The following is a 282,514-nucleotide window of genomic DNA, read 5'->3' as shown; positions in this document are numbered from 1 at the left end:
ACTGCACCCAAATGAAACACTGAACTCTTTGTCCATTGAAAATCCCATAAAGAGGGACAGCAGTGATTACCATAAGCTTTAAATGAATGCAAGCAGTCTGTCACACTCTGAGGTCCCGGGGTCCCGTTTGACAGCATGCTAAAACAGAATGACCCAGACTACACAAAAGTCACTATTTGTAGAAAGCTCAATGGTAGAATGGACATTAGTCTACAGAACCTAGCACATATTAGGACCCTGTAAAAACTCAGTGGAAGTTAAAGCAGTGATATCAAAGTACAATGTTTTCATGACATGAAGTTTAAGTAGACTTAAATCCAAAAAATATTAAACATATAGAGTTCTTTAGTCAGTGTTTCAGGTTGTGTAAAACTACTATAACAATACAGAAGCTTTTATGCATACACACCTAAGTTCACCACAAACAAATCCTGTGGGTCAATGCATTAGCATAAAAGAACTCATCATCCACCGAGCAACAGACATCTTATATGACTGTGTGTCAAAATGTATTTATGACTTGCAAGCCCTGTTCAGTCTCTTGTCTCGAGTTACAAATTTATGTTGTCCATTTCAGAATATATGTTATTAATTATTTTATTACGCTGCTATTTAACAAGGAAAACTCATCAAAGTAAGAAATCTGTTTTCCGGTGTCCTGATTAATATTTGGTACAATAACAAAGTTACAAAAAAACCCAAGGCACATCACAATCACGAATAAAAAAAAAAAAAACCCAAATAATTTTAATAAGCCTTTGGGGTATATAATGAGGGTTATCCTCCTTTAACTCACTTAATCCTTCCTGAAGGAGAATGTATCTGTTTGATAGATAGATAGATACTTTATTTATCCCAGACTGGGGAATTGCAATGTAACAGCAGCATTACATATAGGGAATAAAATATATAAAAATATATGCAATAGGAATTAAAAAAAAAAAAAAAATATATATATATATATATACAGTAGAGTAAAGTGCACATTGACTGTAAGTAATGACCAGGGTTATTTAGCTGTTATTGTATAGTGTGATGGCATGTGGCAGGAAAGATTTCTTGTATCTGTTTCTTGGACAACGGAGCTGTAGTAGCCTGTGGGAGAAGTTGCTCCGCTGTCGGTCCACTGTGTAATGGAGAGGGTGCTGCTCATTGTCCATAATGGATAACAGTTTGTTCAGCGTCCTCTCCACTAAAGTCTCAAAGGAGTCCAGTCTCAGACCAAGTACAGAGCCAGCCTTCTTGACGATCTTGTCAAGTCTGTTGGTGTCGCTGGCTCTGATGCTGCTGCCCCAACATGCAACAGCAAAGGAGATGGTGCTGGCAACAACAGACTGGTAGAAGAGCTCCAACATCTTGCTGCACACGTTGAAGGATCTCAGCTTCCTCAGGAAGTAGAGTCTGCTTATCCCCTTCTTGTACACAGACTCGGTGTTGGATTTCCAGTGCAGTCTGTTGTCAATCATCACTCCCAGGTATCTGTATTCCTCTACCTCCTCCACCACCTCCATTGTGCCCTGGAGTAAAAATCTACCATGAAACAGAATAACGCAAACTATCAGCAACTATTTGGACAGCACAGTCAACATTTCCAAAACTCTGTGTCTGTAAACTGGAACTCCAGGATAACCATGATGATGATTGATGATGACATTAGTTTCTTGGAGGTAGTCTGTTGTTTAGGTTTATTGTTTATTTGTTGAAGACTCCCATGGTTCACATTTAAAATTTTGTTATTTTCTGTTATTCTGTTTGTGGACAGCAACACCGATTCTGGCTTCTTCAGCATGTTTTGGATTCTCAGGTAATGTATGATTTGGTGTGAGCTCCCTGCATCAACTCCTCTGGGGTTTGTTGGTGGACAAAACAGAACTAAAAGCTGCATAAATATTTAATTTATACTTATATCAGATAAAGCTAGACATACAGAGCACATCTGAAGGGGACCTAAGAACAGATATGTTGGGTTGGCACACATGGCAGAGTGTTTTCTCTGTTACTCTGAACGCAGCCTTGTTCAGATCCACAAAGAGGGACATGACTGGATCTTTAAGCCAAGCGGGTTAGTGAAGAACACCTGCGTAAAGCCAAAGTGGCATCTTTGTGCCCACTGGCCTGTTTTGATAATATTTTACTTAATGTTGCTCTAAACTTTGCAAGTCAGACATAAACCCGCCCCAATGCGCACTGAACCTATCCCATTAGCTTTTTTTTTTTTTTTTTTTGGTCTTATTTCTCTCTTAACATTCCCTTAAATCACTTCCTGGTCTGACACCAGAATGTCCCTGGACACACCCATATCAAATTAAAAGCTCATGACGTTTGTTTCTGTTTTATCCCTAATGGATTTCCATAGTTGATTAACGTGACGTCAGCAGGTCTCTGTGTAGCGGGTTTAACTATAAACCCCAAATGTTTGATCCAGGACCTTAAAAGCCGAAGACACTCAACAGAAACTCAATTTTTAATTTTTAATTCACAGCTCACAGTCCGCAGGAATCAGCGACAGAAAGTGAAAATGTACATTTGTACGCCGCTCAATTGCCTGTTTACACAGACCTCCGGGTTGAACCACAGTAATGAGATGCAGGGGGTGTCTTTTCGACAAATGCGAATCTTTGGCTGACGAGAGTAGAGATAAGAATACTTAAACTGAAGGAAATGAAACATGTATTAATATTTTTAAGCATCTATATGAAACTCTGGTGCTATAATTATAATTAGCAAAGTATGTACTCATAAAAAACCGATTTATACCTCCCTTCTCTGACGATGGTCCATCCAGGAAGCATGTTTCTCTGAAAAAAAAAAAAAAATCCCCAAACAAACTGTTTGGTCTGTGAACTTGTGTTTCCTCCTCTGCCTTTAGCTGTTACGGTTTTTGAAGAAAACGGGAATATTTCAGGTTGTCTGCTGAACAGCGACGTTTTTTTTATGCTGTCATTTGAACCTTCAGAGCCACAGAGTCTCTGTGTGTGATTTTGTGTGAGAAGAAGGACGTTTAGCTTTGACACATTTGTCTTTCTCTCTTCCTTTATTATTATTATTATTATTATTATTATTATTATTTTGGGGGGGATAGTTGCATCAGCTGCAGCTGCACCGCTCGGAGAGGCCATGTCTGATTTCATTCTGCTGGTCCTGATAGTCGTCTTCCTGCTGTGTCTGCTTGTGACAGTGGGGGGTTTCCTGGTCTACTCGGGGCTTTTGTCGGATGTGGTGATAAAGACCGGGCCCCCTCCCATCAAGAATGTCACCATCGCCTATAAGTTCAGAGAGGGATCATACAAGGACTGCGGAGCAGCCTACACCGAGAGCTGCAGCGTCGGGCCCCAGCTGAGCACCATCGGTGTCTTCTACGATGACCCCAAACAGGTGAGGCCCCGACACCTGAGAGCCTGAGACCTACCCCTCACACTGGGCTTACACCTGACATGACATAACCACCGAGACCGCATGTACTGTGTCTCCTGATAAGATGTTATGGTTGCTGAGATGTCTCATGTTTGACCTGGACAGAGTCTACAAAGGTCACCCAGGCACTGATATTGTGCATTAAACTGCAGCTATCAGCTGTTGATCTGCTGTGTTAAATGTTTATTTCAACATGTGACACGTCTTTACGAATGTGTTGTAAGTTTGCAGTCACAGAGCTCAGTTGACAGCAAAGTGACAACATTGATCAAAGTCAAATCAAATCAGATATTTGTAAAGCGCCAAATCATAACAAAGTTACATCAAGGCACTTTACATATGGAGCATGTCTAGACCTTTTACATTTGGTTGACATTACATTATAGAAAACGTATTATGGAAAAAGTTTTCCCTTTTTAACACGTCACCTTCAAGTCTAAGAAACTTGTTGCAGTTTATTTATCCCCAGTGTCTAATTATCTAAATGATTAATGATAAAGTGTTAGTTTGAATAAGAAAATTGGCAATTCATCACATTTAGGAAGCACAAAATATTTAATTTTGGCCTATTTTCACCAAGAATAGCTAAACTATTGACTCATCATTGGTAGTTAATCTCTTCAATAGCTCTGTCAAGCTATTGAAGATATTTAATATCTTTATTTATGTGTTCTTAACAATATAACAGCCTGAAGGTCGCGAAAGTGTAATGTACTGTATAACTTGATGTAATCCTGTGTAATACAGCAGGTGTGGCTCAATGGGTTAAAAGAAAAAGCTGCCTTCTGGAGGAGCGGCGTCTGAATGATGAAACCAGTCAGCTGTTCAATGCCACGTTGCACTGTTGATATTTTTTCCCTTCTAATCTGTGGCTCAAGGGTGCTTCTGCATTTGTCTGCTTCTGACTCAAGCATGGAAACCAGACTCCAAAGCAGAAGGGCAAACACAGCCTCTTCTCTTACGTCTGAAGAGAACTGACACATGTATTAAAATGTACACCTTTTTTTGTTTTTATTTTGATCTTCATCCAGTTACATGGCACATTAATTCTGCCTGCATCAGCCCCATTCTAAGCTAAATTCATATGTCCGATGAAATGGTCAGCCCTTGACTCTAATTTGTGGTTGTCTTCTGTTTTAACTCCACACACCACCATTCATCATCACTTTTGTTTTTAGTAAACAAGAAATGTCTGTATGGCAGCTGCTTGTTTAGACAGGAATGTTGAAGTTCCAAACTGATATGGGAGGGAAGCAAATGTGCCATATGGTATAATTCTCAGGGGTATAATACTGTCTATTTTGCACTTTCCATGATGTAAGAACTAAACTATACAACACCTTTGTCCTTTGACTAGCTCAAATTATGTCAGTAATTTGCCGTGTTAGTCAAGGTTTGGTGACTTGAGCCAGCTGACAACAGGATGGCAAAATAGAGGCTGTTGGCCGATCAGCTAAAATGAGGTCTCTGGATTTCTGTCTGTGAGTTTCAAAATTCAGTCAAAACTTAGAAACCTTTTGTTGAAACCAAAATGATTCAGACTGGAAGCACTTTGTTTGCCTTTAGAGTTTCTCTGTAGCATTTTTTATGTGTTAGTGTGAGTTTGTGTGGGCGCGGGGATGGGGGGGTGGCAGCGACTGGCGGCTGGCTTTAGGAGGAAAACCTGACTGCAAATCATACCAGTCTGATCATGTGGAAAAAGGCTCGTTGAGTTTTGTTTTGTTTTGTTATTATTTATTTATTTTTTACTTTTCTGCTGGTGTCAGTTTGTGGAGAGTCTGAATCATAAGGAGCTCTTACAGGATGGTCAGAAGTCTCTTTTACCAACAGACCATAGAAAATTTATATAGACCTGATGACTACTGGGATCTGTGTGTATTTGAGTTCTGCTGAAATCACATTAATAGATTAAATAAAAAAAAGATTCCTTTTGATTTTGTCTTTGTTCACTTTTCACAAATGAAGAGCTCTGATTGGGCTGATTGGGCCATGACAGCATGTAGTAAGTTTTTAATTCATGACTGGCACGTCATCACTGAAGTCAAAAAGGACAGGAATCATTGTTTTTGTTTGGTTCAAGTCATTAGAATTTGTTAACCAGAGCCACGAATGAAAAATAACTGAAGATGCAGTTAATATTAATGCCCATCTTGGTGATTCTAAGTCTTGAGCCCTAATAATTGAGCAATTTGAGACTACATGTTGTGGACGCACTGAGGTCTTCAGGAATTTAGGAGGTGGACTTTTCACTTTTCACTTTTTTGCAGTGGAGTTTCCAACTTGTTGTCTTTGACCTCATTATTCGTGATGACTTCTGCACCTGATGTCATGCTCTTAAATCCTCAAAGGTGTTCACTGATGCTTTTAATAATTAAACAAACCAGCTTAGGATATGGCACAAGTCAAATCTTTTGAAAGAGTTTCTATGAATTTAATAGGTGAATTTTCATGAGGAGATATTTAAGTTTTTCTGCATCCACAGGTTGTCTAGTAGAGAAATGTTTTCATGTATTTGATCTCACCTGCTTGAAGGAGCCCGCAAGTTATTGTGTTACAATGCAGGACACTTGTGTAACTTAGTGTAGAGGAAAGTATGGGCCTCCTCTTTCTAAACTGGATCACTAAAACAGGTTCAATGGTCCATCGTGTTATCTACATGTGAATATGATCTGAATATTTGTGTGTTAATACATTTACTTTGTACTTTTTGACTTCCAAGCAGCATGTGCTGTGCAGAGCTACTAAGATCGACACCACTAGATGGCAGTATTGGCACTGACATTGAGTTTGTGTGGGTAGCAGGAACAGTCTCTCATCCCACTGATCTTAATACTTAATTCACTATCGTGGAATAAGTAGTGCAACTCAACCTCATATTATTCATGCAGTCAAAAATGAGTTTCATCACATTAAAGTAAAATTTGGATTTTAAACTTTCACCAGCCACTCTGTTCATCGGTCACTGCCATTGCTGTGGTTTTACTCAAGAGCATACCTGCTTTCCAGAAACTCATCATTTGCATTCAAGCTGGCCATGATCAGTAAATACAATGAAAGCCAGCAGGACCATTTGATCAAAGGGTAGACTTGGGTCGTAGGAACTGAATCCATTGTATGTCTGGCAGGCAGCTTTCTGGACATGTGTGCAATATTTGATTCTGATCTGCACTGATACAGGCAGGTGGATCACATTGTCACTTGTTCTGCTGACTCGTTTGTGGAAATACTTTAGCAGCCATTTAGCACTAAATCTAATTGCTTTTCTTGCTGCCTCTTTCCTCGGTGTTTCCATTCATGCATATGTGCGTGCATGCTTTGCCTATAATTGCCATAGTATATTTTCCCAAAGGCCCGAGGGCTTGGACTGTGTTGCAGTTTTTGCTGAGAAGCATCAACTGGACAGTTGCTCACATCCACGAGGCTTACACTTGAGCCTAAATTAACCATTGGAGGCAAGAACTGCCTCAAGCTGAGCTCTAATGTGGATTTAATACAAGCCTCAGATTGGATGTACAGCATTCTGCCTGTCTGCAAAGAGTCTCCAAAGTGAATGTATTAACAAGAGAGGTCAGTGGTGAATGCTCAGAGGCCAAAGTTTGTGTCATGAGGGATGAAACAAGAAATTATCAGAGGCCAAGGAAGTCAAAGATAAAGCCTTTCAGGGTCTGTGTGGAGTTAATAGGTGCAAATTTATGGTTGGAGCTTTTCTTTAACCGTGTTGCTGCTTGTATTGTGGATATAATGAAATCTGTCTATAATGGTTGAAACTACACAGCAAGTGCATCTGCTTTTGGCACCGATGATGTGTTGCGTTTGTATTGAGGCTAAACTAGAGCTGCTGTTTGGTTCCTCCTCTGATCAGCTGATTTCCCATTTTGTTTAAGCTTCTGAAGCAACCCTACTCATGGCTCCCCATGACAAGAAGGGGAAAATGAAATGTCATGTGTACAATAGATGTATATGGGAGTGGCAGTGAGGGATGAGATATTAGGTCTGCAACTGCCTTGGAAGAGGGGTATAAATTGGAGTCTGACTCACCTTGAGAGCCTCGCAGTGCTCCAATTCATCAATCGGAATTTCAGATCAGAGCGCAGAGCATCGCTGCGCTCCCAGTCAAATTTATTAACATTTTACTGCCGTTTGTCTGTCGACAGCAACAGCATGAAAGAGAAGCTTCTGCCAAGGAGTTGCCTCTTTTAAAGGTGGATATAAAATGAGATATAAATACGCTGATACTCTGAAGTCTGGTCCCACAGGTCTTCAAGTCAATATTATTTGAAATTGTGGACACGCTGTCTCTCCCTATAGTATGAGACCCCATTAATGTTTATGGACATTCCCACTATGAGTGAGATACAGCAAAACAACAGAACCAACACAGAAAATATGAAATTGAGAACAACTTTTTAAAATCCTCAACAACTGTTGAATGTATTTAATGACACCATTTCTATCCAATTTTACCAACTGTTTTGGAAAAAACACTTTACAGGCTGACATATGGCCATTAGTCAGTGAAACAAGGTGCTGAAGAATGGCTTTAAATCCTTTGCACCATCAGTCCTGCGACAAGTATTGGCTTTTCTGCCTGTGTTATGATGCGCAGGATGTTGGATTACACAGCTGAATATTTATCAGACCAGCTTAGAAGCAGCAGGGAGGTGGAGAAATAGAGCTGAACGTTTATAGAAAAGGAAGTAAGCCTATGCAGAGGAGGGAGGAATTCATTCATATCTCTTATTAGGGACGATTATCTCCATGCTCTGTGATATTTGGCTGGAAGAATGCCATACTGTGTCCAGCTGGCCAAGGAGTGGTGAACCAACTCCACAACTGTGGCAAAGGAAAACTGTGTCCTCCCTCCAGCAGGCTGCTTATCCTCGCCGGTAATTATACATGCCAGAACTCCCAGGATGCCATGTGCAATTACTAGCTATGTCTGAACACAGCCTAAAGGGACAGAACTGCACTTGGTGAAAGAAATAGAAACCAAAAAAAAGATTTCCACTGGCTCCTGACTCAAGGGGCCACTGGGGCCAACGCCTCAGCGCTGCAGTGGGTGTATAATCTGATTTGGACGCTTGAGGGTCCCTCTTCCAAAGGAGGACATGTTTGAGCTTTGTAGTTTGAATGTGTCGTAATTGTGCTTTCACAGTCAATACAAGCAATGACACATTTATGTGGTGGTGTGCTCACATTGAAGAATTACCTTCACCATGCAGTGGGTTTACTTTAAGTGTCTTTGTTTGGCTTAGCTGGCTGTCTTAGCTTTCCCTGTTAATTCAGTTGCAAGCAGTCCGTTACAGTATACCTCTGGTGCCAGCGGTGTGCAGCCCTATTAGTTTCAGTTTCCTTTCTGGTGACTTTGTCTCTGGTGCCTCATATGCCTATGGGGGGGCTTCCAATCAGCTGAGACGGGTTTTCGCACTGACATGCTGAGGAGAAAGACAGCTCTTGTTGAGAGACTCCTCACCCCCTTGTTCTTCTTGTTGCCCATGTGTCAGGTTCCTTGCCTGCTTGTGGAAGTGCCCTAAACACCATCTGTCTTGGTGTTCCAGAAAGAAAATGATACTGTGAACCACTGAACTGAAGGAGAGAGCGCTCCAGCAAAAGCAGTGATGTGTATTGTTTGTGCAATACATTCATCTGATGCAATTGGATTGTAGATGAAACATGATTTTTTTTTCTTTTTTTTTTTTTTTCCTCCCTCTCTTTTTGGGGGGGCGGCAGGGGAGGTTGTTATCTGTTCAACACAAACTTGGTGTGTTCTTTGTGAATGCTGCATTTGCTGCTTGTCATGGTTCACAGTGTAGAGGTCTGGAGAGGCTCCCAGTTGGTAAATTTACCAACTGAAGCGCAGTGGTGAAGGTTCCTTGTATAATCATAGCCTTTTAGCTCCTTTTTGGCATAATGGTCATCCCATTTTGCTCAAAAAGGCATGACGAGTAAACATAAGATGCTGGGCTGTTTAAAACACCTTTTAATTTCATTCATAAATTATTGAATTCTTCGTCTCAAATTCCTTACAAGAATACAGAGTTACTATTGAAAAGTAAAATCAGTCCTTGAATTCTTCTTTGTAACAATGCCGCCTTTCTCTCCCATGGTTTGTATGATTATAGTAAGAGTGAGAGAGCTGATGTTATCCTCTTCCAATGTTAATCACTCTCACTCTACTAATATAACTTAACATTTTTTTGATGGGCTTCTGTAGCCAGGCAAAGATGGTCTGCTCATTATGATCCTGTCTTTATCCTACAGTTAAGCGGAGCGTTGGTCACTTGCCCTGATTGTTCCTATCCTCTCTAGCCTGCTAATGTTCACAAATTGACCAACTGTGATGAGACCAATTCTAAAAAATAAACCCCGAACAAACAAACAAACAAAAAAAAAAAAAGACCCAAGCATCCCAGGTGGTGATAGCCAGGAGCAAAGCGATGCAAGCCCAAAAGCAGGGAAGATGAAGAGGATAAATTGTCTTTATGTGTCTGCTAATAAAAAATTACCTCTGTCAGCTTTACCTTTTTATCGTTGGAGAGCCCTCATCAATCATAAATACCCGTTGTAGCCTCAAGGAAAGAATTGCTTTTAAAATGACTTTTTCTCCCAACAGGTCATTGGAGACCCGGCTTAGGGGAATCAGGTAGGAGTGGGAATGGCACCATTTGTGAGGGAAAACCATTTTAGCGTCCCGTGGGCCATGTGCTCTACCAAAGTCGGCCTTATATATCTCTCTTTCTTTTTTCTTTTTTTTTCCCAATTTGATGAGCCTGCCTGGCATGAAAATTTTGGAGCACAGCAGAGGCATGTCCATTTGTTAAATTGTAATGAGACATTTTTGTTAGTCTAGCAGATACCTCAAGCCCACTATTAACTGAAATTTGTGCTCTGCAGCTTGAGAGAGAAACGTAATATTGCAGTGTTCACTTTCTGAAGTAAAAGCTCCACAGTCCTTCCATTATTTGGCTCTTCACTTTTCACCAGGGCCAATCAAAAGCCACAGCTGGTTTTCCTCAGCTACCTACAAGACTAAGAATCACATTCTGCTTCTTAAGACAGAGCTTTGGCAGCTGCAGACTTTTCAAACGCTGCAGCCGAGCAACTGAATATCTCCACCTTTTTGTGGTGGTAGAATTTCAGACACAAACAAAACAACGGTGGTGGAGAAGACAAGAAAAGTCAAGTACACGGAGTGGTGTTCCTCTCTCTCTCTCCTAATTGCCTGCGGTCTCTGGGGTGTGTTATTGGGAGAGAGGCAGAGATGCGATGAAGTCAGGGCTGCTGTTTGTTCTTGCCACTGTGTGGGATGTGAATGATAGCTAGAACTCTGAATGATATAATTAGTGAAGTACTGGTTTGGCTAACGCACTCTAGTCTATCGGTGCAGAGAGCATGAGAGCGTGTGATGACAAGATACTGAATTAAGAAGTAGGAGGACAGTTGTTATGGTCTTTGTGTTTCAGTGGTTATTGTTGAGTTTTATCATAGACCACCAGTGTTGACAGGGAGTAACACCCAGTGTATATACACAAGCTGTCTTGACAGCCCATACATTTGATGTGTTTATGTAGGAAAGCGGGCCAACCAACCCATACACATAATAATACATCTAAGATGTCATTTAATTGCTATATATATATTATAAGACAACAAGACGTGCTGTTACTTCAGTATTAATACTGTGATGACATGATTATATTGTTAGATTGTTTCAGAAAAATGTGTTCAAATTGATCCATGGCTACCCGCAACTGATTTAGGGACAAACGTCACATGTCACATGGGCATTTGCTTATTTTATTCCTTTTATTCCTTGTATTTTTTTATATAATGATGAATATACTGTATGTACAGCAGCACGGTGCCATGCTGGTTAGGTGGTGACTCTAAATAGTCCAGTAGCTCTGAGAGTGAGTGGTTGTTGGTCTCTGTGTGTCTCTGTGTGTTGGCCCTGCGATGGACTGGCGACCTGTCCAGGGTGACCCCGCCCTCGCCCAGTGTGAGCTGGGATTGGCTCCACCACTTCCTGCAATCTGGAAATGGAAAAGTGGTCGAAGAAGAATGACTGATCGAACAAACATTTCTATGATCAGTGTTATCAGAACTATTTGTGCATGACAAGAAACCCATCTCCTCTTCCTGGGTTTGATATTACTAGTTATAGCTTACTGCATTTACAGATTCATTCTGTTTAGAAACTATAGCAGCCAGTGTGACCAATGGCAGTTTGTTCCTTCGGTAAAGACATGGGGAGTGGAAACGGTGTTTTTTCTGAAGATAGATTATTATTATGACGATTATGAACTCATCTAAGTCATTCAAAGTGCTCACTCCACTATTATGTTTTTGGATGTAATTCATAACAATCTTTCATAAGATGTTGCACTTAGTAAATGTGTATACCTTACCAGAAAATAGAAACTTAGACTTTGCCACATTGCAGCAATCACTCGTTCTGTCATTTCTATCACAGCCATAGTAACTGTGTTCACACTGAGCCGTGTTGTAAATAGATCTTGTATATCTCATGCCTTGAATGGATAAAATCAAAAGCAGGTGATCTGTTTTCCCTGACTTGCTGTCAAACATGGTGACAGTAAAGATTATCTGTTCATGTTGAACAGGCATTGTCAGTCATTATTATTGCAGAACATAATGAAGAGATTAAGAGGCGCTAAAGTTTAGGTAGGGATGTTTAAATGGAATTATCTCAGCCCGGGAGCCTCACCGACAGCCAGCAACACTGAATTATGGCACAAAAGCTGCTATATGAACAAAATAGGACCATGGGAACAGAGAAGTGTAGTAGCAGAACAATGCTGCCAAAAAAAGGCCTGAATGTGAGAAATTAGATGGAAAAAAAGTGAAGGTTGTAGCATTAGAAGTGATAATTATACAATAGTGCCAGGGACATGAAGATGAGTGTTGCTGACTTCCATCTGTGCCCCCTCAGTGCCAGCCCTCCTCTGACAGTCGGTGTCACGGAGCAGAAACCAGCAGCAGAACTTAAAGAACCTTACCAGGACTTTTGCACATTTTTAACATCGGACTTACTTTGTGTACTTTTTGAGCTTTAAAGTTTGTTATCTAATCCTTCATCTCCCCACGGGTTCCCAAAGTAGTTTTCTTTTATCTGTGTCAAAAGAATATCATTAATCACTGCGGGACGATAATCACATACTGTACCAATTTAATGAGTGCAGTGTGAAGACACTTTTCTACTGCTTTTTCACAACTTCATAACATGGTCTATCTGTCTATAGCACAGTACACCCATACTATTCAGATGATATGTAGTTGTGCATCCAAAGTGAAATTTAAAAAGAAGGTAATGTGTTACATTTTGAATAAATTGAAAAAAGAAAATGCACAAAGGTGGCATAGTCCTTTGACTATAGATTTTACTTCTCCATTAGAAGCTGTATAGACAGAAAAAAAACTGCAAAAAAAAAAAAAAAAAAAATCTGAGTGATATAATCTCTTTTTAGATCCTCCTCTGTTCTGACTGAAAACTCCCTGAGTGTGATTTTATTTCTTTCATATCTACATGCAGATGTGAAGGAAATCCAGATTTAAATTTTAGCTTATGTCTGATCTCCTAAAGCAAGAAAAATTACCCCAACCTGTTTCAGGGATGCAGTTATGTTGCTAAACTTACTCTAATATGTTGGTATCAATATCTGTTAACAGGCCATATAACAGGTTTAATCTGCAAAACATAAGTAGGTTTGATGGAATCTGAAGCAGGTATTATTTCTAACATTTTAGTATTTGCATGAAGCTTGGTGTAAATATAAGAGCTTTTGCAGCATTAAAACAATATGAACCATTGTGCATGTGACCTGGCTGTTGGATATCTGGAGTAGGATGTGTATGGGAGCAAACAGCTTTCTGTCTGGTGACTTCAGAATATGTGAAGGTGCAACGTCTCCACAAGTTTAAATCAAACGGACTCAATATTTATTTCCAAATGTGCAAATTATTCACCCCCCATATTAGGCCTTTCTCTTGGCCTCGGTTTGCTTTGAGGGCCTATAGTTGGTACTAATAATTCATAACAAATGTATGTAGAACAGAACAGCATTCTACATATAATCAAATGTAAAATATAACATTCTCAAAGATTTCACACTGTCCGCAGACTTGATGCTCTTCAAGTGTGTCAAGATGATTCTTCATCAAAATCGTCTTTGAATCAGTATCATAGCTAAACTTGACTGAATAACGTTTTCAGTTCCTTTAATCTTCGTTGCGATGCAGCAGCCTGCAGACAGAAGAAATCATGTCATTTACCTCGTATACATGATCTGCGACTTGGTACCAAATCCTTTCAAAATGAAAGAAACACTTTTTCTACACCCTCAAATTGGCTCACTACTATATTAGATTTTTAACATGTTTTACTTAACAAGGGTAACTTCAGAGACTGTGATATATTTGTGGTTCAATATATTTCTATCTCAAATCAGCAGAAACTGTGTGAAAAAAGCCACGTCGTTCTTCCGACAAAGGGTGTTACTTTGCCTTGTGTTTGATGGTCTTATACATAAGAATGAGTTTCCGCTTGTGCTATATTACTTCTTTCCCTCTTTCTCTTCCAGAGGCCTTCAGAGAAATGTCGCTACTTGGTGGGAAGTGTCCTGTGCAAGGGTGAAGAGAAGCCAGATGAGGAGCTGCAGAAGCTGTATGAAAAGTTTGGCTTCAAGGTGTTTTCTCTGCCAGAAGTGAGCCATGCTGTGACCACCAGCTTCCCCTGCACCACACCTCTGTCCCATGTGCTGGGGCCTTACAGGGTCTACCCGAAGCTCACTTCTTACATTGAGGTATGGGTGATAAGAGCATATGTCAGTCATTCAAAGGGTCATGCTTGGACGCGGAGTATCTTACATTTCGAGGTGCAGCTTGGTGGTGAAGACTTGTCCATCTGTTAAAAAAGGATCCCTTTGTAAAGGCCTTAAGAGTGTTTACAAGACATCTTACATTTCTATTAGAAAGCTTCAGAGTCATTATTTCTTTCATACCTGTTTTCTGCTAAGAAAAGTGTATCAAAAATTAACATGGCAGTTTTCTTTTTTTTTTTTTTTTTGAATCTTGAGTGGAGGGCAACCATCTTGTGCTCATATCTGCCCACTTGTCAAAAGCCCCTCACTTATGTGTTGTTTAATTCATCACATGAGATGAGGTCTTTAAAAGAGATTAAGAATAGATGACAAAGTAAGAAATGAAGGTATGTTGAAGTCCTGCAGCCCATATGCTCTGCTTCATGTCCTCAGGACAGGCCTCAAAAAGCTATTGACATTTACTGATGACATTTACACACATGGATTCATTTAGGGGCATCCCACTGCATGAATAATGTGCCATGTGCACTTGTGTGTGAGTGCAAGCACGTCTGTCCATCTGTTTATTTAAGCCTCTGTCTCGTCACAGGAGGACACGTTTCCTTGTCAAAAATCTAACATCATGCCTATAAAATAAGCCAAGTGCTGTTACTTGCTTTGCGAGCAGACCAAGCTTTTCTTCTTATATTCATGACTGTAGAAGATGGGGAATTTACACAGGACTGCTCAATTGCAAGAGAGGTCACATTTGAGTGCTTAAATTCATCAGTATTCCTCTGTAACTCTGAGAAACTTTGTTTTATTTCATCAGTAAGCTGCAGTGCTTTGAGTTGCCTGCGCAAACCCAAAGAATGATCGGTTTAGTAGTAGTAATCATGCAAACGGTGCCATAATGACTTTGGAGTAGTGCTTTACTGTGGTGATTCCTCCATCTGTTGTTGTGTTGAGCACTGAAAGTAAAAGGGGGTGGACCCAGCTAATGGCATTGCTCATTTGATGGATCCAGCAATGTCAGCATATGAAAATGATGCTAAAGATAGCCTGTGTGTTGTATAGGCAGACCGTCTCAGTTGGTCTTAATGTTGATTTTTCACCCTGACGTTGCATCAGACGTTATAGAGGCCACTGACCAGTGTATAATATATTAGTTTGTTTAGAAAAAACAAAATGAACCCAATAGCCTTGTAGCTATAGACCTATATAATATTGAATCAGTACAAAAATATATAAAATTGGACGTAATCTCTAGTTCAGGTGACACCCAGTGTTACACCCAGATATCACCCCATTACACCAAGACAGACCTCAATTTGAAGTACCACATCCATTTTCACAATACAAGTTGCATTATTAGACTGCAGTAATCTTTAGCAGCTCTGGCCTTGTAAGAACCATTGTCTGTCTCAGCTTTGGTCTGTATGGCAGCGTCCATACCCCGATACATCAGTGTGCCAGGCAAATGTGTGCTGACAGATGAAACGGTATGAAGGCATGGGAATAGCACCACTCAAGGTTAAAATTTAGTGGCTCTCCCTTTTAGATTGTAGTGCTTATATGTAATCATGGCCAGTGTCGATGTGCATTTCCAGTCAGCCTGCAGCTCTGTCTGTCAGGGAAGCTGATGCCACTGAGAAGATGCATCTTTCTTTTCTCTTTTTTTTTTTTCCCTTCTACTCCCTTGCCCTTGTCTGCCACGAAGCAGAAGCACTTGTCGCAGTCCATCAGTCAACCTGATTGCTGTTCCAGGTCACTAAGGTGGTGCTCTTTTTACACTAGATATGCTAATAACACACCACCCTCCAGAGCTGTGGAGTTGCGAGGGTGCTAAGCATATGAACTACAGCAAAGCTAATGAATAATGGAGTGTGGTTTATAGAGGCTTGGTTTAGAGGATGGTATGTGAATGTGCTCGAAATGCATACATACTGTTATGATTAATTGAGTAGGTTTGTAGCATGAGGGTCTCGGAATGGTGGGAGACACTGGTGTGACACAACCTTGTACTCCGTGGATTTGTCGAGCTTTTTCACAGCTGCAGCTACAGCAAGGTGACGAGAACAATAAGATTGGAGGAAAGTAGAAAATTGTGGACGCTAAAGCTGAAGCAATAACAAAATTCTCTGCCCTGCGACATATAGTGATTTGGCAATTGTTCTTATGAAAATATCGATTAGTGCAGCTTTAAGGCTTAAAATTCTCATATTAGAGAAACCAGTGCTACCAGTGAAACTCGGGGAAGCCAATCTGGTTGAGCTTATTGTCTGGCCCTGTGCCCAGAAAAGTGTTTTCTCAGGGAGTCTGGTACACCTCCTGGTCTCCTGCAGTGCTTCACTTATCACAGAGCAGGTTAAGTACATAACTGCCCTTTTTCACTTGAACGCCTTCTCTCCGCTCCAACAACACCACCTCCACAGTAGCTTACCTTGCCTTATCTTTTCCACACACAAACTCATAGAGACATGTAATTGCAGCTATAAAGTTATGAAATAGGGGATCTGTGTTCACTGTATTGAACTCTGATGTTTTTCCGCCCTGCTAATAATCCAATGGCATCAGACATTGGATTATTAGTGGATTATCATTCAATTAGCAGAGTAGCAGAGGAAAATCTGAGATCTTGGCAAATTTTTGGTTGCGTGTTCATATCCGTCCAAATGAGAGCACTGAGTGGGTGCATTTGACCATTGGATGCTTTGGATTATATCATTTCCTGGTAAAGAAGCCCAGTGGGGGAGGAGGGAAAAATGGACAGATAAAGAAGTAGCTTTCACACTATATTAACAAATTTGGCCAAGCCCTTTTAATCTATTTGAAAGCACCTTCTTAGGCCATAAACAACAAAATCAACCAACCATTTGGGCTTTTTTTTTTTTTTTGTGGCTGCCTCTGAGAAAATTTACACTAGTCCCTGGGAGCAGAAAAAGGAAGGAGGTAGGAAGCTGAGAGCTCCCACCAATTTTGTCAACCATTTATCTAAAGCAAGCACCCTAAAGACACCGTAATTTTTCTCAGATTTTCTTCTTCATTGAATCATGCCACTGTGTTGTTTGCCTTGCTGGTCTCGCAACAATTTAACAATACAATTTTTGTATGCCTTTTATTGCTACCATTTGGGATGCACTGCTATTGCAGAATGTGTATCCATTTTATCCTCAGTTGTTTTGTATGGTTGTTCGAGGCTGTCGATGAAATATATTTTGCAGTAGGTGTAGGTGAAGCAATCATAAGCAGTGCTTTGACAACACAGTCAGTTTCTGCTCACACTGTAAACAGAGCTGAAAAAAATCTGTATTAAAGAATAGTTTTTTCAACATATATATATATATATATATATATATATATATATTTTTTTTTTTTTTTTTTTTTCCAATCTAATGCTTCGGCGGGGAAAGTTCCAACAATCTGCAACTGCCATGATGATAGAAAAAGCTTTCAGCTCACCGTCCACAGTGTTAGGGCGACGGGTGTGTTTTCACTGAGTGTATGGCAGACGAAGCTGACATCTGTTCTCTGTATGTCCTTCCTGGTTAAACTATTTTAAAGCATTTCCTGTGCAGAATTGTTTGACATGTTTGCTAGCCTCCTGGTGTCTTCTTCTCTATCTTTGCTCATGCATCACAGCAGTGAAATAGTACAATGTAACTAAACCTTTTTAATCATACACTACCAGTCACTATCAGGCTTCATCCTTGTCGAATAATTAGAATCAAACTATATCACAGTCATATGATATATGATTTTCAAATTCTGAAACCAAGATGAACATGAGTTTTGGGGTCCTTCTCTGGTAAATTAGAGGTAACTCCTTTGTCTATTTTTACCTTTTTCAGTTTGGCACCTTCACGCTCTGCCACTGTAGTGTTGATTCCTCACCTCCATCCTGTTCATGGTTTATTCACCAGCCTCTCTCCCCTATCTTCTTCAATGTTATTTGTTAATTGTTAAATAAAATATAGAAAAATTGATTTGCTTGTCCAGAGCGTCTATATTTCATGCAATAGCCTGATTAGGGTTTAGCCAGTGGAACTGTGCCGATTTCAGGTGCATCCACAGAGTAAGAAGAAGAACTGAGCTGCCCTTTGTTCTGGTTAGGAGATTCTGTGGGTGAATAAATCAATGTGCTCGTCACTTTTTTGGAACTAACTCTTACCAAAAATGATTATGAACTGTGGAGTTGGAGTAGTTCCCCGAGGGTTGCACATCACATCAAACACACACGTCAAACCACGCTATAGAAAATTCTCTATTATTAGCATGTCACATTTTATATCTGTCAGTCAAAGGGATCCAGCAGGATAGTGAACAGAAAAAGATTAACTCTTAAAGTGCCTCTGTGCCTCCACCGCTTCTTGTAGTGCAGTCTGTGTCCTGCGTTGTGCTCCCACAACCATATAGACAGGCAGATGGACCACTCCAGAGTAAAAATCACGTTAAATGATGGTTACAAAGCCAAATGCTTCCTTCACAAAGTCAGGAAAGGGAATCCTCCCACCTACAATGTTTTTTTCAATATCACAGTTTTATTCTGTTATCTAGCTGACAGAGCTGAGTTCAGGTACCAGTTTTAGGGTTGAAGCTCACAACTCACTTGTGGCTTTGCTCTACAGCATGCACCATACACACATAGGTTCCTCTGGGCCCATAGAAAGCATAGATTTTTAAAATCTCTCAAGGTGTTTGGGAACAAGGTTATCAGATTATCTATTTAGGATTATTTTGAGGCGTTATTCAGAGATTCTTTTTTTCCCTTTTGCCCTACCTGTCCCCTCCTGTCTCGTTGTACAAAGTATGTAATAATGCAGTATGCAAATACACTTCCCTTTTTCTATTTATTTTGAGTGGATGTCATTAGTTCTCAGCACTGGAAATGAACAGTTGATATTCTGACACAAGAAAAGAGGGCATTACATTTATTTATTTGTGGACTGCACAAAATATTTTTTTAAGTAAACTAGAACTTTTAGGGACCTTTACTATTTCTTCTTACTAAGTCGGAGTCAGACCAATCTACAAATGCTTTCTTACATCTCTGCATGCAGCTTCTTACCTGAGCTCATCTTATGGATATCTGTGGGGTCAAAAGGGAACTGTTCAGCATATGTTACCTTCAAGCTGCAAGATGAGGAATTACAAACACATCCACGTGTTTTTCTTGCTCCTGCAACTACAGTTGGGGTTATTCAGTCATTATGCTACTGCCCATGACACCCTCTACAAGCTCTAACCCGATAGAGTAAATGCAGTATTGCTGTTCCACACTTTGAGCACTGTGTTGTCTGCATTATCATCAGCCTGCACAAGGTTGTACGTTGACCCTCCCCAGTCCTTTTGTCAGGCAGTGAAAACCTTCAACCACCCCAAAGGGAAATCGAGACAGGGGAAGGTGTGGCAGGATCACACCCTCTTTGATCCTCTTCAGCCCCACTGCATCTTTAATGCCACAGAGGCTTTGGGTGCAGATTCCCATAACTGTTCTCTGTTCAGCAATGTCTGCATGGAATTGAGCAGAATGGCGGGAGTTTTGCCTTCGATGCCATCAAAGACAGCAAAGTGAGTCGATAAGTGCTGTGCGTGTTTGCGCGTGTCCCTGTGAGTGATTGCTTTGGCGCTTGGTGAAAATTTGAGTTGGACGAGGTAACATGCCTGCCTTTTCTGTGTGTTCGTGTCTTTGTGCTTTAAAATGCAAGTCTTGGTGAGAGCAAGAGAAGTCTCTTTCATTATTAACGTTGTCATTCCCCCCCCATTACATTTTTATCGGTTAACACAAGGTTCTTGTTTCTTGAGGCCTCTCAAACATAATAAGCTTAAAATAACAGAAAGCTCCCGTCCAGAGCTGTTGGCCATCTCTGACTTGCAGTGCTTAATCTTTTGTGTTTACAATTAATATGTCACATTCTTTCGGCATTCTGCAGTTTGAAAGTCTGTGAGGGAAACGTTTTGCTGTGGATGCACAGATCTATATTTAGACAGCAATGATGCTGATGACGGTTTCATCACTTTTTTTTATTTTCTTTCCTACAAAAAGGGGGTTGTGAGGAGCCAAACCCCTATGTACTGTACACACTAGGATTTTTCCAAGATTTCTTGTGATACCTGCTTTCATGCCTGCTGTGTGAGGCTTTCAGAGAACTGTAGCAGCCTTAATGCTCCGTTATGTGTTTTTCACTCCGAGCTGGTTACATTTAAAAGCCCACCTACTGCTTAACCACATTATTCCTGAATCTTATCCTCCTTCATCTTTTGCTGCATCTTTTGAAGGCTTCCATAAATGAGTCACTAATCTGAGAGTCAGTTTTTATGCATTTGATGATGAAAGTATCATCGTGGAGCCAGATTTGAGCACATTTCAGAGGTATGTGTAATTTACTGTCCATTTTATGCTATTGCTGTCCTACAATTGAAGCGTCTTTTCTCAACCTCATTTATAGGATAGGCATAACTATTGTTTATTTTGTTGATTATATCATCAAGTCATACATTATGCATTTTCCAAAATGAACACACTAAAAACTGAAACTCAACAAGCTGCCATCAATGTTGAACTGCATCTTAACTGAAAGGAGTTATTCTCTGTAAATAGTACTTTTCCTTTGAAACTTGTAGGGTTTTTTTGTAGTCAGATAAATAAATGTATATAGTACAGTAAGAATTGAATCTTATCTTAGAAGCCTTTACAGTCTGTTCAACAAAAAGAGCAACAGATAAACTGAGCCTCCTGTACGACGCAAAGATGGTACAATTGTTGTACACACAGACTACATAGAAGTGAAATTACAAACTGGATAAACAGAATGGGAATTTTAAATAAAAAAAAAAACAAAACATTTAACATACAATATAACAACTTCAAGTCTAAAGAAGCACGTTTAAAGATGTTCATTCAACCTCATGCTGAGTTTGTTACTTAGCAGGATAAAAATCTGGAGCAGGGAAAACCCTGTGGCAGTGCTCTCACAAAGAAGTCAGAATATAATTGGCAATGTAACTCCTGATAAAACATTAACTACTTATTTCTACATTTCAGTTTGTATGGATTAAAGAAATGAGATATGTTCTGTTAACTTAGAGCTCCAGCATGGGGTCACACTTCAAGCTCCCAATTAGGCTTTTTCTTATACTCAGAGGTAGTGCGTGTTGTGTTTATTACAGGTTTTGTATGGGGTTGAATTGAAATAAAAATTAATAAAATGTACTCTGATGTGAAGCAGCGCCTGAACAATGGTATATTTGAATGAATGGGTCTGCCTTCTATCTGCATGGAGAATGGCAGCCAGAGTGTTGGACCAAGACTGTTGGATTCTTGAAAACCGAACAGATTAAACTACAGAACCTTTCCACATGGTATTTTGTCTTTGTCCATCTGGGTGGACAATACCTCTTTGGAAGTTCTGTTACACCCTCCACACACATATACACAAGCTCCTACATCCTGTTTTTGTGCTTCAGGTAGACTGTTCATCAGGTAGCTCAGTGGAGTTTATTGACTTGATTTCAGGTTATTACATCCTGCCAAGTCGGCAAGGACATCTTGGCCTTTCAACAGAAGTTCATGGCCTTTAGGAGCAATTCTCTGTAGGGGTGTTGGGTTCAGTCTAACTCTGTCTATTTTGAAGTGGCAGGTGGTGGAAGAGTGGGTTTGTGAAGATTAGGGATACATTTGCATCATCATCCTCAAAGGAGGTGCACTGGGCAGTACACTCAGGTTGAATATGAGTGTATAGCAGAGTGAGGAGAGCATAACACCACTATGCTAATATATTGTGAAAATCCCAAAAGACAATTTCTCACATCGAGCACACAAATGTGTCATTTATTAAAACAATAGGAAAACACTGAAATCAAAATGGTGCTGTTCAGCAAAAAAAAAAAAACAAAAAAAAAAACAGCGTAGCACTAGACGTCATGACACAACCAGAACGTTTAAAGGATCCCTGAACAACCATACTTACATGACGTGAGTAAGGACAGTAAAATGATATGTATATTACTATAGATGTGCAACAAATTACTTTTACAACTGCACGAAGAATTACAAGCAACAAAGTACTTTGTTTATAATGAACATTTAAGAAAAAAGGTGAATTATGTAGGTCCCTATGTATGCTCACATCCTCCCAGAATTCACCATATCAGAGGAGAAACACTTATTGTGGGGGCAGTTGAATTAACCGGCGACAACAGCTCCGCTGGCTTGTGGTCAACAAAAGCAGTGAAGTGCTGACCTTCCAGCAGGGAACGAAAGTGTCTGATAGCGAGGTAGAGACCACGCAATTCCTAGTTGAAAGTGCTGTACTTCCGCTTGCTGGAGCGCAACTGACAGCTGAAGAAAGCAAGAGGCTGCCAGGACCCACCTGCCCACTGCTCGTAGACAGCACCGACAGCGTAGTCCAAGGCGTCCAAGGTAATGGCAATGGAGGCTGTGGGAGAAGGATGGGCTAGGGCTGCCAGGGCTGCCTTAGCGGCAGCAAAGGCCTTGTCCCTGGTTTGCCGCATGTTTGGCCTTACCATTCAGGACCTCGTACAAGGGCCACATGAGCTGGGCAGCTCGGGGGATGAAACGGTGGTAAAAATTCACCATGCTGAAGAGCTCCTGCAGAGATTAGCGGGCGTGGAAACTGTGTGACTGCCTCCACCTTTGACAGGAGTGGGAGTGCACCGACCTTAGTGACTCTGTGACCCAGGAACTCAATTGTGGAGAGGCCAAACTGGCCCTTGGCAGGGTTGACAATTAGCTCATGTTGTTGACATGAATGATAATTTGAATGACAGCTGAATGGTCACAATTGGCAGCGTGTGATACCCTGTATAGCACTCATGTCTTTTTTACTCCAGAAATGCCATATGAGTAATAAACAAGTCCAAGCAGTGCTGTTAGTGGAGATAGGTGGAGAAAATTTGTTTTGTTGTGTTTTGTGTTTGCATGGGTTTCCCCCGAGTACTCCGGTTTCCTCCCACCATCCAAAGACACGTGTGTTTAGGTTAATTAGTGACTCTAATAATGTGTCTGTAGGTCTGAGTGTGAGTGGTTGTTCGTGTCTGTCTGTCTCTGTATGTTGACCCTGTGATGGATTGGAGGCCTGTCCAGGGTGTAACCTGTGAGCTCAGACTGGCTCCAGCACCCCCCTGCAACCTGGGAACCGATAAGTGGTAGAAAATGAATGAATGAATGATGATCAAACCTTGATTTCCATCTCGCGTGTTGGCCTGACTTCCAGGTCAGAGGCATATTGCCCTTGGGATCACATGAATCGAGTCCCTTCTTTCATTTGATCATGTTGCCTCTGTTGCTGCCCTGCAGTGAAAAGGCCACACTAAGCTCAAGCTGTGGATCAGCAGAAAAAAGATAGCAGATAGCAGAGTAAGTGGACGCCAGGTTACTGAGAAGGGCCTCTTGATGGCACCCAATTCACAAACATGTGGCCACTGAGACACAGAAGCAGTGTGGGGCAGAGGTGTCAAAAGAGATCAGCTGCTGACATTTCCTAAAATGTACTGCAAGTTTTGTTTGTCTTACTCTTGATTTTACAACTGCCATCTTTCTCTTTCTGTTACTGAGTTTGTTTGTTTTGCAGTGCATGCACAGTAAGATGTTGGGCTTATGTAAAGTAGCCACACAGACGCAGACTGGCCTTTGGGCACTTCTGTACCAACAGCATAGGAAAAGAATAATATTATATGGGGAGACAGGGCATGCTGTGTTTGTCGTTTATGTTGTGGTATTATTCTGCTAATATGCTCAGTATATGAAGGTTGAGCAGCAAATGTTTATCTGATTTAAATTAATTATGAATTAATTAATTAATAATTATCTGATTATTCTCCTTTATTCCCTCTGTTCAATAAATGCTTTGTCTCAATCAAATAATTAATTCATAGATTATTAAGATGAGATTAAAATGTGATGTTGTGATATGTTATATGATCCTGGTCCTGAATACATTGGTGCTCATGTTGGACACAAGGAGCTTTAAACACTGAAACAATTCAGGTTAAAAAACAAAACTCGCACCAAACCAGATTACTGTCAGCCCTCTGATTCATTTTCATCTTCATTTTATAATTGATTCAAACCAACCTACCAACACATCATCAGAAACAGAGCCTGGTCTATCAATGGCATGCCGTTTCAATAGCAAAACACAGTTATTCATGATATAGACTCCATATATAAAACCAAGGCTAAATACATTCTGAAGTTGATTATCCATTTTAAATAAACTGAGAAAGTCAGTCAAACTCTTAGGCAATAGAGAGTGCATGTGGGAAGAAGTGTCAAGCTTCAGGTTTGAAATACTGAATCTATTATTGATTTGCGGTGTCCAGCTGGATAATTTCACATCTGTCATTCTCCCTTTTATTGTACTGTAACTGCTCGTTAATTCAATATGAATGCTGATATTGCAGGTGAATAAAACAAATGTAAATTTGAGTACTGTATTGCGCTTGGACCCTCCTAAAAAAAAAAAAGCAGCAGTATCATATTTGGAAGCACACAATAATGATATCTCAAGAGACGGCTGTGGCTCACAGGAGTGTGGGGACGCTATATCTGTACATTGTAAACTCTGAGAGCAGTGGCATTGGTTAGTTTCTTCTCACCCTGCTGCCAATGAGAAGGTCTGACATGAAGATTGTAGGTAGGTGTTCACAGCACTCAAACAAAGTTCAGTATCTTTATTACCTGACTCTCCTTGTCAACCCACAGCTTTTTGGAAGCAGGGAGGAGACGAATGGGACAATCAGACAATCTTAAATGAAATGGAATGAAATGACATAAAAATGTTCAGATAAAACACGGTCTCTTCTATGATCAGACATAGACTTTTATCTCCTTTGTCCTTAGCAGTGTTACACCATGGCCAGTCCCTTAGTGCCAACATCACTGCCCACTTGCTGCTCTGATGGGGGGATTTAAGAGCTTCAAAGAGGGAAGAGCTGGCAATAGTTTTTCAAAGTAATTGTCAAATACCTTTTTGGCCCATCCCAGGTGGCTTCAGATTTCATTTTACTTTTGTGTTTTGTGCCTGTGGTCCATTCTGGTCAACACAACAAAGAAAATGTTATTTGGCTTTAATGTTATTAGCAGAGGTCCTCAAGGAAATCTAACAAACACAGAGAGACATAAACTGCACCAAAAACTAAATATATCATCCCAAACCTTATCTGTAAATTATAAACAGATCTGATGTGTCGATTAAACATAAATGGACAGCTAGCTCTGCTCTTACCAGATGTTTGATGAACTTTGGGACCCCATTTGTAGCTTTGCTTTGGTTTCTCATCTTGAGATGACTGTTTCTTAAAACTGTAGCCCTGTTGCAATTACACCTGACCTGAAAAATAGATCTTTCTAAATCATATACATTATTCTATAGATGACTTTGGTCTTCGCAAGCTGATGTGCCCCAGTAATTTCACCTCTTAATGAACAGCAGCTCTTCTTTAGAAATCACTGTCATGGGAGTCTTTCTGTTTTCAAGAACAGTTTGTTCATTTTAATACCTTTTAATGAAGCAGACATTTACTTCTCTCTTATACTGATTATAATGTGTTTGTGTGTGTGTGTGTGTGTGTGTGTGTGTGTGTGTGTGTTTGGTTCTTCATCTGTGTTCTTATTCCCTTGTATGCCTGCCTTTATTTTTGTAATTATTTTCCAAATTTATTTTTGTTTTCTTTGAGGAGCAGGAGGTCACAGGAGGTAATTTGAATGCTGCAACAACTGAAACTTTATTTTTTAATACAAATGGAAAATTCATGCAAGTATCAAAAATAAAATCTATAGACAGCCTATACTGAAGGCAGTATAGACTACAGGCCATGCTTCAGTTTGGGTTTATTCTTTGAGATGCATCCTCAGCATCTCAAAAAAGTAATTGTTGAAAATCATTTCATCTCCTGTTTATGTGTTCACTGTCATTTTAACATTTTAAAATAGTTTTACACCTAAACTCAGCCAGCTTAATGTTCCAAGGCAAGATATAAACCAATTTTGATGATAGTTAATATGATTGCACATTTAAACACAAAGCTAAATTAAAATAAATAGAGCATATGTGTCAAAACCTAATTTCTAGTCCCTACTTTTTTACATTTTTATATGTATGTGTGAATGTACTGTATTTGAATATTTTCTCTGCCTTTTTGCATCTCCCTGTGGGCCGCACACTAACTGTATGTTGCGTTCTAACTAGCAGCAGCCTGGAGCTGCAGTGGTGGGAACAATATGCGTGTTAAAGACGCCTGGTGAGCTGTCCCTCATTAAAAGAGATGAGACACCTGTGGTTTGGTCTGCGGAGCCAAGAGAAATGCTTGATGGGTGTAAATATTGATTCAGTTTACTCTCTCTTTGTGGAATGAATGTTGTGGGTCCATGTGGTTGAATATTTGCTCTGATTAATGATCACAGACCGACGTCATCAATAAGTTCCATGGCAACATTAGTCGTAGGAGTTATTTAAACACTTTACACAAAACTGTGCTAATGTATCTGCACACCTTTTGATTATTAGAAAAAAAAAAAAACTATAATGTAAAAAAAATATGATTTATGCTCATTTGTGCTCTCTCCTCTCTCCATTTTTCTGAGTTGAGCAGTTGTGCATTGTTTACGCGTTAGCTTGATGTGAACTGTTTCATTTCAATTGCAGAAGGAAAAAAACATTTTAGATGTATGGAAACAAAAAATTAGTTTGAATTCATGTCATCATTAAAACGCTGGATAATTTCTGATAAAACTATATTTTTGATACAAATCAAGCAACAAGCCTGAAGCAATAATTTTTCTACTTGCACTTTGCTTCTGTTAATGACTTTTCCTATCAAAACATTGTCACACTAAATTATTTAATATTTTTGTGTTTCGTTTAAAAAAAAAGAAGTAATTATTAACTGACCTTATTTTTTTCATCTAACAGTGAGCATGGGATAGTGATGTGTTCACTGCCTGTCCCACTGTGGAGCTTTTCTTGCTGCCGCCTATTTGTGAAGCTGCTCAAAGCATGCTTGGGAGATGAATGGTGTTGATTAAGAAGTGTCAAAATCCCCTCCTGCTTGCTTTGTCCTCATGGCCCTTAAGCATCTCAAAATAAGAAGGCACTGTGCTCCTGGGAGAGGCAGCAGGCAAATGTGTTTATTTGTGGACGTAGGGAAGCCTGTACATGTGGATGTGAATGTTAGAGGAAGAGTTCAAGATGAGGCCTACGTGTATATGTGTGTGCACGTGTCATTGTTTAACAGTAAAGCTCATGTTTCTCTTGTCACCAAGTGTGCTAGAAATAAAACAGGGCACAGAGCTGCGTGTGAGCTGCTTGATTAGATTAGGGTAGCAAATTGATTGTAAGCGTGCAGTTGTCTCCATCGGAAAGTGCCACTGATTGCGGAGGAGCGTGAGCGTGCTGGCGCCTAATTTGATCGTTCAACAGCTAATGCAATCTGCGTTACGGCAGCAACTGCAGATTGGGATTAATGTGCCAATAGGCCAAGCAGGAATGGCGAGTTAGAGGAAAGTTAGAAGGCTGGTGAATGCATACAGCGCTGTGATCAATCGAAGTTACAGAATGACATATACCTGAACAGTATCGAGCCCCCCCCCCCCCGCCCCCGCCCTGTGGATGACCAGGCCGTATGGCATCAATCACAAATATAAGACTAAATCTTTTCTGAAATGTAAGGACAACATGCTCTTGATAAAAACAAACATTTTACTATTTGAAGGAGCAAATGTATGGAAGAGTAAATACATGTGCTTCATTTGACACTGAACCTCAGAGATGTATCCATGTTAATGCATGAAGCAACCTCCAAGTCCTTTAGGGCTCATTTGCATTGCTGGAAAACTTCTTCGCCTTGTAGCCAGCCGATGTGTTAACACAGCATTTGCATAGAGCACCAGCAGCTAGTGACTTTAGGTTAGTCTGAAAGTGACGCTGATTGGCAGCCAGAAACAAAAGAGTCACGCAATGTGTTACATAGCAAATATTGCTATCGTGCTCAGCACAATTTGGTCGTGATCATACCGTGTGCCTTGTGTGTCAGTTTGGGTACATCTGATAGATATATTTAGCTCGCTGGTCTTAGGGTTAGGGTTAGACTTCAGCTGCATTAGCTTTACTAAATTCAATTCACTTTCAAATAGAAAGAAAAAGAAAAAAAAGATGATTATATTTTTTCAGTAATTTTAGTATAAGAAAATAATTCGTAATCTTTCTGAAACTTACATTGCAGTTCTCTTCTTTTATCTTTTTTTATAGCATAATTTTGCGATGCACTGGCTTCACAAATTGCTACTGTGCTTCAGTGCATCTGTCACACATCTGTGTTTGTGTCACTTCTTGATCTCTGTTCACATGCAAAAAAACACAATACAGGAAGTCCCTTATCAAAAGCTTGCTCAGCAAGAAGAACACATCTGGACACCTTTTGTAACCTTTCCGTCATTTCTCCATTTAGATCTTTTTCGCTCACATTCATTCCGTCTTTGCATTGATCAGTCATGCATCAGAGACCCATTGCATCATAGATAAAGATGGGGTATTTGTATATTGATCAGACTCTGTCGAAGCTGTTTCACCTCATGAAATGAGTGACAGAGAAAAAGGGGAGCTGGCTATCATAGAGATAATAAGGGTCCTGCATGTCCCCTGTCCATTCCCATTATCTCCTGTCACATTTACTTCTGAACCCAAATGCCACATTAGCATGTCTGAGATTCCCTCCTGCTGTGGCATCACACTAACAGCCCTCATGCCTGCAGTCTATAGATCATACAGACAGAGCAGCGCCTTCCATCATGGTTTATGTATGTCTCCACTCTAATTTGATCTTTAACAGCATTAAGACAGTCAGTGGCATACAGTATAAAAATGACTAATCCAGCTTTGTTTTATGTGTGAATATAGATATGCCATGTATAGCCATGTATATTATCATAAACATAATATTATGATTTTGGATTAAAGCTAAGAGAACTCAAAAATATTTATGGGTTTTGCGTACCAAGTTTGATTCAGATACATTGCTAGTTGTGACACATGATGCACACATGACATGACTTTGTTCCAGAGAGGAAACCTGTGATTCATCCTTCATCTCTCACTGCTAAAGCTCCACTATCAAAACTCAGGCGCGTTTTGGTCAGTGATATCATCCAGCTCGGGAATGGGCCTTGGCCATGAGGGATTTTAGAGCCTCTGTGAAATGGCAGCTGATACCTTTCTCACACTTTTTTTTCCCCAAAGAGCTTTGGAAGCAGCACTCCATATTCATACCCATTATTTTTTCTAGAGATGCTCGTCACTCAACCATTTGCCTTCCTCATGTCTGTTAATAGATTAATTTGGAGCAGGAGCCTTGTGTCAGTCAGTGGCTGGACTTTTTTCAGTCCACATTGATCAGATGGCTAGCAGGCTTTCAGTGATGGGCTTTACCTACTTTTAGTAGGTAAACGTTTTCAGTAAGATGGGATGAGATTAAATGGATTTTGCAACTGAAGTTAAATGAATTGTGTTTTATTTTATCCATTCATGGATAAATCGATTCGTCAATCCAGGCAGAACCCAGCCAGTAAAATTATATTTGTGTCGTGCAAAAACAGAGAAATGTGGGCTGATATTAATTTTGAGTGATGCCATACTGAAAAAAACATTTGACACTTTCAGAAGTAGTTCATTTAACAGTGTGTTTCTTTTTGTAGTCATGGTGTGAAATATTGTTAAGCACTCATTGCTCTTCAGTTGTCTTTGCAAAAGACATTTTCCTCTGTAATGAGGTCTTGGTGCAAGTAAAGCGTTTGAGCCTTTACACATTAAATTGTTTTGTCATGTGATATGTCATGTCATACTGCATAAATTCACTCCAAGACAATATAACCTCTGAATCTTTTTCACCATCTTTTAACTGCCTTGAAAATGTGCTTAAGATAAGAATTATTTTCTTATCGGGCTAAAGTGACTAACTTGTGTTCACAATATTTGTTTCTCCCCTCTTACTAACCTGCTATTCATTTTATATCACCAGTTTTCAGTGTTTTCTTGTGTCACTATCAGCTAAGGTTTTGCTGTTTGCACACAATGAAATGGAATTCTGTGATTTACAGACTAACTAGACAACTTTGCTTTAGCAGCTTATACATCACAAGCGATGGTCTAAGAGAGCAGTGCAATAGGAATTCGCTCAGGGATAGCATCCATTTAATATGTAAAGATGGGTGCCACAGAGATCAGCACTTGTGTGTTTCTTTAAGAAGTGCTCTGGCACCAATGTTAAATCATTTAGCTGTGGGAGGAGAGTGGGAGAGGGGGAGGGTTTCATTTGAGAGGCAGATGTGATATTTTAACATTCAAGATGCCACAGGTTATGAATCAGCAGTATAAACCACCCCAACTGCCACTCACTATCCTCACAGTTCCAATCAATGCATGCAGCCCCCCTCCTATGGCCGTTTGAATTCCTTTGTTTGGCCACAGAGGCTGAGAACATTAAGAACAGACAGGAAGGTTAATATTATATGGGCCAGATGTCAAAGTGTTAGACTGAACAAAAGAGCTTTGTGGGTCTCCTGAGGAACAAATGATAAAAAATTGATGTTTACACATTTGGCCCACCAACTATAAAGTAAGAACAGCTCAGAAACAGGTGGGCCAACCATACTTTTTTTCTGAAAATGGTTCATTGAACAACTGCCATTAAATAAAATAAGAAATCAGTGAATTTTGATCATCTTCATGTATCTCAGGACTCCATCCAGAGTTTAGGACATGATCAAGCAAAAGCAATGCAAACAGATTCTAATTCTATCTTCTCCAAAAGAAAAACTACAGAGACTCATGTATGTATTAAAAGATGCATAACCTGCTAAGAATAGATTTATATATTTTATTGAGTTTTACACACATTTGTTGCTAAACAGATTTTAACTAGTGTTTTGAACTGTGCTCTTTAAATAAAATGTATTAGTTATTATAAATACAGACCAGTGTCTTCCAAACATGACTGTGTGAACTGCTATATTAAGTAACTAGCATAATAAGAAAGATATAAGAAGAAAGTATAATGTACAGGCTTGCACCAAGCTCTGGGTATTTTACTGTTGATAAAATGCTTCAGACAAACTGACCCAAGGTCCCTCATAAATGCCGACTGAGTGCCTGTTCCTCTGTGACTTGATGTGAAGACAGCTAACAGGGTGACTCAATTTATTAATGCCATTCAAGAAGCTGTCGCTCAGAGGAACGAGGCAGAGCTGGGCAGGGTATGAAATACCAAAAACATCTTCATGGCGCTGAGCATTTTGCTGGGCAGAATGGCAGGAAGTGATGGGTTGCATCCGAGTGCAATGAAGAGTACCGCATGAGCAGAGGAGTGAGGAGTGAGTTTTGCCTTTGGACCAGTAGACCGCTAGACATTTTACTCCCCTCTTGTCTCCTGTGTGTATATTTATGGCTTCTTATATGTGTGGCTGTGTTCAAGCCTTAAGAAAGCAGACACACTTTGCATCAGTACATCAGTGAGCTGTACTGCAAGTAAGAGAGGATAAGTGCAAAGGCAGATCTGAAATGAAGTCGATGAGCAATGGAAGGGCTGGCTCAAGTTAACCTGGGAAATAATAGCTCTGATTAAAATATAGATTGACTTTTCCTCTGTTAAAATGATACTGGTGAAAGTCTTATTGCCTTTGGAAATGGGATTGCGTTTTCAATTGTGTCAGTTTGTTCAGTTGTTTTTCTGTTTTTCTGTTCGTATATATTTCCTGGATTATGCAAATAATACCAAAATGTCTTACACTAAACCTAATGCAATGGCGCATGAGTCCATTGGACAGAACAAGGAGTATTTGAAATAACTTTCCTTAAAATTCTCTTCTTGTCTCTTCTCTGTTTTTCATTTACAGCAGGGTTGTGTATGAACCCCCCGCCCCCACCACCTTAAATGAGGTTTAAGGTTCAAGGTTCATCCAAAGCTAACGTGGCTCCTACAGTTTGAGTCAGCTACAGTTAGTCTTAAAGTATGACATTCCCTCTTTTTATTTTTGCCCACATCCTTCCTGAGCTGTGATGGAGGGCTTGAAACTCCATCTAAATTGGGAAGGATGGCGGTATAGTGTTTAGCTCTGTTGCTCCACAACAAGAAGGTCGTTGGGTTCGGTTTCCCAGGGCTGAGGCCTTTCTTTGTGGAGTTTGCTGGTGTGGGTTTCCTCCCACCGTCCAAAGACATCATGTCTGGGTTAATTGGTGACTCTAAATTGTCTGTAGGTCTGAATGTGAGTGTGAGTGGTTGTTGGTCTCTGTCTGTCTCTGTGTGTTGGCCCTGTGATGGACTGGTGACCTGTCCAGGGTGACCCCGCCCTCAGCCAGAGTGAGCTGGGATCGGCTCCAGCACCCTTTGTGGGCCAGGAATGAATAAGCACCAGACAATGAATGAATGAGACTAAATTTGGGAGCCAAAGTTCAGAAGACTTCTGAATGAAACTGTACTTCATAGCCAGTATGGACAAAAGGGAATGATTACATTGTGAAGACTTTAGTTCTAACAAAAACAGACCTGGAAAAATGTGAAGCTTTCCTTATATTTAGTTTTTAGAATTATACTGTGTTGTGTACAGAGAAATAGATAGGAGCATCTATTCTTTCAGCTGTTTCAGTCTTTTCATATGTAATGTAGCCAGTGTGTATGGAGACATGCTGATGAATGATGGTCAACAATGACACACTCAATGATACACTGCATAATACGTTTGCCTGTCCTGCACATATTTCACTATTTAATGAGCCTGGATATGGTGAACTGATGGTATCAGACAAAGGCTTGAATTTATACTGTGCATATGTGTGGGTGGGTTGCTTTGCTTTTGCACGTCTACTAATTGGAGAGTGGATGTACTATAAATAGAGATTTCTCAGAACCTTTAAACATTGAGTGGGAAGTATAGTTATCTCTTATTTCCTTCCTCTAATTGTAACTGTGTACGTGTGTGTGCATGTGTGCGCAGCATATCTCTTGTCACTTCATACGACAGTTTTAATCAGGTGATGATCGGCAATTCAGGACGCTCCGTGTTTGTTGTACATTAATAACGTGACGTTACTGCATTGCTGTGCCACCGTTGGGAACAGAACAATCTACTGAGGCTTCATTCATCTCCATGCTGTCACCAGGGCAGCCTCTGCCATGAGGAATACTTTCATATGGATGCTCTGTCTCCTGAGACTTGGTGGAAGGTTATTGTTCTCCATATTTTCATGTCTGGGGAACTTTTTCATATTCGGTTAAAAATTAAGATAAATTGTTTCTCTGTTTAAGGTGGAGAGTAGGGAACAGCTTCACACATGGCCACTTTTGCTTGAAAAAATGCCACTCTGTGATTTGGCATCTAATTCTCATCAGTTCTCTGAAAATAATTCTTCAGATGATAACGCTTCCATCCATTTTTATTTCTATTGTGTATCAATACATTTTACATCCTTTATAGGAAGAACTCAAGTCTGATTTCTGTGCCTGTTGATAATTACTGGAATTCCTTTTATGAATAGCATTTTTGAGCTTATTTTATGTTGTTTTTGGTAACGCCCCACCACATCGTGAATCATTCTAAATGTTTAATCAGCTCAATGACATCTAACATATATATGCATATTTTTATATCTGTTACAAATCCTATTAAGATGATGACGCTGTCTCAAGGGCAAACCTATTTTGAGAGACTGTTGATGAAAACCATTGCCCAAAAGAATCATGTTCTTTTGGGTAAAGATAAAGAAGATGGTTTAACCTGACTTAACAAACTCTATTTCAACTTTAAACTAAACAACAACAACATCTAAAGTGGGAATCTGCTCTGTGCTGAATAAACTGGCTTTGATTTTATCAGGTGTTCAAAGTCTCAGGCAAAACTTAATTTAAACATTTAAGTTAAAACACAAAATAAAGTTTAGACACAGTTCAGGTCAGTTGAGTTTTTGTTTAAAAATATCTGCTTTAAAAAATGTAAAGACGGTACAATACTCCACATACAAACTGTCAGTGCCTGTGACTTGAGTTTATAAAAACAGGATCTATATTGTCTTCATTTTCATGTTTCCTGACCAGTCGCTTTTGACTTTTCCACACTATTTCCCGATTTAATATTTCTGCGTGCTTTCCAAGTCTCCACACACCACGGGATAAAAAACACTGCAGGTTCCTGACAAAATATTAAACACAAGGTGATGTAATCATTGTAATTTTTAAAAGAAAAATACAAATGGCGAAGGCATCTCAATAACACCCAGTGTCACTGACGGCATCTCTTGCTTTTTTTCTAATTTCACTCTTGTGCTTCAAAAGACATTTGTCAGCCACTCAACACTCGCCCCATATCTTCTGCAATCCCGCAGATTATCAAAGTATCGAGTCTCCATGGAAAACAGAGAGGAGAGATCTCTAGCGAAGGCTGTTGCCCTGGCAACAAGCTCAGTGAAGTCAGCTGCCCAGAGCAGAGGTAAAACATAACTGACTAAACCATATATCTGGAAGTTGGCAGATAGTTGACACGGTGGAGTACCTACCCGTCTGCACTTGGCAAGATGACCAGCGTGAGGAGAGTGTGAAAATGAGATGGTGAGACTCTGATAAACAGTATATGAAATTTCTTTCCTAAAACGCTTTCTCTCCTTTGACTCCTTCTGTCTTCTGACATGAGCTGACACTTATGGTAACGGGTGTGTGAGCCTCTCACATCTTACTGAAGCACCATTTTGATTTTGCAGCTATTTTTTGTAAACATATGCGCCAAAGCTGCTGCAATTCACACCACATTGTGTCATGTGTTGTGAGGTGAGCAAGAGGTTGTCATCTATGTCATGCTGTCAGCGTTGACATCATTTACTGCATGTTCCTGTCAGGAAATCAGAAAATCTGTACCTGACAACTTTCAGGTCCCCTGCACAGTCTTTGTTTATCTGAAGCCCCATCTCCCATTCGCATGTGCTGCCAATGTTGCATGACCAAAATATGTTGCCCTAATGCACACAACTCAAAGCACTCTTGTTATAAGCAGAATTAAAAATTTTAAACCCCAAATAATGCATATTCATCTGGGTTTGAAAGTGTCTTGAGGTTTGACCTGAGCAGCTCTCTCGAGGCTGCAGGTGTTTGGCTTTAGCTGAAAGTAGGTTTGCTGCTGACAAAGTTGTCTTTAGTTTTCAGAGGACCCCACAAATCCAATTAGTAAGGTGTTGACAAGTTGAAATTTTGAAATATGGAAAAACTGAAAATGTCAGCTATATGAAATGCAGCAGCACTGCACATGCTGCAAAAGTATCCATCCCATCAGTGTGACTGCACCCCGTGGGCCGATCCTTTTGTTCAGGGGTATTAGTAGCAGAAGTAATGCAGCATCATCAATATACCGTGTGACTGTAACACTGAAGGAAGACTTTACCATTTGTTTAGTTGTTGGGGTATTTTCTTGACATCTTTTTGATAGTAGAAAAACAGAGAGGGAGAGAATGGCAAGCAAAAGGTCACAGGTCAGAGTCAAACACTGGCTGCTGCAGTTTAATGAAATGAAAAACCAGAAAGGAACTGGGGGAAAAAACCCTCGCAAATTGTAAAGCAGTATCTTTGATTTGTGGCCTTAGTGTCATAAAATCCAGCAGGTATTTAAAAGATGAAAGCTCAGTGAAGTTGAACAATGGAAAAGTATTGGAAGTTAAAATTTACCTCTGGGACAGCCCATAATGAGTACCTTTCAGCAGTGTAGTGATTAGTTGGAGAGACCGCTTGGACTGGAGGACAGAAACAGTGATGGAAAGGAGTGAAAAAGACATGCTAATGGGAAGGTTTTGCTTTAACACAGAGCTTTTCTGATGAGGATTTTCTTAGCTATTTAAATAGTAATTTAGACTCACTGAGGTGTGGCCAAATTGAATAGGCTTTAGGAAGACAGATGGGCTGACTTATGTGCCCTGTGGAGCAAGGTGATATGCTCTTCAGGGGAAAGCATTTGAAGGGACTATGGTAATAACAAAAGGTGGGTGGTGTGTGTTTTAATATTTTTAACAAATGTTAAAAATGTTAAAATGTGTTAGGCACATTGGATAAAAGGGGCTTTCATTTGACATGCTTCACGAAGTAATTACTAAGTAGCCTACATATGATGCAACATGACATTGTGCGTATAATACACATACGTGTCGGTGTCGTGTTCAGATGTTTTCTCATGTCACATGATCTCTATGATGACAATGATGATAGTTTTCTAAAGTCATTCATAAACTCAAAATGTAACTTTAGGTCAGAAATTGGATGTTTAAACATAGAACCTTCATTTAAGATTAAGTTAATAGATCAACACTAACATTAAGTGCTTAGGTCTAGAATCCTCGGCTAGCATGTTTAACTTTCACATGAGATTCTACATTTTTATTCTTACAGTATATTGAATTTCAACAAGTTGATTCTCTTTTGTTTTGTTTTTTTTTTTTTTAAACAAAGAAATAAATGAACAAAGACTTACTCCCCCTGTATTTGTAATACAAGAATTATCTTTGTGTAGTAATCTGACGCCATCATTATTCATACTATCACCTCATCTCTGCCTTTGTCAGCTGGATGTTTTTTGAGGCACCAGTCAGATCGTCAGTAGAAAAAAGGATGTGCCCATGAGATTGGAATTTAAACGCTGCCAGACTCACATCTGTATGAAGCCTAATGAAGAAACAAACAACTTTTTCCTCCCCCCGATTCTATATTAGTGTTGATCGACTCATATCCAGCCCACTGGTCAACTGGCCCAGCAGGAACTTCCTCCAGATGTCTGCGTATGATTGCCAACATACATGGAATAACTCAATCTTGAAAACGGCAGTACAAAAATTTTAATCACTGAGATGGCAACATATCCAACATGGAAACAGATGTTATCAAACAGCTGTGCTTCATTTCCAGAACTGAAAAAAAAAAGGTTAATAGAATTTGTCTCCTGACATGACTGAAGAAGGATTCAACCTCATCCCCAGATTGTGTTTTGACTGAGAGAGAGAGAGAGAGAACCAAGGATTGAAGTGAAAACAAAGGATAGTAAGATTGAAACAAACTGTTAATTTTAGTGCACTTTTTCCTCAGTTCTTTTTAGGTTTCAGGAATTCACTTATTCAAACCACATAATTTAATGAATGGAAAACAAGACATTTTTCTCATACCTATACCCAAACAGTTTAAAAAAAAAAGAATCTCTCTTCAGCATCTGTCTCTTCTTTCCTTTTTGTTCCTTTTCCTGTATAATGTTGTTCATTCTATTCATCACATTCCTGAAACATCTTTCGTTTCGGGTCTCTCTTTCACTGTGCTCATGAAATACAGTTATTAGGGCTGTATTGAGCTGGGAAGAGCATGGGGGGGCATTCAGATAGGAGCCCTGTCAGCAAAGGGGACTGTTAATTGTAACCATTAGGCTGCCGTTGTGCCATGCTGACAGAGCTTTAATGGAGGGTGGGCTGTGGTCTAACCATGGCTGTTGCCCTGTGGACAGCAGCATGCTTCTGCTTTGTAGCTGACCCTGGAACCTCCCTCCCCCTTTGTGGTTTTCAAGGGTCTTTGGGATGGAGGGGTGGATCTATAACAAAATGTTATCTTTGGTGCCTCTTTAAAACGTGCCATTATTTGGACAGTCACTTCCAGTTTCCTGTTTTCTTGTGTTTGTTATGCTTACATTGATTGCGGCTTTGGTGTAAAGTGTGTTTGCCTGTGTGATCGCTGCTCTGCTGCTTGTATCTGCAGTTTATGGGTGTTGATTGAAAGACTTAAATGGGATTAAACTCCTCTTAACCACTGTGTTGTCACAATTGCTTTGAGAACTACGTATTGTGATGGCTCTCACGTTGGTTTATATTCAGAAGTGAGACAAACATGTGCAGTTTCAAGTTATTCCCAAATTTTGTAGCTTAGGTTGGGCTTGTATTTCCAGCCCAAACAGTGTGGAGGTTTTTTCAAATTTCTCAGTTCTCAGTGAGATCTCAGTGTAAATTCAAATGTCTCCTATGGTCAAAACATTTGAGCTTTAATATAGAGTCTGCATTATTTGATGCAGTCTTTTTCTGATTGATGACCCACCTATGCACATATTACTCTGGGGCAGCGTGGTGGAATAGCAGTTAGCGCTGTTGCCCCACAACAAGAAGGTCACGGGTTTGGTTCCCGGCCTGGGGCCTTTCTGCACAGAGTTTGCATGTTCTCCCCATGTCCCCTGGGTACTCCAGTTTCCTCCCACCATCCAAAGAAGGTGCTCCAGCACCCCCCCCCCCCCCCCAACCCAGAAACAGATAAGCAGTTGAAAATGAATGAAATGAAATGAAGATTATAACACATTATCATTTAATTAAGATATGGCAAGAAATTTCTTGACTGGACAGTGGTCTCCTCAGTGAAAACTTCCTGTAAGTTGGGTGTGAACAAATAATTGAAATATTATAAAGATCTGAATTGCCAGTTGTCATTTCCAAATCACAGGTGCTGGAACTTTTAAAATAAATCTAAAATATGACACAGCATTACATAAATGAAACTGTAAATGAAATTTTGGTGCTACAGAGATGCCGCCGCCCCCTGGACATAAGGTACAAGGGCAATTTAATCATCCAGTCACCGATCTAAGTCTGCATATTTTTGTTCACTTCTTGACTAAATGACAGAAACATGATTTTCAGACAAGAACTGTCAGTCAAAGGTGGTGTGAGACTCTTCAGTTTGGTCTTTGTAGGCTGTGTCAATTCATCCGATGATCAACATGACCTGGCAGAGTCATGAAAGCATTCATGCCTATTGGAAAAACCTTAATTCAGTTTGATAGTCTGTCTAGTTAAACAGGTGCGGTCTTGAGCTTCAAGACAGAAAGAGGATTGTAAGGTATTAGTGTTCTGCTCTGAAGCTTTTCAATCATCCACATGCCAAGCAAGTGTGTGGAGGGCAGAGATAAAAAAAAAAAAAAAAATCTACAAAAAACAGGAAGCCAGGGACTTTGCTGTCACCCAAGAAATACTGAGACCTGTGACAATTAGTTCAGCCAGTTACTAATCTCTACATCAGGGCATCTGGAAACGCATGTTGTCTTGTTCAAACCCACAATACTTCATTTGAAATTATAGCTCTGATTCAAATAATGAAAAAAATGCATGTAGAAATCACATGATATGACTGGATTTCTGGATTTCTTATTTGATATAATAGATGAAGTCAGTATGATTTTGATATTAATATTGATGCAAGCAGATATTATGCAGCAATATCTGTGTTAAGTTTAATTAAAATTTGGGTTTAAGATGCTTCTAAGTTATTTTTTGTTGTGTTTCTGTGTTTCTGTGTTTCTTTGGTGTGTGCACCATGGACCATGCTTACAGCTGATGTGTGTGTGCCCTCCTCCTGTGTGAATGCCAAGGATGGGTATCTTGGTTTATTCATGGAGGACTGGTAGAATGCCTGATGGCTCTTTTCTAGGGCTACAAGGCCACTCTGGCTCGGACTTTGTGAGGATAATAAATGAAGTGAAGCCTGATCAACAGAATTATGTGCCTTTCCATTAATTATGAATTTTGACATGTGGAAGCATCAATTTTCATCACCCATTACATCTTCTCTGTTTGGTTGCATTCTTTTCTTTAACTCACAGGTCTTGCTGTGGTGTGCCCCGCCTGTCTTTTTTTTTTTTTTTTTTTTTTTTTGGCCAAATCTTGAAAAGCTTAGAAATATGTCATTTCTGCTACATTAATCACACCTTTTCCTTGTCCTTGGATATAATATTTTTTTCCTGTAGCCTTGTTTCTTAACTTTTAATTATGTCTGGACAAGATGTGAATAAAAATTTTGATTGGATGAGCCTGTCTTTACAAAGATACCACAGGCACATAGACAGATTTCTAATAATGTGCCCAAGGTTTTTCTTTTTTGTAAAGCTTCATTATACCTCTGAACCTTAGCAAAATGCCACTTCCATGGAATTAAGAATTCTTTGCTTTGAGAGGTCAGAAATGATTCACTAGTAATTTCTCAGTCCAACTGAAGCCTCGCAGGTCTGCCAATGCATAGAAGCTGGAGAAGTGTGTACAGACGTATACATTTATGGTGCTCTGAACACAAAAATAAATATTCAGGCCTCTCTTCATCACACAGCCACAGTCCTGATCCCCTCTTCTTCATTTGATCTCATTAGAGTGGTGATGTGAACATCCCTAACATTAGAGACTTAGATTAGGATCTCAATTAAAGGTGGGAATCTGTCTGCCTGTTTAAAATTAATTACCATTTTCATCCATGGGAAGTTGAATTGAGGGCAACTGAACTTTAGAGATACTTCTCATGTGAGAACACTGGTAACTTCAGTCTAACTACAGAGGACACCCAGGTGTTTAACCATGATGTTTAACTGACCTATTGTCATTGGAGATCTTGTATTCTGCGACCAAAAGTCATTTTTGGAATCACATGTGTCAGACTGTGAATGGTTGTTAAATCTCCAGAGAGGGAATGGCAGGACAGTTTTGTAGGTGGGGATAATTGGTGCCATAAACCTCCCTGATGGTTTCTCCACTCTTACCTTATATATATATCTTATATTTATATATATATGGAGTGTCCCCCTGTCCTTGTCTTGACCTGGGTGGTTGACCAAATATCTACAACCAAGTTCAGTTTGCCCTCACTTTATTTGGGATAATCATGACCTGGTTGATAGATAACCTTTACACACACCATTCATATTTATGTTTTCCATCTCCTGCTTGCCATGCAATAATTCACACAATTTTGAAGCTTTACTGATCAGGACTAATTGCCCACACACCTCGTATGTTCTTAATGGCCTTGTGCTTCCTATACAGTTGATTTTCAGAGGGAAATCTCACAGCTACTATATAGCTGCGGTTTGCTTTATTTTATTTTTTTTTAAGCAGGTCTTGCAGGAATATTAAATTTCCTATTCAGAGGCTGCATTCAAAGCTCTGCCTCTATGATCATGTTTACATGCACTCAAATTAACTGGCTACTTTAATTTTTCCACAGTAGCCTCACTCTGTCATAAATCAGAGTCAATGTTTCTCTAAATTCATTAAAGGATTAAGAGAAATTTGGTTAATAAAGCCTTTTTTTTTTTTTTTCGTGTAAATGCTGATCTGGATTCAGAGCACAAAAAAAAAAAAGTCCATGTTACAGAACAAATTTCCATTCAGGGAATGAATTATATGTGAATGTGGCAAAATGAAAGAAAAGCTCTTTACGCTTCACTGCCCATTACCATACTGTAGGAAATTTAAATTAGATAGACTAAAACTGAACTGAAATTCTCTAAAATGGAAGTACTCAAAGGAAAATCTCCCAAGGCCTTTTATAAAACAATTTAGAATACACCAATACTCTCAGAATAAGAAGAATATTGTCCACAGTAAAGCTAGAAATTGTACGAAACTTAATGTGCTGAGTACTTCTGCTCATGTTATGCTGATGATAAGCAGGTGCAATGTTTACCATGTTCAGGGGCTTCATTTATCACGAAAACGTGCTTAATTTTGCAAATAGCACCAAGTGCAAATTGCTACTGCAGCTGGAGGGGATGTCATTAGTTCTGCAGGTGTTTGGTTACAAACCAAAGTAACGGGCAATTCAAAAGTTTGATGATAAAACACTATGAAAACTGAAGGGGTCAGCAGTTATTTTAATTTGTTTTGTAGGGTTCTCAAATGTATATGTAAACAGAAAAAAAGCAGCGAGGCTGAAGCAGTCAGAGGCTCAGGATTCATGTGAAACGGAAACATTTAATTTCAATCCATTCAAGATTTGTTGAGGTATTTCAGTGTGAACCAGAGTGGTGGACTGAGACAGTGTTGGATGCTCTTTGCTATATGGAGATGTGTTTGGGGGCTGGGCAAAAAGCTGACATTTTGATTTCCTGCCTCAATCGGATATCTCACAGTAAACTTGTCTCTTTTCTACATGGAGCGTAATACTTGCTAAAGACAACACCATATATTTATATATATATATATAATAAATATGTCAGAGTTTAAAGGCTAAGTGACCTATTTTTCTTTTTGTCTTCTTGAACATCTATAAGATTCCAGGTGATGAAGATAAGAAAGGAAGTTGGGGGAGTTTATAATTTACAGTTGTGGGACTAGCTGCTCTTACCTCTCACCAGTTCACCAGATCAATTGTGGAGGACCTCTGGAGACCAGTAGCTGCTGACAGAGTCACTCTACATGTAGCTCATCAAGTGTTTCAGCTTATTGATTGCGTGGAGAGGTTGAAGCAAACCCATCGCCCTGCTTCTGCTTTTTTAGCTCCACTTTCAGTCCTTTAGATATCATCTGTGTCCTCCCTCAGCCATCTTTGCACATTTCCACCAGGGCATGGGAGCAGGAAGGATGTGGAGGAGGCCTCGGCTTGCTGGGACTGATGCAAAAAATAGCTCTATAGCAGGCAGAATGAAATACTCCGTTCAAGAGAAGCGTGTGACCATGAGGGACAGTCTGAATTGGACACCTCTGCTGAGGTGTGAAGTAGAGTTTTCACCTCCTTCTACAGATGGGATGGGGAAGAAGAGGTTATGGTGGGTGTGAGGAGGGCGGACTGCGTGCTGTACTAGTGCAGTAGGAGTAAATAGACTGGGGACGAGAGAGAACTCAGGAGACTGTCACCAATTGTCACCATGAGATGCCCAGCTTTTGTATTAATTTTCCATTTTGTGTGCACAGGGACTGGGATGAGAACACATCCTTCTATAAATAGAAGAGTGAGTGTGTCTATATTTTTGTGTATATATTGAGCAGTGTTAAGTCCATGATCTGTATATAGCCCACTGTGACGTAGTGGCTTCCATGCATAGCTGCAGGTCGGGGCGTTTCTCCATCTCGCTGAGCTGTCCATGCTGCGGGTAGGTTGTCACTGTGAATAGAAGACTGAGTGAACCTTGTGTCTGCCTTTTATCATTCACCAACGCTCCTCAGCCATATCTCACACCTCTCCCTTGGGAGGGAGGTGTGCTGTCACTGATTTTTACTGCTGGCAAGACAACAGCTTTTTCCATCCGAAGATCTGTATTTTCTTCAAATGAAAGCCAGGGATGCCTAAAGAAGAAGCTGCCATCCAAAGGCCTTTCGGGTACTTTCAAACCTGTGATTTTCAGCCGATCCAATCAACCCAATCAAACCAGGACTTTATAGAGTCAGTCATGTATTGGACAGTCAGTCATAAGCTTTGGAATTGCTTACCGTTTAGCAAAATGCCTTTAGATAAATTGCCCCGGCTTTCTAAATCTTTTAAGTGTTATTTAATGAGAATGCAGCCTAGTGTGCAATTTTTATTTTTTACATTTCCATGGAGGCACAACAACCATGCTGAAATTTCTGTTCCTGACTGCACGACTTGTAACATTGTGAGGGTGGCAAGCTTTTCAGTAACCAACCTCTATCAGCCCCAATCCGGCATTTATGATGATACAAGCATTGCCGTTTTTTCTTTGTAGAGTAAAAAGTATTGCCAGTAACCTTTTAGTGGCAGAGCTGTGAAACCTTGACCTCGACATAATGTTTTAATGTGGCTCTGCTGCTCCAGTGACTGTAGAAATATAGATAGAAAGTGAGAAAGGTACCAAAGGAGCTTCTACAAAATACAGAATGAAGTGTGTGCATACTTCAATTTGTGAGTTTTCACATTTTAATAAACGGGAAAACATCTCTGGTATCTTCTTTTCACCTTGTACTTGTAGTTTAGTGAGTGTAGATTTATGAACAAAAATTTGCTGTGATCTTCATAAATGATTAAATCCATAACTGCGGAAAGTGTGCAAAAAGTAAAGCCATTGTAAATCCTCACTTGTTGCCTCAGTTGTTGAGGTCAGTTGCATTCCAGGGCTGTGATTAAGTGTTTCCATTTGCTCTTTACTGCTCCTTAATTTAAGTTAGTGATTTTCTGAATTTTCTAGAATACCCCAAAGCATCTCCCAGAGACCTCCTGCGTCCAGCTGAGTTTTTACGTGTTGGTGTATTTGGAGGATAGTGTGTGAGGATATTTGAAACAAATGAGTATCGGCCTCTCCTTGTATCGTGTTTTTGCAAGTTTTCTTCTGCTGTTGATTCCTGCATTTGCTTTGGTTGAACTATTGTGTTTAACAAAGAAGTGCCTTTTTCTTCAGTTCTGATTTGATCTTTTCATTTTTCGCTGGACCTTTTCAATCTGACGTCTATCTTTAAAACAGATTAAGCAGACCCTAAGAAATAAGAAAAAGGTTAACAAAGGACGAAAGGCATGAGCAGTGTCATGTCCAACCTTCAGCATATGCTATTTAGGTTTATCCATTTCTCTGAAAACACTCGCAGCACAGTGAGGTAAAAATGTCCTTTCTGTCTGGGTCGATCTCCAGTTGAACATCTTGAAATTTGCTGTATGTTGGCGGCTCGATTTTTGTGAAACTGCTGTCCTCTCGAGAGTGAGATTGTCTAACATCTCCTGTCTGAAAACACAAATCGAGCTGAAACATGAGACACGCAGAGAATAAACAAATCTAATGCACAGACCTTTTGAAAAAGGCTTTTCAAGTCACAACGTTCAAGATATGTCTCGAAGTGGAAGATCGTGTCCGTGTAATTCAGCATTTCTCTTTTAAACGTCTGTAATACTATAGGCAGTGTCAGCACTGATCTTTTTTGCTGTACTTGTGACCCATTTGCTCTGTGGCCATGTTTATATTTCAGAGTTAGTGATGCAATAAATCATGCTCTAGGGTTTGGTTTTATCCACGTTTACTTTCCTCTTATTGGTATTTTTTTTATTGGAGGAGGGATGCTGTGCACTCACAGAGCAGCTGCTCGGGTGGTCAAAGACACTACAAAGCCCCATGAGACCCCGCTCCGCACTATCTACCAATTTCCCTCCCAATCATCCCTCAACCGACCCTTTACCGGTGTCTTTAACAGCACTGATTCCTTCCTCGCTGTAGTTTGCATTCAGCGATAGAAAATCTATATGTGAAGGTCGTGCAGAAATTTTGGAGACTGTCTATCTGTGGAGCGAGTTTTTTTTTTTTTTTTATTCCGGATTTTTTTTCTCTTTTCTCTTTTACTGTTTAGGGTTTGTTAAAAGCAGTTAGGGTTATAAAGCTCATGTTGACTGTTACAGTTGCAATTAAACCATTCCTCAGAGGCTGTGCAGTCTGAGCAATCATAATGAAAATGTGATACTTCTATTGATTTTGTGGGAAATTACTTCTTTTCAACTCTAAAGAAGGTAAAAGGCCAACAGAGTAGTACCCTGGGGGAATGAGGGATTCACTGTCTTGGTCAAGGGCATTTCAGCAGATTCCTGGTTCCTTTGATCAGTCTTCACAGCTGGCGGTGTCGCCCTCCTGAACATTACTTGTCTGATTACAATCACATCCTTTTGCCAGTGACTTGTTCTGCGAGACATAATAATTCTTAAACTAAGGGGGTAAATATATTCATCGCTTAGCAAGGAATAGATTCCTGTAAATGAAGTGTTCCAGGAGGAGTGGGAGATGTTGCACATCAAAAGATGAACATCGTCTCCCGCAATGGGCTGATATGGCCCCTAAATATTAAAATAAAAGTTACCTCTTTATAAATGCTAAAAAAAAAAAAAAGCCCAACCCCAAAACAAAGAAACAAACAAACAGCGTGACTGTGACAAATTGTGGCCCGCAGTCATATTTCACACGGCCCGCAGCCTCTGCCATAAAATGCATCACTTGTGGCCCGCCAGCATTTGTGACCCGAGTATAAATACACAGGTAAAAAATCCATTTTATGTCTCACCAAAAGGTGCCAGCTGCGCCATGCTGCTGCCCTCCGGCACTGTGCCCCCATGACCCCTTCTGACCAAATTCTAATATGGCGGAAAGTTGACTGCGAGGGCCACTGCTTCCAAGACAGGACAGGTGGGAACTGGAGTATTTTTTTCACTGAAATACAGAACAACTGTGTTTGCCTGATTTGCCAAGAGACTGTGGCTATAAGGAATTCAATGTCAAGAGACACCAGCAGTTGAAATGTGCTAACGCCTACGGCGGGCGAACAGGGAGGGACAGGTGTCCAATTCAGGGAGTTTTAACGTCACAGCAGCCTTTTTTCACTGGAGCTAGTGAGTCAAATGAAAATGCAGGAAAGGTGAGCTACAAGGTGGCAACTTTAACTGCAAAACACTGCAGATCTTTGTCCGACGGTGAATCCACCGAAGACTGTGCTGTGAAAATGTGCTGCAGTCCAGATCTCAGTATCACCCTTCACATTAGTGCAGACAAGTTATTTGTTTTGTTAATCTGAGATGAATAAATCATAAAATCTCAGTCAAAATTGATGAATCAGTTATCAGTTAAATATAATTGGACACGTGGAATTATGTCACTTAATGAGATGAATGTTCCTGTTCATACATCTTCAACTTAAAACTTGACAGACATCATGAATTATGAATAATGTTTAAAATGAACCTGAGATATAGTTCAGCTTCCTGAATTCTTTTCTCAAAACATATTTTGTTTCAGATTATTCTCATGTCCTTCAGATATTAAAGGGAGGGTGAAATTGGTAATAGCTGCTTAGATTTGTCATACATGTACAAAATGAAAAGTATGTTGTTTGCATTTAATTTTAATGATTCAAAGAATATCAGGCAGAATGATTGGCCCTCACGCATGTTCACCTCATTAAATCTGGCCCTCTTTGAAAAAAGTTTGGATGCCCCTGCCTTCTGATATACATTGTCATTTTGTCAATTTTGTCATTTCCATTTCATCAGGGCTGCTTAGCTTTTCATCCTAACTGAGCTCTACACTTTCTGATTACTCCAATTAGGATGATTTTCTACCTTGAGAGTCTGTAAGCACACAGAGCATGCAGTTTTAAAATCTGCTGGAGAAGTGTTTAAATGAAATGAAAATGTATATACCTTTTTTGCATGATTCCACATGATATTGAAAATTAAAAAAAAAAAAAAGAAGAAGAAAAAAGATTTTCAGATTAAGTATGGACAGAATTCTTTTACATCCCAATCCTGACATTGATTTTCTGCAGTACAGAAAAGCAGTTTGGAGAATATCTTACAGAGAATGGTGTAAAAGGTGGCATCATTTACGCCAGGTAATAAAGAGAAGGTTGCGTTACATCATAATTGCATCACTCATTCTTTATCAGCCACTTACTCTCAATCAGTTTATTTAAATGTAAAATGTTTAATGGACAAACATCTCAGTTCTGCCAGGTCATTCATTACTAAGAGTGAGCTTGTGTAACACAGACGTAGAAGTCCATTCCTTTTGTGTCGAACCATTATGAAGGTTAGGAGAAGGTGATGGTCTGTGCCGTATATGTGATGTTACAAATTGGATGTGCTGTCGGTCTTTTGCTTTGCAATAATGGATCAGTGTTAAACTAGAATAAGTGACTTTGTGGGGGTCATAAATGCAAAATTTGCTCTGAGGCAGCAGGAAGGAGCTACTGACCTGTTTTTAGGTGATTGAGTGTCATCTATGTCTCTATCCTGCAGAAGAGCATATTTCTATCCCAACAGTTCCCAGACGCAGACGTGGATTTAAATGGATATATGTTCGCTGCATGATAGGCTGTTGGGAAATAGATAGCATGATTATTGTAATCGTGACGACAAAGAAGAGTCGCATTGTTGACCAAGTACCTATTTGAACCCAAATCAAAGTCTTCCATATGGGTAAGATGATAAACATAAGCCAGTCTGAAGAAAGTTGTGTAAAAATAGGTTCACAGGCAAAAGGCCAATGAAGAGTCAATATACTAACCAGCGATAAGCAATAAAAAAAAATTGAAAAATAAAAAAACTAAAATGACAGAGGAATACTGAGAGAGCATCACTGACAGCACGCACAAGTATGACTCACGATGCAATGGTTTCCACTGGATGACCTGCGTAGCTGTTCATGGTACTGCAAGGTCAAAGAAGCATCAATTACCTCAGGCTATACCAAAATATCCTGAGTTGGTAGGAAAGCGCTCTTTGTCATTTCCTGTGCTGAAAGCAAAATTCTTCACATATGAAAGAGGAGGCCTCATGCTGTCATGGAGCACTGAGCAATGTTCAGGTTATCATTTCTACCAAAGATAATGAGGCGATTCCCCAACCAGTTCTTCCTCTCTGCCCGATGGTCCGTTAATCAGTAAAATCACTCCATTTAGTCTCCAGCGAAAATAAAAATCTACAGTCCCTCTTGGCATAAGCGCTGACACCTCTTATACAGACAGAATATGATTAACACAAACAAACTCCTGTTTATTCATGGTAAATGTGACTGTCAGTTATGCACACACATACTGGGGCACATCTTTCTCATATGCTGTTTTCTTTCTCTTATCTGTGACAGTATCCCACGGAGACATGCGTGCATGTGTGTGTGTGTGTGTGTGTGTGTGTGTGTGTGCCTACAGTATAGTGAACCATCTTTGTCTCTAGTTCCCTGCTCATTATCGGTGTATGTTCAAAGAAATGCGTACTCATTTGCATAGACTGTCCTGGGGCTGGAACCCCTGTGTGTAGCAGCCAGGTGATTCATACCAGCTCCTACACTCTTATTTTGCAGAGGATTAGATTAAAACCAATCTATCAGCCCAGCTCACTCTGACCCAGTGGAAGTGGATGAGTCATGTGACCGCTGTTGAAATGCCCAACATGTTTCTTGCCTTCTACAAACTGCCTAGAATAGACCTTTTTGTCACACGACCAGAGGCAGACCACTCTGAGCATAAAAATGGGAATTTTATTGTGTAATATAAAGGACTGGATTTGTTACTACGTCCATGTGGGAAAGAATATGTGAAAAAGACCACATGAGATCCCAAACAAAGAAAAGCTAAACACAAAAGTTCTATTCAACACATTTTTCTGGTAGTAGCCTTACAAAAATGAATGTGTTTTTCACTTAGATTCAGGAAGAGAGAAAGCCCTGTATATGTTCAAAGGGGGGATTTTAGATTTCAAAACTGGGCCTGAAAGGTTTTAAAGACTTTCTGATAGAGCAGCTGCTATGACATAGATTCTTTTTTGAAGGAAAGACATTCAATAAACCTTGATAACGATTGTGTGGTTAAGTATAGGGTTATTGTTAGCACTGCACTGTGACCCAGTATTGTTTTTCAGTGATCACCTCAATACACTATACGGATGTGTGTGTGTGTATATAGCAGAAACTAATTGTGGAGTAAATATATTAGTGTGCTTTTCACTAATTCATTCGTCATTTTGTGACCAATTGTAGCTGAGTGTGTGTGTGCAGCGTACCCAGGCTTCCTCCAGCTGTACTCTGACAGCCCACCGGAGAGCTCACTTCTCTGCTTTCCCTGGAGAGCTATATGAAAGCAAAAAGACAAAATTATGCAAGGCTAATGTCCTCTTTAGAGAAAATATGGTATAATATTTATAAGCTCATTCCTCTCTACGCACACCACCACAGAGTGCAAATGTAGACACATAAATGTGGGTGGTAATACATCTTTAATGGAGTCATATGGGAGAGAGCATATTCATATTAATGTGTCAAAGACATTGTGTAATGTCAGCAAAGTTGAGGCAGTTACATATCTGATGGCTCTTGTTTGTCTAACAACGCATCTGCTGCCATAAACTCAGTTCTGTAGATCTGCCTTCACGCTCTGTACTGGCTGTCTTTGGTTTGTTTGTTATGTTCCAAAATTTTTAAGTTTTAAGTTTGGAGTGAAAAGTACATTTTCTAAAGTCTTGGTGTGTTTTGAAGTGCCTGTACCCAGCAACAGAATAACTGTACACGTGAATGTATCAGACAAACTGTGGGTATGCCAGTGACTCAGTTCAGATTTTTTTCCATGTATACCAGAGTCCCATGAGACACAATTTAAGTCAAATATAAATATGTTTGCAGTGCCGCTGAAAAGAGGTCATGTTATTTCTTTGCATAGATCAGCAGATACAAAAATCATATTATTCCTTTTTTCTGACTTTCTGTTCTTTATTTTCCCAACAAATCTCAATTACAAAAGGTTAAGATGTTCTTAAGGACATCAAAAAGTTTAAGTCCTGAGTTCTATGTGCTCTACTATGAAGCTGATACATTTTCAGATACAATGCTTCATTGTCTTTCAAGTATACACTGCAGTGCACATACAACAAAATTTCATTGCGTATGTGCTCCAGGGCCAGAAAATTTAACTAATATTAGATTCAGAACAATAGTTTGGTGACACATGTTACGTGTTAAACCTGACCTCCAACTCTCCTCTTTGTCTGATTTCTTTCACAGGAGAGGAAGCTGTGTGCATTCCCAACCATTGAGGTCTGTGGCACAGACGTCATCAACTATATGGTTCCACTGTCTCACCAGATGGACTTCTTTGTCCCTGAGATGAAAGAGGAGGTCAAACCAGATGTGAAAGAGGAGGACTCTGACGAAGACAGAGCAACTGACATTACAGGTAAAATTTTCTGATTTGAAACTTAACACTAGCTACAGCAGAGCTCCACATTTGGAAATAATTGACAGCATCAACCAAAAAAGGCTCTGCCAAGGAACGAAAATGCTAACAGAAATGTCTTTGTTTCCCTAAAAGTCATGTTTTCCTTCAATATGGATGAAAGTTGTTTTTCTCCCTTGAGTTAAACAACAACCTACTGGATGACCATTGATCTTGTAGAATATGATACAATGATAATAGAAATGGCTATAGAACCCAATTGAATTGACCAATAGAGCAATTGTCATTTCCACATCACTTTTTTGTGTGTGTGTTTTGTTTTGTTTAGTTTTTTTGGTGTCTGGGAGAGGTAAACACAGTGCACATTAAAAATGAAAGGAATCTCTCTGTATTTTGGAAGATTTCAAACATTGACTTGAGATAAGGTTGTGGCACTCTGGAGAGGACTCATCTGCCAGATCTTTATCTAATGTAGACACAAATACTGTGGAGTCAAGCGTGCAATATCTAACTTTTAAATGTAGCTGAGCAAATGTCAAAGATTCTGAGAAAAAACTAAAACAAAACAAACATTATTCAAGAAAGTACAGCCACTCCATACATACACTGTTGTCCAGTGTTTGAGTAAATGCACTTACTGTCCACCCCTGAGCATCTTTCTGCTCTGTTAAAACTACAGCATATGTCAGCTAGACAGCAATCTGTGACAACTTTTGTTTTGTCCAATACAGCACTGACTCCTCTCCTACCCTTGGATCACAGAGGACATATGATATATGAGTCTCTGTAATTGTTCTGTCACTGCAAGTATGTGTCTTCAAGCAATGTCCTTTCTGCTGCTATTACTCTTTCAAACTTGCTGGACCTGTAGGTTGGACCACTGACAGTATTGACTTTGTCATTGTACAAATCGCCAGAGAAAGTAAATGATGCTGGGCTGATGGGACAAAGAGGGTGGATGTGTGTTGATTTACCTTAAGTGCATTCTGTCTGCAGCTCAGATTATTTGAGATCTTTAACACATCTGAACTGTAGAGAATGGATTAGGTTACAACTTTGGACACTTTTGAAGCAGAGTGGTGCTGCCTGACACAAGTCAAGGCCTTTCTCCCAAGATATGCAGAGCCACGGACATTCTGCTGAAATGACTGGCAAGGCCACTCACATCTTTAAATTCATTTGTTAGCATTATCAGATCGAGACTCCACTTAGATTGTTGCTTGCCTTTCTGACAAACGAGAAAAGGCCTAAAGAGCTAGAAGACATTTAAGCAAATAAATTCTGATAAAATGAAGTTGACTGTTAGTGTTTTACAAATATAAGAAAAGTCATTTTGCGACATTCTGTAGTACATTTACACATTTAAATTTATATTTAACTTTATATTTTGTAAAAAAAAAAAAAAAGTTTATAAATGGTGCAAACATTTTCAACATGCAACATAACGTTAGTATTATCTGAGGTTTAATGTGAGATGAGATCCCTTTTCTGTGGAGCTACTGCAAAGAAGTAGCTCACCTATCTCAGCATATTATATAAAAAATCCCAAGGTTTTACAGACCCGAGAGGACAAAGTAGACAGAATTGAATAAAATAGCAGAAAACTGGAGTCCCTGAGGTCCAGCTTTCACTCAGACTGGCACACACACACACACACACACACACACACACACACACACACACACACAGACATGGTTGCTGCACCCATTGCTAGCTACAGTGCCTAATACCGAAAGCAGTCAGTAAATGGGTAGCAGCCAAGTGCAGTCCAGCGACTTCCTGGAGTTTCTGGTAGTTGCCTGACAATTTTATGTCGACAGCAACACAGCTGTATTTCTCAAAACATCCAACTATTGCTTCCCTACACTATTTAAAATGTCAGCACACAATGGTCTACGTTTCATCACAGTGAATGACATTTTTGTACTTGGTTTAATGAAAATAAGAATACATACAACAGAAAACACATTGGACTTTGGGGTCATGTTTCAGAGGATTGGTTAGAATAATTCTTCACTCATTGTTTGGAAGCTCTTTACAGGGGTTTTAAATCCTTTTTATGCTCCCTTAACACAGAGTCTGAAAAGGGCTGTGTGATGGTGGTGGAAGAATGAATGGAGTTGATGTGAGTGATAGAAGTTTTATTGTGCAGTAGAAGTTTGTACATTCCACTTTTGCAAAATTTGTCAAACAAAAAAAAAGAAGTTATGTTTGAAAACTTATTTAAGCAGGTGTATGGCTATATAAATGTCTACCTGTTTGTTCGTTTGCGTTGTTCCTGCACATTAACTGGTAAATCTGTGTGTTTTTGAACTGTTATTGGTCAGTTACGTTTAGTGTGTGTGTGTGTGTGTGTGTGTGTTCGTCATGTGTCTGTGTGTTTGAGTCTCAGAGACACAGCCAAGCTTTCTTGATGAGAGACAGATCAATCGGTGGAGCTAAGCTTTGTCTGACAAGCCGGCTGTGGAAATCCCCCACTGGCACTTGGGAGATTGCCTTCGATGTTTCATCCTTCATCCACTGTTCACATTATAGACTGACTTGACCATAAACTCTGACTGTGCCTGAACATTTGTCCTGCCTCTATCACAGCACAGAGAATCAGTAAACACTCAAACAAACTAAAAAAAAAAAAATAAAAACCTGTCTGGTGATCTGGTGATCACAGCAGCATTGGTCCTGTGGAACGTTTTAAGGACACAAACCAGCCCTGGTGCCAAACAAGCCCGTCAACTTAATCGCCATGCCATCTATACACAGTCCCAAGAATTATATAATTATCGTATATCTGAGAAGTTCAAAGGTCAACTTGACAATGTCATACTAGTGTTCTGCAAATATAGATACATTCACATATAGAGGAACAAGTCCCAAAAATTTTACTACATATATATTAGTCTGACAGACATGGATATATGGACATCACTGAGGAAATAACAAATATATATATATATGTCCAAATGAAATTTTGTGAGTTCAGCATCAAACTTCAGTTCTGACCTCACCAAGAACCATTTCCACTGCTTCTCCTTCCATCCGTTCTTCAACTGAAGTTATGCTGAAACAATTCGTGGTAGTGAGTCTTGATAGTGTTAAGAATATTCTAACCTCTCATAAACACAGTATCTCTCATCACCACCATCTGCTCCCAGCAAGAAAAACAACATTTGGTGGCAGAGAAAAGAAAGAGCAGCTTTAAATGCTGCCTCTGTCCAGCCCTCATATGTAAACTGGACATTCATCTATTGGGTCCCCTCTTCATTTAGGCATTTCCTGTCACCTTTTTTTCACTATCCACTTAAACTCTGATTCTCCAAACTCTCAGCGTGCCTTAGCCACGTCTGTGTCTAATTATCTCCTTAAAAATCCTATCCTCTGTTTCAAATAGTTTGAAGAACAAGACCTTGATTTTCTGCTAATAATCCCAATGGGCCCAATTTAGCAACTAATTTAGGCAAATGTTATCTAAAAGACTTTCAGAGGCACAGCTGGCTTCAACCAGGGTAGCAATTTCAGGACTTGCTTGCAGTTGTAGTGGGGTTGAACGTTATCCAGTGTGTTCAGGCTCTTTCTTGGGGGCTGTCTGCCCAATTACCCTAAATAGGCCCATTATTTCCTGCAAAAACTCCTTGTATCGTAAAACCAGTCTTCACGGAAACGTCGTTTTACTGCATCATGCAAATGAAATATAAATCTGCGCATAATCTCATCCATATGCACTTTAAAGTAATACCCCTGTGTCACATCACTTTCACACTGGACTTGTTCCATTGAAGACCATTCCCAGTGGTTATGTTCGGGCCTGCTATCTAATCAACAGGCCCATAAATAGATGATGAAAATCACCATAATAGCCTTCCCATATATTATATTCTTTATTGCAAAAAAGGATTAGATCGGTTGGATGTGATAATTAGATTCCTGAGTGGCACTAAGATTTGAATGAACAAAAGAAAAAGCTGACCTTAGTCAGCAGCTCCAAGACTCACTGTTTATTGTGTATGAGTCCCTCATGACATATTTAGCACAAACTCACTTTGATGTGTGGATGGGTTTATTTGGAGTGTGGACATAGTAGGAAAACGGATTCGACATTAGTGCTTCAATGTCCTGCGGGATAGTCAAGTCAAGTCGGATCTTTTTTTTTTTGTGTGTGTGTTCTATATCAAGCTCGTTCATTGTAAACAATAAAACAAATGAAAAACTTAAGTAGATTGCAGCAGAATAGGATGGACTAAATCTGAAAATTCCACAGTGGGCAAACCCTAACCCAGATTTTCTTGCAGAACAAATTTGGGCAGATGAGTCATTCATCTGGCCACAATTGTTCGAATAAAACACACACTTGAAAAAGAAAAGATAATCTAGAATTTATTTTTCTGTTTGGCTTTTTTCTGTGTTTTGCTTATGTATTCTTCCACCTCTGACGTGTCCTCTGGAAGCTGGAAGATCAACTGTGGACAGCCCACTGAGTAATATTTGTTGTGTTGGTGGGAGGTGTGATGTGCCTCTTTTATATTTATCAGTCTGGGCTCTGGTTGTCATGTGGAAATTCATGTTTTAATATATTTTATCAACTCGTCACAGTGTTCTCCATTTAGTGAACTGTTGATTGATCAACACAGAATATTTTCACCTTCTTCAAATCTTTTCATACTCCGGATTTTTATTGCAATTAACATTTCTTATCACAGCATTTATCTTCTGCATCGCCAGCACAGAAACACTGAAGAATATTATCAGTAGTCAGGGATAATGAATGGTTTTTGAGTCACAGAAGATGATAGATCAAAGGCCAATTAGAATCAGGTTTAGTCTGAAAGCATTAGCAAGCCGATGATGTGGGTGAGGAAATCTGCACCAATTAAGCTAAGTGATGTTTTTCTTGATGATTTCAGATATGTTTTATAAGCTGCAGACAGCACCAGCAACAGCATTCTTCCCTGAGAAGCCATAGTTAGCTACACAAAACCAGCCGCAGTCCTCTGAGGATGGATCTGAGTGACTTTGATTATTCCCTTTCCTTTAGCTTCCCATGAGGCAGGCATTTGCAGTTTTAACCTCCTAAGACCTGATCTCTTGCATGGCATGCGTTTTTAATTTCTCTTTCGTGTTGTGTGTTGTGGGTCATCTTAAATCTAACCTGTAATGTATTATACTCTTTTGCCACCAGGAAGTGGAAGTAAAATGGCCTCATATGTGGACACCAGGTCCTAGAAAAATATCTTTATCGGCCTGGGCTCTGAGGTGTTTTAATTCTGGGCACTTACAGGAATCTTGTGTCCAAACGTGTGTACTGCTGAATAAAAAAGGATGTGCAGCAACATAATGTGAATGACTTACTCAAACTCCCACATATCCTGTTTTGTCATTATAAGTAGCGTAACTCCGTTTTGCCTGCCTTTAATCGCTTGATTTCAGTGCACAGGCTGTTCACAAAGATTTCTCAGGCAGCGTCTTTCATCTCTGTGTTCCCTGTGTTGCTACAGGTGCCGATTCGCACAGTGATGAGAGCTCAGTCAGCGGTGGCGTGCCCTGGGACAGCAGAGAAACATCCCTGGCTGCCTCCACAGCCGCCTCGCTGGCCTCATCCCTGCCTCTGAGGGACATAATGGATGCAAATGAAGACATTAAGCACAGGGAGCACAGCGACAGAGACTCAAACGGGTCTGTGGGCAGCGGCTCGTCCTTTGAGGAGCTCGACATGGATCAGGAAGAGCAGGGAGAAGGGAGGGAGGAGCAGCAGGATGGTGAAGCGAAGGAGCTCCCTGAGGGTGAAGATGGTGCTAGGGAAACAGTTGAACTTGTGGCTGAGAAGAAGGTGGCCTTGGGGGGTGGAGAGGAGTAGGAAGGATGCTGATGAGATAAGGGGAAGTGGCCATTTAATACCGACATGCTAGAGAGTTTCTCAGTGGTTGCGTTTGCTGGTTATCTGTCATGTAATCTTGTTGGTGGATCTAAAGCTGTTCATGCCATGACCAACATGCCATATTTCTGCGCCTTCTAAGTCTCTTTTTGAAGCCTGTACTTTTTGTTATCACGTAATCTCGTTTCATAAAAAGAATTCCTGATCTCATATTTAAACTGTCAGGATAGAGCAACAGACAACCACATGGGATTAAGTCCCGCTAAGTCAACCTAATTTTTTCTGCACATGGTGTGCGGCAACTGAGAGTCAAGATGGTTTAATCCTATGCTTCATTTCAAACTTCGATCTGTTGAACTCTTTCACGACCATTCTTCAGATTATGATCCATATCAAAGGAATGACACTGGATCATTATACAGCACCTCTTTGCCATGTGTGACAGGTTATATTGTTCCTCAGTCTCACGGTCATGTCCTGAGGAAATTGTGCGTCACGTGTTTGTGTGCATTACCTGACTTTGGTGTATTGATATACAATAATGATTGGGTGAAAATGTACAGAAGATAATCTGCTGACATTATGACCAACCTGTTTCATTGTTATTATTATTTTTTACTGAAAATTTGAAGCAAAATCTGAAGCAGAGAAAAACCTTTTGTCAACACCAGTGAGCGTGCTGACAAAGTAACACCACTAAAGTCTCCAAGTCACCAGGACTAGAGGTGATAATCAAATTTCAAATGAAAGTGTTTTCCCCCGGATATGTACAGAATATTTCCTTGTTACTCTGCTGTTGGCTAATTGCTTTAGTTTTCCTAACATAATGTTCTCTCCTATAGTCTGTTAAACCCCTCTGCAGTTCTCTTTGTAGCCGATATTCGCTCACTTTCACACAATAGTTGTGATATGTTTGTAGGTGGAACTTGTTGGTGGTGTGAGATGGTGGTAAGTAATGTACAGCACATTGCCATGGTTTTGTCCCTCTGTCTGAAATAAAATTTTCAAATTAAAAGTTGAGTTGACAGGTATCAGTTATGCTTATATGTTTTTGCAAAAAAAAAAACAAACAAACAAACAAACAAACAAACTCTGCCCTTATTCTCCAAGGATGTGTGTTTATAACCAACTTTATTTTCTAGCACAAAGCTCCATCATTCGTCCGTCTTTTTCCTGAGAGAAGCACAGAGATGGAACAAAGTGTGGGCGGCAGTGAGATACACTGAAGTTATTGATGAAGCAGTAAGTGCCTGATAACTTATTAAGCTCGCTCTTAACTGTCAGCCACTGGGCTCTCGTAATGGCCACCACTGCCATTGCCTCTTTAGCAAAGACACAGGATTGGAGTTCAAAGGCTGGATAAAAGAGAAATGCTGATCAAATGAGCTAATAAAGGCATAATGTGTTTTTCAGGGAACAGTAGGAAAAAAAGCCCCAGTTTTAAGATTTTCTTGGGTGAGCGATTTCCCAGCGCACAAATCAATCCAAATATGGGAATCACACACACGCTGACTGTCCTTACAATGTTGTTAGTAGTGTACAAATTTACTTTACATTCACTTAAGCATGAAGCGGAATTTATCTGGTCACTTTTTGAAAGAGTGTTTTGGCATTTGTGTCACAATTTTCTTAATCAGCTACATATACAGCAGGAGAACGAGAGGAGGCTCTAACAGACTGCTGATTTTTGATGGACACACGTGTTCTTTAGCCAGCGGCCTTAATGAACATCGTGACCTATAAGTACAAATGTTTTCCTTCAAATTCATGGCAGTGCAGGCACAGTCATTCTACTGATTAACACACAGAGACAAAGTGGCTCCCTTGATCCTAGTCTGGCTAAGAAAATGTCAAATCAAATGATGTGTTTCATTTTGTGCTTCAGAGAGCAGTGATGAGTTTTAATTTTCATCTGTGAAATTACCCAGCTCTACAAACATGGTCAAGCAAACAAACTTAAGGAACCTTATCAAAATGTTTTGTGTGTTAATGGATTGAAAAAACAAATGTGCATTAACCATTTTATTATTATTTGAAATGGGCACATATCAATCATATCAAATTAAACAATATGAGTGTGGCCTTGGGGATAGGTACGTTAGCCGTGAATCATGTGCCTTATCATCATCACAGTTGAAGAATATTTTGGGATTGAAGTTTTATAACCAACTATATTTTAGAATAGTGGTGCTGAGGAACATTGAAGCTTATCCGGAGGCCTTACAAAGAACACATTAATGTAGGAATGAGGCATCATCTCTCTTATATATCCACCTACTCAGGTGTTTGGCACATGGGAGGGGCGGAAGATTGACTTTCATAAAGCTCTGAAACGTTTCACCTCAAAGTCTGTGGCACTTCCAGCCTTATTCCCAGAAGCCCCTTTTTTCCAGAGGCAAAAATGAAAATCAGTCTGGAAGAGTCTGCGCTGACACACCAGGTCAGCAGCTGATTTAATTAATTGTGAGACCTACAGGGGTGTCATGCAGCTTTGGGGGCGCGGGGATTATTGCCTTCCCATGATGTTAATTATTAATCTCATTACATTCCACGTGGAGGGAGATGGAGGTGGGAAGAATATTGCGGGCGGGTTGCTACATACAAATTTAGATGCCGATCACTGCGCGCCTTTTTTGCGGGAAAGAGAAGATGGTCGCAGCTCGTCCCGCTCAGAGCGCGCAGCTCCCTCCGGGACTGACCTCACACTCTGCCGGGCCGTGTTACAACTTGTCTGGGTCTTAGAAATTAAAGAATAATAATAATAAAACAAAAAAAAGAAAATCCAGAGATAAGTGTCCTCCAAAGCATCCTTATTTGAATGTTGTGCTCCACCGCCCACCTCCCCCCCCCCGCCCCCCTTCACCGTGACCGCTTGAACAAATAGGGGACGACGCCTCCGGCGCTGATATTTACATTCAGTCCAACAGCTTTCAAAGCGGCTGTCAGGCACCGCAGTCTGCACGCGTTGTGTCCACTGTTACACAATATTCATTCGCCCCCAGTTGCGATGAGACGGGGGCATTTCCAGGACTCACCCTGCACGGAGAAAACTCGCTTTTCTCCAAGTGTCCAACCCCTCTGAGGGTTGAAGCTCCGCCAGGTTTGCGCGCTGATCTGATGAGAACATTGTTGCCATGCTGAAGATTTCAGTCGAGTAACAGGTAGATTTCAAACTTTCTACCTAATTGCCTCCACACCCGCCCGTTTCCTGCGCACTGTAGCAGACAATCTGGCATCCTATCAGACTCACAAACCCTCGAGTTTGTTTCTCTCTCTCTCTCTCTCTCTCTCTCTCTCTCTCTCTCTCTCTCTCTAGATCAGTCGTGCATGTCATAATTCTGATTCATTGTCGAAGTTCAATGAGATAAACGTAATTGTCAGCGGAACATAGAAGTGGACTGGTACCGTTCTTCGGACTGTGACTGAACCAGCACCACGGACAGCTCCGGCTCCGGCGGGTCAAACTTGAGCCAGCGGCGGTGAAGGATGCTGCTGCTGCGCTGCTTTTTCACACTTCCTCCATCCGACAACTGAAGACCCCCGAAAAGGTGAGACACTGTTGTGTGTTTGATTTATTTCAATGCCTGAAGGCGCATTTTGGTGGGAACTTGAACAGCATCCCAGAGGAGATAAACAAATTCGCTGCATCCAGATCTGGATTTGTTGAGTCTTTGCTCTCCTCTCTTTTATTGTGTGGACAACATCTTGTTATCCACAACACAAAGAGGATGGACCAGTCTGTCAGAAATGTGTTTATTCTTTTGCATTAACGCATGATGGCCGTATTTTGGCTCTTTGTGTAACCCCACATCTCTGACTACAGTCATGTCTACTTGCTGCACAACCGTCCGCATGTAAGGCTACTGAAAAACTACTAAACAGGCGCTGCAGCACACACCGATCGCCATGTCTCCCCCAACACACATTAGAGAAATCACTTTGAGGAACAGAAAGTCCAAAGCACCTGGAAAAAAAATGTAGAAACTTGGAAATGAGTTGGTCTGGCACAGAGTGTTGGAGAAAAGGCGATGTTCTCCACAATCGCGCTTTATCTTATCGACTGATTTCTTCAGAGAAGGCTTTTTATGTGTGCGTGTTATTCTCTTCATCTCAGAAAATACGCACTGTTGTGTTTGTTGCTAAGTCGTATTAAACATATTAGCAGTCCAAATAGTTTGAGCCATATCAGCGCTGATTAACATCACATTGTGCTTTGAGATGTGCTACAGACACAGCTGCTGACTCTTTCTTCGGTCATCAGACCATCGGAAGCTTGAGACACATTTTAAAACACATGGGGAATATAAATGAAGAGCCCGGGGCGCAAATATTTAGAAGCTGTGTCGCTTCTGCCGGACAAAGTCATTAAGGGAAGTAAAATGTAGTGTGGAGGCTTCCTGCTGTCTCAGGGGGATCTGTGCTGCACATTCAGCAGATGGAGCGTCTGAGTGTGCTGTAATCTCACCTGTCAACATTATCATTTCCATTTTATACATTTTACTCTTTCTAAACTACACCAAGAACCAATAACACACCAGATGCATTTTCCTCTTCTTTATTTTTTTGATTGAATTATTATTATTATTATTTTATGTTTTAAAACAAGTAAATCCTGATCTTATAAGGCTAAGAGGTGGGATGTGTGAGCTCACACAGCTCAGGATTAAATTATTCACATCATGCTTGGCTGAAGAAGAACATACTCCACAGCCATCATCTGAATCCAGAGACAGACGATGGTATCTGACCTGTGCTCCCTCCACAGCTCAGCCCTGCACGCTGTGCACCCTTACCTTTCACTTTTTCCTTGATAATACAGGGAGACACGCTGCTAGTGCTGCACAAGGACGGGTAACATGTTAATTACGCAGACTGTGGAGTGGTGGCAGCATGAAAGAGTTCATGAACAATGCAAAAACCAGCTTTCCGTCCACAAAAGCCAGCCAAACATCTTTCTCAGGCATTCTTGCGAAACCCTAAAACGAAAGCCTCCAGCACAAGAAAGTAGATGATCACATGAAGCCTTTCCAGAAAGCTGTGGAAGACACTAATTTCCCTACAGCTGCTGCCCCGAGTCACACTGCGGTCAGCCATTAGTCCCAGGTTCACACTGGAGTCAATTCGTGGCGCTCTACCAAAACATTACATTTAAAGGATCGTGGGAAAACTTTCTAGTTTGAAATTCAGAGAAACCAGCTTTTGCTTGAATGTCTCTCAGATTGCTTAAAATACACCAGAGCTGCAGAGACCACAGTTAAGTTCCTCTGTGATCAATCCCTCTATTCTTGCCAGAAAGGACAATTTAACAGCTTAGTTCCTTATGTTTATGCATTTACTTGACACACACAGACACACAGTGGAGCAGAGGTCCATCAGTTGGATGTCTGCCAGTATTGTCCATATAAAATCTGGTTTATAGTGTACACCTGACGCCTATAACATCTGGTAAATGATTATTTATTTATTGCATCTCTGTGTGACTGAAAATGTGGGTCTTTATGGGCTGATTTTCTGTAAACTGAGAGTAAATCTGCACCAGGGTTTTTAAGACACAACTCTTTACTTTCCTTCACACAAGGTGAATGCAAATTGACCATCACAGCTACAAAAAGATTGGAAACGCATTCAAGTAGTTCGTTTCAGAAGCAAAATTTGTGGCAGAATGAGAAAAAAATAACAATTTCAGTGCAGAGAGCGCACAGTATTTATCTTTTATATAAGTAGAATTTCAGATCGAATATATAAATTGAATGCATCTCCAGAGTCATTGCCTCCTTCACTGATAATGTGGCGTAAAATAATAGTTAAATAAGGCTACCTGCCTTCAGTAGAGTTCTACTCAAGTGCAGCGATTTAAACATGGACGTACTCAAGCGAAAGCATAGAGAAGCTTCTTATTAATTAAAGATGTGTGTATGACTGAAATTAAAATGAACCGCTGCACTAACTGTAAATGACTGGCCCCCATCTTACGTTTGTTGAGTACATGTGAGGTTGTCCAGGTGAGTCCTGGGTCAGCTACAATTCCTTATTGCTCAGTATTTTCATACTGAGCAATAAGGAACTGTTGATTTCTTTCACTCCTGGCTCTCATTAAAATAAACTATGGCTTCAGTGACACAGAGAATTAGTAGTGCTGGAGTTCGTGGAAATGATTCCAGCTTTCTAGACAAAGTTTTTTCATAATCTGTGATATTCACCAAATGGTTTTTTGCCACTGGCCCACAGACGTCCATGTTTACATAAAGAATCAGCACAAACTACAAAAAAAGAATCACATTATCTGGTGCGTGTCTTCAGTTTAATTTGGGGTGCAAAGACTGTAGTAACGCAGTACATTCATACTTTTCTTCATAAGACTGTATCTGTCAGGCTAGTGAAGGAGAGGGCTTAGGGATGCTCTCTTTGCTTCTCCTGCTGCTGATGTGCTGTCATGAAATATTAAAAATGGTGGTAGCTGAGCAGCTGTTGATTTTACTATTTAAATTGTGGAATTACAAGTTACATAGTGACTTCAGGTTTAATAATACAGATGCATTAAAGCAGCATTAAAACACTGAATTGCGATTAATATTCACAAATGTGTTATAAAAAAAAATCCTAATTATAATGGAATTATAATTATTCTAAGTTTAAAAAGAGTTTTTGTCAAACCATGATATTGATCTGCAGAACTGGTTAGAAAAGACCTCACCCTGACGTTTTCATATAGAGGTTTGATGCTGTCCCTCCAAACGTCTCGGTGTCCAAGCAGTGACCTCAAACACATGACCGTTACATCTGATGATATTCAAAGTGTAAAGAGCATGAAAATCTGTTTTGTCGGACGGGTTCTGATAAGCTTTGGGGACATGACATACATTTTTGGCAGCTTTATGATTTCACTTGAGATATTGTGTACTTGGGATTTGAAGTGGCAGGGTGATGTCAGGTACTTCAGCGCATCACCGGGACTTAGCAACATTTGAATTAAGCGCAATGGCAGTTGTTTACTTTCTGATTCCATTATAATGGATAACACAATCTAAGTTTGAAAATGCGAGTATTTATTGTTGCTAATAATTTATTTTCAGTTTTATTTGGGTGCTACTGAATACTAAAGTTCAGTTAAACTAAAATGAGTAATATATCAGAAGGTCCTTCTGAAATAATGAGGAAAAAATAAATAAATAAATAAATAAACTCACGTGTAATCTTGCATAGTAGTAACTGATAAAAATGATCACAACTTATCCTGAACGCAATCTGTCATTTTGATGAATGGAAAAAATAGAAATAAAAATTAGGGATATCTGGGTTATATAACTGATGAAATTTAAAAACACATAAAAAGAAGCAGGAACACTTTTTTCTTGCTTTTAAAGTGATTTCACTTAAATGTCACTGATATCAATTGTTAGTCAAGGATCAGTCCTTTTAAACGATTTCCAAAAATCGCGCCACTTTGGGCTGCTTTCTTTTAACAGCTTGCTGATGATGAATAATGCAAAGATACAATAAAAACCTTTAAAACAAAAGCACCATACATCCATCATGGTGTTTGAGCTAATCATGGGCCTGGCAGTAATGATCTCTGAGAGACAAAGAAAGAGGATGAATGTTTGATGAGGAAGGCAGAATGGGGCTCCTGGGAAGCCACGAGACGGTTGAACACATATGAGGGTATTCCCCTTCACAGGTGGAGGGGGGAAGAGGAAGTGGATGAGGGGGGAGGGGAAGCACAGCCATCAGATGGGGTAAGGTGTTTATGTTGGATAATGTGATCATCAGGAAGTGATATTAGCTTCGTTTTCCATCGACCGACTGTCTGAAAAGACTGAAGATGCTTCTGATGTGCTGAAAAACAGGTAGAAAGGCCGAGGATCCTCCCAGTTGATTCATGTCCTCTTAATTGCCGTAGCTGCTGCTCAGAAAATGCCTTGAAATTCAAATCTTGAGGAGCCCTTTGCTCTATGATTGCTAATTGTATCAATGACCTTATCAGCAAAAGGTCAGTGCTTGTGTTTTTGCGAGACATTGCATTGCACTGATGTAACTGCAGGCTTATCATTGATCCAGTCAATCTTCTTTCCAACATTAAGTGAACTGGATTTGAGAGTTAATCCATTCAGCGTTTCCTGTGAATATCTTACCTTTCACTACAAAGTTCTGGAGATCATGTTAAGAGCAATTAAAAAAACATATGTATAACCCCACAACAGCTCACTGCTGTCAGTGATCATGGGTAAATAATCACTCTAATGGCCTAATCACTTATTTCTCTGCAAAGATCCATACAAGCAACAAAGCTTTGATAAATAACTGTTGACTTACAGGAAAGTTTAAACAAACACTTCCCAAATCTTATTGGTGCATCCTGTGGGAATGCAGTTCGGGCACGCTGATTGGTTGATCCAAATCCAAATGAGCAGCAGGTGAAAAGTTAACAAATGATTCCAACTAACCTAATGAATTTTGACTGGGATGCTGTTCGCAGAAGAATATTTAATTCATTTCAAAGAGTTTATTCAACAAAAATGCCAAAAGTCACTGGCCCCAGTCTCTCGGGTGTGAACCCAGTCTGCTCTCTGCTTCCTACAAGGAAAATTATCTCTATTTGCAGTGATAAATGTTTCACATCTTAGACCGAGCGAACAATTGGTAAGGTTAAAAAAAAAAAAAAAAAGTAAGGAAAAAATCTGTCTCTGGGAGATGGATATTGTAACACACAGTCTACGGCTTTCTCACTGTCAGTAAATTCATGAGAGGATTAAAACCAACAATGTCCTTCAATATTTCCTGACTTCTTTCCTTTGGTCTTTTTCACAGCTCTGACTTTCTTATCAAGGGCTGTTTAAGATCTTATAATTCATTCATCTTCAAAACCTATCCATTTCCAGGTCACAGGGGATCTTATAATATATAGAAATTAAATTAGCATTCGCAACAATTTTCTAAACCAGATGGTCTCCAGTGTTGGAGGAAAGCTGTAATCAAACAGAAGTATTGTGCATTTGGTGGGAATTATTTCTCACTGTGGACTAATATTCTGACATTTTGGTGCTTTAGTGGGAACTTCAGTGTCCATGTCGATGGCATTGAGGGTCTGCAGCAGCAGTCCTTTAATTTTTTTTTTCTTTTTTAAAGTTTTCAGTATAAAACATGACGTTTTCACATGCTAACAATAAGGAACGATGACGTAGAAAATGTTTATTAGTGAACTATCATGCTGTTTCTACCTGGTAATGTGTGTGAGCACTCTTTGGCTTTCCCATTAGTAAGTCTCCTAATGGGAAGGAAGTCTTCCTCCATTCAGCACCATTCCCTCTCTCAGCTGAAATGGGATTTGAAGGAAGTCTAGCTTCCATAACCTTTGCTTCCTCTCAGCCAGGCTCTGGTTCATTCCACGGGGATCTCCAACCTGCTCATCCCGGCTCAGGGCTGCACATACAGTAGATGACCTCCACTCTTCTACACTTGTTATGGCCTGCGGGGATATTACCATATTAATGCTGTAATCTCACTTGGGGGGACAAATGAGTGTCACAGAAAAAAAAAAAAAAAAAAATTAGCCTGAATTGCATTTTTCTCAAACCCCACCCTTATCCTTATCACGCTGCTGCCCACACTGTCGTACTTTTCCTTTTTTTTTCTCCATGCCCTGCGCATCTGCTGCCTTCACTTGGATTTTTTTCGGCCCCCATCCATTCCTGCCGTTCCTTCACACAGTCTGGTTTGAAGTGTGCAAGAAGCTGGCAGGCTTTACACTCTTGAATTAAAAAGGCCATCTGGTGAAGAGGGAAACAGAGATGGCTGTATAGGAGAGGGGAGGAAAAATGAGGGGCGTAGTTGTTCTTTGAAGTTAATGTGCAGACAGAATCCTGGGTGGGATTTTACATCTAAAGTGTAAATATTGCTCCTAGCATCTGTCATTTATGCTTACACACAGTATTTTGGAATTGTATCATAGTCATTTAGTGTGTAATGAACCTAGCAGCACTCAACAGCCATCAGCCATTGTGGGAGCGAGTTTTTATGCAGCCATCAAACAAAAAAGAATCATTTGACATCTTTGGAAATGCTCTAATTTGTTGTCATGTTCAGAGCTGGATGAATGGAACGCTTTAAACCTCATATCCTCATGCTTGATTTAAAGCTCAGCAGCTGGTTAGCCCATTGCATTATAGCTAAGAGTAAGATTGAACTCAGCTTTGGCTTTGGGGAAAAAAAAAAAAATCGTACTCGCCAGCAACACTAAAGCTCGTTTAATCTAAATTTTAATTTGTTTGATTCACATAAAAAAATTAATTCTGAATGAAATAAGATTTGCTGAAAGATGTTTGCTACAATGTGGCAGCAGTGGTGTAAAGCACGCCAAGATGTCTGTTTCCCCGGTATTCAAGGGGTCAAGCTATTCCTCTAAGAGTTATTTTCAAATACTTCGTTTTATTACAAAATGTGCACATTTGAGCCCTCTTTGCCTAAAATAATAAGAAGCGTGATTTCATAAAATTGCAACACAAATGCAGATGCATGTGCTCCTTAAAAAGTACGTTTTCCAACAGGAACTGTGTAGTGAACAAAGACACAGAGAGACGGCGAGTCCACTGGCGTGATGGAGTCCTCTTGGGGGAGTGCCGGATCTGGGGGGAGAGACTGACAATGCGTCAGCCAGGATCCTTTTGTAGCTAGTATCTCTTGAGGCTGCGTGCTTAAGTGCGCCACCAGTATTATTGCTGACAAATTTCTCCACTGCACAGTTCCATGCAACATGAAAACATTTAGTCAGTTCACAGCTCAGACTTGAAGTTTTCTTTGGGTATTTATGATAGCGCCGTTTCACAAACACAGTCGTCTTTTTTGCTCTTCTAGGATTACCTTTGTCTTCAAGGGAACTCAAACCGACTTGGCTGATATGCCATGCTGCCAGAAGGGATTTTATTTTGTTGACAATCTGCTGAGGGAGCAAACAGAAAGACTTACATCCACACACCTATTTTGCACACAAGAACAATTGTCTTTCAAGTTTCATCAAATGTAATGTAACTTGTCACATCTTATTTCTTATTAAAAGACTGCAGTGTTTGCACTAGAAGCATTTCTAAGGCTATAACGTTTCATCTGACAACAGCCGAACCGCGAAGCACACTAAAAGATTACAGATAAGACATTCAAGTGATAGCTGAACACACTAGTGATCTGAAATGGATGTCTGTTATCATTCCTGGGTTTGAAATGCAAAACAAGTGGCTTGTTTTGCATTTCATCTCTCGCTGACATCTGACCGGTTTGGTCAGTCCACACTGTTGGCTTCCCAGCTCTCCCATAGGACCTATGCATGGTCAGACTGGCCCACTTGTCCTGGTCTGTCTTTCACTTCTTCTTCACCCTCTCCATCTACTGGCAAGTTTCCATGGAAACAAGAGGAAGAGGGAGAGAGAGAGAGAGAAAGACATAGAGAAACAGAGAAAAATCCCAAAGACGGTAGTCTGCAGTCTGACTCCTGTTGAAAGCTTTATGTTATTCTAATAAATAAATATTTAGCAGAGTATTAATATCCACACACTCTGTTCCTGCTACTTTTTGTCAGCCCACTTGACTTGAAGAGACAGCAGATATGATACGGATCATTCTGACTCAATGATATACTGCAATAAACTGCTTCCACATTCAAGACTCTGCCTAATTAAACCTCTGGGATTTGTTGGGGCTGACGCCAGGTCTCACGAAAAAACTTAGGTCGCTGTCATGTTGCTATGAACCACATCAGCTTTAACATTACAAACAAAAAGATCCCTTTTTATTTATTATTCTCACCTATTAACTTATAATACAATAATTTGGTTTCATCCTGAGATTTTTGTGAGACGATTGCAGCCACCTACATGGCTGCCCATTATCAGATTTTTATTCAGCCTGCATTATGTTGTATAATGGTTACTTTTTTTCTTTTTTTTTTTTTACCCATCAATCTACATGTAAGAGTCCATAATGGCGAAGTGGAAACATGCTTTTTTTTATCATTTCAAATGCATTATGAACCAATTTTGAAACGTCTAATTTACATAAGGTTTTAGACCTTTATTTCAATACTTGTCCAACGACTTCAGTGTAAAATGCAGCAGGCAAACATGTCAACTCCGCACTAAAAGGATATCCAAACCAAGAAACGTCTCAAACCAACCAGAATGCAGTTACAAAATAACTAACCAGTCAGAATCAAGCTACAACTTATTAGCTGAAATTAAGACACAGCCACAAACCAATCAACTAGAATCTGACTGCAAAACAACTGATGATAAATGGAGATTCGTTGGTGCAGCTTTTATTTACTTTGGAGAAACCTCAGCGCGACAGGGCTGAGCTGTAAAATATCCCGTATTTTCTGAAGGAAATAAATGTTGCAGGAACACTGCAGCCACAATTTTGATGTCTCTGTGCATGGAATAAAAATAAATAAAAATCAAAAGCATCAAAATACAATATTTTCTGTTGCTAGTTTCTCTTTTCTCTCTCTTTTGACCCGAACCTCAACCAGGCAGATTAATCAGATGTCATGTGTTTAAAAGATTATATGCAATATTCAGTCAGGCGGCAGCAAAATTCATTTGTATGCATGAAATAGATTTCAATACATTCTTTGTATGAATTTTCACTTCTGTTTTGCAAAACTGTTTATAAGATTTGCAAGATCTTCCTTGCAGAAATTATTGTATTGTACAATCATCTGCCTTCGACAGAAATAACATGAGGTCAGATAATGAAGCAGGAGGGAAAGAGAAAGTATTACACATTCCCCAGATGAAGCATCTCACTATGAGAGCTCAACTGCCTGCTGTTTGGAAATACAAGAAAGTAAATTGGGAGCTGTTTTTGTTGTGTTCAGCAAACGGTAGATTCTGTCTTCAAGCAAACGGTTTATCAGGAGATTTATTTGCCAGAATATATTGTATATGTTGTCTTTTAATATTCTTTCTGCATAACAAAAACATGTTGAACTTTATGGTCATGAATTGCATAAAGAAGTTCTTGCTGATAAGTTCACTCTCATTGCATAATAGCACATATAGTCTTTCTGTCCTGGTTATCAGATCACTCATCAGTAAGCATCAAAGGATACAAATATTCACTCAGTTGTGCGGATGATGTCAAACATATTCATGGGACGAGTTGGTCCCTGGCAGACACAATGCATTTCAAACAAAGGGTTCATTGTACTTCAGCTAAGAGGCCATGAATGAATTTCTCTCTGTTTAATCTGCAGGCTCCAGTCCACGAAAACTCTGAAAAAGAGAATGACGGAGAGGACGGCAGCCATCCTGTAAATGGCCTCTGTCAGAATAAAATCACTGGTGCTCTGAGATCCGGTGCTGCTGCGCCTTACTGTTCTCCTCTTCGCTGTGGCCTCCACCAAAAGCTGAGCAGACGCTGACCGAAACCCAGGCAGGACAGTGACCTTGTTTTGCCAGGGGACATGTCATTGGGGAAATCCCCTGTGTTGGGGGTGCGCCCCCTGCCCCGACCACTCTGGCTGTCCCACCTCAGCCTGCTGTGCTTGTGTGTGTCTCTCTTTGCCCAGGCTCCCCAGGGCTTGCCTGTGGTGGGTTATAACACTGACTCCAAGAGAGAGATCACACTGGATGGAGATTTGATGATTGGAGGCCTGTTTCCTGTGCACCAGAAGGGTGAAGGGGCAGAGGACTGTGGGAAGATCAATGCTCAGAGAGGGATCCAGAGACTGGAGGCCATGCTGCTAGCACTAGATGAAATCAACAAAGACGACCGCATCCTGCCAGGGATCAGACTGGGAGCTCATATACTTGATACTTGCTCGAAGGACACCTACGCTCTTGAGCAGTCTCTGGAGTTTGTCAGGGCCTCCCTCACAAAAGTGGATGACAGCGAGTACACCTGCCCCGATGGCTCCTATGCCATCCACGACGACGTCCCTCTGGCTATCTCTGGGGTCATCGGAGGCTCTTACAGCGATGTCTCCATTCAGGTAGGAGCCACAATGTACACATCGCACATTGAATTGTATCGTAAAGAAAATAATTTGTATGTGTTCAGTTGCTGTTGCACATCATCAACTTTGTCTCATGCTGCAAAAGGAGTCAGAAACTGTAGTTCAGTGTAAGACACTGCAATCACATTCATTCATTCACTCGTCTGCTAACGCTTATATGCATTTCCTGGTTGTGGGGGCTGCTGGAGCCGATCCCAGCTCACACTGGGTGATGGGCGGGGTCACCCCGGACAGGTCGCCAGTCCATCACAGGGCCAACACACAGAGACCAACAACCACTCACACTCACACTCGGGCCTACGAACAGTTTAGAGTCACCAGTTTACCCAGACCTGAGGAAACCCAGGCAGACAGGGGGAGAACATGCAAACTCTACTCAGACTCTACACAGAAAGACCCCAGGCCCAGCACTATGCTGCTGTGCTGCCAGGGCAATTACAAATGGGTTATTTAACTATCAGTGGCTACTTCTGGCTTGAGAGACATAAAAAGGAGGGAGTACAAGCGGGACAGAAAGTATGATGGATGGTCATATAACTGTCCATTTAGACTCAAGTACCATGTGCAATTGCCCTTTGTGAGATGTTAACACAGAGACTTAATGAGTATTGGTTCCGCAAGGAGGATCTGTTTACCTGTACACCCATATGCTTGGCTGATCTAATTTAGAAGCTTTCTCTCTCTCTCTTTCCCGGTAATTCACACTTCAGCAGCGGTTCTGTCAGAAGCAGACATGTTACAGATGTTGTGCTCGGGATGGGCTGACAGGATGACTAGTGACGGCATGATTACTCTCAGCAGCAGTGCTCCTTTCGGCTCAGTCAAGCTGATGTGATGAAAGCTCTGCTAATTGACTCCCAAAATCCTCTTCTGTTGTGTGGCTGCCACATTAATGTAATTTCAATTCACTGCGAGGGGAGATGGTGTGTAACGGAGGACTGAGATTTGTAAATGTCCACAAATATGCACGCCTCAGAGTATTACAACTTAAACTCATCATCCTGGCTCAGTCAGCCAAAGGACTGTGTCTACGTCTACGGTTCACCTCACTTGAGACATGCAGCTTCACGTTCCACATTTCCCCCTTATCTGTGGAAAGAGATGGGCGTTTACCCATCTGTGAGCAATGAGTGGCTTCAGATAACTGATGAACCATAGATACATCTAATAGAGGCCCTCTCTCACCAATGGATACGTCAGGACAATTGGCTGGTGGGGGCGTCTTTGCATTTGGTTTAGTCTGTCGACATGTTAGCGTAAATATGCCAACAGTTTTCTTAGTAGGTCTGTCTTCAACTTTGTAGGCAAAAATAAAGTAATACAGGTGCTGCTTTTATTGAAATTTTAAAGTTCCTTTAAAGGTCTGCTAAGTTTAAAACTCCCTGACTGTACAATAACTTCATGAATGAATGAATTATATTTCTTTCTGTCTGTCTTTATTAATCTTTTTTAGAGCTACAAAATAAAGGTGATGGTCTCTTTGCTGACCAAACACAGCGCCAAAAAATACACTACAGTACATTATACAAGTAGGGAGCCCCTGGGAAATGATGTAAGAGGGGAATTCAGAGCATCTATAAAAAGGAATTCCTGCTGCAAAGGACAGTTTGGAAATAAAGGATTTGATAAACGAGCTGTAATTTTACTGAAACCCTGCATCTGGGGCTCCTTAGAGAATGCCCTTGTCTTGTGGTAATTTATGGATGTACTATTACAAGCCCGAGGTATGAGGTCTGCCCCAGCTTCTCACTGAATCTTCCTCGTCAGTAGGAGTACCCCACAGGGCACTTTCTCACCATGAATTACTCTCTGCATTATCATGCAGTCCACTCCTGGCAGCTCTCGGTGAGCATCTACAACGATATACTCAGCCTGAGGAACAGTGCACCAGACCTTCATCTCTCACATCTTCATATGATCAATTATGTCCTGAACAACACAGAACACAGCTTACCTTGCACCTTACTCATGTTTCTCATGTGTCAGATATGGCTTTAAAAAAATCAGACACACTGCAGTGCTATTTTCACACAAAGATATGCATTGGGGCCATGTGCATATTTCTTTGCTGTCGTTAGTTGTTGGCCTGCAGATGTCATCTCCACACAATTTCTCTTTCCTTTGTGGCTGCCTAGTTTGTGCATAATCTATAGCCACCAAGACCTTTAAGTGAACCAGAGAAGTCAGATGTGTGTATTTCACCCCAAAGGCAAGGCGCTTGCTAGACAACTGACAATATTCGTTTAAATGACCCCGATTGCCATGGCGACATGGTGGAACATGGCGACCTGACAGTTTGTGTGAATGCTGGGTGCTGTCTAAATCTGTCACAATGAAGGAGTGCGTTGCGGAGCTGCTGGTGTTGCAGTGTGACAATCGCAGATATGGGGGTGGATATGGCTGCAGGCCTAGCCATGCTGGCGTTACATAGGCACAGATTGAGTTCAGTGTGGAGGCGAACTTCTATGACGCTCTTGCCGGCTAGGTCCTGTCTTCCCCATCTGTGGTTGCAGCTGGGCTGTTTGGTGTCTTGGCAGAGGTGTGCATTTAAACTGAGGATGAAGAGGGATCAAATGAGAGATCATGTTTGACAGAAACACTGAGACAGTGACAGGCAGACAGGATCACAGAAGGAAGGAGATGGATTGAGTCAGATGGCATCATATGGCATCAAACCGTTTGACAATCCACGCCTGTATCTTAAACATTGGCTGGGAAATCTGTGATGCCATCTGGACAGTTTGAATGAATGTACTCGCAGAAATATGTAATTTATGTGATTCAAGCATTTAGCCTTGACCGTCTCCCCTAAGGTGTATCTAAACAGCAGGTTATCAGTTTAAGGTGAGTAATGACCTTGTGATGACAAGTCGAGTTCTTTCAGCTTCTTTATTCATGCATGAAAAGCTGGAGCAGTGACAGGATTCATGTTTGCCTGCAAAATATTCAGCAGCATTGTTGCACACCAAAAGTAAATGCTTATCATCAAAGACGCCCAAAATCTCTCATTCGGCCTGCAGATTTCAGTCAGATGTACCTGGAACATTACCCTTATTGCCCTATTCAGTGTTGTCCTGAGGGGCTAATCACAGATGTATTATATTCTACATTTTCAGTGCAGAAACATCTCGCCTCGGGCTGGCTTCTGATTAATACATGGATGGGACTTCACTTCTGTTCCAGCAGTGTGAGCTGCTAAATATGAGTCACTGCGAAGAGAGCATCCACCAAGCAAAACATTCTAATCACCGGGGTGCATTAGAAGAACAACACCGCTGGAATGTCAAATAATATTAAAAAACCTCCGCTAAAGAATTATTCAATAAAGAATTACTGTCAGGCCTGAGCAACCAAAGACATTTCTGGAACCGCTCGGTAAACAATTAAAAATAGGCTACTCACAGAGCTGAGCAAAAATCACCGTCTGGAAGCAGAAACCTTCTTTCTTCCAGGGAATTTGGATGAAAAGCTCATATTATGTAATGTCACCTGTGTGAATTAATTAGAATATTTTAACTCGCAGTCTGGGATGTGGTCATTTTTTCCCAGATTAACAAGACATGAGGAGACTCACAAGGATACATGCTGCAATTTGAAGATATAGATCCTGATATTTGCAGACTTAACTGTGTGAGCAGAATAATAAGGTAAATTTATGAGCTTTCGGCAAGCGCAAGAATGTCATTCTTTCTTTTCATCCACAGATACCCCCTATTTATAGAACTGTCTTCATCTGCAGGTAGACGGTGCCAGTCTCTGGAGCCTACATGAGTCATACAAGGGACTTAAACATGGATACACCCATGACAGAATTCATGCCAGAGAGAACAATAATGATGAAACATATCAGTAAAGCCATGTGGTGAAAATGCATAATTCATTGGTAAAAGTAAAGAACGTGCTTGCAAAATCGTAAATAATTCATATGTGATTGGATTATTCAGTGGCTTGGCAGAAGCCCGTATTTGTGCAGTTGCTATACATATCATGCTCACCACGCAGACTCCGTGAATACTTCCAGATATCAGATATGAATGCACCAGATGGCAGAAGCCAGTCGGACCCCACTTTGGTTTGGTCATATACACTACACTGATTTTTTTGAATTGACCCAATACTTACCTTTCTGGCTTCAGTGAGGAGGTCTGTGGTGTTTAAAAAAACAAAACAAAACAAAACAAAACATACAGAGATTATAAAGCATTTTGTGTGTTCACCAAGGAGCGAGATGAAATGAATGGAAGGAAAGATGAGGCCAAAACTGCTTGACTGCGGCTCAACATGTGCTGCAGTCTGAGTGGGATTCACAAAAACACTACTGCAGCATAACAGCGTCCTATTATTCAGCAGGATGAGGGGTGTCACCTTCGCTCTAGGTGTGTGACAGTTCATGTATCCACCTTGTTAAAGCTGTTGCCAGGCAACTAAATCTTAAGAAATAAACTAATAATGATCCAGTGCATATTCTAACTGTACTTTGTGTGCATGCGTGTCTGCTCCCCCTGTATGTGTTTGCATGTTGGCGTCTGAGCACTGCAGTGGGCCACGTGTGATACTGAGTGGAGCTAAGGACTGCTGCTTTGCGAATACAGTGTTATTGCTGTTAGAAGCACAGTGAGACAGTCTTCTGGGAAGAGCAGATGGGCTTTTCATGTAGAAAAAAAAATCATGACATCTCTACAAAGTAGGCCTGATATTTGCTGGACCAGGACATTCTCTCAGCCTCTTATTTCAGTGTCCTTGTATACACCCAGCTCTGTTATTTGCTCCGTCTCTTATCACATCGCTCCTCTCTTTGGGTCATTCTCTTTAATGCTGCTCATCCATTCGACACAATGTTAAGCAGACACAAATCAAAATAAATGCGCGGAGTCTCCAATGGCATCAAATCCTATTTTTAACAATGAAACTTGACTGAATAACCATGCCAGGAAATTTTTGACTCCCAGCATTTGTAACAGGCAACATATGTCTGTAAACTAAAACACTGTTTGGTAATGAGATATGCACGCTTGTGATCTTGCTCCTGCTGTTTGGGCAGCGACCACTCTCACAGTATCAGCTCAGCATCGAACCCTGCAGTACAAAGCCATGCTGGGCCACTTCCTCATTTTCTTAATGAAATAAGATACTGTCTAATGCGGGATGATCCCTGTAACTGTGGGTGCAGCTCAAACCTTAGCAAGGCAATCCAGAAAGGATGGGAACCAGTGGCAGTTTAGTGTCACAATAATAACATATGTCTTTAGTGGATGAGCTGTAACACTCTGTAACACACTTCTTTTCCATCATCTCTTCTCCTTAAATCTAAAATAGGAAAAACAAACAAACAAAAAAAAAAAACAACAGTTTTTTAGTAAACATTAAAACCAGACAAAAATATGCCATAAATTACTATTTCAGAATACTTCGACTAAAAAAATAAATCCCAAAGCATAACATTTTGTGCACTGATCAGACCTTGATGTTTCTCTTCAGCGAAGTGAATGATTTAACTTCATACATATTAATGTTGTGAGACGGTCAGCAAGAGAAAAATGAAATTTACTTAACAACTAAATCAACAAAACAGCTAAAGTAACTAAGAGCTGTTGTGTGCTTACTGTATAACAGAAGAGACAATTACACACATGCAGGCCAACACAGTGCTGTGCACACGTACTGAACTCTGCTGCAATGATGTTTTCTTAACGAGAAAACTCATTCTCACTACCTCTGTACAGTTTAAAGCTGTAGGCTGGAAGACAATGCACCCTCCTCCAAACACAAACTGCTGAACTACATGGTCTGAAGGATATAAACTTTAATGCACTGCACATTTCTCCCGCTTTTTGCTCAGCTTTTCTGTTGTCACGCGGCTTACTCGTCTTCCAACTTAAGCTCTACAAATTTTGTGTTGGGATTCTTAAGTGAAAAGCCTCCTGCTGGCTTAGCTGGTTGGCCAAGGGTGCCATGGTTAAACTGAGGGACGTCACTGCATTTTAAATAATTAGTTTTAATAACAAAAAAACACCATAATGACCAAAGAGCACAATCACTGTCTTTGCTGAGTATCCTGATATTTACCAAAGCTCTCCGTCCTAATAATTTGTCAGTCAAAGGCTTTGGAACAGAAGGGAGTAGGGTTTTTTCTTAATATAAGCCCAAAAGACATCTATATAATGATTTCTAATATGGCCATTGTATCAGAGACATGTCTGGCACTGCACTTTACAACCTCCCATAAGCCGCACGTAAGTGAATCCCTCAGCTGGCATAAAGCTCTGCAGATAATGACTCATTCGCTATAGCTAGCACAGCCAAATTTCAGCAGAATAGATTTATAATGTTTTCTTCTTCTATTTTTGGACCTGAACCCAATCCAGATGCAATATATACTGTACATGTAACAAAATCTAATAAAATATGAAACTTAAGAAAGAAAACCCAACATGATTATTAAATACATTTCAGGAAATGCCCTTTTTTGTCTGTTTGTGCGTAAGTACCATATGAAGCTAAGCTCATATCTGCTGATATGCAAATGGATTTTTCCTTTGCTTCCTTTGTCTAGAGAAGCTGCCCTGCTGCTCGCAGATGGTTAAGATCTTCATCTTAACACACTTTATGTGGTCTCAGTGACTGTGTGCTAAAGACACCAGGGGGAATCTGAATATGGCCATGCTCCTTACGCTCAGTAAAACTTTCGATCACACAATCTGTACAAGTAGGTGTTAACTTAGCCTGTTCAAAACCCTCTAACTGTCCCTTCTTTTACCTCAAAACACATGGAAAGAGCTTAGGAAGAGGAAAGTTACATGGCAACATAATAAAAATGTCAATGCCAACACTGGGTGGTCTGGGATTTCCTGTTACAGCACAGAAACCTCAGGCAAAATCATTTGGAGTATTCACGATTTCTTCAATTGACTCAAGGCATTCATTTCTTATTTCTTCTACAATTAGCATTTGATCTTTGTCAAATATAGGAGGGAAAGTGTGTTTCTGTACTGATGTCCTGTTGTGACATGGAAATACAGTTCAATACTTTGGAAAACTTTGGTACACAGCACGGTTGCTTCAATTAAAGCCAATAAAGTATTTACAAAAATGTATTCAGCGATCATAGAAAAGATCCATTGAGACTTAATCACAATGCAGCCTGGTTCTGCATCTTAAATAGAATAAAAATGTAAAATTGACTGATTTAAAAAATAATGAATCACATGCCACTTTAGATCAGGCAGATTTTTTTGAGTAGAGCAAGCGCACTGCTCCCAGTTGTTTCAGCACGTTGAGAATGCTTTAAGTAGAGAGTCGATTTTATGGAGAAATGTGATTACTAGCCCGTCTGGATAATCTGGGCTTCGGCTGACCTGAAACGCTCAGGGGAAACCAACCTTTGAACTGATATGAACATGCTCACTCGAGTGTTGCTCTCGCAGATGAGTCAGAAATACATGTGATGTTGAACTGGTAAATTAGTTCAGCGTTCAGGATCTGTATGCCATTGTGTGGAGGAAGAAAAAAAAAAATAGAAATCCAGGTCCAATCACTTTTGATTGTGCTGCTGCATTTCATTTCTGTGTGAGACGATTTCTCATTAACTCCAATAAATCCAGTGGTCTGGAAATCACTGGAATTGGTTCGTTTAATTGTCATCTCTCTGATCTGGCATCAAAGATCCCATGAAACCAATGAGGCGCATCACACTATATGCACTGTGACGTCTCACTATATTATCCTGTTTAGACAAGACAATGCATGCCAATCAATGGAGCCACTGTCACATGTCTGTATTGGTGGAGCGGTTTATGCTTGATATGTTGAGTTCTATGTGATTTCTGACATCAGTGCACTTAAGGTTTTTAAATCGGCTGCAGGCCATTTAAAGGGACCCTTACTTACTTCAAAGGCAATGCTTTAACTGTGTGAGTGGAATACTGGTGTACATTTTTGGAGCATGCAAAGCAGCCCTTTACTGTTCATTACTTTGACAACACTTTTTCATTTCTTTTGTCTTAAAGCAGAAAAGCTGGACTATACCAACAAATACAATTGTATGTGGATTTCTTGCCAAACTGAAGAGCCACCGGAGAGGATGGGCATTCGAATATAATCATTAAGATAACTTTAAAAACAAAATGTACTTCATTTAGAGTGAGAGTTAAATCTGTATACTGTAGGTCAACTGACAAAAGAATGAGGAGGAACTGACCCATATTATTCTGTAATATGCTTTAACTTCTGCCACAATAAAAGAAAATGCTGGCATTATAAATCAAACTCAGACTGGATGCATGAATATGAATATGAACGTTCTCTTTGACTTTCTAAGGAACTACTCATTGGGATTCAAGAGGTCATGCTACAAGTGTGCTGGTGTGAGAGCCAGCATTAAAGTCAAACCGATTTAGGTTGGCATTTTTTTGACTGATCAGGCCGGTTCCCCTTAGGCTTCCACAGTAGTGCCTGAAGCAAAGCTAGTCAGTTGCTGCTTCGACAAACTGCACACAGCGGCACAACATCAACAGAACTGATTTAACAGAAAGCACAAAGTTTCAAGCCCCCCCCCCCCCCCCGCCGCCTCTCCTTGACCGCTCTGATGGTGACTTCATTTTTGTAGTAACCGCTCAGTCAGCTCAGTCCTCCTCTATATTTTTTGATTAGTTACGTTGACAGCATCGCAGATCAGAAAAGATGAGGTAGATAGGCATCCTGCACAGCTGTTACATGTGGGATCCCAGCACTCAGTTAGCAGAGGAGTTAAAGTGTGAAAAGCCCAGCAGGGATCCAATGAAGAAACGAAAGAGAAAGAAAAAACCAAGATTAATTACATCTACTGGGGAATAAACATGTAGTGTCTCAAGTTTCCATAATTTATTTGATGATGAGCAGTTAAAGAATGCCCCCAAAGGACAGGTGTAAATTTTTGTCTGAACTAATTACCACCTATATATCATGATGGGTAGGTGTGTGCAGTACACATGAGGGGGTTACTGTTACTGTTCTTGTTTGATAACTGATTCAAGTATCATACCTAATTATTCTGGTGTCTTTACTCATTTTAGGTGGCCAACCTTCTGCGACTCTTCCAAATCCCTCAGATCAGCTATGCTTCCACCAGTGCCAAGCTCAGTGACAAGACCCGCTATGACTACTTTGCACGCACTGTGCCCCCCGACTTCTATCAAGCCAAGGCCATGGCAGAGATTCTGCGTTACTTCAACTGGACGTATGTATCTACAGTAGCATCAGAAGGTGACTATGGTGAGACTGGGATTGATGCTTTCCAGCAGGAGGCCAGAGCCCGCCAGATCTGTATCGCCACTTCGGCCAAAGTGAGCCGTTCGATGAGCCGCTGGAGTTACGAGAACGTGATCCGCTCCCTGCAGCAGAAGTCCAATGCCAAGGTGGTCATCCTCTTCACACGCAGCGAAGACGCCCGAGAGCTGCTGGTGGCAGCCAACCGGATGAACGTCACCTTTACGTGGGTGGCCAGCGACGGCTGGGGAGCACAAGAGAGTGTGGTGAGGGGAAGTGAAGCTGTGGCAGATGGGGCCTTCACCATTGAACTGGCCTCCTATCAAATCCCCCAGTTTAATCAATACTTCACTGCTCTACACCCATACAACAACACCAGGAATCCCTGGTTCAGGGAGTTTTGGGAAAACCAGTTCCAGTGCAGCCTCCATGATCTGGGCTGTGGGAAGCATTCGCTCCACGAGGTTCCATTTCAGCCAGAATCCAAGATCATGTTTGTAGTGAATGCTGTTTATGCAATGGCCACTGCTTTACATAACATGAGGCAGGCCTTATGCCCCAACTCCACCAAGGTGTGTGATGCTCTTAAACCTGGAAATGGAAGAAAGTTTTATAGGGACTACATTCTCAAGGTTAAGTTTGAAGGTAAGTGCACTCATGGTGATAGCATTATGGCACTGTTGCCTAAAACAGTCATTTTCAAGATGTGAATCTCGAAAATGTATGTATCTCTTTGAGATCTAGTTCGTCTTATTCGTTTGTGTAGAAATCTGTGTCTAATCTCTTTGGCTGTTCTACATGCTGCCAAATTGGTTTATGTCAACTTACATTTACTGTACCAATTCATGTAAAGTGATGAATTAGCGCACAAGTAATTCTACATGTTTATACACTGCAGCTTTAGATGAGCTCTATAATGATTCAATTTGCGAGGATGAAACAATTTCCACACCCTAATGCCTGAAGGCGCCTTCTCTCATCTATCTTGATTTCAGTGTGAATCAAGAGGGTTCTTCAGTTTGAATGCAAACAAACATCAAATCTTTTGAGAAAGAGAGAGAATATTTATTTTCTGCTTGTGGACACAAAGCAGCAACAACACATCATTAAGGATGAACCGTCCAATTCATATCCTCTCAAGTTCATGACTGAGCTGAACTGTGTTATCCTTCAATCTCACTAGAAAGGCAAACCTTTTCAGTGATGGGAGATAGAGAAGGATCCAGACACGCTTCTCTCTTATTTAAGATTGAAGATTACAACACCCTGAGGAGAAAACACATGCACAACAAATGGATTAGTGCTCTATACATTTGGAAATTATTTGATATAACAGTTTAAATTAAGACGTAAATAATTGCTGTTTGTTCTTCAATAAATATTGTATGCCATTTCAATCCAACATTAAAGATGAGATCCAAATAAACTATTAGTAAAATGACATTAAAATGAAAAGGCAAAAACGTGAAACTAATTTTGTTTACGTAAGATTGTATTGATTTCATTTTACCAAATATGTGAAATTTTCATCACAGGAAATGGAGTTGCTTTATAATCTGGAGTGTGTGCAGTATAAAACAATCATTACAGTGTGTGTCACCTTTACAACTGGGTGTATTTTCCTACTTTTTCAGAACATTTCAAGGAAACCATGCGTCAGTGAACTGAACTAAAATAACCAGCAGTCTGTTTGGTTATGAAAATGTACAGCTTTTAGTCCACCATTTCATCGCCACATGTGCAGAAAGTCAACAAAATCCTGATAATTGGTGACCTCAAAAATTCTACTTTGTAATGTCAACCTTGGCTTTTTCTGAGGAGATTGAACATTACTTTATATAATGTGCCATCTGTCTGGAATTCCCAGTCTGGTGACGGTCCATGAATGTTCAAAGTTAACTCACTCAAACTGTGGCCTCTATCACGTAAATTGACAATTTGCAGCTGTGTCTCGTCACAGTCACTATTCAGTGACAAATAAAAATCTGGCATGCAAAATGAGAACAGAGATAAATCTGGAACAAGACTGTCTGAAAACAAAAGTCATATAAATCCATGGTGGAAAAACAAGCCCAACTGTCACAAACCTAATAAACAGATGACGCCGATACTTGTTTTCCCTTTGACTGTTATGATACCGTAGTTGTACTTGCCACACAATGACAAACACACACCTGCCATTTTCTAACCAAGCCCATTTTTTTGTTTTACCTTTAGCACCATTTCGTCCACCGGACACAGAGAATGTGGTTCGCTTCGATGCCTTTGGGGACAGCCTGGGCCGTTACAACATTTTTCACTACCACAAAGAGGGTGGACGCTACTTCTACCGTAAGGTTGGGTACTGGGCTCAGAGCCTGACCCTGAACACCAGCCTGATTCCCTGGGCCGGCCAAGTCGCCCCCACCTCCCAATGCAGTGACCCCTGCAAGAAGAATGAGGTGAAGAGCATGCAGCCTGGAGACGTGTGCTGCTGGATCTGTATTCCCTGTCAGCCCTACCAGTATCTGCAGGATGAGTTCACCTGCGCTGACTGCAGCTTCGGACAGTGGCCTCTGGCCAATCTAACGGGCTGCTACGACCTGCCTGAGGAGTACATCCGCTGGGAAGACGCCTGGGCCATTGGACCTGTCACCATTTCTTGTCTCGGCATGATGTGCACGCTCTTTGTCATTGGCCTCTTCCTTAAGCACAATGAGACACCTGTTGTGAAGGCTAGTGGACGAGAGCTTTCCTACATTCTTCTGCTTGGAGTTCTGATGTGTTACAGCATGACTTTCATCTACATCGCCAAACCCTCCACCGCGGTGTGTACGCTGCGCCGACTGGGCTTAGGCACCTCGTTTGCTGTGTGCTACTCAGCCCTTCTCACTAAGACGAATCGCATTGCTCGGATCTTCAGTGGGGTGAAGGACGGAGCCCAGCGGCCTCGATTTATCAGCCCAGCCTCCCAGGTTGCCATCTGTGGTGCTCTGATCTCGTGCCAGCTGGTGGTGGTGGTGGTCTGGCTGCTGGTGGAGGCCCCAGGGGTGAGAAAGGAAGTGAGCCCAGAGCGGAGAGACGTGGTCACCCTCAAGTGTAACAGCAAGGACTCCAGTATGCTCATGTCTCTCACCTACAATTGCATCCTCATTATCCTCTGCACAGTCTACGCCTTCAAGACCCGGAAATGCCCAGAGAACTTCAACGAGGCAAAGTTCATCGGGTTCACCATGTACACCACCTGCATCATCTGGCTGGCTTTCCAGCCCATTTTCTACGTTACTGCCAGTGACTACAGGGTGAGTTGCATTGCAGTCATTGCTGGAGGATCCACCTATCAAGAGAAAAAAAAAATCCCTATAAACAGCAAATATGCTGTGGAAACCATTTCTAATATAATATTTGTTCAGATGGTTAAAGGCTCTTCTAATCTGAGCAGAATCCAGCAGCTAATAACTTCTTCTGGGGTTGAATTTAATTTTTTTTTTTGCATGAATCATCACAATCTAATGTCAGCTAACGTTTGTGTTGCCAGTGGCTCTTCGGACTATATACATACTTATTATGGCACAACGTTAATTTCTTATAATTAGCCGCATACTTAAGATTGCCAAGCACCATGCAAGATAAGAAATATTATTATTCATGAAAAAAAATAGAAAAGAAGGTGAAAATAAATTATGACGTATGCATGACATATGGCTCATGGAGAAGTAGCATGTATATCTATCTATATATGTATATATAGATAAAGAGAGGGAGTGCGAGAGAGACAGAGACAGTTTTGTTCCTGAGACTTCAGACTGAACGCAGGCTGTTTGTCATTTGTAGACATATGAACATAAACTGAGTTGATAGAAAATTTGAGAGAAAGGGTGGCCTGAGTTGTGCGGGTTTCTCCCTCCGGGGTCTGAACAGCGAGCATCCAGAGAGAGCCAGACGGGAAAAACGGACAGAGGAATCCCCCTGACGCAGCCCTTGTTCCCGCCTCTGTAGAAACATGGAGACAGCAAGCAAGACCATGAGCACTGAAAGGGAACTGAATGTCCCTGTGTGTCCCTTTGTGTCCCTTTGTGTCCCTGTGCGTAGCTGTGTGGAATGGAGTGTAAAAGTCAATGATGCTGCATCCCAGCTGTGCCCTCTGTCCTGGGACTGCAGCGAGACTCAGAGGAACCCTTCCTCCAGGAAACATACGCAATTCACAGACAGAACAGGCTCATCAGATAGGCGCAAAACTCCCCTTTGACCAATGAATAATTACTTAAGCCACTGAGTTGGCATGGCCTCTCCAGTTTTTCACAGCCAGGGACACGTTACTAGTGTTCACCTAGTTTCACTCTTCTTCTCAAATTGTTGCCACAGCCCAATGCAAACATCCAGTTGAATAATAAAATATACGTTTGATTGTCGTCTGCCATCAAATGTTAAGGTGAACTAAATGCAACCTACGCCGCCACCAATAACATTTGATTACCATATGAAATATTGAAGATGTTCTGCACAGCCTGCGGGAGAAGGATTTGCCTTATAATGCAGGGCTGGTCATCTCATTTCAGGAGCAAACACAACTGATTAAACATTCACTGCAGCGAAAAGTCACAGCACTTCCATGAAAACACAGACGGCAGAAAATGATTTCCCATAACAGTCACAGCCTGTTATAATAATTGATCCTGCTGAGGTGCGTCTAAAAAAAAAAAGGACCTCTTTTTGTCAGTTAAGCTTGCCTCACTGACATTAGAGCAGTTCAGTACCGTGACATTTTGTCTTTACAGCGCTAAAGAGCCCATCACGGTTTGAACTGGACAAAGTGCAAACTCCAGCTCCAGCAGCAAAATCTGGCTTAACAAAAAAGCAGAGCCAGGAAAAAACTAAATACAGTCTATGTGAGGTAATAAGAACATTTGAAGAACTCAAAGATCATAAAACCTGTGAATCTTTTTAGTGGTAATTACTGCAGGTTACAAAAGAAAGATGACATTTAATCCAGTTGTTAAAAAAAAAAGAAAATCACACACTGGTCTCCATCAGTGGACTACTGGTGGGTTTTGTCAATTCACACTCCATGCTAGCTCAGCAGGCCAATCTAATAAAAATTTTCAATAAATGTACAGCACCAAGCTCAATAAAAACTAGGAATCTCATCTCTGTTGTGAAGTTCTCCAGAGGAACACAGCAGACGTTATTTATGTCTGAAACAGTAGCGCTGTTTTGGTGAAATAAAATAGCTTCAAAGGCCAAAACACACACGCATGCACACAATAAAGAAACAGCAGTGAGCAGAGACGAGGAGTAACTGTAGAGGCCACGTGTTACATCCTGTTCTCCACACTCGAGCAGAAGACCTCTAGAAAAATATTACTGCAAAGGCAGATTCCTTGTCCTCTGCTCTTCCACAGCAACATCTTGTGAATTATTAAAACCACTTAACAGGTCATTCCTATGCAATACTGTCTGCAGATTTATTCAAAGCAATTTCTGTGTTAAGTAGAGGATACTTGGCCTCCATTCACTTTGGTGTTGCTCAGATCATTACCAATGACTAATTAGAAACTAGGAATTCATCGAATTCATGCATGTAATAATCTACTATACATCTAACCCAACAACCTAACAACACTATAATGCGGACATTCAGGGATTTCATTTTTTTTTTTTACGTTGCATAGTACGCTATGTTCTCTCCAGTAAACACATCGACGACCTGTCAAATATTAGCATTTATTCATATTCTTTTTTGTGCACATTTGCTCAATAAGCCCCTGTTGAATTGAACTAACTGAATATATAATATTCATATTTTATCTTAATAAAAGAAAGATATGTTTGGTGTCAGTTATACCCCTGCCTTAACCTATGGATGCTTTATTTCCTGTTATCATGCATCTGTAGGGGAACAGTCAGTGCAAGGCACAATACCTGGTGCAGACATCTTAATGCCCATATTAGTATTCTGACAAACACCTGCTGCGACTTGTGAAAATGAAATGCACCTGTCACACACCACACAATACTGGGCTGTATTCTGTTCAGGAAAGACAAAATGAAGGGAGCGAGAGAGCTGCGAATGAAAGAGCAGACTGGTGACACATAGTGAGATGTGGGCAGGATGAGGGGAAAAGGGAGCAAGCTATATGCAGTTGATTGACAATATAATAAACAGACCACTTAACACCTTCCTTTAGCAGTCAATCCTCTTCTGATTCTGAATTATAAAATATGCCATTGTTTTCCTACTAAGCCCCTTTCTTCTGCAAATGATTCTTTTTGAATGTAAAAAATCTTATTCATAACCATGTCAGTGCTAAAAAATGATTCATTAGAAGAATGAAGATAATTAGAGGCAATTTTCCACCTTAGAAACTTCACTGAACCCCACACCAACTTCCCCAGACATTAACTAATTGCTTTGTTGAGAGCCAGTGGCCGGTTCTCTGAACCTTTCTTTCTTCAGCGTAAGGCTCCAGAAGGTGTAACAGAAAACTCCTACCACGTGTCCATCCCAGTCTTCCCAGCTCAAGGATGCATCTTTCCTTTCATTCAGCCCTCTGACTGACACTGAAACTTTTCACCTCCTCCAAGTCAACTCCAACCATTGCCATAGCTATGATAAAAGCTTCAGTGGTTGATCAGGTGATTCCTCAGCACAAAAAACTTTCACCTGACGCTGCACAAATAGACAGCTATTAACCCGTCTGTTTCATAACCAAGTGTATTGAAATTTTGTTTTTTTTTTCAAGCTGCCTCTTTGATTCAAACCAATGCGGGTACAAGTATGTTCTCTCACAAACCCTAAGGACGGCTCGAGTTGCAGCTCAGTCCTCCGTTGTTATCTTATCAAAGCACCCTTTGACATCTTTCACTACATTCCAACACTGACACCTTAGGCAAAGCGTTTTCTTCGTTTTTGACCAATCTCAAAGGGCACTGCTTCTGCGTGCCAAGACGAGGACAAACTTCCTCCAAATTCTCACCCACAAGAATAGACTGAGCATCAGTACTTGGACCCCTATTTTTACCAACTGAACTTTGGTTATCACAGACACGCAGGCAACATCCAACACTACCTATCTTCACCAGCAGACAGCGCCATTAAAGGCATTCTCTATCAATACCACCCCATCATCTTAGCATATTACTTATCATCTAAGTTAACCAGAAACAACAGAATCATCCTTTGTGGCCATTTATTTTCTCTTGCCTTTTTGACCATTTGCATCCATCTCAGGTCTTGGTCCAGGGCTGCTGTAGATAATCAAGAAAGCAGCAACCTGTCTCGTCTTTGATCTGCCTAAAAAGGCCACATGTCACCCTGCTACTTATTGGGCCACATTCACATGTGTGAATGAAATCAAGAGATTAACATGCATTTAGACAGCTTATTTCTTAATAAATTAATTATTGATCATGTTTTTGGCTTTCGTTTGGTAAAACCAAATAACCATCTGCCTTAAAGTACATGGACTGTTCCTCCAAGGAGTGTCATTTGGCACTGCCAACTCTGCACACATGGCAATCAGCCCAGACTGCCAAACAGTGCAGACTGATCTCTGTGATATTCTGATGCTGGAATGAGCTACTGGATTGTACGAGAACATGGGGCATCCCCCTCTATGTTCAAAAATCTCTTGGAGAGCAGCTGATCTCTAAAGACCTAAACAACCTAAAATGCTCAACTTCCATTTACTACATGGACTCTTTGTGCACTTCCTACCTGATTTCCTCATATTTATTGACTAGATGTGGTACTTACACCTAGGTTTGCTACTGCACTGCACTACACTTTCCCTTCCCTGAGAGCCATACACTAGGACTTGACCTGTGTCATTTTTTTTCCAAAATATAAATGTACTGTAAGTTTACTTTTTGGTACGTGTTGTTACATTAATGAAATGCAACATGGATGCAGGAGTACTGTAAGACCTTACGGCCTGATGACATATTTGCCGATCATGGTTTTTGTGTTTGAAAGTAAATTTCTCACCTCTCTCTACTCCCCAAGGTTCAGACCACCACCATGTGCATCTCTGTCAGTCTAAGTGGATCGGTGGTGCTTGGCTGCCTTTTTGCACCCAAGGTTCATATCATCCTGTTCCAGCCACAGAAGAATGTCAGCACCCTACGGGTGGCCACCACCCGCTTCAGCGTCACCACTGGCCCAGCCACCAGTTTCTCTCAAGGTAGCACCTTATACACACAAACAAAATTTAGTTGCTCAAAGCACTAACACATGACCCGTTATGCAAATAAAGAGCAAATGTTATGTTACACCAGGAAAACTGATCATTGTATTCACTTTACCTTTTTACCTTTTTAGGCAAGGGTAACATCAGATATCAGGGAAAACAAAAATGCTTTTGTTTGCACTTTGCCAAATCTTTTTTTTTTTTCAGTAAATTCAGCCCCCCCCCAAAAAATAAAAAATAAAAAATCAATTTCTTGAAAGGACAAATGACACCTACAATTATTTCTCTATACTGTCTGACTGCTAATTCATCTCTAAGTATCCAGCTGTGTTTTGTGCAATTCAAGATGTTTATATTTATTCTTTTTTTTTTTTAATAAATATTTTGCAGCATCAGCCTCCAATGTTGTTCCAACGGTGTGTAACGGACGAGAGGTGGTGGACTCTACAACTTCCTCCTTGTGAAGATCCTTTGCTAAGCGTTGTAAACAGAATTATATAATCACTAGTCCCAAATCAGGTGTCTCCATTATTAAAGAGGTCACACAGACGATTGTCCTGACTTAGCTGTCCTCAAAGTGCTGTGAGTACAATGTTCCAATTATTTTATTTTGTTCTTTGACTGGTAGCAATTTTGAATGAGATGCAAAGAAAGTCGCATATAGCCCTTGTTTTTAATGAAGATTCTACTTGCAACGATGGAGTAAATTATGGTAAATCTGTTAAATGTAATATATACAAGCCGTTTTTAATGTAGATTTTGGTGAACAAGTTTGTGCTTTCTTGTAATTTATGTAAATAAAATGTGTTTTTTATTAATACCAGAATGACTTATAGTCTGTATTTATTGAATAAATGATCTCGATAGAGAATTTCCTGAGGACATATGTCAAAAGACTTTGACGTACATTGCTTTGCTTGATGGTGTAGACACTGAGAAAAATTTTCTATTCCTATTCTATTCAGGATGTCTTCATTCATTCATTCATTCATTGATCTTCTACCACTTATCCGTTTCCAGGCCGTGGGGGGTGCTCGCTCACATTGGACGAGGTACACCCTGGCTAGGGTCGCCTGTCCATTGCAGGGCCGGATGGATTGATTTACATTCTTAAAATGTTTCATCCTTATAGGGCAAAGGCAGTTTATTGGTTCTTTATTTTGTTTCTCATTTGCCCTTTTGCCCCACTGTGATAGCAAAGGTACTGCCACACAAGGCAGGAGTTCAGGTTCATGCTCATTCTTTGCTGCGTTATTTAGAAAAAAACAAACAAGCAAACAAACAAAACCCCAGAAAAGTAAAAACTTCTATGAAATAAGTGAGAGTGTGCTAATCAATTCTTGACTTTTACTATGTACATTTGGATTTAAAAGCTGGGCTGTCTAATATTTATCAGCGGCACCTACACCATCTGCCAAAAACCAAATAGTCTCTACATGGGAACTACCAAGTCAAATATCACTGTCTGCTGATATGGAGGAAATCCACCAAAGCTGTCCAAAGAATACACACAGCAGTTAGTACTCTTCTGTGCATGAGACAGATGCTTTGGAAAATAGACTAAACTGGATCCGTGATTTCACACTGCCATCTTGTGTCCATATTGTCTAATCTAATCTTGAACATTTCATCATGGAAGCAGCCCTGGGGCCTGCTGTAAATGGAGTATTAGCATATTGAGGAAGTGGTCTGATAACGGGGGACTGTCTCACTTAACTAGATCTGCTCAGAAGCAATAATTAAACTACTGCAACAGTTTCTAGATGTGGTAGGAAAGATTTAAGAAACCACACTAACCCGAGGACATATAACTAACTGAATATTTACAGGCCTGATTTTAACAAAGTAGTCCAGTGTTGTCTTGTGACAATATACCCAGCAAGCTTTATTCTCTTGTGTGACTACATTTAAAAATATCAACTGTCCTCAGAATCGGAGCTCAGTCGGGCCCCCGGGAGGAGGCGCCTGTCGGGGGGATGAGGATCTGGTAGGTGGCGGTGTTGCTGCTTCCTCGGCCTCGCTGTGCGGAGGCTGAAGGGAAGACTACGGTGGAGCTCCTCCTCTTCCTCTCACTGTAAACTGACTGTAAACTTCCTGGAAATCACACCGAGGGTCGGCCGTGGGTTTTTGTTTTTTTTCGTCTTTCTGTCTGATCCTCCTGACGGGTGAGTCCTGCAGCTGCTGAGGGGGGAGGGGGGGTTGCATTTATTCACCCTGTAATCTCGGGAGGGCGGGGATTGCCTTCTCCGTCTTGTTGTAAAGCATATAGATAAACACTATTGCATAATTCCATAGGGTTGTGTACAGTAACAGACGGCGAAGTGCTCAGTAAGTAAATAAATGGAGGACTTGTTGGTTTTGATGAGCAGAAAGGGAGCACTGGCTGGTGAATGCGAACATGTCTGAGCTTGTCCAGGCTTCAGGCCAGCTGACCAACGTGACAAGTTTCTCTGCAGGTTGTCCATCAGGGAACATGGCACCAAAGAGAAGAGCTGCTTCAGCTGCTAAGGCGGGTGGCAAGAAGGCCAAGGAGGAGGCCGAGACAGCAAAGCCTAAAGACTCCTTCACCTCCGCCAAAGAGGCCCTCCTGGCTGCGGGGTCACAGGTCAAAGGCAAGAAGAAAGTGGATGAACACTGCTCACTGTCAAGCTCTGCAGAGGTGAGAAGGATGTTTTGTAATATTAAGTACCATATCACAAGTGTGCATTATGCATATATCAAATGGGATTACTGGATTTTAATGATTTTGGTCATATTTAAAGAGTGTGCAAACTGTGTGTTTTGTCTCCACCAGGTATATGAGGACTACGACTGCATGCTCAACCAGACAAACATTGGACATAACAATAATAAGTTTTATGTCATTCAAGTTCTAAAAGACAAGAACAAATACTATTCGTGGAACAGATGGGGTAGAGTGGTAAGTTTATCTGGCTACAGATTCCTATTTATCTCCTCTTTTCTCTCATCTAATTCTTGCTGGAAACTCCTGCACTTTTTCAATGTCATGCAAACATGAATGCTTAGTTGTCGTTTTGCATGTTTTGAAGTGTTTGCTTGGACCCGTGTCCTCAGCAGATCACCTGTTAATGTTTGCATGAGTGGTCATACTTAACTTACTGTGGTGTTAATGTCTGAATAAATTGCCTCATCTCTCGTCTGAATTCAGGGTGAAGTGGGACAGTCCAAGCTTAATCCTTTTGATAAGCCTGAGAATGCCATCAAGGACTTTGAGAAAAAGTTTAAAGACAAGACAAAGAACAGCTGGAGTGATCGGATGAATTTCGTGTCTCACTCTGGGAAGTACACTTTGATTGAAGTGTCTGGAGAGCAGGATGCAGAGGTTAAGGTAACATCAATGTACATCCCGCTGGAACAAATAGAAAGCCTTCAGTGTTTGGAACTATAAGAATAAAAAACTATTTGTTGAATCGCTGGATGAAGGTTTTTCTGAAATTCAAACTTTTCCAGGTCAGTAAATCAGAAAAATCTCACTGTGTGTACTGTCTGACTTTGCAGGTAGACTGTGTTGATGGAAAAGCAGTCAAACTTATAAAAAACATCCTGCCTTGCACCCTTGACAAAGCTACAGAACGCCTCATTGAACTTATTTTCAGCAACGACATGTTCAAGGAGGCCATGGAATGTATGAACTTAGGTGAGTGTGTTTGTTTGAGCGAACCTTGAAATCAGGTTTGTGTTGTTTGCATTTCAATTTACATAAATGTCTATTTTGCAGCGTGTCCTGTGAGTGCCTGTTGTATGAGACATGGCTTTGACCTCTTTGTTTATTAAACTAGAGTTTCAGTTTTTGCTGAAAGAGAGACATGCAGGACACTTTGAAATCATATAGTGCTAAATGTACAACGTACAAAGGCTGAAGTCTGCGTGTACACAGGACATGACCTTATCTCAGCAATTTAGAGATATTCAATTAGTTTCTTGGACTTTGGTGACAGTTTGTTTTATAGTATCTGGAAAGAGCTGAAGAAACAGTGTGCATCTGTAGATAAAATGCAATGCAACACTGTGCAACGTTTATTTTATAAAAGAAAGGAAATCACACAATAACTAGTATGATCGGTATTTGTATTTCTGTATGTATGTGTTGCTTTTATACAGACATCAAAAAGATGCCTTTGGGCAAACTCAGTAAGGTGCAGATTGCAAAGGGCTTTGAAGTGTTGGAAGAAATCGAAGCGGCCATAAACCAAAAAAGCAAAAGAGCACGTCTGGAAGAACTGTCCTCAAAGTTTTTCACCACAATCCCACACAACTTTGGCCGAACTAGACCACCAACCATTGACAACAAAGAGCTTGTGGAGCAGAAGAAAGAGATGCTCATGGTTAGATTTTTCCTTTCTGTTACATGTTGGAGCTTTCTTTCTTTGGTTCTTAGACCTAAAGTGATCCCCGCGTGCGTTTTCTGTAAAGGTGCTGGCTGACATTGAGCTTGCCCAGACTCTGAAGTCAGAGACAGAGAAGGCTCAGGAGGAGTTGATAGAGACAGTTCCTCACCCTCGAGACCAAGACTACAATTCTCTCAAATGCAAACTCACTCTAATGGACAAGGGTTCAGAACATTTTCAGGTATTGTGTTTTAAGTGCTGTGTAATTCAGTGACTACAAAGCCTTTTTAATGTCATGATTGATTTCAGGCCATCTTCTACTCGTGTTCTTTTCTGGTCCCCCAAAATGAACTAGTTTTTGAATTTACAGATCATAGAAAACTACCTGAAAGTGACTGCAGAGAGCTACAAAAAACCAAAAATTGTCAATGTTTGGGAAGTCGATCGACAGATGGAGGTAAGGGCTGCAATCAGACTTGTTTAAAGCATCACAGAAGACTGCAGTCCTGTGACCAAACGCATACATTGCATATTCCAGGGAGAACGTTTTAATGAGAATCACAGTCTGGAGAACCGCCGTCTGCTGTGGCACGGTACAAACATAGCAGTGGTGGCAGCTATCCTGAAGAGTGGTCTGAGGATCATGCCCCATTCGGGAGGCCGTGTTGGTCGTGGAATCTACTTTGCATCTGAAAACAGAAAGTCTGCAGGTTACGGTGAGGCTGTAAGAAAATACTGGCTAAAGATGACAAAAATGGTATTTATTGCGATCACAATAATACCCATCATTATTTTCTGCCCATGCATTTTTAGTGCATACCTCTAAAAATACTGGAGTGATGTTCCTGAGTGAAGTAGCGCTTGGTAAAGAATATACCATTACAAAAGATGACAGTTCGTTGAAGAAGGCTCCTGCAGGCCATGATAGTGTGGTGGCTCGAGGAAGCGTGGAACCAGGTACAATACTTTATTCGCTCAGTAAAACATATTATACTTTTTCCATATCTTAACCAGCCAGTTCAAAGTTTTAAGTTGTTTTTGTTTTTTTCATGGGACCACATTAGTAGGCCCAACCATATAATCAGTAATCTTTCTTTTGTTCAGATCTAGTTCTTTAGCTTAGAAAAGACTGATTTCAGGATTTTAGCAGTGCAGAGCAGCAACTTGGAAGTTGCATTATAAGTTAATGTAGTCTGAATGGGCCACATGTGAGTTACTATTTCGGACTTGTTGCTTTGACTCACAATGAGAAAGAAAAACATGCAATGGAGAACAGCCTGACTGGAAAATTGTTTGTATTGGAATAATGTGACAAATGTGTCTTAAATTTCACGCATTGTTCACATGCTTTAGAAACATGCAGCTGATGTTCAAGATTGTGTTATTTTCATGAAATTCTACTTGGCTCTTTTTGTTATGTATTTAGTCAATGTAGATCAAATGAAAGTGTTTGGTTTTTTTTTTTTTTTTTGGTTGGTAAAGTTGTAAACTCCTGTGTTGTCAGATCCATTGAAGGACATCCTCATCTCTCTGGAAGGGAAGAAGGTTTCTGTGCCTCAGGGTGAGCCCACAGATCAGCCCCAATTTTCAGGCAGCTACTTCTCCAACAGTGAATATGTCATCTACAAAGAGAGTCAGTGTCGCCTCCGCTACCTGCTGGAGCTGATCATGTAGCACGAATTCACCTGGTGAAACCAGCAGGTTGCTGTCCCCTCTTCTTAAAACGCTTGGCTATGCTACTTCCAAATCTTGTATTACCCTTATTTTACCAGTCAGGTGTGATGTTTTTACCAGAAAATTGCATAAACCTCTCTGTGCCTTATATTTTGCACACTTTAAGTGACTTGAGTTTGAGTTTCTTCCAAAGGGTCTATACATCCATTAGAAGAAACTGACAAACTGACAAATCTTTTTAATTATGCTTTACAATGTTGTTGTCAGAGGCAGCACAGCAGCATAGTGATTAGCGCTGTCGCCCCACAATAAGAAGGTGGCGGGTTCGGTTCCTGGCCTGGGTCCTTTCTGTGCGGAGTTGCATGTTCTCCTGTCTGCAAGGGTTTCCTCCCACTATCCAAAGACATCATGTCTGGGTTAACTAGTGACTCTAAATAGTCTGTAGGTCTGAGTGTGAGTGTGAGTGGTTGTTGGTCTCTGTCTGTCTCTGTATGTTGGCCCTGTGATGGACTGGTGACCCGTCCAGGGTGACCCCGCCCTCACCCAGAGTGAGCTGGGATTGGCTCCAGCATCCCTGTGACCCGGGAAAAGATAAGTGGTAGAAGGTGAATGAATGAGTGAATGTTGTTGTCCCTTCATCATTGTTCTATTGACGTGTCATTTCCTGATCTTGGGTTTTAAACATCTCAATCTATTTGCACTTTGTTTTTGAATGAAATCCTGCACTTTGTGATCGATTTGATTTATTTTCTCTTTTGTGTATTGCACTATGTAATCCAACTTGAAATTATTATATAAATGTGTGCATCTGAGATAAAATATCTCAGCTATTTAGGGGAGACACACTGTCGTTGTAAGTATCTTTAAAATGATATATATAACTATGAATTATATCCTATGCAGAGAAACGCTTACCAGTGGAAATAAGAGGTTAGGTTTGTGGCAACTTTCACTGTTAATCTAGCATTTTGTTGCACATTTAAAAATTCAGAAAGTTCTTCCGTTGTGTAATATATAAGTCATGAATGGGTTTGAGCAGATTTCTTACTAAGTATGTTTTCCAGCTACGTCATGGTGGCCCCACATATCACCATATGGTGTCACTAGTGAGCAAACACTTTTTAATGCATGTCCCTTAAATGGTACTTGAACCCAGAATGAAGCCAGATAAAACTAATAGAAGGCTCAATTTGACAAAACATTCTCCAACAAAGGCGAGTGGATCTAAGTGTGTGTTGCAGTGAACTTGAATGAATAATCATTTTCTCACTCTTATTTGAAAGAACATAAAGTCTGTAACAAAGCAGTAAATATAGAAACCAGTGAAAGACGTGTCTCTATATGTGGTAAATAAAAATAAGTAAAAATAAATAAAAGTTCCGCTCCAAATTGATGCAGTCTTTTTTTTTTTTTTTCCTTTGGGCGTTTAGAAAGTCATTTGTTACTGTTAATGTGTTTAAAAAGGAAATGGTGAATCCTGCTGGGTGAAATTTGACAGTTATATAATTAAAGTAATGTTAACATTGTTGTGGCTGCTCAGACACTGCTGATCAAATTTTAGGAGACTTTCATTATACGAAGGCAGCTGGAAAACAGAACTGACATCCTCCCATTACACCAGATGAATAACTTCTTCGGTCCTGCACGTTCAGTTAGCTTTTTTACTTTCACAGACATATGACAAAAGTCATCAATATTATTTTACTGTAGACGGGAAGAGAGAGTAGTTATGTACTTTTTAAGCATCCAGTATAAGCTTTCAAATACACAAGGCAAAAGCCACAGAGATTTTACCTGTGAAATGAACGTACAAGGAATTACAAATTGATGATAAAAACATTAGGTTTGATATTTTTTTCCAGTCGTGTCATTAAAACATTATCCAATGTAAGATAAATGATGCGATATACACTGATTTATTTTTAATCTGTGTCTACAGATAGAATAAAGGGACCCTGAACTGACCGGCAATATAGCCATTGATATAAACAAGTGAGTGTTTCTGTGGTCGCTGAAATAAATGTAACCACTGCCACAGATGAAAAAGAGTATGCACTTTGTCGAGGTACATCTATTTGTGTGACTATAACACAGCGGTGTCACCTCAATTATCTACTTCAATCACAATTGGCTCTGATTATGGTAAATCATACAGTTTGAGCCAGACACTCTGGAAACAACTGGAAAATATGCATCATCTCTTAAGGCTGTTGGTTGTTAGGACCCAGGGAGGACTGGACTGTGGAAGGGGACAGTAGAGTGTGTGTCTATTTGAAAGAAGGGGAAAAAAAAAACCCACACACAATACAATGTGTGACAGTCACTGCCATACACAGCACAGGACAGGAAGGAGAGTGTCTCTGAAGCAGGGTGATACAAAAGATCAAGCATCATCTCCCGTCTAAAATCATCATGGATTCACCTTTTTTTTTTTTTTTTTATAAGAAATATACGTGGACTTCTGGAGTCTTTGTAGAAAAATCAAACTTCACTCGCTGGGTTGGCTTGATTTGATGACATGGATTGTTGATTAGGGCGCTGACTTAAAAAAAAAAGAAAAAGAAAAACGAAAAACTACCTCTGGTTTGGACTGATACAAACATGATTTGGGAATTCAATGGAAGCTTTGTCAAGTCAGGCACCTGGTCAACCTGCTTGGTCTGAATCGTACCACACAAACAGAGAGTGGACTATGGGTAAGTACTTCTATGCATATATATATATATATATATATATATATCAGCTTTAATGTTTTGTTGTTGTAAATACTGTGTGGATTTTAATCTGTATTTGTTATGATTCCCCACAAACTGACATATGAAAGCACGGATATTTCCGAAACATGACTTTCTGTCAGTTCGCGATTGCATTTTATTATATATATATAAATATATTGAACGTCAAGCATTGACATGTTGCAAAAACAAATTGTCAGTCTTTTTCACCTTTTTTAAAAGAATGAAAGAATTAAAAATAAATTGGTGATTTTCTTTGGGAGGTCCACACTATTATTATTAATTTATTATTAATTTATTATGTCAAAAATTACAGGTGGATGAGGTCATCCACTTGTGCATTCGTGTTTGTCCACTGCTATGGAAACAAAGTTCATGTCAAAGATATTTAATTGCATTAAACAAACAAAGTGGAGTACAGCAGGGCTATGGAAGACAAAAACGAATGAAGGCCATCCTTTGCTTTTCCTGTTTTTCTTACTTTGAAACCTTTCTCAATTTATCCACAACTACATGTGTTTACACTTAAGACTAAAATTAAATGCTAATAGTTGCGATTAGAAATTTGCAGTAACTGTTTATTAAATGACTGTATGATTTTGATTCATTAATTTCAAGTCAAACATACCAAACATTCATAAATAAGCACATTATGTATCTATGCGCAAGGGAACAAGTTCTGCTAATTTATATTCATAAACTCAAAATTGAACTTAAGTGTCTGGAATGCTGTAAATGTTTCTATCTTTTTCTCACAGGAGATCCAGACATGAAGACTTTTGAGAAACAAATGGAAGAAGTTCTGAACAAATAATGGCGGACAGGACCGGTCCCATGATAGCCTCTGTGCCGAGTACATTAGTTACCAATCTCTCCACTGCCCAATGGGATCCCAATCCTACTGTGCCTGCTGATGTGAGCGTTGTCACAAGCTCCCAGTCACAAATCAAGGACCTTTTTGGGTTATTTTGTATGGTCACCCTGAACCTCATTGCTTTGTTGGCCAACACTGGTGTGATGGTGGCCATCGCTCGTGCGCCTCACCTGAAGAGGTTTGCTTTTGTGTGTCATCTTTGCGCTGTGGACCTGCTTTGTGGCATCCTGCTCATGCCTTTGGGGATCATATCCAGCTCACCGTTCTTTGGCACTGTGGTGTTTACTGTTCTGGAGTGTCAGGTTTACATCTTTCTCAATGTTTTTCTCATATGTCTGTCTATTCTCACCATCACAGCCATCAGCGTGGAGCGCTACTTCTATATCGTACACCCAATGCGATATGAAGTCAAGATGACCATCAACCTTGCTATTGGCGTGATGCTCCTAATTTGGGTTAAGTCCATCCTGTTAGCTTTGGTCACGTTGTTTGGATGGCCAGCTTATGGACATCAGAGCTCCATTGCGGCAGCTCACTGTTCTCTCCATGCGAGTCACAGTCGTCTCAGAAGGGTTTTTGCTGTGCTTTTCAGTGTGGTGTGTTTCCTGGTTCCTGCAGTGGTTATCTTTGCTGTTTACTGTGCAGTGTACAAGGTGGCTCGTACTGCAGCCCTGCAGCATGTTCCTGCTGTGCCAACATGGGCAAACGCGAGCCCTGGCAAGAATCGGTCTGACTCCATCAATAGCCAGACCACCATGATCACCACCACTCGCACTCTACCCCAAAGACTATCTCCAGAGAGGGCCTTCAGTGGAGGCAAGGCAGCGCTCACTTTGGTATTCATCGTGGGTCAGTTCTTGGTTTGTTGGCTACCCTATTTCATCTTCCACCTACAAATGTCTCTGACTAACTCCATGCAGAGCCCCGGGGACTTAGAGGAGGCAGTCACTTGGCTTGCGTACTCCTCCTTTGCTGTTAATCCATTTTTCTACGGCCTGTTAAACAGACAGATCAGAGAGGAGCTGGTCAAATTTCGACGCTGCTGCTTGACCCAGCCCATGGAATTTGGGGCATCCAGCCACGAGGGCTCCTTTCAGGAGAACTTCCTCCAGTTCATCCAGAGAACCACCAGCACAGCTGAGACCCACTCCAGCTGTCTCAACTCCAGCCCCAGAAACACTGTGGACCAGGGGGTTAAGATCCCTGGACAAATACCTGAGGAACATGCTTAAACACTGAATAGCATGAGGATGGGTTATGGTGCTAATGTAGTGGTCATGCCAATGTGTGCACCATTTCCACTGATTTCAAATCTTTTTTTAAATAAAATGGGCAAGCCCGGGCAGCACAGCGGCATAGTTGTTAGTGTTGCCTCACAACAGGAAGGTCGCGGGTTTGGTTCCCGGCCCTGAGGCCTTTCTGAGTTTATATGTTCTCCCTGTGCCTGAGTGGGTTTCCTCCCAATGTCCACAGACATCATGTTTGGGTTAACTGGTGACTCTAAACTGTCCGTAGGTCTGAATGCGGGTGTGAGTGGTTGTTGGTCTCTGCCTGTCTCTGTGTGTTGGCCCTGAGATGGATTGGTGACCTGTTCAGGGTGAACCCAGTGTGAGCTGGGATTGGCTCCAGCACCCTCCTGCAACCTGTAAATGGATAAGCGGTAAAAGGTAGATGAATGAATGGACAAGCCCATTTGTAAATTTTAAAGGGTTAGTATTTTCTGGAATTATTCCTCCTGTTTCTGTCGAAAGGGATCCTGCCTTTCAAGCAATTTTCATGTGAAAATTTTAGTCCTTTTAGTCCGACCTTTAGTTGACACTAAATTGGAATAACCCTGAAACCTCACATTACATTCAGTTGAATTTAAATATGTTTTTCTTTTCTTTGTTTATTTGCCTGAGCTGTTTCCCATCATATTATATTGAAGTTACACAAATAAAGTACATCTTTGTGGGCATTGTATACAAGTGAAACTTTTACAGTTGCTAATAATCCTTTTATGTTACATCTGTAAATGCATCACCTTTATTTTAAAACAGACCAGGAAAACAAGTATATATCAATTAAGTACGTATTAAATTTCCTGTGTCTTTTACAGTTACTCATCAGAGGTGCTAGGGTTGTACTGTAATGTGAACTGAAATGATGATGAACATTGTGCTATGTGCATTTTTACCAGCACATCACAGTTGGCCTGGGTAATGATATGATGATTAACGATGCGTCCTTTTTTTTTTTTTTATAAATGTTTTACTGTATTTACGTGGGAACAATTTTCCATTTCAATTTGAGTTGGTTCCGGTGTGGTCTTTTGTTCCATGTTCCAATAACAATATAACCACTGTATATACAATGTTATATTGATGTTGAACTTTGTAAAGCATTGAGCGTTGCTGTTTCCGGACAGAAATCCTTTATATCTGAGGAATAACGGCAGGGAGGGACTGCCACGTTATCACCATATTATCCCTTCGGGACACCAACACGGTGGGCTGTCATGAATCTGACAATAACCGCCGAGTTCCTGTGTGAAGGAGATGTGCTGATAGATGGTGAATGTCATCTCCCCCTGTTGTCATGGAAATAGATTGGGCCTGTGACTCACATAGCAACGAGGACCTTTTAACTGGATGTATACTTAAGCCTTAGATTCTGGTTGCAGTCTACTAATTCTGGCTCATGCCTGCTTTTCCCATGCAGACTGATTTACGCAAGGTCTATAAGTCCAGATAGGGGCTCATTAACATGTGAATAGGGGCTGAGGATACGTAACAGAATTCGCTGAAAAGAGCGACTGCTATATGACATAGGTACAGTGGGCCAGAGATAGTGAATTTACAATGGAAATCATTACTGGGCATTGATAATGCTCTGAGAGTGGCAACAAAGTGGTATTTTATGGCCTCTGCTGTTTGTATTAGTCTTTACAAACAGCGGAATAGATGGAATAGTGTGGTTACAGCAAATAACAGCAAACACCATTTTGTTGTCACTAACCAGGATATACTCGCTTACATAACTGTGACCGTGTGTTTAATACTGGGAGTTGAATTCTGCATTTGCCTGATTTCCAGGGTGACGTGGGTGCTATATAAAAACACACTGCACAGAAATATCTGATATATTTTTATATGTGTGCCTGTCTTTCTAGTGCCTGCTGGCTCTGTCCTGTTTCTTTCAAGTCTTTCTTCACAGATATATAGTCTTTAAATTTTACATTTTTCTACACCAACAGGATCAATTTTAAAAACATTCATTTAGTGCTGATATTATTAATAACAGTAACAATAACACTTGCTGATCACAGCTGTGTGCATAATTAGATTTGATTTTCACAAACAAACAGCGATTATAAAAAGAGATTAGCACATCAGTTAGATCTAGATAAGTAGATATAATGCTAAACGTCACTGAGAATACCAACTCAAGATCACCATTATATCTGTCTCATGAATTGTATCGCAAATCTACACATTTCAGGATTCACAACATTCGGGTGCCTTCATTCTTATCCCGAAGACATAATGAAGCGTTAACCTGCTTCTCTGCTGAGATATTTAAGCTGTGACTGTGGTTTGTGCAAAGTGTGGATCACTGACGACAAAGATGAGCAAAAATCTTTCACAGAGCCTGGTGTGTCAGAATGCTGTCATACGAGTGCCCTAATCTCATCAGACTTAATAGCTGCAAAGCCACGAGCTCTCACTGCAAAGTCAAATGGAGTCAAAAGCCTGATCAGGGGCAAAAACAACAAACGGAAATGGCAGCATATACACTTTGATGCCTCTTGCAATGAGGAGGAAAATAAAATGAAGCCATGAAGTGTTGGTGCCGAACCATGCAGTGAATGGCTGCATGTGTACTCATGAATGAGACAAATGATTAAAGGAATACGATGTGGAGAAGAGCATAGGACACCACCAAAGGACAATCATATTGACAGTTTTATTGATAAGATATAAAACCCATTTTCCCTCCACGTGGGACTGTGACCTATGCTCTGGAGATATTTCAAGATATTCATCATGGATGTCTGGAATAATACATTGAGCGGGGACACACAGCACAGCACAGTCACAGTTTTAATTTGCCTCGTGTTTTTTCTATAATGCCATTCAGTGTGATAAGTAAGGTGTTGCCATTGATACTTCTGTATTTTGGAGGTGAAAAAGGTGTCTGAAACAGTACATGTGTAATACATCAAACCACCAGTCCAAACACATCTACCAACAAACACAAGACCAATTTTTTCTACTGGTTTAAAAAGCCTTCTCAGGCAGAAGCCCAGTATATGACCTAATGTGGAAAAGCATATAGTTTATCAAAGAGTAGTTTTGCGCTGCCATTATTTCTTGTTTAAATTGCAACCCAACTTGTATTGCTGTGATGTTTCTGTTTCATTCAACACGATACAATTTCCAACAATTTTTAGTGATTTACAAACCAGCAGATGTATGAGATGGAAACTCCTTTCAAGCAGAGGATCTACAGGCCTCAGCCACAATCACAGCACAGTATGTGGGGCTCTTTATCGCCATGGTTTCCCCGCACACCGCTAATCATCTGCTAATCAGACCCTGCTATTGCTCTGCTATCACCGCAGTACCGCTGGGAGTGCAAGTTGTTGGGGGGGGGGGGGGGGGGGTGAAAGAGGTTTTTCTTCGATGTGAATGAAACGGCAGTTGATTCAACCCTAATGAAGATTTATATGACAAAAAACAAAAACGAAGAAACACGACAAACCACCGCCAAAAGAGTGCGCCATATACCAGTGAACTCCCCTCCTCCTCTGTTTGGAAATCTCTGACATGGGGGCTTCTAGGAATTTTCAACAGGCAGCGAGATACATTTGTTATTTGTTAAGTCTGATGTTATTTTCAAAATGTGAATGACATCTTAGGGTTCAGAAGATACTGGAGTGTGTTTGATGTTTTTCGGTGGAATGTTTCATGATCAGATTTGGGTCAATATAAATAAACAGTGACAGTGTAATACAAACGGATGAGAAAGGCTAATGTGTATGAACAGACACATTTCAGTGATTCTGTCTGAGCAGGAAAAGTAAGAATGTAGGGTAGGTGAGGCGACTGTGATGACACCAATGCGACACCAATTAGCCATTAACTGAACATTTGCCTCTCACATAAGTGATGAAAGCGATAGGGAATCACTTAAAATGAGACTTCAGAAAGTAAGAAGCACAATTCAACGAAGTCAAAGCGTACAAAGGCAATGTGTGCATGCAGTGGCAACATACCTCGGAAAAAAAAAGTTGTGTTTCATAAAAGCAGTGCAGACTGTATGGACCACAAAAGATGCACAAAGCTAGGAGGTTAATATTACAAGGTGGCAGTTTTCCAGAAGCAGGCAGACGTGGTTACTTTGTGTCCTTCGGTTCGTGGTCATTTGAGCGAGCATTCGTTCCTCCTCTCGATCAGTGATTCCCAACATGTGGGCCGTGACGGTATTGCAAGCGGGCCACCAAAGCATTTCCAAAAGAGTATGATTTGTGAGAGGGATCAAGAAGTGTGCGATTCTTATTATGATATAAAAATAAAAGTATACAGAATAATGTTTTAAATCTTAAATCTCAGTCCTTTATGTTCAAACTTCAATAAAAAAAAAGTGCTCGGAGAACGTATTATATGGCCTGTGTATTTATGGGGTCGGAGGTGGGCTGCGAAAAATTTTGAGACTTAAAAGTGGGACCTCAGTTGGAAAAGGTTGGGAGCCACTGGTTTAGATAAACAAATCCCTGATGCACTGAACCTTCTGCCATCAAAAAAGAGCATGTCACATTTCCCACACTAACAGTAGATCCCATTATAGGAGAAATATTTGGTACTCACAGAGGATTGTTACACATCTTTGCACTTCCACTAAGTCACTGGTTTATTTTACCTGCACTCATCGGTTTAATGTCCAAGAGAAAGATGTTTTATGGGAGGACTTTGTAAAAACTCAACCTACCTCCTTAGCACCAAACTACAGGTGGTTTGCAACATAATGTTTATCATAGTGAAGAATTCAACAGTTAAGGTTGCCAGACATTTGCTTTGGGAGTTGAGGAAAATCAAAACAGTCCAAATGAGGGCAATGGTTGTACACAGGCAGCTGACACCGTGCTGAGAGACATACAACCATTCCTGCTCACACTGACACATACAGGCTTATGTCTTTTGAACTTGGGGGAAAGCTGGAGTAACTGTAGGGAACCCACACAGGCACAAGCAGACCATTAAAACGGCACACAGAAACATCCCAGGCCTTAGATTCACACCAGTTCACTTCTTGCTTTCGCTGGTGGTGAAGCGCAAAGATGCTGTTCAATTTGTATCATCCATAGTTCTTGTGAGAACTGTAAATTGTGTGGATCGCTCACTTGTAAGGTTATACAAACCAAACAGTGAGTGGGCCCTAAAATCAGGACAGGTCAGGACAGTGAAAGAGCAAAGGTCAATCAGGAGGACAGCTCTAGGTAAAGAGATGTAGAAGTGAGTGGGTCACTTTGGTCTTAATGGACCTGCACTGTCTTCAATGTGAGAGAGCCGTATAATCATTTTGGTGGCAGAAGAGCCGTACTAATCACCATCCTTCCTCCCATGATATGGAAGCAAAGGCTGATTTATGCTGATGGCTACTGGACATTTCGCACGTAGGTCTAAATGAGGCTTTCCTTGTACTGCGTCAAATAGAAACTGCTGGTGAAGAAGGGCCTGCAAAAACTCATAAAGGCATTCCTCAAGAAGAGGCAGAGCACTCAGCGGTCCACTATGTTCCACCTGGGTGTCACTAACAAGACTGCAGAGTTTTTAGGGATAAGACTCCAGCTGCACTTTACTCATCCTCTGTGCTCCCAATGACAATGAGCAGAGACGTAGTCCGATCTAGTGAAGATGGACAAGCAAAGATTTAAAAGAAAGAAATGGAAGTGCATGAACAATGTGAAGAGTTACATTCCACCCAGAAACACAAAGCTTTTGATTAATGACCAGGATCCCATGACTTCATATGAACTGTATTAACTAACACAAAACACACATTTGAACCCTGACAGGGATCCCATTGGGCAGACCATGTATAATGTAATATACCATTTCTGTTTGGAGACACAGTGAGCTTGGCAGGTTAGTAAAATAAACAGCCCTACTTCATGCTCTAAATACCACTCCTCCAGCCTCCAGTGAAGCACATGATCCGGGTGAGGTGGAGGAATGTGTGGTTACACCAATGCACTTTTCTAAGATGACTCATGTCGATGGAGATAAATGCGGTTCACTAATAAAATAAACTGGAAATCATTTTTCTTCTCAGATAATGGGGGATGGATGTGGCAACGCTACTGAAATATTAATGTGCTGAACAATACTGACCTCAAGTGGACATGATCATGCAAACCATGTGATTTTTCTTCATTTCTACAAGATCATGAGATGTCCCTCACTGCATGTCACGATACAGGGATTCTTCCATTTTCACATCTGTGTTTCCAGACCATACAGTTCAATGTGTTACATTTTGACAAACTTGGGAGGCTATGTCCAACATCACTTACAGTCAGGTCTTAAAACGTCCTTGCAGAGCCCCCCTTGGTTTGGGGCTTGATAAATTGTGAACGCAGACTCCCTCTCTATTTGAAGTGGCCAGCTACTGCTGCATCTCCCTCCTGCTGGCAGGAGCGCTCTCACAGGGAGCAGGGCTCCTCTTTGGATGAAAAGCCGAAGCTTTTATTGGCAGATAATTTAGTTAAAATGGTAATAAAATGGTAGTGACACACATTTTCTGACACACACCTCCTCCCCACCTTTTAAGGAGTCAGTCAAGAATTGGTGCTATTTGTTATTGGTGAGAGGAGCCCATGTTTGTCCACCTCCTGGTATCTCTCCAGGCTGATCATGCTCTGTGTGCTGGTCTCTCTTATCAGCATGCAATGGGTCCAGGCTGTGTGGCAGCGGCATACTGATCATCCACATCAAGCCCTTCTTTGCCACAACTTGTCGAATCACCATCGGTCTGCAAAATCATATAGAAAGCTAGAAAAGCACTGTGTGTAAATGGTAAACACACACGAAATTCTATCATTTTCTATTATTTTAAACTATAACTATAACAATATATATATATATATAACTATAACTATAATCACTATAACAATAAATTGTTTAAAAAAATAAATATTTGAGGTAACCCAGTGCAAACATCTTCAAATGTTGAAACACAACACTGTGCATGACTCAGATTTCAGTTGCAGGGCTATGACTCATATTTATGTACATGTGTAGTGAAGCTTAAGATACATGTATGCTTCAAGTCTTTTTAAAATCTGTTCCTGACAAGTCTACCAAGTTCACAGAATGAATAATGAATAATGAATAAATTCAAAATGCATCAGTAAAAAGTTACCACATTCAGAAATTACCTTTCAAAAGAGACTTATATGGCAAATAATAAGCAGTATTCAGTATATATGTCACGAAAATACCCAACACTGTGCATTAGCAGTGGGAGTGGCACCCATATTGTGAACTACCCTGAGATACTGATACCCACTCTGGGAATTCTCTTGTATGTCACTCTAAATATAGGTGAGAGAGGCCTCCATGCCCGTCTCCATTTAATAGAGGATAAAAGCTGCTTCAATCTCATTTTGCATTGAAACCCATAGAGACAGAGATATGTCCACTGGCTCTCTGCTGAGCTATTTTCGTCCCTCTGCCTCCATACCGAACTGGCTTCTACTCTCTCCACTGCCACGCCAAGAATATTCTTCTAATTGGGCGTCTGATCCTGTTCCTGATCCTCGTCTCTGCCACCAGAGAACTTGGTCCAGGAATGCCAGACGAGGCTCCAAAGTCACGCTTTCTTTTCTGTTCTTACACCCCACTCACTGAGATACGGCAAGCGAGCGCTCGTGTGCGATGAGCACTTTTATCACTTTGCATATGGACCTCCTCCTCTTCCTCTGTTTTTGGCAGCATTTGTTTATACAACATGCTGATACAGAAGACTATGACTGATAGGAACAACTGCACAGCTTAAGAAGACTGGATCAGAGTTTTATTTTGGAGACTATTGAAATTTATGTGTTTGATCTCATGACAGACTATGCTGAAATACATGGGGACGCTCATGTAACTTGAATTTTGCACTGCGAAGGCTGTGATACTATGATGTTAAGTCCTTTTTAGTTAAAACTGCACTTCAAATGAATTGACATAATAATAGAGTTAAATAGCAATTTACATGTTTATTTATCACTCAGGGTTAGGGTTAGGGTTCCTTCTATCAGCCTCAGCTCTCGTGTTTTGTGGGATTGTTTGTGCAAAGAAAAAATTGTACTTGCAAATTAATAGTCATGTTTGTATGCAAAATAAGCAAATTTCTATTAAAAATCCAAGCAAAAGAAATCATTTTTCAATGACTAGTAACAGATAAGTGAAACCAGCAGAGCACCATTATGTCTCATCTGTAAGTCTCCAGTGGAAGTGCTTGGAGTTGTGTAAAAGGATGTTTTAAAAGTTGTGATTAAACAAGACGTCATTACGTCATTTTGCAAAATCACATTATACAGTATAATGTCAATGTAAGCTTTAGATGAATGTTGAAGATGACAAATCTTTTAACCCTTGCACATTTTCATAATTTAAGCTCAGTCTTAGGGCACTAAAACCAACACCCCAACTTGAGCGTAGGCAGAAGGGTGTGTATGAGCCTCACTCTCTGGTGGAAGTTCGTGCCAGTGTGCAAACTCTGCCCAGTGGGCCCCACAGCCCTATGTGAAATGTGACACAGCCCTGGGTGCTCCTTTAAGGCATACCTTTTCTGTCTGTGTGCACAACATTGTGTGTGTGTGTGTGTGTGTGTGTGTGTGTGTACACTTCTCTGTGTGTTTCCAGGGTGGGGGGTCAGGCCTCCATTTTTACCAGGAGGTCTACAGCAGCTGTCCACTGGTATGTCAGCGGGAGCGTCACTCTGGTGATACAGGGGTTCAGAAGTGAGTTGGAGCAGCCGTGTGCAGTCTGATCCAGCAGAGTTTTCTCTGAGTGTCTCCGGCCTGTCCAGGACCTGCAGCCCCACTGCCATGGCGGACCAGTACCAGTACAACATCAATGAGGAGAAGATTGTGAAGGACAGCCACACCAAAGAGATCGATCTAATTAACAGAGACCCCAAGCAGATCAATGAGGACGTCGTGAAGGTTTGTTTAGCATGAAGGTGACATCCTGTGAAAGAAAGGATTAAGAACGTAAACCCTTTTTTTTTTTTTTTTTGGCCTGTGTGGAAGCGTGTGTGGGAAATGCACTTGTTGTTAAGAACAGGTTATTTTATTGTCTGGAAAAGCTCTAAATAGGCCGAGAGCTATTCCCATAGCCTGTGAAGAATGTGAAGTTTATTTTGGGAATGGAGTAGAAGAGTGTGAAACTGATACACTGCGGCAACATGTTTTATTTAGGCCTGACCACTGATTGTCTGCCGTTTTGACAACCATATTTCCACATATCAATCTCTGAGGAGGCAGGGCCAAATATACACAGAGATTAAATTTAGTTTGACTGAAGTTCATGTAAACATGTTGAATGGGGATGGTGTACGTTGACTAATGAGCTGGGCATAATGTTTGGTGTTTGCATGACAATAGTTGGAATGATTACAGACATGGGCATGGCAGATTTCAGACACTATCACAGATAGTCTATAATGATTTTAAAACAGGAAAATGTTGATTATACTAACTCAAGTTAAAGTTAGCAATAGATAATAACAATGACACAACACAAATTACTGGTAATATTTATAATATAATATATACTTATAATAGTTTTCTTTTTTTCCCGATATTTCTTCAATATATAACAAATTGGATGTATCCATACCACAACATTTACTTTGGACAGCTCTTATTTCTACAGATCACTGACTGTAGAACTCGAGTCCAGTCATTCATTCAAAGGATGATTGCAGGCTGCCATCTCAAGAAATCTTTACTTCCCACTCTGATCCTATCCAGTGGTCTGGAAGGAAAATAAAAAAAGCTTTTGTGCGATGTGTCTGCTTGCCAAGATTACTGGCAAGTTTTATGGCAAAGTCTCAATTGAGAATGCAATGGCAAAAGTCCAAAACAGCAGGTGGCACACGATGAAACCTGACAACAAATTGGACCATTGTTGCTCTAACGCATTTCACATGACGTGAACTGTGGCTAAGATTTATTGGAATGGCGCTTTTAAGGTGATTTGGACGCCGCTCAGTGACTCTGCTGGCGGCTAACTGCATTATATAATTTTTCATTACATGAAGTGCTGCAAAAATTTGACCCTTCACTTTACAGCTTTCACAAGACATTGGCATGATTTCATGACATTGGCAGTGCGTCCTCACAGACGTGTGTTAATGCAAGCCTCTTGAATTTCTTATTAGGTGGAATTTGAAGATGTCATTGCAGAGCCAGATGGTACGCACAGCCTGGATGGGGTGTGGAAGCTCAGCTACACCACCTTCACTGTGTCCAAATACTGGTGCTACCGGATCCTGTCTGCTGTCTTCGGTATTCCTGTTGCTCTACTCTGGGGCTTCCTTTTCGCCTGCATCTCCTTCTGCCACATCTGGGCCGTGGTTCCCTGCATCAAGAGCTGTCTGATTGAATCACAGTGCATCAGCCGCATCTACTCTCTCTGCATCCAGACCTTCTTTGATCCTTTCTTCGAAGCTCTGGGCAAGATTTTCAGCAAAGTGAGCGTAGTCATGCGCAAAGAAGTCTAAGAACTCCCACAAAAGTGTTTCTAGTATGATTGGATGAAGTGTGGTGTCTTTTTATACACCAGATACTCAATCCTGGCATCTTGCTTACTTCCTGATACTCCTCTTCCCTTGATAACACACCCATCATCAAGCCCTCTGCCCTGAGTCCTGACATGCCCACTGTGCCTTTGCCACTACAAGCTCTGCGACAGCTGCAGCGGGCAAGATGGTTCAGTGACAGCTCCGGCACTCACTGTGGGCTCTGTGCTCCTCAGCAAGAGAGAGGAGGGCCGCCCGTAATAAGGGGGTCTGTCTGCCCTCAGTTATTTTGTGTTATAAAAATGTGTGCCTTTTAATTCACAGCAAAGGAAATAACTTCCCTACACTGCTGCACCTTTGGATGATTGTTGCTGTATGCATTGCATTTGGCTAAAAGGTTCTGTTGACACCGTACGCTGCTATGTCCAATACTGTTTTTCTTTGTATTTGTTGAATTGAATTTGACACTTATTTGTGAAAACCTAACCTTATTTTATTAGAACCCTAAAAGAAGGAATTGAAAATGTTTACTATTTGTGTCCAAAAATATATTGTGATATATTTCCCTCTTAATTTGTGATTGATCATCAGCAACTATGAGACTTATTAGAAACTTGCCGATGCATCAATGAACTACGTTGGAAACCAGGTGCAGGTGCGCACCCTTTCCTTTTGTGATGGATAAAATAGTATTCATTTGACTGTTTATATTCCTGTAGAGTAGGGACCGGACTGTGAAACTCATTTCAATGTTCCACAGTGCTAATTTGATTTGGAAGAGAAGTTTAACACTCCTGTTGCTATTGTGAACTTGCAGTGTAGAAAATAATTAAAACTTCACACGCTTTACAATTAATGAAACTGTGCTTAAAAATAAAACACCACTGGTTGATTGGCAGTATATATTTGAAATGTTTCAGGGAAAACTTGACAATAAAAAATAGATTACTTACTTCAGTCAACTAACATGAGACTATGACCCACTAGAGGCTGCTGTTGTATATCTTTCATGTGCGTTGTGTGTGTGATCTGCTACAGAGAGGTCAGCTTCACCACACCCTTCTCTGTTTATAACCCCAGTTTGTTTCTTTTGGTTTCATGAGGTATGTGCCAGAAAATGTACAGGCAGAGTTTAAATGAGGGAAAATAACACACCAGTTCAAAGCCTTATCATGATTAATGAAGCGTATTAGGTGTGCGTGATTAGTCATTTGTCAGGTTATGTGGTCACATTTCATTAAAAAAAAAAGAAAAAAAAATATATATACATATTATTAAGTGCTTCAATCACTTTCTTTTCAGTGGAATGTGGAAATAATAACCACACAATCATTTCATCTGAATTACAATATTCTACACAGATTACACAGACTTTATTAAAATGAATAAAACATGCATTACATATGTATTTTACTAGAATTCAGCACCACACATTAATGCACATGGACATTTCATCTTTAGATAAAGTTTCATGGCCAGCAAACATTTACTGAAGATATTAATTCTGGATCATCTGCTGTCAGAAGCGACGATGCGGAGACAGTAACTGAAGAGAAAATACTCCAGATACCAAAATACTCCAAAAACATAATTTGCAAAACAATGAATTTGTGCATTATGGAAATACAGTACAATATTGTAAACATAATTGATGTCCACAGTTATTGGCAACTCACTCATTTTTGACGATGGAATTCACTGGCAAAGATTTTGTTGTCGTTAAAACGTGTGCATAACCCGATTTCGCTTTTCTCATGAAAAATCAGTACCATGAGTTGAGTAAAGCTTTGCTGCAGTCAGGAGGACCAACTTAGAAATTCATTAAGTAATCAACATGGTAATAGAATTAGAGCAAAATCCATGCCAGATAACACGGTGAGTTATTTCTTAAATACCTAAGCTATGAACTGATCTGAGGCTGTAGTTTTTAGTGTAGTTGCTGTGTAATGTAATGTCAGAGCGCCTGTACACAAAATACGATGAGCTGAAAAAGAAAGTGGAATTCTGCTCTGCAGCGTCTCAGTTAGCACCGATCATTGGCCTCATATGGACAGTGTATGTTGTTGTTTTTTTTTTTTGTACTGCTCCTCAGTACTACAGGTGATTACTGATGTGCAGCCATTGAAATCTACCTAGGTGGCTCATTTTCTTGAAAAAATCCCACAACTTGCTGAACAGCTTCAGGCTCAATTAGATCTGCAGCAAAGACTGCTGGAATGAGTTCACCGCTGGTTGACCTTTATTGTTGTGTCCTGCGGGATAATGCGTCAGGTCATACAGCATTGGGTGCTTCAAAATGACTCCAGAGACATCAGCTCAGTGACCTGTGTCCAGAGCACAAGTCTGTGATGGGTTTGGGTCTGAGACTGAACAGGATGTCAGGGTTTCAATGTGCTGAACTCAGTGATTTTATATAGAGTGGACGAAAATCCCACCAGAGCGCTTTCAGTAACCAGGCCAAGCATGTTGAGGAAGCTAACGAGGATCTAACGAGTACCAGTTAGGTGTAAATAACAGCACTGGCACTTCAGTACAGCTTCTTTTGCTCTTTATTTGTTTTTTTTTTTGACTTTTCAAAAATCTTTACCAGTGACGCTCGTGGCAGCTTACATCAAACGGAGACTCAAGTGACTTTTTACATATGCACAACCCATTGCAAATGGAACGAAGTGAACCAAAATGGGACACAGCATTTACTACAGGTGAGAAGCTTCTTCATAACTAATAACAGACACACAGACTCCGCAACCTTTACTGATGACAACAGCTGAATGAAAAATGTGTCAGGCCAAAGGAGGCAGGGCTTAAAATATTGATCAAACCTGTTTTTTTTTTTTTTTTTTTTTTCATTTTCTCTACTCTTGTAAATACGTACAATACATCGAAATACATCAGTGGATTGCTCGGCTTCTTCGATTATTATTGTATTGTTGTTAAACTTTTATTAACAAAATATCGCTCCTTAATTAGTCTGTACAACATTTTTCATGACACTTCACACTTTGTACTGTAAATAACTTTAATTAAAAAGCATTAAGACTTTTGTTGTCAATCATATTCTAGCCATGGGGCAAGAGGTATCTGAAGGAGTCGAACTGCTGGATATTTCGGCATGAGGAAGAGCCAGTGAGGGCTTATGTAGTAGAAGTCTGAGTAATGCTCCTCTGACTGCTAGTGCTCTTAATAACGAAGGTTGAGGAGTTGCTCTTGTGGCTGGAGTCAAAGTCACGCTCACAGCGGCACTGGGAGGACTTGAGGTAGTGAGTGGAGCAGCATAGAAAGTTCTGCCTAAGATCCTGGAAGAGATGTCCTGCAAAGCACATGTAGATCCAGGGGTTACAGCAGCTGTTGAGACTGGCCAGCAGCATGGAGATGATGAATGGCATGGCTGCAGGAGACGACAGAGAGAGAGAGAGAGAGAGACCCAAGTTACTGTACCATGACGTCAAAAATGTGAGATTTACAAGTCAGGGACAAACCAGTAGCTCGATATAAGGATGATTAATGTCTTCATGGGCTGGCTCCTGCTCTACTTCCATTTCCAGGAGAAAACGTATTGACATTCCTGAGTTTGTGCAGAAACATTCAGTTTCATTTGTGATGATTTATTTATTTCTATGTCAAGTAGTGCTTTTTAGTCATAGCAGCCATGTGGCTATATGGAAATGATCAGTATCCAAATGGATGTTTTTGCATTCTCATTAATAGATTAGCCATTAAATTTACTTCAAAATGTGTCTCACTGTGATGATCCTTGTTCGTTCTCCTTCAGTAAAACAATCATGTCAAATTTCCAAATGGCCCAGCACTTACAATCTGCAATGCTACTTTATAGCAAACTACTGAATGTTAATTAATTGCCAAATAGCTCCCATCTGTTAAATTTAGCTAGCAGGGTTTACCATCATCAGCATTAGCATTGAAATTGCGATCACGTTAGCATACTGACGATCAGCCTAACGAATTAGCTTGTGCTATTTGCAGAAGATTGAGGATACAGAACACAACTGAATTTAAATGGTGACCCGTTGGAACGAGCCATAAAGAAGAGATTTTCTGGAATTAAGACCAGGACAGGCCAAATTGTTCCTCACACACGGTGGTAATACATCAGTGCAAATAACGTTGGATGACATTTACACTACGTCAACTCCACTATCCAACTGACATTTGGCAAATGAATTTCAGATTCATGCAATGGCTTTGTTTCCTGTATTTAACGTCTGATTGATTGGTAATCTTTCTCTCAGCCTCTGCTCTTGCTATTCTCATGTACTCGCTAATGACAAGCCCTCCGAAGAAAACTGTTTAGCACAAATGATCTCTGGAAGGACATTACAGTCACAGACATGATGAAAATGAACTGATTATCAGCGTAGATTTTGAATTGAGAGACTGAAACAGAGTGTACATCATTCATTTAACCCTTCTTGTACAAAGGTCGAAGGTTTTGTGATCTGCTTTTTGGTGGGTATTGCAACTTGAAGTGAATGAAAATATGAACATTATTTTAATATTGAACCAACGATTAAAATAAAAGGACATCAATAGAATAGGCAATAGAAAACTTTCCACGCATCCTTCAGTATGAAACGAGCTATAATGCTGCTTACACTGGGGGAGTAACACATCACACTGAAGACAATGCCAAAGTCTGTAGGGTGGTTATCAAAGAGTTTTCTCTGGCCAAATGGAAGCACAGCCAGGATGCAATTTGAATAACATTGGAAACTATCATGGAAATGTCTTCAGTGAATTTATTCACAGGCTTTTTCGTGAGGGAATGATAAATCACACAGCCAATGAAAAGGCAGAATGCTCATTCTCTAGGTGATACATCTGTCTGACTGTCAGGGCTGATACTGGCAAACCCAAAGGACTCCACGGCAATTCATTAATGAGAACACTACATGATTATTCTTGTTCTTTCTCGAGAAAGAGGAGTTAGCCAATGTCAAATTTCAGTTTTTACATAAAATTATATCATTGAACAGTTTTTGAAAAATATCTTCATGAAACCATTTTGCTTCTATAATTGATTGTGAGGACACCATGTAAAGATGTCTTTGAAAACACAGGACACTGGGCTTTGTGGCTTTTAAGCACTTACTGTGGATCAATAGTACTCTGAGTGGGGTTCAGTGTCCAAGAGGAACAAGCGCAGAATGGGAAGATGTTTGTGTTGACAGATTTTTGAGGTTGTTTGAGTATCTGAGTCAGGGTTTAACCTTCAGTTGTTTTTTTTTTCCACATAATGAAATCTGACTGGCTGAATGTGAAATCACACAGGCCAACTACGGCCCTTTGACAAAGCCTGGAGGAATGGGGTGTTGAACTATTTTCAAATTTTGATCATATCGTCATATTGACAAGCCCAGTGGGGTTCCAAAGATGGAAAACTTCCATTTCACAATTCAAGCTGCTAGATGCAATAAACCAGTCTCAGTTGTTTTCTGGGGACTTGGAGGTATGTTGCACTATGTTGTAGTATGATGCAACATACAACACTTACACTGACTTCCTTTTATCTTAAGGTCAAAATTGCATTGACCAAACGGATGTGGCCACTAAACCACCAATACCTTTTTGGTTAAGAAATGCTTGGAAATATGCTGGTGGTGATCTGGTGATTGAAGATCACTGAGGAAAAATTATGTAAAAAATTGTGGCTCCCAACTGGCTCCATTTTATATGCTGCAAAATCACCATCAGATTTAAAGCTAAATGATAACATGCTGCACATTGTTTTATTTACCCAGTGAACAAGAATTTGTTGTTTTACAGAGGTAATGACAGACAAGCCTAGTTGTTTTCCCTGGTTCCATAAAGCAGGTGCTGGGTGCATTTTTGTGGACAGTACAGCCGTTTGAGTTATATCAGTCTAATTCAACACCCAGCAGGGAAGAGAATAAACACATTTCCCAAAATGTCAAACAAAGAACTTAAATAAATTATGCTTTTAAACCTTCTGGGGGATTTCTGAGTCATTCATGGCAGAAAGCATGATTGCTTTAGTAATGAGCCAGGGCGGAGTAAGTGTGTGTGAGTGAGTGTAAAAACGGGCCAGAAACAAGTATATGTGAATCGTGTTGCTGCTAAAGAGGTCAGTCAAGCAGGCAGTAGTACTTTAAGTAGTAAACTATTTATCTTGAAGCACCAATCTCTGAGATGTGGAAAGCACAGCTCACAGATCGCTTTATTAGATCATTTACAGAGGAGACTGTGGAAGTCATGGTGCTAGTCACTAGTCAGTCACTAGTGCTAGTCACATGCTGACTTTTTTCTGCATTAGAAAAAAAAGAATGAAAGAAACCTCTTTTTAATGGCTCTAATTATTTTTGTCATATGGAAGCCACCTATAAGAAATGATACATGTTTTCCAAAGTAAAATACAAAAGCAAATTACATAAAATTGCCAATGTAATAGGAACATCTGTATTTGACTTTTGTCAACTAAATATTTGTCTCTCATCTTTTTTATTGTGTAATCTTCCCACTGATACAAACTGCGAACATCCAACAATAAAGATTTCAAAGGAATGAATAAACCCCATTCTGACTTCCAAACTGGCAGCTACAACTACAATAGCTGTCCCTGTAAACTTGTACTTTCTGAAAAGATTTTTTTACATTGTGTATCATGAAAAATCTCTTTGGTGTGTTTTCAAACAGCTTCCTCTTCTATGCTTTCTGCCCCGGGCTCATTTTGCTGAGTGTAACTCTAATGGACGCTTTATCTCCATAGACACAGGTGACACACCAGTCTATCCATTGTACACAAACACAAACACGTGTCGCTGCCACTTCTGGCCTTTCTTGCTGCTGCTCACGTGGAAGAAAACCAGGAGGAATATGCACTCATCCACGCTCTGCTACAGAAAATGAATTGATCACTTTCATTGTGGGCTGAAACCTTTCTGCTGCTCTTTTCTTGATCCTCTGATTTTGAACGCCGTTGGCAGATGCCCATTGCTGTCATTTTGTCAGCACATCAAGCAATCTTTCAGCATTGAAAATGTGCACTTTTGTGCTTTGTGCAGCTGTTAAGTTCCTAAGTGGAAAGAGCTTGTGTGAACAATGCTGCTTGATGAGCCTAACAGCTTTCCACATCCAGTCAGCTAGAACCATTTCCACAAGGCCTGCAACACAAAGCCAGGCTGTTTACTTCTGCTTCTTGTCATTAGGAAGTCATTATTTCTTTATTTATTTTGCAAATTTAATATTTCTTTTATTTCAGTCTGCATGTGGCTGAGGGAGTACGTTTCACCCCTCAGCTTTGACTGAGGAACACCAAAAAACTGCTTTTGCTCAGCTCCAGAAATACACACTGATACAGACATCATTTGTCAAATGAGTATCGACTGTTTTCAATTAGATTTATCTGCAAAACCAAAAGTCTTCCCCACAATCAGACAAATTACAAGTATTGAGCTGGACAAATGAAATCTATGTGTCCTCTCCGCCTCAACGTGACGACTGATATTGTCAAATTTGGCTGATACGGGAGTGTCCAGCGGCCAGGCGGTCTGTGGGTGCACATACAGTATAGTACATGACTGATTAGTGGCCTATTGTGTTTAAATGTCAATGACACACTCCACAGTGCCTCACAGGCACAAACAGGAGCCGCCCGGCGCGCCGCGGCGCACACTAATTAGATTAATGATTAACCGTCAGGCGGCCTGCTCAGGCAGGAAGGCCACAGGAAACTTGGAAATCTGGAAGTTGGGAGTTTTTGATTTCTTCTTTCTTTTTTTTTTTTTTTTAATAGAGCAGGTGTATCATTTTGTAGAGTGTTATAAATTACACGTTTGAAAAAACAAACAAACATATGATTCAGTTAGATTTACAAAATATTAAAATATTAACAAAATATTAACGGTAACACACTCAAATATCACGTTGAATTGTGAACACGCAATATTGGGGAAAATGTAACCAGCAATGAAAGAAAGGTTCAGTTGTGTTTTGGTCTCCTCGCTCAGCTGTAGTCGGAGGGTGAAGCGCTCATATTGTGGCGAGCAAAGAGCCTCGATGCGCGCAGGAAGAGCAGACTTAGGCTATTTCCGAAAACACCCCGCCGTTTCTATTACATTCAGATGATGAAGCCGTGCAGACGGGAAGGCTTGTCAAATATAAGTGTGCTAAATGTGTGAACTTCTGTGAAATATATTATGAGCGCAGCAGCCTTTGCGCAATGCGCGCACTTCAACGCCAACCTACCCTCACGAGGTGCAGCTGGATCCCAGGCAGACCACATCTGGACGGAGAAAAAGGGGGTCCAGCAGACGATGTAAGCCAGGACGATGACAAAAGTCATTTTCACAGTGGTGATCTTCGCCTTGGAGATGAGCCTGACGCTGCTCACCCGGGCCAGCGTGTTGCTTTTGGAGGTTTTGGGCGTCAGGCTTATACACTGCTCCCGCCTGGTTTTCAGTTTAAAGTTTTGCCATATTTTGAAGCTTATCAAGCCGTAGCAGATGCTTAGTATGGCCACGGGAATGATATATATGGTGAGGCTGATCCATGTGATATAAGCTTTGGCCCCCCAGGGCTTTATGAAGTCGCCCCAGCAGTCGTAGACTCCTGATCCGGCTGATCCGACCTCAGTCAGGGAAAATATAAACATCTGCGGGATGCTGAAGAGCAGGCTCAGCACCCAGGAGAAGATCACGTAGAAACGGTCCTTCCTTCTGTGCAAAGAGCGGAGCGGCTGACAAATGGCCAAGCACCTGTCCACGGACATCAGGACTAACATGTAAGTGGACGCGAACATGCCGACGACCTGCAGGTATTTGACCAACCTGCACAAAAAGTCCGGCCCGTAGAAACGAAATGTGATGTCCCATATAAGTTGAGGGAGAACTTGAAAGACGGCCACCACCAGATCCGCGATGCTCAGGTGCTTCATGAAGTAATACATGCGGGACTGGCTGTGTTTGGTGGTGTGGATGGCCAGCAGGACGCACAGGTTGCCCGCCAGCGCCAGAAACAGCACAAGGGCGAGCACCGTCACCTCCACCTTGGCCACCTCCTCGTTGCGCTTCAGGGGGTTGGTCTGGTTCGGTCCGCCGGTGGCGTTCAGGAGAGTCGAGTTCCTCCAGGAGTCGTTGAATTGCCAAAAGTCACTTTCGTTGGTGACCCTTTCCATTGCCGCAGTCTTCCTCTGCAGATGCGTCAGAGTCGTGCAGTCATGCGATTGCCGACAGAAGCACTTTGAGGATCTGAGGTCGCCAAAGTCCTCCTGGTGTCCTCACAGGGGACAAGTCAGGGACTGACAGGTGACCAGGCTCAGGACATGTTCTTCAAGTGCATAAAAAAAACGTCTTTCACTCTTTAAAAATAATAATAATAAAAAAAATACACCTCACTCACCCATCAGTCAAACCCGGGGAAAATGTTTCCAGTTTTCTCGGCAATATGAAGCATCTGATCAAATGTGGCACCTGCAGGCTTCAGCCCAGACAGACAAAACAGCAAACCTGAGATGATGAGTCAAGCTCCAATGATCAAATGGGAATCACAGTGAGTTAATCCAAACAATGACAAGGCTTCTTGTTGGGCAAAAAAAAAAAAGAAGAAGAAGAAGAAGAAGAAAGAAATCAATGTTTGCCTTCAAACGCTGAATCTCTGTATGTAAATAGAACAAAATTCATGAAAAGCAAAAAGAAGATGCATCGAAGGCTGAACGCCTCATCACGAGCTCTGGTCCCGGGCAGCACCACAGCGCTCAAGACCCTGTTGTGTGTCTCCACTTCAGTAAGTAACGCTACTTAGTGTCTCCCACGGCCGCCACTAGGTGGTGATCCGAGCCATTCATAAAAACAAAAAACAAAAACATGCTCTGCAGCTCAGACCTCAGTCCCACACAGTCTGCTGTGATCTGATGGTCTGATGCTGCAGAGTCAGAAAGGAGTCCACAGTGACGTGATAACCAGCACAATCCAGCTGCACTGTGTTGAAAAGTGGGAGCAAAAGAGACTAAATATGCTTCCTGGAGACTTTTTAGAGGAACTCCAATCTCAATTTACTTTAATCAGAGTATAAACTATTTAAAGGTTGAAAGCAATTGGTATTATTGAAATCAACTATCACGGGGATGTTTTTGAAGAACAAATGAAAATCCTCTGTCTGTAAATTGCCTGGTCAGTCTTACGACTGGACAACCTCAGCCATTCTTTTTAAAATTGAAATTTAAAAGTAAATGTGTTCAACAGTGTGATGCTATCATGGCAGCACTGAAGCCGTTTTAGTATTGGTGAAAGGAAGGATGTGTTTGCTGGCACTGGAAGTATTTGTGCTGAGAGCTTGTACCGGAGAGGCAGACCAAAGTCTTCTTTTGTTTTTTGTCCTTGTCTAATTACGTCTTTCACTAGACTTGGGATTCAGTTGCTTTAACCTGTGGGGAAGTCTTATGAAGCTACTGAGATAACAAGCAAACTGCGAAACAAGACAAGAACAACAAAAAACTTCATAATTAGGTGTAAGTGATAGTGAAGATCGCAAGATTACAGAAGACAAGTCACAATGATTATCTGTGACCCTCGCACATGTGGGGAAGAACAAACAGCCACATGAGGCTGGAATTTGATTGGCAGCGGTCTGTGATGAATATGTTCGAGTCCGGCTGTGAAATTCCAGTGATTCTCGTCAACACACATTTCTTCGCTCTCTCCCCATGTGTGCTGTGAAGGTACAAACCTGGAGTTCAGGGAACAGTGCTATTACTTCACTGCCGAATGCGATGGCTCAACACATAGTATAATTTAAAAAACTGAGAGCTGTGATGCATGAATGAAGGGGTCATAAGGCAGATATTCTTTTGGATAAAACCGGACAGATTAAAAGGCAGATAAAAGGGAGCACCAAGTGTAAAAGCCGTTTGTCAGTGCTGCTGCTACCCCGTGGCACAGAAATTATCCACACCATAAAACATATGACAGCTGACATTTAGCACCTAATGAAGATTACCAACTACTTTGGGTATTTCAATACAACGGTCTTAAAAATAACTGTGGTATTTATTAAAGGAATTATTGGGTTGTTTTTTCGTTTTTTATTTTTTATGATGCACATTACACAGCATGCGGGCGTTTTGTTTATTAGTTTGATGCATTTTCAATTTGTATCACTGACAGTGTTCTCTCTGCATACTTTTATTCGAGACTGTCAGACTCCCCACATTCAAATTACAACAATTTGTTTGCTAAAAAAGTTAATAATGACTACGACTGATAGAGTTGATCCCCAAATTATTAATATATTTTACAGTAATATGATAATCTTGCAGTGAAAAACTGTGACACCCTGAGTAAGGTATTGTACTTATATGCTCACTCATTTCTTTGTGTTTGTTAACATAGGAAAATGACAGAAGAGTTATACAAAAGCAGGATTTGTCTGCTACTGCTAATTTCCAGGAACACACAGGCACAAATCCTCTGGGAAAACACCTCTGGGGCAGTTTGAGCCAGTGGCACTGGGTTTGGAAAAATGCACTGACATGAAGACAGCTGATGATGAAGCACTGACTGGAAAGTGAGAAGAACACGAAGAAAAAGAGTAATGATGCGGTACAGATAATGATGTGACTTGTGAACTTTCCCATCTGATGTTGAAGTTAAATCTTGGAACTCGTACTAAAAAAATCATTAAAGTTTCATCACAGTGCTCCAGGTTTACAACTGGATCTTACAATTATGTCTGCGGTTTGGGTAACTTTAAAGATTTAAAATCACCTGCAAGGGGTGTCGGGGACACAGCATCGGTTCAGGTCTGAAAGAGGACAATGTTAAATCTCTATGTTGCTGCAAGAAGTGCAGGTCCAATTTGTTCTTAAGCTACATATATACTTTTAGTTTCTCCTGATATACTTTAATAGTACATTAAACAAATGCTTGGAAGTCTCCTATCCTAAGAGTGTTCTCGGTAAATGTAACTTCTTCACATTTATTGCGAATTCAGGTGTAGAGGTAAAGCGCACAAGGCTTTTACTTGAAGTTCCTGCTGATGGATTAAAGGGACAGAGAGCTGTGACAGTAGAGAGAAGCGAGTGGAAATCAGGCCAGCCAGATCGGGAGAGGGTTTGTTTGCCTTTGTGAGCTAACGTGACCTACCGCAGGAGTAGTGTGAATAATTCACAAACTGCAGGATCTCCTGATATTAACAAAGTTTTATAACTTCGGGCCAAGTTCAGAACAAAGAAGGAGAGAACGGTGAATTAAAATCTGCAGACATGTAACATGAGCAAAAACGAGTCCAGCGAACATCAAAAAGATGGAAATTTGGGAGCCTTGCCATGGCTGACTGGTGTAAGGTGGGCAGCAATCTTTATAATTATGCCTTCCCTGGTTTGATTTTAATTGCAGCCCTTTGCTATATGTGTGCTGCTCTTATTCCGTATGTCCCAAACAAACAACCATTTGTCTATAAAATGCTGACTAAATGTAAACATATTTTTCACTCACGAGATCACGCTGTTCTCCATTTCACCTGTAAAATGTCACCATCTTTTGCAGACATATAAAAATTGAATTTCCTTTTCATTTTATATTCATTCGTTTCATTTTAATATGTATACAACTATTCTTACCTGTTGCTTCAAGGTGTTACATCTGAAATGCTGCATCCCACTGAAGGCTTGGCAAGCAGCTAGCTCATCAATATTCAATATTATGAAACATCACACACATGAACCAGCGTTAGTTAAGAGTTTAGGGAAAGTTACTGTGAGCTCACAGATGTTTTCTGGCATTGCAATGGGACTTCTGCATCCGGCATTATCAAAAGTCATCTATTTGGTCTCTTCTCCATCTGCTGAGAGGGGTAGAGCATATGTGACCAACCCCCCCACAAATGATTCCAGGGGCGCAGCGGTTCTCTGTACCATTCCCACAGATACTGGGCTTTGAGATGACAAGTCTAATTAGAAACAAGGTTCAGGCCCAAGCCCCAGATGAAGTGAGATACCAAGGATCTGCAACGCTAATACTTCTGGCTCCTGCTGCTTATTTCATCACTCAGTGCATGACGTATTGAGTCTGCCATTTGCCTCTGAGTGATCTTGTGTCATGGGGTGCACTTAAGAAGTAAACCAATGCACTGTGAAGCGGTGAGGCGCAGAGGGATCCTGTCAGAACGGTGGATAATATATGTACTTAATGGTAGTGTCACTTGAAATCTGAGCACATAGCCACACAAGTTTACAGGCTTAAAGTTACAAAATGCAACTTTTGAAGAAGCTTAGACTCATTCTAAAGAGAATGGGAACAAGTGATGTTCAGTAGTGCTTTGTACCGGCTCAAGACACATCTCAGTCAGGCAAAGAGTTGCACATGTGTTGCAAATGTGAGTCAATCATACAATGAGAGCTGCTCAGGTGGGCCTCACTTTTCAGGGAATGTCCCGCTTCATTACAGGAGCTTCCTGAGTTCCTGTTTGGGCTTCTTCTTTTTTTAAGTCGAGATCAAAGGCAGCTACTTACAAAACAATAACAGGATAAGCCCTCCTGTGGGGCATCAGGAGACGTAGCTTAAATATGGCTTTGCCCGCAATGAATGGCATTTAAAGGAAGTGGCAGTGGATCTTGAATGTAAATAAAGCAGAAAAACTCAACAATACCCAAGTATTTCATGCTTGTTTTGAGTTTGTGGGGCAGAACATACTGTAGATTGTTTGAGCCAGTGTTTTCACATGTAGATCATGTTTGAACTCCTGGAAAAAAAGCACTCTATATATACATATATATGGGAACTCGTCCATCAAAGGAAACGGGTATGTTGAGTAGAGATGTGTTATTGTAAATCACTCCAGTCTTTGGTGACGTCAAATAAAGGTAACTGAGTTTCCCACGCGGCCGAATTTATCAAAGTAGGGACTGATCGCACTTAATGACCAGTAAAATATATTTGTCTCAGTGGTTCTGTGATGTGCTGTGATAAATCAGAACTGTCATCACCACCAACAATATAACAACTATTATATTCCCCTTTCAGTTGTATGCAGGTCTAATGGCACTTCTGGAGAATGACTTCAAGGAAGACAGCTTTATCAAAAAAAAAAACCAAAATCATCAAGATCCATAAAATCTTTTGATCATTTAACAAAGCATTGAACATTTTTTATAGTGACATTATATGATAGTTGAATCCTACATTTAGAGCATTTTTATTAACATTTTATGTTATCTGGTTCTAATATTTATATGCCTGTATTTCATCCAGCCAGTGAAGACAGACAGTTCAGGGTGTTAACACGCTCCGACCTTTACATCTGCAGTTTTAATATTGTCTGTGTTTGCTATATTAAAAAGTCCAAATTATGATAAGATTCTTGGCTATTTTACTTCATATTTTACTAAGACAAGCAGAGTTGGCAGGCAGCTCAATGTGGGGAAGGATAATAGGACTGCTTTAAATTGCCAATAGGTCCCATCTTGAGCCATCACCCCCCCCATACAATATTTAGCTGCTGATGAGTGGACGCTTATCTGTATGTGCTCTTGTTGATGGTGAGCTCTGAAGGTTTGAGTTTATGGCACCATTAAATACACATGAAAAGCTGCATACCTGACATTAATATTCAACAGTAAGCTTGTGACTCATTTCAAATCAAGTTCATATCAGATTAAGCCTGCTGTCAACCATAAAGTCACAGCGATTTCAGAAACCATTTAAATAGGAGAATGAACTTGTGCATTTTAAAGATTTTACATGAAGTGAGTTTGTGCTACTTGTATGTGTCTGTCTTTAGAGAAAGGGCATCAATGATGTAACATAAATAAAATGCATATCATGTGTATATGGTGGTTAGTGCTGTTGCCCCACAATAAGAAGGTTGCAGGTTCGGTTCCAGAGCCTGGGGCCTTTCTGTGCGGCCTGAATTGTCTGGGTCTGAGTGTGAGTGTGAGTGGTTGTTGGTCTCTGTCTGTCTCTGTGTGTTGTCCTTGTGATGGACTGGTGACCCCGCCCTCGCCCAGATTGAGCTGGGATTGGCTCCAGCAACCCTGCGACCCAGAAACGGAAAGACGTTAGAAGATAAACGGATAGATTGATTGAAATGAATAAATTTAGATGTGAAAAAATGTGTATCTGTCAGCTGTATATATAACACATACAATAGTCCTCTGACTTTGTTTTATGGAAACAGGTTCATGATTTTTCGAGGTAAATATCAACTATGAAGCTGCATCAATGGATGCTTTGTGGCCACTTGATTATTAGCACCCACTGTTCCTCACAGCCAATGAGTTTTAGGTTCAATTCCCAGGCCCGCGGCGTTTCTGTGCGCCGTTTGCATGTTCTACCTGTGCCAGAGTGAGTTCCCTCCAGGTACTCCAGCCGCCTCCCTCAAACAAAACACATTTAGGTAAATTGGCGACAACAAATACAAAGTGTAAATGGTTGTTTGTCTTTGCATGTCAGCTCTGGTATACTCATCCCTCAACCAAATGTCTGCTGGGATTAGCTCAAGACCCCCAATGGATTATGGGTACTTAGCAGCCAGAAAACAGGATTAGTGTTCATTTGGGGTTGTGTTTTTGGCAACCTGATGAACATTAGTCCAACAGTGACATACAGTTTGGTCCTTGTTTGGTAATTATCAAATAAAAAAGTGACTATTGCCAATTTTGGCTGCCTTCTCTGAATACATAAATGTGCATCACATCAGAGGGAGAGACTGCAGATCTGCGTGAATTATCACTGGGTTTGTCACCAGTAATTTTTTTTTTTTTTATTTCCCCTAACTAACAAAAAAGGGTTAGGGTTAGGGTTTGCATACTCTATTAGCAATATAACACTAGGAGATCCATCACTTCACCTCTCTGACACATTTTATAATTAATGTTTGAGTATGGGAAGAAGCCATAAACAGTGTATGGTACATGCGCATGTATTGCTCCTTATAGGACACAACTCAAGGAATGATCACAATCACAGCAAGTAATTCATAAATGCTCCTGTAAATCCCCGCAAATCCAACAAACTAATCACTTGAGATGTGGGGAAATTGCAGATTCAATCTTTATTATACTTATTAAGAAGGTTATGTAAGTACAGCTTTTACTTCTCCAGATTTGTAACTTCATGCTTCAACAGTCATCTGAATATAATGAAATTATTTTTAGACAGTGAACTTCTGCTCATGATCCTGTCCAACACCAAAGAACATGGAATCAGTGCTGAATAATCTAATTTAGTTGAAACAAAACATAATCCTCTTAGCAAGTGAAACTTTGCTCATTAGTCAGTCCTCTATCACTTCATTAGGAGGAAGACTGAGGATTATACTCATTCTGAATTTGTGTCACTTCTTTTTTTTTAAATAGCTGAAGGTCAAGATGAGAAAATATAAAACATAAAGAGCCTCCAACTAATTCTAAGTCAAACACGAGCAGAAAAGCTCGAGGACTATGAGTGTTTATTTTTTATTTTTATCTGAACACCAAGGTTGTGAAAACACTTATATCCACTGAACCCCTGTGACTGACACTTTAGGGGAGACCGGGTATGGCTGTGAGATGGGGAGAGGCGTAACACCACCATTTCCACAAATTAGAGATCGAGAGGAGTCATACGATCATTTCAGCACTCCACTTCATCCCCAATCTCACATGGTGACTGTCAAGGCTGGAAACAGATACATGCAGATTTTAACTGAGAAAAAACTGATTGTGAGCTAAGTCATTTTGTTGACCAAAAACTAAATTCCAGATGACAGAAAATAATAACAGATAAAGTGACGTGACTTACAATAGATTAAATCTTCTCTGGCAAAATGTGATGTGTTTATTCCCAGCTAATTTCAAATCACAATGCCAATACTATTACATCCAAACAATGGATGACCGGGGTGGGCGGGGTTGTGGTAAAGCCATGTCCTTACATAAAACTAAAAACACTCCTTTGACTTTAATGATTTTACAGCATGTCTGGGCAGTGGAAAAGAAAGGGGGGAAAAAAGCATCTTATGAGGTGACAAAGAAGGACAAGTCAGTCCAGTCAGTGCTGAAGGAACATGGGATCTGCCATGTAATACTGAGAAGCTACTGCTCAAAGCCAAAGGAAGTGTGTTTTACATACAGGGGCACTGTATTCAAGTTTGTTGTAGTAGACTCATTTATACACACACACTCCTGAGTTAGAGAGTGGGTTTTAGTTATGGTGAGCCATGGAGAGGCAGACTTTGTTCTGGATTGTTCTTTGTTTTCCCAATACAGCTGTTTTGAATCATATTATTTGGTGTGGTCTCTGTTTTTGCTTCTTTTGTCCAAGTGTTTCAGTACAACCCGCCCCGGTAGTGCGGTGGGTTGTATCGAGGGAGCACCATGTGTTTGACATTAACACATGGGGTCTGTACTATTCTTACATGTTTTTGAATAGGTGCTGTTTGTAGTAAACATATGTAGGTATTTTGTATAAAAGTTTTAGAGCTGTAGCTCAAAAATTCGGCGAGTTTCAGGTGCTGAAGGGAAAATGTTTCAGACCCTAATTAAAAGGAGTGTGTTAAAACGGCTGATAAATTTCTGCTAAAAGGAAGTTTTCCCTCTTCAATTATTCACTGCGTGAGCTGCTGGTTGTTTCTATAGAATACTGTTGAAATACGATTCAAGTGTGGAGACCACAGCTCCTGAGTGCTCCTTCCTGACAGCGCTGCATTTTAAATGTTTCTTCCTGAATGCATGTCTTTCCAAACCTTTGGTGCATTCCATTACAAATTTCCATTTAGAGCCTGTCTCAGTCCGGGATTTCCGGCATTAGTGCTGGATAAAGGACAAGTCCTCTGAGAGGGAAAGCAAAAGGCAGAATATTCCAGCCGCCCCCATGCATTAAACCAGCTTCTGTTAAATGAGAGCTTTTAGGTATTAATGAATATCTGATGCCCCTCTCTCCCACCCACCGTTGGGGCATCTTAGGCCAAGTCGGACCTTGCTTGCTCCCAGGGCATCTTCTATAGCTGCTTTAGATAGCAGACTCAGTGTTATCACTGCTGGAGCTGGAGCTACTGGCCCCAGCTCTCTGTGGTGTTCTGTTATTTTCTTCCTGACTGAACATGGGGAAAAGAGTCAGTGACAAGCTAACAATCATTTACGGAACTACAATTTAAAAAACTTTAAAATGAAATAACGGTGTTGTTTTAGCCGTTTGTCTTTATAGGGTGCCTCAAAAATCTATGGAAAACCATATACTATTAAATGGCATATTGCTTTTTCAAAGTTGGGTGGCTGGAGGTCGAGGCTATTCTAGAATTAGGAATGGTTGATTTATGGGTTTTACCATTCGGGATAAAACTATTTTAATCATATTATTGAAAAGGTATTTTAAGGCGTAAAGACTAATTTGATCACCAAAATCGAACCAAACATGCACACTTGAAGAAAAGTTTCCCAGAGAACACGGTCACTCTGTTTTATATCTCCAAGAGTGCAGGGGGGACTAAAGTGAATAGTGTCCTCTTTCTGTTCTTTAGTATTAATGGCAAGCCTCTGAAAATATGAAAACAGGATTTTTATCTAAATTCTAAAGACGAATGCTGAAGAGTCTTGAAACACGTTGGCTGTTATTCTGAGATAAAAGGATCAGATGAGCTATTGTACCTGAGGCTGTTTGTTATTCTCTTCCTTCATACCCCCCCTTCCTGAGCCATTTTTCCCTGGACAGCTTCCTCTGATTTTCCACCTATTGCACTTCTATCCTCCTGCTTTCCTCTCTCCGAGCCACCTGCTGTTGCTGGCCTGCCTCCAATGCACCGCACAGCTGGTTATCCAATGAGCCTTGCTCCTCTTAAGCGCGTTGTCATTTTGGGCAGAATGATGAAGTCTTTGTGTGAGTCTGCCTTTTTTGTTTGACTCTTTGGAGGACCTCACTGAGTTTGTCTAGAATCTCCCTCTTTTGTCTGCCATCCATTTTTCCACAGAGGTAACTTGCTCATTCAGAACTTTGTTTTCCTCTTTGGCTGAGCTCATGTCTGTGACTCTTGTGTAGTAGAGGTAATCTCTTTGCGCTGGGCTATTCAACTTTGGGCTGTAACCAGAAATTACAATGGTGCTCAACACCCTGAAACTGAATGTGGCTCACTGGATACTATGAGAAACTATTTAGGTGACGCATTAACTCAACAGACTGCGACTGTATTGAAGCGTTAAATGACCAAAACGAGTCTCACCTGGTTTTCAGCTCAGTGAAGATACTGAGTGGCTCTCCGGCTGAATTTTAACTTTAAACTATGTTCAGACTTGTTGAACGTTTTGATGTATTTGCTGTGCTGCAGCTGTAAATTTAGATGTCGATATAGATCACTGTTGATGACAGATTTCTACAGCTGAGACAGCTCTCATGATCGTTTCTAGTTAATCAAAGTTTTGAGAGAAATATTAAAAGTGTTTTACGATTTCTGATTAATTCTGAAGATTCTTTGGAAAGATTTATTTGTTTGAATACCAACATGTTGTGATTGTAGTGGTATTCTGAGACAACTTTCCTTTTCAAATGAAAGCCATAGTCAGCCATGCATATACACATGCAATTCAACAACAACAACAACAACAAAAAAAAAAAAATAAGTCATGTAGAGCGCCTCGCTAATTATAAAGACTAATGAGGTTTGGCTATAGTATTGCCATGTTCCCTCCAGCTTTGCCCCTGAAGCCGCTGTATGGTCAGAGTTGCAGGGAACATGTGTCACTGGACTGATAATATTAGTTGAACTCATTCAGAACCTGCTCCATGTAATTCAATTTCCATTTGCCACAATGTGAGTCACTGCACTTGACGCAGTCGAGGTTCACCTTTGAAAATATTTGATCAGAGCAAGGATCAAAGCAAGAACCAGAGAAGGATATAAAAGAATAAATTAGCAGTGTGTCTGGTCCAATTTGAAACTCCATATGGTGGAATTATACTGCACCGTATTTCAAAACCTGCTCAAAGGCAGCAGACTTTGCCCTACTTTGTACAAATTGCAAGAACAGCATGAAAAGCCGATTAAATTCATTTGAAGAAAAACAAAGCAAAGCCAACCAACCAACTAACCAAACAAACAAACAAACAGAACTAAATAAAATAAAAAAAAAAAAAACAAGAAAACAAAACAACAAAAAACCTCCAAGATTGTGTTTTCTTTCAGTCTCTCCAGCAAATGTTTCAGTCAGTGTCCACAGTCTTTTTGTGACATGGTTATACAGTACTGATGTTTAAAACACCATTTAACAGCTATCAGTTATATTGTAGAAACCAGCTGCATAGCAAATATAAATGAAACCTTGATGGAGGCTACAGCTCCACAACTGAGTGAATTTTGGCCTCAGGTTAATTATGATATTTTTTGTAAATTCTGAAAGCAAATGATATCCACTGAGCAGCAGAAGGCAGTACAACTGTGAATTCTCTCTCTCTTAAGCATGCATAATGCAAAAACTGCAACAGGGAAGAGGAGGCTTGTCTAGCTAAGTTAATACACACACAGCTAATGGTGGAGCCAGTTTCAGGCAGCAACTCTGTGGGGCAAGTCAGGTTTATGGACACAGCTGATAGCTCTTTTACCTAAAGCATCTGTCTGTACATTTCATATCTCAGTGTATCTTCTTTGGTCCTGAAGAATGAAGCACCACATAGATGATGATATGAAAATCAGGGCGGAGAGGGCTGAAGAGTCAGGGAAATGTTGCGATGGATTAATAATGAAATAAACCCACTAATGTCTGTAGTGTGTAATTGATTTAGTTCTGGTACAAAGACAAACAGCAAGCTTTCATATCCTTTTTTTATTCAAACTGTCAGTTTTTCTGTTACATGTTGGAAAAAATCTCACAAGTCTGTCCGATTTGTTTTTGTTACTTAACACAGCTCCCATTTGTAGAAGTTGTCCTGAACTAAGAAGGTTTCAGTGCTTTGTATATGTATTTTTTTGTTTTAAAATGTGAATTTGTCCTCCCACCAGAGCCAAGACGCCATTTTTGTCCTCCTCTGAGCCTCATCCAGCTCACCGGGAAGGCAAGTACAATTGTTTGTTGTTTGTGTCACATCCACAAGGAAAATTGTGTTTCATACTGCTGAAAAGATGCTGTGTGTCGTGCTGGAAATGCACAGACTCATCAGGAAGTGCATCATGCCCCACTTCAGGTGTCTATCCCCACAATGATGTGCTAGACGAGGATAACACTACAGGAGAAAAACAAACAGAAGTACAGCGAGAAAACCACGACTGCGCTCCAAGTCATTGTTTTTCTGAACGTTAATGAGACAGTATCTTGCAAAACAACAACAAAAAATAGTCCATGTTTTACACCTACTTAAGTTCTTAAGTTTTTGGCTTATCCATCATTAATTACTGTCAACCCCCCGCCCCCAAGAGTCTAACCATAAATTTCAAACTGAAAAGGCAGCCACTCTCCTCCACTTAAAATGCCATCGTGGTTCTTTGTTTGTAACCGCTTCAGATCTTGTACAAAGTACAAGTCATCTGAAAAACAGCTCTTTAAAATTTCCATTTTTTCTTTAAAACAGAGTGTGAGAACTCATAAATTACCTCGGAAAAATCCATCTAAGGAGGTACGACAACAACAAAAGGTAGTTTGTAAATAACAGAGCGGTTATCCAGCATCCTGTCTGTCTGCTATACAGACAAAAGTCATCAGTAAAAAGTGCAAAAGTGTAACTGGTATCAAGAAACATATTGCTCATGTAAATATGAATATTTGTGAATGATTCTTCCACATTACTGATGCCACTATAGTGATGCCTACAGGATAAAAATCCACAGGTGCTCACTCACTGAAATTTACATTCCCATCAGTAGCAAGGTCTCGCACAGCATTTTATATTTACACAATGGGAGCCCATGAGAGGGGTGTAATCCCTTTTGTGAGTCCTTAAGAGTGCAAGCCAAAATACCATTGTGACAAAGTAAAAAGTTAAGTCAAGTGTAACTGTGGGACAAAGAAATTATCCCATGACCTTCACCCAAAATGGTTTCAGCCCTGAAGGGCATCCATATCGTGTCTGCTGTTTTCAATTTTTCAGTTTGCTACGAGGTTTCCCAAATATTTGTTTTCTTTTAGCCTCTATTTCCATTTAAACTCTGCATAAAGGCAGACAAATACAAAGGTTTTGACAGCTGGCAGGAGAGAAAACAGATAAACAACAACGGCAAAAAACACACCCGTAGTTAAGAGGTGCAGGCAGTCACATATTTGTAGAGAAATACTTGTATGTATATGCCAGGAAATATATTAGAAATTTAGGCCCTGGAGGCTGCGTTAGAAATGGAATTGCACAATTTTACAGTCTTTTGAAGCCTATTCCAGACTCTGCAAGTGGCCAACCAGAGCCTGGAATGGCAAACAGATGTGTCAAGCGCATGTTATAGCAGGCTGATGTGATTTGTAATGATGTCATGTTCTACAGGGAGCACAGGATAGTGCTAAGTCAAGACACCTCTACTGCTTTTATATACATTTTCATCTGATGAGTTCAGTTTAGAATCAGAGCAAGTTTTTCACCTTTGACTCATACTGTTTCCTCTGTGATGTTTAAGTAAACTGATAAAATAATTGTTATCATGTGCAACCAATATAGTCATTGGATAAAAATCGCTCTCATGGATGTAAACTTTTAGAAACGAGCGCAGCGGGGCAGCCCCGCTGGAAGCCTGAGCACTCCCACACCTCTCACACAGTCTAAAACTCTGGTTACAGTTTAAAGGTCTCAGCATCTAATGGGCAGAATATTGGAAAGAAATCTTCACTGACATTGATGTATCTTACATCTATCCTGAAGATTTTGATGACACTCCAAATTTTCCCCTGACACCCGTTCGCAGTGTGAACATCTTAGCATGCTGGTGTTAGTATTATGCTTTCTGCAGAGTCGCCAGCAACTCTGCAGACGCCTGCACAAACTGAAGCAGCAGCAGTTTTCCTATGTGGATTTTTCCCTTAGTGAGATAAGACTACAAGAACGTTTTAGGAGATCCTGGACACTCAGAGTGCCGCCTTCTGTGGCTCTGTGTACAGTGTTTAGACTTATCTTCACACTTACTATAATAACTGGCTCAAATGACCAAAATGATTTTAACCCTGGGATAAAAAAAAAAAATCACAAAGTGAAAGGAATTACAGTTTATCTGAAACATGACAGAGAATAATCCGGGAACACATAAAGAGTCAGATAGGAAAAGAAAGTGGTGCTGAGCTACAAAGGAATTTACATTCTATACTGAAAGATATATCAGCAACTACTTATCCAAATATTTTAGCTATATGCACTTAAATATAACCAAGCAGCAGAAATGAGGTGAATAAAATGTCTTTGTCAATATCCAATGAGAACCAGTAATTGCAAATTTTGGTGATTTTGAGATTTTTAGATAGTCTGAAGTGTTAGGTTTTCCTTAATGAGTTGGAGGGTTCTTAAACGAGTACTCCATTAATTTGTCATTTTTATCTTATAAAACTGCTGGTATCATGATGGATGGTTTAAAACAAAAGGCTCAAATCTGATTAGATGGAGCAGCTCACGGCCTCAAGTCATAATGAGGAGTCTGTCAAGCTCTTTTCCTTCTAACTCCACAGACTCAGAATGTTTTATCTTCTTTAAACTTGTAGCAACACTGACTAACTTGAGGATGCACTTCATTCTTCTCTTAAACTTTATATACTGTGTGTGTATATATGCAGTACAAATGTTTGGACACAGTTCATATCCAAATATACACAGTTTGAAATATTTAAAAACACACTTGTTGAATAAATGGTTTTCCCATTACAGAAGCTTCTCATAATGAACATCTTTAATTCCTCTCCATCTTAATGAAATACTCTCTAAAAGGAGGCAAGCAAACATATTCTGCTGGATTCAATCCGCTTGAGACAGTTTATTACAATATGAATCATAATTACAGGTAGCGGAAGCTGATCACGTCATAATAAAACATAAAAAACAAAAACCCTTCATGAAAATGTATTTCACTTTTATTTCTAATTCACCTCTTCTCATTAGTAGGAGGCATGCCTTCTTCTGCAGAAGTGTCTAACCATGATATTAGACACGTTATCACTGAGAGGGAGCAGCTGGGGACTACCCCTGATTAAAACATTTAAAGTAAAGTACTTGCATTGGTGCTTAAATGCACAAAAATTGTTGGGTAGGATTTTGTGGTCATGCGGCATTAAGGCAAAGGGAACTAATCTGTGTTTTTAGTCTACCGATCAATGATTTTTTTTTTTTTTTTCCTCTCCTTTCTTACTTTTCCCTACAGGGAGCGTCAAATCAGAGAGTCAGCTACAGCACAACTGCGCCACTGCAGAAGATAGTCAGCATCTTTCCCAATGACACTTCAGTACCGCAAGATGTTTGCCAAAAATAGGGCTTCTCAAGTCCCTCCATAAAAAGCTGCTGAGTAACCTGTGCACGCACCTCTCACTGAGGGTCAGTCAAATTTGTGGTGCTCATTTCACAGCCTCAAAATCACAAAACTGGGTAGCAGAAACAGGACATGGATGTCCTTCAAACATACCCCAACAGGGATTGAAGTAACTAAATCAAATCAAATCAAAAAGAATTTATTCATATAGCGCCAAATCATAACAAAGTTACAACAAGGCACTTTACACGTAGAGGTTCTAGACAAAGCTATTTATGGAGCTGTTAGAGACCCAACATCCCTCCAAGAGCAAGCCCTTGGCGACAGTGGCAAGGAAAGCAGAAACCTCGGGCAGAGGCATCTGCCTCCACTTGTTGGGGTGAGAGAGGGAGAAATGGACTAGTAAATATTAACAGGAGGGGAGAAGAAGAGAAGAACTACAGGAATATGTAAAATTCTAACAAAAATAACAAGAAAATTATGTCAATGTCTTCATTATAATGATAATTAAAAATATATATATATATTAGCTGCTTGAAGATCAGTGTGAGCACACTCTACTGAACAAGGGCCCAACTAAAAGCCTCACTCAAAGTCCAAAAATCTATCAGTGCCAGTTAGACAATCCCCATTCGTGGTTAACACATTTGTTGAAGATCATTGGAGTTAATTAAAGGGGATCTGACTAATATTAATAGTGTATTTTGCCAGAATAATTGTTCTTCAGTATGAAGAATTCCCTGCTGTATTTATGCTAATTTTCTCTTCAGACTTACATTACTTTGATAAAATACAATAATGGGGCCAAATCTCTCCACGCAGTTCCTCTGAACATGCCTCTGGCTGTTGGCGTATAATTGGATAATTTCTTCTAACACACACACACGTAAGAAAAGCCTCATTACTTTTGCTGCTAAAATATGTGACAGCAGATTTCAACATTGTGTTTCATCCAGCAAGTATTCATCTCACATGGAATAATTTGATGCATGATGACATCCTGCTACCGAGGGATCGACTAACTGATGAGCATGCTCCCATCTGATATGGTAATGAAATGCATAGGCCACGTTGGTTGCTGTAAATACTGTAAAGATGAAATTCGTCTGACAAAATAAACAACAAAAAAAAAACCAACAAAATTCTTCAAATTAAATGTCATGTCAAGGCAATGCAGACTAATTTCACTCTCATCTAAAGAGGCTTTTAAATACAAACAGAGCAGCAGATCACAATGACTTGTTGACAACTCGCCTATTTAGCCATACAGTCATGCAGCACAGTTTTGAAGTGTTCAAAGTTTGATATTCCTAAATTTTTAGTGGAATCAAATTAAACTCAGAGTCTATTTTCTAGACCTTGAATGAAAGTACACATTTAAGCAGAAAGACGAAACAAATTCTGCACAGATAAACAGGATTTTTACTACCCTGCATTTGTAATCAATTATAGCTGTGGTAAAAAAAAAAAACAAAAAACATTGAACATTGAAACATGGCTCCAGTCGAAACCCCAAACAACCTATTTAATACAGTACATGACAGTAATTAAGTCTGTCAGTCCAATTATATACTTTATCTTTTCATCAGCGGTGTGATAAATCCTAAACTCTTTTTTCCAAACAAGTAAACGAGGATTCAACAGGATTTGCATCAATCAAATAAACAGCTCACAATATAAAAGATAAAAAAAAAAAAAGAAGAAGACAAAGCACTCCCAGAAGCCTACTGAAGGCTTTTCATTCATTTGATGCCTTTTCTACTGAACGTGAACACGTATTCAAGTTGCTAATGAAACAAAATAAATCTGGTACGAAGTGACACTTGAAAATAAGAGCCAAAATATAAAACCAAATATAAACCTAATATAAAAACCAAACTTTAATCATCTTTAATCCAAATCTTTAAGGGTGGAGTGCTCCTAAGAGTCAGATAGTTCAATAACGGCAAAAGTCAGAAAATTGGGAGTGGGGAAAATAAGTCAGGTCCCTCTGCAATAATAGCGTGTCGAATAAAATACAGGAAGAAACGGGAATGTAAACAGATCGATTCACTCTCTCAAATAAGAGCCCCACTGGTGTTTGCTAAGCACACATGCTGTCAGAAGAAACTTTGTAAATCATGGACTCTGTTTCGACTATATAAACTTATTATTGTCTCCAATTATATTTAATATAGACTTGGTGGTGCTGAGACCTGGTAGTTATGTGTATAAAAGGGAGGCCATTATTTTTTTAGACTGCATTAAGTATAAAGCAAGCACAACTCACAAGTAGTATTGAACTGCTGCTATTGAATCCCAAAAAGTAAAAATATATATATTTTTACAAAACTGAAATAAAGACCTGAGTTCAAGAAGTCTAATAGAATACAAATCCACAGTAACTGACAGCTCCATACCTTATTCAGATTTGATTTATTTTTTTATTTATAAAACTATATCTATTTAAATCTATCTGTATTTGGCAGGTCACACACACAATACTCCTGTCAAAAAGATTATGGTTAGTTTCCATTTTGTATTGCTGAAGGAACCTCATTTCAGAGTTTGCACTCACACTATTTTGGTGTTGGAATGAGAAAACCAAAGTAGCAGAGGAGCAATGAATGGTAAAATGAAAAACAAAATGAATATATATATAGTTGTAGCAGTACATACAGTACGTTAAAGATCAGCTATGAAATGTGTATCTGGACTAAATCAATTCCCCAATCACCAAAGACTTTACAGATTGTCGTGTCTCCAGCTATGATAGATTTAATTTTGCAGGTTCAATTTCAGACTCTGAGCCAAAACAAACAGCACTCAAAAGAGTGAAGTAAAACAAATGTGTGGAACCGATTTGAGAGGATGGAAAAAAAAAAAAACAAACAAAAAAACCAAACAAACAGAAATTGCAGTGGTGAATGTCAAAAAGTAATGTCAACTTTACACATTGAGAAGAAAATACCTATTTCTGAAATCTTGGTCCCTAATTCACAAGGAGAGATCTCCTCTTACTACAGATGGATATATCTATACATTTCAGAAGCAGGGGAATACCATGTAACTCTGAATAAGTTCTTCTGTTTTGTTGTATAAAATTCACGTAAACGAAATCTTACAAATATATCTATCTAAACCACTAACCACTGAAATCACAACTATTTATCTTTGCATTGCTTTGGTAATTGCAAACTTTAAAAACCAACAGAAAATGGAGCAAAGCGCAACAATCAGTTCCACCAGGTTGTGATGTAATTTATAATCCTAAGAGACATTTTTGTAGTGTGTGAGCGAATGGAAATGTCACCTCAGAAGTAAATCTGATACTTAACAAATGGGCATTTCTTTATTTTGCTGGGCACCCTTTCAGAGTATTTCAGGGGAATTCCTGGGTCAAGTGAAATAAATCACCCAACTGGCTGAATCTTTCAGATTGTTGTAGGGTGGAAAAAAGATGTGAAGCATTAAAGGGCTGTTAACATGGCTGCCGTTTGGTCCTGGAGGTTGACTTAATGACAGCCGCAGTCAGGAGGAGTAGTTCATGCATAACACTCAGTCCTGTGGGTTGATGTACTTCTACTTCGCTTTCTGCGAAGAAGAGGATCCCATTCAGGGACATTCCAACTAGTCATCATGTCTTAGCAGAGTTGGAAGGATTTTGATATTATAAAATATTGCCACAGCTGTACAGGCCATTTGGAATATGAGTTAATATTTATTAGGGCCAGAGATGCAGATGTTATGCAATTGGCAGAGATTTATGAGGCTCAAAATCTCTTTCACCATGTGTTGGACAAACATAAATACTCCTCAGCCTCACGTCTCAGACACATACAAATAAGGGGACTGTTGGTTTCACTGAAAGGTCGATGCCTGTGTGGCTCTCTCCTACAGGCTGGGTGTATGGAATCAATGACTGCCTGCTTCACTGTTCACTGTTCACTGTATCTGCTAATTAGCCTCAAGACAAAGGACATCATTACAAAAGAAATAAGTGCAGGACCCTGTAGAATCACAGGTATGGGGCATAATGAGCATTCACCACTGATACAAATCCAGTGATGTCTGTCAATGTGTCCCTGTTTTCTCTGAGGAGAGAGACAACTGAGTTATAAGCACTGTATCTCTGGCTCCAGCCAAGCTCTGGTTTAAATCAAGGACGACCCTAAAGCGTTCTCTCTCACCTCCCATGCACAGATACATAAACAGCATCTCTACTTGTTAACACCCTTGCTTGTTTTGACACTGGGTTTTCACAAGGACTGGCTTTATTGAATTAAACTGACCCCGTATACGTCTCTTTTAAAGAAAACAACCAATTTGAAAGCCACAAAGTTGTTGCAAGCTTTGAAATTGTAAATGTAGGAGGAATCCCATGACCCTGAGTTTCTAATCCAAGTTGGCTAAACAACCCAAACATGGAAAAGGTTCTGGAAAATGGTGGTAATAAGTTTATAAAAAAAAAAAAAAGACACCTAGCAATCTAGTTAAACAATTAGTGAATATTAATGTCATTTGGCGTATAAAGACCTACTACAATACTTAGTCTTAGCGTGTACAAAGATTTCAACACATTTTGTCGCTACATTGGCCAGCTGATGTTAATGGATTTATTGTGTGACCCAAGGTGTTTGCTGCCAAAATGACCAAATATCCTTACAGGATTGTAAGTTGCAAGAAACAGCAAACTATAAACTGGCCTGGACATTCATTTAAATTGTGTGAGTCTATGCTCGCATCTACCCCTAAACAAAATTGCCTCGCCATTTTTGAAAACAAAATCATTACACCACTAAACAGAATATGCAGTATATTATCTGATCACTCTTGAGTTCAGCTGAGGAAGCAGTCACATCTGATCATGAATCACAGGATGACATCACATGTTATAAAAACTCTACATTTATTCACACCATGATAGATAAAAGGTGCAACTTCAGAAAAGTACAAAGAAATGTGCATTAAAAAAATGTTTCTTGAGGTCAGTAACAGTCAGTAAAGTGTATTAGTATTTCTCTCCTTTCCGAACCTCCTTCTCTCCTGAAGATTTTCGCTTTCGTTTTCCTGGAATGGGCGATGAAACTGCTTGGTCTGAAGAGCTGGTCCTTTTTGTTTGGACCGAGGACTCCTCCATGTCTCTATGATAAGAACATTTTCAGATACAACACAGAAACTTGCATTAATAATTGAAGAGAATGCTGGAATTTCTGCCAATATTTCATCCAACAATCAGCATTTCTCTTGAATTAAAAGGCGTTTCTATTTTCCTGAAGTTGTCTTTATGAAACAAATTCATAAGATCAATTCATTACTAACCAAGTAATGCGGAGAGATATTCATTCTTACAGAGTGCATTCAAGTAAGGGAAGAGGGAAGGTGCAATATAGCCTGAGCACATTTAGACTTGATTATCATGCTGCTGAAGTAATAGAAATCATTTTCCCAAGCAAGTCTGCTTAACCGCCCCTCAAGAAATGTGTTAGAGTGGACAGTGTGTGCTTGCTCACAACAGTAAAAACCACGTAGATATAACTTTTTGTACCAAGTGAAAACTATAATTTTTACAGCTTTATTTTTACAGAAAGCACGCAAAGTTGTGGCTGTTCACTCTGGCAAAATGCTTCCAATGCGAAAGAGCGACTTCTTACTAGAGTATTAAATCATTCACTGTTGTAAAAGCACATAAATTTTAGGCTAACTTAAGATGGCCATAAGAAACTGTGTGTCTGCTAACTCATCTGTTGATTTGTTCTTTCCGGATGCCACTTTCACAAGAAAAAGGTTGCAGGGGTGGAGGGAGGTGCTTTTGCTTTTTGCTGCTCGCTAACACACAGAACAGACACTTTCACTCTACTTCTGTAACCTTAATAACTCATGTGTCACTTATATATGGGCAGTTCTACTCATACATGACAATGAACAAAATGGGTTTGTGTCAATATATAACTGACCACGATGTTGTTGTAGTGACTTTGAACTTTAAACATCCAAAATCTAATCAGATGATCATTGATCCTAAGGGGTCATTTTGCCGAATGCAAAAGGAATTCCTTGAAGAGATCCAGATAATCAGTTCATAGGGCAGAACCTTATTCTGTGTCACCATAACTGTGTCCTTTTATCCGCAGCTTTTCATAATTTCAACCTTTATTTAAAACGAAAGCTTGCTCCAAGAAATTTCATGCAGGCATAACTGTGATATCACATTCACAGGAATAGGAAAGACACACGTACAAATGGACAACATGAAACATGGCTGCCACCAGCTTGGGGGCATGATACCAGTGGGGATAGCAAGCATGTTGTGTCACACCATGTAAAACACTGACTACCATATCTAACACAAATGTTGTCTCAAGTCACACATCGTGACAGTCTTCTGCAGGGACAAAACTGTTTGGGTGAATCAACCAGCCAGGATTCAAACAACACAACTGACAAGAGAGGGGTATTGTTTCTTGCAAATCTCCTATGAATGGAGAAGCAGCAAAAGGAGAAAGAATGGACCCACCAATGGGAATATGTGATAGACTGGGCTGTCAGTATAGTTTTGTTTTTTACTTCTCACGTCAGGGACTCAGACAGCTGCTGTGGCAGCAGGAACATGCAAAATACTAACAAGCAAAAAAGGAAAACAAACAAACAAACAAAAAAAAAAAAACCCTTGCAATTTTAACTAAGTACATGACCAAATAATTTAAATATAAAAAATTTCTCTTTCGCCATTAATTTTACAGTTGAAATGTAACATATATAATAGTACCTCAGTTGTTTTGTTTTGTGCTGCAGGAAGCCCCTTTCTCTTTCAAAGGAACACATCTGGACTGAGTCCTCCAAGTCACTTTTCATTTATGGATTATATATAGCCACAGCAGGACTCATTGCTTCCATTAAATCCCTGTGGGGTTCCTTAGCTCAACATGTAGTGTCAAGTTAAAGCCTCCCTGCTTCAGCTTCTCTGACACACTCTGATGGACACCCAGATTTCCTCTGTAAGAAATATTCAGATAAAATGGCTACATACCCACTGGGGAGCCCTAAAACCCCAAGCTCTAGAAACACTTAAAGCTTCCATCAAGGGCTGTCTTTATTTCACTGCCCCACAGATGGATATCACCCTTTAGCTAGTAAAAAAGTCGCATGTATCTTTATCTTGACTGGGAAAACTAAATTCCAGCACTGGAAATCGGGTCAGAAGTCCACATGTGGGTAGTAGAAGGATGGGATAATATGCAATAGATTGCTGGTAAGAAAGGTGTTAGCCACTGCACAATGTTTGGATCAGGACCAAAACAATTGTCATCAGCAGTTGTCATCTCTGCCAGGGCCTGACAAAAGCTGGAGGATGGAGATAAAGCCTTGCTTAACGGAGAGGAAATTTCCTTTCACATGATTACAAACACAGATTTTGGCTTCCGCCAATTGAAATGATGACACATTTTAAGGTCCAAGAACTGGTGCCTCGTGACTATATAAAGTAAAGAGCTGTAGGTTCGGTTTCAGAGACAAAAAGATGAAAAACAGAGTCCAGATTATCTGCAATACATGCACATTCAGATGTATGTACTGATCTTTGTTTTATTTCATTCTATCACAAGTTTGAAAGTTAAGCTTTCTGCCTCTGAAATGTCCTTGAAACAAGATAGAGCGTAAGGGCATTCATTATTCAATCAGAGCCGACAAGAATGTTTTTAAGGAGTCTTAGTTGAAAAGATAAAAAAAAAAAAACCAAGGACTGCAATGCATTATATGTTCTGATGAAAAACTAATCGCCGATAGATATATCGATTTCCATCTGCCTTGTTCAAGTACAGGGAGGGTAGGAGAAATGAAAAGATGATGTAATTTCCAATTAAGTACCTTGGCCTGTTATTTTATACATGTTTAACTAATGTCTAACGACAGCGCTGAAGTTTAAATGAAGTCTTAACATGATCACAAAACTGAATTTATGCATGCAGTATATATAAAGTCTCACAATTAAGACCAGTTGTCAATGTTACAATTAGGGCTGTCAAACTGAATGCCTTAATCCAGATGAAATTATTTGGATGAGTAATTTGATTAAAATCTTTTACTCAATTTACGCATCGCAAACGCTTTTTTTTTTTCTCTCGAGAAAGTAAAAACAAAAAACAAAACACATCTGTGGCAATGCGTATCAGGCAGTGCCCTAATGTAAAGTTCTTCCAAGCAGAATTGCATTAAGTTGCTGTTCAAGATGGCAGCGGGCATTTTCAAAGGAATAATAAACAAACATTTTTATTGCATAATTTTGTCAGCACTGTTGTTAACAGGAGTAACATTAGGTTATTATTATTGTGCTGCCTCTGATAACAAGTGAATCTTTCAAATTTTGGCAAAGGAAAGCAGTTTACCTGATAAGAAAATAACAGTTGCACATACACAGGCAGTTATACTAATATTATATCACACATTCACACACCCGCCAATAATCAGATGATAAATAGTTAATCAAGCGCTGACATTTTGTGCAAAAGTGGCCGTTTAATGATCAAACATGGCCACTGATCAGACTTTGTAGTTCTGGCTAGTCAAACTCTACCAGCCATGTCTCCTATGGAAACAGAGACAGTCTGCTTTCAGCAGAGCAGCAGTTATCTTCAATCAAACCAAACATTTTCACAACCAACAATCTTATCATGGGCACGGCGTACAGATAAGGCTGTTGTATAAAAAGTTCATTTTCATTCAAACGTGACATTGACTTGAGAATAATGGAGCCTCATTTATTCCGCTTGCATATGAGAGAGCAATCCTGACATCAGGAGTATGTTGATATCCAGGGAAGGAATAATCCGATTTTTTTGAGTGACAAGCAAACCGGATTGGTTAATACAAGATGTAATGATAACACTGTAGCATGCATTGAAGCTCTGCAGTATAAAAATACATATATATAGATATCACATTAGGGTTAGGGTTATTAGACGGTTGCAATGACAGGGGAAAGACTTACTCAATGTTTCTGGCAGGCTCGGGACCAAAGATGTCAGAAATAGAACTGCAAGGGGAGAAAGGGGATGAGGATGGAAAGAAAGGGGAGCAGATGTCATTCCCAGAGATAAAATGATACATGGTATTTGCCATTTTACGCAAAAACGCAATGAACCAACTTCTTCTTGAATAACTGGCCTGATTGCTTCAGTCAAAGCGAACTTTGAAGCTTATTATTTTCATTCATGAACAGATGTTTTACTCATGCATCTTACAGGCGCAAAGATCAAATACACTAATAAAAATGTAGATAATTATGTATCCTGTCAAATGGATTGCCACATCTCTGTCTGATTTCAAACTGCAGGTTATAGTTGCGTGATGTTGCCTAAGGCAACTACCTCATAACAAGTCAGCATATGAAAAATACAAGTCTCTTTTTTCCCTCCACGCCATCACTCAGATATGGAAGTTTGAAATTTAGATCTAGAAGGAGGATTTCAAAATAACCTCTGTGTTTTCCCCATACTGAACATATTCACATTATACCTGGAAAAATATGTGATACTGGGCAATAGAGTAATAACAAAAGAAGAGACAACTACTGATAAATTTGCATTTATGCATTTCATTTTGAACACCAACAGTTTTAACATCCAACCATCTTCTACCGCTTCATCTGGAACAGAGTCACAGGGGCCGTAGTCTAAGCAGAGAAGCCCAGACAGCTCCTCCAGCTTATCCGGGGGATTCCCAGGCATTCCCAGGCCAGCCGAGAGACATAGTCCTTCCAGCGTGTCCTGGGTTCCTGGGTTTTCCACGGGGCATGCTCCCGGTGGGACATACCCGAAACACATCCCCAGGGAGGCATCCGATATAGATGTCTGAGTCACCTCAGCTAGCTCCTTTCAATGTGGATTTTGATTTAACACAATCATCAAAATAAAGTTTAGATAAATGGTAACTTTAGTTTTAGGTCCAGCCAATAAGCAGCTTGAAAATTTTGGGACATTTCGTAAAAACACATTTTTTTTAATATAACAACCAGGACTTTACAAAAATGATCACCTGTGTGTCAGAAGCATTTCCACTGCTCATTTGGTGCATGTACTGTAAAGTTAGATTCAGGCATTCAGAACATTCAAGCTCTGTTGGTGCTCAAAATAAAAAGTCTTCAACACTACAGCTAACAAAAAATGGTTATGCTGTTCACACTTGAAAATGATGAGGCTGTTCTGCCACACTGTGGTTCGAGTTCTTCTGTTACCATCACCTCTGCACTCTGGGTGGCAGGGGCTTTTGTTGCCTGGCAATCCTAATCGCATGTTAGTTTTTGTGTGATTACTGATGCCAGCTGTATCTTCCAACGTAACCAATGACCCCATTTATTGTAGTGTAGTACTATTGTACTACAGTATATGTTTTTTAAGATAAAATATAAAAATCTGGTGTAAATCTAAAAGCTGTTTCAAACATGCATATATATGATTTTGTCCATCCAACAGCACAAAAACAAGAGCTCTCCATTTTCAGAAATTATAATCATTACACCACCACAGCAAAGAGTTGCAGATTACCACACAGACTAGCACAAGGTAAAAGTTTACATTTATTCATTTAGCCGCTGCTTTTATGCAAAGCATCTTGCAAGTACGGAATAATACTGGAGCTCTGGTGCAGTAAGAGTGGGAACAGATCAAACACAGAAGTATACAAAACGTTGTTCAGAGAGCAGCAGGTCCCAGAAGATATGAGTTTTTGAGTGATTGTTGGGGACTGCCCCTGCTCTGATAGCATGTGCTCATTTCACTGTCCATAGAAAAGCGCAATCTTCGCTGCCATTGCTTTGTATGCAGAGATTGCAATGCCAAACAACATCCCGTATAGGAAAAAGTGGCTGAGAAAGCACAGACCGAAATATCTTTCTGAAGGCAGAAACTAGTGCCTTGGATTTGATCTGAACGGACATGGGGAGTCGGCATATGAATTTATTGTGCATGAAGCAAGACCCACCAGAAGAGCACCGCAGTAGTCAAGACGACATAACTCAGGCCTAGACCAAAAACTGGATATCCCAAGTTGTCCCTGTGTGGCATCATGGCCTAACATGCCAGTTAGTGCCAGGCCTGATGGGTTAAAACAGCTTGACCAAGGAAAAGGATTGAAAGAGAAGAAATGGTTTGTGGTGAATGATTTTATCTTACCAGATCTTTGATCCAGCACTTAGTAAATTAAATGTGATAGTCAATCTTCTGCATGAAAGTTGTTGTTTCGCAAACAATTTTAAGAGACACTTTTGAAATTTGGCCCTGTGTGGCCACTGATCTAACATGAATGAATCCCTGAACAGAGAAGGCTTCGACAGAAGTATGATTTCATACAACCACAGATTCCATCTTATATATAAAAGTATATATGAAAAACAAGTCCCACAATGATACAACACACTGACACTATTAGCCTGAAAATTAATATTCAATTATTACTGTTCCTAATTAACAGTATTTGGCTTGAACCTATTGCAGGAAGCTTTCTGCGGCTGTTCTCAAGAGATATAAAAACATTTTTCTATGAATTCCAACATTCACAGTGAAAGTGCAGGTGCACTTGATACCGACGTGGAGAAACTTGACTTTGAGTCCCTCTATTTTCATAAGCTGCACACAAACATGGTTTATCACAGATTGCAACGTAGCTGCATGGAGTTCAAACACCTTTGTATGTGTGTGTCAACGTACGCTATATATCAAAGAAGACATATGTTGTATTATTGTCACCTTTTACCATTTTATCTTTCATTTGTCCACACTGTTGCTATGTGCAACAACATTTCAAATTAAACTGCCAATGCCTGATATTGTTGTGTTTCAACAGTCTGACCACCCTGTGAAATTGCTGATAACTGATATGATCAGAGAGAGGGGCAGGGAGGGACATCAACCTATATGTAATGGAGAAAGAGGAGCAACCTGGCAGCATGATAGCAGCACACAGCAGCACACAGCTGTTTACTGCTTGTTCTCTCTGGGTGTCCAAAATTGAAAACGATGTAAATTAGTGGTTAAGAGACCCAATTAGGCAGCATGCTCCAATTATCAATCACTTGCCTCCACTCTGTTTAATCACAGCACCTACGTACAACAAGCAGCACTTCAACGAGTCAGCTTTCAAGAAATAGATTGGATAAGCTGCCAGCAAAGATGCTACTGATCAGATTTCACAGATATCGTCATTCATTCGCACAACTCTGGTACCTGCGGAGATGGACACAATGGGGAAATGAGAGCCAGATGGATGTAATGCAGCTAAATTCAAATTTTCAGAACCGCTGTATCCCACAGCTGTTTTTCTGAACCAGCTGGCCTTGTGTGTCCAATCTGCAAGTTACAAGGGCTTCACAGGAACCTTGACTCCCCAGCAAGTCAAAGTATATAATTTTGATGAGAGGTTGAAGCTAAATTTCATCAAGCTGTCCACTTCATTGTCTGGGGTCAGCAAATAAAAACCGATTTATGTTTGTACTTAAAATTACAGCACATCTCAGTTTAATCTGTCACACATCTCCAGGGTCGTTTTCTGACTTTTTGCCCTGCAAATGAACATGTGGTCATGTGCACATGCAGTAAATCACACGTGCATCCTATGAGCAACATTTTAAAACAACACAATAACTATGTGGTCTCCCAGTCAGTGTTTAGGTGCAGATCTAGAATTGTGGAATATAAAAAGCATTTGATTGAATTTATGGATTGATTATATGATAAAGGGCTCAATTCAAAATTTTTTTGAATCTTTGTATATCTACGTCTAAAAGACTTTAATAAAATGCACGTAGCACATTGAATAGTTTTTATGGAGTGGATCAGAGCCAAAAAACAGCCTATCAGCTTTTAGTGGTAGTGGGAAAGGCAGTAACGAAGCTTGGCTAGTTTGACTCCCCAATGCAGACTTTTGGCTGTGAGGCTGTCTTCTGAGAGAGCGAGTCATCTTTCTGGTTTGAGCTCACACTTCACCTGTGCGATTTCACACCAATGTTCTTTGGCAACATCTCATGAGGATAACAGACCTGAGAATAGCAAATACACATGCAAGATGTCTGCTAATCTGAGCTCTCTGAATACAAAATTGCAATTAAAAACAACTGAGTTAATGTTTACTAGTCTGTCTAATATGTTTTTATTTTCATTCCAACATTCAAACCAACAGTTGTAGGATACACAACTTTAGCAGTCAAATTAGAAACATACAACAAAACAACCTGGCATTTACCTCATTACTCTGATATTAAAAAATAATCCAACAACAAAAAAAATAAATAAATTATGAACTAAATATCAAATCAAGAATAGTTTCTCTTTTGATGACAGCCATGCCTGCAGTGTCAAAGTATAATTTAGGTGAAGATCATAAAGTCTTCAAGGTGGCAAAAACCTAAGGAAGATATTTGGTCTTTTAGAATGATTCACACACTTCTTTTTTTAACACCAAGGACACATTATCAACAGATGGATATAATGTAGCTCAAACTATCAAACCGCAGAAAAGCCCCAGGGAATCCAACCCAGAAGGTTCTTGCTGTGAGGCAACAGCACTAACCATCATGCCTCTGTGCTTCCACACACCTACATATACGTGTGTGTGTGTGTGTGTGTGTGTGTGTGTATATATATATATACACATATATACATATATATATGTATATATATATATATACATATACATATATATACATATATATATATATATATACACATATATACATATATATATATATATATATATATATATATATATATATATATATATACATATATATATATATATATATATATATATACACATACACACACGCTTTGAACCCTGCGGCTTAAACAACTATGCAGCTAATTTATGGATTTTTATGGGTAACGGTCTTCATGCCGCCAATACATTTAGCGTCACATCAGACCAATAAAATTACCCAACAGGTCACAGTGGACCAATGAAATTGTTGTGAAATCAAATTAAACGCACCTACACTAAATTCTTCAGAGCAGTCATTTATTTTGCACTTCATGCACACACCCTTATCATGGAAAACACACGAAGCAATGCATACGATGCAGCTTTCAAGTTAAAGTCGATCGATCTGGTGAAATCTTTCTGTGTAACATAATTCCTGCCATATGCCATTTCCTCCCATATTTCCGACACCTGCGGTCTATATATGTACAAAACAGTTTTTCTCTTTAAATTTAGCGGGGTTATATTCAGGTGCTCTCTACAGTCTGGAAATTACGGTATATGTAAGTGCGTGTGTGTGTGTATAAAAAAAATAAAAATAAATAAATAAATAAATAAATAAAGGGGGACATAAAGTCTGTCCCCTGTTGTTAAAAAGCATTTATTACCTCAGATAGCATAACCATGATATGAGAATCGTTCATTGAAAATGAAAATCAACCCCAGATTATCATTATGCTTCTGTTTAATGCATTTCTTAACTCATTCTCCTCCACTACAAGTGGATCAAGATGTGTGGTATCTGACTCACCTGCTGATGGACACGTCGCTGTAAGAGGGACTGGGTGACAACACAATCCCTCTTACTAATGGCTCCTCGTCATCTTCTTCACTTTCTGTCTTCTTTGATTCTGCAACTAGATCTGAAGGATGCAAAAACATATATCACTGTGTCAGATATCCAGGGAGAATCTATCAGTGAAAAAATGACTTGTCAGACGGACATACATTATATGCATATGTATACTTCTCAATGTCCCCGAGATCCCAAGTCTCTTTTGGACTCCACATTTTCATATGTTCTCAGTGTAAAAGCTAAAAAAAGGAGGTGTCAGATAGAGGTGCATAAATTTCAGAAGATTTTGCACATTTGCACCAAAAACTTCAACTCAATGAGAAGCATCCCTCTGACTTGTGGTGGAATGATCACTCAACCAATCAGCCAGCCAGCTGGTCAGTCGGTCAGGGTTAATCCAAATAATAGCCAAAAACTGTTGGCACTTCAGACATTCTTTCCACTTGACACTCATTTCTTAAAGACGGATTTCTGATTTGGTAAACTGTTTGCTCCACTGCCAGTTTGATGGATGGAGCTTTAGCCGCCCTTTATGCACACAGCAGCGGTGTGCATAATCAAGGTAAGAACTTGAGAGAGATGGAATGACAAAGCTGATTGTGTGCGATTATCAAACCTCTCCCATACTCACAAACAGCATGTAGTTACATCTGTGACAAGCTGCTTTGCATGGTTTATTTTAAGAACAAACTTGTCATAATGCAATTCATTTGTGATCATTTTACAGAGGGAAATGTCTTTTTGAGGTTTAACAGTCTCCCCTGGCAAGAGTATATTTTATTCTTTCAGAAATACACTACCAGTCAAAAGAGTGGACACGCTTACTCATTCAACCGAATAGAAAAGTGTGTCCAAATATTTGATTGCTAGTGTATAATGAGCATTGAAATACCTGCAGAGGGTATCTTTACATTATCTCTCTCCACAGTCACACCCGCTTCCTCTTTGATGCGAGTCTGCCTGGTGGTCTCTAAGCGACCTCGGACTTGGGCAATCAGGCGAGAAAAGTCGCTGCTGTGCTGCTTTCCTGTGGGCAAAATAAAAAGGAATCATTGTGGCAAATATATCCTCTTGCTACTGTGAAGATAGTCAAACATTCTTTTAGAAAACATTATAGTTATCTATAATAGTAAGCAGGAAGAAAACTTAAATTCTGTCAGTGAAGCAAAAATAAAGACATTAATGATTCTCCACTGAAATCCATCGGTGATGTTCATATATATGAAAAAAAAATTGAACCAGAATGGAAGGACACAAAAATGTATCCAAAAATTGCAATCGACATCGGTGCTAGAGTATAATCAAAATATTCATTAATTCATTCGTTAGTTCATCTTCAACCACTTATCCCAGGACCCAGGCCTCGGAACCGAACCCACAACAAATCAAAATGTAATTAAAGATAATTTAACAAGTGTTTTGAAATCGTATATTACACAAATGAACACTTTAACAGTTAATCTGAGGTTGCCTCAGATGAAACTGAAAATTATGCCAAACATGGCCTCTAGTTTTTTCTTAATTCTTAATTCTCAGAAGCCAAAACCATGTTTTGTTTTGAGCTGCATTATCTTTTGCCCTTGCAACACCTAAATTTCTTAAGGCTGCTACAGTAAAAGTATGGAAAATTTGGTTCTTTTTTTAAATATTAAAACTTAATGTACACTTTCCATGGTGTTTAATATGCACATATGAAAAACTGAATGTCTGATGTCCTGTTATTATGAGAACAAATCTGACCATATCTAAAAGGAACAACTGAGCTACCTCAGACTCATCACTTGTATCTTAAGTAAATATTCTTCTCAAGAATAATTGTTTTATTGTCACTTAAGTTAGCCAGTGCAGTTGCCATTTTTTCTTTAGCAGACATTAATTAGCAGACAGTACATTAATGGCTTGCGACACATCCATGCATTTACATTGGAAACGCATATTAGCATGTCTACATAAAAATTCCATTTGAAATTCATTGTCTATTTTAGTTGTGGGTACAAATTAATGTAATGTCCCACAGCTGTGCCATATGGTTTTATTAAACATAGTTTGTGAAAGAAACAATGTCATTAAGGTGTCTGAAAGACTGCTGTTTTAAAACACAGACTTATTCTTTGCTACCATCAATGGCGTTTATTTTAGGGGAGACAAAAACCTTTTTTGTGCTGAATGTGGAACGGGCAAGTTAAAACTATTGAATGTAATGAGCTGAGTGCCTTGCAAATCAAACACAAATGATTTGAGGTAATTAACTGAATGGATTGATACATGGGAGGAAGAGGGGCGGTCTGCAGTCACAGCAAAACAGCGAAGTTTGTAACAGATCAAACTTTTTAAAGGCTGGTCTCACCACAAAACAGGATTTATAGGCATTTCCTTGTAGCAGGGTTTAGTTGTGAACACATCTCCTGGATAACCAGAATCTGACTATCAAGTGTAAGAAGAACATGCTGTCACATCAAGAGAATGCTGCAAGCTCCCAGCTGATTTAATGTGTGCATGTGTATTTACCACTTTAACCTTCCTGTCTGCTTGTTCTTTATTCCCCATGCAGGCAGAGTGAGTCATGCACATCCTCTGATAAATCAAGAGGTTATCACTGCAGTGCGTCTATTTTTAGAACTCTCCTCCTGTGACTCACATCCATTTCCAAGCCACTTTTTAAGTTCTTTCCAACAGGAATTTCATCTTGTTTAACTATGTCAACGTTACCCTGGATAATGTTCTATAATGCTGCTCTTATTGTTTGACCTCTGCATCCTGTGGAGAGAGAGAAAAACCTGGTCCTTATTTTGAATTCTCTGATTGTTTGTCGGAGAACTCTCTAAGAATGGGGGGAAAAAAGCTATGACACAGACTTAAAAAGGCAAATAATCCTTCAAGTCAAAAAAAAAAAAAAAGGGCAGAATCTTATTTAAGCTCAGGAATGCATTGTACATTTTCTTCCATCTCCTGCTGTTAGGGTTAGGGTTAGATGACAGCAATTCTAGCAGTTTCTTTTTTTGGTAATGGGCTGTGGAAGGTATATAAGACCGGTGCTAAACGGAGGGCTCGCAGACTGAATAAAGTAAGATCATGATTATGGCTGGATGAAACACTGAATGCAAAATGGTAATGATGTTGTAGGACATATTCTGTAAATGTTCAATATCCAGTTTTATTCAGCTTCCTCAAGAGTCTGTGTATAGTTGCAGTTTGTGGACACATCAAGCAAAACGTAGTTCCCCTGAAGTGGGTTTTCTAACTGAACTGCCTGCTCTGTTTGAATTCAATATTCTGTTTCTGAAAATTGTTGCTCAGTGAGATGCACAAAGTTGTCAAATCTGTAGACATCTTTGAGACATCTACTTTGAGATAAGATTTTTAAAACCATGCTTCTTCAACGCCTTTCTCTGTACAGAAATAAATCAATGGGATCTTTTTAAAAATGACCCCTTGAATAGATGAGTGATGTATTCCAAAAGATTCAACTCAAATCATCAAACAGCGTTTGTGCACTCTTTCAAGCAGATGTGGTCTCACCAAAGTAAGAGACCACCTCCACTATTATCAGGGGAAATTATTTCACTTTCATGTAGTGACAGCAAAAAATAACTTGAAGGTGAATACAAAATTGGTCCATTCCACTTGAGTTCAAAAACAAATGTGTGATTTGGAGAAAGGTGTTCCATCTTTGCCTGATGTGTTTTCATGCATTTTTCTTCAACTGCAAAGCAGAATTAATAAATTTTGCGACTAAACCACAGTTTTGGACACAGATTTGTCGTCAAGCACTGAAAGGTAACGAGTCATCCATTTCTTTTCATCAGTGATAAGTCATACATATATATTAGGAGGATATTAGATTTTATTTTCTTAATCATACAGAGTTAATTATCACATAGTATTTTTTTCCTTTTTGTCTTGATAAACAAGCTTCTTTGTGTTATGAATGGTTAAATGAAAGCTGCTAGTTTATTTATTAGCAGGAAAATTCTGTAATAATGAACTGTTATGTATCAAACTTGGGAGAGATGGGGAAAAGGCTGAGGAGGAACCTTTTTAGGTCTGTGACCGACAGAGTGCCCCCTTTGTTAAACTACTCAGCAGGAGTCAAGAAAGATATACCACTTACTATAATTTGAATGCATCTCGTCAATTTCCTTCTCAGTATGATTCTTTGTGAAAACCATGACCTGGAAAACAAGATAGACATTAACCATGAATGAAAATACAATTTGACATTCTGACAGCACGTTACACTGTAATTATTTATTTTTATACTATAATCTGTGCTGTTCAATTGGTCGATGTCATTTTAGCATCAACAAACTATTTTGAATTGCTACTGTAAGTTCTTACATGTAGCCTGTAAACTTTCAGTATAGAAAAAAATGTACATTGCCTTTCTCTCTTTTCTTAAGGACATATTTAATGTATTTTGTTTTTTTACCCACCTCCAACCTTTAACAATATACCATGGCCAGAGTATATGGCTGGAATTTCCATCATTTTCCTTTTTTTTTTTTTATTTTAGTCGCTATAATCCAGTATAGATATGAACACTTAGAATGCCGTTCTAATGATAACAATAGATGTCGGTACCTACCTCTGAAAAATTTATTTGCCAAATCTAAACCTTTCCCTGTAAAACTATGTAATACTTCAGATATCTGAACAGTACAAATAAATCAATGTTCACTTTTTGGTACTTTTGGTATTCAGCCTTCATGTACAAACAAGAAACTTGACTTAGTGGTCAAATAAACAAAAACCAAGGCTTTGTCAATATTGATAATGTTAAACTAACGTTAAACTGCTAAATATGTTGATCATATGTTGATCATAACATATTTTTATAAAAGCACTGAAGCCCCAATGAAGAACACGAAAAATGCCACAAGTTGCTACAAAGTCGTAGCAGTAAAAATTTGCATTTAGGATGAAAAATAATAATGCAACTCAAGTGCAAAGATATAATTTTAAGCCATTAATACATACAGGCTTGGCTTTCCCCTGCAGCTGGTTCTTCATCCTCTCGTTGGCTTCCACCTCCTTGGCAATATCTTCAGCTGTTGACAGAGGACAGGAAAATCTTAAATCACTCTTGAGAGATTGCCTGTAATACAAATTGGGGGATCACATAAGGTTTTGATCAGGTTTTGCTCTAAATTGAGGCATTCCTCGAAATGTCAGTAAGGGAGAAAAAAAATGTGCATAAGATAAAGATCATCTTACTCAAGTTTATTTATTAATGTCTATGATCTATTATCTATGAGAAAACAACTGACATGTCAAGTTTTACATACACTAAACAATGTGCTATAAAAGCTTTTTAGTGGAGCTTTAAAATCAAATTTTTGTTCATTCTCTCCACAGCATTCTCTGTTACCTGATTTGGGGTTCAGGGAATCACACTGGGAATTGTATATGTGGACGAACTCCTGGTGTCTTTTGATCATCTGGTCTCGAGAGCCCTGCGTTGAAAGGTGGCATTCCTTCAGCCTCCTTTTCAGCTCATGCACGGAAAGCAGGTTATACACCAATTTGTTCATTGGGTGCCTTGTCCTGGTGAGGGAGCTGCAACAGAGAGTTTATTTCAGTAGTTGCCTCATATTATTTAGTATTGACTGTTAAGGCACAGTTGTGCTTAACAGTAATACATTTCTGTGAATCTCCCCACTTGGTCTTGCATATCTTGGACATCATAAGCAGAAAAGAAATATGTAAATGGACTTTAATTGTATATGTCACGTCTGTCACATCAGTAAAGGTCACGGCAAAATTTTATGAACAGATGGGAGCTGCCATCTTTCAGTTTGGTCTTAGGATCTACTCCTCTTATACTATAACTGAGGTAACTACTCAAATGTGTTTTTCAGCTGTATTTTATATTTTTGCTTTCTCTTAAGATTGATAGCAGGAACTGTCCTCTTGATGGAGCCTGGCTATGCATGACCAGAAATTTCAAACTGCTACAATCTATCAATGACAATAAAGTCAACCCCGTAACATAATCCATCTCCAAACAGACACATCATAAGTTGGTGTTTCCCCAAGTTCCAGAGTTGACGCACGCACACATTCACTGGGCCAAACATTTGTTCTGTGCCAACTTAGAATCACTCAAGAAACCCAAAATTGTGTATTTATATTTAAGCTTTACTAGAAAGCAGCAATGATTAAAAAAGAAGAAGAAGAAGAAACTGACCATTATTCCCATCTAGAAAAGGTCTAATGTTTTCACAATTTCACAATAGAGCATTACAGGTTGGGTTAGAGTGCTTTGAATTAGTTGAGAGTGTTTTACCTCCTCAAACTTTCTTTCTTCTCTCCACTGGTAAGACATGTGTCCAAGTGCTTGTTGATAAACTGCTTTGACACACTGACAGAACACACAGGGCACTCCACTGCAAAAAGATAAACAGGACATTATCAGCAGCATGCTAAAAGTATAAACAAGCCATATTTTATAAGAAAATTTGTCTTATTTACAGAAAGAAGCTTGAAAGAGCCACAATGCCTTCATTTAGTCAAACGAATTAAAAGTGATATTGATGGTGTACCAATAGCCCAACAACAGTAACACAACCCTCTTATTGACTACAAATCTAACTAATAAATGTACAAAATAAACTTATACCTGTTTGATACAAAAGCATTTGACCAATTGTCTTTAAAGAAATGTATTGTTTTTTAAATCTCACCATTCATGATTTTGACACATAATTTTATACACTAAATAAAACTGAAGAGGATATTTTCCCCTTTCTTTCTTTTTTTAATGATATGAATTTCACACCACTGTGAAAGTCATCAAGCATCATCAAACTAAATCTGGGCACACAAGATGTGAGGGTCATGACTTGATATCAAAACCCACATAAACTGAACTCTTGTCTGAACTATAATTTTCAATTGTTCTGATCAAATCTGATACCTTTAGACAATAAATACTTTCAGACAATTTGATATATATGTTCAAATGTCTGATGAGCTTTATGTCGGCAGATTGTGAATGAATCAACAAGTTGGATGGAGTGTGTTACACTGGAGGATGCAGCAACCTTAATGCACAGATAAAAATGTTTCACCTTTAATTGTAGGCTTTACGTCCTGTGATGGTGAAGAGGAGTGTGCCACATCATCTCTTGCGGTAACACTGTGAGAGACTGAGTCCTCCTGCTTGACTGACATCAAACGGTGGACAGATGCCACCTCCACATCCATTGGCTCTTCCTTCACAGCGGCTGGACGATGAGGTGATGCTAAATGTAGGTCACCGTCATTTGCACAGTAGGAGAGTGTTGTCTGTATTTTCCCCCGCTGGACCCACTGAGAGATAGAACCGTCTCGATGCGTTTCTACTGTGGGAGATGTTTTGGACTTCTTTTGGAAAAAGTGACTCAAAACAGCTCCATTAGACTTTTGGGCCCTCTTTCTAGGCGTTTTATATTTAACTTCTGAAGCGGTGGTCGTAGGTGATATCGGAGGAGATTCAAAATTTTGTTTTGATAATTGCTGCCTGAAAAAAAGAAGAAAAGTAAAGTAAGTGTCAGTAATTTAGCAGTTTAAATATGAAGGCATCCACGAAGCATAGCAAAGTTAGAATATATTTTTATACACAATAAAACTTTTACATGTAAATTATCAATGATGCAAAGCATAATTCCAAAAAGTATGAAATGCAGAGTAAATAACTAATGCACATATAAAGACTATAAGCGCATATTAAGTGCATTAAGAGAAAAAAAGAGCTATTTGGCAATAAATGCTGTTAACAGCAAAGTGACCCATTTCCAGCAAACTGCACCTGCTCAATTATCTCCACCTTTTTTCAACTGAGACACTTTGGCAACAGTCTTGGAAATGCGGAAGGCAAACAAACTATAGCAGGGCCATTACTTGGTGATAAAATGGAACCAATGAGGTGTGTGATGTTCTACTTTCCATATTTAAAACTTACTTGTGCGTACTATACCCATTAGAGCAAATTTATGAATATGCACACAAGGGCGTGCGTGCACACACACAAATTCTAAAACTGCTTCGCACACGTGATGTGGAAATCCCTCCTCCCTGCTGATATTAAATTTTGTTTTGCTGTAAGTTATTTGATTGAAAATAAATTTCCAAGACAAAATTGTCTGCGTCATTTCAGCACCACTTACATAATGTCAGCATCTCTTTAAATACTGTATCCACGCCGTTTACTGCCTACTGCCATAGAGGTGATACCAGAAAAGAATCACAAATGAGGCTCTAAATATAGAACTGTAGTACATGTTTGCTTCACAAACATTTTATTCCAGGATTACATTGTAACAGTGGATCATGATTCAGAGATTAAGTCACAATTTTGTTACCACTTTTGTATATGGAGACATATTTCTGCTGTTGTTCGTAAAAGGTTTGAACAAACCATTCCAAGTGAAACAACAAAAAAAAAAACCAAAAAAAAAAAAAAAAAAACTGATTTAAAGGACACTTGAAATCAGCAAATGGATTAGATTTTTAGCGCCCTTACGAAATAGAAATAACCTTTTGAATAATGAACAGCCCAATCATCAGTCTGGCAGATTTAGGAGGCAATAGATTTGAAGCGTTTGCAGGGACCACAACACAATGTTTTAAACATCACCATTTAACACTAAACGGAGGCACAACGTGAAAGGAATCACATCACACAAGTTACAACAATTAAATGTCAGATTTTCATAAATAAATTAACATGGACTATAAGAGTGGGATACGATATAAGGGAAGTCATTTAGTTTGAACTCACACTTGTGAACCAAAAGTGATTCAATATCACCAATTACAATGAAACTCTAATTGAGATGAAATTGTCTCAGCTTATGAATTCTCTCCCCAACAAGAAGAATAATAAAGTAACAAATAAAGAACAATTAGAACTGAGTGCTTAGTAGACTGACACTGTTGGGGCAGACATCAGTGATTTGATCAACCTACATGTTTGTTGACACACACTACTCTGGACACCATCTGTGGCAAACGCTACGTTCAGACTGCAGCTGTTAGGTCCAGTATACAAGTAGCCAGCTCATTTCAAGAAAACTATCTGTACAACAGAAAAAGTTACTGCTTCTATTGGCTGACTCAATGTACTATTAGCAGTGAGACAAGACACGAAGAGGTAGCTGATCAGCGGAAACAGCAAACAGTATGTTAGAGATTGAGGCCTCAGATTCAAAAACAGTAAATATCTGCCATCAGCGTACAGCTGCCTAATGTAGAAGCGGGTGGCAATGAGAAATGGAAATGGCCTGATGGGCGAGAAGAAATTACAAACAAAGCTGATATCAAAGTCAGAACTAAAATTCTTTTAATGTAATAGATTTATTACACAGAAAACTACCAAATTCAAAATACCCATTTACTTGAGACAAGTCTATTGCTGCAAAACAACACTTGACGCATCCCATTTTTTCAATGCTCAATGTCAGAAAACAGGAAATTGAAAAAGAGAGGAAATAGCAGCTCTGTGTGCTGCCTATTCACCACAATGATGAAAATCAGAGGGTCTACAGTTTGACGGGAGACCTTTCAGAGTGGTGATAAGTTTGCGATGATTGATGAAAGAGAGAAACACTGCAGCTTACCAAATGATAACAGCCCTCAGATACTATATCGACATCAGCCCAGAGACTGAAGAAAAAAAATCCAGATGACTCTACCTTTTTAATGCACCTTAAAATCAACCACTTCAGAAACTCTGTTTATGAAATAGCAAGGGTAGTGAAAAATATACCTTTAAAAGGAAATGCTTGTTCTGCTGTCATTTTATGTTGGGTTATTCCAAAGTAAAGCAAACTAAAAACACGAAAGGTATACAAAGCGAGCAAACATTGTATTATCTAACCTTATCTATATCTTGCTGCTGCTTAACGCCAGAAGTTCCCATGTGATTAATAAAGTTAAACTCAGTGCATCTTCATCTAATTTTATGACTTAAAACCAACAGAGATAAGTGACCACAGGTACTGAGGTGAGAAGCTGTACCGTATTGATTTGTTTCCAATCTAAAAATAACCCCAACAGTTATCAAGCTGTATAAGACAACCAATGACTGCAAGCATAAGACTAGCTGCACCCATGTAGCCGGTTCTGTGCATAACAGGTCAATCAATTTATCTTTGGGATAACGTAGTTAATAATATAGTATGTAGATAATAGTGTCACTGGGGGAAAAAAAGCTTTGGATTTAAGTACAGGGAGATTTATTTGAGGTGGGCTCTGGTGACTGCTGTCTACAGCCTGCTGTAATGAAAAAATATCAGCCCTGAAGCTACTGCACATTCACATATGGGCAATACGAGGAAAATCTCAAATTTCCTTAGCTGATGAAAACAAAACACCGATTTCATTTACTGAAAAATCCTTAAATCAGACGCAGATTACAATGAGGCAATTACGGCCATTTCTTCAACGCTAGTGAGCTGAAATAAACGGATGTCAATAACAACGGGATCCCCACAAATCACAAAAGTAGTCCTTTTTCTCTTCAGAGTTTAGAAACATTATCATACAAATTGGACAGGTGCTCAGACAAGTCGCCTGTGTTCAGGGTAAGGGTATTTACATGGCTTGTGTCTCATTTCCTGATTTTTCATCTTCTTTATTCTTTTAGTTTACCTCTGAAGGCAAAAGAATTAAGTAGTATCACTCTAAAAATAAAAACTACAATTAACTATAAGTGGATGTGTCAACAGAAATTTCAGCTGGAACATAGCCAATGGTAGATGCTGACAAAGAGCCATTCATCCCTTAGCTGAAAAACATTTAACCAGTAGACCATATCTAACATCTTGTGTAGAGTGAAATGCAAATGTTTTAGGTCACAGTTGTGATTTCCCTCTCCACTGCACGTTGTTTACTGTAACAAATGCATACACAACAATCTGTTCGAATGACAGAAACCTGATAGAAAACCAGCAGTGATGCATTGTGCATTCAGTATACTTACCGAGCTGCTTGAAAGTTTACAACCAATTCATCCAGTATACGGTTGTTTCGTAGATCTGTTTCAGTTGCATGCTACGAGAAAAGTGAGAAATGAAGAATCTGCATCATTTATGAAATCAGGACATGAGGATGGTCTGTGAATGTGTCATCATTGTTGACATTTTGACTTCACTTTGAGTGAAATTAGGCTTTAATTCAAGTTCATACTTACTGCATTGCAAACTGGACAGTGTGGCTTGTAGGAAAGAAATTTTCTGATGCACAGTGAGCAAACTGTAAAATGTACAAAATACTTTTAAGCATGTCTTCACTTTTAAGGATCAGTACAGTTAATTGTTAAAATGGTAGTTTAACAACTCGTATTCACTTTATTAAAGAAACAACTTTGCTCAAATTGCAACATTTTATCATTCTTGAGTAAGAAACTTCAACTGCCCTGTTTTGAACAAATTGTTGTTTTCAACAGATTTTAAAATGATGGAAATCTGAACAAATGTAACATATTGATTTGACTTTTCCTTTGACAGCATTATAACTGTGCAGCCATGCAACCTTTACATATCTGATCAATGTATCCCTTAGGGTCATTGAACACCTCTTTCTGGTGCTCACTCAGTGTGCCAATAGTGTGAAATCAGTCTACCATGTTATATTAAATTTCAAATCATGCTGTGTTGTGATATTTGAAGTTGTGTGTAGTTTTCTACTGCATTACTTGTGTGCTTCCTAGAGTTTTGTAAGCTGCCCTAAGAAAACAGCGTATGACTTTTTCTTTTTTTTTCCATCTGTAACACCAAAGGAATCTCTGAAAGCTGCTCTACTTTTTACTTACAGTTGTGAGAGCATTTTGTCATCATTGAAATATTGAAGAAGTCAAAGCAAATCGGGCAGTGGAGTAAGGCGTCAACATTCTGCAGAGAAAAACCACAGACACCAAACACTAATCGTGATTCAACTCAACTAAGAACCGATAAAATATGAAAACAACGCACTGGGAAACATTGCAGCCTGGCAATAACACACATATCATCTTTTAAAAACGTGGCTGGTTGGAAGCATGACATTTACGGCACAATCAGTACATATCCCATTCTCACTACAATGGCCCAGCATAACAAGACCTGTGTGACACACATTGCACTCCTCAAATATTTTAAATGGTTTTGTTTTGTTTCTTTGTGTCATGGCGAAATGTGGCGGCTCAAAATGTTGCTGAATGGCTGGAACACAACACGTCCTTTGCATTATGTGATTTCCCTGTTGGACCGTGAAGAAAACTATCTCACACAAATAGTTGTGGGAGCTGCCGGACAGTATTTGTTAGAAACCATCCTTGTCCCGCAGTCTGCCTACAGCTACAGCTTGGGTGATTGTTTCAGGGTTGTATATCCTTCTTTTTATTATATGTTCAACGTCCCATAAAGTGTGAAGTTACGTGCAAGGATCGATATTCCCTGATACCGTTATTAATAATGACAATAAAACGGTCGCCGTGCTAACTTTGCTAACGTTACTTCTCCACGAAAGCGGAGATGAAACGGATGACTTTTAGTTCGTCGTGTCAGCATCTCTTCGCTGTATGAAGCAGCTGGATGAGTGTGACTTGAATGTTTTTTCATAAAACGTTAGGAGAGGTCATCTCTTGAGTTTACATCTGCCCCCTTGTCGTGGGGTTTAGCTCGCAGCTAGCAGCCAGTTTGTTAGCAAAACAGCTACTTTCACGAGTCGTGCAGGGACTTACTTTGAGACATGAGAGGCCGGCTGGCAGATCGGCTTCAACCTGACAGGACATGTCCGACAGAGGACGAGCAGCGGGTTGGGAACGCAGCTAAACTTCTTGTTTCTGCGGTCTCTTGTTGAGGTCCCGCGCGAAGATTCGTCTGACGTCATTTGACGACTTCCGCTAAGTCAGAGGGTCTGATTTGTCCTGAAAAAACAAAAAAACAAAAACAAAAACAAAAAACAAAACTACTTCATTGTGTGTTTGCTTATTTTCACACTGTATCAGAGTTAGATTAACACAGTGTTCTTTAATCAGTTATTGTGTCAGTGATAAATTAATTAACAAGATAACTGTAATCTACAGTATATATATGCCTACAGGTTATAATGTGCAGCATATATTGGGTGGTTTTGTATCAATTGCTTGAAGTATTAAAACATAATCATTCCCTGAGTATGAGTCTACAATCTGGAAGGAAATAATAAACAACACACACCAAATGGACTCATGCACGTTCCCTAATGTTTGCCTTAACAAACATTAAACTGAGTATTTGAGCCAATACTTAACCAATGTAAAAATTACATGATAATGTAATGTGTAATGTAGCCTCAATGGGTTGTTGTTGTTTCGTTGCCTTGTGATTTTAAATGTCTACGACCTTTTTTTGATGACCAGAGATTTTCAACTCAGATATAATATCACACATGATGTGTTGCGCAGCGCAGACACAGACAACTTTCAGCCAAGTATTCACCTGAAAGATCCAAACGCTGTACACACTGTGCACTTTAGTGCTCTTAAAACATCTGGGAAAATATGCCAAACGAAGGAACAAGTAGCATGAGACCTTTCCAGATAATAATCCTTCCTTTGACTTACTGTTCACATCTGTGAGTCCCACAGAGAGTGAGAGAGGAAAATGAGTATTCCATAACAGCTGATTTACCTGTGTTGTTTATACCACAACAACACGGCTATTCTTCAGTTTGGATTAAGAAGGACAGAAGTGATATTGGATTGCAATTTTAAGCATGAAAAAATATTATAAATGCAGTTCCAAGATGTTAAAGCAAGGAGCTTTGACAGTCGTTTTCAGGTTCTGAGTCAGGAAAGCCTTACCTTGTGGTCTCTACACATTTAAGGCATTGAAGGGTAACCATAACAGCTTGGCTTGAAGATGAAAAATGCCCAGTAGTGCTTTGACAGCTAATCTAGAAAAGGTGGCATTGCTTTAAAATTTGATGAAACCAGCCAACTTAAAAGATTTAGGCAGAGGATAATCACTGAGCATCATCTTTGAAAATATGAAGTAAGCTTCAAATCAAACATTTTGACAAAACAGTAGTTTGTAGAAAGAGAAATTATGTGAGAAAATTATTATAATAAGATAAGTATCATTATAGCCACAATTCATACAGTCAAAAACACATAATATAGCTATAGCTAAGCATTTACTAGTACAATAACTTAGTTACCTACTGAAAAGGTTGTGGGGGCGGCACTGCATTATAGTGGTTAGCAATGTTGCCCCACAACAACAAGCTTCTGTTCCCAGGTCTGGGACCTTTCTGTGGAGACTTTGATTGTTCTCCCTGTGTGAATGTTAAAAGCTCAAAAGCAAATGAAATAAAATTAAAGTTGCTCACAGAGATACTCCCAAATAAGTTCATCTGACCAACCTGAAAAAATTACAGCCAACTTGAGACATAGCATCCGATTTCTCCCTAGAGTAAAAATATATGCACTGATAATCTTGCTTCTTATATATGTTCATCCGGCTTTTGAAGCCCAGCTTAGAGAAATAGAAAAAATAGACTCTGTGATTGCTGTGCACTTAAATAATTTCAAAATGTTGGCAGATTTTTACTCCTGATTGAATGAGTTCACAGAAGGTAGTTTAACATCTCTCAACATGCTAAAATTACTAAATGGAGGAAGAAAGTGTCCTGCCAGCCCTGCTATTTTATTCTGAAATTGTGTTTTACTTTACATCCTTTACTTCAGTAATGGCTGTATTGTACCCACAGCAGAGCATGAACAGAAAAAAAATTACTTTCCTCAGCAAACCTTACTTTAAGAATGACAGACAGGAATTACAAAGTAAATGTTCTGCAGATAAAAATGAGCCCCCAGATGAATGCTGACTTTGAGGGTAAAAACAGCGTATATAAAGAGACATTTCTTAAATGATGTGTGGTACAAAGAGCTAGCGTATTCCTGCTGTCTGATGTGCTTATATCCAACACAATAAGCATCTTAATTAGTTATCTGAGAGTGTGTGCATTATAATATTTGCATGGTCATATAGCTCATATCAACCCTGCTTATGTTGGTCACATCATGTTTCTGTTGAGACTGCCCACACCTTAAAAGCCCACTCAGATAAAAGACCATGTATTCAGGCATATTTAGGAAATATTTGAATTGAATTGATGAGCATTTCTGTGCGTTGCACCAGAATAAAATTCCTAAAAGGCTTGTGTTGCTTGGGTTGTTGTAATCCTACTCATATAATTTAAACACTTCTTAATACATTGATAGAATTGGCGGGGTGTGACAAATTCCCATATGATATTCACCAAGTGGGGCAACCTTTTTGTTTACATTCAGATTTTGACCTTCAACGTTGTATGACTACACAACTTATGAGACTAAATAAAGACATGGTACTCTGTCAAACATGAAAGTGCCAGCAGCACTTACTAAACAATCTAAGCCTTTTCTGCCTACCTCATCTAGGTTGTACTGTACCACAAGTGTTGTTGTGAGTAGTGATGTAAGTGTATTATACTGATATTCGAATGATGGAGGAGCAACTATTTCTTTACTTGAAGAAATATTAGCAGAAAGAATGTCCCCATTATCTTTAAACATGGTCATCATGCAAATGTATTTATGTTGAGCCATGTCAGCTGTGTGCCTGAACGTAATTATTCAACCACATAGATATCCAGAGGCATTTATGTGCGGTAATTAGATTTTTCCTGCCGGTTCAACAGATGCCACCCCTATAGCTTTAGGCCGGTTAAGCCATTACGAAGTATCTATATGGTCGCCATAGTTTCACAAAATAATTTGGTAACCATGGTTCCCTGTAGACAAGAGGAGCAGATAATTAGAATTTTATTTTATTTATTTATTTATTTATTTTTACTTTAGACTTAGAATGAAGGAAAGTTTCAGGCATCGATGAAATTGTAAACCTTAATGCCAGTCTACCCTATTTCAGCTTGCTGTGTTCGGTCGGATTAATCGAACTCATGCGGCCAAAGATAGTACCCAGCTTTGCTTTTCACTAATTGATTGTCTTTGTTTTGTATAATTCCTTCAGTTGTATGGGTTTGTGCGTGCGTGTATGTGTGTGTGTGTGTGTTTTTAATGCTCAGTTGCTCCATTTATCCTCAGTTACCGAAACACAAAAGATATGGTCGATGCTCTGAATTCTCTGGACCTGCATCGGCAAAATGCCTCCACTGACCTACTTCAACACACCACAATAAATGGACTTCTGTCTGCGTTTTTATCACACACGCAGAATTCCAGCTTATTTCACACAAACACATTAACTCATACATGCTCATCTGCAGCATGTATGAGTCCGCTGACCAATCTCCCAGCATTTAGCTGGAAACTGGGATTTTTTTCTTTTTTTTTCTTTGGTGCTCAGTCAAGTAGTAAGGACATAGTTATGTTAGCAAGATGACATGATGTACCAAATGGCTGCAAGACTCTCTCAGGTTTTCAGGAATAATGTTACCATTTAAACGTATTACCAGTTATTTTATTTGGTGGTCATTTCATAGTGGAATTTTTGAATAGCACTTTTCAGTGCAGAATTGTAAAGCTGATTCTGTATTTCTGTCATTTTTTTAACTAAATTGACTTTCTTCTTCTTTTTTTTTTTATTGGTTTTTCTGACTCTCCCTTCACATCGTCATTATAGAGATAAAATAAACAAATGAATTTTCAGGGACGGCACTAATACATAATTTTGTTGTACTGACACCTGCTACTGCGAGAACAGAAGTGACAATTGAGCTCAAGTTATTTTCCAACGATTAAGGGCATCCATTAAAAGCAGGCAGGCATTGTGATTTAGTAAACATTAAAGACCACTCAATTTATGTCCAGGGACATACATAAATAATATTCTGCTGCATGTGCTACACAAAAATGTTCCATTCAATTTTTACAAAAATTCTTTTACATTTAAAAGTCCAGGGCATCAGAAAATGAAAATATTTTCTCCACAGTTCCTGGAATCTCCAGATACATGACGGTCAGGGGGACAGGAGCAGCATCACTGATGTGCCAGAGGATACTTGGAAGACCTGACGACCAAGACAGGTCACTGGCACAGGAGTGGTCTGGAAGGAGTGGGAGATGTTTGCAATGTGAACCGGGTACTGAAGGCAACCTTGACAGGAAATGTGGGGAAGAAGTTTAAAGCCATGTCATCCATCATCTGGAACGTACACTACCAGTCAAAAGTTTGGACACACTTTTTCATTCAAATGAAGAGGAAAGCGTGTCCAAACTTTTGACGGGTAGTGTACGTGCTCAGTGTTTTCAAAAAGGAAGAGCCAAAAGCCAGCACCAACACCCAACCAAAGGAAAACAGACACCTGAAAGAGATAGCATCTCTCAAAAGGGCCCTGTGGAGGTTGAGGAACTTCAACATGCAGTTCACCTGGGCCCCCAAGGTGTTGTGGGCATAAATCAACGAAACACCAGTTTAGCCATCCGCCCAACTCTCTTCCCCTTTCCTTCTTCCCTCTTGTCTTGAGGAAGGAAGGAAAGGCGAGAGCGATGCTGCTGGCCCACAGATGGCGCAGGGCAGGGCACCTGTATAGGTGGGCTAGATGCGATGTCCCGTCATATTTTGCACATTACAAATATTTTTCATCCAAAAGCTCTCTCCTTATGCATTAAAACATTTAATTTCATGTTTGTGTACTGAAGGTGTCAACTTTGTGCCCTTTTATAATAATCGTCTTCCATAACACATTTCTGAGCTGAGGACAACTCTATCTCAGTTGTCGCATATTATATCATTTTAGGGTGGGCTCATATGATGTCAGGTCGAAAAACCTAATCAGACCGCTGCTCTTATGCAGAACCACGTGCCAGTGGGGCATCTGTGAAGTAACATGTTACATGACGGAAACAGCTGTGTGGAAATCTTGTTCAGCTTATCTCCAGTTAAGCGTAGCAGATGTAGCACTTTGATGTGAATTAAAACATACACATGCATAAATACATCATTCATAAGAAATGCATTAAAGACACTGTAACTGAGGCTTTGCATTTATGATATCATGTAGCTTTGTGGTTGCGTGTTGCTGGTTTGACATATGGTTCACATAATGAAAGTATGCTAGTACAGACAGTGAGGACAGTTTTTCACTTGCAGCTGACTAACCAGTAAACACAGGACAGATCACCGCAGAATAGTCATCAGCTTCCTTGTGCCCAGGGAAAAACAGGCTCTAATCAGCTCAGCCAAAAAGGAGAACATTAAGACAGGGATATACTGTAACATCGCAAAAGAAAGTCCACAGGTTGAAACTTAAGGTCCTTTTGGATTAACTGCATGATCCTCGATGTGTATTCGTCTGAAAAATACAAAGCACAAAGCACAGTGACATACATGCCGCTTTGTCTTATCAGCGTTACGCTGTTATCTATTCCCCACAGGTCTATGTCTGTCTAATGAGGCCCTGAGCAGGTGAGGAATCCAGCCCTGTGTTAACCTTTGCACGGGGCAGGACTGCTCTGGGATCTTAACAATGCTTGTAGCTCTTGGAAATGACAGCAGACAGATGAAGCTGGGGTTGTGTCTGCTGTTAAACAATGGCCTCATCTTACTCATTGGTAAGACATTGTTAAGACAATGGCCTTGTCCTTGAAGATATTGATGACGGAGCTCTGGCCTTGATACATTTTTAATTACTTATGTGTGCTTTGTCTCAAAATGGCTGAAATCGGGTTTCAATTTGAATTAGCAGTTAGCAATAGAACAGGAAAGGAAACCCCTTTAGCATTTCCAATTCCAAACCACGAGTCTCAAGAATATGGAGCAGAGTAAAACAAACAGTAATGTAATCTGTCATTTCACTTAACCTTGTCTCAGTCCACCATAAGGACATTAGTTTTTGAAAAAAAAAAAAAAAACTACTGTCATTATAACATAATTGTGGCAGTGTTTGTTCATGTACACAGCACAAGCCATGATGGATGTAATTATAATTATGTTAAATCCACTGTCAACCAGTTACCTGAACTGGGATATGAAACCTATGAATTAGTGGATGCAGATTATTTAATTGGCCTGCTCTCTGGGAATATTAGCTGCAGCCTTCGTGAATAAAATAAATAGTCAATCAGAGATTAAACCAATTGCGATGGAAACTAACTGCACCTAATCACATTCACTCACTTACTCACCTTCTACCTGCACTTGGGAAGCATCTACTGCACAAACCTTGTGAATGTAAATAAGTGATAAGCTTGAGCCAGAATGTGCTATCTAAGTTCTTGTGCTTCTTGGGCATATACCAATACTTTCCTCATCCCATGTGTAAGTGATTTTTTTTTCTTTTTTCTGGTGACACGTGATCAGGAGTTATTTGTACTGATATTGTATGTGCATGCATTGTCATGAATATTTGGTGTGGTTTGTGTGAGTCACTTACTCTGCTTCTACGGGTTTCAGTTCTTCCCTGCGGCATGTCTGCACATCAAAGATACAGGCACAGCTCTAAATGTCACAGAATTCAGTAACCACCATATAAATTCAATTTTTATTTGTTTCTATCTATCTATGCTTGAGAAGCAAGTCACAATATACTTTGTTTTACCAATAAAAATCAACAAAAAAGATCCCTATGAGAGTTCAGAAATTTTTAAATGAATCCAAGCAAAACTTATTGATTGCCCCCAACAGCAAAAAGTATTTTAGGGCTATCCTGTTTGACACACTGAGACAGAAAAAAAAGAAACATTAAAACGCTTCACATCTTTTCATAGAAAAAAAAATCTCTCTGCCAGCAGCATCTTGATCTGTTCTGGCCTTTTTGTCAAATGGAAACTTGTTTGGTTCCACCAAAGTTTTTGCATATTGGCAAAGAATCATTGAGCAAAGCACTTAAACCTGTACACCTGCAATATTTGGGGGATGAGGGTTCGGCCTAAATGCTGATACCAAACATAAATAAGTATATTGTCACATGAAATCATATTGTGATAAGGACTACCATCCTAATAAGGCAGTGCAAGGCCAATGTAGCAAATCTGAAAAACGGAGAGGGAGATATTTCTTGGATAATAATATGAGTATATTTGTAATGAAGCAATAGTTTCCATTTTCAAGCAAAGTATGGCCTTGACGGAAAACAGCAGCATGCAGGAAGTATTATCTTCTCTAAATTGTTGTGAAGTTCTAGGATACTTAAGGGACTGGACAGACAGACAGTCATCATGCCTCTCCTCATACAAAGTTCAACTTATTTTCTCTGCAACACAAAATGAAATTCATTTCAACTTTCAAGCATTCTTGTACAGCCACCCTGACCCAGCTCTTGGCTGCTCCAAATGCAATTGATAGCTTATTTAACAGCAAATCATATGCATTATGCTATCATAAATTATGTGGGCCAGCAGGTAAAAATGTAAAACTGAGCACTCTCTATGGTAATTGACCTGGTTGCTATTTCTGCAGAAAAAGTTATTTACATAATATGGAAAAGCTTGGAGTAAACAAAACATGACTGGCATTTGTTTACATTGTTTTATTCTGATTATGAAAATGAATGTGAGACTAATCAATACACCTCCAGGGATATCAGTCAAAGAGTGTACCTGCTTCGCAACTAATTATTGAGACGTAGCTAAGCTGAAGGCAGGGAAGGTGTGAGTTAAAACAGGAAGTTATAATGACTCTCGCAAAGAAAGAGAAGGGGGAGAGGCAGAGTGCAAGAAAGACACAGGAAGGGGGGTAGAGAGAGAGAACAAGAGCATTAGATAAAAATGAGAGCAAAAACAAACTGATGTTACACAGGAGAGGTCTTATGCAAGTTATTTTTCAAACCAGCAGTAGCATCTGTTCTTCACAGATGACGGATTCCTTATTTACAAGAGAGTTATGAAAAATGACTCCCATGCCAGAGGAGAGAACTGCAGATTAATTTGTTGGTTGTCACTTTAAAGGTTCTCAGTTGTGTTTAGCGACGATAATGATGCATGCTGTCAGCTGATACTCTCTTTCATTTCTCACACACAATAGACAATATCAAATTAATTACTGTGGCTTAAAATTACGTTTGCTGTGGTTCCTGAGTTAGTTTAGAAAATTATGTCACTTTAATGTGACACATGCTGTAGATTTCAATAAGTGACTCTGGAATTTCCAGACCAGTAAAAGTAATGGATACAGTTTGACTTGGCTTTGTCAAACTGGAATTTTTTCAGATGGGTCAAATTGAATTATGTTTTAGTGCTATCAGTGTAAGTTGCTAGTCTAACAAATCCTGCCCAATATATACTAGAAAACTAATTTCAGACGCTGTCCCCTAATTTATGCAAAACTCTGTTCTCCGCATATCATTGTCACTACAACAGTGACTCCCATTGCTGACTGCACATCGAACAGAAGTTTCCATCATGTCCACTGCACACCTTCTCTGCTGCAGTTCCTCCATCATGTGGCTACAGAGTGAACTACAGACTGTGTCTCAGGGGAAGCAGTCATTTAATGTTATTCACATTACTTTGTAACTCCTCTGTTTAAATCAGGTTTCCCTTTACCACAGTCATTGAAGTTAAAAGGAAGGTATATTCTGTGCTGTATTTGGTTTGGGGGGGTAAATATCACCTGAACAAATATATTTCCCCCGAGAGAGAGAAAAAAGAACTGAAATAATATCTTTACTCGAAGAAAATTGTCTCAAAATGTCAAAAAAAGTACTTGTTATTTAGAAAATGGCCTGTGTGGTTGTGGTGTTGCGCATATAATGTATAGCAGCACGATAAGGACTCATTTTATTATTTCATCAGTCAGGAAGCAGCATTCCTAATGAGCTACTTCCAACAGATTATAGACATTTGGGTCTGATCTCGATGATCTCGAACAGTTTGTCATAGAAGATGACCAACAGCAGTGTCCTGCATAATTTAAGACAACAAAATAACGAGTAAAAGCTGTCTTATAACTATAATGAATATTAATACAGTACAATATTAAACTTTATACAAGTATAAAGTAGCATTCAAGTAAGGCAGACACGTTTAATTATAGTAACAAATAAACTAAAAGCTGACTAATTAAGGTTCTTCTGATGTTGTTCATCTTTTCCATACAACTGTATCCTTGGCTACCTCAAAAAAAAAAAAAAAAAAAAAAAAAACAACCCTTAGAGACAAATCATTCATAATATCCGGAACACAGAGCAGTAATGGTTTTATTTGGACGCAGGGGTTTTCAACATCCAGTCAGTGGTATGGTGTACAACACATCACAGGGTTTCAACCAACCAGACAGTCATCAACAGACAGCATCACTAGACAAACAAGTAAAGAGAAGGTAAACAGTGTGACAGCAACTCACACTCCGGTTCCCACAGCGTGACAGGCGTTCAGCCCGCTCCCTCGCTGCAGTGTTCTTTTTGAATGTCAACCTAATGTTGTCTCATGTCAGCAGACAAACAGTGTTACCCTTTTTAGCATTCACTCCTGGAAAGAAAGTGTCACATCACATGTAGGGAAAACGAGAGTGCAACAAGTGCCCCCTAACCTCCACAGATAGAAGTCCCACCTCAGTCCTGCTCTTTCCAATAATAATGGAATGATTTTTTTTTTTGAAAGGGAAGAAGCTAAATGACAAGAGTTACGGCTCAACCACAGCACAGGCAGTTCACAGGGAAAACAAAAACACACACACACACAAAAAAAATATATTCTGAGATGATTCTACTGAACTTTGCCAGTAGATTGTGTTTACAGTAGTTCTCCTATTCCCATGGGATCACCCAAGCACAGACGAGCAATTAATGGAAATTGTGTGATTCAAGTGAGGATATCGTACTCCTTATGGTGGTCTGATGAGTTATTATCAATAGAAAGCAAAGATAAAAAAGTAACATTAGTTCATGATAAACGTGGCAACTAATAAGACAACATATTACAAATAAAAAAGTAAATACAAAAGTCCAATAAAAACCGATATTGTGCACAAAAGGCACTCAAATTTTCTTCTCTACTTACACCCTATAAATTAAAAAAACCAAAACAGTCTAGTTAAATATAATGATAAGTTCATATTTTTTTTTGAAATTGTGTGCTTTCTTCATCTTTCAATAAACAAATTTTATCTTCATAGATTTCAACAGGTGCAAAAACCTGACAGATAAAACAAACTATGTGGGTGAACCGAGCCATTGTTGAGTCCCAGATCACAGTCATAATGCCCACGAGGCGACAGTGTCCGCTGGGTCACTACTGTATGTCAAGCAATACTATCAGGACCCAGCAGAGGGTGTGACTGCGCTGTATGAATTTAAATGCTGTATTATCTCTTTTTGGCTGTAGGAGCGCTCTGCTCTCAAAGATTCTCCCACCCTGTACATTTATATACCTGCCAATGACAAATAAATAAGCATACGATGCAACGACCACAAGCACCACGCTTTCGGTTTTCAGCATGTATCTCTGTGACACTGCAGAACGTACAGACTGACTGCAGAGGTTGCAGCTGGGGTCAGTTCCTGGTTGACATGCTTAACGTTGTAGTTTCCTTTTGCTGAATCAAGCATTGTTAGTTCTCTTTCCCTTCAATTACCACAAGCAGATTAGTTCATCATTCCCAACCCCTGTAAATATTAAGGCGCATTTCTTGGAAAAAAAAAAAAAAAATGTTCCAATACTAAAATTATTTGTGCATTTTACCAAGGCAAGGCACCACGTACAGCCATCGTTTAACTGCTGCATAATATGAGTCAGTCATTACAGCGCAATGCATGCAGAACAGAGCAAGCTTCAAAGGGTGCGTGTAACAAAGTCTCTGGAATAGAGCTGTGAGAATGACAGTAACTATAAACAGAAATACTCTTCTTCAGTTTTCTTTCAATGGAACCAGAAATAGACTACATTCAAAACATAACTGTATCTATCACCAAAGATAAGATAAAAGCAGAACGGAAGGAAACAGCTTTGATAATAGAATGTCACAACATCTACTCTCAGGCCCCCTCGGGGTGAGGATCACATGTTAAATTTGAAAGAGGAACTGTCAGAGGGCACTTTTCGATCTTTCTTATATAATAATAAAAATCACCCAAGTCAGCCTTCAGCAGAAAGAAGTTCAGGTTTTATGCCCTGTCAGAAACTTATCAAGTGTGCCAAAAAACATAGTGGAGAAACCGTTCAAAAGCAATCAAATTTCTACAGTACAACTGCCAAATGCACTCTAAACACACAGTACACAGTAAATGATCTGAACTATATTTTATCCAACAAAAGAACATGTTTGCCGTTTACTAAACATGATAAAAATGTGGTCTATGTGGTTTTTTGTTTTTTTTTTTTTTACAAGTGCCATTCACATTAACCATTTACCTTTTTTTTGTATTAGCCTGTACAAGATTAACACTTAAAAAAGTACTACCTATATATTATGTACAAGTTTACCACAGGATTCCTACATTAGCTGATGCATTAGTTTTCTGCAGGAAGTAGAAAATAACATGGCCCATGCTCACTGCACATGACGGTGATGAAGTCCTGATTAGGTGCATCTAAGACTTCAGAGATCATCTTCATACCAGGAGGTTCTTATCTTTAGCAGTAAATAGGATTGATTCCAGGTACAACATCTATAGTATCAATTGCCACATACATAATATCATTGAAATATAACACTGTAACGTCCTAATTTATTACCTTGTCATGGATATGGGTGTGCAACGTTTATTCATTGTGTTTCAAACTAATCATTTTTTGTTTACCATGAGCCCATGAGAAAACTCTGCATCATTGCAAATAACATCTTTAATGTTTCCTTTATATCCTCTAAACCCTGCATGCAGAAGAATATAATGTCACTATGTTATTACTTTGCGGAACAGCCACTGAATTATAGTACAAACAGAACTCAGATCAACTTCAAGTAAGTTTATATGTACAGCCGTAAGGCCTATGACCTCAGTGATAGATAGACACTCTATTTTTGCCTGAATGTGTACGCTTGTCCAGATGAAGTGCTTCATTCACATTAGCAAGTGAATGGAGCATCAGCTGGACAGCGTAGAAACTAATTTCACAAGTATTGCTTCACTTGCATTCAATGTATCTCTGAAACAAGAACATGGCCACAGATTGTTGTTGAAATTGAGGTAAAACTGAAACACACATATTCCTAGAGATGTTTACTGTAGTTAAATCAAGTTCCAAAGAGGTTCAAGCTTCATGCCCTCACACCTCCTTCCACCACTTTATCACTATGGTAACTTACTGTAGGCTTGCTCCAGGAGCTTCCTGAATATATTAATTAAGTCTGACAGAAAATATCTGTATCTGCTCCTCACACATCAGCACCCATTTTCAAAGCTTCTCCCTCACTTGGAAAACGTTACAACCCTCTCATTAGTAAATTCCACCTTTGCTACATGGTACCAGACTTATCCCCATCACTGGACGTATTCATATTCGAGCCAGTAGCTGAATTGTTACTAGGAAACATTTTCTCAGTGGGAGTTACAGCAGGGCTGCCGACTCCTGAAGAGCTGGAGCTACTCGAGCGGTGCTGTGTTGGAGGAGGGCGCACCGGTCTCATGGGCGGGGGGCGTAACTGAGACCCGGCCAGGCGGGCGGAGAGAGCAGGTTTGAAAGTGGTCATCATCTCAGAGGTGGAGCTGCTGCTGCGACGCATGGCTGCATCTGGATCGCGGATCATAATAGTATGCAGTGGACTGCCGGGCTCAGAGCTAACTGGGTTCTTCATGGGCTCCAGGGTGTCCAGGACCACATCAGGAGCCTGTTTAACCGTATTCTGACGTTCCAGTTCACGCAGCTCATGGAGCGCTGTAGTCATAGTCTTCTCTATGTCCTTGTAGTATAGAGATAAAGATGAAAAGAACAGAATAATAATAACGGGCAGGTCAGCAGAGGATATCAAACAGTGAGACATATAACATTTCACAAAAAGTACCACACTGATAAAGCACGCACCTACAGTTTTAGGTACATATGGGTTTCAGTCAACACTAGTTTAAAATGAAATAGAATCAGCTCACTTTTGAAATGTGTTTATGTTGTCTGTAAGAATCTGTTATCATCACATTGTTATCATTGTGCCTAAGTACACTTTCATCACAGGAGAATTTCACACATCTGCACCATATTACCTCACGTCAAGATTGTAGCCGTTCACAAGAAATAAATGCAGACATAATGTTGCATCCAACACAACAAAATCAGTTCCTGCTTACTGATTGTCACATGGACAGATACTTTGAATCAATTTACATCTCATAAGCAAGACAGCACGGTTGCTTGTAAAGCACGGTATGCATGATTTGCTTTGACTGGCACAGTCCCTTTTACTTGGCTACCTAATCGGTTATCCAAAACCTCTTACACAGGAAATAACGTAATCATAGATAAACTGTGATTAACTGTGTTTGTTTACATACTGAGCAATTAAAAAAAACTTACAGTTTGCTATTCTGAAAAAAGCTCAATCACAGTCTCAAAGTTCTGGTAAAGTTCAGTGTGATTGTCTTTGGACCTAATGGCTGTAGCAGATTAAGGGTTGTTATTTAGTCCAGGCCTATGTGTCCTTGAAGTGTGTCTATCGGCCAGCTGCAGTCTGGCTGTGACATTTACTGCTGGTCTTAGAATGACAGCTACCGCGGCTGAGGGGGAGGGGCAGCGCTGTTCTACCAAATTTGCTAAATGGCATACTTTTGTCGTCTGAAATGTTATGTTTTGCCTGGTACTAAAAAAACTGAGCCAATGAACATTAACATATTAATACAATGTCACATTCGTCTACCACCTGCTTTGTTCTTGTCGGAAACGTCATATTTTTGAAACATTAATATTACTTGCCATCTACGATTATTTCAGAATTTTCCGTTTTAATGGTTTATACACTCATGTGTGCACAGATAGTACAGCAGAGAACAGTCAACGGTCCAGTGAACTTGAAGTCACACACACTCTGACAATGGAGGAACATGAGTAAATACAACCTGCTGGATTGATCATCTTACCTCAGCCAGTGCCTCAGCCTCAAGAGATTTGTGGTCCCCAAGGCTGCTGTGACGAGTGGCCCCTGGCACTGGTCTGAGCGGATGGCCCTCAGGATAGGCCTTCCTGTCCGGGTAGTTGATGCTTCCTGCACTGCCAAAGGTACCGAGGCGCCTCTTTTCTGGGCTCTCCATTCGACTCTTGCTTATAGACACTTTGTGGGGGCTGCTGGGACAGGCTGCAGCTCGTGGCGGAGTGTCAGCCCCTCTTGTTGGACTGTGAGTATCTTTGCTGCCCCGGTGACGCGGGATTGCAGCTCCATCAGATCGTAGCCTTACCCTGCGTAAAAGGATTGCTTTAGTGTCAAAGTGGAAAGACCTTGTAAAAGTACAAACAGGCCATTTACTCTCAGTGGCCTCTACCTTCCCATGACTCCTCCAAAGTTGTAATCAGGTGACTGTTCACAAGGTGATGGGACGTCATTTTTGGATGAACCCTTATCGTCCAGCAATGGTCCACTGCTTGCTTCACTATCTGCTTTCTGGCTGAGGTTGTCTGAGAAAGCATCATCACTGAAAGACAAAAGAGACGGGTGTGAAGATTTGCACACCAACTGCATGCAGACCAAAATGCTCTCGTTAAATTTTGTATATATATTCCGAGATGAGTTACAGTAACTTCAATGCAAAATCAGTCACTCAAATTTGAAAACAAGACAAGGGGGATTACTACGAATAATGCTGCCTACAGAAATACTGTAGAATACAATAGGTTTTACTCACAGGTCTTGCACAACAATGTACTGATGAGGGATGAGACCATCAACGCCATTATGACGGCCCTCCCACCAGTCTTCAGACGCTCTGTGATACAGAAGAAGAGAAGCCCCTTTTTTGAAGGACAGCTCCCTGGGGCTGCGTCCCACATAGTCAAACTTGGCAATGGCTTCAATCTGTTCAACCTCTAGAAAACACAAATAAACAAAAAACATTAGTAGAGACATTTACAGTTTGATTACCAGACTTTACTAACACATATAACACAAATACCCATGATAATGGAAACTGTAGAGCACTTTGATCCATGGTGTGATCTAAGATATGAGGTTATCTTCAGTACATCTCTGTAAATCAGTTAGTCAGTGTAAACTTTGGCTAACATCACTCATATAAAGTTTGGATTAAATTATAAAGCAATACAAGGAGAAAAATCAAAACCATCACAATCTGGCTAATTTATTCCTAATTTATCAACATCAATGTGTTTTTCCCCCCATGAGGACTGAATTATTGCCAGGGACCTCTGACTAAACTGACAACAGAAAGTATGGTTCAACAGCAGAGTTTGTGACGTCACACAAGACTCTCAGTATGAAGACCAGGGAGAGCAGAACCTACAGCAGGCAGTCTGCGTTTCTCCTCTTTTCCAAATAAGATAAAAAAAAAGAAGAAAGAGATGCAGCCAAAAGCCTGGATGAAACTATGACATAGAGTTGTGCCGCCCTGACCTGAAATACTCCATACTTCATAGCTCTGTCTGTTCATTTTTCACTGTCAACACAGACAATATTAGTCTATGTGTTTCCCATGTTTCGGCTTTTGTGCCTGGCCCAGCTTTATTTTCAAAGCTCAGAGGAGAAATGGGGAAATACTGCACAAAGGAGAAAGTCCCAAGAGAACTGCTGACTAACACTGAACAAAGAACGAGTAGGGAGGAGGGAGAGGGAAGCGAGAGAGGAGACACACACACACACACACACACAGTGAGAAAGATGGATCAAAGCGGCAGTGCTGCATGCCAACACTGTTTATTCAACTTGCTTTCAGCTTCAAACATCACATAAGCCCTGGCAATCATAAACTGATGCAGTGCAAACTTAACTCACCTCGCAGTCAAAGGCTCTTAATAAAAAAGGTCAGTACATACGTGAGGTTTTAAAATCACATCATACACACTCTCATCTGAAATCTATTTAAGGCTAATTGCAAACATATGAACTACTTTGACCTGCTCCTATTGAAATGATCTAACTCACTGGATCTTTACAGATTTACCTCCAATACAGCTCTAGGATAAAACTTTCTAACTATAGCTTTTTGTGCGTAAACGCCCAGCTACAAGTATAATTTTGTGTAATCACTGAAAATAGTGGTGACAGTGCCCCCTGCTCTAATCTTGACAATAAAGCACACAGGCAAGACCCTTCTGTGGGAATCTACTGGCAGCTTTGTGAAGCAGAAAACAGTGTCAACAATTGTCAATGTTGGAATAATGTGTTAGCATGCTAAAGTGTCCCAGCGTCACTCCAGCGGAGTTACAGAAAATGATAGGAATGTTATTCATTTTGTATTCACTTGTTCAAGCAGTGGGTACATTAAAACGTTACCTAAAGATGGTGTTAAAGTAAGGAGATTGTCAGTCTTCCATTTGGGACTCACAATCTGTACCAACTTAAAGGCCATTATTTGGCCATAAATCTTTCATTCTGTAGCCGTGGACATCTGTACACAGCTGTGCTCCTTCAGAAATGACAGTGATGTACAAACCTTCATCACTGGTGTGTGGTTCAGTTCCATTGTCTGCCTCATCAATCGTCCCTGGTTCACTATGAGGGCTGTCGCTGCAGGAACAGATGGAAGGTGAAAGTTCACTTAAATATGATACAGACATTGGAGGATGAGAAATATTTGTTTTATGAAGAATAATTATTTTTAAGCAGATGACTATTCACGCTTTCCTCTTAGAAATGGAGCCAAAACATAATTGCCTTTTATTCGTGTTCACTAGCTGGTCCAGCCCATACTCACCAGTACTCCTCCCCCCCAGTCATGCACTTCTCATAGACTGGGCCGTCCAGCTCACGTTGACTGGGAAAGATGACTTCATTGTGGATGATGATAGTTTTGATGACCTCGTTGACATGTGCCTGGCATGCTACAGGATCCTGCCCATCTGGGATGGGCATCAGGGTCGGCCCAAAGCAAATAGCCAGATTGTATGGATCCATCATGTTCTCGTCACTGTACTGGGAGAGACTGAGGGAATGCATATTTATCCGTTTAGCAGTGATATGACAGTAATCCTGGTTTGGCAGTGCTTTTGTTTACAGTTTTGTATTCATATAAACTCCATAATGCCTGAAAATCGAGAGCTATGTAACAGAGAACTCTCTCACACGGCCAGCGGCATCAACTTTTCAACATAAGTTATTATATATTTTATTGCACATGTTATGCGACAAGAAAAACGTTTTTTTTTTTTTTACTAGAAACGCAGTTTACTGTGATCATTTATTACATTCATTGTTAGAAGCAGTGCATCTTGGGAAGCAGGAAGTGAATTAATCCTTGTAGTGATCAGACACTCGTCAGTTCTTTGGCTCTGACTATTCTTCTCTTCCCTTTTGCTAAAACAATGTACGTATTATTCATGAGGCCGTCAAGTTATTTTGTCTTTATATGAATATAGTGATGCTAAAGTATGTTAGCTCTTTAGCCACTCGCTTGGCTAAATTAGCTGTATTTTCATCAAAGAAGCTTTGTGGCTAGGATATCCTAATTTCTTAAATAATACTGCAGCACTTTTATTTGTTAAAAACGCTGATTAATAATGTAGATATTTTGTTTGATTGTTGTTGCAGTTTCACAAGATTGCCATATTGCAGTATTTTGGGAGTTTTTATCTTCTCGAAAGACAGCATGGCTTCATTAAAGGCTCAGAAGGACATCTTATCGTTACAATTGCCAACTTAGTTTTGTATTTAAGTATGAATTCCAATTCTTTGTTCTGGTAGGCACAGCCAGTAAAATGACCATTAATAACATCTATTGTCAGAGAACAGAGTTTAAAAGGGCTGAAATAACTTCTAAAAGAACACTACAGACCGGCCAAAAAATTATGGTTCAGGTTTTCACATATACATACACAATATATTAAACATAGCTTCAGTTTAATTAAGTAACTGTGCCCTTACAGTAATTTTAAGGTACAGAGATTCAGTGTCTTATGGTCTCTGATAATAAGCCAAAGAATCGATGTGTGTAACATCAGCTATGGTATGTTGTGAGAATTTGCACAAACTCACTGGTTGAGAAAAGCAAATAGGTATCTCATGACGATCATTATTGTCCGAGGAAGAGTCACAACAATCTGCTGGATGTGATGTGCTCTCTCAGCCCCAGACTCCAGCTCTGAAACAAAGACAGCAGAAGTTCGTCTACATTGACAGATATAAACAAATATAGCTTTTATAGTACCACATGAGCTATGAGTACGGACAAGTGATTAAAATGAGGCAAAGCAGAGGAAGCAAAAGGCCGTGGAGACTGAATGGTGCCCCCTCCCTTTCATTAGATGCCTTAGGGGCGCTAAAGGGTAAGAAACCTGACTGGGGGTCCTGCAGCGTCTTCACCTCTATGTTCCCATGCTTCAGGCAGACGGTGAAGGTGAATATAAGGAGCAGCGCAATCAAGCTTGTTAAATATTCTTTATTTTCTTACCTTCACAGTTTTTGAATTATATTATCTCAAGGGGTCTACGGATGAACACTTATGTTAGCTAGTTTCCAATTTTAGCCCTAAATTACAGTTTAGTGAGAGATTATTAGCTTGCTCTGGGCGCTCTCTTTCATTTCCAAAGTTGGCATAGCATTTTAATGATAGAATATATTACATATACAACACAAAATATCACCCGAAGGAGTAGATGTTGTAGAGAAATGTTTTGACATGAATAGAGTTTAATATTTAATGGTGTCAGTGTGATTTAGTTACTGCTTGACCTTTTTACCTAACTTTTATAATGGGACCAGTGTATTTTCACTAAGGAAGTCAGGTTTTACATGGTTGAAGAAATTACAAGATTAAAGTAAATTTGTGCTGAAGGCTAAGAAACTCAATTAACAGCAGTGAAAAGTAATGAGGAAGATTTATCTAAATAAAATATTGAATTTCTGTTATCTTACTTATGATGTCATGTCACATTGCGAATTTTAATTTTATGCCCCTTTAAAGTACCACTGTTCCACACGTTACTGATGACCCTTTTTTCATTTTATTTGACAACCTCTGTTAAACAAGTGCAAACGAAAGCAATCCTTTCCTCTCACATGGCAAGCCAATGTGACCCACACTCCTCCTCCTGCTGGGTTTCTGTTAAATATCAGGCGGAGAGCTCTGGTGTTAAGATTGCTTCCATGTGCTGCGTGGCTTTCCCTTCTACAGTAAAACCGAGTGTCTACAAAACTGAAAGGTGTGTTTTCTCCTTCCTGTTTGAGAAGTCCACTCACAATGGTGATTGCTGTGAATGTTTCCTGTTGTGCATGACTCACTGATGGTAGAGATGAAGTCCAGGAACCGCTCCTTTGGGAAGAGAGGGTTCTCCAGTCCTCTGAAGTACAGCTTCAGAACGCCAGCCACCGAGTTAATATCATGATCATTGTGGTCATCAATAAGAGGATCTTCACCTGATACATGAAAAAAAAAAAGAAAATGTGTGTTCTGTCAGTGGTTGTGCTGAACAACCAAGAAAATGTGCCAAATTGTATTGATCTAAGTTACATATTTTTGAAATGAGAACAAGAAATGCAAAGCAATCAATGACTCACCTCTCTCAAATGAGTTTTTAATATCATTGACCTCCACCTGTGATCCTGGCACACGAAATATGCCTTGCTGCTGCAACCCTGAAAGAATTATAACCCAGAATTTATAGATTTAGCATTATGCTACCTGCCATTATCTCCAAACCCCAGGGCCAGCTTCATGAAAGTCCATTGGAAACACATAAGACAGAGCAGGAAAGGTAATCTGGTAATAAAGGGAGATGCGTATTTTTCCAAGCGAGGGCCCCTTAGTGAGGCTGCAGCATATGGTTTCAGTTAGAGGGCTCTAATCAGTTTTCTGGAGTTTCATTAGGTCCAGATCCAAGGGAAAGGCCTGCAGGCTGCTGCACTGAGCCAAAGACAGATGTGAAGGTAGACAGGGAGGAGCTATAAAATGGGTGGGAGGGGTGCATAGACCACTGATACTTTCAAAATTCTCCCTGTGTGATCTATTGTTATGAGCTTGTCAAACCACTGGCAGGCGACTGAGGGGCACACCAGAGTACGTCAGTCTCCTTACCCACAGTTATTTGCGGAAATAGATTGCTTTCACCAATATCTGCCTTCACTGCCCTTTCATTCAGAAGTAGTCACAGCAACATTATGTGAGACTTACCATACAAATTGATGTACCGGATACAGCTTTCAACTACAAGTGGAATTGGTTGACCTGAATCCTGAAATTAAGTTATTTGGAAAAAAAACAAACAAACAAAAAAAAAAACCCAACAACATTAAAATAGACACACAGTAAAACAAGAAACAGCAAATAGCAACACACCGCAAAAATACAAAATAAATAAATATACAAAATACTTTTTTCTGCTGCAAATGATACAATGCCTTTGTAAGGTGTAAAACAAAGTGTTAATCTTTAAATATAATCAACCTAAAAAGTTGTATCGTATATTAACAAAAGCATATACATATAATAAGAGCAGCCAAATTCTTCAACCGACCACTAAACAAAAAACAATTACTCCTAAATTATATTTAAAGTAACCTTCTTGAGCACTAAACATACAAAACAATATAATACAAATATGTTGTATAATGCTTTAGTACACAGACACAAAATTAGCAGCATGCAAGTGAAGCTGAAGCAGTAGCAAGTAAATCATCAGTAAGAGGCCAATAGTTTTCGTTCACCTTGTGAACGAAACGACACACTAAAAACACAGGTACCTGAATGCGAGTACGAGCATTCCTTCTTCCTCTGGGACAGAAAGCAGCAAAGCAGAGAAGCAGAGGAAGAGAGGGCAGAAAGTCACAAAGTTAGAAAAGCTCAGATGACGAATGTCACCTGCAGAAGTTAAAGAAGACTAAGCAAAGGGACTGGCGATAGGAAATGCAGTAAAATGGAGATGCATTAAAGGAATGGGTGCAGTGAGGCACAAAGCATACACACTGCTGTCTGCTGCCTCAAAGTTATCCAGAGATTTACTGGATTTAGTAATAAAGCTAGACACGATAAATTGTTCTGGTGAGGAAGGAAGAGACAGCTGACTGCTGCTCTGTCTGTCTGCACTGGCAGAACCACGGAAGGGAGGAGGAGGATTAGAGGTTAAACAGAGGCGTTATATCATGATCAAGGGCAGCTGGAAGAGGGAGGAACAGAAGGCCAATGCTAGGAAGAGAATGAGAGCGAAGGCTTTAGCTGCCTTCCCCTCCTGCGCCACACAGGCTGCTCAGTCACACACCACCACCAAAGGGTACCTTGATGAAGGTCTCCATATTGCCGTTAAACAGCTTATGGTTATACACGGAGCGTGGCCTAGGCTTCCGCATTTTCTGTGGTTTAGGGGGGAGGGTGGGGGGCCTAAGAAATGATGGACAAAAGGGACAAAAACACCATATTCTGTGAAACTTGCGAGCCAAATGAGGTTCAGAAATAGGTATGAAAAGAAAAGAAAAATCTTCTGGTTGGGAGAATATTTGGAAAAACAAACAAACAAAAAATAAAACCAATCTGAAGTGTGACATTTTATTAAAGGAGTTCTTTATCATTTCAGCCTGAAGAATGAATTAGCGTGGTTGCATTGTAGTGATCCGGATCTTCAACAACTTGCTTCTCTTGGCTTATTTAAAACAATGCACAGATGAATGAACATTAAAAACAAAGCCAGTGAAATCAATCCCACCAGTTTATATTTTTTGTTGTTGAGAAATTAAAGCTGCATAGAACAAACAATTCCAAGTGATCTATAAGCATGTGAATCCTACTGGTGCTTTATTTATCCCAATCTGAGAATACAATCACAGGTATTCCTATGCTGCTGTATTAATTAAACATATCACATATCAATGTAAAAAATACTGTAAATGCTCTATCCAACATTATAAAACCAGACATATATACACAGAAATGTGAAATTACAATTCACAGATGCAGCTTAAAGTCAATACAATTTTTATGGAAACAATTTGAACAAAACAGTCAACGTAATGTTTGAATGTGTAATTCTGAAGGACAACTGCACAACCAAAAGCCATGCGATATAGTATCAAATCTATTTTAGAATTAAAAAAGAATTTTAAGATATAAATGTGTTTGATAGTGTAATAGTGATTTAGATTTATTTCTGTTCGGGTGTTCTGAAAATCACAGATGTTCTTTTGTTATTAATAGTAGACTTAAATATTCCACGTCTGAAATGAATGGAATGAGCAGATGCCTTGTGACTGAAAGGATCAGAAACAGCTGATTTATCAAAGGAGATCTTACCTTGTAGTTCCACACTCAGCTCTTTCCCCTGTGGAAAAAAAACACAAGGGGGGGCTTGTTATATCTTTATGGTACATATTATGCAGACTGCAGTGTCCGGCCTCAGCGAGGGGTTGGATGAGAGAAAACATGGCCATTGAGGGAGAAATGAATGGAGCAGTGGTAACACCATTCATTGAACAAAGCTATTGAGCAGTCGTTGCTGGACCCTCAGGGGACCAGGAGGACTCTGTGGGGTTACAGTCCTCTCAGCACTAAGAAAGGGGGGCAGGCGGCTGCAGTGTGTGTATGTTGGGGAGGGAGGGGCTCATCACTGTTGGCAATGTCTGTGCTGGCTCACTGAGCCTTTTGTTGTGGGTTTCTCACAACACATGCACATGGTATAGACTAATAGAGAGCATTTCTAAGGGCAACACAATCGCCAACACAAGTCCGCCACACTCTAACTAACTAACTAAAGCAAATATGGATGCTTGTTTTTCTTTTTGTGTTCTTTTTAATAGTACAAATCCTAAAACCAAATACAGCTGATTTGTAAATCAAGTGAATTCAAAGGTGACCCAGCATTTTCTAATGAACTGATCTGAAAACTATGTCTTTGTGTAGCAGTTAATGGGTTATCAGATGGAAGGCAGCCAATGTACAAAAACAAAATGGTTCCTAAGCATTTTAACAGAATTTCTGTACACCACCTAAGAACGGGCAGAAAGAGCAAAAGCTGAACCTTTTCTCAACGCATCCTGCCAGTAAATTGGAAAAGGTTTGTAGAGCACTCGTGTGGAGAAACAAGTCTCCCCAAGCATCATTCCTCTAAGTGATCTGCTCTGGCCAACAAACCTAAAAATTACCCCTCAAGCATGAACGAAAGAGTCAATGTTGATTTCCCCCCTAATTTCATAGCCGGAATACATCAACAACAGACGATTCAGCACATAGTCTATAAACATAAAAAATGACAAACAGGGAATTGCTGCCTCATTATTTGAGGAACAGGGGCTGACAGACATCTGAGCACCTGTGCAGTGCCAAAGCTTAACATTATGTTTTCACTAATTCATGCAGCCAAATGCAAACGCCATGTGGCACTCACCGGTCTGAGCTTGTTATGCTCACACACAACAACGCAAATATACCCACACTCTACTTTGCGTGTGAAACAACAAGCTAATAAGCACGACTCAGCCCTTGATTGATCACCTGAATAATTAAGCATGGGTGGTACCTGGAGACGCCATATGCTGTGTTCATACATTCTCAGCTGCACCACCATGGATAAACAAACAGATCTGTCCAGAGACTAATATAAACTATAATGTGTGTGTTTATGAGTGTCACAGCATGCAGCTGGTTGTTTGCCACAGAGCTTAGTTGAAATGACATAGTGCGATCCCAAAAGCTCACCAAATACATTACCTTTGAGGACTTGAAAGAAAAAGAAAACCAAATGAACCAAGGTGTGAAATCTAGAAATATGCATGTATGCTGCATGGCCTCAGCTGTCTCTGCCTGATGTCCTTTTCTATTAGGTGAGCCCCTGATGCAGGAGCAGCTGCAGAAATGGGCTTGAGCCTGATCCTGCTGATTGATTGGGCGTAAACTGTTCACGGCTGAGGTGACAAGGGGAACCCTGGGGAAGGGAGGGGCTGGGGGGAAGTCTTTTTTCTTAGAGCCTTGTAATGGGAACTCTTCCTGCTACAGCACCACGTAGAGACTAAGCGGATAATTTTTGCCAGTGGAGATAAGCAGGAAGATGAAATGGATACCTCAGAGTAGATGTGGCTTGCTTTTGGAGTGATACATTTTCCATTTGAGTTTCCACTCTCATTTCCTCTTTCCCCCCAACAAAAATTTTCTTTGTAGATTCCATAGCTCATTCCCCACTCCCTATTAGATAAGACCTGCACCACTGCAGCCCTTGAGGCAGTGATTTTATAGCACTATGACAGGACTGTGCAAGTCATAATTGCAGGATAAAAACACTAGGTCAGGCACACACCATTAAAAGACTCCAAAGATATTGAAGACAGATGTAAAGAAAAGACCTTACCTTCACCCAATGTCTGCTTCAGTAAGTCGTGTTTGGCCTGCAGTTTGATGATGAGGTTACTGCCATTCAGGTACTCTTTGAATTTCTAGACAGGCAGAAGTGAAAGAAGCAGTGAGTGAAGAGCAGCACTAATTCAGTGTAACATGAGCCCAGTCAAACAATCCAGTGAGGCTGAAATCAGCATAAATTCAATCAGTTCTAGTTATAATTCAATTTCTGTTTTAAGGGCATGCTGGAATGATGACTGATGGCTTGATATTGAAAACCGTGTAATGCTCGATTTCATCACAGGCAGCCAGTGAACAGTCAACATTTCGATGAACTCACTGAGAAGTAGAACATTTCTGTCTCCTGTTGGTTGGCCCTCCTCTTGGCGACATTCAGCTTGCTCATGTAGGACTCGGAGGCCACAGACTTGATGGATTCAGTGGAGCGGCTGTGCTGGAAGGCATCTGACACATCAAAGTCCTCCACAGTCAGCATGTCCTGCAGCGTCTGCATGGTGGCATCCAAGGTCTTCCTCACCTGCACAAACAAGCCAACATAGATGGGACAGAAGATGACAAACGAAACATCAAATCTCACACTTCCTTTTTCTGAGAGTAAAAGTTATTGCATGCACGCCTTGGCGAACTAACGATTGCCATGGGCAAGTACAAACATTTATTGATATCAAAGAAGAATTAACCCCTGAACAACAAATGACCTTGCACTGCACTGAAATCACACCAAGCAGCATAAAAACAGGAGCCAGGAACAAACCCCCAGGTTCAGCATACATCAGACTAAGAGCTGGAAATGAACACTGTCTGGCAAGGGCATAAATTGTACGTGAAATCACTAAAGGAGGCTTTTTGTTTAGGACTGAGATTGATAAAGTTAATTTCCAGTAATGACATGGCTCCTCCATTATACTCCAGCACACAGCGCACACGGTGACAGGGAAGAGGCAGAGCTACTGGCACAGGCAAATCTACCAGGCCACTGCTGCTATTACCACCTCCATTTGCACCTATCTGTCTCTTAATGAGAAAGCCATCTCTTTGTCATGAAATAGACAATTTCATATATAATGCCACAGAACACAACATTGGCATTGTGGTAATCTAAATAATATTCTCAGCTACCGCAGAAGAAGGGTCATTGGAGAGTAATTGTAATGAGAACAGATGGTGATGTGGCCCTCCCACTTGTCTCTGGGGAAAAGAAGATAGGGCTTCCTGGTGTTTTTGGGGGTGGGGGGTGGGGGAGCTGGACAGGCAGAACCATCATGACCCCTTACCTCCTCATTCTCAATCTTTAGTGTGGCTAAGCGAGACTGCAGTTGGTGGTAGCGCATCAGGAGTTCAGTCTGGACGGGCTGCTGGGCGCTCACTTGACACACCTCAGGAGGACAACACATGGCTTAGTACAGACAAATTTTGATGCTTTTTTTAAACAAATAAATGTCCTAACTCGGTGGTGACAAAAACAAACCCTTAACTCTACCATTAAAAACAACTTACCTCGTCTCCCATATGTGGCAGGTACTCAAAGCGCATTGGAGGGCAGAACACCTGGTTATGCATATCCATGATCTTGTGCTTGTCACTGCGAGAGTCCAAATTGTCCACTGCATTCTCTATGATATCCAGTCCCTCGTGGCGGGATGTCTCCAAGTTATACTCCGCAGATAAGTAGGTCCTGAACGTGCGTGCCAAGCTGGCATGGTAGCCGAGGTCACAGCACTGCAGAGATAAAATTATTTGAATGGCCAAAAAACAGAAAAAGGAAAAAAAAAAAAGAACAGGAAAAACAAAAAAACTTAGTAAATGTGAAGATAAAATAGTAAAGTAGAAACCAGTTTGTGCTGGTTTTCAAGAGTAACCTAAAAGCAGCCAGAAAAACTGCCACTCTGCCCTCTGAGTGTGTCTATCAGAAGACAATGACAGTAATGTCACCGTGCACTGTCTGCACCCCTAAGTCCACTTTTACCCTGCTTCAGCAAGATGGGAAATGAACCCAAACATATTTTTTTTTAGCTGAGCTGCTTTTTTAACTTGTCAAATCATCACATGATGGGAAAGTCTGTGAAAGTCAAAATCAGACACACCAGCCTCTTCGTGTGAGCATCCTCTGTCATGCTCAGACCCAGTTCACAGATTAAACCCCAAATTACATTCTGACATACCAGTTACCTTTCAAAAATAGAAATAGAGAATCAAAGAATTACAGGAACTGGCACACAGTGATAATTACAGAACTGTATCACTCCCTGCTGTATGAAGTAACCTAATCAAGCAGAGGATGGTAGTAAGGAGGTTTAGAGGGAAGCTTGAGGCGACCGACAGCTCTGTGAATCACTAAGTAAACGCTCTTTAGTGCTCTTCAAGTATTGAGGAAGGGGTCTTTCTACTTCTACTAACCCTGATTACAGTACTCAAAGTGGCTCAACAGCATTAACAGGAGTGAATTAGCTTCTTTTTAAACTAACAAACTGAGTAAAATCACATATCACACAGCAACAGCAGCCCTCAGTAGCAGAGGATCTAAAAAGGACCATCAAGAAACGACTAATCCAAATTATACTAACTGCTTTGCTTTCAATATTCTCATTCATCTCACTAGAGCTGTACCAAAATGGATGTAAAGTAAAAATAATCACAATAAATCAAATTCACAATAATGGTCTTTCTTCCTATTCTATTTTCTGTTGGAAAAATATGAATTATTTATTTTGTCATGGAGCTACAGTTATTTAGGGTTCAATTTTCCTGTTTCAAAGCCAATCAATTTCTTTGGAGTGCAATTGTACAGTGGTAGAGTCGTAAAGTAAAAACAGCATGTTCTGAGTTTCCCTTCAGTTGCAAACCAGTGATGCCGTCTGACAAAGCCGGATTGCTGAATGACTCTCTGGTTTGACATGTGATGGGTTGTGACTTTGAGGTTAGTGCCAATCCGGCTCACTATCCCATTCCCTGTGGCTTAGCACGATTTGGGATGACAGATCCTTTCAACAGATCCATCAAAGCTGTTTTGGATCAGCTGATCTGGCCTGGGTCTCCTACCAACAAATCCCCTTTACACTTAATGGAGACTGTGAAAGATATAGCAGAAATCTCTCAAATGATTTAATGATTGATAGTGAAACTACCTGCAATTATTAATTTATGTCGGGCCTGAAATTGAGCATCTATCACTGTGGTTAACTTGGTGAGATATGGGGGTTTGGCCTCAAGCAACAACCAGGGCCATTAGCACAAAGAATGGGCTGTCAGGTTAATATCAGAGCAATATGGGGCATTTTAAGAAATATGGTTTCACACACACACAAATTTCATTTTGGAGAGGTATAAATGTGCAGCACAATTACCTAGTCTCTATACAGCAGCATAGTCTACAGAACATTTGAGCTGCAACAAAGGAGTGCTTTTCCAATTACTATTTTGTCCAAAGAAATCTGACTTGTTTTGTTGACCCCTTGTCAGAAACCCCAAACTATCCATGTTTATATTGATATTACATTCAGAAAATAAGTAAATCCTGACAACGGGGAACATAAAAACAAAACTACATAGTTAGCAAGGGATTGAAAACTCACTCAAAGGGTTAACTGCATCTCGAGCGACCTTACCTTTGAAAACAATGGCACTGAGTACTGTGGGAAACTGGAAAAAATGAACTAGTTCAAAGCTTTGGAGAATGACAAGTGTGTGCAAGCACACTAAATTACAACAAACAACACAAAGTATCACCTCCCTGTGGAGCGAGCAGCACATCTGAACCTCTGCGGTAGAAGAAACAACATTTTCAATTACAATATGTATAATGGTCAACTGAGGTTTCTTCAAGGTTTCATCTTTATCTGTCTGCCGGGTGAACAGGAGCAGGCCACCGAGGGCACAGAGCCCAGTGCCAAACACACTCATGCCTCAGTAAGCACAGACTCTGCTCACCAGCTGACTTTGACTGACTTCCAGCCATTGGCCGTTTGCTAGACACGGAAATCCTTTTAAACATGGGTAATGAAACTCTCCTGCAGTGATACTGGTTCATAATTTGCATTAAAACATGCCTCATATTCAAATGACATATGTGGGTTCTCTGCTGCCTGATTTCCAAACTACTATCGTTTTAACTTCAGCTAAAACACCTACTGCTTTTAGAAAGGCTGCTTCCTCTAATCTGATCCACGAAAAGAGAAACCACAGAGGGACAGACAAAAGACAGTGTGTGTGTGTGTGTGTGTTTGTGTGTCCTGGGTGAGTTTTTTTCCCTCGATGACAGTTCAAGGCAGAAAATCGCACGGACATGCTGTTTGTCACAACAAAGCTCCAAAAAGCAGCATCCACCAAAAAAAAAAATAAATCAATGAATGAAATAAGGAGACAAAAATATCACTCTGTAACTGCATTGGAACTTCAGGGCATCACTAAACTCATTATCATGTCACGACTCACCAGCATATCAGAGTTTGCTGAGCAGAAATTAATACTGAAAAACATTACGGCAAATACATTTATTGGGGCCAACAGAACAGCTTGGAAACAAACAGCCAACAGACTGAGAGAGAATGAGACACAGGAGCAGATGGTGAGAAAAGTGACAGTGCTGTGCTGCCGTTAGAGCACCATGAGAATTCCCGGCTGAGAGATGTAAACAAACACATGTGCTTCGTGCATACTTACATCAATCATATCAGACACGTCATGAATGTAATATTTTGCCACAACTGCATTTGTCGCCGCCAGGTTCAACAAATAGTCATTCCGGGCCTTTGTGCATTTCAGCTTATTCTCTGAGTACTTGGCTTGCCTCTGGGGAGGAGAAACGGGACAGAAGAGATGAAGGAAACATTAAGAAACATCAGTGCAGGAAAACTGGGTAGGAACAGTGTGAGTCTGTTTTCAGCTTCAGCTTCAACGGACCATCGTACAGAAAGAGAGGGCAGGGAAAGTTTGGAGAAAAAGACTCAAGAAGCTTCCACTGGATATTCATGTGAAACTGTGTTCAGTCAGTTTGTGTTCCGGCTAACAGAGATAGCAGAAAAAAGTTTACTTGACCTTGTGCGTTTCCCACTATGACACACATTCCCTAAAAATGTAGTTGACCAATTCTTATTTTGGATATTTGCAGTCTTAATGACGTTATAAGTTAAGTTTAACTTAACGTGGTTGGAAACCTGTACGCCAGCATGAATACAAATATGTGTGATTGATACTTCTGTGTAACGGTACTTGGAAAAAAAAAAAAAATGTAAAGGACATGACAGCATTTCAACTGTATTATCATAACTTATTTCACACAACAATTCAGACATGTCTCAGAAAAACACTAAAGCTGTTTGAAAACCATCAAAACTGGTATAATTCTAAAGCAGACACTTTTAGCCGATATTTAAATGATTTATTTGTATATTTCAGTGAATGCAGACGTTTTCTTTGTATTTTCACAAAGCAATTATGAAGCAAATTTCGGCGGTGGGTTAGAGGAAAACAGATTAACTTTTTTTCTTCGTCTTCCAACCCGCTTGCAGCCAGAGTAATGAAACAGAGCTTAGAAGGAGACACAGGCAGAAAGAGGATATATTCATCGGCATGCTATGCTATAAATAGTGTTGGTTCCTAAGCTGAGCAACATCTCTGAGGATACCAGCCTGAAGTAGGGGAAACGCGGTCGCTCCGTAGGCCTTTTGATATCCTGCACCTGAGAGATAATGGTGGTCTCGTTTGCATGAGGAAATTCATGAAGGAGATCCAGAATAAAAAATGTATGAGTATGTCTAAAGTACAAAAAGGCTCCAGAGAGCATAGAAGATTTAAGAGACTAGAAATCTGCGCAAGACGGAAAGTTGGGTTAATGGCCAGGAGTAATGGAGTGCGCTCAGTATGTGACTGCCTGCCTGAAAGTTTCTGACATTAGCTGTTCACCTCACTCTCCAGGTGAACTTAACAAAAGCAATGCATTCTTTATTCACAAAACAAGACCTCATCATTCCAAGCTCCTATGTACCCTCAGTGGTGTCTCGAGTTTTTCCATTAAACCAAACTATGTACGTTGAATTCAACACTTGTCCCACCTTCTCTTTCATCTTCTCAATTTTTCTGACGGAGCTGCGCCTGGGCTGCCGGTCCTCGTGGCGCAGCAGGTTAACGTTGAGATCTCCAGACTTGCTGAACTGCTTCTCCTCCTGCTTTTCTGCATCCTTCAGCTTGCTCTCTGCACTGATGCTCTCAGTGTGGTACATGTGGTATGTTTTCATCACCTGCAAGAGAAGAGAGCCAGATATTTCATAGACTGACCATTAACAGACCTTCTTGTTATGACATTTTATCATGTAGACCGTCACAGATTGAACTAACACGGTCCTATATTTTTTATTAACTTCCTGTACAGTACTGAGACGGACTGAGAGAAACAGATAGAGGGGCTGCAGGCCCTCTGTCAGGTTTTGTATCAATGTTTCATATGAAATTAGGGCTGATTGAAGTGGACAGCAAATCAATTGTTCTTGTTATTTTTCAAGCAAAAAGGCCAAATGTTCTTTAGATTCAGCTCCTCAGGTGTGAGAATTGCCATACATGACAGTTAGATGAATATTTGTTGGTGAAGCGCAATATGGTATTCAATATATTGGGATTTTTGGAGAAATTGTTATTTTTGCAAAGATTTTGCACTAAACCTTAAATGTCTTGATTAAGAAAATTAACAGAAGATAATGAAATCATTGTTAGTGTCTGTTGTGTGTGTGTCTGAAATATGGAATAGAAAATGCTTCAGCTGTATGTTTAGTACTTAGTACATAGTACATAGAGGCTGCCATCAGCCTATATATATATAATTATGGCCGTCAATACAGCTGTAACACAGATGTCACCATATGTGGAATATTTCAAGCAGATCCGGTGGCCCAGGATTGTGTGTAGTTGGTCAAGTTTTGAACTCAACCCTCCGTTCCCCCTTCAGTGTGGCTTTCCTGGCCTCTTCATCATTTCTACTACAGCTCTCTATCGCCACAGGCTTGCTCATCTTCAGCCTGTTCGTGCTGCAAATTGACAGCCTTGTTTTCTGTGCTCTCTGCAGCTACCTTTTCACTTTGATCTCCTCTTAGACACTCACATTTTGACACCAACACGTTGATGACAAGACTTTAGTGGCAGAAAACACTCATTAGACAGGACAGAAACATCCTGCATCTTTCTTAACTTTTCCCAGATGCTCACTGAGAGTCTCTTCTGTTATGGAGCTCATTTTCAGGCCTCGTAAAGGAGCATCCCAACGTGACTTCCATCTTCAAATGTCTCAAATATTCAGAAGTTTATATTAACACCTCAGGATGTTACACAGTCAACACAGGTATTTATTAGTTTCCTGTGTTCAAGTCAGTAAGTGCAACACTTACAGTAAAGTTGCTTTTATCTCTCTGAGTGCTGCTCATCAAAATCACATGTTCTTTGTTTGGTCACTCGTAATTATAATTTTTGTCTGACCTCCAAGCCTGTGATAGTAATAGTTACAAGTGCTGCCACTTGAAAAGCCTCAATTTATTCCCCCCTCTGTGCTGGAAAAAATACCTCTGCTTCACAGGCAGAGCAGGAACAACAAAAACAACAAAGTGACAAAGAGCTCCAAGGCAAGCACCTGAGAAGAAAAATAAATAAAGAAAATAGAAGACGCAGGTCTATCCTCAGAGTGACAACGCTTGCATCGGTGTAGCTACTCCACAAAGAAAGAAACTAGGCTAGCTCTGTTCCTCCCCAGGCAGTCAAAATGTTTCCTTCAAATTCCTTTGAATACATGCTAGATTTCTGGCCAACTTTGAACCATCTGACTACAGGACCTAAAGACATAAAGCAATTTGCAAGAAGACTGAGCTTCAGCTGCATCTACAGGAGGTATGTGCATAGTTGCGTCCTCTGATGACAGCCTGGGGCTATTTGATGCCTGAGCAGAGTCTGAGCTGATGAAAGAAACTCAGGAGGGAGGGAAGGGAAGGAGGAGTTTGTGTTGAGCGAAAGGACAGAAGTAGATATTTCTATTCAATAAAAATACGTGCTTCATTTCGTTTCATCCCTCACCAAAATATTCTCCTATTGGATGTAAAAATCTGCTATAAATGAGGATAAAATTACAGGATTATCTACATGGTGGATTGTGCAAGGTAAAAAAAAACATTGAAAAAAAAAAAAACAAAAAAACATAAAATTCTTCCCACACATCCAGAAGTACAGAAGTGAACACATTTTGTGGTTTTCTTTTGTTATATGGTGTCAACCTGCCACGAATGAGAGGTACTCCATCACCTGTCATCTGTGACACAGTTTCAGAGTCAGTGTTGTTGTCATTAACAATAGAAAATACTCTGTATGACGCCGAAGTGCAGACAGCAAACACAAGGTGGCTGATCGAACTGATAAGATGAGCTAAAGCTTATATTGATCCCAGTGGGGAAATTAAGTCGATGTAGCAGGATATTAACACAGATTGGAGAAGAAGAAAAAAAAAAACAAAAAAAACATCAAATTTCTATGAGCCATATTGCTGCAAGCAATGTCAGGAATGACTGACTACACAGACACTGAGGCCTTTGCTCCCATTTCTCATTTCAGATTCTGTGTTACTGCCAAAGCCACAGATAACGGCATCTTCGCTTTCATTAGTACCTGTGCTCATACTTTGAACAATATTGGAATAATGGCTCCAGCTCACAGTCATGCGTCTCCCCCCCTTATGTCTCACTGAAGAGCCAAGTATCCAAATGAGATTTCACAGTTTTCTTTCAGGAAAAATTGTTTTGTTGGCAGTCGGTAAACACGGTTAGAAAAATACCACAAGGCAACTGCCATGCGGCTGCACAATTGATTTAGCTATTTTTGTTCAATCAAATACTAACAAGTAAGAAGTAATAAAAAGCAATGCTTTTTTTCCTCCAACGGACAGTGTTAGTGTTGCCCAAGGGGCCACAGTGTCGTGAATTTAGATTATTGCGATACATTTGAAGCCATTTTGCTTGCCTGAATTCTGTCAAACTTTGCAGCTTGTGGTGGTAATTGGGAATAGTCAATCCCCAGCCAACTACCTTTGTGCAATGTTTAATTACAGCTGGTTCACAGCTTCACATGGGCAGCTTCAATAGAACAATCAATGAAAATATATGCCACATTGAGGTTTACCAAAATGAAAGTCATTAGACAAAAAAAAATAAAAAAACAATAATAATAATAATCGTGCAAAAACAACAGCTATTGAGTATAGTCAAAACACAATTAATTAGAGAAACAAATGTGAGATGGGAAAATCTATGAATTTTATTGACGAAGGAAAGTCCATCTCATTGCACAAACACATCTTTCACCTTAACTGTGAAGTTTCACACAACTCCCACAGCGTTATTTCATTTATAGAAAGAAGAACGCTATATGTCCACGTTTGGATTTGTAATCTTTACCAGACAGCAGCTGAGACCTAACAGAGCCTGGGGGGGGGGGCGCACTGTTCTCCGCCAGAGACTGGCTGAAACAAATAAAAAGTAAAAATGTATAAATAGAGAATAATGATTTATTCCCACGTATTTCTGGATTCCAGTGGGAGCCTGACACTGAAACTCAAACTGAAACTCACTGGCAGGCATAAAATAAAAAAGAATTACTGTTGTTTTATTTATGATATGAAACTGTCACAGAGTACGGCAGTATTTGAACAATCACAGAATCCCTTCAGTAGCATACCGTGTGTGCACCCTTCACTGACACATGTTCCACATAACACTGTCCACATAACACAGCATCCAAATGTGCAGATGGCAGATCAGGGAGAGATTCTAATACTGCCCTTTGGTAGTTTGACTCTCATCACATTGCTCAGATGAATGTGTCATATAAAGCGGCTCTGCTATTTCTTCTGTCTCACCTTAAGGGACAGAAGATCACAGAAGCTGCCTAGAGCTTGTCAAGTTCAGGACAGTAAGCTTCCCTTAGTGAGAAAGCTTCTCTGAGTGCAGCACCACTACAACGTGGCCTTTTCCCCATCATGCATTCATCTTTTCTCCAAGAATTCTTATAATTAACAATTCGGTGATCACCACTTATTGTCAACAAATATAATAAAACATAAATGGTGACTGGGGAGAAAGTGAAAAGAAAAGCAGTTGAAACAGCAATGTCAATTAGAAACATTGATCAGAAGTAGTTTTATAACATAACCCAATTTAAAAACACAAATGAGAAATGTGGAAAAGTGTCCTCATCAATGCTGCCCTTGATTTTTGTGTTGACAGTGAAATCCAAATCAAACTGATAAACACAATGGAATATTCATTATGAGGGATTTCTGAGGGCTCGTCCAATGGGGAACAGTTATATATCAGTTCACCAGAGTTTTCTTATGGGAACATATGGGAAGCAGCTGCAGGATGCCTGAAAAAAACGACTGCTTGGGAACTAGGAAAAAATGTACTTTCTAGATAAGTGATCATGTTGTTGTTAACCACAAAGGGGAGTTGAGTATTGTACCAGTGGGGAAACTGGTAATAGCTGACTATCTACAACAAATGCAAATAAGCAGCTGGGTTGGAACTGGTGACCTAAAATTGCTGAGTGGTCTATTGTTGTAGAAACAAGATGCACATTATGTAATCTGCTGATTATTTTTTCACAAGAGCTCTCTACTTAACTGATCATGGAAACACAATCTAATAAATGATACAATCATGTATTATGACAGGCAGGTATTTCACAGGCCTCCACAGACAGTGAACCCTCAAGCACAGCTGAAGGAGTTGCCAGATGTTGGAGTGATTTGTAGAGAGTTGGAGGAAAGTGTAATGTTCCATTTCATTATTTATGATTACGCAACTCTTTTCTCAGTTATCACAATCGTAATCCCCATTTGGACTAAACAAGTGCTCAAAAAAATTTAAATAAAAGAAATCACAAGTAAATTAACTTAAAATCCCCTACTTCACACTAAGGGAAACAAAAAAAATAAAAAAAATTCTGTAAACATTAGAAACGAGAACAGGAAAATGTCAGGAAGCACAGAAGAAAAAGATGTTGATGAATTTAGGATGGGCTGAATAAGGTGGAAGAGATCAACACATAGGGGAGAGTGTATTACTTACAGTGTAGAGTTCATTTGTCACTTTCACCAGCTCCTCGTGCATCTGGATTCCAATGTCCTTGCTCTGAAACAGAGCGAACAGAAAGAAAGGGGGTGAAAACAAACACAGACTAAACATATGAGCCAGCAACAGTGACCTGCTGAAACAAACTCAGTCTGCTGTGGTGTTACTGAGACTTTGTTGAAGCGGAAAACTATCTCTACAACTTTCAGATGGTTGACCACCAACTTTGATTCAGATATCTGAGGACATCAGATAATGATGACATTATCATGCCCACCAGACAATAAAAGCTTCTCCTATAAGTTTTTATTCTCAGTGGCCGGTGAATGTTATGGCCTCACAGGAACTTTAAAAGGTTAAGTCTTCTAATTAAAATTGCTCTTAGCTGAGCCTGACTGAGCTGAGGCCCTAAAACTTGCATTCTGATTTATTTGGCATTACGTTTAATTTAGTGGATATTCAAAATTTGAAACTGTAGATAATAACCAATCATGTTTCAAGACGGTGATGTGGACAGAAATGTAGGAGTATGATGATGATTTGACCCACATTCAGCCTTAAATGAGCCTGTTTTTTTTTTTTTGTCATTCATGACGTACATTTTCCATTTCAATTTTTTGTTCGGCGTCAGATGGTTGAGTGGCGAGATGTCGTTTACATGAGCAATTATGCAGGCAGGGGCCAGTGTAGGGCGCTGACACAGTGCTTTAACAATATTTGAACCTTTCTACCTGTGGATCAACGCTCTGAGCTCCATTAACCACAGCAGGGTTTTAAAAGAACCGTCCCTTGGACCCTGGACACTGAACCATTTTTGAACTTTTCGATTACAAATTACTTTATGGGTTGTGCAGAAATTGCAAGAAACTTAAGTGGCTGCAAACTACAATCCCTCACAAAGCCTGGCAGCTTTGATGAGTTAACCTTAGCAATGTGTGATGCTCTAGAGTTTGACATGGAGGAGAAAACGGCCCGCAGTAGGGAACATCAAAACTGACCCATGGGGAATAACAGTGAAACCTCTAAAACACCAGAACAAATCCAGCTTGTTGGTGGGATCTTCAGCTGGGGGATGGAAAGGAAAAAATGTTGAAAGGGAAAAGGTCATGCAAACTGGAGCCAAATTCATAAATTTAACAGCTGCAGTTAAGCTGGGTGGGCTGCTGGGGTCCAGCTAAACTAGGTGACGCATCATTTGATGGATGCACAGTGTGCATTGTGTGACATGGTTTCAAATATGACGTCATGAAATAATAAGAAGCTATGAAATTTTCCATGAAGCACCATTTACCAGTGTCAGCAGCTGACTAATATCTCTGAGTGCATGCCCAATGTGATGACTCAGAAAGATGCATAAATGGTAATTTTACATGTGAATCATTATGAGAAGCTTCATGTTCTGTCAGGTGGAGGAGCTGTCACCTCATAATAAGCGCAATAAGCAAACGCACACACAAACACAAACACACACACCTCAACTCCAGCCACACCCAATCACTGTTCACCGGGTTTCATGCACAGATGAATGTAATATTTTGGTCCACACCCTGATTGGCTGTTGTGAGCATGCTTGAAAAGACTTGCTACTGTTGAGTCAGAGACGACTTTAATCAGTCAAAGAAAACCAAAAATGAAAAACAAAAAAACAAAAAACTGTTGCCTCCTTAAATTAGATTAAGCAATGCATTAAAAAGAGGACAGACTAAATAACCTCAGCAATAAAGAGGGTATTTTTTTGTTTTTGCTTTTCTCTGGAGGGCAGGCATTAAGTCCTACTCAAACCGGCACTGGACTGAATGTGATAAATCGGGAAGATCCTCACAGGGGCTCAGGCAGCTGGTCAATGCATCTCCATGCATCAGTGGCTCTGAAGTGAGACAGACTGCAGCACGTACTGCAGAGGCTCAGGGGGAGCAGGGAGGGTTCAACCAGAGAGTGCGCGACTGTGATGCAATGCACTGTAAGAGCCGTATAGAAATGCCAACAAATACACAACCTTCAAATCTTCCTTCAAAACAGAATGCAGCACATTTTGTTGCCACTGCAGCTTATTAACGTATTTTCACTGCGCACAATTTATATTGAGAGTCACAGAGTAAAGAGCAGAGATCAGGATTAACATGACATGACATCAGACCTTGTTGAACCTGTTTTTTCAACTGAAATTAACACCAAACACCATTGTGGGAATATGCAGCTACATAGATCACCATATGTAATTTTGCCACCATATGTGGCAACATAAAATATTGAACATAACATCCTAATAAAAACGATTTAGTCAATATTTATGAAGCATTCCTACTATAAATCACATAAAAAATGTATCTTTTGTCGTCAGCTGCACAATTTGATTATCTTGCCATGTCCACAGTATGCCACAGTCGGTCATCCAAAGCTCTTCTATTCTTTTCATTTTCCGATTTTTCCTCAAGAGTCCTGTAAAATTTTTGATAAATTAGAATTTTTCCACCAAGCAGCAGCTGTGCCATCAAATATAAGGAAAAAACTAACTGAGGGTACCTGACTTAAAAAACAGAGGAGTGTTTCACTCTGTATCTGAATGAAGCCTTGTAAGCATTGAGGAGACCACCTACAGGAAGGCCTTTAAGGTGAAAACAGGATTCTGATGTTTGGATAAGACTTCAGTCATCTCTGCTATGTGCTGACAATGAGCCAGACGTTGCTCACACAAGAAGGGGGCTTGTAGAGTCTTGGGCCAGATGGGTCTCAGCTCCATATCTCCCCACGTTGCCTCCACCTCTGTGCAAGCCTAACAGAACTCGTACCACCATTCAGCAGTTCAGAAAGATAGAGGCAAGCTGCATTCAATTCAACAGCCACAACGTGTACCTGGCCAGTCTGACTGGAAAGTATCCACAATGCCTACTGATGAAAAACCTGAGTTTGAAAATAAGACGTGTATCTGTATCCTACCTAGAAAGGACTAGAAAACAAGGAGATTGAGATGAAAGCTTCACTGACCTTCTTGAACAGGCGGATGACATCCTCGCTGATCTGAGCCAAACGAACAATGACATTGTTGGTGTAGATGTCACTGAGGGTGGCATGGTCACGGCTCTCACGCCTCGTCTGGTTTAGCACCAGGTACCAGCAGTTTACTGAAGAGAGCAGGTGCTGATCTTTCCTAAAAAAAATATATATATATATATGAAAGGAATACATTATTGTTAGAATCTCCGAGTTTAAACCAAACTTCGACGACATGATAGCAGCTGTGAGAGGCCATAGTTTGGCTTGGTCACAATGACAATGCACCCATGCTGATGTTCATCAAGTATAATGTTAAGCACTACCATTTTAGTGTGCGTGTGTGTGTGTGTGCGCATGCTAAGACTGGATATTTAGCCATAAACTCAAAGTTTGCCTGATGGGAATGTTAAATTCCAAGTCATAACCCATAATGGAGAAAGTAAACTCTGAAAATGAAAAATAATTTTCCTACCTACTCCTAAATGTATTTCAGTAAAAGCAGTGAAATGTCCAAACAACCAGCATTGCCATCACCATCACCATCACCAGCGCAACTATGGCTAAAATTACCCTGAATGGTTATTGGAAGAACAAAAATGGCCAAACAAAACTAATGTCTGGCCCACGGGCAGGTGGCTTTTGCATTGTTTGACCAAGTGTTATTCTTTAAGCAGAAAATAAAAAAGTGAAATCAAATGCTCCATTTTTGGTTTGTCTTTCTGCCATCATTTCCTATCCGTCCCCCATACTGGAATAATGCTGCACTCTACTAAGGCATCAATTGATTTAATGTATAACGCCAGTGACCATAATGATCCTCAGAGTCGTGATCTCTTATTGCTTCATAATCAGTTTAAACTGTCTCTGCCTTGCAGGCTTTCACGTAGAAAGACCAAGGCACATAAACAAAGCAGACGGACAGACACATACACACACACAATTCCCTTAATCCCATACCCTTGTCTGGATCCGATCTGAGGATTAATCAATCAAACGACCCCATGGAGGAGACAAAGAGAGAGCGAAAGAGGGGGGATGGAGCAGAGGAGGAAGAAAGCCAGAGCGGGGTGGCGGATAGGGTTTCACAGTGGAGCAGAAAAAAGGGATGAGCATCAAAGAAACCTCCTTCAGAGAGCCTTCGTAATGCCAGTCGCATTTAATGAAGTTGATATCTTGCTACTTCACTGTGCTTTCTCCATTATTCCTTTAGTTATCTGTGTGCCGGAACACATTTACACTGCGCTCACAAGAAACACACACCAGCGCATCAAGGACTCCATTTATTGTTTGGCCTGCATTATTACTGACCATGGTGTCCTGAGAGGTAGCTCTTACTCACAGTTAAGTCAATTAATCGGCAATTACAGAAAATTTAATGGCCATTTGAAAGAGCTGAGAAAATCCAGTCATCAATTGATGTTATATTTCAGGCATGTAATCAAGAAGTACTACTAAAATGATTTAACTGAGCATTCATTTGCTGTATCAGAAAGGGATGAATCTATCCGACTATGAAACAAAATGAACATGAACAAAAAGATTATCCTACGTAGACTTCAATCTCCCTCACGGCCCATTTCTTTTTCTGTCACACCATCCCTCATTTTGTGCCAGTTCAGCTAGACTGACCTATCTGCATGGGAGGGACACACCTCATTTGTGGAAAATTGCCATTTGTGGTGGAGAGATTTAGGGAACAAATAACTCCACTTTCCACTAATCCCTAAAAGTGGTGAGAGATTTGTCACCACATCCCTAAACACAACCAGGCTCTCATTCTGACTTTTTATATCCTCATCAGCTTCACACCCAAACACTCTTAAATGTACTCTTTAAGTAAATACCCAGCTCTCCTCTGATGATTTAAAGTACTTATGATCTCGTGGCCCTCAATTTGCTGGCTAGCATGCCGCTTAAGTTGGTTTTCCTTTAAGGTTCTTCATTGTTTCACTCGATTGTACCAGACTATTTATTTTAAATCCCATATTACAATATGAACTACAAAAATTGAAAATAGCATGTAAATAATAATAGCATTGAATGGACCTTATGGGTATTGAATCTACAACAATGCACAGCATGTGCACTGGGCGCAGCTGTGCTCGGAGCTGAACGCCTTTCAGCTTGTTAGCATGGCCTGAGCACACACTGCATTGCACTGTATGCATTGTGAGTAGGGGTGTGCCCAAAAAAAAAAAAAAAAAAAAAATCGACTAATAAGAATCACGACTCTCATTTACTACGATTCAGAATTGATTTATGATGTATTAAAATTTATTAAAATAAATAAATAAGACAAATCCGCAGGCTGTCTGCCTCCATTTTGGATGTGAGACATCCTGATGTCACCGCGGAGCTGTTTCTGGAACAGACGCATCCGCTGTAAGCACCAAAACAAAGAGGAAACTACAATCATGGAGGAAAGAGAGATTCAACCGGCCCTGTCTGTGTTGAAGGCAAAGATTTGGACTCGTTTTGGTTTTTACCTAGATTCCTATAAAATCTAGTTTATTTTTTCCCAAATTCCGTTTACATTTTTCCCATATTCATTTTTTTTTCCAGTTTTACATTTTTGAGAAGTCACTGGAGGGGTGCTGTCTCTGGTCTAGTCTGGTCTGGTCCAGTCTAGGTCCTGGCCTGTTCAGGTGCCTCTACTGGGAATGGAACCATGCCCACTACGCTCAAGGCACCGAATTCATTTATTCATTCATGGGTAGGGGGGCATGCATTATTAGTGACGCCCCTTGGAGCATTTTCCCAACAGATACGTTCCTTTTTATTCCATGAAAAAAAAAAAGAAAAAAAAAAAGTAAAATGTCAGCCACTTGTGTTATTCCATGTTTACGATGAATTCCACTTTTTCGTGATTGTGGATTTTACAGGGCCATATTTACTGAATCCCCAGGAAGACCAAGCTTGATGTGAGCTTCACAGTGTGCAAGGTTTGCAAATTGAGAATTAAGCACTTTGGTAACTTATTTTTTTTTTTTTTATAAAAAGACACTTTTATTTTTGTAACTTAAGCAATATGTGATATTACTTTTATGCAACAATTCCATCTAAGCATGGATAAATGTTTAAAATTTAATAAATGTGAAAAAAACACGTTAATGTCTCCATTTGTCATTCTGTCTTGCAAAACAGGCTGCAGAAGATCATGAGGATCCTTTTCACACCCATAGATTGAAGCAGAAATCATTATGAATCAAATCATTATGAATCAAATCATTTTGAATCGAAAATCAATTTTGAATCAAATCGCAGCCCAAAAAAAATCAGAATTGAATTGAATCATGAGATATTTTAATTGTGAGTATGCTAATATGCTCACAATGACAATGCTAACTGATACTGAGCACTTACAGTATGATACCCATATTAGTTTAATGATTTAGCAAGTTAACATTTGCAAAGCAGCACCATAAACTTGAAAGCACAGTATACACACTATGGCTGGTGGTGATGGGAATACTAACACTGTATGGTGAAAAAATGAAGAACAGGGGAATTTATCCCCCAATGTTCCTACACAGAAAAACTCCAAATGAAAGGAATGGGACTGTCTCAATATGGCAAGACTAAGATTCTTACCAGTGAGTGTTGAAGTACCAGAAAGTGAGACCTCTTTTTTTCCTCCTTGCTGCTGTCCTAATTTCACAGGAATTAGGAGCATAAGGTCGGTAATTAGGCCTGCACACTTGCTGAATCTCTGGGAGCTGGTATTTTAACACAGTACTAAATGTAGCTCTGGCACTGATACCAAACCTTTTCTATCTGGCTCTGACACAGAGGCCTATCAAACAGGACCAACAGATTCCTCCATTTCAACTCTGTGTCCACTTCTCTGCACTGATTTCCTGTAAAAAGGCTGAGGATCAGTTGACAGTCTGCAGGTCAATTAATCTAGAGGGCTTCAAAAGCGTTGGTTTGGGATGGCTCAGTGCCCTCTGTATTTATACACAGGATATCATTAACATGCAGAAGGCAAACGATGAGCTCTGAGAGTCTCTAGAGAACTGAGAAGGAAGAGGAGGAGAGCAGAGTGCAGCTTCTGGCATCCTATTACATCTGTTTCATCCAGCGAAGCACTGCCTGACTGTATCACTGCTTTTTGCAGTCCTCCGCTCTCCCCCACTGTCACCCTGAGACAGAGACACGTTATACTCTGCAAATCCATGGACAAGCACGGGGAAGACCAGACACGGAGACAAAAGAACTGACTGAGGAAACAGAGATGGAGTGTGTGGATGAAGAATATTGTATTAATCCTTTGATTCAAGGATAAACTGATGGGAAGTTGTCATCATAATGTGCATACCCTGAACAAGTAAGCATTGTATAGAATGGTGCCTGTGCTTTAGTCACGGCTGCACTGGATGCCACCATCTAATCACACAGAGTCTGCGATGTGTCTTAGCCAGGATTTCCAGAAGGAAGTGTGTATTTATCAAACCAGGACTTGGCTCTGTGAAGGTCTTTAATCCCCTCCACACTGCCTGCCTGCTGCTTATCAATGAAACAGCCGAGGAAAAAGAGCCAAACAGTTTCAAAAGACACAGGGCATGTGGGCACATGGCATCAGCTCTACCATTCAAATTTGCTCTGCCCCCATTTTCCAGCAGGGCCTCAAGATGCTACATTGCAGATTTGCACATAATTTAGTGGTTCCCCCCCCCCTTTTTTTTTTATAGGACAGGCTGCCAACATTTGATAACACACAGCTGTACAGACACAGGTGCCAGAGCAGAGCAGTGTGTAGTGCAGCACCAGTAAAGACCAGACAAGTGTCGGACAAGATCTAAAAGACAAACTGCAAGCAAGCTAATCCACTGATACTGTACCTGCTGACTTCCATCAAATGAAGCCATCAATCTGACAAGAGCAGGGAACTGACTGCCCTGTTCAAACAAACTGAGTCTAGAGACATGTAGTAGGTAGTTGAACCTTTTAACATTTCCCCCAAGACCACAAGAGAGTAACAATGGTTTACCAACACAGTAAGAGTATCTGGGACTAAAGCTGCAGTGTCATATCTTATAATTATATTATAACTGAGCATTCATTGCACCTCATTCTTTCAAAGAGGCTGTTTTAATACAAATGGAACTCTGACACAAGCTGCATTACGCTAAATGAGTAATTCTTGAAAAAAATAAAGCAATATCAGCATTTTCAAAGCAGCGCTCTACTGACCATAAAATGAACAGAGACATTATAGCATAAGAGACAACTTTAAGTCTAAAAATGACAGACAGACAAAATTATCTGGTTACAGACACAAAGAGATTACCTCCAACACACACACACGCACTAATTTAGACACCTCTGTAAGCCTCATCTTATCTCTTCCAGACAGGTTATTCTACATCAATATTGCATGAGTTGTCTTTGTAATGGTGCTATACAACATCACTAAATATCTGAATAACAGATTAATGATATTGAGGCACTATCATTTGATGAGGTACATTATAAATCACATTAATGATATACCCTGAAACATCTGCTTCATAGTGAAAAACATGTTGTCTCTTAGGGATATAGCGCACTATTTGACACAGAAACAGCAGTATGGAACAGCTAAGTAACCCTTGGAAGTTTCTTCTCAGAGGCAAATTAAGTCAAGTAGAGGAACGAAATGTTTGCCGCGGCGTAGCTGTAGCTGCAGCAGCTGTAAATCATGCTGGCATTCAACTTGCTAATGAATCTGCACTGAAAGGGTTCAGCCAACAGACTGTAGGCTGAGATCCAGCACATATGGAAGTCTGCCCTGGTCAGGACTTGATTTTACTGCTCTGTATTGACGTCGCTCAAAGACAAAGATACAATTCAACGAAAGTTACCAAACTGCTTCTGAATTTCTGCTTTCCAGAGGGGTTTACATTGAACAACATTTGCTGTAGTGAAAGACAGCCGCAGGCACGTTGAAGGGCTGTCTGAAGATTGATTACAGATGATGAAATAGCACATCAAAGATAACAGAGACAAATCAAGAGAAACTCATGTTATACACAAAATGTAGAGCTCTGTTGGGCTCAAAAATCTCAAATGTCTGTGTTTTTGGATGTTGCACAGTGCATGGCTGGGCTCTGGGCCAATAAAATTATTTTATTGCACAAACAGAAGTGGGGCTTTTTTTTTTTTTTTTTTTGGTCCAAGCCCACTTGGTATTTTGGTGGCCTGCCACATACTTAACTACACCAAAGGGGGATGAAAGGCACTTTAAAGGGTGTGTCACAGCTGATTATCAGGATTTGTGGTTGCTCACTTGCTCAGACCAGAATCATATGGCACAAGGTGCTATCATGTTATGAGCCGTTTGTGGCTTCTCTAAATTCACTGTGGACACAGGGAGCAGGAAGAAGTTGAACCACTTTCATTTTAAAGCAAGCGAGTGTGTGGAGTGAATGGCAGGTAACAAGGACTTTCAGTCTGACTGAACATTACACCCTCAATATATGTTAAACATGAGGAGGTGCCTCATACCTCTCAACCACACTTCTTTTGTGGTCTGCTCTTCAGGAAAAAATCTTTACTTCCTAATTTGGATTCTAAATTTTTCCATAATTGGCTGAATGGGTTAAAATAATAAATGGAACATTACATCTACACATAGCAACCAAATAGTAATGTGCATGGTAGCATGTCTGTGCACTGTGACACTTAGCTAGTCTGTTTAGTGTGATCTTGACAATATAAAGTGTAGCCAACATTGTCTGAAGTTAAGTTGTTGTTGCTTTATCCCTCGCTGTGTGGATTAGATCAACTGTACAGTTCAAAGGTTAAGCCATTGTTTTGCAGCAGCAGCAGCAGCAGCAGTTCTGTCTACCATCAGATGCCAGCGTGAAACTGGCCTGCGCTAACACAGCTGGACTCAATTATCCCGTCAAATCCTCATTCGTTCACACACACACACACACACACACACTGTATGCCCACACTTCCAAATGACCTCACTCTGGAGGGTGTAAATAAATATAGCCAAAATATCTTGCTAAAGAAAAAGGACTGTTGATTAGTTGACAGGAATTTTCTCATAGAGAAATTACCCATAATTGCTACATTACCCACACTGCCGAACGGTGATTGTTAAGTCCCTGCATTTAACCAAGGTTATAACTGTAACCTCAAAGCCCCCGACTCTATTTCAGCAGATCAGTGAGCACCAGGCAGGCCTCTTCATGTTACACGTTTCAGCCTAAAAATAAGATTTAAGATCTGAAAATGTTTGGAATGAAGTCCTGCTGTTTCCACTTGCACGAGTCAGTGCTGGCTTTGGACGACCTGTATCATATAGATTCATGCCCAAGATGTGGTGCCAGATCACAGCTGGGTAAGTGCTGGTTTCAGATTGTACTGAACTTCCCTGTTTGCCTGAGGCGTTTGATTTTGGGAGCGGCAGATCTTAATTTCATGCCCAGTGTGAGTCATGTACCGATGTATTAGTGGTGGTTTCTGCGTCAATGAGTCCTCTTTTCTTGGCCTGCGTGCATTTCAGTATTTCCAGGACAGCACATATAAGGGGGCCAAGCCTGCAGGTGAGCTGATTTTGATATGCTGTCATTACATCACCTTGCAAATTCCCTGCTTTCTGCGCTTTGTTTCATTAAGATATCACATGTAAAATTGTCAATTCTGTAAGAGCAACTAAAATATCTTTACTTTTGAAATTTGTAAGTGTACTGTGATTCCATATTACATAATTTTATACAGTCAGTACTCGGGTATTACATTTAGTCTTTTAGGTTACCAGCGCTGTCCATCATCCACTCATTTTATATGGCTTCCAGGTTCTAGGTTGGGTGGAACCAGCGGCTAAAATTATCCAAACCACAGACCCAGGACATTAAATAAATACTTCAAACACTCTAAAATTAATCTGTGATAAATAACCCACCTTCAATCCTATATATCAATAACATTACTTTAGGAACAATCTGTTTTTTGCAATTGGTTCGCCAATTACAAACATTCATTTAGCCATAAAACAACATTATAAAGGTTTCTTCATAAAGTTAAATGCTAAATCCCAGCAGTACATGTGCTCGTAGTTCCGCAATCTTCAGCTTCTCTAATTAACTTTATCCTCATCATCACACTGACCTTTGACGACATAAATATCTTGACTTTAATAAGAGATTCTGCTTCACAGTACATAAACAAAATGTCTTATTTTGTTGGCTAGGTCTGTACTGTAATCAAAAGTGACACTGTGATCAGCAGTAGGGCTGGGTTTTACAGTAAGGTTGTTTAGAGAATAAATCTCTGTGATCATAATAATAAACTTCAAGTGAAGTTGAAGAAAATGCAATCAAGTAAGTCAAATATAAAAAAAAAATACAACATAAACACACAAAGTTTCAAATGCACAGACATTGCACATAAAACATCTGCGAGGGGGGCACTCACTTGAACTGTTGATGTTCTCGGGAGCTGCGGATCTTGGAGGAGAACCTCTCAGCCAACTTCTCTAAGCTGCGGGAATATTCCAGTTCGATCTCAGCTTTTCGGCGGAAGAACTCTTGCAGGTCCTGCAGCAGCTGGATACGAGACTCGGACTGCTGCTCCAAGCATTTGAACTGCTCCACCAGCTGGTTACGGATCTCTGTCCATCAAAGAACCAAACAGAAGTTACATGAGTTCACTGATTACAACTGAGGTCACAACAGTACACAAGATGTTCTGGTGAAAAACAATGAGCCAAAGATTCACAAGCTGGCATCATGTTGAGAAAAGGTTAATGCATTTTCTGTGAGGGGGAGAACGTGTAGCATTTCAAAACAGGTACATTATTTTAAAACTGCAAAAAAAAACAACAAAAAAAAAACAAAGGGTAGCAAAAGTAGTGTTGCTTATTTTATTCCTCAAAATGAAGGCTACTTTTCATATACGCCTGCTGCTTTGTGTTATATGGCAAATGTGATCTTTTCAGTCAGTGGTTTCTGATGTTGATTGGCTGACTGAAATATATTGACAGGCACCGAACAAGAAACATAAATGGAAAAAGGCAGCCCAGAAAACATTTCTAAGACTTGTGTCTTCTTTACAGCAACATGAAGCAAAGAGATTGCCAAGTCAGTAAGATGAACTGTGTGTGTGACCTCCCATAACTGTGTAAACGGCGAACCAACAGTGAGACCAAATTGATTTTATGAGAAGCTGAGGCACTCCCCATCTCAAAGCAAGTAGTGGAGTAACATTTCTCCTGAAGGGGAACCTGATGCTGCCAGGCAGGCTGCAGATCCTTCGTGCAACTGGGAACCCACACAAGAAACCCAATTCCTCTTTGTAGTGCTGTCATCAGCAGCAATGATGCCTCAACTCAGGAACAGTGAACAAAAACGCAACTGGAAGGAAGCAACATCAGTTAAGACGACCAGTGGTGTCACTTTTCAGAAAGAAGGCTGATCTAATGAGCGTCTCTGATTAAAAATTTAAATTTTGTTTCGAAACTTTGATGCCACATAAAAACATTATTTCCCTCAGCGTAGTTGCGGAGTCAAGTCTAGTAGTAGATTTTGAATGAAGGAGTTTGAGATAAAAGCATGGTCTGTCATTTCATCTCCGTGCTTGTGCATTTCTAATTTTTCCAGTAATCTTCAAGGAAAACCTGAAATAAAGCCTACAAAAATAAAATTTCTTCACTTCCAGCACTAAGTTCCCATTAAAGCACAGGATTTCATGTACTATTTGCTGTTTCTGATGTAAAAATAATTTGTTTGATTGGGTCATTCAAGCTTTTTTTTTGGTTTTGGCTTTATTTGTTGCTAAAGGGTTGGCATGGAAATGCACATGAAAACGGCGACGGAAAAATGAACTTCCCAAATGTCACTGCATGTTGTAACACCCATTTGTTGCAACATGACTCACTGAAAGTTAAAACTCTAAATAAGGACTGAGGATGGATTTTACAAATATCTGAGCCACAGGAGCAACACTGCAGGCGAATGAGCTGCTGACTGAACGGTGAAACCGCAGCAGTGACACAGACTGTGTTTTCATGCTGCTGAGGGTGTAATTTGGTCACCCAAGCCTGCCTCGTGGATATATATGCAGGCTCCATCAGCCAGGGAGGCAGGGGAGGCTCTTCCCTCTCTGTGATGTTGTGCCACCTGGTCTCAGCCTCGAGTGGCATACTTCACTCCGTGGTTAACCATTGTCCCAGTCCTCCCCTTCATCCAGGGGCCTCCCTTTGCCCCAAAGCGTGAAGGGCTTACAGCTCAGTTTTTAGTAGAAGCTCTAAAGCAGCTCGGGGGAGTGATAGTACTTTGCTATATCGGTGCTGTCAAGCACCTTTCGAGACAAGCAGCTATGCTCCCTGTTTGTTGCGTTTCTTTCTTCTTTTTTTCTTTCGTTCAATATTTTTACAGAGAGAAACGGTGCCAAAGCAAGCCAAAAGAAATGCCCCAGGAAAATGTGACACCGATGTGCATGAGTGACAGGGAGGATTTCTGAAAACACTCTTGCACAAAAAAGGGAAGTCAGAATCACCAGCTGCAGCTCTGTATTTGACAGATGAGTTTGGAAAAATAGGTCATACACACACACATGCGCGCCACAGTGGTGTGTGTGCCCTTCCCTCCAAGAAACCATGAGCAATTGGAGAATTATTCCCTAACTATTCACAGCTCTTTGAGTGAATTCATTCGCAGTGGTTTATTCAAAGTGAGGGACCCCTCTGTAATTCTTTTCAATCTGAGAGGAGGAATGCTCTGAATGTATGCCTGCAGTAAAAGTTACAATGATTGCACATAAAGAAATCCTTCTGATATCTATAATTGGCTCTGATTTCTACCCAGTGAAGAAGGCAAGTCATGTTTATAGCTCAGATAAAACAGCTAGTGAATAATTTGTCACTAAAGTCTATATTACTGTCAAGAGTGATCAGTAATTCAAATCTCCAAGAGATCAAGACATTTCAAAGCTGGGAAGATAAATGTTGAATACCATTTTCCTATAGTGACTGTATAACATACAACGTATATGTTCTTCTTAAAAAAAAAAAAACTACCCACATACAGTATATGTAACCTTCCTACCAGTTTTCAAACAGTTCTTTGATCCCACAAACATGGATGCCCCAGTTCTAGTGTGAGTTGGTTCAGCTAAAATATCATCTAAGATACACAAAACATTTCATGTTCAAATGAGCCTCTTAGTAAAAATGCACATGCAATGCTGTGGAAAGATGAATTGTTGTTACTGATTTCTGGAGAGAAAAGGGGGGCTTTTGGCAGCCAGTTTAACAATATCATTATTGGACACAGCCTGTTGTTCAGAAGCAAAGCATTCATTCTGTTAAAGCATGAGCTCATTTGAAGTCGTTGACCTATAATTTGAGATGAAAATTTGCATTTCAAACAGTGCTTTTGATTACGCTGTTACTGGTTTTAGGGATGGGAAGGGAAGTGCTCTTAGTGCAGGTGGGACTTGTTTGGGCAACCTACCAAAAACTCTTCTAATTCAAAGTGGGCAAGTTAAACCTTTAATGTTGGTGCTTGATGAAGCATGTGGTTATTATCTGCGGCAGACCTACTGCGTGTTGCCTCTATGTGTTTCTATTTCGAGATGGAGCCATCTGCTTTTTTTTTAAAGGAAGGAGGGGATTATCTTTGGGAGAAAATGGAGAGCAAGACTGGAGCAACATGGTTGTACAACTCATACAAATGAGGCCCAAAAGTTTTTTTATCCAGGGACAGATTTCCCTTCATTCATTATAGCTTCATTATAGCCTACACTCAAGTGACTGGAATATGTGTAGCCAATAGGATTAAAATCGCTCCTTCTTTTTCTCAAATGTATATATAGTGTATACATAGGTATCTTGCTACCTACCACTATTTACTCTGAAATCCTATATGCAGCTTATAATGTTTACGTGTTGTGCAAACACTTGTTTGCTTTGGTGTTTCCCGTTAATAAACACTGATTCTCAACTGTCTCATTTTTCATCCATACCAACCCAAATTAAGTTCCTTCTGAAGCAGGAAAAAAGAAGTGGCATTAATCCAGTTACATTTCGAGTCAGTGGATTCAATAAACAATGATGGATGGATGGAGTCAGCGTTTTTTCTTTTAGTCATCAAAGTCATCGGCAGATAACTGAGAACATGTCTGTATGTATTATACAAGTCATTCAAGATGAAGTATGTTGAGATGGAGACGAGTCTGCATGTGCACGAAAAAATGTGAGTGGAACAGATCAAATATAGATATCGGATTACGTCCAAGATAAGCAACCATCACTCAATGTACGGGCAGGTTCATTACTGCTGATCCCTGTGACACATTAAGAGAAGAGCTATTATTCATCACAGACACTTTACATTCCTGACCTCAAGTCCTTACATCATCGTTACTGGTGTCCACTGGACACCTGCTCTCCAGTACTATTTCTCCTGCCCTGTTAGGGGACAGGAATTGAAAGCATGGTGGACACTTGCCTTCTCACAGAACAGGAAAACGTCTGAAAACAATAGTAGGATGTCAGAGATCCCTGGCTTTTGACCCTCCCAGACACCGTTTTGGCTCAGCAGCTGTGTTATAGTATGGTGAGTGCAGTTGTGCATTGCTTTTTAACTACTGCATTAAGGTTTAGGTTGAGTGAACTGAAACACATCTGGGCTATAGCCCAAATATTTTGTTCATGGGAAAAAAAATGCATTAAATGGCAGCTTACATCGCCAGGCTCATGCATTCCCCAACCAAGCACAGCAGCACTTGTGCACTCGCCTAAAAAATGGCTGTATCTGAAGAACTGGATACAAGATCGATATGGCAAAATATTGCTTCCACATCATTAGCATTTTTTGGGCCCATGAAAAGCACGGGCCTTCACTGACAGAGCCCATGGACAGCATGGACATTTCAGACGTCCTCTGGCCGGGCAGACTGACTTCCTGTCTGCTCCCAGTACAGTTAAATGGTTTAAAGTTATTCATTTTTTCTACTTGAAATTTCACATATTTGTGATGCTCAGAAAAGTTTTTTCATCGTTTACCTCCTCTTTTATGACATGTTTTTAAGGAAAAACTAATTTTTTTCCAAGACCTTTGCCTTTTTAGGGTGCATTTTGTTTCCAGAGTTGATGGTTTTGAGTGCATAAGGCTGACATGCAAACCATCATGTGCCTGCTCATAAGTTTAATGTGGTCAGATGGCTTGAAGCAAAGTCAGAGAGCACATTTTGGGAATAATTTTGTTTTCTGAAGACGGATATGGACATTGGACAAATGAATTACATTGTTTATATGATGAGATGGAGCTCAGTGCAAAACAACTTTCTGAACATCAACGAAAAAGTAAAATGGTATTTACACTCAGAGGTATTTAGAGGTGTCTCTGATGAATTCAAAGGGCAATATGGACACATTCATGGAGAACAAGGCATTACTGATTATCTTATCATATAAAAATAAACAAGTGTTCCCCACTGAAGTCAGTTCAGGACAGCAGCAACGATCTGCTGGTGCAGCACTTTACTGCAAGTTTGCTCTTTGGGAGAACCACGTGACATCTTGACGCCATGAACGTTGGAGTGCAGTGAATGAAATTTTCTGCAGAGCATCCTGAGGGAAAGCCAGGCTGCACAGGGCAGTTGCCTGCCTGAGGGGGAGCGGGAGAGATGGATCACTTCACTGCAGGATAATGAAGATCAAATAAAAGCTCAGATGTATGCATATGTTTCATGGTGTTTCGTTGGGGCTGTTTCACAACACTGGATGTTGGTGTAGCGAATGTGGAGGAAAGAATTACACGTCTCTGGGTAATATGGACAAATTATAAATCATAAACAGCCTCAGAAGGCTTTAAACACTTTGAAAATAATGTCTTTGGGTGTTCACATCATCATGCATTAAAGATAAACATTCAGCAGCTATAGAGACAGACAGACACACACCCACACACACACCAGACAAAAGCAACTCCGAGCCAAATTCACTAACCTAATCCTCAACTCAGCTCTGCAGCATCCGAGCTCTACGTTGCAGAGCAAAATTCACATGAAAAGCAGACACACAGACAAATTCGACCTTTATCTAGACCTTAATTCACTCTCTCCCTGTGTCATAATACAAGTTCTAGTCACTGAGCTAATCCCCCACTTCTGGTCATGTTTTAAAATTCCCATAATGATGAATGCAATTTTGGATTCACAAGGGGACGCTCCTGATAGTGCAGCTTGTCCTCTGTCCTTCTCGCCCGGTCCCTCATTAGCCAAAGCTGCTGCAGCATGTGTACTCAAAGATAAGACAACAGGAGCCAATCAATGGCTAAGCAGAGGTGAACTGATGGGGTACCTTACAGCAGGATGTCAGCTGTCAGTCTTTGGGCTGTCCCTCACTCTCAACCCTCACACCTCATTATCCTCTGTTTCATCCAATGTTCCGCTGCTATTGTGTCAAACTAAAAAGGTACATTGGGTTTTACCTCAGAAACCTGCATCTTTTTGAGCTTACTGTGGTATATAAGAAATGCTATCTAAGCAACCATTGTGACAATAAACATCCAGACCGCTCATTTAAGCCTCCCAAACTGGAATGAAAACCTTAAACCACACACTTTGATGAAACCACTCAGCCAAAGATGACGATAAATCAAACATTCAGCAGACAGGCTAACACCTTCCCAATGCAAGAAGAGGAAAATCATCCTAGACTTTCTCATCTCAATCTCTCCCATTGATTTTCCCTCTGGTGCTTAAATCATCATCACCTCAGCTCGTTACACGAACATGATGCTTCAGGAAGTGAAAAATACACCCTTTCAGACTCAATAGCTGTCCATCTTTTGCTGTATCCAGGATCCAGCTCTGCGGGACCAGGCTGAGACATGTCTCCATGGCAACAAGGGCGTGCACCAGTCCTTTGGGAGCAGCTTATTGGCAGAGAGGTGGGCTCTGGTGGATGTGGATAGGTGGCAGCAGTGAGCCAAGAGGCACGTATGGCTTGTATGTACCATAACACGTAAAAATGGTCTGTGAAGCTGCAGCGTCTCATCACAGCAGTGAACCCCATTTTATGACTTTATCTTATTACACTGATTACATCAATTAAAGTCAAATGCTCCCACGTTGCAGCGCATTAAGACACCTGAACTTTTAAATCATTCGATTCATTCAACAGAATTTAGCTTTTATCCAAGGAGAATGTCTAGGCGTCTGAAACAACAGCTACATGGAACCAAAATCATGACCAAATCAGCTCTGTACTCAGAGGAGGTGAAACTGAGTGTTGAGTTCAGCTGTGAAAAGACAAAGAAACAGGGGACAGATGTGTCACCTTTATGCTTGTGGCTTTGGTGAGACGCTGTAATGAGTCACAAACAAAGGAGTGCCTTATTTTCTGCTGGCCTCGGGTTTAAGTTTAGTTTTGGGACACATTCTACAGACAAAATACACTACAATTATAGTAGGCTGGAGTTGAAACGGCAATCAAAATTTTGAAAAAAATGTAACAACATCCAGTCGAAGCTTCTCTGTTATGAGAATTTGTTACTTTCATGTCACTGTCAGTTTTTTAGTTTCTGACTATGTTAAGGTCCTGTACTTTTACTCAAGCAAAAAAAAAAAAAAAAAAAAAACCCTGCTAATATATCATTCAAATATATCATTCCTCAGTCAGGCGAAAAACAATGAATTAATGTGCGTGTAACAAAATAGCACAGTTTTGTGCTCCTAATAACTAACGAGCCTGTGCTACATACTGTGCTATTTCTAACAGGGATGGATGAGAGGGATTTGTGAGCTGCAAAGAGGAACTCACTTTAATTATCTAAAATTATTTTTTGGGACATGTGGTTCACAGGTACATAATAATGTTCATCTGGTGGGTCCCTTGCCTTCACTGTAATAAATTAATTAGTTCATCAAAGAGTGGCTTGTTGAAACTCAGGGTATTTGTCAAATCACCCCACATATTCTGTTTCTAAGGTTACTTTCCTTCAACAGGAAATGTTTTTTTAATCAGACTTTCATTTTGTCTCTAACTCAGCTATTTCTTCATATCACCATGGTTACCTGATTAGCGATGACAAAGGAAATGAAAAAATGTCCTGTTATATTGTATTTCTCAACTTCCTCACTATATAAATTGCCCGCTTGTCTACATTTTCTATTTTGTTTGTTGGTTCATACATGTCTAAAACATGACACTCAATCATGTGTCTTCAGAAACTGAAGTAGTCAGACGAAAGGAAAAAAACTAAACTTTTTAAACCTGAAAGTAAACATCAATTTAAATTGGTGATATTAACACAAAGAAATTTGGGTAAAGTTGTCTGAATCTATTAAGACCTGCGTCTAACTCTGAGTTACAAAGAGACTTAAAACTGAATCCAAACATTGTCACAGTTAACACCCATTTTTCCTATTAGAATTACGATGGGCTCAACACACTGCAGCTATAACAGGATATGCAAATATACAGAACAGAAGCAAACTTGGAAAGGAACCAACACAATCAAGATTCAAACATGCTGAAAACATTCACATCACAACAGAATTTTTTCCTGCAGTCTGATCCAGAGTTCCTTGCTACAGGCCACCCTCTCACACTCAATAACTTTTCTTCCAGAATCAGAATAAATAGCCTAAAAAAGGCGATGAGCCTATTCGGGACAAACTTGCATGGATGAAAGTGTCTCAATTTTATACAGCCCCTCATAATACTTTCATGCACAACATTAATTTAATGCTTTTAACAAAAAATTAAATAATTTCTGAAATCACTGAACAATTCATTCTTCCCAGCCAGGTCCCATGGAAGCAGTTTAATTCTTCTGTAAGTAATTGAAGCACAAGTTTGTTGCACTGATGAAGATAATTTCCTTCATTTGTTTATGTTTTGTAGCTTTCGGGGCCATTGCATAGAAAAATATAGCTATATAAAACATTAACCATATTTATAGGAATTGAAGTTGGTAAAGATCCCTCTAAAAATGCTACATGCAGATTCTTCTTATTGAAAATTATAACTAGGACATCATAAAGCATTTCATGAGCAGGTTTCATGTGTCAGATCAACCACAATTTTTTAGCTTTTCATTTTTAACAGCCTTGTAGCTAAATTTGAGTTCCTCAGCAATTTCCTCAACTTGTAATGCAATCATGATTTAGAAAGTGGCACTCCTCTGGACAGTGCTGATTAAAAATCTTTCAGCCTGAACAACTGAATGAAATGAGAAGTGAACTTGTGCACTGACTGGTACCAAATTACCAAGAAAATCAAACAGTTTCTTTTTTCTATTTAAATGGCCCTTTGTATTCTTTATCAATGCTCAGATCACAGACCACAAAGCTATTCTGAGACTGCGTTAAATGATAATCTATGCCTGGCAGATCAACATCTTCATGAAAGGCTGATTATCTCTCCAGTCTTTGTGAAACAGACAACAAACACCCAAACTCTCAATTTATGGGCTATGCTTTCATCATACTTTGAATGAAGGTAGAAGAAATCATCCAAATCACTCTCATATTATTGCAACACAGTCAACAAAAAAAACATTATAGTTGAGCTTGGAAGATGAGAAAAAACAAAGGGTTAGCTACAGCAACCTACAGCAAGACTTAAGAGATTTTTGTTGCATATAGACAGAGTCATGTCCGTCTTTTGCAGGCCTCAATGCTACACTAAGCTACAGGCAGTAGGTTCACACTGAGCAGACAGGTTTACCACTGGTACTGTTTTTCTCATCTAACTTTTAGCATGAGTGCAAATCGGTGTCTTGCCCAGACATTGTCCTGTGTTTTATTTAAGACATACCTGTGAATCAATAATGAAATATTGAGTCAGCAGAAGCAAAGCTTAGCTGAGCTGTCTCCATGTTTGATCAGAAAATACCACTCCACACAAAGACAACAACCATAAATGAAGTCCAAAAATCACTGGAGTGCACAATAAACAGGCTGTCCCAATAAAGATTATTCTGCTTTAACAATTAATGGACGATTTTCTTTGTTTTGTTTTTTTGTTTTTTTCTGTTTGCCAATTTTCTCTCGTTGAACAGCATGTTTGTTAAACAAGCTGGTGATCCTCAGCTGGTGAGTCAGCATGACCATTTCTTCAACTCCTAGCATGTCAGTTTCTGCACAGCCAGCTCCATGCTGCCCAGCGGGCTACTAACTAAATAACACCATGATGGCGTTCTGAGCTCTGATCTTAAGACAGATTTCCAGCATCAACTGTGGTTGGTATTACAAACAGCAGGTATTTCATCGTGCAAAGAGACCACAGGCTGTATACAGCGATAATTGTTAGTTAGCTAACAAACAACATGAACCCGCAAAGTGTTTTTTGCACTTAACTGTCTCAGCAAGAAAGCTGTAAGTAGCGTGGTGCAACACCTACTGTCTCACATTATGCTCATTCACACTCAACCAAACCAACCTGACAATGTTTAGGGTTGCATAGGCAAGAAGAACTGTGGTTTCTTACCACACTGAGCATGTGAAGAGATCGGACAGCTGTTACCAAATGAACTGCAAGCTGATGGTCAATGAATACTCTCAAATATAAAGTAGCAGAGGATATATACCTCAGTCATTTCACTTAACTAGCTGTGAGATCATCTTCTCCAATGACACTTGGAGCACCTTCAGATTGTGAATCAGGCAGTTAAGCTTGGATTCTGCTGTAAAGTCAGACATGCACTCTGCATGTAAATTCATGTGTAATGGACATTTAGCCTACAGCCACTTTCAAATGTATGTCGATCAAATTACTTGCATGGTTATAATTAGAGCTGCCAGGGAGGTTAATCTTGTCTGTACTTGGTGTGGCCAGCGAATAACAAGATGAAGAAAAACAGCAACCTGAAGCCAGGGGTGTGAAAACCACGCTTCCTTTTCAGTATTGTGTATGTTGTGTGTGTGCGTGCAAAGACTCTGTAGGGAGACTAAAAATTTTCAATGAGCCGCTGCCTACAGAAATTCCCTGTGCAGAAGTTGGCTGCAACCTGGATGAAAAGCAAATGACAACACTTCTAGTCTTATGTAATTTTAATCACATCACATCTCTATACTTTCTCAGCAGCACAATTTCATTATGTTTGTGACTAGGTTACAACCAGGAAATGGCCACCATTGCAGGCCATGAGATAATTTGTAAAATCACACACACACACACAAAAATCATTTCAACTAAATTTAAACTTCACACGTGACACAACATGAGCTGTACAGCTGACCCAACACATTTAAAGCTCTCGCTGCTATCTTCTAAACACTGCAGGGATAATACCATTACTGAGAGTCCAGTGTGCCAGAAAAGGGAGTGGGGTGCTGCTCCAGATACAATGAATCAGTGATTCCTTGCAGAGGGGGGATTCGGGGAAGCCAGCCAACGGGACCTGCTGTCTCTCAAGCCAAAGTACAAATCAGCTAAAAGATTTAAACACGAGACAACTGTAATAAAAATGAGCCATGCTGCAGAAAACGAAGTCTGTCCTCATGTCTTGACACTTACTACTGTTGTTTAAGTGTTCCACTTTCATTTCAAAGCTTTGTCCCGTGAACGTACTGTATCGCCACCAGCTCTCACACCAGCTGTATGTGGGATTCCTCTTAATCTACTGTCGGGTTTCTTCATGTCAGCGCCTAATTAAGTTGTGATCACTGGATTTATTACTGCAATTTTTCAACAATGGCCCGACTTAAAGTCCAATACATCCATGTCCTGCTGATGGGGAAGTATGGATTTATATTAAAACCATATTTTGGCCTTAGAAACTCCAAAGTAAATGTCAAAAAGGCGCTGACAGTTGAGCCCAAGGACAATACTTAACAAGCTGCTTACAAAACTAGCTAACCAAAGGAGACAGAGCTGCAGACCGGCAACCACACAGTGGTTAGGGACATAACAGAGTCCAAGTTCCTCAGCCAGACTCCCTCTGTCCACAGTATGAACCCTCTCTATTGACATGCAAATGCCTGATCTGCCAGATGAAGAGTCTGAATAAAGTGAACACCATCTCCCAGGGTCCTTCAGAGACCAGGTCTTTGGCAACCAGCCTTGAGGGTTGTCATTAATTTCTTAATGCAGGGTTGTTGTTGTTTTTCGTAGAATTAAATTTAATCTAAAGAAAGGCTTTTGGATCTGCAATCAGCACCTTTAAACAAACAGTATTTATGTGTGGCAAAAGCAGGGTTTAAAGTGAAAGTACTGCAGAAACCAAGAGATTTTTTATTAGCCTGCATACATAATAAAGCAACTGTGCAAACTTGTTATGGCTCAATCAATGACACACTGATGATTTGGTCCCTGCTGCCATGCACACATTAACCATGAAGCAATAACTCACAACAAGACAAGTGCAATTTCCAATCTGAATGTCATTACAGTTTGCTCATAGCCCGGATCAGCTTTTTAAATGGCCGTTGTTGGGTGTGAGGAGCAGAGCCCTCTGAGTCTTTAGACTGTGCAACATGGCAGCTGTGTGAGGAAAAAGCAGCAGCCTACATAAATTTAGATCCTTCCACCTTAAACAGTTCAATGCCCCTGTGGAACACAAAGGGGTAACAGAGGACCTGGATCTATGAAGCAAGAGCAAGAGATTCCATTAAGAAAACAATGGCCAGGAGTAAAGGGGGAATTAGAGACAAGAGCTGTTTACATGCATTTTTCATACCACAAGATAAAGCCAACATTTACAGGCAGAAAATATCTGGTGGGTGAAAATCAGCTGATAGAGTTTCCACACGAAGGGGAATGGGTCTGTACATCAATCCTACAAATCTGAATCTTGGCACTCTGAGAAAGTCCAGACCTGGGGGACTATCAGCTGTAACCCCTGATGTGTAACATTAGTGAAACCACTGAGAAGGAGAATGCTGGTAAGACTAATAAATCCAGGGCCTTGAAACTGAAACCCGGCTTCACTGAGGGGAATGTCTGCTTTCTGTTTGTTGTTCTATACACCCCCTCATTTTTACACTACACAGCAACACAAACTGTCACTGAGAGCAGAAAATGTACGAGAGTATGAGTTAATGTTTATTTGTGTGGCCTGTAAATCTGAGGTCTTGCTTTAATTAACGCCTGGATTAATTTGGGATGTTTCCAGCGACTATCTACTCCATCTCCACAACTGCATTCATAAAAGCAGTGATGCACAAAGGAGGAATATATGCTGTATATCAACATAAAGGTAGTAAAAACATATTGTATCCCAGCAAGCCACAAACCCTCTACTTGACAAGACTTGAAATTGAGGTCGGAGATAACTGTGAAGTAGACGATCTTGGAGTGAGCAAACAAGCTTTATGTCCTTTGTCTGTGACATGAGTGGTGATGAGGTGGCAGGTGAGCGCAGTGACAGAAAACAGTCAGTTGCTGACAGTAAATCAAACAGAGAAGGAGCCAGCACAGTGCGATTATCAGGATTTAAGGCTGAGGCACCTCTGTTGACTGAAGCCATTGGAAGACAAACGGATTGTGAAAATCTGTATTGATTCAATCCAGTAGCTTGCACAAAGTGCACAAAATGATTTCCCCAAATATTTGTTTAACACCTGGAACAAAACAGTAAGCCAAATGCAGGGCCCGGAATGGGAAAGGACGGGGAGCCACAACAATAACACTGCCACCGTTAACTCCGTCCAGCAGTGATCGATCATCACTGGGGTCATTTTACCCAGCAACACAACGTGCACAACCGGGACCCCACAACCATAAGACAGATCAGCATCCAGCACACAGAGATCCTTCTGGCTGCTGGTGAATTAACAAGAGGAACCTTTACACATGACGGGGAGGGGGGGGGGCTCCTGTCATTGGACTGACTGACTGACTGACTGTCACGGTTTGCACGTCCTCTGACGGGAAGGTCTGTGTTTTAAAGGCGTATCCATGACAGAGATGGAAGCACCGTGTTCTACGAGCCCAGAAATAAAAGAAAGGCACAGAGAAAGAAGGCAAAATCATGCAGGAGTCAGGCTGACAAAGTGGCTCCGCAGAGACAATGCACACAGAGCGGACACACATCACACTCACACCGCACCTTTCACTTGGGTCTCATAATCCGCTATGATCTCCTTATCCTTCTTGAATTTCGTAGATGACATGGCTCCTCCGGTTTTAGGTGGAGATCCTCGGAGTGGAGGAGGCTCTTGAGTCTTCGGTGATGATTCTCGGCTGGGAACGGTGCAGAGCTTTCCTCCGTTTTCCTCCTCCCCTCTCTGGTGTCCGTGCAGAACAAACGCGTGAAAGGTTTAGTTAAAAGCAAATCATATCGCAGAAATGAGTGCAGATGAGAAACACCGGAGCAGCAGCTGCACGCCGACAGCGCATTCTCCTGTTTGCTGCTTTTTCTGTGTGTGTGTTTATTTTTTGGAAATGCTTTTCTCAGGCAGAGGAGCCGAAACCTCCTCCTGGTAGTACCGGTCAACTCAAGTGCTCCAGCAGGAAAAACAAAAGACAGGGGCGAGCTGAAAACTGCAACAGCATGAAGCAGAAAGAGAGAGCAGCGAGCAGCTCGGCAGGCTCCTGAGCTCAGGCGGAGGAGAAGCACCAGCCCGACTCCGACAAATCGCGCTGCAGGGAAACAGGAATTCAAGAGACAGTCACGTGAGGCTCCTCATCTTGTCAGCCCCCCCACCACCACCACCACACACACACACACACACACAAATATCATTTGAATTTACATATCTTACGGTTAACCTTTTTGCATTGGTGAACACATCATTATCATTATCATCAGCATCATAAACACCACCCATCCTCCCAAAGATCTAATAGAGATGACCCCCCACCTTCAGACTCCATTGCCTTGGAAACCTCACACTTTCATCCCTGCACTAGTCTCACCATGGCCACTGCTTAGAAGACATCTGATCCAGAGGAACAGACACACACCCTGAGCAATGACTGTGTGAAGGCAGAAGCCTAGTGGGCAAATGTGCTGACACCACCAGCAGAAACAGCAGCACCACATTGATGCATCCATTGTGAAGTCTAATAATGGACGCAGAGCTGTGATGACAGCACATGTACACAAACCATTATCCATTCAATTGTGTTTTTGTGACACTTTCGTTTTTTTTGCACAGTTTCATCTTCGCCCTTCCATTGTCTACTTCCCTTTGTCTTTCCTGTTGGCAAATCCTATTAATGAGGAATGTGATGGCAAGAATGTCACCCACCCAAAAAAGAACAAACCTGCTTATTAGGTGATAGCTTAATCTTTCGGGAGATAAATAGCTCACGTTTAGACTAAAAGCTGTTTTCAGTTTAGGCTACACCATTCGAATGGCATTCTCTTTCAAGTTCAAAAAAGAATATTTTAATTCATATCATGAAAACCAGCAGATTTTCAAAGCATTGTAGCAACAGGGACTCAGTGTGTATCCTGACAGATGTCATCTTGTGCATTGGTGTCCTTTTAAAAGATCAGGCAAGTCAGCATGTTGTCTGTCACCGTAGTTATTCTTCAGTTCAGTTCAGGAACAGCCTGGTGACTCAAAATGAGGGGGCACTAACCTGCACACTGCCAGACAGTACAAGGCATTAACTTCATTTCCATCAGCTGCGCACAGACATCAATGTTTATTTCAAGCTGACAGATGCGGAGGCGTTTTTTTTTTTTTCTCCTTTACAGATTGTAGCTCTGCATTGTGCCGTATTTTAAAAAGCTGTTGAAAAGGACTTTTATGACAGCTGTAAACCAAAACTGATTTTACTTATCCCTGATAAGTGAAAAAAAATCTCTTCCTGGCATTTATCCTCCTCAGGATATTTGCTTTGTCTTAAACTCATCAGGAAAACTTTTACAGTGGTTTGTAATCATTTATCCTTTCTGCAAGTGCTGCAGCAAATCAGGAAGTTTTATTTATGTATCATAAATATACATTTACTTTCTCATTAGAGAGCGAATGTCCTATTAATAGAATTTCTGAATGTGGATGTGATTGATAGTAGAGAGAAGGAGACTTATAAGCATCTATCAATGGGCTCCAAACACATAGCTGCATTATTAATGAAAAGAAAGGAAGAATGCAGCCTCTACATCAACCCAAAAGCTGTTGTCATCATTTGGTTTATAACTGATCTATAGTAAAAAATCAGTGAGTCTGGTATTCACCATTAATGGATGCCACACAAAGGCATTTGGGCTGGCTTGAGGCTAATGCAGATCACCTCTTGCTTCTTCTATTCTGAACTGAAGTCATGAAAAGCATACTGTAATGATAAATACATTCTGAGCACCTAAAATCACCTAGAAATGCCATGACCTGGATGACTAAGGGCTGTCACAGACATTTTCCTGGATATAGCTGACAGATTGACAAGTATGTAGAAGAAGAGACAATGTGGGGTGTGGTAGTGAGCGATATAGTGTGCAGTTACTTTGCAATCACCATCAGCAGTATAATGTCCATTCACACAAATGCTGGCATATTTTAATGCCCTGCTGTAGTAAATCTAAGAAATGCAATGAATGGCCCTGTGATTTCCAAATACACTTTGTAGCTCTCTCTCTCTCTCTGTCAGTGTGTGCGTATTCCTCGTTATTCCTCCTACCAGAGCTTTGTTTTTCATCCCTAACTCTCTGATCAGGCATCTCAGGTGTAAAGCCTGAAAAACTGTGGCTTCACTGTCTTTCTTGTACAAAGATTCATTGTAGGATCCTTTTACCAGTTCTTTCTATGGAACAACAGTGGGAACTGCCCTCGACTCCATACTCAACATGGGAACAAACAGTGCTCTGGGATACAGTCCTGGACCTGAATGCCCTGACTGAAATAGTGAATTGTTTATCTATACAAGCACATGCAAATAAAGATTTTCTTTCTCAGTGAATCTGGATCTGCATAGGAAACCATTTTTTTGTTTCCTAATTGCAAGTGTTCAACAAGAACACATGTTACAATCCTAATGTAATCTTTTTAAAGAGTTTCTTGTTTGAGACAGACAGAGATCAACAACCACTCACACTCAGACCTACGGACAATTTAGTCACCAACTGACCCAAACATGCACGTCTTTTGACGGTGGGAGGAAACCGGAGTACCAACGCAGGCATGGGGAGGACATACAAATGCCACACAGAGGGGGCCCAGGAATCAAACCCATGACTTTCTTGCTGTGAGACAACAGCATTATGAACCGTGCTGCCCGCTGATGAGGACCCATAACCCAAATTTTGGTTATTCATATCAGTCCATATTAATATCTACAGTATATCATTTTTACATCAAAATACTTGCACAAAATGCAGAGAATAGTTGACAAAGTATATAAAAAGTAGAGCAGAGAGTATAACTGGGAGGAGCTCAGCTAAAGGCTCGTTATCAAAACCATAAATAACCCAATGAAGCTGATTCTTTAAAGGGGTTTCTTTCTTATCATACAGAGGAAGCACTGCATAGACTTGCGGGTTCTCATACCACTTATAATACCACCACACTTGATTCAAAAGATCTCTGCCCTGGGGACTCTTCCAATGTGGTGTAACAGGTTTTCCTGTTTTGAATTTACAGGTCTGCCAGATGTGCAGCACAAACCCTTCAATAAGTGATGTGCAGAGCAGTAAATGTTTTGCTGACTCAGTTCAGCTTTAACTTCCAAGTTTGGTTGTTTGTGGAATCAACACAGATTTCTTCATCACAAAATATTCACTGTATGAATAAAACCTAATTAGAAGGAAAGAATTCAAACATGAAGTAACATGAATGCAAAATAATAAAATTTTAGCTTAATCTAGAAAAATGTATTATAAAAATGAACCCACGTATTCAGTTATAGTTTATATACAATTTAGCCAAATTATATATACAGTGTTGCTTTAATAAGTCCATAAAATATTGTTTCAAATGCAAATTTATTCAAAAGTAACTTTTTAACCCCCCAAAGTTATTTTTGAATAACTTTGGGGGATGTGGTGTGTGTGTTTAGTCACCAATTAACCTAAACATGGACATGCATGTCCAAAGACATGCAACCCTAACACGGAGGAAGCCCACACAAGCACGGGGAGAACATGCAAACTCATGCACAAAAAAGGCCTCAGGCCCAGGAACCGAATAAACGACACTGATTTTCAGGTCTAAAGACAAACTTAGCATAAATAATGATAAATTAGTAATCTTTAAACTCGTGAGGAATCATTTAAAATGATAAGACAATGATCTGACTGCTTTGTCTTTGATTTTTATTCATTGATGCAGATTTACAGTGTCATTATTTCTTAACCATGGACTCACACAAAGAAAGGGATAGCTCCTTGGTACATTCTGTATCATCTTCCCTAAAACATAGACTTATTTCCATAATTGTTATTTCAATTTAAACACATAACGCCCAACTGATAAAAGGATTAGTGTAAAATCCCACAGGATTTATTATCACGTGACTATTTAGAAAATATTTCACCTATGCTTATATGCTTGTCCTCATTCCTCATTGCAAATTGAGGTTTAGTTATACTTGAAGGTGGAGACACCACATTAGGTTGTGTTACATGGAAGCCTCTGCAGTGCACACGAGTCAAAGGGAAATGTGGTTGTGTGGCTTTGATCTTCTGTCAAAGCAGCAAACCTGTAGCTGCAGGATATTTCATTCACTGTCAGCTACTCTTTGCTTATTCTCTTTACAGGAGAAAAAAAACATGCATTATGCAAACAGACCACTGTGTTTGTAGGATCACTCAGTTGGCAAAAGTTTTTTGTAGTGTCTGACTGTACTCCAACAATGGCCATCTGTTGTGTAGGATTTTTCTATTCCTGACATGAATGCATGCCTTCTTGTCTTTCAGACTTCACGCTTTTTTTGGGGGGGGGAGGATAACAAAACTTTCTGTATGCATTGTGGAGAGACATGAGAGAAGATATGAAAAGTGTTTTTATTCTGTCACTAACAGGACAGGAGGGAAAACACTTTCAGGAATGCTTTCTTGTTACTCTAATGAAATGCTGTACGTAGGAATTTATCATAATCCCACTATATAATGAAACCTGGGAGAATAATTAGAATTAGTTTTTATCTTCTTCCACAGGTACAAAAAAAGAAGTATCTTCAGCACTCACATGAAGTATCCAAAGAGCTGTTAGCTCATCGACCCAGAGGTTAAATTAATCATTATTCAACTAAATGGGACAATGAGGAGAAGACATTTACATTAATCACCAATTTCTATATAAATTTCATTGATCATAGATGATTAATGATGAAATGCGACAACATGTGGCTTCAAAGGATTTATTCCTGGTTTGTGTAGCAATGCTGGAATGGTCCATATGGTCCACTATGATGAAACCCCTAAAACTACTTATATCATAATAATACCATAATTTCAAGGTACACTCAATGGATTTTTAGTGTTGCAGCTGTTGATTAATGTTTGATAAAATTCAAAATTCAACCATTGTAGCAGACTCTTTTTTGCTCTAGCCAGAAGTAGCAGGTCTATGCAGTGCCTGCCAGACAAATATACACACAATGAATTGAGAACCACTCAGGAATGTGAATACAACCCATAATCATTGCCTTAATTGCATAAAAATGCATTTATACGTAGGCTACTGTGAACAGACTGCCTTTCTTAATCTTTTTACCTGCGTCTTCTTTCTGTGACAGTACCATGTCTCTTCTCTCTGTCAATTTTTATTTGCAAGTTGGCTGATGTTGGATTGGGCGGGTTTGTTAAGCTTTAGCTGCAGCCTGTGGGGAAAATTGTACTTTGGCACCACCTGCTGATTACTTATGAGAGTGACATACCCGGAAGTAGTAGTTGGTGAGGCTCAGTGCCCTAGACAGAGAACAGTTGGGGCACTCTCTTATCTCGCTGCGGGGTGGTCACGTGGTTCATGTAAGCCCAGATGGTTCCAAACACGCTGTGCTGTCATGTTCTGCTGTGGGACAGACAGTGGCGATTGAGACATTGTATGGTCAATATAAATAAAATCACATACCCAAGTACTTGTTTGACTATTATTGCATTGTTCCATATTTGTAAATGGCGGGTTTACATTTGGAGTGGTAGGGTGACAACTGAAAGCTTTGTATAAGTATTACTTTGATACCTTTTTTAGTTTTGAAGGAAAAGCATCACGTTCGTGTTAGCATTGGAAACATTTTATTTTAAAAGGTAAGATGCTTCCAATGCTCTTTTTTCATAACTGGATTATTGGATTTCCTTGATTTTGCTTGTGATTCCTATTGACTTACCCGTGGTCTGATAGTGATTGAGAAAGCAGAGTAGCAACAGTCCATTCAGCATTTAGTGTCAATCCCACTTTTTCTGATGTGGCAGGAGTTGATCACACAACCACTAGACAAGACTAAGCTATATACAAAGTATCAAATAAATAATACATATCAAAATATATTACAGAACAACAACTAATTACACTTGGATGAATGAAATTGTTTTTTTTTTTTTTCATTAACAATGAGTGAAAACAAAAAGTAAAAGTGTGCATGTTGAGACATCCTCTTCCTCTGTGTACTGGACACTAGATGATGTTCAACTGTGTCATGGTTCATTGGTTACAACTAACATTTTATAGATCAGTGGTCATACCATGGTTGGCTGTGCAGCATTTGGATGCTCCAATCAGTCTGAGAAGGGTTAACGCATATATGGCTTCCCCAAGGACCATGAGCACAGGAAAAGGTGGATGGCAATGGTATCTGTACTTTGCTTGAGTATTATTTTGGGAGAATACATTTACTTTTACTTTACTACATTTGAAGGACAAATATTGTCCTTTTTACTCCACTACATTTCTTTTGATGCTCTCGTTACTTATTACTTTTGCTCTAGTCTAACATTACTGTTCATTGTTTTTAATTGTAATTGTTTTTGTAACACACACACCTCTGTGTGTGTTCCAGGTAAGAATATGGCCACGATGTATAATCCTCATCCTACCTGGATTATTTCTCCATAACGATCGGCTCCTTCTTCATAATACATTGTGGCCGTATTATTACCTGAACACGCATTAGCTTGTATCCAGAGTTTGGATGTCTTCTGTGGACATCACTGACAACAACAGTCCAACTCCTCATCAGTCACAGCTGAATACAGGTCTGTCTTTCTGCACAAAAACGTTAACAACGAGTAATGTCCTGGTCCTTGTGTGTGTTGCTGTGTCTGAAGCGGTGGAGTACTTCTTCTAAATTTGCGGCCATTATCTTTGTAGGATAAATAAATCCCCCCCACTGTGTCTGTGACCTGACTGCAGCTGCAGCCCTCTCCTCTCCTTCTCTTCCTTTCTGATGGAGCTACCAAACTCAGCTGTTTCTGTCAAAGATAATGTTTTGTGTCGGGCTTTAATACAAGCTAGGCTAATGGGCGTTAGCATTAGAGCTGGCCAGTTAGCTTACGTTACAAGCTAACTGCGCTGTTTCTTACCTTGCTCTGTTTCTCGTCCCAGCTTCACCGTCACCTTTTTTTTTGAATATTTTTTTAGAAAATGTCTTCACCCTTTCTTTTATTATTCTCTTTTCCTTTCTGATTACCGGACTGATGCTGACTGGACATTTTCCTACCGAATTTAAGACAACAGAGAACAGCCTAGCATAGCAACTGTAACCAAGGGGGCGGGGCTTAGGGAAGGTTTGGTGGCCAAACCATTGGTTGAGGGGGGTTAAACTTTGATGGGTGAGTTTGACAGTTAAAATAAATTCATGAAGCACTGAAACAGGACCATGAAATAATTAATTAAATAGTGAAATAATTACATACTTTTACATTTAATTAACTGGTATATTAAATTCTGGTCCTCTTTCTGCCATAAATAAGTAATCTCAGTGGGTGGTTCGTTCTGTTTTTTCCAGGTCCATATTCTCTGGTCTGATCTGGTCTACTCTAGTCTGGTCCGATCTTTGGAGGGGTGCAGTCACAGGTCAAGTCTGGGAGCTCATTAATCCCGGTCCATTACTTTAACCAATTAACCTAACCGGGGCGTCTGCCCGCACCGGAAATCGAACCGCGTCTCTTAAGGTCTGGTCTTTTTACCATCTTTCTACCATCCGCTTTTTCTTGCTGTAGCCCAGTCAGTCTTCACCGGTTGACCATCTGCACCTCTTGGGAATCGAACCCCGCCATTCTTATAGCTGGGCGGCCAACCACGACTCCACCGTGCTGCTGAAGTCACCACATACATTTACATTATTTACCTATACATGTTCAGGTGCACACACCGGGAATCAACCCGATAATCACTGCGCCACAGTGCTGCTCCAGTTTAAACGGCTGGAAAAAAAATCGGTGGATCAGCATCCTCCATCTGTATTTTTCATTTACATCCCGAACTGGGAAACAAAGGTATTTTTACTATAAATATGATAACTATGATAGATATCTACTTTAACAGACAAACAATAAGACATACAGACATGCTGCCTCACCTTTACATTGCAATGTGCTTTACTTCTCAAAATGAAGACAAAGCTCGTTTTTGTAGAGATGAGGTGATAAAAAGGTTTACAGTTACAATTACGTATTGGAGTAATATTTGACAAGGAGTATCTGTAATTTTACTCGAGCAGTGAAGTTGTGTCCACCTCAGCATACAAGTCTATAGGATGGAGGACCTTTGATATTTGGTGCGGCACAAATGATCGAATTACTTGCTGATTATATGAACTAAACCCCTCTGTGCAGTTGCTCTCTTTGGTTGGTTAATCCTGGTCTGTCATCTTCGCTTCTGCGGTGAAAATCCCTGTCGGTCGCCAAAGGTGACAAACGTGAGGCTTTTATTCTGTAGGACTGCGGAGCGGAAGTGTGGTTGTTGTTGCTTCTGGGCGGAAGCAGCGTGAAGCGCCTCGTGTTTAACAGGTAGGTCTGACTTTATTAGCGACCCGGACCAAACAGATTGATAAAAAGCTACTGTCAGGACCCGCGATGTGACCGGTGTGCTCAGTACATAAAAACACACACCATGTGGCTTTAGGTTCATGTAAATGAAGCGTCAGTGCCACACGTTAGCTTGCTTTCTATTCGTAGTCAACTTTTTAGCTCCTTAAAGCTAACGTTAGCCAGCTAAGTTACATGGTAATGTTACTCACTCATCAATTACATAATTATTATGTGATCATAATTATTTTTAAATACATATAGCTGGTTTCTCAGTCGATAAATCGACATTGTTTTATTCTAACATAATGAATAATAAACCAATATATATGAATGTATGTGCAGTGTTGACAGATTGAATGTACCCCTCCTCCTCCTCCAGGTGCCGCATGTACCAGATCCATAGCTGTGTCTAGTGAGAGGCAGACCACAGACACAAGATGTCCTCCCAGGAAGATGAGTCTGCAGGAGGGGGCAGTGAACCAGCGGAGCCATCATCTTCCCCCTCCACTGAGATTGGCACCACTAGCGGGGACATAATAACTGTCACCATTGGAGCTACTGTGCCTACTGGGTTCGAACACACTGCTGCAGAGGAGATCAAAGAGAAAATTGGGGTTGATGCTCGAATTAGCAAAGACCGGGGACGTGTATTCTTTCCGATAACCACTGACAAGCTATTCCAAGTAAGTTACATGAGGCCCAGTTGTCTCAGGTATTATGCTACATGCAGAAGACTTTGACATGGCAGTTTTTTATCTCTTTGTGGAGACCAGCCGAGTCCCCAAGCGTATGATTGCCCTTTCTGTCCATTCATTTACTTCCACAATGTAGGTTCATCTTCTGAGGTCTGTGGACAACCTGTTTGTTGTCGTTGAAGAATATCATCATTACCAGTTCAAGGAATCAAAGGTAAGTCACAGCCAACTTGATTCTGTTGTTGTTGCATTGTTGTCAAGGTATTGACACTGTGCTTTGTATTTGTACTTTGTGTAGGAGGAGACATTGATGGAGTTGCAGCAGCTTGCCTCTACACTCCCTTGGACTAATGCCTTAGAGGTCTGGAAACAAAATGGCACCTTAAAAAAGAAGAAAGGGCATCGGAGGGGAGGAAATACAGCCAAATCAAAACCTAACTGTGAGGGCGTTGGTGGTTCTATGGCTAGCACCGAGCAGCAAGAGCTACCTCAGGAGAACTCGGCTCCTGAAGGCTGGGCTGGGGACACACAGGCCATGGAGACGTCCACGCAGGATTCAGACGAGACGGGACATGGGTCCAAACTTATCAAATTCCGTGTGACATGCAACAGGGCTGGTGACAAACACAGCTTTTCCTCTAATGAGGCAGCCAGAGACTTTGGTGGAGCTGTACAAGAATTTTTCCAGTGGAAAGCAGACATGACAAAATTTGACATAGAGGTAGGCATGCTTGTTCAGACTCGACTGCCAGATAGACAGCATCATTGTACCTGCCAAAATACTCTGCATGGCCGATAAACTGAACAGCCCAATTTAATGCTTAGTTTAGGGTGTGTCCAGATAATATCTGCAGAAACAACATTTCTGAAGATAACTTATTTTCAATTTGGAACCTGCTTTTAAAAAGTCTTGAGCGTTATTATAGAGTGTAGATGGTGAGAATATTTTTGAATGAAATTTTGTAAAATTTGTTTGATTTATTATTAAAGCCCAAACGTAAAACATTATTGTCATCCATGACAAAGAAATGCAGCAATAGGAAAACATTTAAATGGGTTTTTGTTTTCATTTCAGAACTATGATTATAAAAAGTTTTGCTGCTTCTTGTTTGCTTGTAATCAAGTAATGTCTGTTTCTGCACTATAGGTTTTACTAAACATACACAATGAAGAGGTGGTGATTGGTATTGCACTCACAGAGGAGAGTCTTCACAGAAGAAACATCAGTCACTTTGGGCCCACTACACTGCGGTCAACCTTATGCTATGGCATGCTCAGGTAAGTCTTCTTGATTCATTTCCACCAGGTTTGTCATGTTATCCATGTTCATATTATACTTTCTTCCTGTCACACTGATCCCTGTGATGTGAATGTATTCATCTGCAGTAGATTGTTAATCTACAATGAAATTATTTGCAATCACCTCATACAGAGGCAATCTTTCTTATCTGTGATTCTCTCCTTGTATTTTTCTTTTCAGTAAGTTGATTATTATGAGTAACTTTACAAACATTTATATTAGGTGTCACCAGTATGTATAGAGTATAGACACTTAGCAGTGACATTAGCTAAGTATCACTGCACATCTCTCTGATATATAAAGACAAAACTATTTCACCTTATGTGTCATTCTACTTTTATAGTTTGTATAGTTATTGTCTGTTTATAGTCTTTATTATGTTGTTTGTATTTTGTGTGTGTGTGTGTATGTATATATATATATATATATATTATTATTATCATTATTATCCTGATGTACAGTGTGTTTTGCTGCTGTGACATGAGAGTTTCCCAGTTTGGGATCGATAAAGTATATCTAGCTATCTATCTAGCTATCTATCTAGCTATCTATCTAGCTGAGCTCTGTGGTCTGTATTTAAGGCTCCATTACAGATAAAAAAAGGCACTAAATAAGACATGTGTGTATGGAGATTAATTGTTTGCACAACTTAAGTAGTAACCCTGGATACTATGAGTCATAGCTAGTTATTTGTAATACAAGTATTATCTGTTTCACAGTGAAGTCGTCCTTTCAGCAGAAGAAATTACAAAGCTGTAGGTATAGCTGCAGTTGGGCTTTCCAAATTCTGAGGTATTCCTTCATTCTATGATCCTGAATGAACTGGTAGTATTTTAACAATGTAACACAAAGGGCTGTAGGGCAGTAGTGGCCCTTGAGCAGAACAGAAGCAGAACTGGTAGATACTAAAATTGACATGAGTTAAATAAGTTAATGTCACTTTCCACTGCCGCTGTATTAATACTCACACTATTGTCTGTTGACAGGCTGTGTAAACCTCAGGCATCTGATATAATTTTAGATCCGATGTGTGGGACTGGAGCTATACCACTGGAGGTGAGACATAACTAAAGATCTTAATGTTTATTTTGAGTGAGTAAATGGCGAAAGGCAAATGAAATGCACAGCTTAAAGTGTAGACACGCATTAGTGTTTGGATTAAAGCCTTTGTAAGCCCTCTCATGATTTGTTTTAATCATGGTTCAAACTGTTTTACTGACTCAGTACTTCATAAAATCTACTCATAACACTGCACTAAAATGCTAATAAGTCACTATTCTTGCTGTATCTAAAATGTAATCTAAATTTATTAGTAAGGTAAGTAAAGTAACCAAATATTTGCCATTTCACTGCTTAGCAAGTAGGTTGAAAACAGAGCTAATTTTGGTTTGCCAACTTGGATGAGTTACTGTACATGGACATTTTCATTCTCCATCATTTCCCTGATTACAACATAGAGCAGAGATACTTTGATTACTAAATATCAGACATGACTTGCAGAATGTTTCAAGGAAGTAAAATTAAATAGCGATTGTGTAAACCTCGCTGGAAAAGCACTTTATATCACAACAAACCACATGCTACTAATGCTCTAAACCTCTACCTCTTTTTTTTTTTTTTTCCCCCAGGGGGCCATTGAATTTAACCATTCGTTTTATGTTGCTGGTGACAACAATGACATGGCAGTTAACCGTACAGTCAATAATATATGTCACATCCAGAAAAGAAGGGCAGACAAGGGCAGGTGAGAGTGAGCAGCTAAACATCTTACAAGGAGTGTAACTGATGAGTAGCATGATGTCTCATGTTTTTCATTGTTTGTTTTCTTTCACACAGTATGTCTGGCTTGCCCATTGACACTGTGCAGTGGGATCTGTGCAGTTTACCCATAAGGACCAGCTCAGTTGACATTATCATCACTGACATGCCTTTTGGGAAGAGGTACTGCAACGTTAGTTTACAGTGCATGGCCGATTCAACCGTGTGTAGAAATCACACTAAATAACTTTAATGGTCAAGTGAAGATCTAAACTGACTTTGCTTAAACCACAGTGCCTTAGGTGTTGGCTGGAAATTGTATTTTGAAAGAAAATACATAGAACAGTAGAGTAATGTGCAAGAAGTTTAGTCTTTCCCTTGTTTTCTTAAAGGATGGGCTCAAGGAAGAAAAACTGGGACCTCTACCCTTCCTGTCTGAGAGAAATGGCCCGTGTTTGCAGACCAGGCTCAGGAAAGGCTGTTCTGTTAACCCAGGACAAGAAATGCTTTTCCAAGGTAACTGTTTGCTCTTGCAGATACCAAGCATGGATATTCAAGTCAATGTTTTTATCAAACATAAACCATCTAAAACTCTTAATGAACTTAAACCTGCACATGACATTTCTCATTGACGGTTACATAGATAATTCAGATTCCTGATGCAATTCTGTCAGTGCCCTCTTGACAATGATTCACTCTAGTCGTAAACAAAAAACAAACAAAGTAATAGATAGTAAGAGACGCAGAAGGAAGTGCTGCTATAAAGAAACACAACACAATGACAAAAATGCTGAAAGAAAAGACAAACAGGCATGTGTTCCACATACAGTAGGACAAACTTCAGTACAAGGATGCTAAGTATAATTAGTATAATTATAATAATGTTCTCCTCCCTTTAATAATCAATTGTTCTGCTTTCCCCACACCTAAGGGAGTTTGCAATCGGCACGTGTCAAGACTACATTAAAAAGTTATGCATTGTGTACAAATATTGAACTTGTTGCAACATAGTGGTAGCAAAAATGTTTAACTTGCTTGGTTACAGATACACAGTTGGAAGTCACAGGCCAAATTCCATTTATGGGAAACGTCACATTCCTTGAGCTGCTTAAATTTTTTGGTTTGCCTAAAGCATCCATTTTCATCCCGTTTAGTCGGGGTTGGATCGTGGGAGCTAAATGTATTTTTCCTTCATAAATCTATAGTAATGACCCAGGGAAGATAATAAAGGCTAAAGATAATCTTAGACATTTTTTTTTTTTTTTTTTTTTTTATAAGGGAGGGATTAAATGACACATTGGCACAAGTGTTCAGACCCTTTGTTATGACACATGAAATTTCTGTTGTTCTGTTTTATTCACTGATTGGGTTCCATCTGTAATCACTTCAGCTGATTGCACATGATTGGACAAGATGAAGACGAAGCCTGTTGGGAAGATTTTCAGTTGCAGGGACACAGTGTTAGGATTTTACAGAAAATTAAAAGTTTACCCTTAATACCGACACACAGGCGGTTGAAGTTAATCAGTTTTATTGCAGCATCTAATGGATTTGTGCTGAAAGTAGTGTGAATAATGGTGCAGGGGCGGGTGGTGTCCAGGAAGCCGTCAGGGTACTAGTGAACAATGTGGAGAGCCGTCCATTTGGCTGCTGGCAATGAGGCACCTGGAGAATACCGAAACTTGAGGTGGTTGACAACAGAAGAACTAGACAAGATAGAGGCAGGGACACAACTGAAGCTAGGCGTCATAAACAACAGAGTCCAACAGAGAAACCTGGAGGGAAGGAAGGGACAAATGAGGCAGAGCTCTAGCAGGCAAGACATACAACAAGAAAATCATCAGGCAGGAGGATAAACAACAAAGTGGCAAAGTGTTCATGGGAACGGGTGGATTGAAAGAAGAGGGCGAAAGGACAAATGGGAATGATAACAGAATAAGAGCAAAGGGGCAAAACACAGGAAAATAGAAGATACCATAGAACATACCTAATGGCTGAGACTTGAAGCATCACCTTCCAATAGGAAGCACACAGCAGGACACACTCATGAAGGGTACAGGCAGTGATCATAAAAGTCTTTTAACTAATCACTGAGGAAAGGGTCTGAATGAATGTCAAAACAATGCCCGCACTGTTACATCACCACAGCCAGCACTCTGTTGGGAAGGTTGGGTTCGGGGATTCATGCTCATGAGTCAGTGAACCACTGTTGCAGTCTAGTCATCTTAATGTTTGTCATGTTGCGTATTCTGAGACATTTATTACTCATCACAAATAATGAACTAATTTAAACAGGGATGGCTGTATAGTCTTTGTAAATTACTCTATTTAGTATTCCCAGACTGAGGTTTGGAAAAGATCTCCTCCTTAATGTGAGGTCATGGGTCACTGCCAGTGATACACCTGTGGCCTTTGGTCCTTCAAGTGATGAGTAGTGTTTCTTGAAACTGTTGGATTGTCAGAGCAAAAATGCCAATGTTGTTGGCTTTATTTCAGACTACAGTCCTTTAGCTGGCATCTTTTCTAAATGTCACTACTTTTAAGTTTATGTAGCTCTCAGTTGTGTTTAAACAACCTAATCTGGGTTTCCTGTTTAAAAGCTTGCGTGCAGAATCAATTTATACCAGAACCTTCCGTAACTTATCCCCCTTCCACAATTTGAGCAGCAGGTTTAACTCAACTCAGACACTTCATCATGGCAAAGATATTCTACCAGCTGTATTTGTGTGACATCACACAAAACAAATGTCTCATTTGTTAGTTTACCCTCAAATGATTTATGTAATCTCCAGGCTATTTCCAGGATGGGAGGACTGTGGCGGAAGCAGCACACTGTTTGGGTCAATGTCGGGGGTTTACATGCTGGAGTCTACCTCCTCAAGCGCACTGGGGCAGTGTTTGGCCAAACTCCTGAGGATGTCTATGAATCAAGAGGAGCGGTTCATATGCAAGGAGAAGAGAAGGATGACAAGGAGCTCTCTTAGTTCACCACCACATTAAAATGCAGACGTCATATTTGAATGAGTTCATTGAAATACTGACTATTATTTAATTTATATTTTGGGATTCATAACCACAACCTTAGTCCAGGTCCTGTACTCAACCCTGCCATGCAGCTAACCCTAGTGTTTTCTTTGGTTTAATGTGATAAATGGCTAACTCGCTCAGCTGCGGTTCACTGTTTGGCTGAGATAGATAACTTGTCATGCTGCTTGTCAGAGAACCTTCAACTCTGCTGACTCCATTTGGCAACAACTACAGATCTGTAGATCCATTTGTTCTGATCAATAAAGTTTTAAACTAAATCTTATTTTCATCTAGATGTTCATTATACTCGTGTTTACCTGTGACGGGTTAACGAAGTAGACACTAAATGGAGCTGGAAGTCATATTGGAGATGTTTTAACAAGTGTAAGTGATATACTTAATCTTAATTGTGTTTAGCAGCAATCTTCACAAATAATAACACGTGAAGTGTTTCATTTATTGAGTTTGTATTATTATTTATGAAGTCGTTAAAGTTATTGTAACTAACGAGTGAAGTAAAGCTGGAAGATGCTTTCTGCGTTTGTTTACAATTCACAAGTGAGCTAATTTTAAATTGGTTGCAAATCTAGTTTGGTGGTAAGTTTTCTTTGTTGTTTCCGGATGGGTTGGGTTTTGTTTCGCACCTGTGAAGCGCTGAGTGCGTGTGTGCGCTCGGTGCCGTAAGTGTGGTCTGACTGTGTGTTGCGTCATTGCGGCGGAGGAAATCCCATAAATGCCATGTGAGGACTGGGGGGACTCCAGAGTCTCTGAGGACGGACACATTTTCACACCCGAGATGATCTTCACCATTTTCCTGCTGGTCCAAACTGCGCTGCTCTATTTCATCCTCACACACAGATCGAGGTAAGATACTTCCCACCTGAGTTAGCCTTGTTATTTTTAATCACAGTGAGGGGTGTATGTTTTCATATTTAACTTTTACCAACCGTTTTTTGTTTATTTTTTTACTGACAGTTTTTTTCATTGTGGCAGTTGAAATGGCTGTTTTAAACACAAAATCTACAGGCTTTTCTAATAATGGCAATGGTAACAGCAAAGACACATTATCATAAATCCATTAGATTAATAGGTGTTTTTCTGCTGCATTTATTAAGAATGCAGTTAAACTACTTGAGCTAAAAAATATTCCTTGGTGTGGAAACTAAATAAAACCTTTGATGTAATGACGCAAAGTCAAATTGATCCATCCACCGTCACGTTCGCACATACCTTGTAGTTAATAATCACAAAGGAAAGGGCTTGTCAGACATGCAGAGGTTTCAATGGGAGGATACTGATAACATCTTAATCCTGATGTTGTCTGGCAGACAATAGAAATGATGACAATGAATCAGGACTGAATGTTTAGAAAAACACCAAACTAACAGATCGACCTTTTTTCGCAGGTATTTGCAATTTCCTATTGTTTGATAAATGTAGTCTCAATATTTATTTGTTTATTTTTTCTCTTTTCTTTTTTTCCGTAGATCTAAGAGAGAGCCACCTCTGGACAAAGGGCTTATACCATGGTTAGGCCATGCCCTTGAATTTGGAAAAGATGCCTCCAAGTTCTTGAATCGAATGAAGCTGAAACATGGGAACATTTTCACAGTGAGCAGAAATAGTCAACCACGATGTTGTATATTTTCTCATCTGTGTAGATTGTGGTGGATACTGTGTTTGTAGAGACTAGATCTAGTTGGTAATTTGTCTAAAGAGGTATTATATTTAATTTACATTCCTGTCAGAACTGGGCAGGTCTCAGGAAGAACATGTAATTTGTATCAAAATACATTTTACAAACCCATAAATGTAATTTGGCATCAGATTGTTTTGTAAACTGATGCTTTCAAGGTATTTCTTATCTGTTTGTTGGGACACGTGAGAAAAGAAAAGTCCTTATTGTTCTGAGTGCTCAGGAAGAGAGCAGCAAGAATATGATAATCCTGTAACAGCGCGTGGATCACGTTATCACACGTGAATTTCATTTAGGATACGCAATGATTTACAGTTATCCTGAAATGCAATAGAAATGATGCTGGCAGTTCATTTTACAAGAAATTTGATCTTGAATTTTGTGTTGATTCAGAAGATTTAGGGAAAATTACAATATACTTCAGAAATACTATGAGAAATGTAGAGTGAATTAATGTTTTGTTATGTTGTGGCTGGTACTATAAATCTATTAAGTTGAGTTCATTTAGTGGCGCCATTTCAATGAAATGTACCTCATCCAAACTCACTGATTATATCCAGGTGCGTGCTGCTGGACGTTACGTGACAGTGCTTTTGGATCCACACTCATACGATGCAGTCATCAATGACACTGATTGCCTGGACTTCACACGCTACGCACAGGTGCTGATGGACAGGATCTTCAATCTGCGGCTCCCAGACCACCACATGGATAAGGCAAAAGACATGATGAAAAAGTATGTCAGAGTATTCACACTCTAAACTAAAAGCTTGCCTCATTTGTTTTCATTTCCATTTTGGGGAAGTGTCAAAGTGAAGTGTTTATGTGAAAGTACACACAGCAGTCTCATGAATAGTAATTGGGGAACTGTAGGTATTTTTTCAGAACACTCTTCCCATTATAGGAAATCTATTCTTAGAACTTCTTTTGTTTTTACTGAGTTGTTCTGTACACAACAGATATTTTGTAGAGTTGAAAGATGCCCAGTGAGATCCAGGCTGTCAGAAAAGATATCAAGGAGGGAAAACTACACTCCCAAAACCCTCTTATTTTTTTTGGTACTTTTATGTTGTTAACAACTGACACACTTTTGTGCTGAGGCTGAATCGCAGTTGTGAGCAGAGTGTGCAGCTTTGTGTCACCACTTTAATCAGAAATTTGGCTGATGTTACTACTTGTCATCAGAAACAGTATACTCACAGCTAATAATATTCATTGATTGGTCATACGTTCTTCAAAAGTCATCATTAAACTCTAACAAACAGGTGTAACACTATCTTTTCCTCTGACCTTATGTGTCTCCAGGCAATTCATGGGAATGAATGTGGCTTCCCTGAACAACACAGTCAGCAGACACCTGCAAGCCTTGGTGAAAGCTGAGATTCCTCAGAACCAGAAAGACTGGAAAGAGCACGGGCTCTTTGACTTCTCTTACAGCCTACTCTTTAAGTATGAAAGAGCTCCACTCCCAACATACACGCACACACACACACACACACACGTAACTATGTCAAATGCAACATGTGTTTACGTGAAATGCCTTAAGCTAAACAGTTTACGCAGCAGTCCATCCTTAGGGCCTCTGTTTGTAAATGTGGCAAGAAAAATGTAAGATAATTCTTTGAAAGTAGCCTTTCACACAACTATTCAAGGTCATGTTGCCAGTTGAGGCCCATCCTAGAGCGGATGTGAAGCGAAATGTAAATGTCTCTCGTGACAAAAATTGTAAAGATAAGGTATCACCCATACCTGGAATGTCACTGGTATATGATTATGAAACTGCTAGTTGACATGACGTATGTTGTTTGGTTTGGTAAGTGGAAAAATACTAGTAAGAAGGAGTCCCTCATGTTTCATTTGTGCTTTCACATGGAAAACTGTATGGACTGTTTATCTCGTTCAATCAAGACACAAAAGGATGTTATCCATCCGCAGGGACTCCAGTACATTCCTTCACTTTGTGTCTTTTCTTTCTATGCAGGGCAGGGTACCTTACGCTGTTTGGAGGAGAACAGAACAACAACAGCTCAGACCCGTCCTTTGTGTATGAAGAATACAAGAAGTTTGATGGTCTCTTGACCAAAATGGCCCGGGGCACACTCAACCGGGGTAATGTATCTGATTTAAAACTTTCTGTAACATCTGCTTTCCTCCACTCACCAGACATCTAACTCTAAGAAACCACACTGGTCTGAAAGCACGTCTGTCCAAACACACCAGTCAGTGATGAAGTAGATCATTAGAATTACAAACCATGAATCAGAGAAAGTCCTTCATTTGTCCTCAATGTTTATATTTGTCATCATGTCTCAGCATATGTGCACTGATACCATGATCTCATAGATTTTCTTAAAAGTTTGTTTTGTGGTTGCTATAGTGGTTTCACTTACTCAGTTGCTTACATATTGTCTAGAAGTGTGTTTGTGTTTTAAGGACTTGTTCTGACAGCCGTCTACCTAATAGGTCACTTCACTATCACAACATACAGCAATTTTTTTCCCCGCGCTCTCAGTTTGTGTATCGTTGTTGTTAGCTATCGTTGTTGATAGCTAAATTTGCAGAAAGGTTGGCCAAGTACAATATTATTATACATCTCTTTCACTCATTGCCTGTTGTGCCTAAAATATTGTTCCTGCCTCATCTCTTACGCACAACAATATATGTTTACATATCTGGCATTTGCTTTACTTTAATTGTTTAGATTTTTATCAGTGACTCACTCACTCATTTAGCGATGTTTGTCTATGTGTGACAGAGGAGAAGAGGACAACCCAGAGGGTTCAAAAGAGACTGTTGGAGCTTTTGGCTCCAGCAGGACTGGCTGAGGACTCTGGGTCGAGCCCTTGGCTCCACAGCTACCGGCGTCTCCTGCAGGAAGAGGGGGCGGATGAAGACACCCAGGGAAAGGCCATACTGATGCAAGTTTGGGCCACACAGGTAAGCAATACCTCAGATAAAAAGCTCTCTGTGCGTACAAAACAACAATTCCTGATGATATCAGCCAGAAATTTTGTAACTTGCTCAGTGATTTAAATGAACCTGATGACTCAATAATTCTTCCTCACTTATCTCCAAAGAGATTCGAGTTCAAAGAGGCACAGAACAAGACCAAGCTAGAGATAGAGATAGCAATAGAGATTGGGTATTGGTGCAGTATCCTTCTTTGGCACATGGGTATGCTGTTCACCTCTGTTTTAACAGCAGTCATACTGCCTCGCAGTCTGCATGTGTGTGGGCACTGAGTGGATTTAAAATGATAAAACACAAAATCTCACAGCAATTAAGAGCAGTGTCAGTGGTAACAGAACTTTCTAACTGTGTTGCACTTTAAGTGTGATTATACTCAGCAGCCTGCCTTTTGTCGTGTGTAACTTGTTCTGTCTTGACATCTTGCATACATAAAAGAAATAAAAATTTGCTGGGTTCTGCAGGGTAGCTACTGAGGGTTTCTTTGCACTTTTCCACTGTGGTTTTCTCTTCTGGTTTCTCTGTACCAGATTCACTCTTTAAAACTTTACTTCAGTTAGAAGAATTTAAACATTTTATTCAATACCACAACCACAGTCAATATTGTTCTGTCTGAATCTGTATGACGCTTATGATGCATCTGTCTGTGTAATGTCTTGTCCTTCTAAGGCATCTTTTATTGGATGCACAGGTTTGTTGTGTTTTTGCTCGGTAATCGTTCGTTGCAGTTTGTACTATATTTTCCAGTTACTTAAGAAGCATTTTTTCACTGTTATAGTTCCATGGTGCTCACTATTTAATGTTTCTACTCCTGGCATTTGGCATAACATGAAATAGCTTCAATGTCGTGCCCTTGGACACAGGCAGATGGCAGGGGACCTCAGGTTTCCATTTGCTTTCCTTTTTAAGTAAACCATTATCAAGCTTTGCTTTCCCAGAAGTGAGACTATGCAGAGCATTGTCTCCTCACCCAAACACATGAAAGGAAGCCGTTCTTTTTCATTCTCCCAGTACCTAAGATTCATTAGGCACTTTGATTGAATTTAACTGAATTGTAATCAGACTTTGTACTTGTACTAAGATACACATGAATGCCATGGGGGGGAATGTGTTGTTCCCATTTGCTTGTCCTGAATAACCACCTGTGTTGTCACTATGCAACACCAGAGTGTGAGAACCAACCTAAGTCAACCTTACTCATGTGGGTCTCTTTTGTTTGCAGGGTAATGTTGGACCTGCTGCCTTTTGGCTCTTGGGGTACTTGTTGACAAATCCTGCAGCTCTGTCAGCAGTGAAGAAGGAGTTCAGCCAGATTTCACAAATGGAGCCCTCAGAGACTCCTTTGTCGGACAGACTTATGAACACCCCTGTGTTTGGTGAGGAGGGCTTCATCCCAACTTGTTTAAAAAGAGGAAAATGTATTGTTAGTAAATCTACTGTATCTACAAATTAGTGCACCAGAGCTATAATTGAGTGATAACGCTGCAGCTAAGAAAAAAACATAAAGAATGAAAGTAAAGATTGGATGTCGAAAAATAAAAGTAATTATTGCAGACATTTTTGTGAACAGAAATGTTTCTTTTGAACAGGTAGTGCTTTGGAAGAAGCGCTGAGACTCAGTGCTGCCCCCTTCATCACCAGAGAGGTGCTGCAGGAAAAGACCCTTCACATGGCTGATGGCCAGGAGTACCTGCTACGAAAAGGGGATAGGATGTGTTTGTTTCCCTTCATCAGCCCTCAAATGGATCCTGAGATTTACCATGAGCCACAGGTTTGTTGTAGTGTCTTGTTAAAGAAATGGCTTTCAAGGGTCCACCATCTCCACTTCATCAACACCTTCCTGTGCTGCCAGCAGGAATAGTAGTAATTGTCTTAGGGACTAGTTGGAGGCAGACTTAAGTGTAATTAGCATTTGTAGTTGTTTATATAAGGTAGAATCGACGCCTACACAAAGCTGACCCTGTATTACCAGTGAGAGGTCAAACCCAGAGCTGCAGACAACTGAGGGATTAGCCAGGCACAGGAACAGAAACACAGCTAATAGGCGTGGGAAGGACACGGCAAGGCTGCTTTAAATAAAATCTGTCCTCCAGAAATTAAACAAACAAACAACATTAAATTGGAGAATTAGGGCCTCAGGGACTTTTTATATGCGTATGTGTCATTTCCTTTCACTTCCACCTAATACCTGCTGCCAAATCTGTTGTTTTCTTTCCAGAAGTACAAGTATGATCGGTTCCTGAATGAAGATGGATCAGTGAAGAAGGATTTTTATAAAGCAGGGAGGCGACTGAAATATTACACCATGCCATGGGGTGCAGGGACCAATGGCTGCGTGGGAAAGCAGTTTGCCATCAATACTATCAGACAGTGAGTGTCCCAGAATCAGCGCAACTTCACTGCTGGATCAGATCTGAAAATATGCCCCAGTGGAGGAGTTTTACTCTTATTTTCTGAGTTTCTAATTTTGGGTTTCTTCTGTGTTTTCTCTTCAGGTTTGTTTACATGGTGTTGATGAACTATGATTTGGAGCTGTGTGACCCAAATGCTCAGATGCCGGAGGTAAATGCCAGCCGTTATGGATTTGGGATGCTACAACCAGAGAGTGACTTGCTCGTCCGATACAAATCAAGGAATGCACACTAAGATTTAAGGACAAGAGGAACATACATATTTTATGTACATTTCAACATTTGCACAATATTGTTGTTGACGATACTTTTGTACTTTTATATTATATATTTATATCATACAGTATAGCCTTATTTTGTTATTTATCAATAAATGTAAATGAGCCATTGTGTATAATTTTGTAGTCAATTGTTGGAGGTCTTTGGAGCTATACAAAGTTGAGCACTGGAGCCTGATTCTGTATGTTAAATACACAGCATGAGCATAATGAGGGGACCGTCTGTACTGTAAACAGAGCCAGCCACACATCTGTCAGGCTGACATGCCTGCTGTTTGCAGAGTGAAGCTGAATGGAAAGTTTAGATTTATCTGTCGTTTGGAAAGCAGCTCATCACTAACCAGCGGGAGCAGATTTACTATAAGCCACAGACTGCATACAGAGTTTTGAAGGAACAACAAACAACTCACTCCTTTGATGGTTCTTTTATCACAAGAGATGTATAGAAAATAAGACACAATCATGGACAGTCGGGCCTCAAAGAGATTGGCCTTGGTTTAGTTGTATCCTTTTGTGTGGATTAATGAACCTGAGTGTGTGTCATGGAACCAAGGCTGTATCTGTCAAGACTGAATCATAGGCCTCGCCCAGTGTGAGCTGGGATAGGCTTCAGCACTTCCCGCGACCCGGAAATGGATAAGCGGATGAAGATGAAGATGAATCATAGGCTATCTTCGACACAAATTTCCTTTCAAACAGATATTGTATTTAACTATCAGTATTTTCCAGGTAGTAGGCTTCACAGGCTGCCATCCACACACAACTAAGAACCCTTGCCTGCTATTTGTAGAAGACGCACACAAGCAAATATATCAGAATCAGAAATACTTTATTAACCCCATACACCCCATAGTATTTCTGATTCTAATTGTGCTGCAGTGGTGTTGGCACCACTGCAGCACAAAGCTGAGATCCTGTGTGGACGCACTGAGCAGTGGCCGTGTGTGTGCCGGCTCTGACAGGGTTAAGCTCACACAGGCTCTACCGCTGGAGGAGCCACAGTGAAATCAGCCCCTGCAGGATCCCGTTCACAGGCACGCACACTCACTGTGAGCAGTCACTGGAGAAGAGACAGCCGACATTATTCCCAGCTGCTCTCCGGAGTTTACTTGTTGATTAGCGCCGGGAGGAGCCAGGCAGGACCGAGCAGACCAGACATGGTGATATCTGTGTAAAATAGGGCTATTTTCTCCGACATGTCGGTAGGTAGTTCATGATGCCTCCATCCCCTCCCAGCAGAGCGCCACAGAGCCGAACGGACCTCCAAACTTTAAACGCTCTCACTCCTGAAATGTTGCTGCGGACCGTCAATGAGATGAATCGGAATGCACGGGAGATGCCAAAGTCTGGTATTTGCTGAAGGTTTGAATCTTTTTAGCTTCTTTACATTGCTTTGTAGCCTACTCGGTCAGAATTATGTCTTAGTATTTATCAGGACAACATCAGACTATTTACATCTATCGCCCTGATTCAGATCTTTTTAAATACATCTCCCTTAATGCACTTCTGTTGCATGACTCATTTACGCGCAAAATATTGCGGTTGTTATGACATGTGTGCGTCTGATAACTTTATAAGTCATTCTTTCTCCTTCTTTTGCAAATTAATGACAGCTCCACAGACTGCTCTCAGCCGGCAATGATATAATACGTTATGGGCTGTTACTCAAAGTTGATCATCAGTGTTAGTCACAGTTTTAGCATAAGTCCAGATTGATATCCCTCTGAGGGCAGTTCAGATACACACGCCTTTATTAAGGATCGATAAATGTTCTGCTCGAGCCGAGACATTTCAGCACCGGAGAATGTGGACAGCGACAGACAGCGACGTGTCTGCAGAGTGACGGACAGGCTTCAGCACCGGACAGCGCTCACCAGTGGAGTCCCGTTTATCATTGGCCAGACTCTCTCATCCCTGTCAGCAAGAAAAGCGGCTATGCCTCTTAAAGCTGATTAAAATATCTATTTGGTTCTCTGATGAGTGGATAAACCACCTGACATTGCTGCTGTAGGACATCGGACCAGGCTTTCTCCAACTGTGTCTAAATAATTTCTTCTTTTCCTTTTGTTCTGGCCACAGGAAAGGCGGAGGGACCCTGATGCGGTCTGCTACTGGACCATGTCTTCTTAATCTGCCAGACTATTCCAGTGCTTCCAAGTGACTGAGTAAACTGAGTAAAGATGATCAAAACAGGGCCTCGGCCGACCACGACGCTGCCACCAGATACGATGGACATCATCCGGAGTAAGACCCACTCCCGCCGAGTGAGACTCAATGTGGGGGGACTTCTCCATGAAGTCCTGTGGAGGACACTAGACCGACTACCCCGAACAAGATTGGGCAAACTGAGAGACTGCAACACCCACGACTCTATCATGGAGATTTGTGATGACTACAGCTTGGATAACAACGAGTACTTTTTCGACAGACACCCCGGCGCCTTCACCTCTATCCTGAACTTCTACCGCACTGGAAAGTTGCACATGATGGAGGAAATGTGCGCCCTGTCTTTCAGTCAAGAGCTGGACTTCTGGGGCATCGATGAGATCTACCTAGAGTCCTGCTGCCAGGCCAGATATCACCAAAAAAAGGAGCAGATGAACGAAGAGCTCAAAAGAGAGGCGGAGAACATGAGGGAGAGGGAAGGAGAGGAATTTACTACCACATGTTGTTCAGAAAAGAGGAAGAAACTCTGGGACCTCCTGGAGAAGCCAAGCTCATCGTTTGCTGCCAAGGTAATGCCAAACTCAGCATTTCACCACTGCCACTCTGCCTGGGTAGATCAGTGAAAGCAGCAGGTAATCTGAGAGTGCGCAGCACTGGCAAACATCCAACAGGCCTGTATTACCCGTGTTTGAAATAATGATTATTCTAGATATAGAAAGAAGGTTGCAGAGTATAAGGATCTGATGAATGTGGCTTAAATTTAGAAAATAATTACAGATAAAAACAATGAAGAAAAAAGAAAGCATGAGAATTTCCACGAATCTTTCTTTGAGACTGGTTAAATTTGATTTTTGACTTTCTTTGTAGCTGAAGCAGCACTTTTAATCTGTCACTTCAGCAGATGGAGGACGGGATAATGGTGGGGTGAGAGATGGATGGATAGATAGAGAGATGTTGTTGTACTCAGAAGTGAATGTTAAAGCTGTCTGCACACTTTTTATCCGTGTGCACCCAAAGGTTGAAGTTTAGAAACTAATTTTGTAACTCTTAAGTCAACAATCTTAACTCTGTGCGCCTCCTTGAGATGAAAAGACTTTGCTGTCGCATTTCAAAAACCTTTTTTGTTGTTGCTGTTTTTTTTCGATGAATACATGACAGCCCACATTGTCTCCTTTCATTGCTTTCAGTCAGATACAGATTCCCATAACAGGCTTGTCTGCATGCAAGTCTCCCGGGGTAATTATTGAATGTTTGATTTTCATTGGCAACAGCACGATGAAAGGGGTGAAACTTATTGTTCGGCGGCTAAATGCATGGCAGGTTTGCGTGGAACCTTCTTGCACAATAGGTATATTTTTAGACCGTCTAATACCCAGCCCCCCTTTTGGCTTCATTAACCACCCCTGCCTCATTTCTAGTGCAGTATTCAATCATCCAGCTCATTAATAGGCTCATAGCTCACACTCCAGAAACAAAAGTACCTCACTTTGCTGGATCAATGAATATAGTCATGTTAACAGCGTTCTTGAGTGAGCTAACATGACAAAAGATGTGACTGGGTCAATATTCAATTATAATGTTAAATACTTTACCCAACTGTGTATTTGCAATACAACAACTGTTTGCAGAGTCTGCACATTAAGAGATACAGTATTGACTGTTTTAGTCACAGGGTGAAGAAGAAAAGTTGAACAAACTATGTCAAGTTTTTACATTTTTTGTAAAAATGTGCCTTTGTTGCAATTGAATTTCTACAACCATAAACATAATCAAAACAATACTCAAAGAAATTGGATACTAACCTGTACAGTGGAATTTATAACCCATTATAACCCATTTACTCAAAGCAGCTGCTCTCAACTGGACTGTGAGTAAATAAAAAAAAAAACCTTTTTTTTATTGCTTATATAATATTCAATCTGACTTAAAGGCTTGCTCGATTTCAGATACTTGATCTTTTTGAAACCATGAACCACAGACACATTTAACAAAATCTAAATATATATTAGATTTAAATGTATATTTAGTTAAGCTACATTTAAGATTTAGTTTGGTATTTATGCTGACTGGCAGCGCATCTGGCAAAAGAGGGACCAGCCTAAACCAGCATGGATTAACAAGAACGCACACTCTGGTGTTACCTGTTCACAATAACAACCTTTACAAAGCTGCTGCCATCTTTTTTCAAAAAGTTACTATTGTGGACTCACATCGATCATAATGTTAAACCCCCCTTGATATCATTGTTATATTATACATTTTTTATGCAGATGATGTTGTTTTAAATACCATTAGACTACCAGTCCTATGTTATTTTCTTTTTTGTTAACTTCTTTTAAAAATACTGTTATTTTAGTGAGACAGCCTGAGCAAATCCATTTGCACCTGCACCGAGCTCACAGGACTATGAATTATTAAATAAAGGTCAGGACCAAAGGCATGCCCTTATCTGCAAAGCTTCCTTATGTAACAATTTTTATGTTGCAGATTCACAATAAGCATATCTATGAATAGTAAACAACCATCTCTATGTGTTAATTGGCATCATTTATTTTATACTTTTTATACACATCATTTTCATCTCAGCAGAGAGGAAGTAGGGGCACAATTTATGACTGTCTCTATTGGTCATTGTAACCTGCAAGCTCTTGTTTTTACCTTGGACACAATAGCTGTAATACGTTGCCTAGTGTGAACAACAAGGAGCACAGTAACTCTGCAGAGGTGGGCAGAGTACACAATTTCACTACTTGAGTAAAAGATACTCCTTGTCAAATATTACTCCAATACAAGTAATGTAGCTTTGTCAAAATATTACTTAAGTAAAAGCACAAAAGTATTTGCTTAAAAAATTGTTTAAGTAAAAGTAAAACATATACAGGAAAGTAGCTTTATTGTCATTATACAATACACTGGTGCAATTCAGCTACAGACATGTTTATAGCTCAAAAATACCTTCAATTAAAGAGGCACTAAAAGAAACGGTTTGTGGAGGGGTCCCGTCCAGTCTCTAGTCTCTGGAGGGGTTTGGTCCAGTCCAGAGGTCTCCAGCTCCGGTCCTGGAGGGACACTGTCCTGCAGGTTTTAGATGTTTCCTGCTCCAACACACAAATGATCAGCTCATTACAGGACCAGAAAAGAGACCAGACCAGATCAGAGTGACGTGATCCGATTTCCGGTGTGAGCAGCCGCACACAGATAGGTTAATTGGTTTCGAGTAATGGACTGGGATAATGCGAGATATGGCGCCCCATCCCCCGCCCACGACCTAGACTGGACAAGACCAGACTTGACCGGTGACTGCACCCCTCCAGGGATCTGACCAGACTAGACTAGACCAGCTCAGACCAGAGAATATGGATCAGGAAAAAACAGAATGAATCACCCACTGAGATGACTTATTTATGGAGGAAAGAGGACCAGAATTTAATCTACCAGTTCATCAAAATATATATAATTATTTCACTATTTAATTAATAATTTCATGGTCCTGTTGCAGTGCTTCATGAATTTATTTTAACTGTCAAACTCACCCATCAAAGTTTAACCCCCCCCCAACCAATGGTTTGGCCACCGAGCCTTCCCTAAGCCCCCCCCCTTGGTTACTGTTGCTATGCTAGGCTGTTTCTGTTGTCTGAAGTTCGGTAGGAAAATGTCTAGTCAGCATCAGTCCGATGATCAGAAAGGAAAAGAGAATAATAAAATAAAGAAACGTAGAGCAAGGTAAGAAACAGCGCAGTTAGCTTGTAACATAAGCTAACTGGCCAGCTCTAATGCTAACGTCCATTAGCCTAGCTTGTATTAAAGCCCGACACTAAACGTTATCTTTGACAGAAACAGCTGAGTTTGGTAGCTCCATCAGAAAGGAAGAGACGGAGAGGAGAGGGCTCCAGCTGCAGTCAGGTCACAGAGAGAGGGATGGGGGTTTATTTAACTAGCTGGCGTTATTTACGCACTTTCCGAAAAAGATAATGGCCGCAAATTTAGAAGAAGTACTCCACCGCTTCAGACCCAACAACACACAGAAGGACCGGGACATTACTCGTTAACGTTTTTTGTGCAGAGAGACAGACCTGTATTCAGCTGTGACTGATGAGGAGTTGGACTGTTGTTGTCAGTGATGTCCACAGAAGACATCCAAACTCTGGATACAAGCTAATGCGTGTTCAGGTAATAATACGGCCACAATGTATTATGAAGAAGGAGCCGATGTTATGGAGAAATAATCCAGGTAGGATGAGGATTATACATCGTGGCCATATTCTGACCTGGAACACACACAGAGGTGTGTGTGTTACAAAAACAATTACAATTTAAAAACAAGTGATGTTAATGTTAAAGTAGCGAGTAATGAGAGCATCAATAGAAATGTAGTGGAGTAAAAAGGACAATATTTGTCTTTTTACTCAAGTAAAGTACAGAGACTCAAAAACTGTACTTAAGTACAGTACTCAAGTAAATTTACTTTGTTACTGTCCACCCCAGTAACTCTGGAATGATCGACCTGGGACTTAATCGGCATTTGTTTGACAAATACCATTTATTCAAGGTTTACTTCTCCTTATGAGAAGAAATAAGAATGTCAAATTGAGGTTAAATGACAGCCGTTAAATGCAATCTTGTTTCTGAAGCAGAAGAGTTGCATCTGTGAAATGGCTTGTTCCCAAACACATATTCTGCCTCATTTATTTTTCAGTGCTGATGAAATTTTAATTGCACATTAATAACGCTTCACTCAACGCTGGGGAGAGAAGGTGTGATCCAAAATATCTATAACTCCAGACGTCATCTCATCCTGGAACTTCTGGATTTATAACCTCTCCAAAAATACGCATAGACATCAGCGCTCTATCTTGGAAAAGCCATTCTTCATGTCCGTGACACTGTACATGCAGCTCTTGATCTGCTTGGGCTTGCTAAATTACTTCTCAAAGAAAACAACAACTAAATACTTTCACTCCAGGAAGCCAAAAAATTTGCTGTCAATTTGTAATCATTTCCTCAGTAAAAAATAGTTGTTGTTCATGTGTTGAATGCCTGAGTGTGGCCCGGTGAGAGGAAAGGGGAACAGGGGTTATGAATGAAACCAGGCTATGTAATGCAGCATGTCTCAGCATGCCTCTGTTGCTCACCTCTCCCCAAAGTGTAGTTCCGTCTCTGAGGGATCACGCAGTAAATCAAGTTCCTATGAGTGTGCCGTTGACACCATCCTTGTCCTAAACTCTGAAACTGACTTTAAATGTAGTCCAGCTTTTCCAGGGATTTTTTTTGCTTAGCACATCTGTCACACGTAAGTGGTTTTAGTTGTTGCACATTTTCCTAACGCCGAAAAACATGAGGTCGCCTACTTCTAACTTAATGACATCAATCTGATCAATATATTACTTATTTCTTTCAATGTGTAAGTTTTAGCTGAATCAGTATGGATTTATTAGGCTTAAATTAGTCAGAGACTATATATTCAAGTAATGTTGAATGGTTTAGTCCATTCTGCCTTGTCTGCGTTTGGTTTCATTTATATATATATCGATATATAAATATATCGATATATATAGATATATATGCAGAGTGAGTTGTAAGAAATCTAAACGTCAACTGCAACCATATAAATACAGCAGACATATTTTTGTGACTTTACAGTAACGTGCCTGTTAAATTTCACTGTGTCTAAAATAATGATGTTCATGACTCCAGTGCTTTCACTAACAGACTTCTTTGACACTACCACACTCTGGGTATGTGGATTCCTGTCTCCTAAAGTCCCCCCAGCACTTCTTCTGCCCACTGAAGCTTTGGCGTAGAAAAGGATACTGAGTGATAAAAACTGACACTTGGTTCTTTTGACTTGGCAGAGGTTGTTTGAACTAATTGCTTGGATGCTTCTCTCGGTGAGCCAGAGACAGCCATGGTGTGAGGGCGCTAACTGCGCTTCGTACCACACATCAGATACGCTCAATAGACTTCATTGTAAATACTTTGCTTTGTTGTTTGAGAGCTCTGACTGCATGCGCCCCGGCTGTAGCCCCGGGGGGAGAGATCCGCTCCGATACCTGCTACACATTTACGCCACATGGCCTGGGAGATAAGTTTTTGTAACAATGAAAGGAAATTGATGGCAAAGACATTAAGCTGTGTCGCAGCCTGGGCTTGAGAGAGGACTCACTCTGATCAGCTGTTGGAGAGGGACTAAGATATGTGACTTTCTATAGATCGCTGTCTGCTGGTAGCTTTGCGTGAGGTAGTGCAGTCACTCATTCTGACCTCCAGCAGCGTGTCGCGGGGGGTTTAATGGCAGCAAAGGAGATGTGGCAGTAAAGCCACTATGATTTTATACTCTCTGTTGGCTCGGTATAATGGAGCAAAGTGTTCCCCCTGTCTCTTTGTTTCTGTCTCTCCTCCCCTCCCTACCTTTCTCTTAGTGTCTTTTGTGTTTCTGTGTATGCTCACAACGATGTCTGGGCCTATCCAACAGTGTACTTCATGAGTTGTTGTCAAAGGTTGTTGCTGGGTGACAGCAACTCTTCCATTGTGCTTGGGCGAGCTCTGAATAGCCACAAATCGATGGCACATGCTTTCCCAGCTACCAGACTGATTGCAGTTCCATGTATCACCAAGTGAGCCTACACAGAGTCATAAGGACCGTCAGCAGAACGAACAAAAGTCTCCTGTTTTCCATCCTGGTTCTTTCATCATGCTGTCTGACTGCTTCTGTCGCCCTCTGATCCAACCTGTCATTATTCTAAGTTGTCTGATCAACATGTAAGCATTAATTAATACCTGAATTTGAAGTAAAGATAGATAGAATTCTATAAATGTTTTTTTTTTTTTCATCTAGTTTGACATAATGGATATTCTCACATAAAGTAGCACCCCTGAAAAAATTCCTTTTCTAGCTTTTTATAGTCAGCTCTCAGAGCCAATTCAGTCAAACTGAAGTGGACCCAAAAGTAACACTCAGGTAGCTGTATTCAGAAACGAGTTGTTTCATAACACCACCACAAAAATCATCCATATTTTTTCAGCTTTGTTTGGCAGACCATGCATTTCAGTTTTGTTTATACCTTCTCTCTGTTTTGTGATATCAGTCTTGATAATCAGTTTTTCACAATTTTTCTTCCACACTTGAAAGAAACTGACATTGTTCAAAGGCAAACACATGGGCTCTAATGAAGCCCTGCTCTAGACTGTGAGACATTAGCATTATTGATTGAAAACTTGTCTTTGATGCTCTTTGATCAGAGTACAGAAATGCATGAATGGAAATTTACATTGGGGATACAATGTGATGTTTGTCCAATGGGTGTCTACTGATCAATAGAGGAAAATCTGCCCATCTGTGAATTGCAGACATGCGGATTAAATTGTTTGTGTGGAGGTCAGAATGTGTTCCATCTGCATCTTACTGGCTAAGTCTAAATTATTTCCGTGAGACTTCAAAGCCTCATGCTACAATCACAGCTTCCACATGGCTGTGAATCAGCAGATTTCTGCACATGTACTGGAACTTTAAGCTTCATTAAGGTTATACTGAAAACTATGTTTGTACTGCTCTCTGTATTAAAGTCTTAAAGAGATGTCCTGATGGATAGGAGCCGAGGTTTACTTAAGCAGGATTTTCTTTTTTTTTATTTGAATTACATTTTTTCCCAGAGAGCAGGACTCAGCTGTCTATAAATGAGTTTCTGCTGGGCTACCTGCATGGACAGACCCCACAGTTTGCCTGCCAGCTACTGCCCACAACTTCACAATTTAAGCTCACTCCTCTTTGCTCATGTATTTGTTTCCAGTAACAAAGCTCTGATGAACCCACAGTAGTTCACCAGATCAGCGTTAAAGACAGATACACAAAGCGAGAAGACGAGCTGGTGAATAAAATGAACCATGTGGCAGCCAAAGACGCAGATCACTCTCTCAATGGTTGGTTGGGGAGAGTGAATATTTACCTGTTTTGAACTGAACAGAACTATGATTCCAGTCAGAACAAATGCTGACGTTGTTCTGTTGCTCAACTTCATATCATCTTGAAAATAGTCAGCCAGGTTCTTTCCGCTGCTGTCAGGTGGCCGAAAATAAATAAATAAATAAATAAAATCAATTAATGCAGGTTCAAAGTTTTGCCTGGAACTCAGGGATTCTTGTCCCCGTTAGTTTAATAATATGATGCATGGCTATATGTTGTGTTGGCTATATACTGGCACTTTGATTTAAGCACGTGAAAATAAATTACCAATAGTCAATAGCTCAATCGATTTCAGCAGAGCAAATAAAGCCTCATCATACTGTTTGCATTTTGGAGCACATGGCTTTAGGAAGAAGGGAAATGTATCCTTCTCAACCCTCCGTTGCCCTGCAGTTTCCATGGAGCGAGGTGATCTAGTTCACTACATTACCTTATCACACCAGCCAGCTGGGGCAATACAGCAAATTACACATGCGCACACAGACGCACAGATTTCCACTGCATAGTATCTCTGTTTGACAGACCTACAAAAGCCACGCTTTATTTTTAGTACAAAGCCCCATCTGATTTTCCCTTTATTCCTCGCACATTTGTGTAACTAGGCTTGAGGCTCGAGAAGACGCTGACATTTAAAAAAGGTCAGAGGTCAATCACAAAGGGATGGAGACATGACTTCTTTGCTGCAGAACTTCATTCATTATTCAGACAGGCCTGCCAGAGAGAAGAAAACATCACCCTGACAATTTGGAGTGGAGCACACTAAAGCAGAAGTTTCCACAGTTAGAAATAACAACCCAAAACAACTGTGCACTAAAACTGTTTCTTAACCCACAGACACACACCGCGCCAAGGTTTTCATTGCTCACTCTACTGGCCAAGACTGAAAAGGTCACCCAGCCACCCAAGCAGGAATGGCAGGCATCTTGAATAATGCAATGAAATTTTGTAGTCAGTCCAATACACTTTCTGACAGCAGATATATTTTCTCCGGAGCCTCCGTCTGTGTAATCCATTGCTGAGCTCTCATCTTTATGTGACACCGCCCTCCGTTATTGCTCCCTCAACTTTTCCCCGAACTCAAGTGCTACAGCTTGCTCTGCCCTGCTTGCCATCAGTTGGTGACAGCACAACAAATAAGGGCTCTTGCATTTTTAACCAGATGCTTTCATCAGGAACTCCTCATCCAGAGTCACTTAGCTGTCAAGCAAATAGTAAACAATGACAGTGTCGCTGAAGTTTTGAGCTTTAGCTGTTTGTTTGAGTAGAGCACAAAGAATCAGCTCTTTTCAGTAGACATCCTCTGTTCATGTAAGGTGATGGAAAGGAAAAACGCAGTTGTATTTAGAGTTATGGTGCATTGGAACGCTAGAATGTGTTTTGCAAGCTTTTCTGAGGGAATTTCCTTCCAAGAAACAGGATAAGACAATTTCATAAAAGTGTCTTTTTGTATCCGAATAATTGCAAAGCGTTTATCTTGCAGAAATTAAAATAGAATTAAATGTAGTGAAATAAAATGTTGCGTCACTGTAATGGTTTAAGAATGAGCAAAGTTCTTAATTATGGTTGCCTCCCTGGCTTCCTGTTAAAGATGGGGCAGGTCAAACGATGCAAAGGTAGATAAGGTCCAACGCAAACTCCAGTCAGCCTTTCTCTTTGCTTTATGGCCATTAGGATATGTGGTGTAGCTCTGTAGATCAGGTTTGGTCTTTTTGTTGGAAACAAAAAGAAAAAATGTGTTCTGTGAGCTGCAATGATGGCGTTTACAGATAATACAGCCAAACGCGTTCCTACATTTCCGCACACAGCAGTGTGGGGCAGTCTTTAGACTTTCGAACCAGCACAAGCACCTGCTATCTATGTTTTCCTTCAATTAAAAACACAGTCATGCTATTTGTACTTCCATCTCTCGGTGTAAATCCACGAGTGTGTGTGCACTCATGCTGCTCCCAGACCGAGGAACAGTAATTACCTGAATTTGATACAGAACCCAACACCTGAAAGCTCCATGGACAGTCAACAACAGAGCTTAATTAACACTGGATCACCTCCAGTGTCTCACTGGTGGACATCACGTCTGCAACGGTAGACAGGCTAAATTAAACAAAGCTTCGGGTTACAGCGTTACCTGATGATACAGTAAACAACACAGACATTTGATTTTCCAGCGTGTTTATCTACCTGTGACAAATGCAGCTTTTAAATGAACTAATATACATGACAAGAGCCAAGCTCAGGCTTTGAGATAAATGTCAGCAGGAAAACAGGCAGATGGGTGTGAGAGATATGCATTGTTCTCCAGAGATGTCTCATTCAGTAGTTTCTGCTCTTTGGCAAACAGAGTGAGAATACAAAGCAAACACAGGATCTATATTTAAAAACCATGATCTGCACTTTCATACTGAGATTAGTTCATTCATGTTTGGAGAGGACAGCCTTAGATCCAGTTATGTGCTCAACTGAAAATGATCCTCTGCAGGACAAAGATGCTGAGTTTAATCAGCCCTCACATGACATTGCAATACTTTTTTTTTCTGCTGAAGTTTACAGAGATAATGCAGCTCTTGAGGAAAAGTTGGTTTGAGTGGGAAGTTGTGAAAGGTTTTCCCTGAGTCTCCATCGGTAATGATCACACATTAGACCAGCATTGGGCCATGAGAGCTGGACTCTTCTAATAGCCTCACCTCTCTACTCATCTGTGGACCCAAAAGGAGCAGCTGCTACATTAAGGATCTCTCTCTCTCTCTCGCTCTCTCTTAGTGTGTGTGTGTGTGTGTGTGTGTGTGTGTGTGTGTGTGTGTGTGTGTGTGCGTGTGTATCTACCAAGAGAGAAACCGTCATGGGGAGTGAGGGTTAGTTCAATTTTTGATCAATGAATCCGCCTACTCTATCCAATTCTTAAGGAACAGAATAAATATTCAAACCAAGGTCATCAATACCGACAGAGGGCATTGGGAACTAGAAGAGTGTGTTTAAAATTATTATTATTATCATTCCATAAAATCTGTATGGAAAAACTAGACCAAACTATGGCACACATCCCAGAGGATTTGGGTGTGTGTTTTTATGGTGTTTGCACATGGACATTTAGTAGGACAATGCAGAGGCATTTAGCGTTTTACAGGCTGTTGCTCCTCCTAATGAGGCGCAGTCAGCAAGGAGTGATGAAGCCACCTTAGTGTGACATCCTGCACAGCCCGACTGGATCATCTACCGAAGCACAGAGCTACCTCCCTGTCCCATGGGGCTTCTATAAATACATACTCTTTCACACATATGTGTACACACAGGCCCACACACAACCACCCATTTCACCGAAAACAAACCCATTTTGTTTTTTTTAAGCCTGTAATTTTCCTGCACATTCTCTGCAGGAGTTTATCTTTAAATAAACGCACTGATGTGCCTGGAACCTTTTCATTAGACAGCATCAAACTGTTAGGCAGTCCTTTAGTTTCACCAAAGGAGTTTTTTAAATCAGCAGACAGTGATGCAGAGGAAGTCTCCGGGAAAAGGAAAAGGTAGGAAGAGGAAGAGGAAGTGAGTGAGATAATCTGGCAGCAAACTGATTGGTGTGATAGCAGAAGGTTGGAAGTGACAGTGAATCTGCGGAAGCTCTGCCACATGATTTATTATTTATCTGTGAGTATGAGCGCAGAAAAGCAGCAAAAATAAATAAATAAATAAATAAATAATCTCTTTTTGAAATTCTGTGAAAATGTAGTTATTTGTCAAATGTAAGAGAAGAGGCTTGATAACATGCTATGAAGCTACAACCAACTGCTGGCTAGCATAGCTTAGCATAAAGACAAGAGACAGAGGGAAACAGCTAGCCTGGTTCCATCTAACAAACTAACCCTAACCCATCTGGAAATCCTGCAAACATGAATCTTAAATAATGTCTTAATTTAATTGGTACAAAAACTGAAGTAATAAGTAGTAATAAGAGTTTGCAGTTTTCTTGGCTGAGTGCAGTGACTTTCTCAAATGCATACTTACTTCCTGGCAAAGTTGCAGCGACTACATGATGAAAAATTTGCTGAATTTTTTTGTCTTTTATTTAATTAAGAGCGAAACAGCTGTATCCCTCTTTTTCTATTGTCTGTGCTAAGGTAAGCTAGCTCACTGCTGCCTATACTTTAATATTGGACCTGGATCCTGTTCTGACCCTTGCAAAGAGTGCAAATAAGTATATTTCATGGAAGTTAAATTCATGACTTAATTAAGGATTAATGAGCCCTCTGTGCACACAAAGTACTGGATCTTTTATGGACTTCATCTAATGGTGGAACTGGTACCTAATGCGCTGTGCACTTAATGGCAAAGACAAATAGACTTCTGAAGAATCTGTGGAAGCTGTGGAAACAGTTTTCCACAGAGCAAAGATGAGCAGACTAAATAGGAGACAGTGTAGACAGTATGTCCAAACCACACTGCAGATAATGTCAAGTATCAGAGAAGAGCAAAATGTGTATCTGCACTTAGATACAGAAAATATGTTTTCAAAATCCTCAACATTCATTCATTTCTACCACTTACCTTTTCTGGGTCATGGGGGATGCTGGAGCCAATCCCAGCTCTCACTGGGTGATGGGTGGGGTCACCCTGGACAGGTCACCAGTCCATCACAGGGCCAACACACAGAGACACACAGAGACCAACAACCACTCACACTCACACTCAGACCTACAGACTATTTAGAGTCACCAGTTACCCTGAACATGATGTCTTTGGACAGTGGGAAGAAAACAGCCCTAACCACTATGCCACCATGCCGCCCCCCAACCTTCCCTCCTAAAATTCAATTACAGTGGCAGATAACAACACTTGTCTACACACTGTGCTGTGCTTTATGTGTGTACTGTATACAGTTGTATTGCGATATGTGGGTGTGTGTATTTATCAGGCTTCTCTGACTAAGAGCGAGTGAGAGAGAGAGACAGAAGTAATGTGGAAAGGAGATGGTTTTCTGGGTCAACACAGCAAAGATTCACAGCTTCTATTTAAAACTGAACATAAGGACATGCTTTCCTTTTTGTATAAAAATATTTCTTTTGTACAAGATTCGGAAAGTAAGTCTGATTTCTGCTGCTCATCAACTGTGAATTTTACCCTTCAAGTTGGAAGGTTAAAGTTGTCATCCTGGGAAGCAAACGGGAAAACAGCGGCCAGAGCCAAGCTGCTCCGTCACTCATGCAGTGATGTAGACATTGAAGTGAAAGCAGTCGGTGTAAAGAGTGAACATACACCAATGTGGCAACGTGAAGTGGGATTAAACGGCAATGCTTCACATTGTTTGTAAACCTGTATTCATGGTAATTACGGGAGACCCTTGTGGTTTGCTGACTGAGGAAGAACTAATTTAATTAGTTTTAATTAAATTCAGGAGGAGTGCTTTGGATAGCACAGCACTGAACTATACTCAGATGATCACCTCCGAGCTATAGGACTCCGGTTGCTCGGTTGAAACCACAGAGGAAGTCTCTGGGGAGCAGCTGAAAGCAGCACAACTCCTCAGGTAGCTCACCTGAAACCCTTTCGTGCCTCAGCACATGAGATGACTGACACGTGTAGGTTTTCATTAAAAAGTTCCCAGAAAGGTCCATCACACTTATCTGAATGGAAATGATGTTGCTATCATATGCCACTGTGTTACACTAAGAGCCAGTACAGCTGAGAGTCTGGCAGTGCAGAGTGGGTGGATTGCGTTCCCGCTAATCTGCAGGCAGCAGTCCCAGGAGTCCCTGTTTCTCCCCAGTTTACTGACAGAGCCTCAGCCTACTCACTGTTCTCATTTCTCTCACTCCTTCCTGCCACCTACCAGACTCCAGCTATGAGCACATCACCTTGCCTCTGTCTGCTCTGAGATATAGGCCACGGAGAGGCATGTTGGTTTAAAGTGGGCCAAGCAGGAGAGGAAGAGGAGCGAAGAGGAGAGGAGAGGATTGGGCTCTGAAATTCCTTCCACTGAACCGCTACTATACTTTGACAAAAAAATAAATCAGTCAAAAAAGCGCAAGTCAAACAAACAGCACATCCATCAAGCAACAGCACACATCAAGGACTTCTTTCAATAATAAATTAACAGCCAGCTCTCCGTCCCGTCCCACAGAACAGAAAACCTCTCCCACAGCCCACACTCAAATGAACTCTTGTATTTTCTCCATTGCTTTATCGTACACATATTCTACTTTGAATCTAGACTTTATTAGCCCCACAAAAAGTGGCACCAGCTCTGCACACAATTCTGGGACTTATTACTCAAATAAGAGTCAACCAAATTGCCAATTTAAAGAGCCAGACAAGAAATTAAGAAATCCTGGCCCCAAAAATAAAACAATCAAATGCAAAAGTTTCTTCAAGACCTGAAAACAACCTTCTTAAACGATGATGTCAGCCTGTTTCTGATACCCCAGGATCGATATGCACTCTATCTGTTCATTGCTGCTGCACCTTGTACAATCCTCCACTGGAGGCCTGCTGACTGCTTTTCAATGGGCAGCTTGTACAGGAACTGCCAGCTGCCTTTCAGGGAGGCCTTGGTGCCAAAGAGCCCAGTCCGCTTCAACTCTCTAACTCCACAATGACAATGTTCATTGATTAGGAACCTTAACACAAACCTGGATCCTTTTTTTCCTGCATTATGAAAGTTATCCAAATGTGGAGCTGTGAAACACAGTAAGTGTCTCCCTCCTTCCTTCCAGTTCCCCACAGACAGAGAGGGGAAGCTACACTGAGTATCCTCAGTTTTATTCCTCACAAGAAGCCTCAGAGGCAGCGATAGAGCTTCACAAGCTTCTGCCACTGCTTTGTTAATCAGTCTGATGGGTGGGGTTCTTCCTCTCTCCTCTGATGGTCCTTCAGGCGAATCAGTGAGTCTCATAAGATGGCCCAGTTTGGTATAACCAGACTCCCTGAGCCTGACCTGTAGGGTGGAAGGCGTCAGAGGTTGGAAACTGAAGAAGCTGTGGCAGAACAAAGTTTCTCCAAAAATCCACATTCCCGGTTAGTCCACTTAGCTCTAGGTCCACACTTTTTATCGGGAATAGATGTCTGTTGAGGCCCAAGCACCCAGCTTTCCTCAAAAGCAGTCGAGTGGTAACCAGCCCGTTTGGGCCATGGTTGTAAAGGATTTGCTGGGCTTTCTGTAGTCTGAATCAGCCCCAGGCAGATAAAGTACTGCTGCCTGTATCCCATTTTTCCCAGACCAAAAGAAGTCAACCGTTGCCTTCTGGATTCCATCTGTGAAATCCCTCCATGATGTCAAAGTGATCAACCTGTGCCAGAGAGTTGAAGTGACCAGTTTATTGGGAACCAAATCTCTCCCCCAGTGTCCACTTAAACAACCAAGCACACACATTCTCCTTAACTCCCTGACAATTCCAGGGCTGAAAAGCTTCGGTTCCTAGGAAGACAACCAAGAGCTTCAACCCCTCCCTCCCCGACTCAAGTCCTCCAGGTAGAATGGGAAAGAACGTGACCTCTCCACTGACCTCACTTGTAGCCCAGTTAACCCATGCAAAATAACATTTTCATACATGGACGGGATGTCCTGCAATGCCTGAATACCTCTCTGGCTGGTGTCAAAATATTTATATCATCTGCATAAGCAGAAAGAGTCAGAGGATTCTTCATGCTGCAGGACTCAAACAAAGATACCCCACTGAGCCGGGCTGTACAACTGAGTTAGGACAACCCTGTCTCATTCCCCTCCATCGTGGGACGGGCTGGCTCAGCCCTGTTCCCATTCTTATCAAACACTGGGTATTTTTATACAGTAAACCTACCCAACAAGTAAACCCCTCTCCAAAACCAGACGCTCTAAGTAAAATAAATGCTCTGAAACCACCTGTAAACCTCCTGAACCAACGGAGCTCAGCCTCTAAAAGCTCTTCTGAGTATGAATGGTGGAACACCAGGCACGGTGAAAAAATAAAAATAAAATTCGGATTAATATTTATTACATAAATACATACATAATACTTCATTAAATGAAAAACAAGAGGCTCAGTCTTGAAATACCCAACAACAGCTTTTTTATTTCAGGAAGGGTAAGACAAATCCTACCTGATCACCTACAGCTAGTAGAACCTCTTCTGCGGTCATGGTACCATTCGGAGGGACTATCCGCGCTCCTTGTCGGATAGACAGATGGGGAAACTACAATCCTCCTGATGGCACCTCCACTGACAAAACACTTAAAATTATATCACCAAACACCTGACCGGAGAAAGCAAACTGACTTACCTGGTCATACAACGAAAAAACAGTGAGGAAGAGCAGTCCAAAACACAGTTCAAAATCCACACCACTCAGACTCACAGTCTGCAGAAACGGAAACAGGGGAGAGGAGAAGGAGAAAGCTGGTGAGGTTATGGTGAGGGTGAACAAAACATCATGGTGTCTTCCTCTCTAGCTGGGTCATTCATGTTATCAGTCACCTGTACGCCACAGCATTAATTCTGACTCTTTCTGTTTTTCTGTCACTCGTATAACTCACAATCCCACAGCATGTATCTGAGGTCGCCAGATACGTGCAACTTCACAGAGCACAAAGTTATAGGAAATTCATCATCTGACTGGGTGTGATGTGGATCTGTTGAATTACTTCGGGCCGCTCCATCTCCCAGGAGAGCAGAAGAGTCAACGAGTCCTGTGTAAACCGAGCAGCGTGATGTAAATTGAAAGAGTTAGTGATCTGTGGGAAACCTGATTCCCTCGCTGTTGCGTTCCCTGTGGCTCCAGATGAGTTGACCCTAATAACGCTTACATTTGCTGGCTGATGAATTGATCGAATTTGGATGAAACCCTTTATCTGTTAGCTGAGCAGTCAATCAGAAACTCTGGTTAAATTTCATGCGTTTATTTATTTTTTGTCATGTTAGTACCTTTTTGTACTTTTGTTTTCACACAGGGTGTTTATAAAAATCTTTCAGAAATTATTATGGAATTAGTTTTTACTTTTGCTTGACATTTCATGGGCTAAACGATTAACTTGTGTTTGCTATGACCGTAAATGATTGATGGATTGATTGATACAACTTCCTCATTGAAATGAAACAATAACAATGATAGATTTTTTGTCTTGGTTCCTCTTTGGTGCCTCAGGTAAAATAATAATACTTTGACAATTTAATAGAATATTCTGTGTCATGTGAAGGGACTTTCAATAACATTGTTAGATGCCATCCTTTGTCTTTCCTTCATATGGTTCCTTCATTTGGTTTCTAACAGGATGGAGCTTTGAGAAAATTAGTGAGGAAGGCTGCTAATTAGAGCCTCTTCATCAACCCTCTGCAAAGATTCAAATGGGTATTCAATTGAAATCCTGGGGGCTAGCCCATGGAAACCTTGGCTCTGTGAATAATGTCAACAGCAGTGTTGCCAAATCTCTAAGGATTTGCTCTCTAATCTTGGTGTCATCTCACACTCTCAAAGTCTAGTGTCAAAAAGTGATTACAGAAATTCTTGTTGTGGTACATAATCCCGCTGAGAAATGAGGATACTTTTTGAAGATAAAAACGAGTAAATTGTTAAATTGCTCGCAGAGATTTGCACAAGGTAGTTTGAAAATGTTAAATAGATTATTTGAGAGGTTACAGATGAGGCTTTAAGGGGAATTATTTAGGTTTCTTCTAGTAACAGTTCTAGTAATAGCCAGGTTGTGTGGTCAACAAATTTTTAAGATAACTAATTGATGCAAGTGACTTGTGTAGGTGATAAGTGTGTGGTGGCACTGAGAGAAGGAGTATAGTATTTAACTACAAATACTGTCGCTTTGACCTGGAGATGGTGATTGTTTGGGTAGGAAAATAAACATGACTTTTTTGTATTTTGGGGTGTTTTATATATATATATAAATAAGTAAATGTGATATCTAGATGAAGATTGTCAAAACTGTGCAACCCTGGAAGTAGGGAGAGGTAGTCTCTGTAGCCAGGAGCACGCCCTGCAGCCTCCCTTTAATACATCAGCCCACACAGTAGCTGGTGGGCAGGACACCAGCTGCAGTAGCGGCAGAAGAAAGCAGATTAGTGGCGGGAAGGATAACAGCTGTAAAATTAAAACAGCTCCCTGAATGATTGAAGGGAAACACAAGAGGCTGCCCATTGGTCAGGCAATAGCGTCCTGTTTATTCAACCGAATGTAACGTTGAAATGATCTGCGTGTGGTGAGACACACCACAGTGTAGGGCAGCTCAGCAAAACTGAGCTTCCTCTTTGCTGCTAAAACGAATCATTTGAAAACAAAACAAAACAAAAAAAAAAGCAAAAACAAGCAAACAAAAGTGTTGTTTTCAGGAGAGTACAGTGGTGGTCAGGAGAAGCAGAAGGACGCTGATTAAGAGTCTCTTAATCTCGGGTCAGTATCTCCATGTATGGCAGGAATAGGCTGGGCCAACATGCTTGACTGTCGGCCAGTTTACAGCAGGCTGGATGGATATAAGCAGTGTGTGGAGCATCACCCACCAGCCTGACATGTGTTTAGCTTTTTAATTTGTCAGTGAGTCCGCTTTCCTCTAGAGCTTCATGGCTGGGAAAGTAAAGTCAGTCCGCAGAATATTATATACTACAGTGCTTTTTTGTTTGTTTGCTTTTTTTTTTTTTCGAGGTTGTGATTTTGTCAGATTTCACCTCCTTATAGTACAGAGACTCGTGTCTTTCTCGCTGCCTAGTGTCTCAGGATGGCAGCAGCATTAAACACTACCTATAATTTAGAGTTTTGTTCCTCCTGCAAATCATTGTCACAATCACTCCCACTTTAAACAACTGGGAAAACTCTGCCCCTCCAGACTGGAAATCCGCAGTCTGGTACAGTTGATACTGAATCTGCAGCCATTTCTCACTCTCACAGTAGCATGATGGCAAGATTTTGTACACTCACATATCACCCATATTTCACATTTTCCTGAAAACACTTGTAACACTGCACCAAACAACATCCTGGAAGCTTGAACATCTGTTTTTAAGGTTGTGTATGATTTTTTTCTGGCTGTCAATAAGGCTGTGACTCAATATGAGTGGTTTTATATTTTGTTTATAGATGAGATGCTCTGTAAAGCCATTTGACACTGTAATTCATGGCTATATAGTTATTTTGTCATATCATTAATCAATTGTCTCTAATAGTTATTTACCATTGTTTTAAGGTTATCCTCTCATTGTTTTGTTATGGTGGAGAAAAAAGGGAATTAATATTTGAGAAATTGGGACCAGTTCATGTTTAAAATGTTTAACAGGTTTCGCTTTTAAATGAAAAATGAAATAAAAAATCACATAAGCTGTATGAGTGGGACAGGACAATGGCAAAGACATCAGTTTTGTTTTTTTTTTCCCAGAAGTCCTCGGTGTCGGTGGGTGATCGGTGCTATATTTTTCACCATGTGCATATGTATGATTACATGTCCTCTGATCTCTTTTTTTTTTTGTGATTTCCTTGCTGCATCCTTTATGCAAATGCCAAAAAACTCCACATCACCATGGAAACAATCAGCTGAGCTGTACGCCAAGCTACTGCAGTCTCCCCATGAGGAGATCTGTGTACACGCTGGGCTGCTGCATGTCAGTTCATGTTTGCATGTGCAGGGTAAGTGTTAGTACACGCATATGGAAAAGAGGAGGAAGAAGCTGTGTGAGGCCGACAGAGGGGGTAAGCCTGTCTTCATTCCTCCACGTCATTATTCCATGGCCACCATTAATCTCTCTGCATTCTGCATTGATGGGCCCAGCTCTGTTTTTGATCATCAGCTATGCAAGTCCTGGTTAAGTCAGTCGCACAGATCCCTGCTATTGTTTGCATTCGCCACATGTTGTGACAGACAGCTGGACATGCTTTCCTGCCTGATAATAATCTCTGTCCGCTCGTATTACAGCATGGCTGAAAGGCCTGTGGCGCTGGTGTGAACCAAAAATGTCTCGTTCTCACCTTTAGCTGGCACAAACACACAACATGATGCATAGTTTACTGTAGGTACAGCACACACCAATCCCTCCATCTCGTGGTTTCAACATTGAAAGGTTCCATCACACAGTCACTTCTTTATTATTTTTGTGTGTCAGGCCTTTAAGCTCAAAATGAAAGTTCATCTTTTAAAGGTTAGATCCCTCTTAACTGTTCTTCTCATAAATGCCAGACTCTTTGGTTTTCTTTCTTTCCTTCGTTCTTCCTTACTTTTTTCGGTAAAGTGGGTAAAAGAAAAAAAAAGCAGTGGGCTTCTTTGCTCCAATTCTGAAGTTGATCATTACTACACAGCTTAGTTATGAAATTTCGTTGAAGTAATAAAAAAAATAGGTCACTTCCAAAGTTTCTTTTATGCCTGTTGCCTCAGGGAGTCTTAGTGACTGTGCATCTGAGCTGCATACATTATACACTATGCCCTGAACTTCAAACATCCTTCTCTCTTGGTCTTTTTACATTATGTATCTCGGGCCTTGCTTCACCACTGGGGGATGGACGACTGTGCCAGAGTGCTTTGGCCTCCAGAGTTCTGTACAGTTGGACAGAAATGAGCAGGCCAGGGAGGCATTCAGTGGTCTGACACTGATGTAGGAAGTGCGCTGTACTGACGCATCAACACACACAGACACAGAGCTGTGGCTCTTGATGGTCAGTCAGGAAACTCTTCGGTCTGCCCCTCCACTGCTGCTGAAACATTTAAAGGGAGACTCTGGTGCACAGCAGGTGTTTCACTTCCACAGAATGAAAAATAGATGGTTTTATGTTACTTAGCAGTTGTGTTGAGTGTATAAGAGACATTTTCTTAAATTTGATTTGGCAAGTGTAAAGCCTTACCTGAGCATTCAACATGTAGCTATTTGTGCGATAGGTGAAGAAAAGTGATGTGATTGTTGGGATGGTTCATTTAATTTATTTGTACCAGTAAACAAAGCAACAAAGCTTCCACAGGCAGAGCCAGCCATGCTGTTACAAGTATCTGATATTTTCTGTGGTGTCAGCTGGATGCTAAATTCTCCGCGGGAGTGCTGAGGCGCATGTGCTTTCAAAATAAGACCCTGGGCCATTTTTGTCTTGGTGCACTCTGTTGCCTCATCACAGATTGTTTTGTATAAAGCTGTCTGTGTCAAATGGAGCACAGTGCATGTGCCATCTGGCACTACAATTAACCATTTTCTAATCACTCTCTTCAAAAATATCCTCATTCCCAGACAGGAGAGAGGGAAACGGCTGGCACGTGAGGGGAAAGGAAATAGATCCTGCCAGACGTCCAACAGCACGGCACTTTCCATAACTGTAACCTGGTAAATTTGTTGTCATGGCTACACTGACCAGCGGGCCCAGCACACTGGGACCAGTAAAGGCCATTTCACTTTTGATGCATTAGCAGTTTCATAGGCACATAAAGAGATGTGAGATGTGAGAGACCAGACCATCTCTGCTGCGATGAAAGTCTCAGAGAAGCTTAAGACATGCCCGACAATGCTGGAGCTCCATGCATCAGCTCACAACTAAATGGCCAAAAATATTGTTAGCCATCATGTTAAAGAAATATGGCTTTCCACTTTCCTTCAAAATGCAATAAAAACATAGTTTGAACACTGAAAACTGAAGGAAACAGGCAGACATGCTCTGCCCATTGGTAACAAAATCCTTCCAGCGTTTTTAAAGTTAATCAATCAACATTTTAATTTTTGTTGAATGTACTAAGGAACTGATGTTTTAACGCATTTTTTTTTGTGCAGAAATTAAATATAGCATGCAAAATAATAGGGTCGCTAGATTTGATCTGTTTTAAGTGTTTTCCTAAATTAAGGTAAGGAGAGAAGCAAGACAAAAAGAATTAGGTGTATTTAAACCATCAAAATTTAAAACTGTCCCTTTAAACTGCTGTGCTTCTTCCTTTAACTACATATATCAGACTTATTATCTGTCTTGTCGTTGAGAGTCTACCACTGAAACCGTAGTGTGGAGGCGATACATGCTGTAGGATTACAGGCAGCAGCCAGGCTTCTCCTGTTTCAGGTGCTGTTCACGGCGGACAGCCCAGGTGATTCTCCCCACTCAGCGCTGACACTCAATCGTGTCACAGGAACCTGGTGACCAAGCCCTTAAGGCGAAACACAGAGCGAGGTCACCAGAGACAGGAAAAAAGTGGATATTAATTAGCTGTCAGCAAACACCAGCGCAAGCAAGCATCTTGTCGGGCTCTGTGTCCACTGCCTGACGTGAGATGACATGAGACTCAATGAAACCATACGATCAGGCCTTGCACTTTGCAGCCATGGAGATGACGTGGTGGGAAAGTAAATGGCAGATGAGAGAGAGATATTCCTCTTCATCAGAGTTGTGTAACAAAGAGTAGGATATTGTTTCTGGGTTTAAAAAGCTTTCAGTGGCAGCAGCTTAATCATTTGCAGTCAATCAGGAATTCCCAGGATTCACTCTCTCTGACAGAGGTCACGAACTTCCTCACTGATGTAATCTCGTGAGCTCTGATGGCATTGTGGTCATAATTTATATTAAAGCAAGTAATGTCTCATGCTTCCTGCCTGATGTTTATCCTCTGATTGCAATTAAACCTGACTCTGCTTGAGTGTTTGACCATATCAATTAAACCACCCTAATCTGCTACAGCTTTATTGACTCGTTCTAATCTTCTTTTCGCCTACATCCATAAGAAAAGATGAACAAGAAACTATCATTTTGACAAACTATTTTGGTTGGTGGTGATTCAGCAGGCTATATTCTGCCCTTTGTCTTTCATTTGGCTGCAAACACTGCTGCCAATGTGCAGAGACCATAGCAATCAGAGACAGCTGGAGCTCCAGTCTGCAAAGAACGGGTATCAAGAACAAAGCCGTATTTTGAGCACTTGTCATTTTCAGCTGTGTGCGATATTTCTTTTGGCTGAGTGGAGATGGGATTATGCTGGAAGGCTTTGAGCGTTGCTGCTGTACAGCAGTTCAGAACCGCACAAAAATGCCAATTATATATCAGGATTTAACATCTCTGGAGATGATAATTGTTCCTTGAGTAGATCTCAGCCGTGAAGGCTGTGTGCCTTCTCTGCAGCCTGCTGCACGAAGGCCTCTCCAGCCTGCTGGGGGTTCCCACAACAGGCTCGTGCTGTGAGGAGAACCTGGTCGTGTCTCAGACTCAGCAGAGAGAAGAGGAAGATGGCACGCAGTAGTTCATATGCAGCTAGATTAACCTTTTTGATATCAGCCATTATTTTAAAACTGACATACAGCCTGTGGAAAAGAAAAATAAAACGTATTTGACACATTTTAGAATTTAAATTTTACTTATTAAGAAAATTGACATTTCGTTGTGTTAGTGTGTCATGTGCGTGCAGCCTGCTTGGACTTTCATGACACTGTAAATTTGTATAATTCATGCCCTGTCAAGCAATGCAGGAAAAAGGTCTGAAGCACAATTACTGTACGGTAATTATTTTTTAAAAGCTTGCATACAGGACAAAGAAAAATGTTCATATTATATAATAAATCTTCATTAAGTAATTTTATAAGATATGACATGTTTTTAGATATATTCTTTTTTAGATCACGTTGTATATAGAAGCAGTTTCAATGCAGGTAGTTAAACTGACAGCAGCAGAATGCACCATAATTTCTGGAGATCTGGAACAAATTCATAGTTTCAAATCAATCGTCTCACTTGAAGAAGGTGATGTGGTGATTTATAGGCCTCCTTTGCTCTGTCAGTCAGGCAGCTTCTGAGTGGTATTTTATCACCTAATAATCTAGGATCAGATTTTAATTTCATGCTCTAACTGATTTATATTCCTTATGACTCAGAGGAATCGAGATATCTGCAGTAGCTCAGTGAGCACTCTGTAAAACATCATTAATAATCGGTCCATCCAGGACAGAAACTACTATTATAATCATGCAGCATATAGAGTTCATTGTTGACTTGATAACAGATGTGTTCCAGATGTTTTAGAGTTTCTGTCCCAGGCAAAAGGCTGCCTGCCCCTTTGACTTGTTCCATCGTCTCACCTTTTGTTAATGTCCTCCAAGAATCCAGATTTGACCTGTTTGGACATCCAGTGAGGAGCCAGAGTGTCACGATACTAAACACAATATGTTGTCCAAAAACTTATCTGGTCAAGAAACATGTGGGGAAGTTACTCAGGGAGCACCAATGTAATCAAAAGTTGTTTTTCTTTCAACCTTTTGATACAAAGTCAGACTTTAAATAGATATTTTTAAGTCTAATAATGTTATTTCTCTATTTTCTGAGCGTTTTAATATCAATGTAAACAATGTGTATTACTTAAAAGAAACACTTCAGAATATTTATGTTCCTAGGATTGCCTACACTCAAAAGATACATTTAAACACCAAGAAAAAAATCAACACTGAGTGCAAAATGTCAAGAACATATGTAACCTCCCCATGAGCCTGAGTGTTTGTGTACCACGGCTCATCCCCTAAGGGCAGGACATAATTGTTAGTCCTTCCATTGTGTTGTCTTACAAGGATAAACCCTTCAACAAGCAGAAGTCTGCCAGTGAGTCATTAAAGCAAACACAGTTCAAAACAACATAACTTTATTTGAAATGATGGAGGAGAATCTAAACTTCATAAGTTAATTTTTATATCTGCTGTGCCACAGAGCTACATTGTTGTCCAAAAATATCAGTGACACCACTGGGTGACATATTTAGTATAATGAACATGGGCACTGTTTATTTCTTGTCAGTCCCATACACATCGTATTGCTGCTGTAAATATTCTCTTGGGCATCAGATTCACTGCTAAAAATAGTCCCTGATAAATGGACTGTTTGAGTGTTTGTTAAATAAATAAATATCAACTATTTTGTCCAATTGTTTTGAGGAAAAAGTGGAACTATAAATATGCAGCCTGCTGACACTCTAATTTGGTTGGTTTCGGAGGTTGTGTTGATTGGCCTGAGCCTTATCCTTTAAAAATTTGAAAGAGGAAACCGTATGTTAAGGGGTTAACTGTAATTAGATTATGTATGAGAGTAGTTTTACAGCATCACGGTCCCTATGTGGAACTTTCCAAGAGAATGACTGGAACCCTGGGGGGGGGGGACACTTCCACACTTTTTTTACTGGCAGGGTAGTTCCATCCATCTTTTCCACTGAAGTCTCTAATAAAAACAAAATCACAGACACTGTATCCAACAGAGGGAAAAATACCACAATCACAATAAACACAGCAGGAGGGAGGTCAGCGGTGCACAGGGCCAGAAAACATTATTGGCAAATCACTGAGGAAGTGGTACAATAAGAGCATTAGAGATGCCATCTTCCACTCAACGTTAAAGTGACTGAGAAAGGTCAGGGCGACAAAGCAGCTCATGCTGGCCCGAAACAATCCTCTTACAATGAAGACAAACCAGAACAGTCAGAATTCAACTGACATTTCGAAGATATAGCTTAAGGCATAATACTGAATATGACAAAAGATATCCTGTGACAACTAGAAGACCGCTTTGTTCCTCATATCCTTTATTCTCAGACCCAATTGTCATTTGTGTGCATTTCTCTTTTCATTCATCTTTTCCACGCCACCAGTCCCTCTCTGATTTGTTTCTCTTTGCCCAAACTCCCCCCTCCCATCTGTCTTTTCTATTCTTCCTGGTCTCTCCTGATTTCTCTGTCTCTCTACGTAAAGCACTCAGATTCACCAATAATTAGACATCCTGACTATCCAGGTCCTTTGAAGAAAACCAACTTTCCTAAAATCTATCACCTCATTTTTTTGTGATACTGGATTCTGTGTCACTATGTGGGTGAAAATGAGTCTGAACTGCTTTCACAGCGAAAACAGAAGAATGACAGAAGATATTATCATTTCACAATTTCCAGCAACCGTGATCACTCGCTGCAGATCTGAACACGAGGTTGTAAATTAAATGAAAATAGGTCACTAATGAGATAAATTCATTTATATCGATGGGACTGTAATGATGAGCTATATGCACACGTGTTTTGAATCCATGGATAGAAAATAGAAAATCTCTGACTTGATGTCACAACCATCTGCAGCTCGAGCGTGAAGCCGGGTTAACCTTGCGTGTTGGCAGCAAAGTGAAAGCTAGACCACCTCTTTGTCATTGTGGTCCATCATCATGGCCAAATGAGTGTGAACTCACCCTCACCTTTTCCAGGACAATATTGCTTGCACTTCAGGAGGAAATTAAATATTCAGCCTCCTGCCTCCCAGCCTGTGGGGGAATGGGAGGCTTGGGGCTAATTACTGAGCTGAGAGCAGATATAGATGTTTGTGTTTATGACAGATCCATGACTAATGGTCGTGCAGAAGTAGCAGCAGGCTTGATCGTCTCCAGTCATCTGTAGCGTTTCACTTTTTGCAAACAGGAAGTAAAGCATTCCGTCCCTGTGACCTCAATGCTCATTATTACGAGCTAATGAGGTAACACAACATTAACCATGACCCTCTTGCATCTCTGTTCAATATAAAATATAGATTCACTTCAATGTTTTTGTGTTTTCAAATGCACTGAGAGGACTCACTTTGAATGTCTTACTTTTTCTTCCCGGCCTGCTCTCTCTTCATTCCCAACTTCCTCATTTTGAACACCCCTGCATATGCAAATGATACGCAAAGACACATCATATTACATTGCCCAACTGTGGAAACTCCCAAATGTCTGTTCAGAGGGCTTTTGGCCCATTTCCTGTGTATCTCACTGTGTCGCATGTCCTCTACTCTGTCTACTCTGTGTCTCTGTGATGAGATCACCTCCCTAATCTCCTCTCTGGCTGACTGTAGGTTGGCCCGCTACCAGGGTTGGAGGGGGAAAGGTGAGTAAGAGAGAGACTTTGGCAGGAAGGCTGAGCAGGTCATGCTTGGGCTGTTCTCCACACAACACACTTAGGTTCAGTTTCAACAGTGGCTTTTCTATTCAGCATGATTCATTTGCCTCACCCAGTCCGGTCATTGCGTCAAGCTGATAAGCCCTAATCACATGAGTGTGGTTTCCACTGGACAGCCAATTTAAAAAGTGAGCATCGATATAAAGTGACTCTCTGCGTTTGTTCCTTTTGAAAGATTGCTGTTAAATCAATCAGAGTGCAGAATCTCCTTATGAGTACTCCAGGTTTTGGGGATTTCTTATGACCTTTCTGATGGTCTCATCCTGAGTAGACACTGAAAATGGTGACTCTATTTTTAACCTGTTGATTTTTCACATTGGGTTGACTTTAGTAGCTTTATTCTCTCAGGGGTGATTATTGAGCAAAAAAAAAAAAAAAAAAAAAAAACTTCCTCTCATGGGAATCATTGGGAATATTCATTTATCGTTTGTTGCCTCTGGGGATCCAGATCGGAAGACGGTCTATTTAAAGGAATTGAAGGTTTTGAAAAGGTTTCAATTATTTTTTCTGCCCTTGAAATGGCTTTTCAGTAGTCTTTCTCCTGCCGTGTCCTCCTTCCTCTGCAGCAGGGTTTCTCTGCTTTTAGTCACCCTCTTCAAAGGCCAGGGTAGGTGTACAAGCAGTCACCTGTCAAGATAAATTAGAGCTTATGGCTGCTGATTGGAACCAGCTAATAATCCTGCTCGCTAGAAGCCTGGGACACAGCTTCCACTGTGACCTTGTGTTGGATTTCGCACTGACTCCAGGACAGGAATAATAGGCGTGGCACACCTACACATCCACAACTGAGCAGCCTCCTTAATCCTCAGCACTGTGGCCAGACTCTATTGTACTCAGCATATTATATCATTAGTAGGCAGCTCAATGCCTCAGAGGTCTCCGGTCGTCTGTCAGTCAGGCCCGCAGAGCGTGTATGGTGTGCTTTGTAAAACAAGTAATACATGGTGATTTTCCTGTAGCCTCAAGCAACAGAGGTCTGAAGCATACTGAACAGAAATGATGCGGATAGAACAAAGAACAAGTATAACGGGGTTTTCAAAAGTATCAGCACTCTGTAATACTCGCTTTCCATCCTTCACTGTCTGACTCAGTAATGGATACTTCAGGACTTGAAATGTTGGGGGCGGGGAGGGGGGTATCTACTCTAGAGATCGAATTAACTCTGACCCTGTTTCTTTTGAAATGCTGACATGGCATTTCACCAGTGTTCATGAAGAAAGTAGCCAGAAAAGTTACATGGGACTTATCATATCTTATCAATATCATCCAGAAATACGATCACGAGTTGAGATATTTCTTCCAGTTCTGAAATGCAATTTGATACACTGAAATGTGTTTCTAATGGTGCTCTGACGTTGAAGCACTTTTTCACTTTGGTGGGACTATTTAACTTTGAACATGTAGTTCAGGGGCAGTCAACTGCTAATTTTAGCTGCACCAGTGATCTGCTGTCATGTTCCCCCTGTACCCTCCAAAAGCTGCAAATTGCAACCAGGTAAAATTCAAATGTATGATCTATGATGCCCCAAATTCTGTTGGGGCACTTTCTGTTTAATGTAACCGTGACAGCTTCGGAGTAACTCAAATACAGTGCACCCTTTTAATCTGTAAGTCTGTTCATCATTTCATCGGCCCATCATTAGCAAAACGCTGTACAGAAGATCAATCGTGAGTAGATGATTTCACAGAGATCAAAAGACTAGACTGAACATGCAATTAGTCTCGAAGACATTCCTACTTTGTTAGTATGCATGTCTTTAATTTACCTCCTGGCCAACACACCTTCAAACTTTATCTAAGAAACCCTCAGAGAGAGGTTTTGAAACTAAATCTAATAAAACAAGCAGGTTACCACCATGCTCGCTATTTAGCTGTAAATATTGCCAGTGATTTGCACTGAATGCTAATATCAGCAGCTCATGCTTAGTTAATATGGTAATGTGTAAATATTTTGTGCGTAGTGGATGCTGTGTTACTTTTACCTATTGTTGGGTTAACATTTACTAATAAGCACAAAACACAACCTACAGCTGAAACTTATGGGTCTGCCATCGGTTCTGCAGGTATTTGGTCATCAACCTCATGTATATAACTATTAGATTATTCATCCAGTAGCAATTTAGGCATTTCATTTAAGACCACATTTGTCAAACTCACGGTGGTGCTAAAGGAAAAGTCAGGGAGGAGAGGAGGAATGACTGTGACAATATAAACATCAATGATGATCAGTCTGGGTCAAAGGGGGGAAGGAAACAAACAAAAAAAAAAACACCAAGTGGTAATACATCAACAGACTGTGCATTATTCTTTATTTTTGATGTTCCTTTTTCCTTCTTTGTTTCCAGATCCTGGCAATTATCTCCATCCTCTTCATTGTGTTATCCACCATTGCCTTGTCTTTGAACACCCTTCCAGAGCTGCAGGACACAGATGAGTTTGGCCAAGCCACAGACAACCCACAACTGGCCCATGTGGAAGCTGTCTGCATTGCGTGGTTCACCATGGAGTACTTGCTACGATTCCTCTCCTCCCCCAACAAATGGAAGTTCTTTAAGGGGCCGTTGAATATTATTGACCTTCTGGCCATCCTGCCGTACTATGTAACCATCTTTTTGACAGAATCCAACAAGAGTGTGCTGCAATTTCAGAACGTCCGCCGTGTGGTTCAGATTTTCCGAATCATGCGTATCCTGCGTATTCTGAAGCTGGCGCGTCACTCCACAGGCCTTCAGTCGCTGGGCTTCACTCTCAGGAGGAGCTATAATGAACTGGGCCTGCTCATCCTTTTCTTGGCCATGGGTATCATGATATTCTCCAGTCTGGTGTTCTTTGCAGAAAAGGATGAGGAGGACACCAAGTTTAAAAGCATCCCAGCTTCCTTCTGGTGGGCTACTATTACTATGACCACAGTTGGATATGGAGATATCTACCCAAAAACTCTACTGGGGAAGATAGTTGGAGGTTTGTGCTGTATTGCCGGAGTACTGGTCATAGCCCTGCCTATCCCCATCATTGTAAATAACTTCTCTGAATTCTACAAAGAGCAAAAGCGGCAGGAGAAAGCCATTAAGAGAAGGGAGGCACTTGAGCGGGCCAAGAGAAATGGCAGCATTGTCTCAATGAACATGAAAGATGCATTTGGCCGTGGTGTTGAGCTCATGGATGTAATGGTGGAGAAGGCAGATGAAAAGAAGGAGAAGGTGCATGATAATCACGTCTCTCCTTGTCCACCAAAAGGGACACCCAAACTCAAGCCACAGTCCAGTCCCAATTGCCCCACCAAGACCACCGAGTCAAGCTACCAGGAGCAGGCTAAGCCCTCTAACAGCCCTCAGCATCTCAGTGCACAAAAGCTGGAGGAGATGTACAACAAGATGGCCAAGACCCAAACACCATCCGACCTCAACAGCAAGGAAAAGGGGCCGCCGTCCAAAGCAGTTAGGCAGAAAGCCGAAATTGAGATGGGAAACATCCCAGCTGAAGCCATCTCAAGCACGGCGGAGGTGGTGACTGATATGAGGAGCGTGTCCAGCATCGACAGCTTCATCAGCTGTGCCGCTGACTTCCCGGAGGGTGCCCGCTTTTCCCACAGCCCAATCAGCAACATGCCCGGGAAGGTGAGCACCAACCCCAGTCTGGAACCCACCTTGGAGAATGAGCATGAAGGATCCCAGGGCACTGAAACCCCGCTGGCAGACAAAGCCGCCCTGTATGCTGGCAGCCCCAAGGACCCGCACAACCACCCTGTCAAAAGGCGCTCGCTCAAAGTCAACTTCAAAGATGGCAAGGATGCCGGGACCAGGGCCCCATCAGACAGCTCATCCGTCCAGAGCCCAGAGGCATCCATCTACACAACTGCCAGCAGCAGGACACCCACCAAGAGCCCAGAGAATTTACTGCCCAGCATTTTCACATTCCACGATGCATCCATCAACAAGTTCATCGACGCCGACACAGATGAGGAGGAGCACCTGCACGACGGTTCAGGAATCAGCCCATCCCAAAGACTCCTGGAAAAAGCAAGCCCCAAATTTGTCCAGCACTCCAGCTTCCAGCAGGGATCCAACCACATGGAGGGCATAGAGAGGAAGCTGGGTAACAGCACACTGCCCTTGGAGGGGCAGGAGAATCATGTGGCTCAGGAGCTACAGCCACTTCAGGGAAAGCAAAGTCACTCTAATGCTTAAAGTCATAGAAGAAACAGACAGTAGAGGACGAGCGGAAAGCGACAGAGAGCAAACAAGAAGCACAGTGAACTTCCTAAAAGTATGAAAGGCACTGAAGACGTTTAAAGAATTACAATACAAAATACTTACCACAAAAATGAACAAAGTGTGGAAGATGGGAACATTTTTGTGTTCTGCTCTCCAATTTTTTCTGACAAAGGACTCCATAAAGACAAATGATTCAAGAGGTTTCCTGGCAAGGAACGCCTGTCTGATCATTTTTACTATTTGTACAATTGTTTTAGCCCAGATTATCATTGAGAGATATCAAACTAGTTGTACAAGCACAGAATATCACTTTTTTTGTAACCAAAAACCTATTTTTTTGACATCCCTGGATAAAGCCACTAGCAAAGGCTGTCCACTCAGTAGCAATCCACAAGAATACATTTAAACATGGCACTGCGAACTGCGAACCCGTTTCAGATAGCTGAAATAACAATGTTGAAGTGTAAAGGTCAAATATACATTTTTTCATGATTATGATTACAAAGTGTTGGGAAAATGTATAGTTTGCTTCCTTTAACTTCCTTCCTGAAAACTGGCCTTAGTTCATGTTGTCTCCCATGTTTTATGTTTGCGTTTTCATCGGTGAGAAACACAAACAGAGCATGCATACTAACATAGGTGTGCAGCAATTATCCTTCAATATATTTATTGTTGTGTAACGTTATGGTCTCTTGTCTTAAGCGTGAACTTGAAAAGAATCAAATGTTTCAGTCTGATACTGCTCAGTGGGGGTTTAGTGTCTTGCTCATCGATATTTTTTACTGCACAGAAAAAGTTTAGACGATCGAGAGACACTGTGAGGCTGCATCCATTGATTTCCTACTTGTTCCCGACGTGCCCAACTGCTGGCATGAGAGAGCACCTTAACACGATATTAACATGGTCATTATTTTTATTACGAACACAGACGAAAAAAGAAACTGTTTATTCCTGTCGCTTGTTTGTTTACGTATTTTGTTTGTTTCTAATTGTCTGCACGGGTCCCACAGATTGGCATCATTGGAGAAAATCAGAAAGTCTTTAGTTTTAATTCCAATTCCTAAAGATGTTTTCATCCTTATTGTAGCTGAGAAGCCTAACTTCATATAAGATGACAGAGTATCACTGAAGCTGGACAGGTAGCAGTGAAAAACAGAAGATTTTCAATGTTGAACTTCCAGATTTGTAGGCATGTGAATATTATATGTATAAAACTACAAAAAATAGAATATCACAGTTTATTATACAAGGTAAAGATTCAAAATCATTTATATTTTTAAGATATTTTCTAAAAGAATGGACTCTTAGACAAATATATTATGCTAGTGTAATAGATTAGCATTTTGATCATGTGCTGCATTATTCTGATGGAGTTGCATTTTATTAGAAGAACTACAATAGTAAATACATTTGTATTGTTTGCTACTGTCTGCCCGTAAACACCTGTCCTTCGATCCTTTGTGCAATGTGAAGAACCAAAGAACTGTTCTTTCTGATGACTCGTACAGATAATAGTATGTTATACTGTTTTATCTGAAAATGTTAGAAATCTAAGCATTCCTTTCCTTAATGGCAGAATCTGACATATTTCAGGGAGCCATGCTTGCTCATTCAGTACAGACCAGTAAGCTGGAGAAATCTTGGACGACAGGAGTGGCATCTGCAGAAGAGAGCTGTTGACAAAGGATAAACAAGGACCAAGTAGAAGGAACACAGCACTTTATTTTACATCCATTTCAAAAAGCTAATTTAATTATTTACACTCTGCGGTTCTTGGTAAGAGGTTTGCTTCCAGGAATTCTGAACATTATGCCCATATGAGTTCACATGACATCTCTTATGAACATAAAGCCACCTCGCAGCAACGTACGGCTCAACGCTGAGGCGAGCAAACAGCATGGAGGTACATCGTGTCTGTAGGCCACCTTAGTTCAGCCAAATACCCTGCGTCCTGTTCTCCTGTATGCACCTGACTCCAAACATATGACCGATCTGGATGTTGACCATCTGGTGCTCTCGTGCTCTTTGTTGCATTTATCATGCAAGCATGGTTTTATAATATTATTAACTTTATGACATATTATGCAAGCGTGTTACAAAGTATCTGTTTTTAGCAGTGAATCTCTAAGTTTAAAGAAAATCAAAGTATTTACTCTGTATGGTTGTTTGCGATCATTAGACATGTGAGCTAGATATTTCTGTGCCTTTGCTTTTAACAAATGCTCGCTGCCCCACACACTGAATCTGTTGCTGTACTGAGTCTAATGGAGCCCGGATGACATTTTAACAGACTGTGCAGTAAGTAACCACACAGAGAATTAGGACCTCATGATGTCAGACTCATATACTAGACGTCCACTTGTGTCCTCGTACCTAAAAGCACCAAAACATGTATGTGAAAAAGGCCCAATCCACAAAAACAAACAGGTGCAGACTCATCCAGTGGAGTGAATGACCACTGTTTCTATGGTGATGGAAGGGATGACTGGATGGCTCACATTTGATGCCACATGTTGCTTAATTTGGAGAGACTGGGTGCTTAACTATTATATAGCATATTGCAAAAACGCACAAGGTTTACACTACATTCATTCTTTCATTTGTGTATTTTTGTCTCCACCACTCCTGTGGTGTTGCTCTACTGAATTATTAAACAGACAATGGAAACATAGAACCCCATTTTGGGCCTTTCAGTCGATATTACTGTTTTTCACAGAAAGAAAGAAGCACAATAATGTATGGTGCTGATGCTGTGATGTGTTTGTGTGTTCAAGTCAGCGACCCCCACCCGTGGAGAGGCTGAGTGTGGAGATGTGAATGAAATAGAAAGAAGTGATGTGTGACAGAGTGCAGTGCAGCAGCTCTGTCATCCTGATTAAAACTGGCATTCATAATGATGGCTGTAGCACTCTGCTCCCCTTCCTCCTGTCCAACTTCAACTGAAATATCTCTCTTTAACTCACAGAGAGTTGATCATGTGAAACAGTGTTTGTGAGCTCTGTTCCGCTCCCCTGAGAAGGCAAAGCATTCCCCAGGCAGGAGAGCTGACATCCTATCCTATCAGTTAGAAGCTATGCTGCCTGGCCAGATGAGGCGCTCAGCACAGGTGTTTGTTTTTCAATTTCAAATAGTGTCCCTGTGCTCGAGTCTTGACAAAATGACAATGCAAAAGTAACAGTTGGGTTCAGGTATCCTTCGGAGGATGTTTTCATTTCTGTGAATCTATAAATATCATCGTGGGCAGCCGAAGGAGGCAGCAGAAGAGGCTCAGTTACAGCAATGTCTTTGGTCAGATGGTGTCACAGAATCCCGAGCAACAAAAAGAAGAGACTGGCTTACAGGAAACCGCAAAAAAATCACTTGTGTTTGTGTTTTCTTGCTGCAGCCCAGTCCTTCATGTTACATGGTTTTAGAAAGTGTTAAATAGTCATTTGACTTTCACTACTGATGGTGTTAGAAACAGACAAAAAGCATAGTTAGATAACAAAACAAAAACAAAGAGTGGAGGAGGTCAACACAGGGAAGCACGAAGGTTCATTAATATTCATCACACCTCAGTAAGACATGCAGTTAATACAGAGAAATATTTGGAATTGAGCCTCTCAGCATTGTGGATTTGTTAAAACAAGCCACAGACTATTTATATGGTTACAACTATTATCTCTGTCAGATGCTTGTTAACAGAATCTGTATTGCTTTTTATATTTTCTTTCTTTCTTTTTTTTTTTGTCTTCGGAGGTGCACTTTATTTATTTTTACAAATTAAATCCTCTGCTGTTGAGCAACCATGAAAGCAACTGTCAACATATAGAAGTGTGTATTCAAATGCAGTTTCCAAAAGCACAAATGATAATGTTGTTGAGTAACTATTTTCTTTAAGCACAATATGCCACACAAAAGGTTCAAAGCCAAATACAGAAATGTCATTTAATTTCCAGAATCTTCCCCCCTTCTTCAGGGAATGAATCACCTCTGTCCAACTCACACAGGTCTGTATACTGCCCTCACTGTGTCTGGGGGAATGTTTGTTTTGTAAAGTTTCATACTTTGTACCAGTTGACTTTGTAGTGTATGTGGTTTCCTGTTGTTAAATGCATGTAGCGCTATCAGAAACTTTGACACTATGAACTTGTAAATACCATCTAAGAAGCTATAGGAACATGTCTATCATGAGAAATTTCAAAGCAATTTTACTGACTGATGCTTAATAAAAGACAATACTCCAGAGTTGGTGCTATGAGCTTTTACTTCAGCCGCGGAAACATACAACAGAATAACTAGGGCTCACCTCGAGAGAGAGAGAGAGAGAGAGAGAGAGAGAGAGAGAGAGAGAGAGAGCTAGCAGGTGAGGCTGTGCAGTAACTAGGCTTGATGTTTATGGACAGACTCCATATATTAGACAACAGCACCCTCCAGTGTTGTGTTTGCTCCACGTATAAAAACTTGAATTCATCCTCTTCCATCTGCGGGAGCCAATCCCAGCTCACTCTGGGTGAGGGCGGGGTCACCCTGGAGAGGTCGCCAGTCCATCACAGGGCCAACACACAGAGACAGACAGAGACCAACAACCACTCAGTATCAGATCTACGGACAATTTAGAGTCACCAGTTAACCTGAGTGATGTCTTCGGACGGTGGGAGGAAACCCAGACAGAAAGGCCCCGGCCGGGAACTGAACCTGGCACCTTCTTATTGTGCGCCGACAGCGC

At 40.3% G+C, this 282,514-nt stretch overlaps 11 protein-coding genes across 14 annotated transcripts; 8 read left to right on the top strand and 3 right to left on the bottom strand.

Moving 5' to 3' along the window:
• Positions 1 to 3,117: 3,117 nt before the first annotated feature.
• tex264a (testis expressed 264, ER-phagy receptor a) lies at positions 3,118 to 57,592 on the top strand. The gene is made up of 4 exons (XM_029501983.1): positions 3,118 to 3,375; positions 14,016 to 14,237; positions 50,530 to 50,701; positions 56,191 to 57,592. The coding sequence occupies exons 1-4, from the start codon at positions 3,118 to 3,120 to the stop codon at positions 56,547 to 56,549; spliced, it is 1,011 nt and encodes a 336-aa protein (XP_029357843.1). The 3' UTR covers positions 56,550 to 57,592.
• Positions 57,593 to 69,998: 12,406 nt separating this feature from the next.
• Positions 69,999 to 88,733, top strand: grm2a (glutamate receptor, metabotropic 2a). Its single transcript, XM_029501920.1, has 5 exons — positions 69,999 to 70,548; positions 79,623 to 80,460; positions 82,033 to 83,096; positions 87,800 to 87,977; positions 88,374 to 88,733. Exons 1-5 carry the CDS (start codon positions 70,021 to 70,023, stop codon positions 88,445 to 88,447), a joined length of 2,682 nt encoding a protein of 893 aa, XP_029357780.1. The 5' UTR covers positions 69,999 to 70,020; the 3' UTR covers positions 88,448 to 88,733.
• A 1,323-nt stretch (positions 88,734 to 90,056) lies between these two features.
• parp3 (poly (ADP-ribose) polymerase family, member 3) lies at positions 90,057 to 94,396 on the top strand. The gene is made up of 11 exons (XM_029502535.1): positions 90,057 to 90,148; positions 90,440 to 90,642; positions 90,778 to 90,903; positions 91,153 to 91,332; positions 91,503 to 91,641; positions 92,106 to 92,329; positions 92,418 to 92,573; positions 92,703 to 92,789; positions 92,871 to 93,048; positions 93,146 to 93,289; positions 93,837 to 94,396. Exons 2-11 carry the CDS (start codon positions 90,457 to 90,459, stop codon positions 94,004 to 94,006), a joined length of 1,590 nt encoding a protein of 529 aa, XP_029358395.1. The 5' UTR covers positions 90,057 to 90,148; positions 90,440 to 90,456; the 3' UTR covers positions 94,007 to 94,396.
• A 3,158-nt stretch (positions 94,397 to 97,554) lies between these two features.
• Positions 97,555 to 98,847, top strand: gpr61l (G protein-coupled receptor 61-like). Its single transcript, XM_029503034.1, has one exon. The coding sequence runs from the start codon at positions 97,555 to 97,557 to the stop codon at positions 98,845 to 98,847; it is 1,293 nt and encodes a 430-aa protein (XP_029358894.1).
• An 8,677-nt stretch (positions 98,848 to 107,524) lies between these two features.
• Positions 107,525 to 110,794, top strand: cav3 (caveolin 3). The gene is made up of 2 exons (XM_029502510.1): positions 107,525 to 107,813; positions 109,034 to 110,794. The coding sequence occupies exons 1-2, from the start codon at positions 107,697 to 107,699 to the stop codon at positions 109,373 to 109,375; spliced, it is 459 nt and encodes a 152-aa protein (XP_029358370.1). The 5' UTR covers positions 107,525 to 107,696; the 3' UTR covers positions 109,376 to 110,794.
• A 1,424-nt stretch (positions 110,795 to 112,218) lies between these two features.
• oxtra (oxytocin receptor a) lies at positions 112,219 to 118,544 on the bottom strand. Its single transcript, XM_029501718.1, has 2 exons — positions 117,617 to 118,544; positions 112,219 to 112,781 (listed from the first exon to the last, which is right to left on the bottom strand). Exons 1-2 carry the CDS (start codon positions 118,542 to 118,544, stop codon positions 112,528 to 112,530), a joined length of 1,182 nt encoding a protein of 393 aa, XP_029357578.1. The 3' UTR covers positions 112,219 to 112,527.
• Positions 118,545 to 138,622: 20,078 nt separating this feature from the next.
• Positions 138,623 to 161,102, bottom strand: rad18 (RAD18 E3 ubiquitin protein ligase). Of its 3 annotated transcripts, XM_029502375.1 has the most exons (13): positions 160,978 to 161,102; positions 160,069 to 160,147; positions 159,448 to 159,509; positions 159,238 to 159,308; positions 155,345 to 155,775; positions 154,561 to 154,660; positions 153,643 to 153,830; positions 153,252 to 153,322; positions 152,386 to 152,446; positions 149,167 to 149,301; positions 148,230 to 148,341; positions 142,719 to 142,763; positions 138,623 to 138,876 (listed from the first exon to the last, which is right to left on the bottom strand). In XM_029502375.1, exons 1-13 carry the CDS (start codon positions 161,026 to 161,028, stop codon positions 138,744 to 138,746), a joined length of 1,539 nt encoding a protein of 512 aa, XP_029358235.1. In that variant the 5' UTR covers positions 161,029 to 161,102; the 3' UTR covers positions 138,623 to 138,743. The 3 variants fall into 3 exon arrangements, with proteins under 3 accessions (XP_029358235.1, XP_029358236.1, XP_029358237.1); XM_029502376.1 differs by lacking the exons at positions 138,623 to 138,876; positions 142,719 to 142,763 and adding an exon at positions 147,077 to 147,127; XM_029502377.1 differs by lacking the exons at positions 138,623 to 138,876; positions 142,719 to 142,763 and adding an exon at positions 148,427 to 148,513 and having other exon boundaries at positions 148,305 to 148,341.
• A 9,313-nt stretch (positions 161,103 to 170,415) lies between these two features.
• On the bottom strand, positions 170,416 to 222,450 carry srgap3 (SLIT-ROBO Rho GTPase activating protein 3). Its single transcript, XM_029502127.1, has 23 exons — positions 222,428 to 222,450; positions 221,674 to 221,851; positions 208,085 to 208,280; positions 199,667 to 199,829; positions 196,679 to 196,741; positions 191,639 to 191,824; positions 190,248 to 190,376; positions 187,086 to 187,307; positions 186,863 to 186,964; positions 185,908 to 186,105; positions 185,581 to 185,665; positions 183,534 to 183,561; positions 182,525 to 182,627; positions 181,425 to 181,485; positions 180,812 to 180,889; positions 180,536 to 180,670; positions 179,291 to 179,396; positions 178,014 to 178,241; positions 177,753 to 177,826; positions 175,989 to 176,169; positions 175,629 to 175,778; positions 175,230 to 175,545; positions 170,416 to 174,061 (listed from the first exon to the last, which is right to left on the bottom strand). The coding sequence occupies exons 2-23, from the start codon at positions 221,735 to 221,737 to the stop codon at positions 173,618 to 173,620; spliced, it is 3,312 nt and encodes a 1,103-aa protein (XP_029357987.1). The 5' UTR covers positions 221,738 to 221,851; positions 222,428 to 222,450; the 3' UTR covers positions 170,416 to 173,617.
• A 7,965-nt stretch (positions 222,451 to 230,415) lies between these two features.
• thumpd3 (THUMP domain containing 3) lies at positions 230,416 to 237,544 on the top strand. Its single transcript, XM_029501564.1, has 10 exons — positions 230,416 to 230,460; positions 230,861 to 231,164; positions 231,313 to 231,390; positions 231,475 to 231,897; positions 232,324 to 232,454; positions 233,463 to 233,532; positions 234,105 to 234,220; positions 234,313 to 234,417; positions 234,627 to 234,750; positions 237,027 to 237,544. Exons 2-10 carry the CDS (start codon positions 230,919 to 230,921, stop codon positions 237,216 to 237,218), a joined length of 1,485 nt encoding a protein of 494 aa, XP_029357424.1. The 5' UTR covers positions 230,416 to 230,460; positions 230,861 to 230,918; the 3' UTR covers positions 237,219 to 237,544.
• A 443-nt stretch (positions 237,545 to 237,987) lies between these two features.
• LOC115043259 (prostacyclin synthase) lies at positions 237,988 to 244,727 on the top strand. Of its 2 annotated transcripts, none has more exons than XM_029501561.1 (10): positions 237,988 to 238,125; positions 238,749 to 238,872; positions 239,518 to 239,693; positions 240,263 to 240,406; positions 240,939 to 241,066; positions 241,713 to 241,894; positions 243,147 to 243,300; positions 243,514 to 243,695; positions 244,143 to 244,294; positions 244,420 to 244,727. In XM_029501561.1, the coding sequence occupies exons 1-10, from the start codon at positions 237,995 to 237,997 to the stop codon at positions 244,568 to 244,570; spliced, it is 1,524 nt and encodes a 507-aa protein (XP_029357421.1). In that variant the 5' UTR covers positions 237,988 to 237,994; the 3' UTR covers positions 244,571 to 244,727. The 2 variants fall into 2 exon arrangements, with proteins under 2 accessions (XP_029357421.1, XP_029357422.1); XM_029501562.1 differs by lacking the exon at positions 237,988 to 238,125 and adding an exon at positions 238,556 to 238,667.
• Positions 244,728 to 245,953: 1,226 nt separating this feature from the next.
• On the top strand, positions 245,954 to 277,779 carry LOC115044145 (potassium voltage-gated channel subfamily B member 1-like). Its single transcript, XM_029503004.1, has 3 exons — positions 245,954 to 245,975; positions 246,693 to 247,348; positions 275,938 to 277,779. The coding sequence occupies exons 2-3, from the start codon at positions 246,794 to 246,796 to the stop codon at positions 277,777 to 277,779; spliced, it is 2,397 nt and encodes a 798-aa protein (XP_029358864.1). The 5' UTR covers positions 245,954 to 245,975; positions 246,693 to 246,793.
• The last annotated feature ends 4,735 nt before the right edge of the window (positions 277,780 to 282,514 follow it).

Source organism: Echeneis naucrates, chromosome 5, assembly GCF_900963305.1.
Source record: "Echeneis naucrates chromosome 5, fEcheNa1.1, whole genome shotgun sequence".
NCBI lineage: Eukaryota > Metazoa > Chordata > Actinopteri > Carangiformes > Echeneidae > Echeneis > Echeneis naucrates.
Note: the sequence above shows the minus strand (reverse complement) of the source record. Positions and strands in the feature narration are given on the sequence as shown.

Bases quoted from the DNA above. Each gene is read 5' to 3' on its own strand.
- tex264a (XM_029501983.1), top strand. From the start codon at position 3,118: ATGTCTGATTTCATTCTGCTGGTCCTGATAGTCGTCTTCCTGCTGTGT. The intron at 3,376-14,015 runs GTGAGGCCCCGA...TTTCTCTTCCAG, and splicing joins TCTACGATGACCCCAAACAG to AGGCCTTCAGAGAAATGTCG. The intron at 50,702-56,190 runs GTAAAATTTTCT...GTGTTGCTACAG, and splicing joins CAGAGCAACTGACATTACAG to GTGCCGATTCGCACAGTGAT.
- grm2a (XM_029501920.1), top strand. From the start codon at position 70,021: ATGTCATTGGGGAAATCCCCTGTGTTGGGGGTGCGCCCCCTGCCCCGA. The intron at 83,097-87,799 runs GTGAGTTGCATT...CTACTCCCCAAG, and splicing joins TTACTGCCAGTGACTACAGG to GTTCAGACCACCACCATGTG. The intron at 87,978-88,373 runs GTAGCACCTTAT...AATATTTTGCAG, and splicing joins AGCCACCAGTTTCTCTCAAG to CATCAGCCTCCAATGTTGTT.
- parp3 (XM_029502535.1), top strand. From the start codon at position 90,457: ATGGCACCAAAGAGAAGAGCTGCTTCAGCTGCTAAGGCGGGTGGCAAG. The intron at 92,790-92,870 runs GTAAGGGCTGCA...TGCATATTCCAG, and splicing joins AAGTCGATCGACAGATGGAG to GGAGAACGTTTTAATGAGAA. The intron at 93,290-93,836 runs GTACAATACTTT...CTGTGTTGTCAG, and splicing joins TCGAGGAAGCGTGGAACCAG to ATCCATTGAAGGACATCCTC.
- gpr61l (XM_029503034.1), top strand. From the start codon at position 97,555: ATGGCGGACAGGACCGGTCCCATGATAGCCTCTGTGCCGAGTACATTA.
- cav3 (XM_029502510.1), top strand. From the start codon at position 107,697: ATGGCGGACCAGTACCAGTACAACATCAATGAGGAGAAGATTGTGAAG. The intron at 107,814-109,033 runs GTTTGTTTAGCA...ATTTCTTATTAG, and splicing joins TCAATGAGGACGTCGTGAAG to GTGGAATTTGAAGATGTCAT.
- oxtra (XM_029501718.1), bottom strand. From the start codon at position 118,544: ATGGAAAGGGTCACCAACGAAAGTGACTTTTGGCAATTCAACGACTCC. The intron at 112,782-117,616 runs GTAGGTTGGCGT...CGTCTCCTGCAG, and splicing joins TCCAGCTGCACCTCGTGAGG to CCATGCCATTCATCATCTCC.
- rad18 (XM_029502375.1), bottom strand. From the start codon at position 161,028: ATGTCCTGTCAGGTTGAAGCCGATCTGCCAGCCGGCCTCTCATGTCTC. The intron at 159,309-159,447 runs GTAAGTATGAAC...CTTTTCTCGTAG, and splicing joins ACTGTCCAGTTTGCAATGCA to CATGCAACTGAAACAGATCT. The intron at 149,302-152,385 runs GTAAGTGGTATA...TTTTGCCCACAG, and splicing joins CGAGATGCATTCAAATTATA to GAAAGCAGCACAGCAGCGAC.
- srgap3 (XM_029502127.1), bottom strand. From the start codon at position 221,737: ATGTCATCTACGAAATTCAAGAAGGATAAGGAGATCATAGCGGATTAT. The intron at 199,830-208,084 runs GTGAGTGCCCCC...TATTTTTTTTAG, and splicing joins CGAGAACATCAACAGTTCAA to GAAAGATCAGCACCTGCTCT. The intron at 179,397-180,535 runs GTGAGTCATGCA...TCTTTGTTTCAG, and splicing joins GGACTTCATCTCTACCATCA to AGCTGGAGTCTGGGGCTGAG.
- thumpd3 (XM_029501564.1), top strand. From the start codon at position 230,919: ATGTCCTCCCAGGAAGATGAGTCTGCAGGAGGGGGCAGTGAACCAGCG. The intron at 231,391-231,474 runs GTAAGTCACAGC...TACTTTGTGTAG, and splicing joins ACCAGTTCAAGGAATCAAAG to GAGGAGACATTGATGGAGTT. The intron at 231,898-232,323 runs GTAGGCATGCTT...TCTGCACTATAG, and splicing joins TGACAAAATTTGACATAGAG to GTTTTACTAAACATACACAA.
- LOC115043259 (XM_029501561.1), top strand. From the start codon at position 237,995: ATGCCATGTGAGGACTGGGGGGACTCCAGAGTCTCTGAGGACGGACAC. The intron at 241,895-243,146 runs GTAAGCAATACC...TTTTGTTTGCAG, and splicing joins TGCAAGTTTGGGCCACACAG to GGTAATGTTGGACCTGCTGC. The intron at 243,301-243,513 runs GTGAGGAGGGCT...TCTTTTGAACAG, and splicing joins TATGAACACCCCTGTGTTTG to GTAGTGCTTTGGAAGAAGCG.
- LOC115044145 (XM_029503004.1), top strand. From the start codon at position 246,794: ATGATCAAAACAGGGCCTCGGCCGACCACGACGCTGCCACCAGATACG. The intron at 247,349-275,937 runs GTAATGCCAAAC...CTTTGTTTCCAG, and splicing joins GCTCATCGTTTGCTGCCAAG to ATCCTGGCAATTATCTCCAT.